The following is a 288358-nucleotide window of genomic DNA, read 5'->3' as shown; positions in this document are numbered from 1 at the left end:
GGTCATATCAAGAAGTACAGATGGTGGAAAGTTGCATTAAAAAGCCTCAAGTCACTGTAAGCAGCGTGAAGCTCCCCTCCCCAGCCACTTCTGGGGTTTTGTTTTAAAGCAATAAAAAAAAACCTGAAGGATGTGCCATTGACAGTAACCATAGAAATTAGAGCTGGGCGGGGAGTCTCAACTAGAAGCTCATTTCCAAAGGTTGTTTAGACAGCTTCAAAGCAAAAAGTGCAAATTCCTGATGGATAATTTGAGAGTCCACAATGACACAGCTCATCCCAGAATACAAGGTGTAGCAGAGAGGAGTGGAGACACCAGAACAAAATGGCAGGAGGGACAGAAAGGGCAAGGTATATAGTATTGTGTATAAACATCAGAATGTATCAGCTGATGTAATAAACCAGAAATGGTAGTTGAGGGAAGTCAACAGGAAGGGGGGAAATTGGAAAATGTATGTTTAGCAATGATACTGGATATTTGTTTTGAGAAAAGAAAATTAATAAAAAATATTTATATTAAAAAGGCATATGTTCAGAAATGGGTGGCAAGTGAGGGTGGGCTCCTCTTTTTTATGGGAGGTGTTTGTCTCCAAGCCCCACCCCCCAGCACTGTGTGGTGAGAGTAAATCTGCACAAGTGTAGCGCTGAATATCCCCATCACATTTTTCATTGCAGGAACAGACAAACCTGCAAGTTCTATTATTCGAGGGAGAGCCAGGAAATTGAGCTAGATGTCTTATCCTTGGTCCAGGGGCCAAGTGTAAAGCAGACTATAGTGGGCCCATTCCCAGTGTATACTTTCTCTTGAAATATTGCCCCAGGAATATGGGAAGGTTTCGTTTTGCATGAGGGGGGAGGGATGCATGGAACAATCTCGGCATTGCATTTAAAAGGAAACATTCCCCAAAGAGCAACATGCTGTACTCTTCAGTCAGATGAATATGAACGATGACAGTGCCTGACCTTGTGAGTTTTAAAACAACATAGAATGTGGAATTTTATTTTATTTTTAACTGAGAATATAAGCTACAAAATCTGCCATATAGCATGGAAGCATTACAGGTGAAAAATAAAGCTATAGTATCTAGGCTGTTGATCAGAAGGGGTGGGGAAAATACCACTTCAATCCCCTGCTAATTCTTACTGATCTAAGCTCCCTGTTGAAGCAGAGATATGAAGGCAGCTAACCTCAGAAATATAAAAAACATCAAAAGTTGGAAAAGGTCACGCCAAGTTCCAAGGAACGCTTGATCTGCTGTTAACAAAAGAGAAACTCAAAAAGCCTAATTCTTCCGCAGAACTGTCTTGGAAGTAAGCTTTCAAAATGAGCCAGAAACCTTGAAAGAAGAGTTTCAAAGGCAGAAAGTCAGTCATTTAAAAATCAGATTGAAACAATGTAATGAATGAAAATGCATCCCTCAATTAAAAATAGGAAAGGGGGGGGGAATAAAACCAAAAAGTGAATTAAAGAAGAGGAAATGCATATCTCCAAAGGGGTGGGGGGTGAAGGGGGAACAGTAGGAAAAAAGGGGGAAACTGCTCTGTAGATGCTGACATCAAACATAAGTACAGGGATTTGGAAAATAATTTCATGTGGGGATGCAGTTTTAACAACAGAAAATATATTAAATGTAGACACAAGGAAAAGAAAAAAAGCTCATTATCACAGAGGAGCTTTGAAGTCTGGGGCTGTGACAAAGGTACTAAAGTGGATGAAAGAACATTACATTCACAGCTTAATAATTCAGCATGTCTTTGCAAAGCACTCTATAAAGACATATTGATCAAAATAAAATTTTATTTAGAAAAGGACTGCAGATGCAGAAGAAGAGTCCCAAAAGCAGCAGGCAGAGACAAGAGCACATAGAGGAGAGCCTTGAGTTCTGTGAGCATGGAAAGAAACTCTCCTCTATGTAGACTACATCCCCTGTAACTGGTCATTCCGTTTATATGACACTCTTAAGTTTAATGACTCTTGTAAAATGAGAGGGGGGCATCATAAGCATTTTCTCATTAACTGAATTGGAGCAAAGTTACCTGGTGCTTTTTATTTGGTTTTGGAATAGAAGCTGGTTGAATTTCCAAGGACATGCCAAGGGCCTCTCCAGATGCAAATATATAAAGCAGATGAGGAACCTCAGGTCTGGGGGCTGAATGCATCCCACCAGGACTCTCTCTTTAGCAGCAGAAATCTCCTCAGGCCACACTCCTCACTGACCCTGCTTCACACCCCAAGCATTTTTGCCTGGGTCAAAGGTGTCATTGAACTCAGATAATGCCCTTTGTTTGCCTGATAGAGAGGAGTGCGTAAGTGTGCAGAAACTAGTCTCCATTTGTTTCTCCATGAACTTTAGCATCTGGCCCTGCCAACCATTGACATATGTAGTCTTCAGAAGGTTGCCCAGAAGGGAATGCAACCCTCAGACTGAAAAAAGTTTGCCCACCCGTAATATAAACTATATTTGGCCATTCTTCCCAAAGACAGAGGAGACTGGGCTCGTAGCAAACCGGCTTCTAACAGACTGTCCCTCTTCCTCTTGCTCACCTGATGGTATTGCCCAACAACTAGGTCTAGGTATCACCACTTTAATTTCATCTAGATGATGCCTGTCCTTTGAAAAGCATTTGGGTTTGGGAAATGCCTGTGGTACTACATTGGGGCAATGTGGGAATTTAATATGGAGGCTCCTAGATCAAGGAACACACAAGGCAGGCATTATTTTGGGACCTTCAGGAGCTCTGAGGCATCAGAAGATGCCCAACGGTATTATGTGCTAATGCCAGACCAGCACTAGGGTGTTTTCTCATAAAATCACAGAGTTGGAAGGGACCTTGAGGATCATCTAGTTCAACCCCCTGCAATGAAGGAATATGCAGCTGTCCCATACAGGAATCAAACCTGCAGCTATCAGCACCACACTTTTACCCGCTGAGCTATCCAGTGTCTTTTGTTCAGACTTTATTCTTAGAGAGCATTAGAATTCATCAAGATTTGCAACAAAATACATTCCTTCCATATGTAAAAGACAAGGTAAATTCTAAGCAACCTTCAAGGATTCATCTTCTAGATGCGCATTAAAGATTTTAAGGCAGGATGGTTAAACTGCAGCTTTCCAGATGCTGCTGGACTCCAACTTCCATCATCCCTGACCGCCTACCCTGCCTCATGCTGATGGGGCAACAACATTTATAGGGTCTTGGAATCCCCATCTCCAGTTTAAAGGAAAGTGATGCAGCCATGTTTTACTGAAATCAGTGAAACTTACAGTGTATACTCAGGGGTAAACCCCTTTGAGTTCCATGGTATTAAACCTAGATAAATGGGCATAGGATCGCTTCCACAACTGCACAAGTCCTCAAGCTGCACTGCTGGAGGCACACAGCTTCCAATCACTTTAATAAGCCAGATTTTCTATACAAGACTCAATAAACATCTCAGCACCTAGCAGAATAATCATGGAGTGGCTTTCATTATTTAACACTGAAATGCTCTATGGATGGCGTACAGATTATTAGGGAACAGAGGGCACAAGGTCTGGGTGGCACATAAATCTTTTAAAGGTTCTATCCAGTCTTAAGAGGAGACAAGATGAATAGGGAATCCATATAGGCAAGAGCCTGTAATAGTCATGGGTGAATCAGACTGGTATAATGGAGACACTAGAGGGATGAATGTTGTCATGAAGGCCTGATGAGTTCCTTTGGGAAGAGAGGAAGGAAAGATTAAAAAGAAAGGAGGTATTTGGGGAAGTGATTCTGTTCATTTCTTCTCTCTTTCCTTTTGTTCCCATACTAAAAGTTTGGGGCATGTGACCATTTATTAAAGTATTCAATAAAATCAGATCTAAAATAAATGTTAAACTCCTGCATTCCTGTAATCCAGCTGCTTTCTCCCTTTACTCAAAATAAAACAAATCTGATTGATTTTAATGGTGCTTACTTCCAGGTAAGTGAGGTGATGAATGCAGTTTTAATGTCAAACAGTGGGGGCAAGGAATGGGGAGATGGCAGGTGATAAGGCAAATCCAATTTGAAACTGCAGTTAGATAAAGGAGTCTTCATTAAAACCAACCTCCCATTGCTCAGTATATATATATATATATATTCCTACAGCACATTCTTTTCCTACTCAAAGTTTCTGATGTTGGTAGTAATGTAGCAGCATATGCTACTGCAGTGGTTTTACTTTCTGCCTGTCACACTAGGAAAGCCACATCACGCTAGAGTCGTATATATGCCTCATCTAATGAGTCGCTGCACAGCTAAGTAAGCACTGAGACTGGACAAATTGGCTGCTATGCCTACATGACACTGTGTCCTCTCGGTGTTCTGGTGACATTACCAAACCTGGGGCATAGCTATTGTTTTGTTCCAACCAGATTTTACTGATCAAAGTGAATTTTGTGACACAGCATGCAGAGTCCAAGACATGCAGGATTTGTGTTGCTCTGATACTTTTCTGTGTCTCTAGTTCTGATTCATGTGAATTAAGGGAAATAATTGTGCTCCGATACATCAAGGGAGGCCAAAGAGCAGAAAATAATGTGTGTTTTGGGATGTGATCAAAGTACCTTAAAATGTATATCTCTCTTTCTGGCCCCCACCCCTTTCAAAAACCCATCTCAGTACTGGTTGTTTTAATCCTCTTCCCATCCTTTGGACCCCCTAGGAAAAGGAACAAATCTGCTGTACCTGGCACTGGGTGTAGAGAGTGCAGCTGAATGGGGCACAGCTGGGTGCACCCTGAGGAAGTACCACCCACCTTGGGACTGCCCATAAAAAGCAAGTCTAGAGTGAGAGACTAAGGTGATGTCCGCTGTTTCTAGAAAAGTATTCTTGTTGGGATACTTTTGTGGGTGAGTTTGTTGAACCATGGATGAGAACCCAGTGGCTGAGAGGGAGGGTGTGTCAGAAGGAAAATGAATTGATATTGAATATATGAATAAATATATGAATTTATATTTATCAGTAACTTTGTATTAATGGGGGGGAAATCTAGGTACCTGTATTTTAGTAATATTTTGTTCAAGTTGTCTGTTGTTGCTTCAGTGTTTTGTGCATTGCTAAGAGATATTTATACTATATTAAGCAGTATAGGGGACGCAGGTGGCGCTGTGGTCTAAACCACAGAGCCTAGGGCTTGCCAGTCAGAAGGTCAATGGTTCAAATCCCTGCGACGGGGTGAGCTCCTGTTGTTCGGTCCCAGCTCCTAGTTCGAAAGCACGTCAAGTGCAAGTAGATAAATAGGTACTGCTCCGGCACGAAGGTAAACGGCTCTGGTTCGCCAGAAGCACCTTAGACAGGCTGGCCACATGACAACAGACAAACGCCAGCTCCCTCGGCCTATAGAGGGAGATGAGCGCACAACCCCAGAGTCGTCCGTGACTGGACCTAACGGTCAGGGGTACCTTTACCTTTACCTTTACCTTTAAGCAGTATAGAGGTGGTTTTGCTAAAAGAAAAACATTGTTCCCTTTGAGGGCAATCCAGCCCCTGCTTCCCTGAAACAAAAATTGAATTAGAATTATTTTGTAGAGGTTTTCAGGTAGCTATATCATCAAAATAACACCTTCCATTCGTAACAGATTATTTTAAAGAAGATTACATGTAGGTGCCCATTTCCCTTGGAGCCTGCTAATGCTATTGCTATACTTGGCTTTCTAGTCTCAGTGACAGGCGAGCTTCCTTTGATTGCTTAGCCCTTTTTAGGAAGGAGACACTGCCATCCCCGGTATGCAAATCCCCTTGCTGATACAGGGGCTGCCTGTCATACCGCCCGCAGTTGTCTTGATGATCACTGATGGAAGACAATGGTAAACGTCTGAGCCACTTTCCTCAGCTCTCATTAAATTCCTCCTGAGCAGCGTGTGGCACTGTAGGTAATGAGTTCCATCTGTGTGTCACCATCTTCACCTGCAGAGAGAAAGGATTCAGATGTCTAAAGGAAGCACTGACTTCTGAAGACTCTGAGTGTTCAGCTAAAAATAAGTTCCCCCTTTTGAGGAGCTCTACACAACCTTGCCATGGCCTCAAATGCAGACCCATTTGGAGGGGCCATGATGCCTATTAGAAGTAGGGAATGCTAATTTAGCAGTCCAAATGAATTGAGAAAATGTTTAGATGAAACTTCCTTTCTGATACCTGTCCTCACCCATTCTCTGCTGCTGCAATAAAAAACTCTGTCAATAGAATATGTTTTGTATATTCTATTCTACTCCTGATGGAAGCAAAAGGGTTGTGCAATGGATGGGACCACCCCAAAGGCTACTCTGGCATTCCTGCTTTAACAAACTGGACTTGCCAAATAAGTAAGTTCAATGGAATTGATGAATTCACTCAAAATTGCTCGAGTCCAAAAATTGTACCACTGAAAGCAATAACCCCTGTCCTTATCTGTAATGACATTTCAGAAGTGCCTCTTTATATTTTTAGGAAATTGTTACTTTCTCCATTTGATTGGCACTTTGAGTCTTTTTTAGAACTTTTACTGTCCTGCTTTCATTAAATGGCTGGCTCTTAGTGACATTTTTGGTAGGCTGATACCTAAGATCCCTTTATGCCCATGACCCAAATCCTACCTCCCTTTTCAGCTTGTCCTTCACCTGAACTCACGAGTTTGCCTTGCACAAAATTTCAGATTCACATATGCAAAAACAAAACCAATGGTAGTACAGTACTTCAATTAGACCAGATATACTAGTCTGAACTGATTGATACAAGAAGCAGGTCATATGAGCAATAGAATTATAGAGCAATCCTATGTATGTATGTATGTATGTATGTATGTATGTATATATGTATGTATGTATGTATGTATGTATGTTGTTGTTTAGTCGTTTAGTCGTGTAGCTTCGAGAACACTGTCCAACCATCTCGTCCTCTGTCATCCCCTTCTTGTGCCCTCCATCTTTCCCAACATCAGGGTCTTTTCCAGGGAGTCTTCTCTTCTCATGAGGTGGCCAAAGTACTGGAGACTCAGCTTCACGATCTGTCCTTCCAGTGAGCATGTATGCTTACTTAGAAACAAATACCATTGTTTTCAATGAGAATTTCTTCAAAATAAGCATGCAAAGGATTTCTGCTTTAGAGTGCAGCCCCTTGCATGTTTACTAGGAAGTAAACTCATTTGTGTTCAGTGGGGCTTTCTCCCAGGTAAGCATGCATAGCTTTAGAGTGAATTCACACCACTCTTTTTTCTCCAGTCACAAGATGAGTTTCAATTGCCCCCTCATGAAATTTGGGTGCAGCTCATTGAGATAAGCAGCATATATCCAGATTACAGCCAACCTCAAAAACAAAACAAAACACAGATTTACTGAATTATCAGCCAGTAATGTGAATTCATCCTGGATCTTTCACATGACTTGTTTTGATCGCTTAATCTTGCCTATTAAATAACATCTGTTTTCTTTGCCTGACTTTAGTATTCTGATCTCCACAATGCAATTGCTCACCTTTCACTGGGACAATACAGACATACCTGATGGGAAGAAGCTACCTCAATTCCAAGCTGTGTTTCTTGTCTGATAAGCAAAAAGATGCAATAACTGTGATGACAGCAAAAATGGAAGAAATGCTGTTTCTAGCTATTGCTTTTTATAACAAAACAAAGCTCACCAGAGGCTTCAGGGCAAGATCTATGAAGATAATATTTCACAGTAATTGAAGAAGTTGGAATTGCTACACTTTTTTCTGAAGTCGTTTTCAATTACAACTTAAAAATTAAAAAAAATCCCATGTTTCTGTAAGTGGTATTTGTAGCAACAAATAATGCATGGTTCTATATTAGTTTAGTTAAAAATCATAGGGCCAAGCTACACTTAATGCCAGCACACAATTGAGCAATCGAGCAAATGGCTTTCTAAACAAATCACAGGTGTGGAGGCTCAGATCCATACTTGGAAGGGGGTAGGGAATCTTTAAACATTTAATGGCTCTGCTGTTCTGATCCAGCACCTCCTCCCCCTTCAAAAGAGAGCCAAACCGGGGTAAGAACTGCACCTCCGGAACTTCTCATCACTCAGAGAAGTGGGGTGAGTATAACATACCCATTTCATATCCAGTTGATCGAGAATTATATTGAGATGTATTGCATTAATGAAGGTGTAAAAACACCATGCCATGTTCACTGCATGATCATGGGGAAATACATTTTACTGATCACAAGTGACCAGCTGCCAAACACCATAGAACATTTATAAACCATTTTCCAGTTTCTTTTTTGTTTTGTAGATATGAATTATTTTTTGCAGTGGGAGATACAACACTGCACCAAATGAAATTCCTTGGACTGGGAATCTAAGCCCTAGAATAATATGTCTAGCAAATAACAGGAGCAAGAAAACAGCAATGTAACTTTTTTTATTCAGATGCAGCTTTTTGCAAAACCACAATATATAAGCAAGACACAAATATACCATACACATTTACATAAACCTACACAAATGTATAAAAATCTATCACAAGTTGTTTTTTTGTAGAATGGAAGGTTTATATGTCACTATAATACCACACACGTTAAAAATATATTGTAATGCCTATTTTTATATCAGTATTTTAAAACAAATAATTGTTTCCATAAGACAGTACCAAGTTTTCAGCAATGTTTGTGGGCCCAGGATCCATGAATTGCTCATAGGATATCTAGCATGAGAAATTCTCATCACTTGGGACAGATCTTCAACATATCAATTTTAAAAGATAGCAGTATAGGCAGTGGGCTGAACATTGTTGGGACCTTTTTATACAATGCCCACACAAAAAAATAATACTGAGAGTAAACATTACCAATATCCTGCAAAAATCCATTGAACCCTGAGGCACAGTGATCTAAATCTGAATATTAGGAGGGTTCACCAGCATGAAAAATTCCCTTATATTTGGATCTGTGCATTTTAAAAAAACCAATCTGTTTTTGAATAATTATGTATGCTCTGTGGTGTGTATTTTGGATTTTGAGTCACTTAAAACTCTGGGTTCTCCTTTCACTATCATGGGAATTCGAAATTGGCTGTAACTTTCCCGCCTTTCATCTGAAGAGGATGACATTTACAGACACAGAAACCTCTCTGAAGTGTATTAGGTCTACCAAATTGGAGGCAAATACCAAATTAGAGCCTAAGCTTCAGGATCTGTCCTTCCAGTGAGCACTCAGGGCTGATTTCCTTAAGAATGGATAGGTTTGATCTTCTTGCAGTCCATGGGACTCTCAAGAGTCTCCTCCAGCACCATAATTCAAAAGCATCAATTCTTTTCTTTGTGGCTGATTAGCTGTTCTCCCTGTGCAAAGGTCAGAGGGGGCAGGGTTTCTGTTGAGGCAGGTGATTAGCTGCAGGAGGAGCTTATCAGAGCTTGTAGTTTGATCCATCTTTTAGATTTAGGGGAGCTAGTCTCAAACATTTGTTGGGGGAGCCCTAGGTTTTTTTGTGGGGGGAGTTATTTGTCCTGTCTTCACGCTTTTTATGATGGAGGACCGCTGTAGCCACCCCCAACGACACGTTCTCAAGATGGAGTGGGAGGGAACAGCTGCAGTCACCTGCGGTTCCTGCGCAATGTTTGCCATCTTGCCAAAGGTTGCAGGCAGCTTTACCTGCAGCAATTGCATGTTGATTGCCTTCTTAAAAGACAAAGTCCAACAACTGGAGGAACGTGTAGCTATGCTCCAAAGAATTAGAGAGCTGGAGCTCTTCTTGGAAGCAACAGAGCACACCGTCTCCACCAAGGAGGAGACAGGGGACTCCCCTGAGAAGGAGGCTAGTTCACCAACACAGGAGCCAGATATATGGAGAAACGTGACTCAAAGAAGTAGGAGGCCCAGGGTTCGCTCTGATTGTTTAGAAACACACAATCGCTTTGAGGTCCTCTCCCCTAGCATGGAAGACAAAGAGCAGACTCCATTTGAGGATCTCTCCCTCATTACAGTCGATCAGGTATATGAAGACGAGCAGCAAAGTCAGTCCTCAGGGAATGTGCAGGCGACCTTGGAACGGACAGCTCACGGAAGAACCCCGACCAAACCTAAGAGGAGGCATGTAGTGGTGATAGGGGATTCCCTACTGAGGGGAACAGAAGCAGTGATCTGTGGGCCTGACAAGATGTCTCGGGAAGTGTGCTGTCTCCCCGGGGCTAAGATCCAAGATGTAACTGAACGACTGCAAGGAATCATAAAACCCACTGACAAATACCCCTTCCTCTTGGTTCATGTGGGAACCAATGACACTGCAAGCAATAGCCTCCAGAAGATCAAAAGAGACTACGAGGCTCTCGGCAGGAAACTGAAGCAACTAAATGCACAAATTGTCATCTCATCTGTCCTCCCAATTGAACGATGTGGCCCAGGGAGAGAGGGAAAAATAGTGGAAGTGAACAGCTGGCTTCGCAAATGGTGTAAACAGGAACAGTTTGGATTCTTAGATCACGGACTGCAGTTTCTTGAAGATGGACTTCTGGCAAGCGATGGGCTGCACCGCACAATGGTTGGGAGAAATTTTTTGCCAAAAATCTCAGAAACCTCATCAGGAGGGCTTTAAACTGACTAATGTGGGGGAGGGAGACAGTGCTCCTGAAGGTAGGAGTCTATCAATTGATGAAGATGATCATCCAAATGTCATAGACCAAATGGAGCAAACAGCACACAGACCTAGTGGTGGGAGGAAAAAATCCTTAAATAAGAGTCACAGGGGAATGATTAATGGACTTCAATGTCTGTACACTAATGTGCAAAGCATGGGAAATAAACAAGATGAGCTTGAGCTCTTGGTACAGCAAACTAAATATGACATAATAGGCATCACTGAAACCTGGTGGGATAAGTCCCACGATTGGAATGTAATAATGGGGGGATACAATCTATTTCAGAGAAACAGACCAGACAAGAAAGGAGGAGGAGTGGCGTTATATGTCAGAGATGTGTATACCTGTGAAGAGATCCAAGATTTAGAACCTCAAAGCCAAAGTGAGAGCATTTGGGTCAAAATTAAGGGAGAGAAGAATAACAGAGACCTCATTGTGGGAGTTTACTATAGATCCCCAAGCCAAACGGAGGACATAGATGATGCCTTCCTGGAACAGATGGCCAAGCATGCAAAAGGAAGGGAGATAGTAGTAATGGGGGACTTCAATTACCCGGATATTTGTTGGATGTCAAACTCAGCCAAGAGCATAAGGTCAAACAGATTCCTCACTGGCCTTGCAGACAACTTCATTGTCCAGAAAGTGGGAGAAGCAACAAGAGGAACAGCCATTTTAGATCTGATCCTAACCAATGTTGATGACCTGGTTAGTGGGGTAGAAGTGGAAGGATCATTAGGCGCCAGTGATCATGCTCTTCTGAAGTTTACTATACAGCGGAAAGGAGCAGCCAAGCATACTAGGACTCAATTTCTTGACTTTAAGAAAGCCGACTTCATAAAACTTAGGGAAGTGCTGGGTGAGATCCCATGGACAGTAATACTAAAAGGAAAGGGAGTTCATGATGGCTGGGAGTTTGTTAAGAGGGAGATAGTAAAAGCACAACGTCAGGCAATACCAATGAGACGGAAACATGGAAGGTGCCTAAAGAAACCAGGGTGGCTATCTAAAGAACTTTTAACTGAGTTAAGATTAAAAAAGGATGTGTACAAAAAATGGAAAAGGGGGGAACCACCAAAGAGGAATTCAAACAAATAGCCAGCATGTGTAGACACAAAGTCAGAAAAGCTAAAGCACAGAATGAACTCAGGCTTGCTAGAGAGGTTAAAAGCAACAAAAAAGGCTTTTATGGGTATGTTCGTAGCAAAAGGAAGAGCAAAGAAACAGTGGGGTCACTCAGAGGAGAAGATGGTGAAATGCAAACAGGGGACACAGAAAGAGCTGAACTCCTCAATGCCTTCTTTGCCTCAGTCTTCTCCGATAAAGAAAACAATGCCCGACCTGAAGAATTTGGAGCAAATGATTCAGCAAAGGAAACACAGCCCAGAATAACTAAGGAGATAGTACAAGAATACTTGGCTAGTTTAGATGTATTCAAGTCTCCAGGGCCAGATGAACTGCATCCAAGAGTATTAAAAGAACTGGCAGATGTGATCTCAGAACCACTGGCAGTCATCTTTGAGAATTCCTGGAGAACAGGCAAAGTCCCGGCAGACTGGAGGAGGGCAAATGTTGTCCCTAATTTCAAAAAGGGGAAAAGAGAGGACCCAAATAATTACCGCCCAGTCAGTGTGACATCAATACCAGGGAAGATTCTGGAGCAGATCATTAAGCAAACAGTCTGTGAGCACCTAGAAAGGAATGCTGTGATCACCAATAGTCAGCATGGATTTCTGAAAAATAAGTCATGTCAGACTAACCTGATCTCGTTTTTTGACAGAATTACAAGCCTGGTAGATGAAGGGAATGCAGTGGATGTAGCCTACCTTGATTTCAGCAAGGCATTTGACAAGGTGCCCCATGATATTCTTGTAAAGAAGCTGGTAAAATGTGGTCTTGACTATGCTACCACTCAGTGGATTTGTAACTGGCTGACTGACTGAACCCAAAGGGTGCTCATTAATGGTTCCTCTTCATCCTGGAGAAGAGTGACTAGTGGGGTGCCACAGGGTTCTGTCTTGGGCCCAGTCTTATTCAACATCTTTATCAACGACTTGGATGATGGACTCAAGAGCATCCTGATCAAATTTGCAGATGACACCAAACTGGGAGGGGTGGCTAACACCCCAGAGGACAGGATCACACTTCAAAACGACCTTGACAGATTAGAGAACTGGGCAAAAACAAGCAAGATGAATTTTAACAGGGAGAAATGTAAAGTATTGCACTTGGGCAAAAAAAATGAGAGGCACAAATACAAAATGGGTGACACCTGGCTTGAGAGCAGTACATGTGAAAAGGATCTAGGAGTCTTGGTTGACCACAAACTTGACATGAGCCAACAGTGTGACACGGCAGCTAAAAAAGCCAATGCAATTCTGGGCTGCATCAATAGGAGTATAGCATCTAGATCAAGGGAAGTAATAGTGCCACTGTATTCTGCTCTGGTCAGACCTCACCTGGAGTACTGTGTCCAGTTCTGGGCACCACAATTCAAGAAGGACACTGACAAACTGGAACATGTCCAGAGGAGGGCAACCAAAATGGTCAAAGGCCTGGAAACGATGCCTTATGAGGAACGGCTAAGGGAGCTGGGCATGTTTAGCCTGGAGAAGAGGAGGTTAAGGGGTGATATGATAGACATGTTCAAATATATAAAAGGATGTCACACAGAGGAGGGAGAAAGGTTGTTTTCTGCTGCTCCAGAGAAGCGGACACGGAGCAATGGATCCAAACTACAAGAAAGAAGATTCCACCTAAACATTAGGAAGAACTTCCTGACAGTAAGAGCTGTTTGACAGTGGAATTTGCTGCCAAGGAGTGTGGTGGAGTCTCCTACTTTGGAGGTCTTTAAGCAGAGGCTTGACAACCATATGTCAGGAGTGCTCTGATGGTGTTTCCTGTTTGGCAGGGGGTTGGACTCGATGGCCCTTGTGGTCTCTTCCAACTCTATGATTCTATGATTCTATGATTCTTCTTGGATCACTGCCTTGCCATGGTGAAGGAGCTTGAATAACTCAGAGAAGCTATGAGCTATGCTGTGCAGGGCCACCCAAGATGGACAGATCATAGTGGAGAGTTTTGACCAAACGTGATCCACCTAGAGCAGGAACCGGCAAGCCACACCAGTATCCCTGCCAAGAAAACTCCATGGACAAAGACAACAAGCAATCAGTTTATTTTAGGCCTATTCGAAAATCCACACGCTTCATATTTCCAAGTGTTGTCTGGGGATTTGTTTCTTGTTCTTTCTTACCTTAAAATGGTTCAGGTTTGGCTGCATGATGGGTACTCTCGTTTTGCTTAATGTGCATTTTATAAAATGTATGTTGTGTTTCCCAGTAACATGTGCCTTGTCTTGCTTGCTTCTGCAATCTGATTTTTTTTAAAAGGCAGACTATTCATTGCATTGGCTATGAGAGGCCTATTGTTTGTCCCTTTTCCTCCCTGTAGCATATGGTATAATAGAAATTGACTCAGTTTGACCACAGATAGTAACCATAATTCAGCAAGTCAGGAATGAACATCAAGCACACATGCCCCTCCCTCCTTGCTTCCGTCCTTGATCAGTGTACCAATGTCTCTTTAGCTTACCAAACGTGGTCTTTTTCAATGCTTGGGGAAGTGGGGAATATTTTGGAACTCATAATGCCATATTTTACAGGCCCTAATAGCCTATATTTCCACACTTTACCCTACCGCATATTTTTTTATTTTGAATATTTGCTCGGGTTCTCTTTCACCCAAGAGTACTTGCCCCAGACTTGCAACTTGGCATGCAAGAATTCTCCTTTCTACATATCTATCTTTTCCTTGCCTCCAACACAATTGTACTGTAATATAACATTTCTACAATATTTTTAAGAAATGGTCTCCAAGTATATAACTGAAAACTCAAAAACAGACTCATTCAGCCATCTGCTAGTTCTGATAACAGCCTCATCTGTCTGTCAAAGAAGTAATGGAGAAGCTGGTTTGAGGTGGGGGAGGGGAAGGGAAGATAATGAAATGCTGGGAATGATGCTGTAGCCTAAAGTTACTTATGGACATGCATCACATAGTGACAAGCGGAGGAGTTGAAATTCCTGTAGTTAACGTTCAGAATGCAGGTTTGTTTTTTTCCAGTTTGAATGGCACATGAGTATGTAAGAAATCTAAAAGGCATCTTTTGGTATAATCTAAACACTGAACTTGCCTGGCGTGCTCTCGTCCATGGGGTCACGAAGAGTCGGACACGACTAAACGACTAAACAACACAACAAACACTGAACTTGTATACAGCTCTGTTAACAGCAGCAAGACTTAACAAGTGTCTACTTATTTAGAGGGGATTATACTTCTTTCTGGCGCATCACTGCAAAATTAGAGCATCCTCTTCACAGGGTGTATGGATATCATCCTGAAATTATTCATAAGGACTCTGATGTGCAAGTACAGCCTGCCCAAAGTGGAAGATAATACATAGTGATGCAATTCTGGAAACAAAGCAAGCAAGTGACAATTTATTCCCTGAGTCTCCCTTCACTTCAAAGGAACATTCTGATCTGCAAGAGAAGCTGCTTGTTTTCTTCTCTGCACCAAAGCCAATTACTCATTGGCCTTCCAGGCAAAGCCCTGAGCCCAGGCCTGTTTGCTCCCACTAAAAACGGATGCCTTCCATCCCTGGTATATTCACTAGAGCAGGTATATCATGCAATGGAAAGCATAAAACACATCATTCTATTCATTTATTTGTGGGCTTCATTCATTATACCACCATCTGAAAAAACACCAGAGTGGTATACAACAATAGAGAACCATCATTAAAATGACTGGCTACTAGAGCTGCACACAGACACTGCCCCATACATTCAGGGCCACCTGTCCCATCCCAGATCCGTTAAAACCCGATTTTAACATACAGTTTGAAAATACAATTGGGAAGGAGTGCACCAGCACCACACAGGATCAGATTCCCTTGTTTAGCAGCTGCTAAGTGGGAAGATCCAATCCTGCATTGTGAGAGCAGCTTCCCTGCATGCAAGCAAAGCTGCATTGTGAATGCTCACAATGAAGGCACTTTCAAAGGAGCAGCAATGTGCAGAATCAGATTCTCCCCCTTAACAGCTGTTAAGCAGGAGGGTGCAAACCTGGGCAGTGCTGCTTTGGGGGCAGGAAGGAGAGGCCTGGTATGGTGGGAAAGGCTCTCCCTACCTTCTCCTACAAAGATGGTCCCTCTGTTTCCTGGTTTCTCCATATTCTTGCTCATAGCTGCCTCTCCTTCCTGCCTGACACACCAACCTCTGACAGCTGTTCTGCTCAACCCAACCTGTAGCAATCCAGGGCTGTCTCAACCTGACTTCTCCTTCCAGAGGGAACCCAACCAGCAAAGAAAGGTGCTACTGGTTTTGCTAGACTTTGCTATGGATTAAGTGGTTGCTGTATTCAGGGTCGGGTAGGAATTTGTCCACCAGACCAACGGACTCTGTTCTTTGGTTTTGCTCACCTCATTGCAAGTGTCACAGTTTGGTGGTTTTTGCATTGGGTAAGCCTTGGGCTTTGGTGGAGGGGAGGTTGTAGCCTCGGCCTGCCCTTCCAGTCTTCAAGGGTATCCCATTAAAGGGATCTGGATGGAGCTGCTTCTGTCCAAAAGTCCAGGCAGGGGCTAGGGCCATAGCACTCCTCAAGGCAGCCACCCCACAAGGAGTTCCTACTTGATGTGTGCCATAGAGCCATTTGCCTTAGGTTGACTCCTAACAGTATACCCCAGCAAGCGGGTTGGAGGACATGAAACTATACCCAATGCCTTGCCAAAGACCATTACATCTGTAATCAATAAAGTTGTGGCCTGAGGTGACCCAATAACCAAGTTGTCCTACGTATTGCTTGGGAGACGGTCATGGGTGAGGGAGATTTTTTGGCCTACAACTTCCATGATCCCTAGCTAGCAGGACCAGTGGTTAGAGATGCTGGGAATTGTAGTCTCAAAACATCTGGAGGGCCGAGGTTGAGGAAGCCTGCTCTGTAACAATTTGGCAGGAATCCAAATTCTTATGCATGATTCTGCCACATCTAGCTGAGCCCTCGGTTTCGGTGTGAGCAGAATCTAGAAACAGGAACATTCAATTAATGTTTATAATGCTTGAGGGGAAAGACATTTAATTCTTTGCAGCAATAACTAAAGTGATCCTTAAAATGCTATAAATGTGCCGTGAAAGGGGGAAAGCTTCTGGCTTCATTCGCAAAAACAAACCATGGCTTCAGTTCATGGTTTGTTTGGGATGAAGGAAGCTGCTAGCCCTGGTTCAGATGCACAGCAGGAGCAAGAGAGGAGCAAATCCACTGCAATCTTTGCTCTGTGCACCAGCATGCTTTCTCGTTCATGCTTAGCATTACAAACAGATCAGGCCTCCATTTGAGAACAGACCCTTATTGCATGACAAGGCCCCAAAGCCATCCCCAGGAGAATAAAGACACAAGGACACAGAATTTTAGGTTAAATGTTAATGGGAAAAATTTAGGCCACAACTTTATTGGTTACAGAATGTGAGCAGTATTGGCTTAGGCATTGGCACCAATAGACTATATCTGACTCCTACTCGCTTTGCACGAAGTCTGGTAAGGGAAAACCTGCAGTAGGGGGAGCCCCACTGATGTGGATCGACCCAAGCATCCCCTGGGTTCCCGTCGGGGTCGTGTCATGGCCCTAGCCCCTCCCCAGGCTTCAGACAAGATCCACACCCCCAGATTCCTTTAATGGAATACCCTTAAGCATGGAGGGGCAGGTGATGACTGCAGCTCCCCTCCCTCACACATTGCTATTCTAATGCCTAACCACCAAACGTTACAAAGTTGTTATGATTGCTATGAGGTTGGCAAAAACCAAGTGGCTGGTGCCAATTTGCCAAGTGGGAAAAGTCCTACCAGGCCCCTTGACAGCGACCAACCAAAATCATAGCAAGGCCAATGATGCAACCTGGAAAAAGGGTGGGAGGGCAGGAGACCCGCAACACGAGGCTGAAAGAGGAAGCCTCAGAGTCGCACCATGGTTTAAATCTTCCCCGGCCATGCCCCCCAAGCGACTTGATGGGTCGCCTGGCAACTTGACGTGGCTGGTCTCTCCCTCAGAGTGCTGTCTCGCCCGGGCACTGAGGGGAGTATTATAGGAAACAAAATATGAGCAAACATATTATCTCTCTCCCTTCATCCCTCCCTCCCTCACTGAACTGAATAACGTTGCCATTCATATCAGCATGTGAAAATTTGAGCCATTTGTACATTCATCTTATGCATACTTACTCGGATGAACACCTACAGGACTTCTGTGGATTGGATCGCAGTTTGTGTTAGCTATTGTATTTTGCCTTAAACATTATGTGAATTCCAAAGATTATACAAGAATCAAATAGAGATAAGAAAAGTTTGTGTTGTTGTTGTTTGCTTCACTCATATTTTTTATTCTCTAGTTTGTCTCTAGAAGGCCACTTTAACCTGACTCTTTAACCCAAGACTCCTGAGCTTGGCCTGTTTGTAATCTAATTGGCATGGTCTGCAATCCATCTTGCCGTTGTTTGGCCTAAAGATGCGCGGACAGTTCTTGGCAGACAGGGCATAAACAACATACAATTTCAACCGTGTTTCTATTATTTTTGAAGAAAAGAAAAACCTATACCTATACTTACTGTACTCATAATGACTTAAAGATTCAATATGATACAATATTTAGTTGTTCTTTGTTTGTCTCATCATTTATAAAATGTTGATTTGACTTCAATTTGAAACAAATTCTGCTTAGATTGAAATGTCCCATTTTCACACCCTCCAACATTTCTGCGATGAAAATAGGGACATCCCATCACATAATGATAATTTTACTATTTATACCCCCTGCATCTTATTGGTTTGTCCCAGCACCCTGGGCAGCTTCCAACATATATAAAAACATAATAAAACGTTAAACATTAACAAAAACTTCCCTATACAGGATTGCCTTCATGTGGCTCAGGGGCTGGATAACTCCATACCCTCCAACATTTCTCCAATGAAAATAGGGACATCCTAAGGAAAACGGGACATTCCAGGATCAAATCATAAACCGGGACAGCCTTTCTAAATCAGGGACGTCCCTGGAAAACAGGGACACTTGGAGGGTCTGCATTTTGAAGCCCTAGCAGAATCTTAGCAATCTCAAAGTGACTGAGGATGGACACCTTTGAGGTGATATCGGAGGGGGAGCTGTAGTCCACCGGAGGTCAGATACATGACCAGTGTTTCCTTTGTTTAATAGAGTCATTCCCCATCTCCCTTGTTGCCTGTCAACTCTTAGCTACAGGATCAGATGAAAAAAATAGAGAGTTGAAGGTATATCTTGTTGAAGATGCCATTACAGGTTAGCCCAGGTTGTAAACCATCAAATGAAACACATCATACCAACAGCAGACACTCAGTAAACTTTCCAGTTTTGCCACCTGTCTTAGAGAGCAAAACCCAGCAGGCTGCTTCACATTTGCTGCCTCAGTGGTGATGCCTTGTGGGCCAAGCATTGAACAGGCATGTTTTAATGTGTGGTAGAGTGGATGTGCAAGGAACACTACTGTAACCATTTGTGGCTGGAGGCAAAGGCAGAACCTAGGGTCACTCTCAAATTCATCTTGTTCCATTTGTACAAACAGTGGCCCTGTTTGGCAAAGTGCAAATACCTCCCTTGACCTAGAGAGCCATTTCAGAATACTGACCTTGATTCCTTGGCATCGCTTAACATATTCCCTGGCCCAACATCAGTCTCCGTGGTAGCATTAACTGACAATTCAATTCATCTAGATTCAATTTGGTAGTTCAATCATGTAATCTGATCGCTTGGCGGTCTCTCTCGCGCTCTCTTAGTAAGAGGCCTGTTCAAAGTATTTTTATAAAGTTCACCAAATCTGCCAGCCGGGCAATATGAAATAGCAAAACTCAACAAGCGTGAACTCTGCTGCAAATATTCAGTGCAGTTCTAATTAGACTCTTTTCTTCTTCCGCTCTTCATATTTAACCTTTTCACAGGTCAGTGCAAAGTATTTGTTTATCTGCTGTTCATTGCATGAGAAGCCTTGCTGGGAAAGAAAAAGAGGCCAGGGATCCTCATAGGTATACAGAATTTCTTATTTTGATTGACAGAGTTTCAATAAAGGATTTATAATTAGTTCCCTGGTTCCTTGTTATGGCTGGTCTCCCTCATATCCACAAACAGGTAATTCTAACCGTGCTCAGCTTTAATGTGAATAAATAATCCAAGAGGAGAGGATTATGTACACCTTCTACATATTTTTCTCAGTAGGATTTACTGGGGAAAAGTATAAAGCATATCATTTCTCATAATAAAGCAATTAAGATTGCAGGCCCAAGCGCAGTGAGCCTTCCATTGCTGGGGGCCAGCAGGGGCAATGAGAGAAACAATAAACACAGGACAATGTCTTGGGATTAAACAGGCCACAACTTTATGGATTGCATATGTCAATAGGCTTTGACATAGGCATTTGGTGTGTATCCTGAATCATCCAGCTCATCTGCTGGTTGCTTGTTTGACAGGCATGATCTTGGGTTAAGGATTGTCTTATTTTGTACAGCAAATCAGGGCAACCCAGCAAGTTCTGGAGAGTGCTATGGCCCATTTACCCCCATCTGGGCACCCAGACAAAAGCATCTACCCTGGACTCCTTGAACGCGGTTCTCTAATTCCTTGGAAGGGGATGGACACACACTCCCCTCACAGTCCAACCCAATTCCTGAGACCTTTGACCTTCTCCCAAGCCACATCTTCTAGTACTCGGTCACTTTAGAAGCCTCTTTGGGAGTGTCCTCGCTCCTTGAGATCCTGCTGCAGTTTGGGGACTTAAGAACTGGAGCACAGTCAAGAATGACCCCAGACATTTTGATGCTTGAAGCACATCATCAAATGACTACTCTCCCACTCACTTTCAGCCAAGGTGGACATTGCCCAAGACCAGCCACATTATTTTCTCACTGAAGCAGAAAACTGAAGAATTTTCTTACTTCCCTTTCCCTTAATACAGCCTTTTCCGACCTTGTGCCCTCCAGATGCTTTTTAACTGCAACTCCCATCATCCTTGGCTTGGCTGATGGCAGTTGTAGTCCAAAAACTGAAGGGCACCAGGTTAGGGGAAGTTGCTGTAAGACCTACATATCTGTAGATAATATAGCATTATCAAGAAAAGCATATAGGGAGCCATAATTCTTTAGATTTCTCTCTCTGTGTAAAACCTTTTTCAAAGTGAATGCAGTAGTATCACCACCCTAGGCAGTGTCACTCTACTGCCTTCCCAAGAGTGGCTTTGCTACTGCTTAATAGGATGGAGCAAGGCAGGATTGGGGGAGAGAGAGATAGATAGATTGGCACTGCACACGCATACTAGCCCTCTGTCGATGCAGGATGTCCACTGCTATGGCCATACAGCCTTTGCTTGTAAATCTCTTTATAATGTGCACCAGATCTCCCCATCCTGCTGCCCAACAGATGTTTTGGTCCACAACACCCAACATTCCTGGGATGGTCATTTGTCCTTCTGGCTTGGGCTGATGGGGACTGTAGTCCAAAGACTGAAGAAGGCTGAAGTATGCATATGTCATGGGGCTGACAGGAGGAGCAGGTCATTTACAGGTGAGAGAGAGAGAGAGAGAGAGAGAGAGAGAGAGAGAGAGAGGTGAGGTTAACTTGCAGTCAGTTTCTTTATCAAGGAAAGGAAAAAATGCAAGGAAGCTCATAAAGGCAAACTCCCCCATTGAAGAAGTTGCTTGAACTGGTGTGAAGCTCCTCCTTCAGCCTCTAGCCTTCTGAGCTGGGGTCCTCCCCTGTAGTCTTCTGTGACCGCAAGCCCCAGGAACCTCTCTGTGTGCCTGTCTGGCTCATTGCTCAGCAACATGAAACATCCTTCACGTTCTAAGAGTAAGTGGGGCCAGAGAGCTATCAGGATGGATCTGCAGAAGAACTGCAGGTCTGGCTTCCCTCTATCATCTCTGTCAGAGCTTGCATCCAAACTGGAAACCTTCAGTGGAGTAGCAGTTCCACTGCCAGGTCAGACTTGACAGAGAGAAGGAGAGTGGGCAGCAGCTTCTCTGCCCCTCTCCTACCCTGAACTGTGGCGCACAGGAGGGCATATGGGTATGCATGGTCATAAGCTCCGCTGCTTCATCGCCCTGCACTGTGCTGAGCCACTTGCCTGCTTCAGTCTCTTTGTGATCCTTCAGGCTTCCTGCTTCCAGTACCTCCCAGCTTGTCCCCTCCTCTGAGGTGTGGCTGGTGTCCCACCACCAGGATCCAGGATCTAAGCCATCTTCTTCTGCCCCTTCCCTGGGGGGCGCTTAGGTGGATAACAGGGACTGGGCAGAGGAGGAATGGTGGAGACCACCTCCCCAGACTGACCCTTCCAGAGAAGAAGACGACAGTTCAGAATTACAACAGGGGTTTGAGGGAGGTCACAGCTCAGAGGAAGATGAGGGGAGAACTTGGGAAATAATGGGAAAGAAGGAGGAAACAGAGCTGGAGCAGCTGGCTGACACGTTATCACTATAAAGCAGTCTAGACCCACCATCTCCCAGAACTCAGCGAGCCTTAAAAGTAAGAAAGCAAAGAGGTCAAAGACAGATGTCCCTAAGTGGCAACTGTAGGGGTGGTGGTGCTGTTGACGAAGGAGAAAGTGAGAAAGAAGGTAGGCGGAGATTTACTCGGGAGAACATCATTATTCCAAGAGGCCGCATTCCTAAGCCTCTCTCTGTAAATATTGAATAAAAAGCAGATGCTGAGGACTTTTCCTTGTCTTATCCATTCCTGGCAACCTGCCATGGGGGTTGGTTCCTCTGCCACCCTGGCATTGGGTGGCTTCCAGCTCTACCTCTCTTTTAAATCAGAACCAGTGAAGGCGGTGAAGGTCCTGCGTGAGTGTCTGGAGGCGGTTGGAGGATGGATGGTGGCTAACAGATTGAGGTTGAATCCTGACAAGACAGAAGTACTGTTTTGGGGGGACAGGAGGCGGGCAGGTGTGGAGGATTCCCTGGTCCTGAATGGGGTAACTCTGCCCCTGAAGGACCAGGTGCGCAGCCTGGGAGTCATTTTGGACTCACAGCTGTCCATGGAGGCACAGGTCAAATCTGTGTCCAGGGCAGCTGTTTACCAGCTCCATCTGATACGTATGCTGAGACCCTATCTGCCTGCGGACTGTCTCGCCAGAGTGGTGCATGCTCTGGTTATCTCCCGCTTGGACTACTGTAATGCGCTCTACGTGGGGCTACCTTTGAAGGTGACTCAGAAACTACAACTAATCCAGAATGCGGCAGCTAGACTGGTGACTGGGGGCGGCCGCCGAGACCATATAACACCGGTCTTGAAAGACCTACATTGGCTCCCAGTACGTTTCCGAGCACAATTCAAAGTGTTGGTGCTGACCTTTAAAGCCCTAAACTGCCTCGGTCCAGTATACCTGAAGGAGCGTCTCCACCCCCATCATTCTGCCCGGACGCTGAGGTCCAGTGCCGAGGGCCTTCTGGCGGTTCCCTCATTGCGAGAAGCAAAGCTACAGGGAACCAGGCAGAGGGCCTTCTCGGTAGTGGCGCCCGCCCTGTGGAACGCCCTTCCAGCAGATGTCAAAGCGATAAACAACTACCTGACATTCAGAAGACATCTTAAGGCAGCCCTGTTCAGGGAAGTTTTTAACGTGTGATATTTTACTGTATTTCTGGTTTCTATGGAAGCCGCCCAGAGTGGCTGGGGAGGCCCAGCCAGATGGGCGGGGTATAAATAATAAATTATTATTATTATTATTATTATTATTCCTCATCCAGCCAGTCTCTGACACAATAGCTATTTGTGTCAGTGGTAGTAAGTGTTGTTTCTCTGCTTCTGCCAGTTTAGGCAATTGCTTCCTATTGTGCTCATGGCAAGGCTGTCTCAGTCCTTCCTTACACAGAACCATCAACCTTGCAAAACCACAAGGCACTCTGATATTGTACCATTCAAAAGCCATGAAAATCCATAGTCACACTCAAATGGACACAAATACTAGAAATACAAACCCAAATCAAATGTGCATGTTAAAGCTCATAGACAGCCCCTTAACATCTAGACTGGGGGAAGAGGGGGTTGTAGTGCAGGTGACCATACAAATAGTCATCGATGTTAACTTATACCTAAAAGAGAGAGGTGGAAAATGAGATATTGCTATTTTGGGCGGCTGATCCAATCTTCAGCTGATTAGCTTTGCAGTTGGCACAGTCAAAAGGTGAGAGCACATGTGGGAAATCATTTTGCTCTAGGATCAAGTCAGAGAAAAGATACAATTAGAAAGACAAGCATGTGGCAGCCAGGATAATTCAGAGAGTGGAAAGTTAAATGCCTGCTAACAGTTCCCTGACAGGCATTAACAATAAGCATGAATTAAATAATTGCAGATTTGTTATTAAAATTATTCTGCACAAAATGTTTTGTGGCATCCCTGAAGCGTTTTGTGCATATCCATGCCTCCGTCTTTCTCTTCAACATTTTGCCATGATCCGCTTTGAAAGAATTGCATTCTGAATCATACGAGGCAATGCTTTTTTATTTGTCACTTCGTGTTCAATAGGATTACTTCCCGATAAGCATGCTCAGGATTGTCCTCTTAGATATATTTGCGCTTGTTTGTGTAATTCATTCACACAGAGATGTTCTTTCCTGACTCATGCTGATAATCAAGTTATCACTCTAAATTAGGCTTGGAATGGAAGCAGTAATTTGATTAAATGGTACAGCTAAACAACTAAATTGCCATAAAATATCCTCAAAGTATCACCTGTACTGAGATTTGGTGATATTTATTTTAATGTGTTTATTAATCACTGACAATCTAATTTTAAACCTATTAGCAGCCCTAAACATTTGTGAATTTTGAACATCAGATCAATTATGACATAATTTTACTCACAAGGTTTGGTAACGATAACTACATCCACAGATAGTGCCAACTGCACAATCAAATTTCAGATTAATTTGGGGAAAGTGTCACTATGATTCTCCTGACGGTTTATGTTCCATACAATCATTTCAGCATCACAGTGCCTCCCATGTGAACTTTCTCGATGCCAACTCCAGGTTTCGGGGCACTCTTAGGCAAAACATCCTTAATATGTCCCCTTTTCTCAGTGATCCTTCCTTCTCACTGGTGCTGTTGGCATCTGTTGTTGCTTCTCTGCCTCTTCATTGCTCTCACCTGGGCTCCTTTGGAAGGAATTTAAGGTGTTCTCAATTAGCTAAGTACTGCAGACCCTCTGTTCTTCAAAAGCCAAGCCATGGACTCCCTACCTTTGACAATTCTGTTATGTGAATGGTGCCTCAGACCCCCTGGGGTCCACGGCCGCCATTTGGGAACCACTGCGCTAGTATGGGCATTTGGCTGGAGATCTACATTGCAAAATTCAGAGACATGCAAATTTTGGTTGTGTATTGTTTGAGAAAGTTCAATTTAAATGAAAACAGAATCAAATTCCCCTTCCCTAGCTCCTTAAGTTCTACACAAATTAATGAATTAATGGAATTAATGAACCTAAATTAGTCATGTCCACGAATTTTAATGGGTCTATTCTGCACAGAACTAACATTGGATGCAAACCCATATCTCTAACAGAAGATGTGAAATTTAAAATTTTAAGCAATCCCCAGGGTATACAATGGCACCATGGAATAGTGGCTTCCACACCACTGAGAGCTATGTGTAGGAGACCAAGGTCAGTTGACTGCAGGTGGCATGGTCAATTTCCCACAACCTGGTCTTCTTAAATCATGATCTACTGTCTAAACCAGTGATTAGCTGCATTTTTTGATGTTTCTCTTGAAGCAAGTTCACGCACTATATGCTTCTGAAACCAAATTCATTATGTCTGCTTCAGGAATCTCTGCTACCTGCCTGGATATATCCATCCCTGATCCTTCCTGATACTTGGCTCAAATCCTTGTTCTATTCAGGCAGATTGTTAAGATTATACCTTAGCCCTATGAGATGTCCATGTCAATAATTAAAGGCAGAATTCAGCTAATGTCAATGAAGGGTTTCCACGAGCACATTTGAGCTCCCCGCCCCTTTTCTCCCTCCGAACCCCCACATTAGCTGGGGGGGAGTTGGGAGGACCCACAGAACAGTGAGTGGGTTATTGTGTTGCCTTCGTTTTTATTTTCATTATGTGTTTTGTGTTTTTTATATTGTGATTTTATGTTGTGAACTGCCCTGGGATCTGTGGGTATAGGGTGGTATACCAATTTAAATGATGATGATGATGATGATGATGATAATGTTCTGTCTGGCAAGCAGAATAACCTGTGTGGACAGAACAATTGCCATAGTGCTATGCTGAATTGCACCCCAAGACAGCACTCCTAAACACATTTGCCGGGGAGTCAGTCCCATTGAATTCAATGGGGGATTACTTCTGCATATTGCACATAACAAAATATTAGTTGCAATTGGCTCTCAGGCACATTCACTATCCCTCAGTTTTGTTCTATCTGTAGCTTGAACTCTGCTCCTGGTAGCTCATAACTATTTGAAACAGAATCTTGGCAACTATATTCGTCTTGCCATCTTCCAGGGGCAGAGGTTCACAGGTTATGTCAAACTGGTTGTTTCATGTCCAGATCAAATCTGTGTCAACTCATGTTAGATGTTCTATTACACCATTCTTCATCTTTCTGATGAGTTCCGTCTACATTTTTCTTTTTGGATCTGTGTTTTTTTCCTTTTCATGAACAAGAAACACACACTGAGCTTTGAAATCTTTTTTTTCAAAAATATGTACTTTGAATCATGACACTTTTCCTGTCAAAAATGTCTCTCAAAGACATTTTTAATCCAGGATATAGGGTATTGTGTCCTCTCGCAATCCGCCATACATTAGCCAAGTGATACATATTCATGGAGAATTTTCAGTTGGAAAATACCTAGATTCCGTTACTCCTAATCCAAAAAGTGGTAGTAATTAACAGATAAAAGAGGAGGTACAGGAAATGAATATGCAGTGTCATGAAGCCAAAGCTATTCATTGATCACTGTTAACTTGCAGGTTCTTCTTCAGCCAGGAAATTCTGACACCACATTTGTCATTTGTTCTAATTTTAGAATTTTAATTAGCAGATCACCAGACCTTACCTCATTAAATCAGCTTCTGCAAAAACATTATTTCTGGAGATAATAGTTAAAATAATCACCACTCCCACTTTCTAAAACTGCCAAGAAACAGGAGAGTTTTATGACATAGACTAAAAAAAAAAAAATTACTCAGGAAAGTGTGTGTTTGATCTTGTGGCAGCTTCTTATACTTTCTGAACTGTTTCATTGGCATTTCACTCCTTTGAATTCATTCCCTTCACTACATGCATGTTTTAGTGACAACCCCTCCACTTTCCTAATTTATCTTAAAAGTGTCTTTCTAACTGGGTTTGCAAAACTGATTATTAAGATAATGGCTCTGTAGAACATTTTTTCCCTCCTTGATGTTGAATGCTGCTGGCTGAATACTTCTATTGAGAGAGATTTTAAATAGTTTGGGGTTGTTGGATATATATATATATATATATATATGCAGGTTTTGGTGTCCTCGGGTGTCTTCCCGTGTAAAAGTTGGGGTGTCTAGGCGACGTTTCGACGAGGTCTCACTCGTCATCTTCAGGCTGGTGCTTTCGGCTTCTTGTTACTGGAACAGAGCGGGATCTCAGTGTTTGAGTTCCTATAAATACTGTAGAGGGGTGTGGTGTATTGCCTCAAAAGTTCTGGGCAGAGGGGAAGTTCCCAGGCTAGTGTTCTTTTCTTCTTTTGTTCCTTAATTACTTGAGGGATATCTTGAGTGATTACTTGAGTGATATTCTGAGTACCACTTAGGTGGGTCATTGGGTGTGGATTAGTTGCTAAAGCCTTCGTGTCTTGACCTCTTGAATTTGTGAAGAGTTTTTCTGGGAAGATGGCTGTAATTAATTTTGCAGATTCCAAATTGCTCTTTAACATGGAACATCACCACAAGAGAATAATCATGGAAGCCATCGAGATAGAGAAACACCCTCACAACATGAACAAGCGTGACGACACGTCCCGCCTGCCAGACATCTGGAAATTAGCCCTCCCCACAAAAACCGACACCAGACCCAGAGGCACACAGAACGCCACCACCAATCAACCACATCAGACCCAAACCCAGACCCTCTCCACAGATAAATTACAGACACCATCCAGTAACCAAACCATAGTGGCACCTCCGGATGCTGCACCCCCCTGCAATCCCTACACAGATCTGGCTGGCACAGGGCACAAAACCACAGCTCGCCCCTATACACGAAGCCAAGCCAAAGCACAACTAAGTGCAGTACAGCCATCTTCCCAGAAAAACTCTTCACAAATTCAAGAGGTCAAGACACGAAGGCTTTAGCAACTAATCCACACCCAATGACCCACCTAAGTGGTACTCAGAATATCACTCAAGTAATCACTCAAGATATCCCTCAAGTAATTAAGGAACAAAAGAAGAAAAGAACACTAGCCTGGGAACTTCCCCTCTGCCCAGAACTTTTGAGGCAATACACCACACCCCTCTACAGTATTTATAGGAACTCAAACACTGAGATCCCGCTCTGTTCCAGTAACAAGAAGCCGAAAGCACCAGCCTGAAGATGACGAGTGAGACCTCGTCGAAACGTCGCCTAGACACCCCAACTTTTACACGGGAAGACACCCGAGGACACCAAAACCTGCATTCCTGTACCCGTGAAAATCTACGAAAACATATATATATATATATATATATATATATATATATATATATATACACACAAAACTTCAGATAGGTAAGGCTTTCAAAATCATCACATTTATGATGCCCAAAATATATTGCATTAAGAAATTAATTGTAAGACCCCCATCGACAAGGCAATGGAGCAAATATAGAGCAGATGTTCTTTGCAGATTTGAAGTACTTGGTTTACTGCTCACATCACTGAAAGGGATATTCTAGCACACATGATGTATGAGAATAGCTACGGCATCATATTGTTCTGAGGCTGGATAATTATCCCCATAATATATCTGCTGAATTTTCCACACATTCTCCTGAAGATTTAGAAGGATTCCTATTTGCGGACTACATGGTTAAATCATTGTAATGTGATTCTGCGGTAACAATGAAAGCGAGGGCTGCCCCAATTATATCTGCACACTGGTAAGAGAATGAGATGGCTGAACAATATTTGCCCCTATGACTGCTGTTGTCTTCAATTATAATTGCCATCAAGCAAGAGGATTGATTGGGCTCTTCAAGCAGAAGGAGTTTGCATCATGAGTCATGCAGAGAATCTAAATAATTTACATTAGAGCCTTTAACACATTTCAAATGCTGTCATCACTGCCTGGTGAAACAGTTCAAGCCTCTGCGAGTCTCGCCTTTATTATCAGCCCTAATTTTGCACTTGATGGTGTGCCAAAAGTTCGAGGCAAAATCTAAGAAGGTCAAAGACCTGACATGGAAACCACTTTCTGAAAAGGTCAGCTAATTATTTTTGGATTTAATGATATGTATTGCTAGGCAATGGTATGTACCTGAATGCATGTGATATAATTAAGCACTAATACTGGCTTTGTAATGAAAACAATCCATTTGCAAATGTGAGGTTTAATTTTAATCTTCAGTGACATCTTCGATTTAGGGGGGAAGGATGCAGAGTGAGAGAGGGTGCAGGACTATCCTGATGAAGGCTCATCAACTCATCATTAGGCAGCACAAGGGTTGACAATATGAATTGGATGGGGGATATCAGTTGTTGTAATTGGATTGAAGTGTTTTAATGAAGATAATCATATAACAATTGGATGGAACTCACAATGCCATTCTTCTGATCCATCAGTATAATGTGAAAATGGCCATTTTGGTGATGGCAATGAGTTTACCCCTTAATAATGGACGTCCTTTTCAACAATTCCCTTGAATTATCAGAATATTGCTATGATTCTTGTCCCACTGCTGCTGCACACCTGTCTATCCAGATTCTCTCAGCAATGTCAGTGTTAGTCCGGAGGGTACAGGAAGAGATCTCCAGTCGCTCCGGTATCCTATGCAATAGCCACTTGGCAGTTCAATAAAATAGATCTTATTTTATTTTTGTAAAACAACAATCAGCAGAGGATCTTAGCACAGAATAGGGATAGATAAACTGTTATTTGCTGAGGGCTGCATTCCCTTGGGGACAATCTGTCAGGGGGTGCATGCTGGTGGGAAGTGGGGCTAGAGCAAGATTTATTAGCTGAGGCAAACACAAAGGCCTTACCTGAGCACCTAAAACTTAACAAGGGAGGTGCTCAGGCTATCATCAGAGCCAGAACAGAGCCCACTCTTCCCTGGAAACTGAGCCAAGTGGCCTCTTTACCTGTTTTTTCCTTACCTGGGTGTTTTGCTGTACAACTACAGCAAATGAACAAGCCATACTTTTAATGTCCCTGTGTAACACTCGAGCAGAAGGGTGGCTTGCATCAGGATATTTGTTGTCCTTTGGAAACCAGTTTGAGACAGTCATGGTCTGCACATATTGAAAAGCAGGTTGTGGTATGTGGCCCACAAGCTTGGTGTTTGGTCACTCACAGAGTTCTGCTAAACATCTGTGACCATAAATTCTCAGGTCAGCATGAAACTTCTGAAACCCTCTCCTTCTACCTCACTCTCTTCAGGGCAAATAATCCTTAGTGTTTCATTTCTGTCCTCCTGCTCTTGTGTCATCTGCACTCAAGCTTTCCTCATGGTGCACCTAGGTATCTAGATCTCTAGCACCACTCCCCAGTAGTAGTAGTAGTAGTAGTAGTAGTAGTAGTAGTAGTAATTTATTATTTCTACCCCACCCATCGGGTTGGGTTTCCCCAGCTACTCTGGGCGGCTTTCAACAGAGCATTAAAAACAGAATAAAACTTTAAACATTATAAACTTCCCTAAATAGGGCTGTCTTCAGATGTCTTCTAAAAGTCAGATAGTTGTTTATTTCCTTGACATCTGATCGAAGGGCATTCCACAGGGCGTGTGCCACTACCGAGAAGGCCCTCTGCCTGGTTCCCTGTAGCCTCACTTCTTGCAGTGAGGGAACTGCCAGAAGGCCCTCGGCGCTGGACCTCAGTGTCCGGGCTAAACGATGGGGGTGGGGATGCTCCTTCAGGTATACTGGGCCAAGGCCATTTAGGGCTTTAAAGGTCAGCACTAGCACTTTGAATTGTGCTTTCTATGGCAACTGTTAATACTCCTCATCTCCATCTATCTCTCCCTCTATTCTAGAAACCAGTTAAGTATAAGTTGTTGATCTAGGTAATGTGGGATGGGTAGCCAGCATATATTTCATTTGCTGCTCCACCTCAGGCACCGTACTGGCTTGGGCCAGCTCTGGTGAGAAGGCTAGACCAGCTTGAAGCTTCTTGAACTGAGACCAATGTTTTGATAAAGGTCAAATGCATCATGGAAGAACTGTTACTGCAGCTCTATCAAGAACAGGGCACAGAGTATCTACTAATGCTGTGCTGAAATTTTATCCCATTTCTCCACCCCACCCCTAAAACCCATTCAAAACCACTACCACCCTTAGCCAGTGGCCACCATGCAATGAAAGCTTGAAAGCCCACTCTCACAAAAATTCTTAAGGAATTCTAAAACGCACTGAGAATAAGGCAGAAAATGAAAGCCTCTTTTTCAAAGAAAGTACAACTTTTGACACATTGGAGGACGAGTTTTGGTACAGCACTACTACTCCCTTCCATCTTTACATGTCTTCAGGAAGAAGAAGAAGAAGAAGAAGAAGAAGAAGAAGAAGAAGAAGAAGAAGAAGAAGAAGAATTTTATTATTTATACCCTGCCCATTTGGCTGGGTTTCCCCAGCCACTCTGGGCAGTTTACAGCACATAAAAATTTCCCAATACAGGATTGTCTTCAGATGTCTTCTAAAAGTCAGATAGTTGTTTATTTCCTTGACGTCTGATGGGAGGGCGTTTCACAGGGCGGGTGCCACTACCGAGAAGGCCCCCTGCCTTCATCTCTTCCTCTTCCTCTCTCTTTTCTCTTTCTCTCTTTGGGGTTTAAATCTGTGCTACTATTTTAGGCCCAAATGCATTAAACCACTGCTTCTATTTTAGACACAAACTCTCACAAGTAAATGTCCCCAGTCCTTGCTTTTGTAGGAACCCGGGGAATCATGGGACTAAAACAGATTACAAGTGCTAACTTTCCCCAAATCCTGCACTTGCTGCCCTCTAATACATTTTGACTGATGTTCATGTTGTCTCATAGGGATGACTGTTTAGTGGCTGGTTATAGAATCTCAGCTACACAGCCTTGACTAATGCATTTACTTCTGGACTCTCAGAGTGCAGCAGGTGGCACATATGTTTACATCCCAAGTTATTAAGGACTGCTTGATTTCCCCTTCAAAAAGAACACCATACTGATTGTCCTAAAGATGTTCAAGGGGAAAAAAACCTAAGGCCCATTTCTCCTTCTCTAGAAATAGGCATTGATGTATATTATTGTTGTTAGCATCTGCCAAGGAACTTCAAAGTTCCTTATATTAGAAATTGATGTATTTCCATTAACTTTAATAGGGTAGTAAGGGAAAGATGAGAAGGCAGTAACAAAAATGAGCAAGGAAATGTTTTCCTTTTGATGAGAAAAATATATTATGTAGAAGCAATCTATTGCTCAGAATATTTTCATGCATTTGTAAATAGTTTCTGAAAAACCTGAATGTACATAAACACACCCTAGTAATGACAACAACAATCCCAGCCTGAAACTAAGAGATTATATATATAGCCATTCCCTTAAAATACCAACCTTTGATGATATTATTATTACTACATCAACTTTTACCTATGTGGTAGTACAATGTACAAACATACCATTAAAACACCATAAAAAGAGTCAGACATCATTCTGAATCTAAATGTTCTGGCTTAATTGGTTTATAGATCTGATGTCTATCTGCCACATTCTGAAGTCATCTTTGTAGTATAATCTCAAAGTTTGTTGAGATAAGACTTGAAGGTACTGGGAAAGTCCGTACACGTAGGAAACTCTCTGCATTTCACTGAATTGACCTAGTTTGATCAGAGTGTGGAAAATTGACCATTTCCCCCCACATACTAACATTTTCCATGTACTTCTGTGCATATGTTTAAGACATATACACAGTATTGGTGTTATACTATACTTTTCCCAGAATACCTGCTCACAGTGCAAAGATCACAGCCCAGGAATATTAGCAAAGACTCACTGGATACCTCATTCTAGGCATTTATTGTTGGAGCAGCAACTGTACAGGAAAGGGAAGTTGCAGAAATTATTTCAGCCTTCCTTATGTAATTAGAGAAGCTTTTATTAATTCTTGTTGAGGAACTTCCTGGATGAATAAAACCCTCAGAGATAAACAAAAAGAGTGAAAAGGGGGAAAGCAAGAGATATTTTAAAATGTAATGGCATCATTCCCTTAAGATAGATTTCTTTAAAATATATAAAATCAAGTTATCTTGGTTATTCCTATAGAAGATGGACTGGATCCAGACTTCTGGTGAGCAGAATTCCAATCACAGGACAACAGAATATGGAATTATGTGAAGATCTTTGGGCTAGCACAGTAATAGAATGTTGTGCTCTCGTATCAGAGATGGAGTTAAATGTTCCTACCATCACTATAAGCAGTTGCTGGGAGTTGACCCCTGTCTTTTGTTCCAATAGCAAGCATTGACCTGAGAGGAAAGCTGCACTTCTTGTGGGACATAGACTTGCAGCCAGGTGTCCTCCAGTCATTTGTGGAGCATCCTATGAGATAACGCTTGCTGTGGGGCAATTAGGGATGCCAGGGAATTCCAACAGAAACAGGAGCAGAAACAGCCAAAGTTCACATACAGTGCTCATCCCATGTCCAGAATGGAAATTAATCCAGCAAATACAATTGTCATTTGCTCTTGTTACTGTTTTCAGCCTGAAAATGGCACATAATGATAGGTCATTGATGGCTCCCCGCCCAAAATTTGCATTATGTATCATTTGCATTGAAATGAATGGTGTGGAATAATGTAATGCTAATGTAAATTATGTTGTTAATTATGTAAAAAATTCACCATAGCAGAGAATGAGGTGAACAATGTAGTCTTTGTCAGAAGCTGAATTGTAGCAGAACGGAAACAGTGCTGCAGGTGGCAAATACAGGGCAGAATGGAAATTATGCCACTTTACATCCAGAATGGAAATTATGCCACCTTACATCCCTAGATGCCATGTTGTCTAACCTCCCAGCAAACAAATCAATAAATAGCTCATCTGGGAGCACACTCAGTGCTGAATCTTCTGCAGGAAGATGTATATGTTTTTATATACATCTGGAAAACACACCTCTCCTTGCAAGGGAAAACGTGGAGCCTCGACTTTTAATATTCTAAGCAAAGAAGGGAGAAAAGGAAATGCAAATCAGTTGCACCCCTCTCCTAGTTGTTTAGAACTCCCAAGGCCTCTCCCCCATTTCAGCTGCAAAAAAATCAAATCACAACTCTCCACTCTTCGGCACCAGTTGATCTAGAGTTTGGGCTTCCTAGCATTTCTGAAGAGATGGCTTATATCCTGAAGCTCTTTTTATAACAGCTTTCTTTCCCAATTCTCCTGGGAAAATAGGCTGAACTTGAGGCATTGTTAAGCCAGGGACTGTGGAACTGGAATCATGCTAATTAATACTGGCCTAGCTCTCTGCATAAATCATTTTTTTTATGTATAGGGACTGGAGGAAAAACAAGAAATAAAAAATGCACTGCTGCAGAGACAATGGGAATCAGGATCTGCTTTTTGCTAAATGGGTGCATCTCATCTTTGAAATTAACATATAGATGAGCAAGGAAAAGAAACATGCAAGGAAAAGAAGCATCAGGTGCTTTATTCCTGATATGTCAATATTGTACTGGTTGACAGCAACATACAGGATTCAGAAAAGCTATTTTTTGCAAAGTTTTGGAGGAGGCTTTAAAAAGAATCACGCCTGATACTTTCCCCATGCACGGTTGAAAGCAACAGTGGATTTGTGTGGCAACAGATCCTTTCATCATAGCATCTACTACACTGAAGTTTCCTTTGAGTACACATTCTTATGGCCTGGGCTCCAGTCGCACAAAGTGAAGGAGCAGCCTCAAAAGAACAATAAGCTAGCAGAAACCAAATAGTAATAACAAAAAAGAAAGAAAGAAAACAATAAAGGACAGGGGTTGGATGTATTGAGCCGATTTCTCTGAGGTGGTTCCAGATCTTCGCTCTTGTTAAGAATGATTTTCTGTTGTGCTCGAACAGCCTGACACCACAAGCTGCTTCAGAGAGCATTAAAGCTTCCCCTTTACCCATGTTTGATTTATCAAGCCTAAGTGCGGAGCCAAAATGTTACATCTGCAGGAAGATGCCATGAGCCAATATAATTAGGAATATTAACACAGCAAGGAGAAGTTAGGGTTCACTTCCAAAAAAGAAAAAAGAAAAGTATCATCTACAGGGATTTTTAACATTGCTATAGAAACCAACAATGGAAGCTCCAATATGTTTTTGTCCCTAGAGTTATCATTCCTTTTGAGCTGGCATTTTTTGAGAGTTTATTTTATTTTTTGGCGTTGGGCACTTTTTCACTCAAGCAAAGGTTTAATTTAACAATATCCTTAAAACACAAAAGAAGAAAATGAGTGAGCTTTTTTAAACCATTTGCTTTCAACCTATTGTCAGCAAAGGCATTAAATAAGCAGGGAAACAAAAAGTTGCTTTATTTTTATTTACTCTTAATAGAAACTCAGGAAGGACTGCTTATCTTTCCCCACTGAGCAGCGATTGTGGACAAGTGCGGGCCATAGCGGAGCCAGGAGCAGTCTGCCAGTTTCCCGCATGGCTGGGGATGACAACATTTCCTCCTCCGCCAACTGCTGGGGCTCACTCGCAATTCTGCCCAATCATGGGCAAGCTGGGAGGGGTGGTGACCTCAGATCAAACTGGAGGAAAGACTTCTTCCCTCTGGTTCGCTCCCTGGCTATAAAAACAGGCTGTGCCCTGGTCGGGGTTCAATCGGTGCCTGGGCATTTGTGTACCAGTGCTTGCTGGTTAACATCTCATTTTCAGCCAGTTGTGTTTTTTTCCCAGGCCTTGATAACAGCACAGCAGACATCACTTCTTAGCAGGATCACTTCTGAGCTCTGGCACCTTGCGCCAGAGCCCTTTCTCAATGTCCTGTGGGCACTTGGAGACACACCATGATGCAGGGAATATTACAGTCCATTGTGCCTTCTGCATTCCGAACATACTCCAGGACATGGTCTTCTTTCGAAGCCTCTAGTTCTCGGGTCGCAACCCCCTTCCACCCAGGATGAAGATGTTCTCAAGCATCCTCTTATTGCTGCTCTCCACACCTCTTTCAGGAGAAAGGCCTGAGATGATGAATGCAAGCTCTGGGTTAGGTAGAGGATGGGTGTCCACCTGTCATCTATGCTTTTGTTGAGATTCCTGCAGTGCAGGGGGCAGGACCAGGTCACCCCCATGGTGTGTACCAACTCTACAATTATATGATAAGTTGGGAGAGGTATTCCACTATGACCCTGGGGTTCAGAGTCAGGCTGTGTGGGTTGCTCTGAGATTCCCATTCTTGTGCTACTTCATTTTTAATACAGCCTATTGTTTAAACAGCTTTTCTGCATATTGAAGAGCAGACTCGATAACAGTTTCTTACCTTTCAACAAACTCCTATCAGATCACTGTTGTCATTTTAATTTGTTCCCCCCGCCCTGACAAAGCCACAGACACTGCAAGCATTAACCAGTGTTGCTAAAAGGGACTCTTATATTTATAAGTTAGTATTTTAATTTTTAAAAGATTACACTTACAACTGCTACTTTGTTTAAAAGTAGCAATTATAAGGTGTCTATTATAAATAACAACAGATGGTCTCAGCATGGATGCAAGAGTGAATTAATTCCTGAGGCGCCGCTGCCATTCATAAACCGCTCATGTTTTATGGCTGCATCTGAGCTTCAGAGTGAAATACTGCCTCACTTTTACTCTAGGGCTATCTATTACACTCCATGTTATTCAAATGAATTCCATGGTTTATCATCTTGCTTTCATTTTGAATATTTCTTCCGCTACCAACACACACACTGTTAATACACAGTGTTTATCAACAAAGACTTCTCATGAAGTGGTCCTCACTACTTGTCTTCCAGCCAATTTAAATTCTGTCCAGGCTTCGAAATTTCATTTGAAAAATTAATTAATTCCAATACCAGTTCACCCCTTCCAAAAACCAACTACATCCATTCCAGTTAAATTCAAAATTCATTCATTTGGTCCTCTGCATTTTTTCACTCCAACCTGCAGAATTTTACAAGCTGGTCTGCTAAAGTATAACATATACTTAAGAAGACAGGAAAACATGAAGGTACATACACACAGTATACCATGAACCATTTTATTTGTTTTTCCCAACCATTATGATATTTCAGCTTAAACAGAAACATCACTTTTTAGATATTTAAAAAATGGTAAGTGCAATGTCAAAAATCAAACACAGAGTTAAGTGTGGTGAAATCCCTGCATGTAAAAATTGAATTGAATTACAATTTAAATTGGAGTGAATTAAGTTTGATCACAAAAGGAACTTGATTCACATTTGGTTCACTTGGAGATTACAGTTACTACTTTCAGGTGTGATTCAGAGATTGTTCTAATTAATTCTGTTAATTAGTTAATATAAATCAATCATTCCAAGGATTGCTTCAAATCTCATTTGCAAACTTTGATGGCTTTCGAGCAACTCTTTGTCTTGTAACACTTAAAACGGTCCAGATTGGTAGCCATCAATACATTTTGTGGTGGCAAATTCCACACACTATGCGCTGTGTGAAGCTGTACTTCCTTTTGCCTGCCTGGAATCTCCCACCATTCAGCTTCATTGAATGATCCTAGATTCCAGTATTATGAGGCAGGGAGAATAATCTTTCTGTCTACGCAGAATTTTATACACTACTATCATCTCTCCCTGTTACTTGTCTCTTTTTCCTCCCTAAACTAAAAATCCCCAGACATTGCAACATTTCCTCTTAGGGGAGTTCTGACCTAGCCACCCAATGGAGCTTGCTTTGCCAATTAGCTGCTCAAAATTTATTACTGGGAATAGTCCCGTTACATAAAACTGTGACCAGGAGCATAAATAGGCCCTACTTGCCTCATCCAGCATCGCAAATGTGACTCCAGTCACTGCCATTCCGCTTGCTGTTGCTGGCACACATTTTTTTAGTATCCGAGTGCTGCATAGTTCAAGATAGTTCATGCTATTTTTAAGCACTCCACGTAGACAGTTCACCCGTTCCCCGCCAGAAATCTTGATTCTGTGGTCATCCACTTTGGGGTAATCACGCTGAGAGTCTCTGTAACTTATTTGGAGAGTTCTTAAACAGATTTGTTTCCCTGCTAACAGACTCTTCCCAAGAGCAAAGGTCAGGAACTTTGTGGAATTGCATCATTCCTCAGCAAACGTACAAGGCAGCAAAATGGCTGTCTCTGCGCAGTGTTAATTCTGCGGCTGGCTGTGAATTGCTGCCCTAAAATAATGTACTAAAAGTTCATTCCTGTTCCATCTTATGAATGTGTTATTGTCACAGCATGTAATTACAATCATTCACAGTGTGAACATGAGGTCTGAATAGTAAATTGTCCTGAAAACAGACTTCTCTTGTGAATTTATGAATTTGCAAGCCTACCTCTCATAATGATTAATATTGTATCACCATTTAACTCTCAGGTCATTCAGCAGTGCAGCCACCATATCTCCAAAGCCAAGGAAGTGAAAAGCACTTAATGTACAACTGAAAATAAGATCTTCTGACAATCTAATTAATAGATATTATCCCTTTGTGGAATGAAGATGCAGACAAATATAAAGCGTGAATTGCCATCAAATTTGCCTTCCAACACTGATAAGAGCTGATCTGGCAAACCTACTCCAACAAGGAGATCATGCCTTTGCATTGCTAATGTACCCTATTTACCCCAGACACATTGGTTTTATATAACTGGAGAACCAAAGAGCATAAATACTGCATGGGTAGAGGCCCATGTTTCTCAGTGACTTGCAGTCCAATCCTATGCACATTTACACAGCAGTATATCTAACACTGTCTTGCAGGACATCTCTCAAAGAAGAAAAGGCTAAGGAGGAAACCCTACACAAATCTGGAGCGGAGTCCTTTAGGTGGTTGAATGGTGTCTTGTACACCATCTTCCAGCAACTTCTGCAACCAATCTAGTGCCAAATGTATTGCTCTACTTACCTTTGGACAACATCAGCAAGGCTGAGAGCAGAGTCTTGTAGTCTGGGCAGCCCAGGACTAAGATTCACACTGCCCAGGCTTGAGCTCCACGGAAGTCATTTTGGTGCTGCTAACACAGCAAAAACAATGGTGGAGGCAGCAGTTACAAGTTACCGGTCTCTGCAGCCACAGCAGGGGCTGTGATTCTCTTTTTTTTTTATAAGATGTTTATTAAAATTTTCAAAATATTACAAAATAAAAATAGAAAAAAGAAAAATACAAAATAAAAATAATTAAAAACAACTCAATCTTTCCATTACTTATTTTTCATTAGCTTGTTTCCCGGACCTCCTCACGCCTCCCTTTTTTGTATTCCAATTCAGTTTGTTGGTTCAGCAAATCCTTCCCCTCTTTGTTTATCCTAATCTTTAATCTTAAAATATTGTAACATTAAATCTTTACCTATTTGTAATCCATTTTTCATATTCCGTTATAGTATTGCAGCTAAAAACCACTTAGTTTCTATCCAACATCATTCTAACATTCATTAATTTTACAATATTTCTGTAAATAGTCTTTAAATTTCTTCCAATCTCCTTCCACCGACTCTTCTCCCTGGTCTCGGATTCTGCCAGTCATTTCCGCCAGTTCCATATAGTCAATCACCGGGGCTGTGATTCTCCAGCGGTTTGACTTCACCTCCTGAGGCACACTTCATTGTCTCTGTCTAAAATCAAAGGGCTATCTCAGAGGTGAGTGTGCATAGGATTGCAACCTTGGAGTTGCACTGGATGACTTCAGCCTTCCCCAGGTAGCAAAGAGGTTCAATCACCTACCAGCAAATTTTGGATGTGTGTGCAATTAGCACTGATGTGGCAGTCTTGCTCAACAAACCTTGCCACTCTTACCACTGAGCTGTTCCCCCATATAGGACAAATAGCTTAGGCAGCCTTTACTCTCTCCAAGTTGGACAATACTGATTGCAAATATTCTGCAATGTCATGTATTCTAGGAACACTTTTCCAGCCCCGCATCCCATGACCTATTTTTCTTGGATGTAAAGACACAGTGAGACCTTAATTAGACAAAAGCATCAATCCACGTGTATTTAATTGTGAGTTGGCTTGAACATTTTGCAGTCATACGTCGATTATTTCATAGTAATAATTTGCAAATTGCACAGCACAATATCTCCAAAAGGAGATATTTTATAATGAAGTATGAAATATTAATTGCTGTTTGTGGAAAACAGGCTTGCAACGCAAGATGTATTCCACAGAAATCTATGACGACCATGGAAAAAGAACAGCCTTGATTATGAATATTTTTTTTAAAGTTCTGAAGTCTTATTTAGATATGAAAAGCAAAATATCAGTTGAATAAGTCCTGTCTGAAAGCTAAACAGCTTGGAAGGCACAAGACATCTGACATTTCCAGTTTCTCTTCTGATTGGCATTTCCTTTATGCTCCCACATAGGTTCAGGCTAAAAATCTGCTGGAAAAATCCCTCTAATCGGTCAGACACTACTTTCCCAGAGATACTATAATTGTTCCTTCTGCCAATTTTTCTGCCAAGACCATGGCTCTATGGGTGAAGAACCACCTTTCCTCATTGAAGACTCATTAAAACATGAACAAGATCAACAGAAGAACTGCTATCACAAATGCATGATGACTGCAGCGCAGTGTGGGCAAAAAACCATAGAAGTAAAAACAGGTGATTGGGTTGAAATAGGCCACAACTTTATTGATTATTAATGTAAGTAGCTTTTGTCTCAAGGCATTGGGTATGTATCCAGTACCAAACAGCCCACCTGCTGGTTGCTAAATAAGGTGGAGTTGACCCAGAGCTGGGGAGTCACCCCTGACATGGACCAGGTGCTATGATCCTGCTCAGGCTGCCATTGAAGGAGGTGCTGTGGCCTATCGGCCACTGTGTGGACTCCCAGACAGAGACACCCCTCCTGGACAACTTCAATGGAGTACCTGACCAGGTAAGAATCCAACCCAATGCCTCATCCACCAAAGTTGTGACTGTTGCTATAAGGTTGGTGGAAACCTGCAGACCAGCCAATTTATTTGCAGGGAAATAAACCTTCCTAACTCTGAATATGGGGACCAAATAGGCTTAAAGCAAGATCTTCACACTGACCCACCCACTTACCTTTGGGCAGGCTGGACAGGGAGATGGTGAATCCTATGGTGATCTCCCAAGAGGGCCAAATACATGAGGTTGCCTTCTTAAGTACTGAAGGGGTGGGCCTGGTTCAGCCTTCCTCGCCCGTGACCTGGTTGGCCTGTATGAACAGGTCTTCCTGGCTGGGCCAGCATGGTAAGAGGGGAAGATGCCAGGTATTGTCCCCTGCCAGCACATGGCCGTGTGGGAAGAAGGTGGCCTGCAGGACCGGGCCGTGGCCACACCGCACAGCAAACATCATTCCCCTGGAACCCCAGGTGAGTGGTGACTGTGGTTCAGTGGCAGAACACATGCCAAACCTACCTTCACAGGTTTCTTGTGTAGATAAAATGAGGGTTGGGTAGCTATGCAGGCCATCCTGAACTCCTTGGAGAAAGGATCGGAGAACCACTTCATAAATAAATAAGCATTAGTCAGTTAAGAGTACATAATGCTAGAATAAATTCCCAGTAAAGTAAGTGGAAGGAAGCTGAATTCAGAAAGCGGAATATCCTATACTGAGAGCTATTTCACAGCCCACACATGACGGTGGTGGGAAACTGCATCATTGTTATAGTGAGTGCATGTGGAAAGAGTCTTATAAATGTTATCATACACCCCAGTAGCCCACCACTGCATGGAAGTGGTTTTCAAACGTCTGAAAAGTCTCCCAGAAATTTATCAAGTGGATTCAAAAACCTTCCCATCTGGTTTTCCCTAATGGAGTCACACATTATCCCTTGGCCTATGATTTCCCACCACTGATTTAAGCATTTTCTAGGCAGTCTGGTTTACTCAGCAATTTAGTTCTTCTCATACACAGGATTCTTTTCGTGAAACAAACAAACAAACAAACAAACAAACAAACGATAAAGAAGTTCTTTCCACCTCCTGGTTTATATATGACAGGGGCAGACAGATTCATAAACACAAGTCGGTGCCCCCTCACATTTAGTTTGTCATGGCAGTCGAGATGAACAATATCTAGAAGAATGAGCAGAGGCTAAGGATAGCTTACTCCATTCGTGAGCTAGCAGTTTGGGGGAAGAAACCAAAGTTACATTTCCCATCGGCAGCTTTGATTTTTCTAAACAATTTTCAGAAAAGGATCAGTTCCCATGTCACTTTATTATGTTTCAGAAGGGCCTTGGAAGAGATCTGCTCTGCAGGTGAAGACAGCTTCATGTTGACAGATGGTAAAGATGTCATATGTGAGCATCTGTGTTTGCAATATGTCCCTTAATACTGGGGCAAAATATTAACTGGAGAATGGCCATAATAAATAAGAAATGAGACACATGGAATGATGAGATCTTTGGCGCCTTCTTCATAAATAAGGAGCCTGATGGTTGATTCAAGTCACATTCAATAATACGACTGGCATGACCTTAACAGTTTGTCATGCTGACATGAGACATACTGACACATGATGGGATGACAAACACATCTACATGACAACAAGTTGTTGCAATGAACTAAAAATATATTGTAGTGCCACAAGAGTAACCTAATAGGCGATTTGTGGAATCTTACAAAGGAGAACTCTTGTAATGAATGGATTTTTCTCTTCAAATGTGAGCTGGAGAAGTGTTAATGACAGAACTGGCTCACCAGTTGGGGTGAAGCCACCAAGCAAGCATCCCAACATGTGGGTCACTATTGTTTTTCAGGAGTGGGGAGCTGACGGGAGGTCAATGTGGTGAAAACACAATGACAGAAGTTCTAGATTGGTTCCGCTGGTGTGTTTGCACCACACTGACTTCCTCACTCCCTCTCTCTCCCTTTAAGAAACAGCAATCCATCTGCTGGGATCCTACCATATCAGCTCCTCTCTATATGATGAACCACTCCCGGCTAGCACAACATGTAATGGCTAAAGTGTCCAACTAGGCTGTTTGGAGACAGGCTGAAATATTCAGTTAATTGAGAAGCTCAATGGGTGACTATGGGCATTTCACACTGTAAAATGCTGTCCAAAGCTTTGGGAGCTGTTAAAAAATGTATAGGTCTTCTTAATAGTATATTTTGGAGCTCACCTCTCACACAGCTTCTAAAAGTTAGAACACCATTTAAAAACTTTGTGGATGACTATCCAAAGTTTTGATCTACTTACTAAATTTTGATGCTTTTTAACCCAAAATTAGGACAGTCGTGGATCTCAGAATGCATTCTGCTCTGTACCATTTACGTATACATCTTTCTTTCCATGGCAGGCCTGGGCATCTTACAGACGTAGTCAGTTTCTATTGATTTCAATGAAGTTTTGGTTATTGACATTCATGAAATCCCTTTCACACCTTCCCTCCACACTTACACTGAATGCATGGAGATAGAAGCTGATTGTACTCACTGGTCCTGCCCACTGACCTCCATACAACCACTGGCCTTCAGCCCACCTGCACCCAAACCTCCACATGTTCAACAGAAGGCATAAAAGTAGCCTCTATGTCTGCACAACTGTATGCACACAGGATCTTCCATGCAATTGGACACCCAGAATTGGTGAATATGATTCCCAGTCACTGTTAAGATCTGATATGCATACAACTGAACACATTCTGCTGAATATGCAAAGGTCAGAGCAAGGCCAGAAGATGCAGTCCTTCTTCTCCCTGAATGCATTAAGCATAGGATTGGAAGGAAGGTGTAGATAGGACTTCTGAGGGCCAAACTATATCTATCACACAGTTTACAATCAAGTGCAAGTTTTCTTCTTCTTCTACAAGTTGTCAATCCGGGTGATCCAGATCAACACCCTGGGGGGATAGAGGGCTTGAATTATTCACACACACACACACACACACACACACTGGTCCCAATCCAGATCGGAGACCCTATGCCTGCTATTTGCATTACCAAAACAACTCCCATTGTCATTCTCCTTTCCAATGCAAATTGATGCAGGGGGATTAGGACTGCAGTGCAAGGTGAAGGATTAAATCCCCCCCCCCCCGTCCCACATCTCTCCTAGCAGGGTCCTGAATCAAATCAGGATTGCCATGCCAGCAATGCGTGAAAGAAAAATACAGTAGTGCATTCAAGGGCAAACCACATTAATAACCACACATATAGTTTGTCCCTACTCTCCTGGTTTGAATATACCAGAAGCCAGAATAAAATCATTTGCCATCAGGACAAATGACATTTTGAGGACTACTTGAGCAAAATAATAATAATTCCTTTCATCACTTATGGTGTAATGTTGCCTTCTCTCCATGGGCTATATATATGCTGTCTACCTATATTTTAACTTTTCTTCTTTCACTTTATTTTATTAGGGAGAGAGGGAGGAACTACAACACGCCTATATCAAAGATACAACATGGGTGTATTTCTCTCTCATTTGCTCAGAGCTTTGCAAGCTTCAAAGAAGCATTGAGCTGGGAGAAAATACAATTCTCTATCCGATAGGAAACAATTTTGAAGCTATTTCCAGACATGACCCAGGCTGGTTGGTTTCTTTTAGATTAATGGGCCTGAAACAGGTTCTACATTATGTGGAGCTTGCCCTTACAACATCATAAAACTATTTGGACACAATCCAAAGGTACTTTAATGTGCTTATGTCCAAACCAGTGAGAATCAAGTGCTCTTTTAAAATGGGGGAAGTGGGGAGAAGAGAAGTTAATAAAATGGGGTACTTACTTTAAGACTGGAAGACCGATACTAAATGTTAACACCCAGTTGGAAGGCTGCCAGTTGTTTACCTTTATTTGAGAACTGAAAATTTGGGGTGGGAAAGAGTAGGAACTTGCCTGAATGATGGGCCAGCCAGTAGGAGTGGGGGAGAAAGTCAATTCAGTTCACATTTATAGGCAAACATTTATAGGCTAATTTATAGGCTAATTCACATTTTCTTAAACAATACACAAACAGAAGCATAGGTGGTCTTTGAAATTTGCACTTTTCCAAATTTTGCAATGCAGTTCTCCAGTCAAGTAACACATACAGAAATACATATTCCTGGGTAAAGTCTGCATAAAAATGCATGTATTAGTTAAAAGCAGTGTTTTTTTCTGGGGGGATGCACACCCCTAAACATTTTGTGAATCTAAGTTTGGCCTCATTGAGGGGCAGTTTTTCAATATGAGTAGGAAAATGAGAGTACCCCTAAACATTTTTTAGGGGGGGGGGAGCACTGGTTAACAGAACATACAAAACAGCATTGTATTAGGGGAAATTGCTTTGCAAAGATGTATATATTGGGCAAACATGTATATTAGGAAAAATCGTACTAAAATTTGATTTTTTATGAGGATTTTTTAAAAAAGAGACTGGTAAAAATACGGAGAACTGAACTTACAACTGGAAAAAAATTAGAAACAAAGCAAATTCAGACAGATTCATACACCCCTCTAAATCAGGGTAGAAAGCTGAGTATATCATGTAATAGGAAAGTTGGGGTAAAAAGGTTTACAGTTCCTACCCTAATATGCATATGGGAGGGGGGAAATAAAAGAGGCTGTTTGAATCCCATACATTTTAGCAGGATGTGTTCTGCATAATATACCAGCATAAGGCAGCACAGTCTTCTGCCATGAATATACCAGGAAGCTGCAATGCTAAAATTACAAATGTAATAAGATACAGGTATGGATAGCCATTAATCTTTTAGATTTAAAGCATAAAAATAAAAAAGAAAAGGGGAACATTGTATCCCCAACTGAGGGAAATGCTGAAGGAGTATAATAGAATAAATATGGGTTGAGGGCTCAGCTGCTGACATAATATAGTATTAGGAGACAATGATCACATTATTGTCTTGGTAGAAGGCACTGTGCATGGGCATTTTGCTCAAGTGTGAATACAAGGAACTAACTCCTGCAATAAATCACTTTTTCTCATTGCAGCAAGTCTAATATGTATGAGGTCAAATGCATCCTAGTAGACTCCACACAAAATGCTTTTCCATCCCTAGAGACATGAGTGCTATATGAGACACTGAGTTTAATCCATCTTTCTCTGAATTTTTAAGATTTAGATGTGATGTCTTGACATACTGCACCATGTAGCCCTGAAAACTGAGATCCACACTTACAACCCAAAGGTTAGATTATCTGCAATGATCCTGGTTTCATCTAGTGAATGGTTGTAATGTGACCCAGATCTTTGACCTCACCTGAGTTCAATGGTTAAGAAAGTTTTGGGGAGCTTTCTTCTTCATAGCCAGTCTAAAAGCAGGAGGAGCGACACCACCCATCCATGACTTCCAAGCCTACCCCGAGCCATCGGGGTAAGGGGGGAGCTGTGGTGCTTTGCTGGTGACATTCCCCCCTTCCCCCTTCATTTTGACAGCTTGGGGGAGGCTTAGGAGTCACGGGTGGCGTGTTGAATGTCCGGCATGGGTGCCTTGCTCCGCCCCCGTGGGCAGCTTTCTCCGCCCCTGGCTGCAGGGCACACGCACCACTCCAGGCATCCGAGCGGCTATCCTGTGCCTGGGAGGGCACCCTCCGTGCCACAGCGCTCTCAGGAGCACACCCACCCTGGGCAGTGCAGGCATATGCTCTGCCTCTGACTGCCACTCCCTCCCCATATTCCTGTTTGCTGGACCATTGGTGGGTCACAGGAAGTAGGTAGTGAAGGTGCTGGGTACTGAAGGTGTTGAACAGAGCTTCTCACTTTTATTATTGTTCCACTGATCAGGATATCCCTAATTCCAAGGATCAGTGGGCAGAGAAGGGTATTCAGGGGAAGATTCATCTGGAACCACTTAGGTGAAGGACTGTGCAAAGGGTTTCTTTCCCCCCTCCCCCGACTTGTCACTAGGATGGACTTGAGATGGGATCCTCAGAGCTTTCAGAGTCCTCCAATAATCCGTTTTATCATTCTCATCTAATTCAAAATTCAGGAGTACTTCTTTGCAGTTCCATTCTAGAGAGAATAATACATTTCTTTATTGCGGATGGGATTTTCAGATCTGCAGTCATCCACTTCTTTTCCTGTTGTGACAGAAAAGCACTGACTGAGTACCAAATCCCAATCCATTCCAATGATTTGTTCTTTACATTCTGCAGCCATTAATAAAACATCTTTAAATTAACAAATTTTCACCACTTCCTGTTGGCCTGTAGCAACTGGAAAATCCATTGCAGAAGAAATGTCTTAAGAGAGAAAGAGACCAGAAGATTATTTTATTGGTGTAATTAAAAGCAACAGTATCTGCATATTTCATTGTCTTCATCCTGAAGTCAGCGGGATACATTTTAATAAATTCTCTCACTATCATCTGGGATCTCCTAATTGCCAAATGATAAGATGTGTGATTCTTTTTAAAAAATTAAATGTAACTAGAAATGAACGGCATAATAACCAGCTATGGAGCAAGGCCCTCGTGCCATTTCTTGCTAGCATTGGCAGACGTTTTGTCACATCCTGTTGACCTCTAGCAATTGGAAAGTTCATTGGTTAAGCAAAAGAAAGCTCTAAGGAGAGAATCCATAAGATTACTTTAGGCGTGTAATTAAAATGAGCAGAATTATGACTCCTTCCCTTAAGAAGCAGCATATTTTTGGCCATGCTGAAGGCAAAGCAAAGGAGGCTGGCTGTTAGGGTTCCAAGGGGTTGCTTGAGAGCAAGTGGGCAAATGCCTCCCTGCTCGGCTGTGAAGCCTTGCTTTTGATGCCAAAATAAACTTTATCTGCCAGAGCGCCACTCTCCTGTGGCTGGCTCATTCACTGACAGAATCCGTGAGTGGGCAGTCCTTAAACCTTCCCCAGCAAAGTAATTTCTTGACGCCCAGTCTGCGCCTCCCCTCTCAGCGCGAAATCTTACTGCGCAAGGAGGGTGTGGGTAACGGAGGACCTCTCTCCTCCCCGCTTTGCCCAGTCAAGGTGTCCTGGCACCGCCTCGCCTCCTCCGAGCCCTGAAGCTCCTCTCCACTGGAGGTGTGGTTACTCTCCTCCGCTGAGGAGGAGCTGCTTCCCATGATCTTTGGGAGCTCTCTGTAATCCATCCTGCTTTTCCCCTCTCCCCCCTGAGCCAATGGCAGTTCCCTGACACTGGCAAAGACAAGATGAGGGCCTACCCTAGTCAGACTGTTTCCCCCACCCCACCCCAGGGCCAGTGGATACCACTTGCCCTGTGTGAAGGAGGCAGGCAAAGATCACATCAGGGCCTTCCACAGCCAGACATCAGACCCTCCGAGTGTCCCTATTTTCCAGAGACGTCCCTGATTTTGAAGATGTCCCAGTTTCTGATTTGATCCCGGAATATCCCAGTTTTCCTTAGGATGGCCCTATTGTTGTTATTATTCTTGTTATTTGAATTTATATACCACCCTATAACCGGAGGTCTCAGGACAGTTCACAGAAAACATTGGAGAAATGTTGGAGGGTATGGGGAGTTATCCAACCCCCAAGCTATCTGAAGGCAATCTTGTACTGTATAGGGAAGCTTTTTTAATGTTTAATGTTTTATTATGTTTTTTATATATGTTGGAAGCTTCCCAGAGTGGCTGCGCCAACCTAGTAAGATGTGTGGGGTATAAATAATAATATTATCATTATGGAATGGGACGTCCCTATTTTTATCAAAGAAATGTTGGAGGGTATGAGACAGTGCCCTTCCCTCTGCCAACTTTACATTTTATATCAGGCTTCCTCTACCTCGGCCCTCCAGATGTTTTTGGCCTACAACTCCCATGATCCCTAGCTAGCAGGACCAGTGGTCAGGGATGATGGGAATTGTAGTCTCAAAACATCTGGAGGGCTGAGGTTGAGGCAGCCTGTTTTATATCAATTGGTTTAGTGCTTTTAAAATTGTAAAACACCTAGGATGCCCTGCAGAAAAGCAGTATATAGGAATGCAATAAAAACAAACAAACCAACAGCACTGTGGAAACCACATCATACCACACATTGTTGATAGAAAGGCTGGCAGGACCACTGGGAGTAGGGAAAATGAGCTTTCTGGTCTCAAACAATTCCCTCCTCTTCCTAGCAATAGTGGCAAAGCAACAATAAAGAAAGGTGGATCCAAGCGAGAACATCCCCTTTCTGGCCCACACACCTTGAGAAACCAATGAAGGGGCTAAAGAATTTTGCATTCCCCATTAGCAGGACCCTATACAAAGTGGCAAGCCTAGAATCCTTTCCCTGGCTCCGTTTTCCCTCTGAAAAACTGGAATCCTCTGAACTAGCTGGCATCGAAGACTGCAGAGTAGCAGACATAGGTAAATGTAAGGGTTTTAAATATATATTTTTATCACTTATTGTTTGCCACCCTCGGCTCTTTGGGGAGGAACAGCAGAATATCAATTTAAGGAATAAATAACATATTTTTTCCTCAGTCATCCAAATTGTCAGGAGGGTGGTAGATTTAAAACAACCAGAACATTTATTTTATAAAAATTCTCAGAGGGAAGCTCCAACTCAAAAGGAGTATGAACTATAGGAGGCTGAGCCACCTCCTATAGTTTATCTTTTTTGCATAATCAATCTGACTGACAAGATCTGGATATAGTTTCTTCTGAACAATCAATTGCTTCATTAATCACTTGCTACTGCTATGAGATGTTGTTTAATAAATTCTTTCCTGAATCTAAAGCATTCTGAAGAACTAAAATCAGAAAATCATTGTGGAGCTGTTACTTAGTTCCTTTATCCCTTTGTTCTCTAGAAAGGGAGAGGACTCGGGATTTGCAACCCCCTAGAGAAGGGTACTCTGAAATTGCAGTTTATTGACAACTTTGAGAGGAGGGAGGAGAAAAGCATACTCCCTCCTTCTCCAGCCCACACTTTCTCCAGCCCCAGATGCATGCAGGTTCGCTGGGGTTTCTTGGAAAATAAGGCCAGGTTCCCTTTGTGGCTTACAGCAGCTGGCTGGGTGTGATTTCCACTAAGGAAACAGTGTGAAGGACTGGACTTAATCGCCATAGCCCAATCCAAATCCGCCCACATTCCCAACCCCAACCACTATGTGTGGCTGCTTTTTTTAACCAGGGAAAAATTGCTTACATAATGCAGAAAGGGGTCCTAATTTTCAGTGCCCATCATAGGCGCCGACTCCATGGGGCTTGAGGGGGCCCGAGCCCCCTCAAAAATTCGTTTGGGGGGGCTCAGCCCCCCCAATAATCTCGGGCGGCGGTGGGCGCATCCGCGGCTTTTATAGGGCGCCCGGCGCGCACCAGCTCAATAACGGCGGGGGGCGCCGGGCCGGGGGAGGGGGGCGGCCGGCCTGTCTCCTTGGCAACCCCATTGAGCAGCGCCGGCTCCCCCGGGAGGGCCATCCCCCCGCGCCGCCGATCGCCAACACCACCGACGCTGTGGCTGCCCGAGCCCGAGCCTGAGCCCGAGCCCTACCCGAAGCCCGAGCCCGAGCCCGTCAGTCAGGAAGGAAGGAAGGAAGGAAGGAAGGAGAAATGGGGAGGGAGACGAGGGAGGAAAATTGCGCGCAGGGTGAAGAAAGGAGAAGGGCGAACGAGACGAGCTTCCAACCCAAAAAAGGGCTGGAAGACTGGGAGGATGCAGGATCGGGAAAGAAAGCGACGCCTTCCCCGCCCGCGACGTCGCCCGCTTGTCATTGGCAGCGCAGCGGGCGCCCAGAGGGGCTGGGCACCGGCACAGCCGCTCCGCAGCCGCGGAGGACAGCTGTGCGGCTAGCAAGGTGCGCCGTGTAGAGCGCGGCCCTTGTGTGGCCCGGTGGCCAGGCAAGCTCGGGCGGGGACCCCCATGCGAATCTAAGACGGGAGAAGAGGGCAGAGCAAAGGGGGTCCCTTCCCCAACCTCCGGCTCTGAGACTTCCCTGCGCCCCAGAAAAGCGAAAGGGTTTTCTCTTCTTCTTTTTTTTATAAATATTTTATTAAGTTTTCAAATACAAAGTTAGAAACATACACTGAAGAAAAAAGTAAAAGAACAAGAAAAAGAAAAAAAGAAAAAGAAGAAAAGAAAACCAACCATTCAACACATTTTTTATATAGCTAACTGGACTTCCTCGCATCTCCCTTACCCTGCATTCTTTATAATAAAGATATCAGCAAATTATTACCTTGTTTCGTACCTTATTTTGTACTTTTCAAATACTATACCTCTAAATTTAACATACTTTTCATCAGTTACTTATATCTTAAATTAAACATAGTATTACCTTAGATTTTGACCTTTTCTTACTTAAAATATAATTTCCTGTTTCCCAAATCTAATTGCTGAAGCTATAGTTTCCGAATCATGTAAATTTTTAACATTCATACAACTTATATTGTTTTTGTAAATAGTCCTTAAATTTTTTCCAGTCCTTTTCCGTTGTTTCCTCTCCCAAATCTCGGATTCTGCCAGTCATTTCAGCCAGTTCCATGTAGTCCATCAATTGCGTCTGCCACTCTTCCAGTGTGGGCAAATCTTGTGTCTTCCAATATTTTGCTATAAGTATTCTTGCTGCTGTAGTTGCATACATAAAGAAAGTTCTATCCTTCTTTAACACTTTCTGGCCAACAATGCCCAAGAGGAAGGCCTCTGGTTTCTTGGGAAAGGTATACTTAAATACCTTTTTTAACTCATTATAGATCATTTCCCAGAAGGCCTTCACTTTTGGACAAGTCCACCAGAGGTGAAAGAATGTCCCTTCAGCCTCCTTACATTTCCAACATTTATTATCAGACAGGTGATATATTTTTGCAAGCTTGACTGGGGTCATGTACCACCTATAAATCATTTTCATAATATTTTCCTTCAAGGCATTACATGCCGTGAATTTCATTCCGGTGGTCCATAACCTTTCCCAGTCCTCAAACATGATGTTATACCCAATATCCTGAGCCCATTTTATCATGGCTGATTTGACTGTCTCATCCTGAGTGATTTTCTCTTCAACCTGCCCTCCATCCACTTGCAGAAAACTCTTTGCCTGCCCTGCCCGTATCTCGTTTTTGCTTTTTAATTCCACACACGCACCCTTCAGACTTCGTGGCAATCGGGCGCACGGGTGCGTTTCCTAAGAGAGTGAGGACCCCCGCCTCCTCCGCACCTGCTCCCTCGCCAGCCAGCCAGCCGCGCGCCCTAGCCGGAGAGCCCCGGCTGTCCCCGTCGCGCAATCGGCTGGATCTCCCTTCAGCAGGCCGTGCTCACAACTCGGCCCAGGGACCCCCAGCAGCGGATCTCCGGCTCAGCTGAAGAATCCGGCAACAAGCCCCCTCCTCCCCAATCGCTCCGCCGAAATACGCTCCAAAACCCCCCAGATAGGCCGCCGGCCGCCAAGTCTAGTGGCGCCCTGAGCGAGGGTCTCTCCCCAACACCGCCACCTCGAACTACGTTCTCCCGGCTACCCGAGCGAACCAGCGGCAGGACCCCGGTATGGGCCCCCCCAATATTTTTTATAAGTCGGCGCCCCTGGTGCCCATCCCTGGTTTTAGCATATCTGATGTATTGTTACACAAAAAAGGTGACAGATAACTGAAATATATTGTCATTAGTTGAACATCAAATACAATGTTTACATTTTAATTCTAGTATGACCAGTTAGATGTGTAATAATGTAGCATGCTATTGCCGAAGAACATTCCATGCTTTATATTTCAGAGGCAGGTAAAAGTGTGCCCTGATTTGGTAATTTGAATATTCCTTCCTTTCACTCTACAAAATGGGCCATTTTCATGCCCCCAGTTTCTAATTATTCCCACTCCATGTTACTGCTGCAGAGAAAGTGGCAATAACAACAGCACCATAACAGTTTGCAACTAACAATACAGATGTGCCTTTCCAAACGTTGTGCCCCTTTGTTGCCTGGAAAGACTCCTGGTTTTCTAGAGAGCTCAGAGATAGGCCCCTTGTGACATCCCACACACTCCCAAAGCCTGCTATTAAAATAACCATCCATATTTGCTGAGATGTCAACCCAGTAATAGGAAAGCAGGATTTGATGCCATTCTAAAAATAATGGAAAATGTGCTGAAATGGAAACAGCATTGAGCTTAAAGAAAGGCGTGGATTATCCAGCATACATAAACAATGATTTTCACATTATGACCTAATGTAAAGGTCAATCTGCTTGCAGTTAAAACTGATGAGACCACCTGGCATTTAATTCCTCCTCTTCCATAAAAGAGTCTGATACATCTGGGTTTTCTAAAGCACGTCATGTTTTTTCTGTGTTTGGGATATATATACCGGTATATATTATGAGCACCAATAGATTGCACATGAGGGATAGATGCTAGAAAAACTAGACTGCAGGGTGATCATTTTTTAAAAAAAAAACAGTGACTATCTCACTGTCTTGTCTCATTTTGTTTATCTTTCTCTTCATTTCCTATTTCCTTCACTTCTTCAGGGGTGGGAATATCTGAGGCTGCATCCCCTGCACATTTCTCCCAATATTTATTAGGCGCATTCACAGACTGTAATGGAGAAGAAAAACAGCAAGAGGTTTCATTTGCCATAAATATAAAATGAAATTACAGAAACCTCACAGAGCATCCTAAAACAATCATTTGATCAAGGAGAATTGGAGGGTTTTGGATTTTGCTCTGGGGATGCTTGTGAACACTGCCATGTTTTACAGTCAAGAAATGTCGTGAATGCTGACCAGCTCCTCTTTTCCTATATGCCTTTTACCCTTTTGCCAGTAGGCTCCTCTCACAGATAGTTTGAATTTGGGCCAGGTATTATAGCTGCCTGGATCTCCCTAGACCAAGGGTGGCTATCCAGAGGCCCTCTAGATGCTGTTGGACTACAGTGGTACCTTGGTTGTCAAACTTAATCCGTTCCGGGAGTCCGTTCAACTCCTGGAACTGTTTGAAAACCAAGGCGCGGCTTCTGATTGGCTGCAGGAGCTTCCTGCACTCAGTCAGAAGCTGTGGAATCTGTGTCGGATGTTCGGCTTTCTAAGAACGTTCAAAAACTGGAACACTTACTTCCAGGTTTTTGGCGTTCGGGAGCCAAAACGTATGAGTACCAAGGCGTTTGACAACCAAGGTACGACTGTACAATTCTTATCATCCCTGACGTTTGGCCATGCTGTCTGGGGCTGATGGGAGATGGAGTCCAACAACATTTGGAAGGCTGCATGTTCCCGATCCCTGCCTTAGACTGATTGTCAGACTCTGTTTTGAAGTGTTCCCATGAGCACCTCTGAAGCATTTCTCAGGGTCTCATCATGAGAAACAGTTACTGAAACCACCACCACTTGGATTTTTGCATGTGCAATTTTTCAGCCAGGTCCTCCAATAGCAAACCATGTTTTATAACACGTAATAATAATGGATTTTATCAAGACTAAGTCATGCCTAGAGTAACTTAAATTCCAGAGATTTCACAGATTTCTAATATAAGCATGGCCAGGTCTCTAGATCACTTTTAGCTGTTATAATTCTAACCAATTATTAGAACTATGGCCTTGCAGTTGATCAAGGTAGCGCCATAAATCATGGCAAATTCAAACTTCAGAGTCTTTGGATGCATGTTATGTGTATACGTCCACTCATTTCTACTCACAAAAACACAACTTCTTGTGCAGTGGTGGTTGGTCCCTGGGACTGGCAGGATGGAAGACAGAAAGAACAGCAGTAGCTGAGCCAGTGGTTGTGGCAGGTTAAGCCAACTAATTCTATTTTTGTTCCCATCCTTCTCCCTGGTGAGTTCTACAAGGGGCAAAAGCAGGATTAAGGATGAGGAAGCAGGTTTTAAGTAAGAAGGCAGGAAGGTTGGCTTGGAGGAATCAAGACTGACATTGGTGGGATGGTGCCCCATCTGCTCTAAAGGGCCAGTCTCCACTGTAAGGTTGTTACTTATGTCCTGGTATTAAGAACGGATGACTCCTCTGTATATAAGCATGCATGGCCAGCTTCTGGAGAACACTGTTCTGTTTTAACTTTCTTGTGGAGTCATGTTATAATTATTGGGGAAATGGCACTGAGTGATTGTTGAAATGTGTGTTTAAATCATTGTCATCAGTCAGTTAATTTCTCCTTTTTTGCATAGTTTTTTTGGGGGGGAGAATGTCTTTCGACTATTATTTTATTAAGCACAAAAGATTTAATAGAAATATTATGTTGTATTCTGACAGGATGTTTCTTGGAGATGAATCATTTAATCTTAAAGAGAATCGTCTTGATTAAACATTCCTCCCTAGATTGATGAAGCAAGACATCCTTTTCATAAATTTAAACTGATTTCCAGAACAGCGTGAAATACTGGTCTACGGCTGCATCCCAAGTCTTGCCAGCTCACACTGCTGAAGGTGGAAGGTAAGCGGTGATTCTTCTTTTTCACTACACCAGATCTTGGATGTTGTGGCTGAGTGGATTCAAAGTGCCTAGCACCATAGCCCTGCCACACACCCATTTCTGGGCTCTATACTTACTGCCACTGGCAATGGACCTATCAGTGGAAGTTTTCTATCTGTCTGGGCATGACTGGGGTCACCACAACAGCAGAAACTCCTCCTCACCACCAGTGGGGAGCAGAAGCTGCCACTGGCAGAAGCTAGCAAGCAAGAATAAGCACCTGCTTACGATCCTTAGCCCCCTTCCAGCCATCAACAAATTGCAAGTCTGCAGGCAGGGTCTCTGCTGTTTTTAATTGTGATGCATGGTGATGATTGATTTTAATTAATTTTTTAGTTAATTAATACCATCCTTCTTCTGAAGATCACAGGGCAGTTTACAGCATAAAAATACAAAATGAAAATACAATATACATATCATAATATGAACAAAAAAACCCCAATAACCCTCTCCTGTCATGATGATGCTCATTGGTTAAAATAGGATTTGGTTAAAATAGAATGTTTATTGTAAAACTACTAAACTATGCTATGATTGAGGAGTGCAGCCAGGCTCACTTCTCATATTGGAGCCAACCAACTGGGTGGGATGAATGGCAGGAAAGTAAAAGTTGAGAAATGATTTTGCAGACCAGAAACCACATGTATGTTGCCCCTGGAGCATACACACACACACAGAGAGAGAGAGAGAGAGAGAGAGAGAGAGAGAGAGAGAGCTAGCTTCCCTTATGATTGTGGAAGATTCAGCTTAAGCACACAGATCTGCTGCCACACATCTGATTGGAGCCACATTATGCACTAAAGCACAGGAACTGGCATGCAGATCTGTGCTCTAACTGTTAAGGCTGCTTTAAGAGATGGCAGGGCTGGTGTTTATGATTTCTGCAGTGGAACAGCTGTGAGACATGATGCCAAGGACTAATTGCCTTTTATAAACCAGAGAAGATTTATTTAGGCAAAACAATAAGAGGGAGGGATAAGAGTGATTTGTTTTACTAATGATTTTAATGGGTCTTGCTGATCATAAAAAATGCTGGATCGGCAGTCTTGCAGTCTGAAACGATAAGTTTGTTCCCAAGACAGGATTTCGCAAATACTAATTTTGCAAAGCTTTCTGCCCAATGCTTCCTGTGTATCAAAGCCTTAATGAAAACATGAAAAAAATATTGCTTTATGAGTAGATCGGAATCCTATTTATTTCTTGATGTCTACTAATGTACTTATATGTGGAACCCATGTACCATCATGGTTTGAGTTTTCATTATTATGATTTCTACTCAAATCCAGTACAGTGGTACCTCAGGTTACATACGCTTCAGGTTACATAATCCACTAACCCAGAAATAGTGCTTCAGGTTAAGAACTTTGCTTCAGGATGAGAACAGAAATCATGCTCCGGCAGCGCGGCAGCAGCAGGAGGCCCCATTAGCTAAAGTGATGCTTCAGGTTAAGAACAGTTTCAGGTTAAGAAAGGACCTCCGGAACGAATTAAGTACTTAACCCGAGGTACCACTGTATCAGGGTTGAAAAGGAAAACAAATAACATCATAGGGCCAGGGAAGCAGTTCACACTTTTAATTGTGCACTTATATAAGTACAGTGGTACCCTGGTTTACAACCATAATCCGTTCCGGAGGTCCTTTTGTAAACCAAAACAGGTTGTAACCCAAGGCGCGCTTTCGCCGATGGGGCTTCCCCAAAAAAATTGTTCATAATCCAAAAAAATGGGTTGTAATCCAAATATGTTTGCAAATTGGGACACGCCCTTCCAAGTTTGACGTGTTTGTAATCCAAAACATATGCATACCAGACTGTTTGTAAACCAAGGTACCACTGTATGTGGAGCAAAGTTGGCATATAAAAAGAAAAAGAACATGGCTTTTTAAAAAAAAAAATTGCCAGAAGCAGACCTCTGAGCTTCTAGAACATATGGGAGCATTTGTTGAAATGGGGGATGGGGAGGAAAATGGAGTTGATGGGGAAAAGAAAATATAGTACACAAACAATATATAGTAATCCCAGAGTGTGAGGTATTAGGTTGCTGGTGAGGGGGGTGGGAAGCATGCTATGAGGTTAAGAAACAACAACCCTCCACTCTATACTGGGATGTTTCAGAAAGAAGGAAAGGGGGAAAGGACGCATTTCCCATTCTTCAGAATCCACACACATATGCACATTGGGCCTTTCCTGCCTAAAGGGATAAAATTTGAGTAAGAATAGGTGAATTTGTCAGTCTCAGTTTCTCATTTGTCCAGTTATCAGTTGTTCACATTTCCACAATAGTTTGTGAACTGTTTTTTAAAAAGTCATCATGAAAATACACCAGCATTTTAGTACAATTTTCTGCAAATGTGTACGTTTTTGCAAACCATTTTTTCCTAATAGAACGCATTCTGGTATGTTGTTTTCACTAATATATACATTTTCATGTACCCTTTGCCCTAGTATATAGTTGATTTGCTTTTTAAACATTACTTGGCTGGAGAACTTCATTGTAAAATTCACAGAAGTGCAAATTTCAAAGAGTGGCTGTGTTTCGAGTTACATATTGTTTCAGAAAGTGCAACACATGTAGGTCTAACTTTAAATGTGAACTAGATCAAACTTATCCTCTCTGTGTTTGAGGCTCACAGCCATCCCAAGCATTCTTCGCACAGCAGTGGAAGGCCTTTATCCCTTCCTGAATCTTCCTCTCTCAAAGAAGCATGAATCAGGGCTATAAGACTCCTAATGTAGGTGTCAGAGCTGCTTGAAGATCCTAGCTCACAGAGGATCACGCTAGCCAGCGATCATTAAGTAAAAGTCTTTATTGAATTACAGTTTCCATTCTCACGCTGCTGCGCGCAACTCTACGTCTAGTAGCTAGATCGGCGAAGCTCCGTCTGAGTCTCCGCCCCGTGTGCACCAACTTAATATCCTAGCCTTGCTCCACCTTTTCCGCCTGACTGTCCTCCTCTGGGTCCCTCTACCCCCCGGGGCTTCTTCCTTCGGGGATTCTTCTGACGCTGACCCGGACCCTCCTGCCTCCTTGCGCCGGGCTTTAGGACCTGGTTCCCTTTCGGGGCTGCTTACTGGGCCGCCTTCCTCTGCATTTGAACTTGGCGCGCGCGCCCAACCTTCCACTTTCCTCTTAACCGTTTCTTCGCTCCCCGATGGAGGTGTGGCCACTCCTGACTCATGCCCTCCCTCCTGTGGTGAGCTGCCAGCGCTTCCCCCCTGGCTCCTTTCCTCTTCCCTGCTTCCTGGCGGTGACGCTGGTCCCGATTTCCAGCTGCTCCCCCCTGAGTCCCCTCTGGCTCTATCTTCCTGGGGTGCCCCCCTAGACTCCCCCCTTGCCCTGGCCACTGGTGCTCCTTTCTGTGAATCCTCTGATTCACTGGAAAGACTAGGAGATCTCGGGTCGTCGTCATCACTCATCTTTTCTTCTGCCTCCTCCCCTTCGCTCTCTGTTTCCTCCCTTGCCCGTGCCTCTGCTCCTAAACCCCTGACATCCATCCCCCCCTCGAAGCCCCCCATTCCCCCCTCCCCTCCTTCCGGTGCTGGAGCTGGGGGCTGCTGTTGCAAAGGGACGAACGTCGGATATCGGTCGCTTCCCGTGGCGGGTCTCCATCTGAAGTCTCGCGGGTCTTCCTCCCTGCTCTCGTCGACAACGGTCACCTCCGCTTCCATCTCTGTGCCGCCGTGCTCGAAACCAGGGTCGTCCCCGAAAACGTCCATGTCCGTCTCTCCCTCACTTCCTCCTGGCGGTGTTGCTCGTCCTGGGCCTTCCAGACACCGTCTGCGGAACTGCTCCTCTGGTCTATCGTCCCACCAATACGAGGGTTCTGATGCAGATCCCGAGGGTGACCCCTCCGGGGAACGGACGTCTTGTGTCGGGTCCTCGTCCGAGTCGAACCCCCGGAAAGTGCTGGCCGAAAGCGTGGGCGTGAAAAGCCAGTCGTCGAAAAAGTCTGCTGGCATAGGTCTATGGGGGAAGAGGGCATGAAACTCGTCTTTGAGGAGAGGTTCGTCAAAGGCGTAGCCCGGCACCCAGCTGTTCGCACTGGCCGGGGTGCCCTCCTTGGCGAGAAAGTATTCTACCCCCTCTTCCCCCCATCTGGAGTCCAAAATCTCCGTGACTTCGTTGATGCGCTCCTTCTGTGCCACTCCTGCGTGCCCTGTTCTGCCTCCGACCGGACTCGGCGCCGTTCCGGGTTCCTGGAACCTGTGCGGTGCCCTGTAGGGAGTGAGCACCGATCTGTGGAATACCGGATGCATTCTGGAACCCTCCGGAAGTGCCAGTCTGAACGCTACCGGGTTGACCTGCTCTTCGACTTGGTAGGGCCCCAGTTGTTTATGCCCTAGTTTCTTCTTGGCCAACGACCTGGCCGGCACTGCGTGGGCTGCTAACCAAACCCAGTCTCCCACGTGGAGCTCTTCGCCAACCCTTCTGTGCTTGTCCGCTTGTACCTTGTATGCGTGCTTGGCCAGCTCCAGGTGGCGCCTCAGCTGATCGTGGACTTCCTGCAGCTCCGACGCGAACGCATCTGCTGTCTGCGGCTCCCCCTCTCCCATTCTTTCCAGTCCCGGGAAGGTTCTGGGGTGCCTCCCGTTGTTGGCGAAGAACGGCGTGACCCCCGTGGACACGTGCTTCATGTTGTTGTAGGCGAACTCGGCAAGCAGCAGGTAATCCACCCACGTCGCAGGCTGTTGATTTGCATAACATCTCAGGTACTGCTGCATAATGGCATTGACCCGCTCCGCTTGCCCGTTGGTCTGCGGGTGTCTCGCCGACGCCAGGTTGATCTTGACGTTCAGGAAGCCCATCAGCTTCTGCCAGAAATTCGAGATGAACTGCCGCCCCCGGTCGGACAGAATAGACCGTGGCAGACCGTGAACCTTGAACACGTGGTCTATGAACAGTTTGGCGGTTTGCTCCGCCGTGGCCACCTTAGCACACGGAATGAAATGCGCCATCTTGGAAAACAGGTCTACCACCACCAGCACTGCCGTCTTGCCCCTCGAGCTGGGCAGATCCGTGACAAAGTCCAGGGCCACCCTTTCCCAAGGTTCGACCAGAGTTTGCAGCGGTTCCAACAGTCCGGCCGGCGGTTTGTGCACTGGTTTGGCCCTCTGGCAGGTGTCACACCTCGCCACGTAGTCTGCGACCTCCCCTCTCATTCCAGGCCACCAGAAATCCCTGGCTACTAATTCCACCGTCTTCTCCTTGCCAAAGTGCCCGGCCGTGGGCGCGTCGTGCAGCTGCTGCAGCACCTTGGCGCGAAGGTCGTCTCCCGGCACGTAGATGGCCCCTTTACGGATGAGCAATCCATCTCGTAGCTGGAAACCGTCGGCCGCAGCCGTGCCCCTTTGCACCTCTGCCATCTTTGCTTGCGCGAAGGAGTCATCCTGCAACGCTCGTCGCACCGCCTCCAGGTCCACGGTGGCCGCGGCGCACGCCCATACTGTTGGTGCGAAGATGTGCATGGCGGCCGCTGGCGTTGCGTCCTCCAGATACTGTGGCTTACGGGAGAGGGCGTCCGCCATGATGTTAGTGTCCCCCGGGACATACTCTATGCGGAAATCGAAGTTCGCAAAAAACTCAGCCCAACGTATCTGCCTCTGGATTAGGAACTGTGCCGTGCGCCAGTGCTCCAGATTCTTGTGGTCCGTGCAAACCTGCACCGCGTGCTTGGCGCCGATCAGGAAGTGCCTCCACGCTTTGAACGCTGCATGAATGGCCAGCAACTCCCTGTCCCAGATGGTGTAGTTCTGCTCGGACTTGCTGAGCTTCCTGGAGTAGAACGCTGCCGGTCGCCACACCCCCTGCTGGTCCTTTTGCAGCAGGACCGCCCCCAAGGCTCTGTCCGAGGCGTCTGTCTCCACCCTCATCGGCCTGCTGGGGTTGACGTGAAGCAGCTGCTCTTCCGACGCGAAGAGACGCTTGAGTGCCTGAAAGGACTGCTCCGCCTCCTCTGTCCAAACGAACTTCTTTTTCTTGGAGCTAAGCGTGTCTGTGATGGCCGCTGTCTGCATAGCGAAGCCCTTGATAAACTTGCGATAGAAGTTCGCAAAGCCGACAAACCTCTGGACCTCCTTCCGGTTGCGTGGACTCTTCCAATCCAATACCGCGCGAACCTTGGCGCTGTCCATGGCGAGCCCCTTGTCAGACAACTTGTAGCCCAGAAAATCCACCTCCGTCACGTCAAATTGGCACTTCTCCAGCTTGGCGTAGAGCCTATGTTGCTTTAGTCTGGTCAGCACTTCCTTGACGTGTCTGTCATGCTCCTGCTGCGATTCCGAAAAGATCAGGATGTCATCTAAGAAACAGACGCACGTCTTGTAGAGAAGTCCCGCCAACACGTGATGCATGAAAGCTTGAAAAACGTGGGAGCCATTTTGCAATCCAAAGGGCATAACTCTGTATTCGTAGGTACCCAGTGGCGTGAACATGGCCGTCTTCCACTCATCTCCCTCCCGCATACGAATGAGGTTGTACGCCCCTCGCAGGTCTAACTTGGTGAACACTTTCCCCTTCCGCACCTTCGCCAGGAGGTCGTCGATTCGGGGCATGGGGAAGTCCGACGGCTTGGTCCCATTGTTTAAAATGCGATAGTCCACGACCAGTCTTTTTTGGGGCGTGTCTCGCTTTTTAACAAAGAATACTGGACTGCCCCCCGCTGCCTTGGACTCTCGGATGAAACCGCGCTCCAAATTATGATCTATAAACTGTTTGAGTTCCTGCAGCTCGTCCTCTGACATGGAATACAGTTTCCCCTTAGGCAGCGCCACCCCCGGCAGCAGGTCAATCTTGCAGTCATATGGTCTGTGAGGGGGTAGCCTGTCTGCCTCCTTCTCGCAGAAAACTTCCAAAAATTCTGCGTACTTGTGGGGAATCGCTTGCAGCGTGCCTAGCAGCAGCTGTGACTCCTCTTCCTCTCCTTCCTGCCGGGGCACGATGCAGTGTTCAGCACAAAAGGAAGAGCCGAAGATCAGCTGCCTCTGGTACCAAGCCAGCGTTGGGCTGTGCTTGTCCAGCCAACTCATTCCCAATACAATGGGCGTATCCGATAGTTGAGTGACATTGAAGCTGATGATTTCTTTGTGATTTCCAAGTCGCATCGCCATGGGCGGCGTCTGCTTCACCACTTGCCCCCCTAGCAACTCCCTGCCATCCGCCGTGACAACCTGCAGGGGCAGTGTGGCCGGCAGCAACTGTATAGCGTGCTTGTCGACAAAGTCCTGCCCTATAAAGTCCGCGTTGCTGCCCGAGTCAACTGTGATGGGCACGTCAGTGGTGATTCCATTGGGCAGCTGGAGAGATGCGGTGAGCCTCACCACTGGTTTGGGCGGGAGGGGGTTCACGGGCTGTAAAACCTCTGGGGACTGCGTCACTAACACGTCTGGCTGGGCCCCAGGGCCTCTTCCTCCAGCCAGACTGCGTCGTTTCCCTGCTGTGGTCCCCCTTGCTGCGTTGCTGCAGTCACCATTGCCGAGGCTGCAGTAAGCTTGTGGAGCCTCTGGGGACACTCTTTTGCCATATGCCCTGGCTCCTCACAGACGTAACACTTCCTGTTCCCTCTAGGAGGCTTCGCTTTCACTGCTGCCGGTGCTAGGGCTCTGGTTGCTGACTGAGCCCTTGCACCTCCAACCTCCATAGGTTCGGCTCCTCCTCCTGGCGGAGGCGTGGATTGCGCCCGCGCTGCTTCTCTGGGAAGGAAGGAGGGGCCCCTGGCTGGTTCGCGCCCTCCACGCCCTTCGTCCCTGCTCCACGGACGTCCTTCCAGCCTCACCCCCACTGCCAGTGCCCTCTGAACGACCTCCTGGGTGGTTCGGGGTCTCTCCCCCCTCGCGATCTCATCTTTAATCGAGTTGTGCAGCCCCTCCCAAAAGAGGTCTCTTACAGGAGCCGAATCTCTGTCCCATTCCAGGGCACTGACCAAGGCGAAAAAGCGGGCATGATACTGCCTGACGCTGGCCCTCCCTTGTCTCAGCCCATGCACCTCCTTCCGTGCAAGATCCACGTCAATACTTGATAAAAAACACCCATCCATCGCTTTAATAAAGGCATCTGCATTCTGGAGCGCCGGATCCTTATCTCTCCATAAATTGCGTAGCCATGCTCTAGCATCCCCATGCAAATGGGACATAATGAATCCCACTCTCTCTTGCTCATCTCTAAAGTCTTTATGCAGCAGTTGCAGTGCGCACAGTACGTCGGCTCTAAAGTTGGGATACTGTTGCAGGTTCCCATCGAAGTGAGAGACCAGCCCGCCTGTCCGTCTCGCCAACCCAATTCCCTCCTGCCGGGGTGTCTGCTTTGTCAGCACGTCTAACCTGACCTGGAGATCCCTGCAGGCGGCAGCTGCCTCCTCCTCTCTCTTCCTGGATGCGAGAGCCTCGGCATTCAGTTGTGCCACTGCTTTTCTGAGTTCCTCTATCTGCTGCTCAGCCGTCATGTCGTCTGCCGTTCGTGAGCTCGCTAGTAGGCACCTGTTTCTCTCCCCTCCTCGAGGCTGTAGATGCCCACAATCGTGAGACGGAGCTTACTGTCAGAGCTGCTTGAAGATCCTAGCTCACAGAGGATCACGCTAGCCAGCGATCATTAAGTAAAAGTCTTTATTGAATTACAGTTTCCATTCTCACGCTGCTGCGCGCAACTCTACGTCTAGTAGCTAGATCGGCGAAGCTCCGTCTGAGTCTCCGCCCCGTGTGCACCAACTTAATATCCTAGCCTTGCTCCACCTTTTCCGCCTGACTGTCCTCCTCTGGGTCCCTCTACCCCCCGGGGCTTCTTCCTTCCGGGATTCTTCTGACGCTGACCCGGACCCTCCTGCCTCCTTGCGCCGGGCTTTAGGACCTGGTTCCCTTTCGGGGCTGCTTACTGGGCCGCCTTCCTCTGCATTTGAACTTGGCGCGCGCGCCCAACCTTCCACTTTCCTCTTAACCGTTTCTTCGCTCCCCGATGGAGGTGTGGCCACTCCTGACTCATGCCCTCCCTCCTGTGGTGAGTTGCCAGCGCTTCCCCCCTGGCTCCTTTCCTCTTCCCTGCTTCCTGGCGGTGACGCTGGTCCCGATTTCCAGCTGCTCCCCCCTGAGTCCCCTCTGGCTCTATCTTCCTGGGGTGCCCCCCTAGACTCCCCCCTTGCCCTGGCCACTGGTGCTCCTTTCTGTGAATCCTCTGATTCACTGGAAAGACTAGGAGATCTCGGGTCGTCATCACTCATCTTTTCTTCTGCCTCCTCCCCTTCGCTCTCTGTTTCCTCCCTTGCCCGTGCCTCTGCTCCTAAACCCCTGACAGTAGGCTAGCAGGAAATCTGAACAGGAGTGAACGTCGTTGGGAGTGGGGTTTCACGGCAAGACTTTTGCAGATCCTACTTATTGTTTTCAATAGTCATGCAGCCATGTTCATATAAATATTTGAGTAGAAGAGCCAGTGTGGTATAGTGGTTAAGAGCGGTAGATTTGTAATCTGGGAAGCCGCTTTGAGAAGAAGAAGAAGAAGAAGAAGAAGAAGAAGAAGAAGAGGAGGAGGAGGAGTTTGGATTTGATATCCCGCCTTTCACTCCCTTTAAGGAGTCTCAAAGCGGCTAACATTCTCCTTTCCCTTCCTCCCCCACAACAAACACTCTGTGAGGTGAGAGGGGCTGAGAGACTTCAAAGAAGTGTGACTGGCCCAAGGTCACCCAGCAGCTGCATGTGGAGGAGTGGAGATGCGAACCCGGTTCCCCAGATTACAAGACTACCGCTCTTAACCACTACACCACACTGGCTCTCTGACTCCTTTGGGTAATGATAAAGTGGGATATCAAATCCAAACTCTTCTTCATCTCCTGCCAAAATATGCAGCCACCTACCATTGATCCATCTAGGAGCCACTGCAATCCCACTGGAAGTCTTAAACCTGAGACCTGAAGGATATCAGGAAGAGACTCAACCTGTGTAACACAATACAACCAGATGAAGCTACAAGGCCAAGGCAGGTTATGTGGTACTCTCTGACCTCAAGCTTGTGTAGTAGTCTGAGCAACAGATCATTTTTGCCTTGATCTTCCTCTGCTTTTGCCTCAGGTTGTCCCAGCCGATCAATCCTAGTTCTGACAAGACCAGAATCTGATGGTACACACTGCAGGTGTCAGAACCACAGCCTTCAAATGAGCTAAGCCATACCTGTAGAGGAAGGTGGAATTCCTTGAGTGCCACTATCTGATATGAAAGATGGCTCCTTTCTCAAATATGGTGACCATTCAGATTCCCAAGCACTGGTAGAGCTCATTCAGCGGGAAGGTAAATGGCATTTCCATGGGCTCTGGCTTCGGTCACAGTGTCCCGTTGCGCCAGAAGCAGTTTAGTCATGCTCACCACATGACCCGAAAAGCTGTCTGTGGACAAACACCAGCTCCCTCAGCCTGAAGGAAGATGAGCCCCACAACCTCATAGTTGCCTTTGACTGGACTTAACCATCCAGGGGTCCTTTGCCTTTACCTTTTTTCCTTAGAGCTCATTCACTCAGAAGAAATTTGATGAGTCATCATGAGCAGCCTCAGATTGCACATCTTAAATCTAATTATCATTGTTTCACTTTTCTCCTATTAATGAGAGAGCATTTAATATCAATTTTCTGAAGCAAAGGACCTGAGAGTCAGAGAGTCACTTCACAATAAATCAGAGCCAGATTCAGTTCAGCTTCAGATGCATATGCATATGCCTGTATTTAACACAAAACAAAAATAAAATTGTTTGGGCCACTTAATATTCCTGGATGGTTCCAGAGAAATGCTTTGGGATTAACTTTGTTATTAAAACAAAAGCTTCAGAGAAAAAGAAGTGCTTCAAGACTGCTACACAGGGGACCTGCAATAATAATTTGGTGACAGAAAAATCTATAAAAGACATTAAGCCAACTCCTCATTTAAAGAAATAAATAAATAAATAAAAAGAAAACCAAGCCCCTATTTCCATTCATGGCTGAAGTCCATTTCAGACAAAAATGCAAGGAGCAAAACTTATCTTAAAGGCTTTACTGATAGCAATTCATAAAAACCAAATGTTGTAGATTTAGCACTCTACAGACTAAATTCTGCTGGTTCTGTAAGCACTATTGATTTCCCTCTGATTCTAGACAAATAGCTAACCCAAACTCTAGCTCCCCCATGGAAATTAAGTATCAGAGGAGATCCATACAATGTTGGAATTCATACACTGAATAAAATGTGGTTGGAACATGCTGTGTTTGGTTTTGCATCATTCAAGTGTTCAGTATCCTATGTATAACTTGATGGCCTAAGTTTAAATCCAATGTTAGGCTACCTTTGTTACAAGATCTGGTGAGCCTTACATGAGCTGCATACACACAATTCATTTGAAGCATATTTTTCGGTCAAATAATCTTGTGAACTGTAGTTTACCACTCATTGGGCTAAAATTCCCAGTTCCCTGCAGTTCTCAGAATTCCAAAGGTGATGCTTTTAATATATTGTGTATAGACAGCCAAGAACATTAACGAAACCTTTTCTCTTATTATATATCTATAAGACATTAAGAAAGAGGCTTTTTCCTAGCTGAAAGACTATGCAAGGATAAATATTTAAATGTGCACTTCTAAAACTGTCTTCAAAATTTATTTCCACATGTTTAATGGAATATTCACTGCTTTTATTCAATTTAGGACAGGACACACATTCACTGTCTTCTAGTTGCACACATTTATAAACTATTAATGTTTTAATTTGCATTTTCATCAGGAAGACAAAATACATCCTCACTAAATAAGACTTCTTTTCTAGACACTGAGTCATTACTTAATTAAGTACCATTTATCATTACATTATAGATTATTTCCTACATCCTTACTGGGGTGCCACAATGGATGATTACCCATTTGTCCATTTGGGGCCTGTGCACGGGATCAAGGATAACAAAGGGGTTTTTTGGAGTTTGTTGGTTTAAGCTAAATAGCTGAAAGTGGTGGGGAGAGACTTGGAGCAGCCAGGTTAGGCTAGTTCATTTCACAGAAATTGCCAGTGGGGGAGGGGGAGGGGCCCTCACATTTTGGATTATACCCTTTTTTTCTAGAGCATTTAGGAACTCTTTTAAAAAAATGAAACATAAGAGTCAGGGGCCCGTGCTGGCTTTGGGCCCTGTAGAAGTCTACCCATCTATTGGAGGCCGTGGTATAAGCTGGCCAGCTACTTGAGCCCAGTAACTGCAGCTGTCTTGTGTCTTTTTCAAATCCCATGAAAAACAGATCTTCTCTTGGGAGTGTTAATTCGCCTGCTTTGTCGGTACCATTTGGAAGCAGAATGGACTTGAAGTCCCTGGGAGATTTCCGTACAGGGAAATTATCCTTCAGAAAGTTAAGTTATGTCTGTAAGACCCCATTACTTCTCTGATCCAGCCACCAGATGGCTGCTCCATTTCATTATGGATTATCTCTTAATTGAAGCATTAGCACAACACACTTCAAAGGAATATGTAGCACTGCCTTAAGAGCCATAAGCCATAGATTTAGAGTCATGGGGCTAATGTTGTCATATTGCGTTCTTAAATAGTACAGTGAATGACAATGTAACTCCTTGCAGGATGTAGCCACATGCTTTAAGGATCATTCATAAAACGTCTTATATTCTAGTGTTTCATTCAGATCCCTAATGACCCCTCACATACATAAAATGTTTACACTTTGTATATGTGATTCCTTCTAAGTTGTGGATCACCCTGAGATCTTCTCGTGAAAGGTGGTATATGAATTTTATAAATAACTACAAATAAAAAGTTAAATAGCAAACTTTTTTGAGAAATTATATCACGTAGTATGTTGGTTTTTTTTCAAACTAACCATAATTTTATGGCATTTAGGGGGCTATGCTGTAGTTTAGTCACAGGGCACATGCTTTGCGTATAAAGACAATTGGTTTCTGACATCTCCAAACAGGACTGAGAAGTCATCCTGTCTAAAACTCTGGAGAACATAACAAGAACCAGCTGGATCAGGCCAATGGTCCATCTAGTACTGTGTTCTCTTCTCACAGTGGCCACCCAGATGCCTGTGGGAACAATCAGGATGTGAACAAAACAGCACTCTCCCTTCTTATGTTTTCCAGCAACTGGAATTCAGCAGCATACTGCCTTCAGCTGTGGAGGGAGAACCTAGCCATCAGGGTTAGTAGCAACTGAGAGCCTTATCCATTGCAAGAGTTATTGCCTGTCTGCTAATGTAGGAATACTAAACAAGATGTTTTGATGTGGTAGCTTCCTATGTCCCTATGACTTACTATGGGGGATGGGCCGGGGGGCACATTTACAATGTGATCTAGAGAGGGGGAAGATTCAAATCCTTCTCATAAATAACCCCTTCAATCATTCCTAGCACATGCAGGTTAGGCAGATGCCCAGAACCCATTAAATTTAGAATGGCTAACAGAGCCCACTGAAGCTGAGGCTCCAATACTTTGGCCACCTCATGAGAAGAGAAGACTCCCTGGAAAAGACCCTGATGTTGGGGAAAATGGAGGGCACAAGGAGAAGGAGACGACAGAGTACAAGATGGTTGGATAGTGTTCTCAAAGCTACCAGCATGAGTTTGACCAAACTGTGGGAGGCAGTGGAAGACAGGAGTGCCTGGCGTGCTCTGGTCAATGGGGTCATGAAGAGCAGGACACGACTAAACGACTAAACAACAACAAACAGAGCCCAGTCTTAGATCCATTACTATTCCTGATGTAAGTGGTTTACTCTTGCTAGAGGAGGGACATAATTCCTAATTTTCCCTTCCCATTACTTCTAAGCATTTGATGTTTCAAAGTCCAGCAAAGTGTTCAATGTCAATGGAAGGGTTAAGCAAATATTTTGATGGGAGGGACCACTATGCCGCTTTCCGAAACACATGTGGACCCATGCTATTTTGTATGTTCTCTTATCCACTGATTGTAGCAATGTAGTGAGTTGGGCAAACTCCTTACATCCAGGTCTTGCCATTTTATTGTGAGGCATAACCATACCACATAACTACAGTACATACTAATTCTGGTAAAGTTACTTCTGCCATGCTGATTTTTAGTCCACTCATTCAAGTTTGCTGTTTATAATTCCATGCTAAAACAATTGCTTTTGGGGCACGTATGCATAGCTCATCACAATTGTTTCATCTTCTCAAATTAGTCATTATAGATTCTCCCTGGCAAAGTCAGGGGGAAAAAGATCACAGACAGGTATGTAGTGGGCTATTAATCATTGACTCAATTTCCACCAAATTAAGCTTCAACTAAGGCCATAAAATACTAATGAATCACTAATCTGGAGTTGTAACCAGTCAAAGTGATGAGAGCAAGAGAGACTGCAGTTATAATGCGGGGGGGGGCATCTCTTGTGAAAGATGCATTGAAATGAACAGGAAATTCCATTTGGTTCAACGGGGCTTGCTCTGGAGATATTCCAAGCGGTTGGTGTCCAAGCATTAAAATATGACCAATATGTGCCAAGTGAATTAAATTCTTCCTTTTCCCTCTCTCACAATAAGTTTTCTCAGCTCATTGTCAAGATGTGAAAAGCCTACATTTCCCACAAAATACCATACCTTGAATAGTTCCAATTTTAGTCTAATCACATTGTCCTAAAGATTTCACTCTGCCTGAATAATGAAAAAAGGTGATATAAAAATTGTATGAAACTAGCATGCCCCAGGACAGGTTCTGTTGGATGTAATTACATATGCTTCAACAGCTGGAGCAATGCGCTGTGAGAAAGGCTTTTAAGGTGACAGAAGTTAATTGCACAGGTTCGAGGGCAAGAGAAAATGGTGGGGGGTGGGGGGACCCGGACCCTGAGAGGCTCTCTTGGATTTTTCAACTGGAGAGAGCAAGAATATTGTTAAATTATAAATGGGAGGAAAGTGGCGAATGGGGGATACATTTTATCATAGAGAAGGAACAGTAAAGGAGACTCTTACCTAGGCAAAAAGCATTGTGTCCCTAGAAAGCCTTTCAGGCATGAAGTTCTTTATGATGTACCTGCATATAAAATAAGGCAGTCATCTATAAAGCAGCCTGTGATATTTCCCTAGTGGCACTGGTCTACAAGGCAGCACACTAAGGGGAGAAAAAATCGTTTTTCCCCCAGCTCTACCAGTAATGACAGCATCATAGATTTGTAATGAGTGGAAAGATAACATTATGTTCTCTTTTCCACGTGGAATACACAGAACTTTGGAAAGGACCCTTTGGCTGGCATTTCTCTAATGAAGGCAATGCTTGCTTCCTGGAGCTGTGTCAGAGTGTCAAAGGGAGAGGATTTGTAAAAATGCTGCTCGGTGTTGTAATAGAAAGTTGGGTTTTTAAGAAAGAATAATAATTTGTCCGTAGCCTATTCCACAGGGTGCCTGCAGTTATCTCTCCTGCTGCTGCTGCTGGGGGAAAATACATTTGGGTGGGCTGAAAAGGCACAAGTAAGTGAGCCTTGACCCACATCAGATTTCTAAAAGAGAAATGACTATGTATTTCACAGTTATGCTCCCATTGTAAACATATTCTCTGCGGAAGTTCTATTGATTTTGATGGAGTCAACTTTCAAGTCAGCATGGCTAGGATTGCAGCCTTGTCTTAATTTCCAGTTCATGTTTCCATTGAAATTGGTTTGTGTAAAGCAGGCATCCCCAAACTCTGCCCTCCAGCTGTTTTGGGACTACAATTCCCATCATCCCTGACCATTGGTCCTGTTAGCTAGGGATGATGGGAGTTGTAATCCCAAAACAGCTGGAGGGCCAAGTTTGGGGGTGCCTGGTGTAAAGCATCATTTCTTCAGGTAATGATATGAATTCATCAGTAAGGGAGATGACGGGGAAAGCTATATCTGGAGAGGCATTCCCACCTTTGGATAGCCCATGATATAATCCTGCCTCCCAACAAGATGGTACACCAATCCCATTATGTGCACTGAAGCTGATTGGAGAGGCAGTTGGATTTTATTTCAATAGTGGTTTTAAGATAGTAGCTTCTATTCTGAGGGCTGTTTGGCACCCGTCACCCATATTCCTGAGGTATGGGAGTGCCAAAAAGGCCATGTGGCACATACAGCTATGCTATCCATAGAAAGGTGGGGTGTTCAGGAGACATTGCCAGAGAGCGGCCACCACTTGCACAACAGCAGCAGCACAGATACTACTGGCCCAGAGATGGAAAGAAGATAAAGTCCCAACCATGGCTGATGAAGACTACGCTGAAATGGCAAAAATGACCAGGAAAATAAAAAACCAGGAAGAGAGGAACTTTAATAAGGAATGGGAGAAATTTACAAATTATCTAAGAGAACACTGTAAACAACTAAAAACTTTGGCAGGGTTTGAATAACGCTTGTAATTTACTATAAGTTAAGGTAAAAATGGATTATTTTAAGAAAAATAGAGAAAATACATGATGCAGTTGAAAAAGATTGAAAATGGAAACCATTGAAGGAAGTCCAAAGATTCAGAGAATCCTAAATGTTAATGATTATGTTTAATGTTTGAATTTAAATATGTAGTGTAAAACTGAATAAAAAAAGATTATGAGAGAGAGAGAGCAGCCACCACTATCTCACATCATTTCCCATCTAAGGCAGTTTCCCCACTGGTGAATATTCATGAGGACTTCTGAAAAATAATAATTCACAAACTGTTGTGAAAATGTAGAGATATGAAGATAAAAGGGTGAAAAGTCTTGTCTTATGTGATGTGAAAGAAAAGTGGAGAACACATTGTACTTACACAGGTCAACACCTCTTCACCAAGAGATCCTAGAGTGTCATGGACTGGTTGAACACAGAAGAATGGTGGAAGGAACCACCTGGGGAACTAGCAAGTGGGAAAGGCTCAGAGCCTAGAGAATGGTGGTGGGACAATGATGAGTGGCCACAAGGAGAAGAAGGAGAAAACTGGGACAAGGAGGTGTCAGAAGCTAAACAGGGTTTAGTAAGCCGGGACAGTCTGTGGTAGGAAGCAGTCCAGAATCAGAGGCAGAAGCTGAAGCAGGAGAGGAGGAAAGACAGGCATGCATGTGCAGTCTTTGATTACGGTACTTTGGGGGTGGGGGGACCCTGGAGAGGAAGGGACCTGGGCAGCTGTGGGGAGGTGAGAGCCTTCAATCTCAGCAACTGCTTCATGAGGGACAAGTCCTACCAGAGATGAGTTGCTGTGCTCCTTAGGCCTGACACTGCCAAGTCTGTGTGGATCATGTTTTTGCTAATAAAGAGTTAACTCCAACTGCACAGTGTGATTTATTGCTGGCTCAGTTCTGACATGGAGTACTTGTTTGATTTGTTCCACAGTAAGTGTTCAATATTGTATCCTGTTTGAGTCTTCAGGATTTTTTTTAAAAAACAAGCAAGAAAGCAACAACTAGAATTCAACTGGTATAAGATGCATTCTAATCTATGTATCTATACATTTTAATGGCTGCCAGAAATTTGGATAATGTTTTTTTTAAAAAAAAAAAAAAGAAGATTTCTGATGCATACTGCATGGCATACAATGCTGCCATTCTGTTCGTGGTAGGGATATTGATAGCATGTGGGCTATACTGATTTCCCCTGTTTCCCCCTGAATCACTTCCCACACTGCTCTGGGGGAGAAGGACTCATCAAAATTTACCTTTCCCCTTCCATACCCACCCCTGCATTAATGGAGGCCTCCACGGCATCAAAAACCCTTCTGAGAATGGAAATACAGCATTGGATGTTCCCCTTCATTCTTTCCCAGAGAAGCACTTATATACTGCAATTATTTTTCCCTAATAGGCTTGGTCTCGTGTTGTAGCCCTTTCTCAAGGATATTGTCATCAGCTTCTTAACAGCTGCTAATAAACTGATGATATAGCACTGAATACCTTAATAAGATACTGGCACTTCTTTTGTGTGGAATTTTATTGTCAACTCCAAATATATCAATATTACAGCTTATTGTTTGGCATTCTATGACCACTTGATTTTGATTAGCTGAATGTGTGTTTTAAAAGCTCATACAATCTTTTTTGAAAGTCAGGAAATCACTTTACATAGGAGAATGTAAATATCGATATGCCAGTTCATTCACAAATTTTGTTTTTAAGAGAGGCTGTTAATAATCTATGACTCTCTAGGGTACAGGGCTACTGCAAGAATTAGCTTCTTCAAGACTAATACGGTCTTTGTTCCTATTCTAGCTTTAATTTAATCCTGATTTCTCATTATAAGATATATTTATAGTAACATGGATAATCTGATTTCCTGATTAGTGTACACAGGAGCTAGTAAACACAGCTGTTCATAAAGGTACAATTCATCTCATTTCCTCTTAATTGCCTTAGAAAGTCCCCTTTCATTTTTATAGCTGAGCAAAGCCTCTAATTTCAAATGTAAATCAGATAATTTCTTTTCACTCAGTGTGTTATGCCACTCACTATAGCTATAAGACTAGTAAGATACCAGAAATGTTAATTAAAGTGAATCATGGAATGTAGTGTACCTGCCTTTTTCTTTTTAAGGGACTTCAGAAAAATGAAGAACATGGTGTCATAGTTGGGATAGATGTACCTGTTGATTTCAATTTCTCTTATTTTTCCATTCTTAAATTCAGTACACTCTATTTCTGCATCGGTTTGCATGAAAATCCGTACACATTTTACACCTGCTTCCTAATATATGTATTTTGGAACACAATTTTTGCCTGATATACACATTTTTACAACCAATTTCCCAAGGATCACTAACATGGAATTTGCCTTTTTCACAGATACAACACAATGGGCTGACATTTTCACTGAGCTAACTAGCACAATTCTAAGGTCCCTCTCTTGATCAGTCATACAGTGATGGAGTCTGAGCCACTGATGACAGACCGAGAGAGGGATCTTAGAAATGTGAAATTAGAACATACAGTATATTTATTTGACCCATTACACATCCCTTACACTTACTGCATTTGCCAGTTTGAAGCCAAACCACCCAGTTTGGAAGCTCTTCCAATCCATTTTTGCTTTTTCCACCAATCTGATGCCATCCACAGACAACTCGCTCCAGATCATTCATAAACAAGTATAAAATCACCTGTCCCAATTCAGAGTCTTGGAGGACTCCACTTCTTACACCCCTTGAGTGAGAGCTGTCCATTAATTACTACTCTTTGCTTCCTGCTCTTTAACTCATCCTCTTAGCCTATGATTGCTTTGTTTGCTCATAATCCTTGGGTGAAGGACTTTCTCAAAAGCATTTTGAAAGTCTGCTACACAGTGTCTACCAATGCCTTCCCCCATCCACTTGCTTGAAGACACTCTCAAAGAACTCTAAAGGGTTAGAGATGAAAGCTACCAAGACAGCTTCTGTCCTTTTGGAGATGGGAGGCAGGTTTCGGACGCTGTGGACAGGGACCAAGATATTTACCTATTCAGCTTAAAGACAGTGCTTCCTGACTATACATTGTCACAAAGACAGACATATGGTGCCATCACATTGTCACACTAATTGTGATATCTGACTGGCTGGAATTATTTGGCTAAGAGGAATTCCCAGGTTTTTGGTGGTGGTAGGATTTTTATAAGTAATGGTGTCCAAGTATCCACTCAGTGGGAAGTTTAGGGAGGCTTTTAATGTTTGATGTATCACAGTATTTTAATATTTACTGGAAGCCGCCCAGAGTGGCTGGGGAAGCCCAGCCAGATGGGCGGGGTATAAATAATGAATGTTGTTGTTGTTGTTGTTGTTGTTGTTGTTATTCTTATTATTATTATTATTATTATTATTATTATTATTATTATTATTACACAGTCTCCAAACTGTATCCAGTAAATAGAAAGAAAAGGGGAAGTGAGATGGGGGAATTTGGGGAGATATTTTACCCCTCCCATGCAAAAATGTCTGTAGGTGAAGGTTCACTGCAGCCCTAGATTTGAAACCTAGCTCTTAGCACATACAGTTGGCTTCCAACTTGACATGCCAGTTTGGATTCTGGCTTTTTAAAAAATGTAGTGACATTGTGATATTTCTACTCGTCACTAACTGAAACACAAAAAAGAGAAACCCCCTGGGCAGCGTTATCCCTAATGAACACAGCGCTGACATTAAAATGTGACAGGATGACAGACAGAATTGTAAGAAAAAAGCTTGAAATATTCTTACCGCATAAGATGATGTGAAAGCAATGTATGAATAATCCAGACTGAGTGCTGATAGGGGAAATAGTTATCTTAATTCATCTTTGTCAGGGCTGATTGTACTGCATGTTTTCAATCACTTGTGCCAGATTGAGGAAGTTTATAGGGCTATCAAGTTTCGTTCTCCCTACCTGTATGAACCAACTCTCATTTCAGACACATATAACATAGGAAGAACATAGCAAGTGGCCTTATACTGAGACAGACCATTGGTTCATCTTGCTCAGTATGGTCTACACTGACTAGAAGCAGCTCTTCAGGGTTTCGGACAGGGAATCTTTCCCAGTTCTACCTGCAGAGGTCAGTGATGGAACCTGGGGTCTTCTACATGAAAGCTGGTGCTCTAGCCAATGAGTCATGACCCTTTCCTTCATACATACCCATAAACACAAAACAATAACACTGGAGCTGATTAAAATGCCCCTTGTCTCCATCACCCTTTCCCAATGCTTAAAGGGAATAGTAGAAATTCCTACCCTTCATTGCCCCACCACAGTGGCCAGAGAGTCTATCTTCGTTGGTCACTAAATTGATACAACTGCTGGTGGACTTGATATGGTGACCATGTGTCCTATTTTACAGAGGACCCCAAACTACATTGCACACAAAAGAAGCTTTGGAGAGCAGGGGTGGATTGTAGGGTAAGAATCCTATATGGTCTTTCAACAACTCCACAACACTGTCACTGTGCGTTGGGACGGGTATGTATGAAACACCTCAAATCTCCCAAATTAAGGGAATGAGATTTTGCTATGTGTTCAAGTATTGTATGTGAAAGCTCAGGTTCTGGAATGACACATCGTACATCAGAGTCAGGGATAAGGTTGTGAAGAGGCTAAAACCAAGTTTACCAATTGCCACATTCATGGTGTTCAGGGCTGCACACCCTGTGAGCATTTTGAATGCCTTTGTGCCAAATCACAAGGATTCCTTAATAGTGTTCATAAAGCATCTGCCACAGAGGTCTAATATGAGATAGCATCAGTCTGATGAGTCATTACATGGGGGGGGGGAATAATACCACTGGCAATGATGAGAAGAAAGGGAAATGTGGCATGAGTGTATTTATGGACATAACAAATCTCACGAGATCAGCATTCTTCCCAGCTCTCTATATGGAAATGCTATAAAGAAAATCAGGCTTTCCTTGTGCAAGGATGCCAGCATGAAGTCCCTAAGTTTACATCATTTGTAAGCCATGGCTAGGGATGGGGGAGAAATTCAGTTCTGCTGCTTGTATTTAAATGGAAACGTACCTGATTTGCATTTTCCAAAGCACACAAACCAAAAGACAGCTACCCTTCAAAGTTTAAACTCCTTTGAATTTTGCTATGCAGTTCTCCATTGAAGTAAAGGATGCATAAAAATACACCAATTAGAGAAAGTAACACAAATGCATTATATTGCAGGAAATTGCTTTGCAAAAAAATATTTGGATGGTTTTTCTATAACTATGACTTACTCCCAAGTAAATGTGAGGATTACAAGAGGGGTGGTGGACTTGTAACTCCCATTAGTCCCAAATCAGTGTGGCCAGTAGTCATGAGTAATGGGAGCTGTGGATCAGGCCACAGGTTTCCCATCCTGAATTACTATCTTAAATACATCCATCAGTTGGATCGAGTCCTGGTATATTCACCATCTCCCTGTTATTCCTCTGCTGGTTCAGAGGTCCTGATGCTGCTAAACAACACATCCAGTCTGCTTGCCTGTATCCCCCATCCCATTCCTGTAAAGAATTGTTTTCTTACGGCCCCTAAGCACTTTGCTGTTTCTCAGGCATTTGTATCCTTCATTTGACAGATGTCGATTTAATGTACTATATAAAGTGTTGAAATAAATGGCAAATGACAGATAAAATGTTGAAAATAACATGTTACTTCAATACTTTATGCTTCATCAGCTTTTTTTATTTCAATGCTTTATTCTCAGAGTGTGAAAATGATAGGGTTTATCAAGGGCATTTATCTCTGAGTAATGTTAGCATACAGGGCTGTGATATAAAACATCAACATGGCTTGCAGCTAAAATATGCCATGTTCCCAAAGTATAGTTTGCAGGAATTTGCCAGATCTTGTCTTGTTTTAGGCACTTTCTTGTTGCTGTTTGTTTGCAAAGCCCTTGTTGTCAACATTCACTGTCTCAGCTGGGAAGGGAGAAAAGGAGGCAAATTGAGGTTAAAAGAGATGCTGAAATTGTTTATAGCTGAGGGATTGCAGAATGATTTTGTTTTGTCTTTTAAAGCAGAGAGGGGCAGGAAAATTTGAAAGAAGTCTCCAAATTAAATTCAGTGGAGATGGCCAGGCTGCCAAGTTATTGGGTCAGTGTCGGTCTTTTTACTTCAGAGTTTGTTTGAACTCCATCCACAAGTCCCCTCAGCTTTCTGCAATCTCTCCTGAAATCAATTCACACAACTCGCTGATATTGCAGCTATCGCATAATACTTTGGTTATATGAAATGTCTACACAAATTAAATGTCAGAAACAGAGCTTCAGCACCTGAACACAGTCAGCCCAGTGGAGAGAGATTATCAGGCTATATCATCCCCTCAACTGGTGGTATGAACTGGCAATCCTAGTAAGGTGCTATCCACGTACTAGTTTGTGCACAGCTAGGTTTTTCTTTCAGGGCCAACTTCCATGTGCTGCTAAATACATATTTGCATTTAACATGCAGGTTTTTAAAATGCAGATTGCATCATCTGTGGTTGACTGACAATCAACAGAGTTAGAGCAGGCACAGAGAAGGGATTAACCGTTTCCAACCCTGTGGTGCTCCTGTGGAAAATACCTCCCCCGAAGGAGGATAATTTGCATTGGGAGGATGTGTCTCACAGGTACTGGTGTGGGATTTCCTCCCTATGCAAACAACAGCTATAGAAAATAAATTTTCTTCAGGACCACAGCAGGGAATGAAAGGGTTAAATCACTATTCTCCCTCCAAAGTCCTGATTTTTAGGGCTGCCTTTATGCGTCTTCAGTTCCTAGTGGCGATATTCCTTAACTCGGTTTTAGGGAGCCTTTAGCCTTCCAGATGTTTCTGAACTACAATTCCCATCGATCCTAGCAAGCATGGCCAATGGCCAAGGATTATAGAAGTTGTAGTTCAGCAATGTCTGGAGGGCCAAAGGTTTCCCACACCTTCCTTAACTGTTAGCATCAGCAAAATTTGTAGGAAATGCTCTCTCTTTTTTGGTACACTTCTGCATTGAAGGCACTTGGGGGCAAAAGCAGCTGTTGCCACACATGGCTGTGGGAAAGGGCAGCAGCAGCAGTTTGGTGTGCGACAGGAGATTAAAGCATAATTGGGGGGGGAGCTATAATTATTATTTTTCCCACTTCTCATTAGTAATATAAGCAGTTTTGTTTATTTTACACTTTCTGGTCTCCTTGTCCATTGCGTACTGTTGATATCATTAATTCTTACGAAACAAAAATATTTGAATCATTTCATTCAAGGGATTGGTAATTAATTTTCCATTATCTCCATCTTTCATATAGGCTGCAAGAATTCATCTGTACAGCTATCTTTTTCCCATAAGGCATTCATTCAAAGACTCTGTTCATTATAAGTAGATAAAAGCTTCTGAATTTAAAAATAACTGTTCTTATAGGTAATGTATGGGCAAACATTTAGAGATGCTAAAATACATTTAGACAATTTGGCTTGACAATAGGGATATAGACATTTCTGCTGGTTGTGGAATTTAATCCTGATAAGGAAGAAATACTGTCAATTAAGATTATTGCTGATCTAGATAAAAGTTTGCAACTAGCTTTGGATAGCTTACACACACACACACACACACACAAACACACACACACACACACACCAAAAAAGAATCACATACACAGTTTAGAGGTAACCGTAGAACCAGCGGCCTCAGTGGCAAAAATGGTTTTGTTCATCTTTGACTGGTTTGCCAGCTGCCACCCTATCTGGAGAAAGAATATCTGGCCTCAACTATACATTCACCTGTTACATCCAGCCTAAACTACTGTGAAACTCTCTGCATAGGTCTGCCTTTAAATACAATCCACAAAATTCAGCTGCCACAAAATTCACCCAGTCACCTGAATGCTTGTAGGATCTAGGTAGGAGACCAAGTTGACTTGGCTACAGCCGGCAAATAATCAAGGCATTTGACTGTGTCAGAGATAGTTAATTATATAACATTCTATATGTTGAATAGTGGGTAGACATGGCAGACGACACAGCGATTTCTCCAAAGCAGCTCTTTATTTTGTAAACTGGAACAGAAACTGAACAGCAAACAGCTCAGCCAGCCTGCTTTTATAGGCAGCCGGCTGTCAACATTGTAGCAACAACAACCCAGGGTTTCCCGCCTAAAATAACTGATGTGGACTTGAGTCTGCGGAGCTGCCTCTCTCCCTGCTGGGCCCTTCTCCAGCATCCTTTGAGAGCCTTCCCTCCGCCTCTAGCTCCGATGTCAGTTCCCTGACATCCACCTCCCCCCCAGGACCCCCTCCCCCCCCACCCCGACCTGTTGACCCAACTTCGTCCCTTTCTTCGGCCGACGATGTGGGGAACCCCCGGAAGGAGCTGTCGCCGTCCTCTGAGGATTCAAAACCCGCTTCCCATCCGCTCTGATCCCTTCCCGCGGGGTGGGCCTCCCAGTCTGATTCTTCTTCCTCCGAAACCTCTTCTCCCTCCCCTTCGGAGACAGAAAACCCCACAAAATCCTCTTCATCGTCTGTGGTTCCAAATTGCTCCTCCCAGAATCTCACTAGTGGTTTGGGTTTGTCCGGGAACAGGCGGTGGAATTCCTCCACCAGATACCCGTCAGTGATTGCCTCCGCAGGAACCCACATGATTTCCAACCCGGGTTCTCCCTCCCAAGCCACCAAGTACTCCACCTGGCGCCCTCGCCACCTTGAATCAAGTATTTCCGTGACCAAGTTGTGGTGCTCCCTCTCTTCTACCTGCGGGTGTGTGGTGACTTCTCCCTCTCACCCCGGGAATCCCATTCCTTCCCTGTACGGTGAGAGTAGGGACCTATGGAACACCGGGTGTATCTTCATGCTGTCTGGCAATTTGAGCTTGAATGCCACGGGGTTCACCTGCTGTGTTACCTCAAACGGTCCCAGCTGCCTGGGTTGCAACTTCTTGCACCCCCCCTTAAAAGGTAACCCTTGGGTTGACAACCACACCCGATCTCCCACCCGTATGGTCTCCCCTTCCCTACGGCGCTTGTCTGCCTGCCTCTTGTAAATTTCCTTGGCCCGCTCCAAGTTCATCTTAAGTTGCTGGTGCAGGGCTTCCATTTCTTCCACAAACTGCTCTGCTGCCGGTACACTCCAACCTTCCTCCCCACTCCCCGGGAAGGCCCTGGGGTGGCACGCATAATTGGCCATGAACGGGCTCATTCCCGTTGACACATGTTCAGCGTTATTGTACGCAAATTCAGCCAGTGCTAGTTTTTCTACCCAATCGTTCTGCCTCTCGCTGACGTAGCAGCGTAGGTATTGCTGGAGAATACTGTTCGCTCTTTCTGCTTGCCCGTTGGTTTCCGGGTGTCTTGCCGTTGAGAAGCCCACTTCGACCTGCAGCAAGCTCATGAGCTTCCTCCAGAAACGGGAAGTAAATTGTTTCCCGTGGTCGGAGATGACCCTCGAAGGAGTCCCATGCAACCGGAAGATGTGATCTACAAACAACCTGGCTGTTTCCTCTGCCGTGACCGCATGTGAGCAAGCTATAAAATGGCACATTTTTGTTAGTAGATCGACCACTACCATGACCGCTGTCTTCCCCCGGGACTTGGGCAAATTGGTCATAAAATCAATGGATACCACCTCCCAAGGTTTCCCCAGCATGGGTAAGGGTTCTAGTAATCCTGCTGGGGCGGTCCGCTCCCCCTTTGCCCTTTGGCAGTGGTCGCAACCCTGTACATATTCCCGTACATCCTCCCTCACCCTGGGCCACCAGAACTGCCTGGTGACGAGCATCATGGTTTTGTGCTGTCCAAAGTGCCCCGCTGTGGGGTTGTCGTGGAGTTGTTTGAGTACCTTCCCCCGTAGGGTCTCCCCCAGTACATACAGCGTCCCCTTATAGTACAGCACCCCTTCCTTCTCCTCAAACCCTGCCTCTCTCCCTGCTGGGCCCTTCTCCAGCATCATTTGAGAGCCTTCCCTCCACCTCTAGCTCAGATGTCAGTTCCCTGACACCCTGTATAGGGAAGCCTTTTAAGGTTTAAGGTTTCATTATGTTTTATATATGTTGAAAGCCACCCAGAGTGGCTGCGGCAACCCAGTCAGATGGGAAGAGTACAAATAATAAATTATTAATTTTATTTATTTATTTACACATATATACAACCTGAGCTAAAGATAGAGGGGTTGACAGCATTAACAACCCAACTACTGCTATTATTATTATTATTATTATTATTATTATTATTATTATTATTGGAGGTTAACAAAGGAAAACAATAATTACAAAAAAATAGAAAAAAGGCATATTTAAAAAACAAACATTGATAGATTTAAAACTATCTAATCTGTGTTATATGTAACACACCAGTCATTACAATAAAAACAGCATGGCACAGGCCATGCTGCAAATCAGAGTGGTGGACTGATATCTTCCCCAACTTCCGAACTTTGCAGAGTTGCCACCTTTTTTTTTTTTTTTTTGGCCTGCATAGCTTGAAATCAAACCACTTGGGCAAAACCAGTCAGCCAACTGCCAACAATCAGCTGATTGTCAGCTCTCACAAAGCTCCTTGCAGCCCCACCTGGCTATCCACTTCTGTTCCATTAACAGGATTGTAATACAGCTGTTACTTTTCTATAAGCAGCGTTCAAACATTAAGTAGTGTTCCCCCCAGAAATGTAAAGGAAATGTCACAAACCACTGCGATATGGAGGTTTTTCCCAGTCAACACAAACATCTCCTTTGAGAAGGAGTGACCAAAGGGCACAATGTAGAATGGTGTATTATAGTGGGGAAAGGCAATCTTAGATAGAAGTAAAAAAAAAAATCCCCTGATTTACAGTGGTTTTATGTTTCCCTAAAGTCATCAAGACCTGTCCTTACATATTAATGGAAGGATACAGCCTTAAGACACCAGGTAGCAGAGACTCATACAGGCAGATTTATTTAATTTTTTACTTCAACTCAGCAGTTGCTATAGGGTAAGTACAGTACATGCGTTGTGGAAATAATGTTGAAGGTTTCCCAGCAATATTTGTAATTTTTAAAGAATATGAGTTTGAAATGGGGAGAAATGGCATTCATTCAAAAGCCTTGTGGGTGTGCGTCTTTCAGATAAGTGAAGCAGTACAAGAATAAAATATTATGATATGCCACTGGCGCGGAATGGTATTGCCCGCGTGCAAGTTGTTCGACAGTGAAAATGTGTTGGGAGTTGTTTGTTTTTTAACCACGCTGATAAATTTGCAATGGTTCAGTGTGTGCTTAGAATTTTTAATCTGGCTTACTTGTTTTGTGTGTAATTTGGCTCATGATTGGACCTTAAGCTGCTAAATCTAATGCTTCAGGTGGCATAATAATAATGTGCTTTCACCGAATGAAGCAATATTTTGTGCAGTTGGAAGGGAGAAAAGGGGAGAAAGAACAGGGCTCCATATGTGGAAATTTGCCCTCTGTGTCAAGCTGCACAGTTTGCAAACTGACACCTGCATCATCCAGGGAGTTTTTGCAAGGAAGCATTCTTGTCAGCTAAGGTTTCCTCAGAGTAAGGAAGGCACTACTGTGATTGGGACACTGTATCTACACTGTCCCTTGACTGTTTTCTGTGTTACAACTCTTGCCTGGGTCAAGTTGACTCTGGCTGCGTTTCAGATTTAATAATGGTCAGGTTAAGCCTTATCGGCTGTTTGCTCTGTCTAAGTTCATCCAATGAGTAGAATAAAGCATATCAAATGAGAGTTTTGCAGGACTTTGAGGTCAGAGAAATAAATGAATAAGGGGAAAAATTGGATGAGCACAGCTGAACAGGCGTTTGTTCTCATTGCTCTTGAGGAACAAAATCCAGGGGCTGGGGGCAGACTAACTCCAATTGTACGATATACATAACTACTGGCTAAGAGATTGAACTGTGAACCAGCGAATCCACAGTTCAGATCATAACTTTCCCATGAACTTACCAGGTGGACTTATGAAAACCACCTTTCAAGCTCACTCACTGCCACACTCCACTTGCAAAATGGAGATGATCGTAATAATGTATTGTCCAACAAGATTATTGCAAGGCATATTGACAGCCCCAGCTCCAGTTTTTATTTTATGGAGGGTAGTGAGAGTCTGGACAAGTTGCCATCAGTTGGTCCCTGCCTGGCACCAGCAACCTCCCCTTGCCATTTTTTATTTAGTGGTGCTAAATGGAGCTCCCAGCCCACCTCCTTGTATTGACCTACACCACACAAATGTTGGGAGTGGGGATGGTGTCACTAACACGGTGCATGTGCACAGGCCAGGATCACTCCCAAGTGCAACCTCTGGCCTACCCCCAGTAGCTGCTGCCCAATGGTGGCAATGAACAGAGCTCCTGGTCCACTTTTGTATACTGGCTGGCACTGCCACAACACACCCTCCCAAAAGGACTTTTTCCATTGGGGAAAAATATTACTAATTAAAAAATGTTGGGAATAAAACCCAATCAATTAAGGGTGGTGTGTTTTTTGCTTTTTTTATTGAATGATTACTCTAAGTGATCCCTTCTTCCGTGTGTCTTCCACCTACTACTTGCCCCTGATAGTTCTCTGGGTCTAAAGGCCCAAGATTGGTATTGCTGAATGTTCTTAGGAGTGAAGATAGTTCTCAGAGAAGGACATTCAATCTATAGTCCTTCCACTCCCTTCTCTGATTTTGGAGAAAAGGAGGAGCTTACTTTCACTGAAAAGGATTGAGTTCATTCTTAAAACTGGGTCCATTTTGAAATGTCTGCCAAAATGCTATGCGTTAAAAGCTGTTCTGTGAATCCACACTCACCCATACTTCTCTCCTTTTATCATCAAATTGAAATATTAAAAGGTTTAGGCTTGAATGGAGCACAACTTATGCAAAATAAGTAATCTTCTATCCTTTTACAGTAGCTAAAGGTAAATTGGCTCAGAATTTTTCTTCCACAATGAGGTGGACAGCTGTCCTTATCAGATGTCCTTGTTGTCATATTTTGCTGCTATAACTCTTGCCTCTGATATCATTGCTATCAGACTACTTAGTGTAATTTTCTTTGAATGTTCTCATTTGAATGTCCCCCTTTCTCCCAATTTGCAATACATTCTGAAAAATTACATTTGTTAGAACCGTTTAGCATGAATTGCCGAACAAAGGCAAGAAATTCTGTACGGTCTTTTGTTCACATCAAATAATTATGCTCTTCCCTTATTCCAGATCATGAAAGGTGTGCACACGTTTGAAGCACACAATGTCCATAAGGTTTAATCTGCAATCTTGTGTTCAGAGAGGTTTGTAAATCAATTCTTCGCTAGATGTTGTGAAGCTTGTGGATTGAAGATAAATTGCTGAATTCCAAGAGAATACCATACAAAGGAAATCATTAGTCTTGACGATTCCTTAGCAAAAGGCTGTTGTGCACTCTCTCTTCTCATAATATAATACGCAGGTTTTCCAGAAGCCAGAAAAGATGCTTCTATAAATCACAGCAATTATTTATTCAAAATGAGTTTGCTTATGAATAAATGTGCCAAAAAAACCCATCACCTCACAATGATTTCTTTCTTTCTTTGAATTGGAGTTGGGTACCACTGGTGGGAGGGAAAACTTTCTCCATGATCTCATCGCAACAACTGTGTTAATAGCTGGGCTTTTGTTTCCAGCTTTTTTTTATTATCCCACTCTTCCTGACCTTTTTTGTTCCAACGGCAGAAAATGGTATTTGAGACACATTGAATGTGTGTAGGTCAAAGGTTTCCAGGGCCTATGTGCCATGGTGACTGTCTCTGGAGAATTCCGACCAATAAGAGCTTTCACGAATCTCTCTCAGAAACTCTAGGGTTACCAGAGGGTACAGCCTTTTCTTTTCTCCTGACGCAGTTCTCTCCAGCCTTTGTAAATTTATGATTCCTCGGATCACTTGGCTTGCCTAGCTCTAGAAATTAAAATATATTTTACTTTACTTTCTGTGACATTAAAAATGCATTGCAATGAATAATATAGCAGGGCTGTGTATAAAACTAAAGCTTCTGCGTCCCGTTTAAATGTTTGTTCTTCAGCACAGATTCTCTGAGGGAAACTTATTGAAAGGATGGGAAGGATGAACGGTAATTTAATTTTTTATCATAAGCATTAGTGGCAAATAAAGGACAAAAGTGCTTTTGCAGGGCTCAAGAAAAGGAAGAGATATTTATCATGGGAAAATATTGCATCCAGATTAAGTCTTTGGCAGTGCATATTCATTTGCTCTTCAAAGAGAGGCAATAAGGAGATTAATATGCAGGCTCTTGAAACATTTCCTATTTATTTCACAAGCAGCAAACGCGGAAGTAACTCACCATGAAAGAGTGCTTAAGCTGAGGTGCTGTAAATAGATGCCTTTGCAGAATAATACCACACCCTCCCAACAGCTGCTGCTTACTGGGATGGGGCGGGGCCGTGCAGGCACACCAGCAGAAGCAATCTGACACTCCTACTGGTGTACCAACACAGCCCCAACCTCACCAATGTCATTTCCTGATACCCACACTATTCCAGCAAGAGGCAACAAGACCCAGGTCAGGAGGGCAACAGTGCAGCTCCTGCCTATGATGGTTGCCAAATAAGGTGAGAGAAACCCTATTTAGTTTTAAAATCCATATTGTTTGTTGTTTACTCATTTAGTCATGTCCGACTCTTTGTGACCCCGTGGACCAGAGCACGCCAGGCACTCCTGTCTTCCACTGCCTCCCGCAGTTTGGTCAGACTCATGCTAGTAGCTTCACGAACACTATCCAACCATCTCATCCTCTGTCGTCCCCTTCTCCTTGTGCCCTCAATCTTTCCCAGAATCAGGGTTTTTCCAGGGAGTCTTCTCTTCTCATGAGGTGGCCAAAGTATTGGAGCCTCAGCTTCAGGATCTGTCCTTCCAGTGAGCACTCAGGGCTGATTTCCTTCAGAATGGATAGGTTTCATCTTCTTGCAGTCCATGGGACTCTCAAGAGTCTCCTCCAGCATCATAATTCAAAAGCATCAGTTCTAAGGCGATTAGCCTTCTTTATGGCCCAGCATGCGTCTCTTAGTTTCATGACTGCTGTCACCATTTGCAGTGATCATGGAACCCAAGAAGGTAAAATCTCTCACTGCCTCCATTTCTTTCCCTTCTATTTGCCAGGAGGTGATGGGACCAGTGGCCATGATCTTAGTTTTTTTGATGTTGAGCTTCAGACCACATTTTGCACTCTCCTCTTTCACCTTCATTGAAATGTTCTTTAATTCCTCCTCACTTTCTGCCATCAAGGTGTGTCATCTCATATCCGAGGTTGTTGATATTTCTTCCGACAATCTTAATTCTGGCTTGGGATTCATCCAGTCCAGTCTTTCGCATGATAAATTTTGCATATAAGTTAAATAAGCAGGAAGACAATATACAACCTTGTCATACTCCTTTCCCTATTTTGAACCAAAAATCCATATTAGGGCAATATATTTAGGTAGGAGGCCAATCAAAAATTCACACAACAATGTGCAAGCTTTCAGAGTGTCCAGAACTCTCCCATCATACTAGGTGGGCTGAAATTCGCTAGTGCTGTACACATTTGTATCTGCAACTGGTAAGTCTTAAGATGGAGTATGGGAAGAGGTAGCAGACATTTCAATGAGGCTCTTTAAGTTGCTATGCAGATTTCAGGTTGAACACACAAACACACATGCACACACACAGGCAGATTTGTCATCTCTGGAAATATAAAAGCCCATTGTTGCCCAGGTGTGTCTCCATCCTTAGGTTCCTAGGTAACTGAAGAGAAAGTAAGTATTCTTTGTATTAACAGGAGTTTTGTATTTAATAATGTGAACCATTTTAAAATGATTTGCATACCTTCATGCTTTGAGGGTATTGGGGGTACTATAGCCATTGATGTCAAGTTACAGCTGGAGCTACCATAGGAACTACTCAGTTTGGGAAAGAAGGTGGACATGAAAGGAAAACATCAAAACCTACAATGAGTGCTATAACAATGTGCTTTTTGGTGGCATGTCTGCAGATAACAGGCATGGGGTGCAGACACTATCATCTGCATCTGGCACAACTCTCACATGTTACCCAAAACAATTCCACACAATAGATGGTGAGAGATCCATGGCTGCCATGGTGAGCTGCAATTGTCAGGCTCCTCACCTCATGGACAAGAACTCAAGGATGCTCTTTGTCAATTGACAGGTTGTGGAGATAAGAGTTTCATATTGCAAGCAACCTGAATATTTCAGGTTTCAAATAACTGAGATATACAGGTGGTCCATGTAAACCCATTTATTTTGTTGCCTGAATGATATAGTGCTTATTATTTCTGTTAGAAACAATCTCATTGATTATACTGTATTCCTTACTCATGACTTCCAAAGTGGTTTAGATAGTTCCTAACCTGCAGGCATATGGCAACACTGAGAAAGGATGATACCAGTGAGTGTGTGTGAGTGTGTGAGTGTGTATTCACAAATCAAGCTGTAACTCTGCAGCACTAACCAGAGCATGTAAAATATTATCAAAGATTCAGCTTTTCAGATCTTTTCCAGAAACTGCTTGCATGTATTATTTCAGAAAGCAGCACCCCAACATTTGTATATGTAAGTTGGACCTGAGAATTTTGTTGGCACAGAAGAAAGAAGTTTTATTTCTGTCATGGAGCTTAGCAGTACCACATCTGAACTATTTTTCTCCCAACAGACTTTGAAATATGGTGACATTTTACAATCTGAACTTTGAAACTGATATATTTAACTTCACATTTAAAGATCAATTTTGATGTGAAGTTATGTGGATTGAATAGTATGGGTGACAGATAAGAGCCATGATCATTTATGTGTTTACGTAACTGTGTTTGCACCAAAGTAATAACATTCAGGTCAATCTGTACACAGTTGGGGGACCATGAAGAATTCTGGGCAGTCATGCTTGGCATGTCTGCGATTTTATATGGATTTTATGTGCAGAATCATAAAGGTAAAGTAAAGGACCACTGAAAGTTAAGTCCAGTTGCAAACAACTCTGGGGTTGCAGTGCTCATCTCACTTTACTGGCCAAACAATCTCATTGATTATACTGTATTCCTTACTCATGACTTCCAAAGTGGTTTAGATAGTTCCTAACCTGCAGGCATATGGCAACACTGAGAAAGGATGATACCAGTGAGTGTGTGTGAGTGTGTGAGTGTGTATTCACAAATCAAGCTGTAACTCTGCAGCACTAACCAGAGCATGTAAAATATTATCAAAGATTCAGCTTTTCAGATCTGCAGACATTTGTCTGCAGACAGTTTTTCCAGGTCATGTGGCCAGCATGACTAAACCACTTCTGGCGAACCAGAGCACCACACAGAAACGCTGTTTACCTTGCCGCCGGAGCGGTACCTATTTATCTACTTGCACTTTGACGTGCTTTCGAACTGTGAGGTTGGCAGGAGCAGGGACCAAGCAACGGGAGCTCACCCCATCGCTAGCATTTGAACCGCCAACCTTCCAATCAGCAAGCCCTAGGCTAGCCTTGGTCAAACATTTCCTAACTGATCTTTTATGTCAATGTAGATTTCTGCATGTCCTGCATACGGGTATCTGAGTGATTTTCAAAAGCCTTGTTCTAAGCCCCAGAAAAGTTGTAATTACTTTTAGAATTGGTGATACACAAGCCTATCTTGCCTCACCCCCCAAAAAATAATAATAACTTGAGCTTTCAGAGCATCTGAAAAACCTCCATGGGATTTCAAGTGATGTGTTGGCCTGTTTAAAAAACCTGAATGGGAGAAGCACATTTCAAGGGGTCTGGAGACAACTTGATAAGGATATAGGATATTATTATTATTATTATTATTATTATTATTATTATTATTAGAGCAAGAGAATATATTTAGCCCCTCCCATCCAAAGTCTCACACCAACATTATTAATGTTTTGTTTGTTGTGTATAAGATGTATGATAAAGTATCCATTGAGGCCAAAGAAGCCTAGATGGGCAAGAAGTGTTGTTAATTTCAGGTTTGAGCTTTGAATTTTATATGGATACATTATTTTATACTCTGCAATGGCATAGTGGAGAAAATGTGTATTTTGGTTCTTATAAGATTTACCTGTCTTTTTATTCTGAGCTTAAGGATGGTATTCAATGCCAGCATTAGCTGAATAGTTAAGATCAAAGCCAACAAAACATTAGGAGTTTTTTGGGGGTGGGGAGGGCGGAAGGATTTAGTCAGTTGGATAAAACCAGTTTTTCTTAGCCAGAGTGGTGCTGTATCAGGAAGCAATTGTCTAACAATTAGCTCCCATGGAAACACGTCACCTGAATATCAAGTAAAATCCTTTGGCCAGATATTGCTTTAAAACAACACACAGCGATAGTCCTGTTCACAGAAATCTCATAGTAAAACCCATTACACTATTTTATCCTGATAACTTGGGCCAATATACCCATGCATTTATCTGTGGGTTTTGGCTGTGTGTGTGTGTGTGTGTGTGTGTGTGTGTGTGTCTCCATATGTGCACAAGCTGACCATGGATTCATGTGCAAAAAAAACTTGAAACGGTTTAAACATGTTATAAACATTTTCTCTGCCTGTCCCTTGCTCCCACCCTCCCTCTCTCACACACAATAATGTTGAAGCCAATTTGAGAAGCAGAGACACGGGTCACAGGGAAAAGTGGAAATGAGTGCTGAGAAGTAGTTGAGTAGAGAAATATAAGGTGATCCTATTTTGTGAAAGCACTTTAAAGCACTTTGAAAAATAACAGCAGTCTCAAAGGATTCCTGATGGAGCAGTCTCACATTTGGTAATTTGCTCTGAAGGCTCTCTGATATGTGCAGTGCCTTAAAATGTCACCATTTTTCATCTTTACTCTCTAGAGGTGTCCAGCAAAGCATCTGGGGGCAGGTGGGGAGATCTCCCTGCCACACAACTCTTTTATAACTGAAAAGCAGAATCTGGCCACTTTTCCCAAAAGGAAAGCTCTCAGTAATTCATTCCTCTATTCTTGTATAAAATGCCAATCTTAAAACACATTACTTGAATGCATCCCAATTCAATGAGAAATATTGCCCCATAATTGGCCACAATCCAGCAGAGAATTAGATGTCTATTGAAATCATTCTACATAATGATTTCCACCGATTTACCTGGGACAGGAGGTGATATAGCTGACACATCTGTAATTTTCTTGGATCCATTTCCATGCCAGATTGTAGCCAATTTGCTTTAGGTTTGTCTTTTTTGCTTCGTTGTGCATTTTATTAGATTAAATTAAAATTTATATATTTGTTCCTTTTTGTTTATCTTGTAACACACAGCCCATGGAAAGGATTGTTAGATCAAAGGGGTATGTAAAAACAACACTGAAGTTAAGAGAAATGTCTCTAAAGAAGAGTCATAGCTATCCATACAAAATGTCCAGGTACAATCCCTGATGTCTTCAGTCAAAGCTCAAAAGTATTCCACTTCCAATCAGTGTAGACCAGGGTTAGCCAACAAGATATCTGGGTGTTATTGGGCTAATTCACATCACCCCTGATTATTGGCCATGCTGGTTAAAGCTGATGGGACCTGGAATCCACCAAATTCTGGTGGGATTCACATTGGCTACCACTGGTGAAGACAATGCTTAGTTGGATGGACCAAATTTCTGACTTAGAAATTTGCCACCATACCATTTGGGAGGTGAGAGCTGGCTGTGGGGCGGCAAATCATGTGCTCTTCCACTGAGCTATGCCCCCTCCTCAGTCAGTCCCATAGCTGTTAACTTTTCCCTTTTCTTGCAAGGAATCTTATTCGGAATAAGGGAATTTCCCTTTAAAAAAGGGAAATGTGGACAGCTATGGTCAGTCCTCTTGCCACCTAATGAAAAAAATACATAACTGAAACATAGCAAAAGTAGTCATAAACAAATAAAACATCAAAAAATACACAACCAAGTTGCACCATTTCCACATAAATTAGAATAAGATATAAAATAAAAATAAAAGGGTGCAAAAAAATATTATCAATAACAGAAACAACCCAACAGAAAACCCTAAACAATATCCCAGCCCAAGCGTCTGGGGCATACATCCATACTGACCTCAATGGCCACTCTATCTATGCAAAGCCAGCTTTATCATGTAGTATAATAAAAAGCAATGTGCCTGGCTTGGCAGATTATACAAGTGGTGCCTTTAGCTTCCCTCCAACCCTGTATCTCTGCATTGTTAAAAAATGAGCTCTGATCCAAGTTGACTTTTCACTAATCTAAGGTTGACAGCATCTTAAAAAGCAGAGACATCACCTTGCCAACAAAGGTCTGTATAGTTAAAGCTATGGTTTTCCCAGTAGTGATGTATGGAAGTGAGAGCTGGAGCATAAAGAAGGCTGATCGCTGAAGAATTGATGCTTTTGAATTATGGTGCTGGAGGAAGCTCTTGAGAGTCCCATGGACTGCAAGAAGATCAAACCTCTCCATTCTGAAGGAAATCAGCCCTGAGTGTCACTGGAAGGACAGATCATGAAGCTGAGGCTCCAGTACTTGGCCACCTCATGAGAAGAGAAGACTCCCTGGAAAAGACCCTGATGTTGGGAAAGATGGAGGGCACAAGGAGAAGGGGACGACAGAGGACGAGATGGTTGGATAGTGTTCTCGAAGCTACCTGCATGAGTTTGACCAAACTGCAAGAGGCAGTGGAAGACAGGAGTGCCTGGTGTGCTCTGGTCCATGGGGTCACAAAGAGTCAGACACGACTAAACGACTAAACAACAACAACAAGGTTGACTCTAAGGCTCTCTTTAAATGTAGACCAGCAGGCTGCTTTTACCATTGCCACCAACTATCTTCTGCCATTGCTATGGTGGCAGTGACTTCCCATGATTCCTAGGGTACCTCGGGCAGTTGCTAGCATCTGGCTGTTCCCTCACTGAGTTTATGCCCCAATGTTCCCCTTAAGGACTGGTTGACATGTTACTATGGACTGCTTTTTCCCATTAATGGAAGTTATCTGCTCAAGGGCATCCTATCATGGGAATTATAAGATCACAGCCAACCACCATATTGGCGCATCAGAGATAACTGATGTTTCTGTGGTAAAAATCTGTAAGCAGCCATATATGTTCAACTGTGGACATTTATATAAGGATGGGGAGCTTGTGTTCTTTAATCACAACTCCAATGAACCCCAGACAGTACGCAATTGCTATATGGCAAGGATGAGGAGCCCGCAACTCCCTTCATCTAACTGGGGCTGATGGGGGTTGAAATGGTCATGGGTTTTTCCTCTAATGTATATAAATGATTTTCAGAAGTGGAAATTTATCACATATAAATTGGCCAAATAGCTCAGTGTCATCATGATGTGCTAAACATTCTTTCACCCCTCTTATCTGGTACACTTAGGGGTTTTTATCATCTCTGTGTGTCAATATTTCTTTGAAATTTCTTCCAAAGCAGAAGGTAGGAAAGCTTAAGGAACTTGTCCTAGCCATTCTTCCCAAATTCTGATATGAACTGACTAATGTGCAGATCAGAATCTCAGTGCATTGGTTTTGGTTAATATCCTGGAATCTGCTCTGGATTTTGTGATGCTGAAAGGTGGGCTAGAAGTTTACTAAATACATACATAGCTAAGCATCTAATTTTACACTTCACCAAATGTTGTGACACATTCCTTGGCTCAAAAATAAAAGGTATCAAAATACATTTTAAAATTCATATTTTGACATAAAATACATCTGGAAGTGTGTATTTTGAGAGAAACTATGTTCTTTGAAAAATCAAAAATGAATATTTCAACACATCTCTAAAAGTGAATTTTGTGCTGGCTGATTTTTTTTTATTACAGAAAGGGCAGAACAGACTTATAAGTGAATGCATGTGAAAGTGATGAAGGCTGGAAGCAAACTGATCCAACTAACCCTTACTGAAGGACACACCCCTTGTATGTATCACAGCATCACCAAGTTCACCCTTCTTCTTAGCAAAATGATTTTGGAGACACACACGCACACACATACAGTGGTACCTCTGGTTACGAACTTAATTCATTCCAGAAGTCTGTTCTTAACCTGAAAACGTTCTTAACCTGAGGTACCATTTTAACTAATGGGGGCCTCCCACTGCTGCTGGTGCACAATTTCTGTTCTCATCATGGGGCAAAGTTCTTAACCCGAAGTACTACATCCAGGTTAGCGGAGTCTATAACCTGAAGTGTTTGTAATGCAAGGTACCACTGTACACACATATCATAGCAGATTGTGAATTTAGTATCACTTAATACTTGAAACATAACATTATGCACTGCTTTACCACTGCTTATTTTTGCTGGCTGTTTTCTCTGATTTACATTAAAAAAGGAAGGATAACATGGTTAAAGCTCTCTGTAGGTCACTGTTAAGCGGTAAAGTAACTGAAGTCAAATACTGGAATAAGTTCCAGATGGCTGCTTCTTTTAAGTTCAATAAAGAATGACTGCAGTGATAGCGAATTGATCATCTCTTCTCTGGACAAAAAGAAAGGGGGAGAGAGAGATTGTATTGTCGGCTGCTGCTAATCAACAGCACCACCTTCTGACTGCAAGGTGCCAGTAAAAACCAATCTTGTTATACAATACAATATGTTTATTCCCATGTACTCCATATTTCCATCAAAATCCCAATTACTGGGCATGAAATGGGAGTATAATCTGTTGCTTTGCATATTCTAGCAATGGTATTTTCTTGATACATAACTAAAATAATATATTACTGTGTGTGTGATATGATCTTTAACAATAAAAACACAGCAACAAAGGAAGCTGCCTCACACAGTCAGACCATTGACTCATCTAGCTCAGTACTGAATGGCAGATGCAAGTACTTTGATATCTAAATCAAAACCAAGGAGCAGGATGAAGTAGTTGACTTTGCATTAGAATGCAGACAATAGTTCATATTGGGGTCAATGTACTTTATTCCACTACCAAGCTTTTAAGAATAGTTATTTATCCCTTTTTGACAGAGCATGGAAGGAAGGGAAGACATAAAATGAAGTTTAATCAGTTTTGAAATCTCAGAGTCTGATTAACACAAAAAGAGACCCTCCAGGTGCTATTGATTGCTTTTTGCTTCAAAATGCTGTCAAGTGGAAGCCTGGACCATTGCTATTGTTGCTTGTAAGGAATAATCTAGAAACAATCTTCACAACAAGGTTTGTGTTTCAAAGCTGGTATGTGTTATGTACTGAAGTTCTCACCCTGGGCTAGCAGGGGGATACTGTAGATAGTTCAGGTCCACATATGCAAATAAGGGATCGAAAGTGACATTCATTGATTGGATACTTACAGAAAGTTGTTACAGTTACGTTGTACTGGAGCTCTATATAAGTAGGGTGGCTGAACCCTTCAGTTCAGTTCTGTTCTGACCTGTGGATAAACAAGAGCTGTTTGGAGAATCGCTGTGTCGTCTGATATGTTCACCCACAACTTAACAGTATGCAATGTCTCATAAGTGGCATGGTTCCATGTTCTCTTTAGAAAAGGCCTAATGGATCCCTTTTTCTTCTAGTGGAGTAATCTTGGTGGACTGGGGAAACTAATGAAAGCTGCAAGAATTATAAAAAGGAGGAGAGGTGTAATTTAAAGGGAAACAGAGTCAGGACTTGAACTGGGCGGCAGCATAGGCCTATTCACTCACACACCTCAAGACTACCACTGCTGCAGCTGAATATCCAAGCCAGACTGCTAATGAAAGGCTGCAGCCTTTGACACACACACACCCCCAATGCTCCCTACAGGCTAGGCAGGAAAGTGCTGAACCACTGCAGGTATAACAAGTTAACACAGCAATATCTGAAATCCACTCTCCAAATTAGCATGTATGGAGGACAGAACTACAAGATCTGCAGTGGCAATGTCAGTGTCAACAGGATGCACATAACAGAACACGGTGCAGGCAAATCTGCAGGAAAAAAGAGGCATATTGATTTAATCTCTCTTTAAATGGCTGCCACGATAGAAGCCATCATATTTGTAGCTGCAATGGAAGCAGCGAGTAGCTAGGTTATAAAGCTATTTTTACAATAGTCTCTAGGGTAGAGGAATTAGTGAGCTCTGCATGATTTATATATTCCTAAATCTGTCACTCTCTGCATTCAACTCCCATTATAAAGTTCCGTAGAATAACATTTGTAACACTGCCATTTCCCTACTTACATTAACCCTTGTTCAAATGGCTTTTGCTGTCATTAGTGCCTGCTTAAGTCTGTCTTGCACGAATAGAGTTATTAATAGGAATGTAATACATAATTTCACCAAAGGTTTCCAAATGACCTCAATTCCTTCATACTACTTAGTTTAAAGTGGGGGGGGGGGGTCTTACGGACCCTAAAGAGACGATTTCTGAAAAGAAACAGTACAATTTCCTCCAGTAGCCAGCCATTAACGTAAAGCTTTAATAAGCCTATGGTGACCTATGTGGTGCAACATGTCCAAGCTGATTTACTGAAGTGGTTCTTGCTCTAAGTTAGTGCTTGATGAGCTTCAAGGTCTTGGGTCTCTGAGTATAGTCTTTCCCTAGTCAATTGTTGGAGCACAGGCCACATTCTAAAGACCTAGAAAGTACACTAGGCCAACAAGATGAGACTTGATGTGGTCTTTATTACATCAAATTAGCCTCTACAAGACAGCTGTCTCCCACATGTGGAAAAGATTCTATAGACAGCAAGTCTACATTAATATCCATAATGGCACGATGTTATTAAGTGCAATCTGAAGCCATCGTGGACATGTGTTTAGGAATGGAACCTAAAATGGTTTGGTGGAAGAAAAATGGCAGGTCCCCATATAAAGTTGGGCAAAGGACAAAGGCAAGTAAGTGCAAAAATGTTTTACCCATGATACGTTTTCATAGAGGATCAGACAAAACTTGAATAACAAATATATGACTTAACAACCACATTGCTGAATGTGGCAACTCAGAAGGAAGTCCCACTGAGTTTAGCAGAACTTCCTTGCAAACATTCTTAGGACTTCAGCCTAATTGGAACAGTAGCACCAACCTTCCTAAGTAGCTATCTGTTGAATGTAATATGTGGAACATAACATGGATTAATGGCATACTGCTCTCTGTTCAAGCAAACATAGCTAAATGACCTTTTATTACAAGGGTAGTCATTGAGCACTGCCAGCTTTCACTTTAATTCTCAAGTGTGCTTTTAACAGTGTGAAGTGCATGATTGTGCAAATAATACAGTGTTTTATTATGTAGGTATTATAATATCAGCAGTTTGCATATGTATAAAAGCTTGAAGAAAAATCTCTGCAAATGTAAAAGAGGGTCAGAGAAGAGTGTGTCTGTGGAAAGAGGCCCACTAAGATATATCAAGAATATGTGGTGTTGAATTTCAGTTGGTTGGTTGGTTGGTTGGTTGGTTGGTTGGTTGGTTGGTTGGAGTCAATCAATTTCCTTTATTCGACCGATAGTCAGAATTAAACATTACACAATAATTATAAACTATAACATCATAGGGGGTACATAAATAAGGTAGGGCCACAGTACCAGACCTCTCACAGATAACCCACGTCAAAGCATTCAGTTATATGTTTCTGACACTTGAGTGCCAGGAAAAGAAATTTAGCCATTGACAAGGTTGTTTTCCCAGAAGACTTATTTAGCAGATATGCTGTCTGCTTTCCTCTTTGTCGGGAACTGAGCTGGGGTAAGTATGGAGTTATAAGATACTGTCTTAAATCGTTGTAGAAGGGACAGCTCAATAAAATGTGCTCTGTGGATTCTACCTCACCCAATGCACAGTGGCATAATCTCTGGTCATATGGGACTCCTCCATATCTTCCCTTCAGGACCGCCGAGTCAAGAACATTCAGCCTAGCCGCAGTAAATAGTCTGCGGTATTCCACGTAGTGGATATCCGCCAGGTAGCGAGCTGGAGCAGCCCGATACAACTGCTCCCCCAGAAACAACCCAGGTTTCACACAGGCTATGTCCTCCTGTCTGGCAATATCCCTTAATCTTTGCGCGATCACCGCCTTTGCATGGCTATACGTCATGGACTCTATATAAAGGGAGGACAACCCGCACTTCTGCACTTCCTCCACTATCTCCCCTTCCCATGGAGATTTAAAGTTATCCCTCAGAATCAAGGGGGCCAAACCCACCGGTCTGAAACAGAGCTTAAGCCATAGCCATAACTTCGCTTTCAGGGCCACATACCTAAAGGCTTGACAACCGGTTTCCAATCTCATGATCGCGCCTGCCACGGAGGGGGGGGGATCCTGAGCATGGCCCTGAGGAATTGGGTTTGGATAGATTCCAATTTTTCAAAATCCCTACGTGAGCCCAAGGCAGTGCCCACCAGCAGAAGAGGGAGGACTTTCATTTTAAAGAGTCGTAAGGCAACATTGACAGTTTGTGCCTGTTTCTTGGAGTACAGGGTTCTAATCACCAGGGCTGCTTTGGATGCGTTTGAGGCTATGTATTCTCTGTGCGCCAGGAAGGACCTATTTGATCTTACAACCTGACCCAGGTATTTGAAGCAACTGACCTGCTCTAAAGGAATACCATTAATTGACCATAAATTAGGTTTCAGTCGAGCAGCAAAGACCATTATTTTGGTCTTGGCATAATTTAATTGGAGCTCGTGTTGGGTCTCATATTCATGAAGAGCTCGAAGCATCCTCCTTAATCCGATGGGGGAGGTAGCTAATAGGGCGGCATCGTCCGCATACAGTAGGACATTTAAGGCTCGTCCTGCCAGTTTTGGTGGATGGAAATCAGCATTTGCCATAGATTGATTGATTGATTGATTGATTGATTGATTGATTGATTGATGAGTCAGTGATTAATTACCAAACATAGTCAAGTTAATGAATCTGAACCTATAACGGATTGGCAGTCATAGTTTAAGTATGGGGTAAAATGGGGTAAAAATATGAGAATGAAGATAACAAATACCCTAGAAAAAGTCTGTGAACTCAGATGATCATTTGGAACTTTGGTGCATAATGGAAGCAAACAGTTCAGTATTCCCCTTTTGCTGTAGTATTCAGAAACATCAATATTCATTACCTCCCTAATACAATGTGTGCTGTATAGTTAATTCGGGGGACAAAAGCAACCATGAGATTGGCCAACCATCAAAGCATCCTGTATTCTCATTGGTTGGGGAAATGCTTGTGTGTTACTGCTGAAAAGCAACCGTCTTTGGAACATAGGAATAAAGGAAGTTGCTTTGCACCAAGTCAGACAGACCATTGTTCCATCTAGCTCAGCACTGTGGATACTGACTAGAAGCAGCTCTCCAGGGTTTTACACAGTGTGAATTGCTCTATGGAAGTGAGTCTTGGGCAACTTGCAACCTTCAGGAGCAACACCTCAACACCTTCCATATGCACTGCATCAGGAGACTTTTGTGTATTAGGTGGCAGGACAGAATTCCAAATCAAGGTGTGCTTTCCCAAGCTCGCATCTCACATTCCCAGCATGTTCACACTCCTTTCTCGGCGACATCTGTGCTGGCTTGGTCATGTCCACAGAATGGAAGAGGGCAGGCTCTCCAAGGTGTGCTCACCAGGGACCAGAAGAGAAACGACCACTGGGAGGAGTGTAGAGAGAAGAAGCACCAGGCCGCATCTGTGGCAGCACAACTGGACCCTTTTATATGCCCCACCTGCACATTTCTCCCTCATCAGTCTCTGCAGCCACAGCAGGTGCTGCAACCCATCCAACAGCTTGATCTCACCCCCCCAAAGGCGCACTCCTCCATTGCCTCCCAAGGCAGACGGATGCCAACAACGTTCCCAGCCTTATATGAAGATACGGGGGATTGAAACTGGGGACATCTGCATGCAAAGCCAATGCTCTCCCATTGAGCCTTTCCTTCTGCTCTTCCAAAACTGAGACTTCTTTTTGAGGCCAGTTATTCTTTTATCTCTTTCCAGATATCCTAGAACAGTGGGATATTAATAAAAACCCTGCTTATAGTATTTCCTTAGCCATCCTTGAGAAGGTTCCAGGGGTGTGCTAAATAGTATGTGGTGCTTTTAAGGTAGACTTCTTATTTTTATGCCAGCTGTCTATTCATGCTAAACCGAGTTGCACAGCCTTCTGGCATTGTAGACCCTGCTGCCATCCTTTGGCTGGTACAAATACAAGGTTATCTACTGTGAAGCAGGTAGAAACAACTTGCCTGAGACTTATCTTCAAAGTGTTTCCCTTTTATAACCAACCACAGCTGTGCAACATGCTTCTGTTCAAAAATAATTCCAATCCTTTCTAGCCTGTTTTGTCCTTCTCAGATGGGTCTGCATCTACTTATCCAACCACTTTTTACTGTTCCTTCTCCATTTAACCTGCAGAAGGCATAGGACTTGACTCCTTCTTTATCCCCTCAAATATAGATGGAACCAAGACATAAATCCTCCTAATCATTTAAATCCATTCCTCAGAATGGATTTGGCAACTAATGTGTTACCATAGGGCAGCAGGAAAGCAGACCTTTGCACTTCCATAAATCACTGCAGGACTGAGGGGGCTGTTTGTTTAAGATTAGCTGATAATAAGGAGTCAAGTAGCATGGAATCAGGGGATAATTTGTTCCTTGAAGGGCAGAAGCAGCAGGAATCCGCAAAATTACTAAAATGTATTTTTCCCCCATTGGAGAATTGTGAGGCTAAGTCATTAACTTTGTGCATTAGCCATGGTTTCCCCAGAAGCCTATTCAAACCTAGTTTTTGTATCAAAGTGAAGCCCAATCTGTTTATTGGTCTAATAGCAGAAATGATCACTCATGCATCGGAGAGTGACGGGATAGTTAAAGTGCCCATGATATATCAGGGTCACTTTGAAGCAAGGTAACCTATAAACTCTACAGCAATACCAGCATTGTGAAGCTTGTGCTCTCTGATGGGCTGTGCCTAGCATTTGAGTTTATGTGTAAGCAGAGACCTACTCAAAAACAATGTCTTATGGCAGAGAAACAGGTCTTCAACCATTAATTTCAAGGGCAACCACATTAAAAAATATGCAGCTAAAGAGACCATGCCAACAAAGATTGGCGGGAATGCGTAAGGCCATTTTAAAGTATTTAAGAGTCGGTAACAAGGTTGATTTATTTGTTTTTCATCAGTAAGTTCACACAAAACAGTCGTGCAAGCAGCGATCAAAGCTCACTGAGGATGTTGCCCCTGAAGGCAGGTATAATCAGACATTCTATGAAAGAGAGATATTACTTTCAGAGGTCCCTGTCAGCTAATCTTCAAAGAAGCATTATTAGCGTCCACAAAAGGCGACATACGTATAATTAGGCTTGGGTAACCAGTTCAAGGGCAGCAGGCTATTCCAGAATTAGGAGGTGACTAGCTCTTCCACACTGTAGGGCATCCAATTAATGATCCGACACTTATATAATGTAATAACTCTTTTGTTCTTTCAATGTGCTGCTGTTCCCTTTTAGCCTGCAGTTCTTCTTTCCCAAACCACATCAGATAACTTTTCTGGCTAATTTTAAGCCATGATGGAGTTTTTCTTTCTTTATGCAAACAGATATGGGTACATTTTTAGAATTTCATTTTTTTATTTATTTGATCTTCTGAAAGGCCAGTCATGGACTCATTTGCTTGGAAGGCTAAATTCAAACATGATGCTAGTAGTATGTCTACGCCCTAAAACACAGTGTGCGGGTTTTTTTCCTACTTAGAACACCATTGTTTGAGAACTTGGAAGAGCTATGCATTTTCTTTAACATGAGCTGTGATAACCATACGGGGTTCCAACAGAATGGATACATTTCAGAATGCTTTTTGTTTTAACTGGAGATCTCAGCTGTCACTCTTTTGAGTTCTGGAAGAAGGATTTTATTGTCTCTGGTAGGGTTGCCATATTTCTAAAAACAATTAAAAAAAGATTGACTTGCCACCTTTCAGAAGTATATCCGGTATATGACTAGCTAGATATTCTAATACGATTGGAAGCTTTCATTTCATTCATTTGGTAAGTTGAAAGCTACTTTTCAGAATTAAACCTTTTGGATTGCTCATTGGCTAATAATCTTCCAGTAAAAGCCATACAGGTTTAGGAGGGGAGATTATTGGTTTGTTTTTGTTCTTTTTATGTATTTTGTGCTTTTGTAATTTTATGTTGTGAACCACCCTGAGATCTATGGATAAAGAGTGATATACAAATTAATATTTAATATAATATAATATAATATAATATAATATAATATAATATAATATAATATAATATAATATAATATAATATAATATAATATAATATAATAAATGTGGTGATAGAATTTGTTCATAATATATTCCAATTCTGAGTTCTTTTCAATCCCCATAATCATCTGCAGGTACCCAATATGATGTGCACTGGGGAAATCATTTATGTACTATACATCAGGCTCATCAATCTACTATCTTCTCTTAGCAATAGCTAACAGGTTTGGTGGGAAGGTGTGGTGATGGTCAGAAAAGAAACATTTGGAACAGGTTATTTAGTCTTTCTCTAATATGGTTATTTTGTGGAACAAAGGATGCTACCTGATACCAAGTCAGACCTTGGGTGCATCTGGCTCAGTATTGTCCACACTGACCAGTAGTGGGCCTCCAGGGTTTTAGACAGATGACATTCCTGATCCCACCTGGAGATGCTGGGGTATGAACCTGGGACCTTTTGTGTGTAAAGTCTTGTATGCACTACCACTGAGCAACAGCCCTTTCCTTACTGCTTATGATCATATGTGGTCATAATATCTGGCACTAATATTTCGTGCACTTTGCTTATTCCTCATAAATGAAAGCAAGTCCTTCAAGTCTCTAGGTGCAACGTAAACTAGTATTTGATTGAAAGCTGTCACTACACTCTATTTCATTATATGGGGAATGTTTTCTATTCTAACCACGCCACGTAAGAAGTTGTAATTATGTCAAAGGTAAAATGCCAGCAAATTAATATTGCATTTGCATGAAGAAGCAGCAGTTGAAGCCCCATGGTCTGTAGCACATGTGACTGCTGCATTTCATTTATACACCAGCGTTCCTTGAAAGCAGAGCACTTGGAAAAAATGAAAATAACTTTCCCACGAGCCTCAGTCCCTCTTGAAAATGGGGGCTGTGAGATGTGCAAGGAACAGCTATCAAGAGTTTCATTTTTTAGCACCCAAGTAATAATGTTCTTCATGTACATGCATTTAGATTATACCTTTGTGAAAAGTAGCTTTAGCTGAGATTGCAAAAAAGAAAAGTGCTAACCTTTTTTTCTTTTTGCCAAGGACAGAATCCATAAGTATAAAATGCTACAGTGTGGAGTGCTCCTATTTATGGCTGGTTAGGTGAAACACTGCCCTTTCCTGAGATCCCATTTCTTCTCCTTGCCCCTCTCCTAACAGTCAATCAGCATTCCATGATCACTAAGCATGCTCATGGACTAGTGCTTTGTTTTGGTTCTTTTGGAAGGGGGAGTTTACCTGAGGGTCTGTTTTCTCTAAGGCTTTTGCATGTTCAGACCCAGAAACCTCCCTCCTAAATAAATTCACACTTGACTCAAATTTTGGTTTTGGTTTTTGGCAGAATTTAGGCCACAACTTTATTGATTACAGACAGTGACTGGTTGCATAGGCTCTGGTTCGACTAGCTCCCTGCCATGCAGGTAGCGCTGACCCAGGGCTCCAGCATAGGTCAGCCAAGGGTGAACACCTGGATAAGCGAAAAGTCGGGAACAGATTATGTCTGCCACCCAGATGTCCCCCTGGAATCTGGCACAGGCACAACCCCCTCTCAGGGGTTGACTAAACCAAGTTGGGTCCCTGGATTCCTTTAACGGAATACCCTTCACATAGGGATGGCGAGAGCATTCTCCCATCCCTATCACCTGAACAAGAGCCTATCTGCAACCTTACAAGTTGTGATGATTTGCTACGTGGCAGGCGAAACCCAAATGGCAACAGCCAATCAGCCAAGTGGGGGAAATTCCTGCCGTGCCCCTGTCCCAACAACAGACGATACATGACGGCATAGCAAGGTCAAGCATGCAAGCCCTAAATATAGGGAGAGGTGGGCGGGTGTTCAGAATCCATGTGCCGAAAGAGGAAGCTCTGGGTCACATGCATGGGCATAAATAGGTCCCTTGAACCATTTGGACTGCGTCCCATTGACCAGATTGCACCCAGCTACGAGGGACCTATCAATTGGGTGTTGTGGCTGACCAAACGTACCCACCCACAACACAGGGTGTCAGTTTCCAGGTCTCACTGCAATATGTGCCCTCTTTAAGGGAGGACCCTGCAGGAGGTTCCTGCAGCCGATCAGAAGCTGCAGAAGCCCCGTCGGACATTCAGCTTCCAAAAATAGTTCGCAAACCGGAACAGTCACTTCAAGGTTTGCGAAGTTCGGGAGCCAAAATGTTCAGGAACTAAGCTGTTCAACTTCCAAGGTATGCATAAATAAACCATAAATCATAAAGACACCACAGTTGCTGCTGTACCCCATTCCAAAGGAAACACGAACCCTGGGTAGGCACCTGGACTCTCTGGAATCTTGTGCCACTCAAGATTGGGGTACCGTGCAACAATGTGTATGTGTAAACTTCCCTGTGATCTCTGGATGAAGGGTAGTATAGACATTTAATACATAATAATAATGCATTTTGAATGTGTTTTAAATGGATGGTATGGATCTGCTTATGCATTTAAAGTGGGTTAAAGCGTTCTGTCGCCCTAGTGCAACAAATCAACTTAAAAACAAGCAGGTCTTTTGCAGTTTGCAAAGTAAGAGACTGGAGGAGCCCAGAATATAAAAATTCTTGCACCCTGGTAGTATATTGGCAACTACACAGGACTGTGAAAACCTGTTTTACTGCATGACAGTGGTCAAGGGCCAGACATTTAATTCAGCAGCTGATATTTCTTAAAGTGTTGCCAGTCATTGTTAAATCAACCGATCCAGCTAGGTGGACATGTGTGCATAATCAGTCAACTGGCACAAGAACCACATGTGCAAACAGATGTTGCCCATGTGGTTCCAAGGCCAAGGCTATACGTGCATGCAGTTCTGTTGCTGGATTGGGACCCTTCATTAGGCAAGAACTTAGACACCAGTGGAGGGAGAGTGGGCCCATTGTCCCTAAACAGATGACTGCTCAGTAGATGTGGGGTCCCTGTGTCATAAGAGGACGCTGTTTAGGAGATGTGCTCCACATTAAGAAATCTGGACATGAAATACCTAGGAAATGAGTGTGCTGAAACTCCATAATTAAATTATAGTATACAGCCATTGTGCATCAGATATCTATTGATCGGTGAAAGACTATTCTCTTGAGATTTCCTAACCACACAAAGCATAAATTAATTTGCCATGTAATTAACTCAGAATGACTGCCGAGGGAAATTAATATTATGGAATTTTTTCCTGCATACTGTGTAAATGGTAATTTTAATAACGATATTAATTTATGTGTCAGGCAGATCTCGTAACAGTGGTGCCATTTAGGTAGGCTTGGGGAGGGAAATGGTGGCCCTTTGTGTTTTGTATACACATTGATCACCCAACAGGACTTCCTGTAACTCTGCCCTTCCTGGTGACTCTCTTTCAGCAAAACTGAAAGTTTCATGAGCAATCAGAGCCAGTACTAAGTAGTGGTGGTTCTGCATTTTTCATGGGAAATGCATTACAGATATATACCCTGAAAATTAAATGTATTTTGCATTTTCCAGTTCTTTCCCTTCCTTCTAACTTCTGCCTCCTCTCCTTCCTCCTCCCTGCTTGAAGCTACGCAGCAGAGCAGAGATGTGGGGAGGGAAGGAGGTTGAGCCCATCAGGCCAGGTTGATGGACAGCTGCTAAGGAGACGTAGTCTTCCATAACCATGCCCATGCTCAGACACCTCCCTTGGGTACGCTGGGCCTTCCATTCGAGTGGCTTAATGCTAGTCCAACATTGCACCTCTGTAAAGAGGGAAGAGGTGTTCACTGGAACCTTGGAAGCTGCCTTAGACAGAGCATTGGTCCATCTAGCTCAGAATTGTCTGCACTGACTCACCCGGGAGATGCCAGGGATTGAACCTGAGACCTTCTGCATGCAAAGCAGATGCTCTACCACTGAGCTAAGACTAACTCTTCCCCCAGTTTTTGTTGCATCCCTCCTTCCCTTTCTCAAGCAATTTCACTCCACTGGATTTCACAGAGGAAGTAAGCAGGCAATACTCCACTGGAGATTGGTAGGGCAAAGTAGAGGGGGACAATGTAGCTTCCTTTGCCTGGTGATAGGCTGCAAAGAAGTTTCCACAACCTAGAACTGTCTTTTGCAGGGACTCACTGGGGCTGCAGAAAGTTGCACATGGGGAGAGAGGGGGGGGAGGGAGAGAGGGAGAGTTTCCCTTTCAATCCTTGGCTACTTTCAAATACTCCATACTGCCTGGAGAACTGCTAACAGTCAGAGATTGGGAAATGATGCAGGTTCAATCCCTGGCTTTAGGTAGAGCTGGGAAATGCTCCTGCCTGAAATTCTGGAGAGCTGCTTTATCTTCATCTCCACATATACGGAGACTTGAACCCTCCTACCTGGGAGAGCTTCTCCTTCCTCAGTGTCCCACCCTGAGAAAAACCACTCTGACCTGCATCTCATAATCTCTGTCGGCATCTACTAGAGTATTACATACATCTAGTTAATCCTACTAGAGAATCACCAAATCAAAGATCACACAAGAAACCAAATCCCCTGCCTTTTTAGACTCAAACTAAACACCATACTCCGGCAGACAGCTACCATGTGGCGAGTTGGGCCATCCATGTCTTCAGATGTCCCTCTGCTGTTTCTGTTAATTCACTGCAAAATGTCTGTAATTGGTATTGGCTTTGCTTGAATCTGCTCATTATTTCTGCTAAGCGTTATCAAGCACAGATGAGATTTCCTGATGCAACGTGACACAGGATCCCTGTGTTGTTAACAGCTCAGTGGAAGACAGAACTTGGAGTTGTTACTGCTTTCCTGTTGCAGCAACAGGAGGGAGAAACTTGCGCCTGCCACACTCTTCCTTCTGTGTCATTATTTATGTGTAAGATATCCTGTATCACATCCAAAAACTGCTCTCTATCCAAAGATGCTCTGAATGAAGGTCCTTTTTTTAGCCACTGTGTTTTCGTACAAGTATTTTCTGGCACAATCTAGAAAGGCATTGAGCTTGTGCCAGAGTGTTGGGTACCATAAGCAAATGACCAACAAGTTTCACTGTCTGGAAAAGAAAGGCTCTTTGATAACCCTGAGTTAGAATATGAACAAATTGGTCTTAATAAAGGGAGGAAATTATTATTATTATTATTATTATTATTATTATTATTATTATTATTATTATTATTATTTTGTTTACATATTTTTAAGTAAGATTTTATTAATACTGTTTATAATACATTACAATAAAAAACAAACTATCCTAAACAATAATAAAAGCAAAAGAGAAAGAGAGAGAGAGAGAAGAATGCTACTCTCACAGGTAGATCTTAACACGTGTCTCACAAAGGAAGAAGCTGACCCTCCCAGCTCTCACCCGGAAGTTTCCCTTTCTTCTTCAGTTCTCCGCCCTGGGGGAGAAATAATTGTTATTTATGTGGCCTTAAATAATAATTTTAAAAAAGGCTGAGAGGCCTGGAGGCTGAATGTTCATTTGAGCTGCTGCTTCCTTCATGGCACCCTGTGTTGATGGGAGCTGCTGTGTTGGTGTGGTCCCTATAAAGTGTGTAGTTTATACCAGTAAGTTGATACAGTAGCTGGTTTTATTTGGTCACTAGATGGCAACCACATAAACATATCTTAAACTCCTCCTCCCTTAGTTTATACTGCCAAGATATAATCTATATAGCGGCAATAAGTACAGAGAGAGAAACGGAAAAAACAAGTAGTAATCTCTCTCTGTATATATAGATATATCAGATACATTGGTCTCAACACCCAAAATCTCTTGCAATTATAAATTCAGCCTCTCCCTGGGCTTGGAGGTTCTTTTTAAATGGCATCCTGCAAATATTCCTGGATCATCCACAGGTGGCAATGGATGTTCTTTCTGAATATGGCTCAGCAGGAGCCATACAGTAGTATGATCTGGTTCAGGGACTGTGGACCCTTCAGTCTCTCTGGTTGTGTGAAACGAACAGGGTAATAGCTCCACATTGATTCACTCATCCACCTCTGCAGGAAGCTCTTCTTCATGCTATGAATACACTTGATCATGACGTCCCTGAATTTCATCTGGCAATTCCACCGCCCATGAGAAGAGGCTTTGTCTGTGCTGTGAGGAAACCTGCCACACAATGAAATCCATTCCCAAAACTGAGGGCATCAACTAGCTGCTCCACTGCTCGTCTCCTTGATGTTCCGTTTAATCCATAGCAGGGTTTTTTGTTCTCCCTGTTTCTTACACATCTTAACAGCCTCATCAGGGTGTAAGAGTGTCTCAGTGTGTATGCAATTTCCTACCCATTGGCAGTTCTGCTGGCAATTTCCCTGTAGTAGAATGTGGTGTGACACAATAGTGAAAAAAGAATCTGTCTAACTTATTATTTAAGGTGCCACGTGCCTTTTTTAAAAGTCCCTCTTAAACAGTTCATGCTGGTTTTTTTTCTTCTAGGTCATTGGAAGCTGAGTGATGTGGTGCAATTCTTATATTGTATTCTTGATGTGCTTTTCCTCCATACATTCTTGTAAAATTACACCTGTAAATTGTGGCCCATTATCACTGACCATTACCTCCAGTAATTCAAAAACAGAAAAAGAAAAGTGGAATTGATCAACAGTCACTTAAGTGTGGTAATGGATAGCATTATATGAACTTCAAACCATTTGGAAGAATCAGTTGTTGTTATTATGAACCTTTTCCCACAAATGGACTAGCATAATAAATGTATGTGAAGCAGAGGCGCAAGTTTCTCTGGATGATTTTGGGGGCCCAACATGACATCCTGACATCGCACATGAGACCCTCTGAATATTGAGGAAGCCCAGCCACCTCAAAAAAGAAAAGAAAAAAAGTTTGGGGACCATAGTGCCTCAGTCCCCAGGAGCCAGCGCCCTTGATGTGAAGCCTTGGCCAAGATCATGGTGGGCATTCTCATAGATGTAAGAGTGCTTTGGGAGCAGCATGTTGTGTAGACAAGCCCCACATTATCACACAACAGACTCAATCCACTGGTCTCTTTCTGGCTGCCACACATAGCTACATACTCTACATACTAATTCCTTCAACCATACAATGCTAGGATGTGCTTCATGCAACAACTTCACTACAGCAGACCAACTCCCTGGTGGCACTGCTACTTGAGACCCCATCTTTCTTGGATATTCAAGGATGCCCTGCACTAATAGCAAGGTTGTCATTCTGTGTTTCCCCACGCAGTCCATCCTTTTGTTGCCATTCTTTGCACTTGCTCATTCTCCCATTTATTCTTTGCTGCATCTGTCAGGGATGTGGATATCAGTTCAACATGAACAGTTTCAGGCCACTGAGGTACCAACTTTGGTTTATCTGGTAGTGGAAGTCTGCTAAGGGCATCAGTGTTACCCATTGGCTTGACCTGATTCATATTCAAATCTGTAGTCATATGCAGACATCAAGGCTCATTTCTTGATTCTAGCAGATGCCATTGGGGCACTGGCTTTGTCTCTCCCAGCAGACCCTGGAGGGGTTTCTGATCTGATTGTATGACCAAATGTCTGCCATAAAGATATGAATGGAACCTTTCAAGTTCTAATTGTGAATAGGGGTTTTTCCCCCCACTGGGGCCAGGGATCTTGAACCATAACTTATAGAATGCTCTGTTCCATCAGGCAAACACCGGGCAAACACTGTTCCCACTCCAATAAGTTATTTAAGACGATCCTATGGATAGCCCTAAATGGAATCAGATTAAAGAAAGAGCAAAAATCAAGGATAAAACACTAGCTGGGCAGAGAAGCAATGCCCTACGCAGGCATAGGCAAACTCCGGCCCTCCAGATTTTTGGGACTACAATTCCCATCATCCCTAGCTAACAGGACCAGTGGTCAGGGATTATGGGAATTGTAGTCCCAAACATTTGGAGGGCCAGAGTTTGCCTATGCCTGTCCTAACGTCTTCATTTCTTTCATGATTATAAAATTTGGTCCCACTGAGGACATCATATGTCACTTGGCAGGGGGAACTTGACTGGGAATAAATGAACAAGTATACCAACAAGCATACTGTAACTCAGGTTTGTGCTGGTAGGAAATTTCTTTTCCTGTTTTTGTGTGCAGTTAATTAACTGCACAATATGCCTTAAACATCCTAATATGTCCACAGAGTCTCCAAATTACTTTGCCTGCACATACTAAATTACTGTAGTGTGAAGTGTGTTTGTGAAGATTTTTTCTGGCGATAGTGAAAACCTAACTAGGTTTTCTAACCAGGCAACCTGACTAGGACATTTTCCATGTTTGTACAGCACCAAGTACTCACCAGCCCCCAGCCAACATGGCCAATGGTCAGGGATGGCATTGTTAGAATTCCTGTTCCATGATTACAGTCATGGGATTTTTGTCTATCACATGATGACATGTGTTTTGACTCCACAAAGTGGACAGGGGCAGGATGTTTGTGCTACTGTGTTCCATGAAGTGGGGCTTTGTCCTTTGTTTTTTTCTCTTTGCTGTCTGATGCTAGAGAGAGAGGGAGTGATATTGCAGTGCTCCATGTGTGTTTAGATGTAAATAAAGTAGATAAGCCAAAATGCTGAGTTGCTGAGGTCTGTTACGCAACTGCACAAACTCTGCGGATCCCTAAGCGTGCCAGTGTCAGTTGGCATCGGTCGCTATGATGTTCGGACAGAAGAAAGCTTTTGAAGCTCCCGAACGAATGACCAGGAGGGAGGGAACATGCCAGTCGGGCATGTGTCTCTGCCAGGGTCCTACTCGAGTGTAGGCTGAACTCCTGACAGGCATGACACTGAAGAGCCAGTGTGGTGTAGTGGTTAGAGTGATGGACATAGGCAAACCTGGCCCTCCAGATGTTTTGGGACTACAACTCCCATCATCCCTAGCTAACAGGACCAGTGGTCAGGGATGATGGAAGTTGTAGTCCCAAAACATCTGGAGGACCAGGTTTGCCTATGCCTGGACTAGGGGCTGAGAGACCAGAGTTAAAATCCCAACTTGGCCATGAAGCTCACTGGGTAACCTTGGGTCAGTCTCTCTCTACCTAAACCTACCTCAGAGGGTTGTTGTGGGGATTAAATGATGAGGGGGAGAACCCATGAGGTCCTGGGATAAAAAGCTGGAGCATAAATGCAATAAAAAAATTGTAGTCCAGAAACAGGGCAGCAACAGGATGGGATGCTTCTACTTCTTCTTCTTCTTCCTCTTCTTTTTCAGTGCTGCCTCTCAGGTGCTGCCAGGGTGAGAGTCCTCGTCCTCTGCTCTAACCACACTTCCCCTTTGATGTGGATCTCCTCATTTGCACAGGTGTTCTGGGCAAGAGGAACTTCCCATCTGTTATTTTAGACACAGCAGATAACGAACAAGAAACCATTTTAGAATGAGACTCGTAGTAATAACTTGGTCAGATGAATGTTGGCTTAGTCACCGGCAATGCCCGTTCCCAAGTAGGGTTGCCAGGGTTAAGGTAAAGGGAACCCCAGATGCCTTGTCTCCTGCCACATCAAGAGATTTGGAAGTCTTATTTGCATATTTTTGGACTGGAAGGTGGTAACCTTAATCCCAAACCAGATCTGAAGGTTCCAATGTTTGCTATTTTGCCTGACCAGGGCTTTTAATTTTGCACTGAGATGCTAGAGCCCTTGGCTAATGCTATAAAACTGATGGTGGTGAATCAGAGTATGCTGTTATGGCCACTCTGTTTCCTACAGACTGCAAACCTTATATGCCTAGATGAAAGTATACTGTATGGATTGGTTCCAATGTTTTTCTCAAAAGAGATGACCTATAAAAACAATGGATGTTCCCTCCTTGTGTCCCACTTGCACATTTTATTGTTCCAAATTCTACTACAAACATTTCTGTAATTATTAATGACCGAGAAATTTTTTCTTTTAGGCTTTAAGTAGAGCAGGGGTGGTTGGGAGGGGAGGAGATTTTTCATCCCTCTGTGAACATCTTTTCATTTGTTCCTTATTCTGTTTAAACAACAAGATGATTTATAGCTTGTAAACCACACAGCGTAATCTATCCAGTGCTAGATCTGAAAGAGCAGAGCCATAACAATATTAAAAAGGCCATGTGTTTGTGGCATTAGGATGGGATTAATGCCTTTTGGAGTTGTGTGCAAGTCTTACTCCTTTCTTTGCAACCCATGAATAGGTATTAAAATTCTGCCATTCTTGATGAAAGCTGAATGTAAAGAAGTAGCAGGCTCAGTGTGGGGCTGTGGAATTCTTTCTTTTTAAAAACAGCTTTGGCAATACAGTAATTAAAAGCACATTAAGGCATCAAATGGCAGATGACACGGCAGGCGTGATATTTTGCTCTACTAATCCATGCTCATGAATATTCTTTATAGAAGTATACTAAGGGTATGCCTCCACCTCTCCACCCCTAATACATCATTAAATATGAGAGATTAACAGAGTCTCCAGGTTCAGAGGAACTAAGCCTCTGAATGCGTGTTGCCAAGGGTTAACTCTGAGGCCATGTTGACCATGCCATGTTGATGGCTTTCAAGAAGCAACTGATTTGATGGACTTTTGATTTGATTCAGCTGAGCTTTTTGAGAGGGGGGGGGACATATCCCCAAACTTTCAACAGGAGAGCTAAAGCTACCTGTGTAGATGTGCCTTTGATGGATGTGTCCCCAGTTCACTATACATTCAATTAAATATGTTGTTGTAAAACAAAAACATTGTGTTGTTTAGTTCAAAAATCAGGTCTAGCTATTTTAAATATTCATTGCACTTTCCTGCAGTGGTAGCTGGTAGATTTAACCAGAATTCCAGGTAATACGCTTGATTCAGTAATGCTCTAAACGCCACAAGTTCATTGCAACTCATTTATCATTCCGCTCATAGCCCGCAGCACCATTTAGCAAGGTAGCAAAGACTGTGTGTGGACTAAAGTCTATGTCATTTCCTTGCCCCAAAGTAATCTTTCAGTATTTTCAATGGAATTTGGACAATATAATCTAGTAATAGGATTCCAGGCCAGCAAAACAATATTGCTGGGTGTTTTGACTCCTCCAGCAGATTGAATTGGTTGGTACTGATCAGCGCCTTTTATTTTAACACATGAGGGAGTAGGTTTAAAAGGAACGGTAGGATGAAAGATTGCCCAAAATACACTTTTTAATATAGCTTCCTTGAGGAAAAATAGTGCAATTTATTCTTTTTTGATTATGTGTGCTTAATCACACCCTTGGCAAACTTCAAGGTAATTGACTTTTTGTTCCTTCTTAAATACCTGGAGGGGGGGGACATAACCTGAATTATGAAACAAATGTTACATTTTATTTTCGCATCAGGATATTTTAATGGGAGAAAGAAAAGGTTTATTTAGAACGGCAATAAATATGCAAAGGATTCAGCAGCAAAGACAAACATTTCAATAAATAACTTAATTGAACTGTGCATATTCAGTGATTGAAATCCGATTACTTTGTAGCTTAATTTGTGTGCTGCTTGACTGCTCTGCAGTTGCAAGCAATTTAACAATGCCGGCAGTACATGGAGATGGAATGTTAAACAGTGACTCTGGTGGTGCACAGGAACAATGTCTTAGAAGCAAATTGTATTTTTAATTTTTAAGCATGCAGAACTGCATGGGATCCTGCCTTTAATGGGAAGCCTTAGAAGTGAGATGGTGTTTTAAAAGGTATTGCCTAAACTTTAGGCCCTCAAAAGATCTAGTTGTCTGCAGATTGTCACATTGTGCTTGCAAAGATTTATAGCAAGTAGTATTATAAATGATATAATGTTATAAAAATAATAGTGTGCTGAAGCACGTTCACTCCTGCAGCTTCAACTCCTGTAAGGTATAAATATTAATTTCCTGGATTTTAACTGTAAATTGTAGCCTGGAGCAGTTCTTCTATTACAAGGTTCTTCACATTGTCTCAAGCCCTTTGGGTTAAAACATGAAATTGGCGCATGTCAGATGGAGCTTGCCTTCTTAGAATTAAAGCTCCCTCTTTTTAGCAGCAGTCCATGGGGTGAGGAGCAATAGCAGCACCCACCCAGCAACCCCCCTATAGTCAGGGCCCCTGCTTAATTAGTGCATTAACAATGGTTGGCATCTCAAAAAGATGTATCTTGGGACATTTCCTGTGGTTCAGGATATTGAATTATTGCGCCAGAATTAACAGCCACTGACACCTGAACTGCATTCTCATAGGTATGGGATCGAGATTGAGAACATAATAAGAACCCTGCTGGATCAGGCCCAGGGCCCACCTAGTTCAGCATCAAATTCTTACAATGGCCTATGGGACTTGAGCACAACAGCACTTGGGATTTCCAGTTGCGATTCCCAGCAACCGTCATTCAGAGTACTCCATTGCTTCCAACAGTGGAAGTTGAACATAGACATGAATTTGTTTACTCCTCTTTCAAAGCTGTCCATGTTTGTGGCCATTACTACCTCTTAAGGGAGTGTGAGATACATAACACAGGTCCCAAGACTCAGGGTCCTGGGACCCTAAAAATAAGATCTGAGCAAAATTGGTGAAGCAGCAAGGAGTTTATTGATCTATGGACGTTACTTGCAAGAAGCGGGTGTCCCAAAAGCAGGCACACTCCAGTTCAGTGAAACACAAACATATATCCCTTCAACCGAGTGCAAAGTTCCCTCCCATGCCTCCCCATTGGTTGGGGCATGCACAGTTCACAGCCTATCACGACCGCCTAATTAAAATACTAAATTTCCCACCTCTTTTGACATCTCCCATCCTCTGAATTTAGGGACCATCACCCTTAATTACTTTTGCCCAAATAAAGAAGCATGTTCCTATGCTCTTGCACATCTACCCAAGCGATAAAGTCACATCCCAACCACCCCTTAGGTGTACACAATTCCTATCCTGCTGAAGGGTCTAGATAAACCACATTCTAGCAGCAAGCCACCCTGTTTTTGGGCATTCTAACCCCAAGCCAGTAAAGATAAGTCCCCAAGCGAGTCTGTGGGGGTTTTTTTAGCTGTTGCAACTTCTGCTCAGATAGTGCAACTATCTGAGGCCTTTTGACCCTTTTACGAAAAAGCAACAATCTTCATTCCTTCCAGAAGCAAATACCATAGTTTGACAATGAGCTGTGTAAAGATGTGAACATGAATTATAGGTCATTGTATGGATGCATTTGTGAACACTCTGCATTCTCCTTGGCAGCTTCTGGTGTTACAGTCCCAAGTTTAAACTGCTGCCTGGCACCAGTGGAGTTCAATTTCCAGTTGGGACACTGTAAACATCAGACAAATGAAAACATGTTCATTTACTGCTCCTGTGTGAATGGCCAGAAGAAGCAGTGGGAGCAATGAAACCTTTTATTTTATTTTATTTTATTTTATTTTATTTTATTTTATTTTATTTTATTTTATTTTATTTTATTTTATTTTATTTTATTTTATTTTAAGGTATGCTTTATTTCCATAAACAGCTGAGTGGCGCTTCAGGGAAAGCCTTCTTAAATAAAAACTTATTCCGTAAACATCAAGATTATGGGATATGGGATTGTGGCACTCATCTTGCTTCAGGCCGAGGGGGCCGGTGTTTGTCCACAGATAGTTTTCTGGGTCATGTGTCTGGCAGGACTAAACCGCTACTGGCACACGGAAGACTGTGACAACTACCAGAGCACATGGAAATACCATTTACCTTCCAGGGGTGTGGCTAGCTGCTCCGGCACCCAGAGCGGTGGGGGCAGGGCAAGCAACCCACGGGGGCGCCACAGCAATCCACGCACGGGGACACCACATGGGGATGCCACGGTGATCTGCCCAGGGAGTGGCGAGTTGCAAATGGAGTCTGCCTGGGGGACGCAAGCCCCACACTGCCATTTGGGGCAGCACAGAGCCCTGAGCCACCACATCACTCCCGGGAGAGACATGTGGCTCAGGCACGCTGCAGGCCAGGCCCCGTGGTAAGTGCTGACCCCTGCGGTGTGCCATTTTGTCACACACACATCCCTCAAGGATGACACCTGGGGCGGCCCACACACACACCCCACCCCTTCCTACACCCCTGTTACTTTCGCACTGCCGTGGTACCTATTTATCTACTTGCACTGTCACGCTTTCAAACTGCTAGGTTTGCAGAAGCTGGGACAGAGCAACGGGAGCTCACCCCGTCACATGGATTCGAACCGCTGACCTGCTGATCAGCAATCCCAAGGGGCTCAGTGGTTTAGACATGTTGTCTAAAAATGGCTAACTTTGGTTCACTGAGTTCAATGAGTCTCTTCTGAGTACAGCATAGATAAATACATGGGTTTCATGGGTGCAACTGCTTATTGTATCAAAACTTTTTGAGCTAGGGGGGATTAATATTCAGCTAGAAAGAGAGTTGCATGAACTGTTCGAGAGCATGCCTAACACTGCCTTTGTTGTACAGTTTCCCCCAACAGCAAAGTGAAAAGATTAAGTAATCTCCTCTAAGGCATTCCATCACCAAAGCAGCCCTCTCTGGGGCACCTGCTAGCCCTAAGGAAATTTTTAAGAATTTTATTTGTACAACTTCTGGGGTAGCTCAATGGATAATCCCTGGAGAATATTGGCCTTCAATTTGCAGGGTGTTCTTAAATAAAGCTGCCATCCCAGCTGATTTTCTTGATACGGTTTGCAACCTGCGGGGGAGGGGGGATGCTTTGAAACATTGCAGTTTTGCATCCCGAGGGACACTCTGAGGCAAGGCTAAATGATTGGTGGTTTTCATGACTGTCAAGCTTTATAAAATGTCCAACTCTATGACTGAGGGGAGAATTGTACAACTGTGTTTTTCAGCATGAATGAACTTTCCAGCCAGCTTGCAATAGACAAGCTGAGGCTTCAGTGTTCATAATGACATAATGCAGTGGCCAGGGGCAAAAGAAGTCACTGGTGGGCACCCAAGAGAATGTGCATATGTGCCCATGCGAAGCTTCCCCCCTCCCATTCCATGTGTCTCACCAAGCTGCAAGCAGGATTTGAGAAAAGGGATTTGACAGTTCAGTGGAGAGGGCTGGGCTTCTCGAAAGGAAAGCACACACACAATAGGTGTGCACACATAGATGGTCTTGAGGCACAGATGGTCTTGAGGACTAGAACCATGTTAGACTACATTTAAGAAACACTTTCTGTGCCATGGTGAACTGGAGCTGTTTTTTGTTTTGTTTTTAAAGGAAAGAACCCTGAAAGACTAATGCAAAATATTGTGCCATAAATTCTGCATCTTTTTGCTTCTAATCTACCAAGCATGCAGAAGCCTGTTCCTCCATACATAGGTACTTCCTGTTTCAGAGTAAATGTTGAGCTGTATATTTATTTATTTATCTAACAAGATTTATATGCCACTTGATCAGAAAAGAGTGGGTTCATGAATATAAAATGTTCATAAGGAAATAATGATAAAAACAAGTAAACATAATGGCATTTAGCACATATAGATAAAATCAACAGCTTTTTTATTTTAAAGAAATGCACGCAAATATACAAAATCAAAATAAATTACCTGCCTTAACCAAAATGTTTTCAACAGGCATCAAAAACTGTACAGCAAAGGTGCCTAAAACATATTAATAGGCAGAAAGTTGGTGCTGCTATCCTGAAGCCTTGATTCCTTACAAGTGCAGAATGAAAAATACGCCATGCTTGTAAAAGTGCCAGTTGATTATTGAATTGACACATATGGAGTGAGGATTTCCTTCAAGTGCACTGGTCCCAAACTGCTGAGTTTTACATACTACTAGTAAATTCTTGAATTTGGCCTCTTTTTGGTACTTTAGTTGCACATTCATATATGTCATAAGTGGAATCATCATCTTACCACTAACCTTACCACTAACCATGATGTTAATTGGGTGTCCTTGATTTGCTCATTATTTTATCATTGCATACTTGGGGTGGGGAAAGATGCCCCAATGCTCAGATGGACTCTGGTGATTTCACTTAAGTTTTCTTTAAATATTTCACATGCTATTTCTTGGTTCATGATTCCAAGGATTGTTTAAAATTGGGGGGGGGGTCCAAATAAAATAGAATAAAACATCCTCTGGCAAGTACATTCTAATGGGTGTTTACTTTTAGTGCCCCTTCCCCCCCCCCAGCAGTTTTGTGTAGGCACATAGCAAGATAGGAAGTTCTAGTATAATTATGATTTTCCTAAATGTGCCATTACAAGCAAATTAATATTTTATCACAGTAATGTCTAGCATTTATAATCAAATTAGTGCCACAGTAAACACAATGGTAACTGCATAATTACTGTGAGTAATGTGAGCTAATAGTTAAAGCTAATAGTGTACATCCTCTGTATAGTCTGCAATTGCAGTTCAGGGGGAACTTAAAGAGGATTTAAGCCCTTTTTGAGACCTTTAAATTAAATAAATTGTTTTCTAGGTGACTGAATGTTGCTAATATGTCGTGTTAGCTGCATGTTTGGTGACTCTGAATACCAGTAAAGGCTATTTGTGGATTACAAGATGAAGCGATGGCATCTGCTGTCTAGGAAAAATGGTGGAACATCTCACATCATGCCAGCAACAAACATGTCTGACCCACTGTTAGTCTCATCTGGGGTAGCTGAATCACTTGGCAAAGGGAGAACCTGACTTCAGTGTAGAGGGAAGAAGAAATGAGTGGAAGTTTGAATGTTAGGCTCTTATGTGTGCTAGTGGAGCCACAGGAAGATACCAGGACAAGACAGCAAAAACAGACCTGTGTTACAACAGTTCAGCAGGAATTGAAACAGAGGTGAAACTTAGTGAGGCTTGACTGGGGTGTTATATATTTTTCTTGGCATTTTCAATATTGTTTTTAGTAATTTGAGCAGTATATTTTCTGTGTTATATTGATAGTGCTGCAGTTACAATGTAGGAATCGTTGAACAGCAATACAAAGTATTCAGTTTCTTCTTTTTGGATACTGTACAATGAGACCATTGTATCCTACTTAAAGTGGGTTTCAAAATGTCACTCACATGCTCTGTATTTCCAAACCATGTGTATCCAAAATTGCCCCAATACTGCTCGTGGATGCATGTTTATTTTCCAAATTGTTGTTAGCATTGTCTTTATGAGAATGGGTCACACTTGAATGTTTGTAGAATGGTGACTGTAATGAAATTCTACAATCACATGAAACGAAGGGAAACTAATGAGAAAATAAAGTGTCTGTTATTCATTATTCATCTTTTTTAAAATGCTTCATCTACTCAATGAGGTAACAAACAATTTTCCATGACTTACTTAGACGGGTTGGGAGTACTAAAGAGGTTTTGTAAATAGATCATAGATCACAAATAAACAACAGGCAAGGTGAGTTCATTTCACCATAATTTTACAAAGCATTTCAGGGCTCAAGCAACACAGGGAGGCAGGTCACCAGTATTTCCATTATGCAGTTGGATAACAGGTGCTAAATATTCCTTCAGATGTAACAACATGTCATAGGATATTATAAGTTTTATCTTCTGTTTAGCAGCAAACCATAGTTTGCCACTGTGTCTAAAATAGCAAACTATGATTTGCAACTAGCCTGCATTCCACACAGGGAAAGAGAAGGAGGAACTAGCAAGTAGTAGCAAACCATAATTTGCCATTACATCTGAAGTTACTTCAGTGACTTGAGACAGCAAAATACCTGAGCCCAGGAATATGCAACTAATTGAAGTCTTGGAGGCTACTGCATTAGATTTTCTGTTCTGATTGGTTCAGCCATTTAGGTCCCCATCGGAGTTTTTCTAAAGTCACTGAACTCCCAATGGCATTAGACTCAGAGGGTTTTTATTTGCAATGTTCACCTGCCCATTTCCAAAGGCCCTGAGGATCTCACAGGTGGAATGGATGAACTCCTTGCAGTTCAGTTCAGAACCATGGTAGTGTACAAATTAAAACAAACAGAGTAGGGTGATTGGTTTCAGACATTTCATTCCGGAGCCATCATTTTTTTTAAACTCTAGTTTAGATCATTGAGAGTTGTTCCAAGAAAATGTTGCTTCTATGAAAGTCAAATGCATGTTTTTAAGTGGATCCATGCATGCACTTCCACAAATATAAGGGCTTCTTCAGTTCAGGGAAGAGACTCTGACCAATGGAAGAAGGGAGGATGTGTCATTTGCCAAAGGCCCCTAAAGCCATGTCATGCCCCACTCTGTTCTGAAAGATCCCCAAACTTTTGGAGAAGGTTTTTAGGAGGCAGAGAGAACGTCAGGGGGAAGGGAGAATAGCCAAAAATTGCTTCCCTCTCTGCCCCCCGCCCCCCATTCCAATGGTTAGTCTGGATCCAACTAATTTTTATCTTCTGAGTCTTGATTCCTACTCTTCTGCAAAGAAGTAATTCTTATCAAAGGGCTACATTACCTTTTTATTATTCATTTTTAAAATTAATTTTTTTAAAAGTTCATAATACAGTAAAATTATAACTGCAACAAATACATAGAACACAGAGTCCTCTCTTAAAAGTAATTATTTGCCCTTACCACCCACAGAGGACAGTAGCCCCTCCCAGACTCTGACCCTGGGGCACCAGCATTTCCCTGTCTCTCGCCCAGGGTCCTCAATCAACCATCTAAGCGGATACAGGTGAAACTCAGAAAATTAGAATATCGTGGAAAAGTTCATTTATTTCAGTAATTCAACTTAAAAGGTGAAACTAATATATGAGATAGACTCATGACATGCAAAGCGAGATTTCATTTAATATTCTAAATTTCTGAGTTTGTTAATTTGGAGTTTTCATCAGCTGCACGCCATAAACATCGCAATTATAACAAATAAAGGCTTGACATATCTCGCTTTGCATGTCATGAGTCTATCTCATATATTAGTTTCACCTTTTAAGTTGAATTACTGAAATAAATGAACTTTTCCACAATATTCTAATTTTCCGAGTTTCACCTGTACATTTCCAAAAGGGCATTCACAAATAAACTAATTTCACAGATTCAAATCTGATTACATACAGGAAACTCGTTGTGTTCAAGTGAGGCTCATGTACATCCATGGGCTAGACTAAAATTCCAGAGGTTCCTTTTTTGGTCCATTGATGAACCTTAATGATTATGAGAAAACATTAACAGGGAGAAAAAATGGCTTGTATTTGGAAAAATTAATTAATTTCATTTAGGGAAGCCAACTCGGTATAGAGATAATTGAATCATGGGTGGGGAATTGCTTTATGATATTTATTTTTCATGCTGCCATTTAGTGCTTTCATTTCCCATTGATTTGGCAGGGTGTATCGTATTATTCCTCCTGCAGTAAAAAAAAATAGCCGTAATGGATGAGATGCCTGCATTTTTGTACACACAACCCAAACCCAGTGGGCTGCAAAAGGGTTTACATTACCGAAGTTTAAGCATTGCCTTAAGCAGAGAAGATGGGACAGAGCCAATCAGCAACCGACTGTTTGCTTGCCATTACAAATCTTTGCATGCATCCCAGTTCTCTGAGTGGTGAGAACTCCAGAAGCAAAACATTCTGCTTCCTTGGAAAGAGGTTACTGGAGGCCTGTGCCATTTTTGTGATAAATTTCATTTGCACTTACAGACCATATCCACACCATATGTTTAAAGCACTATCATAGCACTTTAAACAGCCATGGCTTCCCCCACAGAATCCTGGGAACTCTATTGCATTGCTGAGAGTTGTTAGGAGACCCCTGCAGTGCTGCAATATCAGAGTGGTTTAACAGTCAACCCATCTTCCTAGGGAACTCTGGGAATTGAGGATTGAATGTATTTATAGACAGACAGGGCAGTCAATTGGGAAGGTGGTGGGATAAAGCTGTTTGGGGCACTGGAAGGACAATACAGCCCTTTCTCTCTCCACTCTGCAGAGAGGCTCACTGAAAGGATTGCCAGCATGCTGAATAGGGTTCTTTTCTGTAAGGCTCCTTGATTTGGGGGTGATTTCCATTCTAATTGTATGAGAATGAGAAGATGAGCTTCCGCTCCCTGCATCACCCCCTTTCCCATGCCTGTAACTGTTGCTGGCATCTGTCTTCCATGAGAGACAATGGAGTGCACCTCTGGGGCTGCATTGAGCCATGAGGATGAAGGTCCTGGGCTGCCCAGACGACAAGACCCCTCTCTCAGCTTTGCTCATCTTGTCCAAAGGAAAGCAGAGCAATGCAGTTGGCACCAGCTTAGCTGCAGGAGTTGCCAGAAGGAGGCTTGCAAGGCACCATCCAACTGTCTTAGGGACTGTACAGTGGTGCCTCACAAGACGAAAAGAATCTGTTCTGTGATTCTCTTCGTCTAGCGGTTTTTTCGTCTTGCGAAGCAAGCCCATTGACGGATTAGCGGATTAGCGCTATTAGCGCTATTAGCGGCTTTTAGCGGCTTTTAGCGGCTTATGAGCTTATTGGATCAGCTGATAAGCGGCTTAGCAGCTTAGAAAAAGGGGGAAGGGGGGGAAACCTGCAGGAACTCGCAAGACATTTTCGTCTTGCGAAGCAAGCCCATAGGAGATTCATTTTGCGAAGCACCTCCAAAATGGAAAACTCTTTCGTCTAGAGAGTTTTCCGTCTTGCGAGGCATTCGTCTTGCGGGGCACCACTGTATTCCAGATTTGTGGAGGGTTTACTCCTCAGCCTTTTCTTCTCCCAAAAACATCCTGCAAGTCAGTAGAGGTTTAGGACCAGAGTTTTTCTGCATAGCTGCATACTATTAGGCTTGCCATACATCATACACGTCCTGGTTTTCCGGTGTAAAAATGGCATCTGGGGTGAATTTTGGCAAATTTGCAAAATGTCAGGGAAAACCTGGATGTATGGCAACGTGATGGAAAAAGCAACAACTTTGCGGTTGTCAGGAATTTTACTTTTTGAAATATGGCATCCCTACATACTATGTAATAAGCAAACATCTTGTCTGCCCCCTTAGCAGTCCTGAGAACAATAAACCACCTTCCTTATGCTTTGGCATGCAGTTGTCTCTGATGAGGGCTGTGGTAATACACTTTATTGATAATTGTTAGAATTATTTTTATTTTCTTACATTGAAGAGTGAGATCTGAACCAGTTACTTAGTCTGAGTTTTTCTTCTCAAGGAAGTGATGAATAAACAGGGGCCGATATAAGCAGTAAATTTGAGTTCTTGTATCTTATATATAAAAAGATACATATCTGTGATGGAAAGGAACAGCAGAGAAGAAAAATACAGCTCAATGAGACTATTTACACAAAACAACTTGATGATTATTTTATTTAGCAAAAGAGAGATACTGATAAGCAACCATCATTTATATAACACATAATTGAAAGGGGTGGTGTAGTTCTGCCTAATTAAGAGAATTTGTTTAATATCTGAGACATGACTTTGGCCTAATTATTCTGAAATACTGTGATGGCCTGGGACTTGGGCTTGGACTTGGAACCAGAGGAGACTCCTTCTGCACCAGATCCTTTGCCTCAGGCATCATCTGAACCAAGTCTGGGGCCTGATCCTGAAGAGTCCCAGTCTGCAAAGGTTCCCCTGCAACAAACACCAGCTGGGCCGAGTCAGGGGCCTGAGCCTGCCCTGGCTCCAGGTGCGGGGATTACCTTGTTCTCCTCAGCTGGACCATCACTTAGAGCTGCTCCACTACTGGTTTGGTCATGGGAGGCTGAGGCAGCCCCTGGGTCTAGTAACCCACCAACATCTGCCGAGCTGCAGAGACTAAGGTCTGAGAGAAGGAGAGACCTGAGTACTCGCAGGAGGAGTGCTCGCCTTCAGGCGAAACAGGGAGGTGAGTCACTGGGAGATCAGGACCAGCCACTACCCTGACAAAGATAAAAGGCTGTCGGACCCTGCCCCAGGTTATGGGAGCAACATTGTTGTATGCTAGATCCTGCAGCTGTCCTTGCCTGGTTTCCTGCCTCGTGTCCTGCCTTGGCCCTGTTGGACTGACTCCCAACGGAACCTTCAGATTCTGGACCAGTCCTGGACTGTGTTTCATGGGTTACCCCTCGGCCCAGCACAAATACATTAGGAACACCTTCCTTCCTTCCTTCCTTCCTTCTTTCTTTTTACCAAGCCTGCAGATGTCTCTTATCATACACTACACAAACATGTATTACCACAGAGCTGCAATATTTTCAGGTATTTTTTTTATGTAGGTACAAAGCCTAAATGGCACTCCAAGAGGGAATTCCAGCTGTTACAGAAAAATAAGGTAGTTAATGCAGTTTAAGTACAAATTAGCACAGTCAACCAAAAACCACCTTACCTGGACTGACAGTTTCTTTCTGTGACAAAGACACAGAAAGATGGAGATGAGGTATCAGCTCCATTATTCAAATACACACCAGCAACCCACATACATGCATACAGACAATGCTTTTTTGGGGGGGAGGGGCAGGGGTAAGCATACCCCTAAACATTTTGTGAATCTTTGTACTTTTGTCCATTTACTGTATTTATTTTCCCTGATTTGAACTATAAAATGGTGGTTTTCTTGAGTCAAAATGAGAGTACCCTCCAAACATTTTTTTAGAAAAAAGTACTACATACATATTGTGGATCTACTAAAATAATACTGGACAAAATACGTAGGTTTTTACGTGTTATTGTTCTGCAGATTCATGAAATTACCACACGATGGCAGTACATCCTATATATTGGCTTGCTGTGGTAGAATAACAATTGAAGCCATTGAAAATGGTGAAATAAGTGAGTAACAGTAGTAGTAGTGATAATAATAGTGCTTCTTTTGGTTGACATATTATGCAACTTAAAGGTTTTTTGATGCAATACACCATGTTCCCAATAAAATGTTAAGAGAGACACGGAGAAACTATAAAATGTATAATTGCCGCCCATTGTCTTCAGCGCTCTTGTAGTCTTACAATCAGACGTCTACCATGAGGGATTAAAATTTTGTCTGTAAAATTCCTCCTGCATTCCAGTTCAATATTGTTATCAATTGGCAACTGGGGAAGGGAGGCGGTTAAACCACTCTCTCCCCCTTCACCCCTTTTGTTTAATACCCAGATGAAGAGTTAAGAAGAAGCTTGCTTAACAGGTTCCTATTTCATTGTTTCAGATTTGTGTACCCACCCAGGCTTTATCTTTCCCTACAGTTGGGTTATTGTGCGTCTGGATTTTCTTGAGAAAGTAACTTTTTCTTCCTTTATGTAAGGGAGAGTTATCTAGACCTTCCATTTTTGTGATGGCGTTTTCTTTTTATTTTGTCCTGAAAGCAGCATGATTCTCTGTATATAACTCCAGTTCATTTGGATGTTCTGTCTTTACTGATCTTAAAGGTGAGACCTGAAAAAAGCTCTTCGGGGGCTTCTGCTTTAATGTCCCATTGATTCCTGTGATGTGATCTCCTCCAGCAACTGACTCCACAGTAGTTCATGTCTGTTTCTGTGCTGCCATGCAAGCATGGAGGCAGCAGTGCTCACATAGACTCTGTAACAAAATAGATGAAATTAACCAGCTAGTCAGTCCCATACATCCCCCAGCGTCCAGTCAGAGCTTGAAAATGGCCTATGGTATTTTTGAGAGCCCTCCTTATATATGTGGCTGCTTGCCTCTCCATTTATTTTTGTGCTCTTATCTCTCTAGTGATAGGTACCCATTTCTCCTTCTTTCAGTTGACCAAACAACAAAAATGATACTGTAAAACTGAAAATGTTGTCATCAAATCAGGAATCTGTATTCTATTTCACTTATGAATCTGGGCCCTCTGGCCCCTATTGGCTAAGCTGCGCACATTTTGTGACATCACAGCAATTCAGAGATGGACTTGCAACAGAAGAGTTTTAGTCTGCTTCTACGAGCGGAGGTTTCAAGTTTTTATGGGATAGGAGAGTTTGTGATAAGGGCTGGAGCTGAGGAAATTGACTGAGGAGAGGTCACCAAAGGCAGGGAAGTTAAGGAACAGCAGGATTCCCAGTGTGAGGGTAGCCGAAGGAACATGTCAAATTAGAAGGTGAGGTAAAGAACCTAGTAGAAGTTGAGGTGGATGAAAAAGGAAGCAATTGGAAAGGTCTGGAATTTGAGTTTCGGAATTTGACATATTGATTTGAACTATTCTCCCAGTCCTTCACTTTGGGCTTTTTAGTATCAGGTAATGAATTTACAATTCTGCTCATAAGTTATTCAGACTCATGGTTCACAATTTTTTGTTTGTGGTCATGTATATACCTACTCTTCTTTTTTATTCATGGTCGGTTATAATGTTTTGGAAAGCAAGAAGGGGGAGGAAGCCTTCAACTTTGCATTATGTGCTGACATCCTGTGGCCAACCCTTGTTATAACAGTGTGTGCAGACTGGCAAACTGTGGTACACCCAGGCCACTCAATCATCTTAGGATATTCCTAACTATACTTAACAAAATCATCATTCAGTTCTACTAAATTATTTGAAATTCTGTTTCAGGGCTAAGCTAATTTGTTCATTTAAAAATAAAAATAAAAGGATTCACCGCATTTAGTTCCACACACAAAAACTCTAGTTCTTTTTAGAGTGGAGTGATCCCTAAATCTATGATCAGGGGTGTGTGGTACCCTAAACAGTGCTTCTCAGGAGCTTAGCAAGATGCAGTCAAACAAAAAAAAGGTTATATAAATAACTGACAAAACTGATAAAGCAAGAGCAATCTTAAGCACGTTTACAAAGTGTAGTCCTACTGTGTGCTATAGGACCTACTCCCTAGTATTCATGTTCAGGATTTCAACCTTAGCTAAATCTCTCAGCTTCCTTCTTTATCACTAACTTCATTGGATTTCCAACCAAGCGTGCTGTCCAGTGTGATAGACCTAAGTAGGATGAAAATGGAAAGAACTCTCCCAAAGATAACATTTGCTAACCAAGTGGGGGAAAGTTTTTGATTGTTTTCATTTGTTTTTACTTTTGCTTGCTTGTTTTAAGAATCAAAAGTTTAAATATTATCCTCCACATTAAGAGCATGTGATGTTAGGTTGTTGTCTGTAAATATCCAGCCATTTTTTCTCTTCACATTCCAATAAACCAGTAGCGGATTTCTTTGCAGTAGTCACATCTGACAGACTACGGCCACCAACATTAAAACTGGAAAACTGCCACTTTCCAACACAGATTGACAGGCATGATAGACTATCACTTGCAAGCCCAGGAATGCAGTGTATGTTATAGAATGCAAAAACTCTGGATGCCAGATGCAATATGTCGGAAAAACAACTGCAAAATTTCATACATATTTCCAAATTCATTTGTCAGTAAACATGACCAAAAAGGGCTGGAGCAACCTGGTGCAACACACATTATGATGATCATAAACTTGTATATATTCTCAAGAGATAAAACATGCAAGCCTGGGGATCTCAATGCCTTGGTTTGAAATCCACAGGACAGATGCCACAGTTGGTATTATGTACTAACCTAGGATCCTAGAACAATAGGCAAGTAGGATCCTAGAATGCAACAACTGATTGGCTTGCAGGAGAAGACCAATCAGGCTCCAGGAAGAAGTTAATCAGCATATTAGGCTGGTAGGATCCTAGAATGCAACAACTGATTGGCCTGCAGGAAAAGACCAATCAGGCTCCAGGAGGGAAGCAGAATCAGCCAATCAGACAGGACTCATTGTGTAAATAATGTATATAAAAGCCTGAGGTTTGGGGGACAATTCAATCACTATTTACTAGCTGCAATAAAGAGCATGAAATCACTACAGGACTCTGAGTATATTTCAGTTAGCATGAAAAGGTAGCCGCAGGATGCATAGACCAACATAGGACCTCCAGAAGTTTCTCCTCTTGTTTAGTTTAGATGTTGTTTATATGATCTACAACTCCTATCAACCCCAGCAACCATTGCCAATGACCAGGGATGATAAGAGTAGTAGTTCAATGGCATCTCAGGAGCCAAAGGCCCCCCCCCCCACATCTGGTGCAGATAGTATGTGTGACCAGTAGTCTGTACAATGCTGCCTTTATCTTAATGCACAAATCACTCAAATTAAAGAAGATGAGGCAATTGTTTTTGACTGAAAGAAATCCCTTTAAAGGACGTTTACTAGGGTCTGATTTCTGGAAGCCTCCTGCCTTTGCAGCTGTACTATTTTGCCTGCTATGAATTATGAAGTCTAAGCCTTGTCCTAAGCTAAATAGGCTCAGCAGATTATATTTCTATTGTGGAAAATTTCTGTTTGAGAAGAATAGCTCTGCAGGGTCTCATCAAGTAGACTATCTATCGGAGCTTCTGTACCGCTTACAGGGCATATGTTTCATATGTAATTCAGAGAAACTGTTAAAACATCTTCACCCAGCGGATTTTTTTAAAAAAATAGCTAAATTTAATTTTCATAATATAAATATAATATGTAAAGTATAAAATACGAAGAATATGGCATTGCATATACATGTGGAAGCTTGGGGTATCAGTTTGGGGCAGGTGAGTAACAATGTGAAGTTGGGTTATTTGGGAGTCTTTCCCCACTCCCAGGTCAACAATCCACCTCAATTGGAACAGGGCCTCAATGAAGCCTCATTTCAATCCGTTCTTTCTGTACTCTTCTGTACCCTACAGCTCTATATCGATCCATGGGCTTTACAACAAGTGGGACAATCCCACCTGATGCCTGCAGAGCAATGGATATTTTTCTTCCGTATTAATAGTTTTCATCTTTTTTAAAACACAGCAGTAAAGGCTTGAGTTGTACTTTTTTAAAAGTTAAAAGCTTCATTTCATATGTTTTAAAATCTTATGTTTCTCTGCTTTAACAACAACAGCAAAACCAGAGCTCTTCATAACTCCATAGGAAAAAATTTGGACAGTTTCGTGTTTTAAATCCTTTCAGAGGTCTGTAACACCTATTAAAGAACAGAAAAGGGTACCAGAAAAGGAGTGCCACTGTGAAGCTACAAAGGTTTTTTTTTAATGTATGAGCTGATATACATACCATTTGACTACCTTTAAATTATTTTAAGGTATCTTCAGAAATGGTTGTCACTTAAGAAGAAATATGTGTCTTTAAAAAAAGAAAAACTATCCCTCCCATCCAAATAATTTGCTAATGCATGTTGTCAGTCAATAGCTTTTTCTCAGGCTTATAGAGCTGCTGAACAAGAAAAAAAATAGCATGTATGGGCAGAGCTGTGGTTGCATAACTCTCTTTAAGGCTTTTCCCAGCGTTGCATTAAGCCCCATTTCATACCCAATGAATTTTAACTTCTGCAGAGAAAATTGCATGAATACTGCATGTGTATAATACACATTTATCTGCTTTTGGCACATTGGGAGTCTATAATAGAAAGAATGAGGTACTCTCATCATATGTGATGGCCTAAAAGAAGTTATATAATATTTTCTGCATGGAAATGGCTTCCTTGTGGAATATTCAGCTTGTAGAATACGAAGCAGGCCTTTCACAGCAGTAATGAGGAGCGTCTCAAAGGTGCTAATGTATCTCTTCCTCTGAGTCTACATGAGCTATCATTTTACTGAATTTATATGAACCTGGGAAACGGTCTGAAAGCAAAATACTTCTGAAATAAATGGTATAAGATTGAATCTGGGAAAGATTCATCACATGCTACCTGCATAAATGTGGATCCATCCAGCACTGCCCTGAAGGGAACACTTTCAGTGTGTGAGACTAATTTAATATCCATGCACGTCCTGCTCTTACCTTCCCAATGTAGCCTTCCAGCAATGAATTGGCTTCCTTACAAGTATGTATTCTTTGTCTGCTACTGGTTCAGCTGCAAGATGGCAGGTTTGAATGAGCAAGTAAACCCAGACCTTGAGAATAGGCTTGACCAAGATGCCTCAACACCACTTACATTGTTGTTGGCCTCCTGTTTGCTATGTATAAGTGACAGTGGGTGGGATCTCATGAATGCCCTTGCACTCTATTGGAAGGTCCTCTAACTGCATGGGGAAAATTTAGGGGGCACCAGGTGAAAGAAAATTGGCCAGAAATAAATAAATCTCTTCCCCTTTTCCATTAGCAGAGGCACCCACTGGATCACCCTTCCAATAGTCCAACAGCATCAATCGGATCCCACCCTGTATGTGCATTTGCAGTTACTTTAGATTGAACCCCCAAACACCAGGTGGAGACACATTTTTGCAGAGCAATTTCACCTAAAATGACATTTTGTATGTTTTTCCTACTCATATGTGCATTTTTATGGACACTTCACGCCACTATATGCAATTTTGTTACTTGGCTGGAGAAGTGCATTGCTAAATTCAGAGAAGTGTGAATTTCAAAGCATGGCTGTGTTTCCATCCCTGTATTGTTTTGATAAGTGCATATCCAAACAGTGTGGTTGTTATGTACTGAGTTGAATAGGATCCAAATTGCAGCAGTCTGATTGGTCCTAGAACAATAGGATTCAGAATTCAGCAGTCTGATTGGTCCTAGAACAATGCAGCAGTATGATTGGTTGGCAGGAACCACCCAATCATGCTCCAGATATTAGTGAATCCACAGATATTAGTGAATTCCAGAATTAGCCAATCATGTGCAGCCCATTGTGTAAATAATGTATATAAAGCAGATACTTGAGGGGACATTCATTCCTCCTCACCACTATGAGCTGAATAAAGAGCATGAAATCACTTTGCGACTCTGAGTATATTTCAGTGGTGTAGTGGTTAAGAGCAGTAGACTCGTAATCTGGTGAACCAGGTTTGCGTCTCCGCTCCTCCACATGCAGCTGCTGGGTGACCTTGGGCTAGTCACACTTCTTTGAAGTCTCTCAGCCCCACTCACCTCACAGAGTGTTTGTTGTGGGGGAGGAAGGGAAAGGAGAATGTTAGCAGCTTTGAGACTCCTCTGGGTAGTGATAAAGCAGGGTATCAAATCCAAACTCTTCTTCTTCTTCTTCTTCTTCTTCTTCTTCTTCTTCTTCTTCTTCTTCTTCTTCTATCCCTAATGCTCCCCCATCTCTAATCTGCCTGCTTTAAAGGAGACAACTGAGCAGGGCACTATGCTGCCACCAGAACCTGCTCAGGCAGCATCCGCCCCGGAGTATCCAGAGGCAGATTCTGAAGATCCTGAACATGTGAACATAGTGCTCTGGGATTAGGGTTGGGAGAATGTGACCCAGTCCAGACCAGTCTACACAAGCTTCCATACTGTGAGATCCCTAAAAGTGGAGCTTTCATATCAAGGTATTGTGAGTGGGAACTTATGTATATGCACCCGAAACCACTACTGGAGCCAGCAAAACACTGATAGAGTAAGATATACTGGCACTGATGAAGTGAAAGTGAGAGGGCTGTTAATTATACCCATTTGCATTTGAGCAAGCTAAGGCGAAGATGTCTATGCTAATTTCAGTCTATAAATTTAGCGTGTGTGCACGTGTACATATATATCAGAAGGTCTCCTCCCTTTGCTCAGTTGGCAAAATTGCATCAGTTTCTCTCTTTGTCTTTCTGAACTCTTCCACACCCAGATTCTGCTGAAAGCCAGAAATATGTTTGGTCTTCTGTCCTGTTTCCCAGACCTAGCGTTGACATGAGAATCTTAGAAACTGGCAAAATTTAAGGTTTAAAAAAATGCCTTTGATAAAAAAAATCTCACGTGGCAGTGGGTAGAATTAGTTGCTCAATGCTCACGCCCGTTGCTCATTCCTTTGAGTCTGTTTTAACTTGTCAGCAAGTGAGTCATGTTAAAATGTGTTTTGCAACCCTTGCTCAGAAATTTTGCAGTGCAACCATTTGGGTTGATAAAACATGTTTGAACATTCCCATGTGCCTTTCCTCTGGTGACAGGATTGAATCATGCTGAGCATGAAAAATCATGTACCGATACCTGCATCTTAGAACATGTTCTGCAAGAATGCATCACTCTGAAACAGAGTCTGGTAGATTTATATATGACTTATTTCTTGGTGGAATTCTGTATTTGTCTGATGACCTCTTTTCTCAGTCATTCCACTGTGTTGAACATACTGCTTCATGTAGTGCTTCACACAAACAAGAGTTTGAAAAGAACTCTTCGGTTCTTTGTTCTGTCTTGCATCCTTGACTGTACTAAAATGCCTGTGTAAGATCGCAGCTGCAACATAGAAACACTATGTTGTGGTACTGTAGCCAAGGTTTTTTGTAAGATGCTTGCCCTTTTTCAGGCATTCGGTTTGACCTTATGAGCAAAAATGCACCAGCAAGGCCTGCCATGGGAGACACAGGGCAGACTCCCAGGTTAATGTATGATTGGCACTAGTCTAAAGCAGAGCTCTCCAAACTTTTCATATTGGTGACACACGTTTTAGACATGCATAATTTCACAACACAGTAATGCAGTTTTACAGTGGTACCTCGGGTTACAGACGCTTCAGGTTACAGACTCCGCTAACCCAGAAATAGTACATGGGGTTAAGGACTTTGCTTCAGGATAAGAACAGAAATCATGCAGTGGCGGCAGCGGGAGGCCTCATTAGCTAAAGTGGTACCTCAGGTTAAGAACAGACCTCCGGAACGAATTAAGTTCTTAACCTGAGGTACCACTGTACTAGCAAACCAGAGGTTAAACTCCTTTCCAGCCGCGGGAAGAACATGGGAAGCATTCACGCGACACACCTACACACTGCAGCTGACACACTTATGTGTCGCGACACACCGTTTGGAAAGCTCTGGCCTAAAGCAAGCTGGCTTACATGTAGGATTTCCAACATAGCGATGGGAATCCTTGTGAATGTCTCGCCATATTTGTACAGTAAAGGAATTCTGAAACAGCCTGCAAGTGAGGCAGAGAACAAAATCAGAAGCCTCTTTAAGCAGAAGAAAACCCTGAAGAACTAGGAGGACAAGTTTTGGCAGATCCCTAGATCTTATGCCAGCATCATTATGCTTTTCCTATGAAGTGCTGCCTCAGCAGAACAGCTCATTTCAACTCAGGGAGTGGGGAGTTGGTGTGGAAGTGAAGGGAAACACCTGGGAACTTCAGTCTGTATCCTGAGCTTCTGTTTCTTCCTCCCACCCCTCAGGTATTTAAGTGGGAGGTACCCACCCAGATGCATGAGCCAAAGGGGTCTTGGCCCCTGGCTCTTCTTGAGGGCTTGATTTAATCCTTTTAAAAAGTCCCTTTGATTATGCCTTACCAGGCTTGTATTGCTGGATTCTGTAAACAGCACTAGATATTGTCCAGAACAGCATTAGAGAGATCCTACTAATCAAGAATTACAGCTTTCAAAGCAGAGACATTTTTTCCTATCCACTTGCTGATTTTTTTTCCATATAGTAGGTGGTGTCAAATGTTTGAGGTTTTTGGGATACATGCAGTTTTATGTTATGAATGATTTAAGGTTGCAGCAATTGTATTTCTGGTATAGAACTATACAAAGTTGGGAAATATCCTTTTGAGGCTCCCATATGTTGTCTTTTCACACATCCATCAGTTTGCTGCAATGACTACTGTATACCTTCTCCATCCTCTCTGTTCCATTTACTTCCAAATAGACAGTATATTAGGCAGCTTACCATTTTAAAAGCTTCTTTCATTGTTGTGATGAAAAGTGTGCTCTAGAAAACCTGCAGGACTTACAAACTGCCCAACCATGTTGCCAGTGGCTAGAAACTGGGCCTAGTAAATCATTATATCTGGAAAACAAGGATATTATATTGCCCAACATCTATGAAATGGGTACTGGTTGCCATCTGGACAACTTAGAAGAAAGAAGTAGCACTACAGACTAGGCAATGAATGAGCCCCTGGTGAAACTCTGCCCATATTTGCAGCAGTACCTGCCAGTGAGCATCAGACAGAACACATAAGAAATAAGCAAATTCTATAGTAGGTCCCTTTGATTTTGAAATAAAAGCAACTTTATTACTCTTGTACAAAATGTATTTAAGATACGAAATTAAACAAGATGTTTACACGAGACAGTTCTTGAGAAGAACGTCATTGGGGAGAGCAAATCATTTTTCATTTTGAGTCAAAGCATTTTGCTGGTGAGGTAAAGAACATAAAAGATGATATACACCTATAGCCTGTAAAGTTATAAATACTTAATACAAATCTCTCAACTTTACATGACAATCATATGTTATTTTACATTTTTATCTCTCCAGCCCAGCAAATTTTATAATTCTGTGGATTTCCTGGTACAGGGGTTCTCACAATTTCTGCTGTCAGGCAGCCTTTCCATATCAAGCAGACTGCCACAGAACCTTGATGCAGTTTAAAGAAGTATTTGGCCACATTCTAGGGTACACGTGATTCATGTAGGATGCAAACAAGGTCTGTTATGCTCCATTTGAGCTGCACACTGCAATGGAAGATGGATAGTGGTTGACACCCTGACTTTTAGAGAGGCTTATCCACCATTATGGGTCCTCCAAGACTCTTTGATAAACAGATGCAGCTAGGAAAGGCACCGTATTTGCACACTGTAGTAACAAAGAAACATTACAAATAACATAGTTAAATTAATGCTTTGTTAAATTTAAACAGATACTTGTCATCTTTGGGACTCTAATAGTTTGTACCCAAAAGCAGAGCAAGCAAATAGGGAGTAACTGGTTGAAGAGGCAGAGGAAATAACCCAGTGCAAAATGCTAAAAACCATTACCTATTAATATGTTGCATTACTTTACAGCACTTTGCCTCAGCGCTCAAAGGACTTTACACAGAGTGCGTCAGCATTAATATGGAGGGCACTATTAGCCCACCAGTTGTAATCTAGGGATCTGAGAGATATTGGGTTGCCTCAGGTCATCTAGTAAATTTACAGGTAAGTTAAGCTTTTAACTGGGCACATCTCACTTCCAACTGCTCAAAGCAATCCTAACCCCAGATCCACTGCCTTGAGGAAGTCAGGACATGTGTGTGCAGATAGATAATCTACACCCGACCCCTGCCCAACAGCACAAACCAGCAAAGGTTTGCTAGTGGCATATCATCCACTACTTCATTCCCCACTTAAGATTGCACTCTTCATCAGAGAGAGATAGCTTAGTTGGTAGAGCACCAGACTCTTAACCTCAGAGTCATGGGTTTGAGCCCCACACTGGGCAAAAAGATTCCTGCATTTCAGGAAGTTGTACAAGATGACCATTGTGGTCCCTTCCAACACTACGATTCTAGGGTTCCTTTTATAAACATGAACTAAATTAAGGAAACAGAAAATATAGTGTATGATTTGGAGTTCATATTTTATTTCATGGCGTTTCGTATTTAGAAGAAAACCAATAGAAATAGCAACATTTTTCTTAGTTTATACTGTAATTGGCTTTTTGCAATTTATATTGTTTTAAAAAACAAAATAGATTTGTAAGACTACCTTGGTTTCAATGAATACAGTCATTGACACAACTCAGGATTAGCGGGGGGTGGGTAGTGACAAATTAGGGACCCAAAGCTGGTCTCCATTTTAAAACCACAGAAAACTTCTCAAAGTAAAGTATTCTTCTGGAGACTTCCATCTTCTCCAATAACTTTGAACAGGTTCTTCTTAGATGTTTAAATGTTACACAAATGAGGGGAAGGAGCTGAAGTGAAACCTTCTGTGATAGCTCATCAGTTAGTACATTTATGCCATACTGTGTTTTCTTTTCAGCAAAAGCCCCTGCATCAGATTTATAGCTGTTGTGACTCAGTGCAACACCCAATAACATTGCAACATTACTTAGGCAGATTTAAACTGATGGGTAAGCTAGCCTGACATACAAAAACTCTTACTCAATAAGGCGTAGCTACTACTTTTGCAAGCTTGCAATTTAGCAGAATTAGTTCAGAATACTATATACTTAATTTGCTCTTAGATTTTGCTTTATACATTGGTATATGAATTATTTGGAGTGTAAGATACAAACAGAGAAGCCTGTATTTCTGTTTTTACTTTTTCTCAAAGCTTAAAAGTAAACCACAAAACCCATGATTTCTCCATTTTCTTTTTATATTATTGCCAGAAAAAATACCAAGAATGTAGTATTTGATACAGCCCATTCATTCATCTTCTTTCTGTTCCATCAGTTTTTACAACTTTTGCTTTGTCTTTTGTATAGGGGCTACAATCTACCTAAGGTTAATCAGTCATCCATGTCCCACTGAAGCAAATGCAAGAAAGTACTCATGTGTAAATTAAATCCCAATTATTTCAATGAGACTTCATCATGATTGTAACCTGGTTAAGGGCTCTGATGTTCAAAGTAGGGCCTGTTTTTTAATAACACACCCATGTAAGCCAGTGAGTGTTAAGTGTGAAGAAGTGACTTCAGAAGTCTGTGCATTAGAAACCCAACCCCTGAAAATACCCTGAACCTAAAAGTTATATTATTGGTAAGTTAAGGCCTTGTAATGTTTTGCAACATTTTAAATATCTTCTCTGGATTCTGCAGATCTAGAGATATATGTCTATAGCATAAAGGCGAGAAGACTAATATGAGATGTACTAGGAAAAAAACCTATTTAAAATAGACTATATACCAATTTCACCAAAGTAACAGGATCTTCAGTGTTTAAGATCCTTAGTGCACCAGAAGAATCAAACTCATTATTCTCTGCTCAATGGCACTGACATGAGCATAATAAAGCACAAAAGAAAAGCCTAAAATACCAACTTGATGAGAATAAAAACCTTTCATTTTAGGTCAATTAATTTCTAGCAAAGAAACAACATCTGCTTTATTAAAATCAGTTTTTTAAATGCATATCTTTAAATCCACTTGATTAAAGAGAAGACTATGATGTGTAACATCAAAACAGCAGCTACAGCACACCTCCTTCCCTTTATTTACAATTAAAAATTTCCAATACATTTCTCTTGAATTCCCAAACAAACTGTATGTATACAGATGTATAAAAAATATCAGTCAACGTTTATTCCATCAGAACCGTATACAATAGGCACATTCATGCATGTTAAGTGCAAAGCACCTGTCACTACGTGATAACAGAATCAGCACAGATCATACCTTTGTTGCTCCAAGTTCAGCTCCCCACTTTTCCTGAGATGGGAGGAGTCAACAATAAGTTGTGCCTGAATACTAGCAATTTTCTCCAGTTCCTATCGTAGTATTTTAACACTCAGCTGTATTAGAGTGGCAAATACAATTATTATACTTTGAATTAATCTAAAGTCTTTTGGGGGGAAACTGTGGCCTTGGCAAATGTTTTCAATGTCACATTTTAATTTCTATACTTATTCCTCCAGTGGATTTGAACATACAAACTAATGCTGTCAGATTTGGTGAACACAAAAATTCAGTACAAAGAAAAATGTGTACATATATACATTAAAACATTTCACTCTCTTCCTTCTCTATTTACTAATTTAAGAGCTTTGGCCTAATTAAACTCATCTAGGCAGTCCATACAGTGTAGCCCTCGCAACACCAGTATCACTGCAGCTGGTGAGGTTGGAGCTGTGCCAGGTGAGCTTTGCCAGTGCACCTGCACAGACTGACCTCACTACCACTGTGCTCCATTCATGTATGCTAAAGCAACATTAGCGTTCGCAGGGCCAGCTCCCCTCTGCCATTACATATATGCTAATAATCAGTGCTATTTTTCTAGAAAAAGAGATGCCGGAACACTCCACGAACACCACCTCATTCTCATAGAATGGCAATGGTGCCCACCTGAGAGGTGGCAGAACTGAATTCTGGTGAGTTCAGGGTGGAAAAAAGCCCTGCTAATAATGAACGTATTCTATGAGTATCAATCATTACATAATCAAAGCAACATACTCAAGGAGGAGGTGCTCATCAGGTGAATATGCTTAAAAAGAAAAATGTAGAGGGAGAATCAAATCGGCCCAATGCATGCATGCTCAGTAGCCACAATAAGCTGTGTTTTGGGGAAACTGGGACTGTAGGGGGGTATGGAGTATTCTAGAAAAGGTCATGGCTGGCTGCAAATTTTGTTACAGATCCCATTTTAAAAAATACTTAGAAACCCTGTTTTTCTTAAGAATGTAAGAAATGAATAACTATTTTAACATTCAGCAGTAGTATTTAGCGTTTATTTCTATAAAACTAAAGGAAAGATTCATATGAATCAAACCATGCTTGCTATAACCCAGACCCAAACAGCCAGAAATTTTTGAAGCTCAGTTCTTAAAATGATAAAGAATGCATTTTGCCTCCCTGTAACGGTAGATGCAGAGAACACTAGAAACTCTGTTGCTATTTTGAAAAGTTATGCGACTACAATATTGACTGTACATTTGGTTTAAAAAAATACTTTTTGGTGTAAATCTAAGGCAGTACACATGTAGGTAGGTCAAATAGCACAGAGTATCCAGAGGTTTAAGAACAGAAAGTTTGATACTGACAAACCTAATGTCAGAATGTCTTCTGATTAACTATTCCCACGAGAAAAGTGGGGGGGGGGGAGAGACATAAAAATATTTTGTATTCAAGTTGTTATCCTGTGGAAAGGGCGATAATTCTCTGCATTGTTGTCAGCACATTTATCTCTTTATACAGGTTTCTGCTAATGTCCTAAACTTTGGTTCCAGCTGATCTAAAAAGTCAAGCGCCTCTTCATCTTGCTGATCAGTGCAGCAGCCTATAGAGCCAGCCAGCGATCCTCTTCCTTCATAATTATATGAAAGGACATAGTCTTCGGAATGCTTATGCTCTTCATCCTGTCCACAGAGATATACCTTCTGCATAGGGGGAAAAACTGGGTGTTACTTGTTTTCTTAAACTAACCTGAACATGACATAAAAATGATTTCGTGGATTTACCTTTCAATGTTTAATTTTTAATCAGAGTGTGTCCTCTAATGGGTTCCTATATACAAAAAATGCACATGATTGGTCTATATCATTCATTCTATGACGAATTTAACAAAATCAGACCTACTGATCACATACGTAATAATCAAATGCAATGAACTTCCTTATCAGTTTTTAAAAAAGCAATGTTCAGATAAATTGGGAGTGGGGACACCCTAGTTATATATTGCTTATTACAGGGCAGGCTCAGATTTAGGAGCCCAGTTCATAACATATACAGTTTCTTGGGCGACATTACAGCCATTACTATCAACCGTGGTCAATACTGGAGGAGTAATGAGAGATGAGGTCAAAGCAGGAGAGAATCACTACAGGAAAAAAAAAATTAAAACAACACAGATATACGAAACAAATACCTGGTCAGGTTACCTTTTCTAAATCCAAACACTAAAACTAAATGATTGCTTTTCACATTCCAAGCTGCAGGGCGATTTCAAAGTAAATCCTAAACATTTGCTCAGAAAATATCACCTATAGTTGCAGGCCATTAATATTATATCCAGCTAAGAAGATGTGAGCTCTGAATAAAAGTATGTTTAACAGTGCTTACCTCAGTTAGGCGAGGGTGTGTAAAATTTTGCCATTCTGAATAATTGTATCTATATGCATCCATCGCAGATTGTCCATATCCTCCTCTTTCTAATGTCTGATGCCCCATTTTAACAGAGTCTAAGGTGTGGTGTCCTCCGCCCTTGACTGATTCCAGTGTCTGGTGTCCCTTGACCATCTCAAAGCTTTCCTGTCCTCCAGTTTTCACTCCAAGAGTTCCTTGATCATAAGTAACCATGTTTCCTGTTTTCACAGGAAGTATATTGGGGTCCTAAAAAGAAAAAAAACAGCAAAAGAAATACATTAGGGTGCTTGGGAAGAAGGAATTGGACATTATGAGAAACCATGAGAACAAGGAATGCCATTTGGATTTCTGTATTCCCTGCTGGGTATTCAAGTCTTTCCAGTAGGTATACAATGGAAGCCAATCCAATTAACTATCCCTGATTTTGCTTAACATCAAGTAATAGCTCCTGTTTATCCTCCTCCACTTACATTTGTGTAAGACATAGGCAACTTCTGTGGCCCTGGGATAAATGGAATTCAAAATACCCCAACTCTGAAGTCCTCCCTACACACACAGATGTTCAGGATTGGAGTAATTGTTGTCTGTTACCCACTGCCAAATATCATAACTATTTCCCCAGTGGAGGATGAACACTCAGAAAAGGAAATGACTCAATTAACCTTAGCCTAGAAAGTGCAGCTCAACCTGACTTGTTAAATTCTGGCTAAAATGGGTGTATGTGCATAAAGAAAACTTGAACTGTTCAGTGTCTCATTTTCTTTGCTTGAGCCATTAAAATACTTTTAACTGAAATAATAAGCAGCTTTCCTTAAAGCAAAGATGGTAGCTAATACTAAGTACACTTAATATTCTATACTTGTGTGCATGATGTAACATTTAGCTAAGTTCAGTTCTCTCATCCAAGCTAGTTAAGAATAAAGTGTCAAATGCTTATTACCATCCACTATAAGAATAAGAATCCACTATATACTGTGGTGTATATATGAACTTAAACTCTGATTTAAAAATTAACACAGTAATCAGCAATACATTACCCCTATTTTTTATTCTTGAGATTAATTGGCTGAGATACCATGGGATTTATATTAGTTCCAGCATTCAAACTACAACTAATATTTTTCCCCAACACCTTATATATAGTCTCTTCTTTTGTCCCATTCTCCTTCTTTATCTCCCTTAAAAGCCAAACTAATAGCTTTTGAAAAGCATGTATATTGGCGGCATTTAATTTCGAACGTGAGGCAGTCCTGGTGCAGTGCTGCTTTCCCAGTACAGATTGGGAATCCAATGCCAAAAACTGTCTTCCCCATTACTATTTGTTCCCTAGGATTGTGACATCATCTTTAGGGGTAAATAGCAGCCAGGAGGCTGATAGAATACCAGTGCAAGGCCAGTTTTTGTTTTTTTAAAAAAGTTGTTTAACGCAACATATATTTTGTTATGTCTTGTCATTCCACATAATTAGAATGCCTTCACTCTCAGATCTGTTCCCATCTAGCCCTCTCTGCTTCAGCATTTAAACAATATTAAAATCTTTTCACTTTCTCAAATCAAGTTCCCTCCCCCTCCTTCCACTTGCTCTGAAGCCGTGGGGGGGGCACCTATTGCCCAAGAAATAATGAGCAGATAAAGCAACTTACCATTACTTCTTCACCAGGTGCTTCAGTGTTTGAAATGATCAAGTTCTGATTAGCTAAATCATCACACACATGCTTACTGCTACTCACAGGTGCAGCACCACAACAGCCGCAAAGTGTTATCAGGATTACTGGAAAAGCGGATGGGGAGAGGAAAAAGAATCAGATACAATAAGGCATCAGGGCATCTACATATTATTATTAGCCTTTTATTTCTTAACAATATTTTTACCACCCTCTTCCTCCAAGATGGCATCATCAGCAGTCTATGCCCTCCCCCCACATTCATCCACACAATAGGCTCATGAGATAGTTTAAAAGAGAATAGAAAATCAGTGGCCCAAAGTGACCTAGCAATCCCCCAGTGGATGATTGGGGATTTGAACTTGGGTCTCACCAATCTAAGTTCAGCACTCTTAACTACAATCCACACAGGTTTTCTTTATGAATGCTCAGACCCAGTGTTTTGGGGTAAAAAGTGAGGTGCTGGTATTCATAACTTGATAAAGGTGTTGCAGGTTCATGTCTGCCACGGACAGCAAAAAAGAGGTGTGGCAGTACTCCATACCAGTGAGTACCATCGCAAAAACCCGCTACTTAGACATAATATATATATATTTGTTTCCAAGAAAGCTCCAGACCAGCTTCAGTTGAACTTGCTCCTAAGCAGTATGTGCAAGAAAGACACAGTGCCAATCACTCTGTTAGAGTAAATGAGCAAGTCAAATAATGTGTTGGTTAAATACTAACAGAACTGGCATCAAAGGTTGACAGGACTGGATACTTGCCAAGAGCCCACCCTCCGGCAGGGGTGGACCTACCAACATGAAGCAGCCTCACTGAGCAGGGGAATGAAGGGAGGGTGTCTTGCCCAAGGGCCTGGATGTGACAGTGAGTAGTTCCCTGAAAATCTACCTCACCCAGTCCATATTCAGTAGTGTACTGGTTTAATTGCAATTGACACTGATATAAGTCACCTTGCCATAAAATCCAGTTTAAATACTTAGAAAATTTTATATATATATATATATATTACTATTCAAAAGCAACCACCACAAACTACTGCAGTATTTTAAGAATCAGAACAAGTTTCAGCACTTCTCTCTAGTTAAAATCAAGGCACAGTTCTGTACATATCAGAAGCAAAAGCCAAGAGTAGTCAGATAATCCACTGGATGTCTAAAAATCATTTAAATGCACAATTTTATCCAGTGGAAACCATATGAGCTCTTTCTCCAATATGTTCACTAGCTGGAAGGAAATAATTAGGCAAAGGGACCCCAGCCCCCTGCTCCACCTTCCCAAATGTCAATTGCTTGAATTCTAGATTTAAATAATGACTCCATACACTCAGTCCTGGCAACTGACTTGGAGGGGATAGCCAGGCACATAGCATTTACTTGTATAGGTGCATCCCTATCCATCTAGGGATACACCTATAGAAACCTACTCCAATATGCAGAGATATGCTAGCTGTATTGGGGTGCCTATGCATTTAAGGAAAGGAACCTTTATAGGACTTAAAGAGCCTGAAGTACATTTGACATTTAAAAAAATTATTAGTTCTTTTATTGCCTATAGTATCAATTCAATGCAGTATTTAATGGACAATTGTTTACATAAATGAATTAAATAAGCCATCTTCACAGCTTTGCAAACTTCAGGTGTCCAAAGCAGTCTTAACAATCTTATAACATAGCCCTTCAACTTGACATTCATGGCAGATGCTACATTTCATATATAACATACTTACATAATAGCAACAAGGATCCCCCAATCAATGCAAGGATGGCCCAAAGACCAAGAGTCACATTAGGAGTCTGACGTGCAACCGGTGGCCCCACCCGTGGCCAGTAACGGCAATCACTAGGGGTGGTGCAATCACACATAATTACACGAACGTCAGTGATTCCACCTTTGCCTGCACGATCAGTTACCATCACAGGGATCTCGTAAGCGCCAAATGGCAAATTCTCTGCTGGTACCAGGTATGCAGAGTTCTCTGCCAAAAACGAAACAAAAACACAACTCAGTGACGAGCATTATTTCAAAATCATTAATTACTGCAGATGCAAGAAATTTAGGAATGCAGCACACACCATCATGTTGTGTCAATTTCCACTGTGGGACCATGCGGTCAGGAAGAGTAAAACTGAAAGGGGCTCCATGTTCAGGTAAATCAGCATCCACAGCAGTAAGGCAAACTGGTTGTCTGTCTCTGCAAATTATGTACTCTCTCTTGGGAATCACTGGGAAATTGTCGTTCTCATCTATTAGATTAACCACTATTACTCCAGTGCCTGTTTTACCACCTAGGAAATAACAAAGAATGAGTTATAGCCTTACAATTTAATGCTGTTTCCATGATTTAACATATCTTTGTCCTACTCATAAGTTACACTTCTGAAATTATTAATTTTACTATTTCCAACAGCAGTTCACAACAAATACTTGCAAGGAAACTCACCCAAACAATGGAATCTGAGATGGGCTCAATAAGATAGCCTGTGCCCAAGATGGATCCCACCCCTACATACTTGATGTTAATTACAAGGCATTTCCAGGCTGCTGTTCCATTTTTCGACTAGCATTCATTAGGGAAGGCAATGCTTTTTTCTGGGGGTACGCTGGGGTATGCATACCCCTAAACATTTTGTGAATCTAAGTTTGGCCTCATTGAGGGGCAGTATTTCAATATAAGTAGGAAAATATGAGTACCCCTAAACAATTTTTTAGGGGGGAAAAGCACTGAGGAAAGGCATTGCTTTTTAAATAACAGAAGAGTGAACCGGGTCCTTCCTTTCTTTGACACAGAGGCCTGGGAAAGTTGTGTGCACCCCTAAGAGCAAGGCATGTGTCTACATCATGTAAATGGACTGAAAGCAAATCCAGAGGCTTGGGATATTCATAAAAGACTTTGAGCACCCATGCCAGCCCCTCTGGAAACAAAATAATTAATTCCTGAATGGCAATATTTTCTTGTAAAGGATGGCAGTTATATTTTTATACCAATTTATGAGGCGAGCAGTGCTGCCTGAATCTTCCCTTGCTTTGTAAACCTCTATGTGGATTTCATTTTAATGTGTTTCATAGTTTGTTGATGTTGTGTAATATTCTATGTGGCCTTATGATATACATAACCCATGTACAAATTTGTTTTAAAATGTCAATTTAATTAAAGTATATATAAACATTAAAAAAAAACTATTAAGAAACCTGGTTAAGAAAATATCATGGCTAGCTTCAAACATAGTTAACACTAGTCCCAATGTTAAGCTTAACCATGGTTAATGCTGGCAGGGGGGAATCCACAATCAACAAAGGAAGGCCAAGGAATGAATGCATGGGTCTGTAGGTTAATCCTAATTTCTTAATTGTGGTTAAGCATTCAAAGGCATAGGATGGCATGAGTACTGGCTCTAATTGTTCATTATTTAACTTAGTTCAAAAAGGGTTTGATAGTATAGACAAAAGTATTATAAAGTGATCATACTGTACACCCAATAAAAAAACAAAACAAATAAGTCCCACCCCTGGCAAAAGAAAAACAAGACCCAAAATGATGAGCCCTGGGACTAGCAGTGTGATTTCCCTCTCTCTCACTGGAGTCAAGGAACGGTTGAGAAAGAATAAATGGAAGAAAAAGCTTCCCCCACATATACACACTTCCCGCCCCAGCTGAAGCTAGCAAACACAGCTTTGGATGTGGTATTTGCTCTGCCACATACGTATTCAGTAGTTTTGTAGACTACTTAATTGAACTTTGTAATATATTTATAGTATGTAATACTCACTCCTGTCCGTTGCAGAGACTGTTACATTACAATGGTAGAGCTGCATTTGTGGTTGTTCCCTGTCTAGAAGTCTAGTGGTTCTGATCTGACCTGCGTTGTCAATGGTGATCCAGTTACAGGGATCATTTATTATTCTATAACTGTTAGGAACAAATACAGCTGTTAGAAACAAACACCAAAATATATGCTTCATTGTATCTTAATGGTTTTTAGGCCTGGTGCAGTTAAATAAGCTGGTACAAATCTCCGTGTTGCACCATCACACAGCAATGGATTCTCAAGCAGCCTCATACTAGGTAGTAGTCTTTAGTATATACGTAAGACATTTCTATAGTTCAGAGCATTTCCCTGCTGTGCTGGTGTCCAATAAATTTAGAGTATACTTAGTTCTTCCAACCTGATCTGCTCCCCACTGGCATTTCTGGCTATACTCCACGAGGATGGCAGTACCATCAGGCCAGCATAAAACTCACAGAATGAACCCAGTACCCCCATGTATTCCTGTGTAACAGAACAAGGTTTGCTTGTGTAATGTGCAGATAGCCCCCAATGTAGTGGTGCAACAACAGAGGTACAACAATGTTTATCCATCACCAGTAACAGCTGGCAGACTGGGATAGAGCAGCACTGCTTGCCTGGCTTCCCAACATGGAGGTCATTGCTTTTAACAAAGAGGGGAGGGTGAGGTAGGAGGGAAGTTTGGGCAGTGCAGGTACAGTGGCAGAGCCAAGCCAATGCTGCTGCCATTGAGCTTACACCTACTGACCTCATTGCCACATCACCCCTCTCCCCTGGTTATAAGTGCCAAACTCTCCCTTGGAAAGCAATGCACTGCCTGCTCCCACCCTGCTCTGCCAGCTGCTACATCTGTGAATCAGACGGTTGTATTAATACTAACACTAACAGTATAACATGAATTAGGCAACAAAATACTATACATTATGCCTTCAGAATTTCCAGTTTCTGGGTCCCTTGCTGTGTACTGGCCAACCATCGTTTCAGCAGGCAAACACTCCTTGATGTTCAAAAAAAATACACAAGGATCAAATACAGGGCCTTCGTCCATATCCCGCACTTTGACAACAACGACGCAAGTACTTGTAGAAACTGCTCTTGAATTTGGTGGGAGGAAATAAGGTGCTTCATTATTTACAACAATTTCCAACTTTCTCTCCTTGTTTCTTTCGTAGTCTAGCCCCTGGAAAATAAATAAATGTGTGTGTCAATGGCAAGATTTTTCTAATATTCACAGCAAAAACAGACAATTATGGAGGGATGATTCCCTATTCAGAAGCAGGTTGTGGATGGAATGTCTCTGCCTCACAGATAGTTTTGTCAATGAAGTAAGGGTTTTTATTGGCTCTTTGTCTGCTGGACCAGAGCCCACTTTTGGCCCTGAACCTTTTCACTTGCCTTAAAACAAGCATAAGGGGCCCATAGCCTGCAGGCCAAATTAGGTCCATTAAGCCATTTTCCCACAGATGACATCATGGACTCAGCTATAATAAATAAAACGATTTAAGTGTGTTTTAATTGCAATATACAATGTGACCCTAGGTGGCGATGGTGAGCCTTATGGAAAATACAATGTATTTTTGTGGTCCACTCCCTTAGCATTTTATGTAAAGATTTTGTGCTTATGAAAAGCCTGTTAATACCTCCCTCTTGTACAGAGGTGGTGGTATTTTGACAACATAAGCAACGGCACTCAAAACCTGAACACTGGGAATGATGGTACAGTTTTACGTAACGCAAATGCATTGTGAGTTTCTTACTTTCCCACACATCTACTTTAAAATGAAAAGAATAAAACATCTACAATGGCTTGGTTCACATAACATGCTAAACCAAATAATAAATAATAATAATAATTTTATTATTTAATATGCCACCTATGTGACTAGGTTGTCCCAGCCACTCTGGGCGTCTCCTAACAAAATATTAAAAAGCTCAAAAACAAAAAGATTTCCCTGCACAGCGCTGCCTTCAGATGTCTTCTAAAAGTCATATAATTGGTAATCTGTTTGACATCTGATGGGAGGGTGTTCCACAGGGTGGGCGCCACTTCCAAGAAGACCCTCTGCCTAGTTCCCTGTAACTTCACTTCTTGCAGTGAAGGAACTGCCAGAAGGCCCTTCGAGCTGGACCACAATGTCTGAGCTGCACAATGGGGGTGGAGACGCTCCACTCTGGCTTACCACAAACAAGTAAGCATCTAGGCTCTCAGAGAGAAGCTCACAGCTGCTTTGTTTCTACCCAGCACTTCTTGCTGCTGTGCGATACTAAGCTAAGTCAAGCTTTAACATAGTGTGTCTTCTGAACCGTGGCTTGTGATTATGCTCTTAACTGTAACCAAGATTTGGCTTAGCATGTCATGCAACCACAGCCACTATGTGACCAATATACAGACTGGAAAATCATTGCTGAGAAATAATTATAAATTTAAATTCAGGGACCTCGGTGCTGCCACAGAAGGTCAGAGGTGTTAAACTCTGCTGAAAATTATTACCCACTTCTGTATTGCTCAGTATGATTGGAATTATCATAATACTTATTAAACTATATTCAATTGGATATAGAAAAGCTGTGAAATGCAATTACCTTTTCAACACATAGTGTACCAATATTTGAATCAGGATTTTTTACAATTTTGAAAGCACCATCTTCATTTCCCTTTATAATGTTGAAGGTAGCATGCCAGGCAGGTGTTCCAGGTGAATCTTTGTCTACGACACCGATGTCCATTACTTTTTCGCCAACTGTGTTTTCACTAACATATGCTTCATACTGAAATGAACAAGATTTTCAGAAAATTGTTTCAAAACCATATGGTCACCGCAACATAGTTTTCTATGCACATGCTGTCATATATGTTTTTGCAAATTGCTATGGGTTGATAAATTATAGCCTTAAAATATTAATGCTTAAGATATAATGCAATGATGAGATTAAACCTCTGCCAGCAACTGAAACAAAGTGTGTATCTTTATACTTCTTATTGATAAGGAAACAGAGTCCAGCTTCTTAACCAGGGCTGATGCAATCAGAATAGAGTTAAAAGCTGCAGGCTTGGACACATAATTATGAAACTCATGCAAATGACAAAAAGAAAATAAAAAAGAGAGAATGCAGAAGATCTTAAAATGAAGAGTAATGTTCTAAGAAGTGTGAAGGCAGCAAACATACCATGCTGTGCTCACACATGGGTGCATGGTCATTTGCATCATCAACTTCAATTACAACTGTTGCAGTACTGCACAAACCAAAGGGCTGACCTCCCATATCTCTTGCTTCTACCAGTATTGTGTATGTCGTTATTTTCTGAAAAAGAACACAGCAAACAGTATATGAATATAGTACAATATAAACACAGTAATGGGAGGGGAAGGCCAATGGAACACAATATCCTCTTAATACTGACTCTCTTTAGTCATATTGTAATAATAATAATAATAATAATAATAATAATAATAATAATAATAATTATACCCCATCCATCTAACTGGGTTTCCCCAGCCACTCTGGGCAGCTTACAACACATATAAAAACATAGTAAAACGCCAAACATTAAAAACTTCCTGATACATGGCTGCCTTCAAATGTCTTCCAAAAGTTGTGTAGTACTTTATCTCACCGACATCTGATGGGAGGGTGTTCCACAGGGTGGGCACCACTGCCAAGAAGGCCCTGCATGGTTCCCTGTAACTTCACTTCTCGCAGTGAGGAAACCACCAGAACTTCACCAGAGGGAACCACCAGAGTTCCTAGCTAAACAAATGCTTTTAAGGCTTCTTATGCAGAAGTCCATCAAGTACCCTTTCTCTCATTCTCACTGCTGCCTCCTGCAAAAAAGTGATGGAAAGAGAGAGAACCTCTCCCTTTTTCCCCGTTGATGAAAGACAAGATAGGTCACCTCCCTTTCTGTTGTATTTTTGCAGGACTAAGCAGCAGCTTGTATCTCCTGTAACAACCTGCCACTAACACAAACTCTCTTTTCTGCATAGGATTTAGAGAAGGGAGGTATCAACGGCAACAACAAAATAATGAGTTTGTCAAGCAAGCAAACTATAAATTTCCCAGAGATTCATGCGTCCTCGCCCCGCCTCCCCGTCAAATTATGCCTTACTCATAGGCATAATGCTAAATAACAACATTAGACTTTCAATAAAATTACCTCTCTGTCCAGAACTGGATATGCCACAGTAATAGAACCTGTATCTGGATGTATAGTGAATGTATAGGAACCTTGAAGCGGTACAGGATTCTGGCCCACAATTCTGTATTTCAGTTTAGTGTGCAGTGTACCAGGTTCATCTCTGTCCGTTGCAGTTATTTGTCCAACCACGGTACCTGCATACACAGATTATCATTGTAACCTTCTTAAGATTATACTAAAAAATACTGATCAAATTATCGTTGGAGATCTAGCCTAATAATACGGCACACACGCAACCCCTGCCTAAAGTACTCAAAAAGAAAATACAATACATGGTTGTTAACTTCAGCCTTAATAACGCTTATGGACTGCTGCTTTGCTTTGAAACCTCTCCTTACTTCATTTGGGTTAGTGCAGGCCTAGGCAAACTCAGCCCTCGAGATGTTTTGGGACTCCTGTTAGCTAGGGGTGATGGGAGTTGTAGTCCCAAAACATCTGGAGGGGCGAGTTTTCCTATGCCTGGGTTAATGCAAGGGATTCCAGCCCAAGCCCTGGTGAAATGAACAGAAGATATGCAGCAGTAGATGAAGCCCTGCACTGTTTATGTGATTTTTAAAAAGAAGTAATTCTGAGCTTTCAATTAATTACATATATTTGTAATGATCTGCAGTTTTTGAATCACAGAGATTCCTAATGGAGGAAATTGCCTAAGAAAATAATCTAGGTTTCATATTATCATATTTTGATAAATCTTTGCAGGCCGATGTCTAAAACGTGGTCTTACAATCACTTGCTCCCCATGTATACCTATGGAAATTTGTTAAGTTAGCAATTACATGAAATTGCACCGAATAAGCATGTGCGCAATTGCTGCTGTCAAACGATATTCTAGGCGTACAGTAGGCGCAGATCTTCTCACTGATGCTGTTCGTGTTACATTCATTTTGTTAATGGCCATCTAACATTTATCTCTGTCTTCATAAGCAGCAGTTAAATGCTGAATGATGAAAACATGTTTTGATGAGATACAACTTTTATTCTACATAGTAAATAATATCTTCACTATTTTGGAGCAAAGGTTTACCCAGTTACAAACATACACAGATAAATGCAAACACTCTTCAAACTGGACAGACCAGTTATAAATCTGACTAGCATTTATATCAAGAGTCATTGAAATGAATATGGATGCAAATACATGGTCTAATCTGAAAGCTTTTGAAAAATGTGATGGGAAGGATTATAGCTCAGTGCTAATGCATATTTTGAAAGCAGAAGGTCCTGACTCCCAGGTTCAATCACAGGCACCGCCAGTTAAATGATCAGGGAGCAGGTGATGGGAAAGATTTCTGCTTCAGTACCTAAAATGCTGGTGCTAATAAGAGTAGACAATTCTGGACTAGATGGGCTAGTCATTTGACTTGGTGTATGTTCATATATATCAATGCTCAATATAATAATAATATGGCACATTCATGCATAATTAGTGAAATTGTATGTATTTGTGTGTTTGCCCATGCATTTATTTATTAGATTACTAACCTGCCCCATTCCAAGGGGATGGTGCAGTCAATACTTTTAAAATCCAACACAGTATAGTAAAACAAATTAATATTAACCTACACTGGCTTAACATCTGCCATTATATAACATCCAAGTAAGAAGATTAAATATCTTAACACTGGGCCACATTCAATGACAGGCAAATAGATGTCTGATTATACATCCAGGTTTTCCTTTTTTTTTTTTCCTTCCTCTTTACTGCTCCCCCATTTGCTCCAGATGGTTTGCCAATCCTTCAGCAAAGATTTTGGGAGCACACAGAGGTCTGCAGGGAGGAGGGGAAAGAGAGCAAGTCATGTTGCACACGTGAAGGTTCATTCCACTGGTGGAAGGGCACTATTAGATTTCACTCATTGGATAAAAGTAATTGAAATGATATTATAAAATTTCTAGCTGCTTACCAGCTCTGCAGTTTTCTACAACATTAAAAGCCCAAGTAACTGGGTCAAACATTGGTGGGTTGTCATTATCATCCTCAATTCGGATTACATGTCTAAGTGGTACCTCTGGAGTATAGCCATCTAATGTCCTTGCATTGCAAATTATCTGTAAAAAAAAAGAGGGAACACTTTTAGTAGCTACCTATGTAAGGATAATTGGTTTTATTGTAATGCATTGCTATTTGCTTCTGAACAAACACAAGAACTTCCAATGTTTTACGTTTCTTATACTTTAACATTGAAAGACTGACAGGTTTACAGTTTCCATTTTACCAATAGCCATATTTCTGTAGAATTCTTAAACTCAAGTACATTTCTGTGTTTCATCAGAGAGACATCCAAACTTTTTACTTTATACATTCTTTTCCCCTGTCAAACTTCTCCATCATTAACATCTATCAGATAAAGTTCTATTCAGTATCTCAGAAAAAGCTTTGCTTAGTAAAAGCAGAACAAGGTTGCAGATCCTACCATTCCAATTCAAATACTCAAAATGAACAAAGTGTCACACTACTGATCCATTGTTTAAAACACATCATTTTATACTTACAACACATTTGGCTTCATATTATAATTGTTACAACTGACAAAGTTTGCATTCTTACCTCAAATTCTGGATACTCTTCCCGATCTATTGGGACAGTAACAAAGAGATTTCCTGTTTCCCTCTCAATATAAAAATAATTTAGTGGTGGTTGGTCGACTCCACGACCACTTATAGAATATGTGATGTTGTATTTTTGGGCTGTATCAGAAGACAGCTGTATAAAGAGAATGATGTATAAAACAGAAAAACGTAAGTCATCATACTATAGCTAGTATCTCAGAATTAAAGTATCAATTTGTCTCTTAATTTTCTGGTACCAAAGTTAGTTCAGACTCCTGAAGAACATGACAAATATTTGTTCTTTTAAAATCCTTCACCATTTATACAGGAGTGTAATTTAGTACACACTGTTTAGGCAATGAGATCATAATCACACTGAGGCAGTAAGTCCTGTTTTAATAGAACTGATTTTCAAGTGTGCTTAGGACCACTCTATCTGGTACAAATTACTCTCCAGCAACTACTTAGTCATTAACAGTATTGATATCATTGATGTTTCCTTTTTCATGTTCAAGGCTTCTCAAAAAGTCATTAGAATTATCCTAAGATCATAACTTACATAGGTTTCTTCTACTCATCTTATTCATAAAACACATTTGCTAGAGCATAGAGTGTAATCAGGCTGGTTTATTAAACGTTACCTGCTGAATTTGCATTGGGAAAGGTCCTAGTGAGTTTTCCATTATTAGGGTTGGAAGAGGACTCCATCTTCGTTTAGTTCGTCTAAGAACAGTCTCTCCTGTTTTATGAGCCTGTGTTCAGGAAATAGAAACAAACATTACTAATATATTCTAGTAATTCCTTACTTTTTCCATTCTCCTATACTGTGTTGTTCCTATTAACGTTCTCCAGCATTTCACCATGGTATCCATCTTTTTCTCCATGAATTGCTATAACATTCTGGTATGGTGATTTTTTTAGTACTTCAACCCTGCATAACTGTTTTCAGTTTTTCATGCCTCTATTTTCATTATGTTTGTGTGTGTTTTTGGAATTCTAATGTCCTTGATGAAGATAATTCCTTTTTTGCTACATCAGTTTTAACTGGGCAATAAAGAGACAAATTCAGCCCTCCTCTTTACCTGAAGCGAGAGCTTAAGTTATATGCTAAATCAAATGTTCTGTTGACAGTCAATTAAGGCCAAAAATGGACATTACAGGATTAAGGCCAAAAATGGACATTACAGGAACTGCAAAGCTGCTGTCAAAAGAAGCAGAATGATGTATCCTCCTTCTCTCTCATCCATACTGGAATGTATATATGACATAATCATAATGTTCTCACTCCTTTTCAATGGCTGAAGTTTGCTTGCAGGGGCAAGGAAACTTCCAGTGCAGTTCTGTCATGTCAAGCATTACTTCTCCCCGCCCTAAAACCCCACCTCTTTTTCAGTACCTATAACATCTATATTTGCCTAACGAGGAAGATAACTGAAATGTACTTTGATCAAAAAAAAAAATTGCATGTCACTTACCTTTTTTGGATGTGATAGCAAATTGACATGTATTTTCTTTTGCAGATGACCTTGCAAGTCATTAAGCGATACGGTAAAAGCTTTCTTCTCAGAAGACAAAGAAACAGCATTTGTTGTATATACAGAACCATCTTCTAGTACTATGAAATCAGGATCACTTGAACTGATCAGGTCAGATGTCCTAAGATACTGTCTCAGATTTACTGTAAAACAAAACAAAAACAGTAAAAACTGTAAACCAAGAAACAAAGCAGCAAAGAACAACTCCCAATTTCGTGTCCTAAATTTATATTTGCATGCTTACAATTTTAAAATTTGTACATAGTTGCAGTGTCAGGGTAAAGTTTCTAGAGCATGATCATGACACTCTAGTATGAATCTAATAAGTCGATCTTATCCACCCAGAGCCTTCACAACTGGGGGAAAAGGCTATGACTCAAACTAAGAACAATTAAATGAACAAATAGTGAATGGATAAATAAACTGGTTACAGATGAGAATGAGATGCAAAATCCAAAAACTTATTTAATAGTTTTGTTGGTTATAGATTCAAAAGAAAGCTTTATTTACAATCAATAATGAAATACATATCCCATGCTGCCTAATGCGTGGCAGAGTGCAGCACAACTAGAGGCAGTTCATCTGCTTCAACTGTAAGGGCAGAGGAGCCCTCTTGCACTCTTCTATCATTTTCTGGGGATGGGTTTAGGGCAGGGGTGTTTAGTATGCTTAGGGGGCATGTCAAGAGAGCAGAAATGCATGTGATCCTTCAGGTTCAATACTTCTACTTGTCTACCCCTTACACCACCACCCTTTCTGGCTCCACTGATGTCTGAGCCCTGACACTGACTCAATGAAGTTTTCACAGTGGTGTGGGTGGGGGAATCTAGCATCTGATCTCCTTCTCCAAGGTCAGAGCGCTCTCTCTGCCTTCAGAAAGTGAGATCCAATGTTTCCTATGACCCCATGGGCACCCTCCTAAGGACCATAAGATTTCAGCATAGCAGCACAATCCAATGCATATTTATTTGAAAGGAACCCCATTCAGTTGGGGTTTGCTGCCCATTAAGTGTGTCCAGGATTGAAGGAACCCCATTCAGTTGGGGCTTGCTGCCCATTAAGTGTATCCAGGATTAAAGTTGTAAGCTTATGCTATACTGTAAATAAGCATAAGCCCCACTGAACACAGATAGGCTTCCAAAATAATGTGCATTGGAGTGCGCTATAAATATGAGATGGGTTGCAGGGAGAAGAAAACAGAACATCATTGTGAAAGCAACAGAAAGAGGCTCTAGTAATTGTTACTCACATCTGCCAATTAATGTTCCTGCTTCTAGTTTGGAAGGCACGTTAAAAGTCACTTTCTTGCTAGCTTCACAAAATAAACTTAGTACCTGAGGAGTAAAAGAATCACATTATTATTTTTTGTTATTTTTGTATATACAGAACTATAAACAATAGGCCAAAATATAGCATAGTGATCTAACCTTATCCATGAATTAGATTGTAATATTCCTTAATATGACTGAAATTTGCACATATACATTTCCAGGTTCCCCCATTAAGAATGGTTGACAAGCCTTCATACTATTTGATGTCAATATGAGGAAGGATTTGAGATTATTTTGATGCAACAACATCTAGGCCATATTGCACTGTTATGTGCACAAGATGCATTTCAGTAAGCCATCTATAAGGTTATGTTCTGTTGATAAAGCATCTTCTGGTCAGCAAACCAGAGGAAATTGGCAGCAAACCAGAAAATTGACACATTAATTAATGTATTCACCCAGAAAATGAAGTTAGGCTCATGTGGTGCCAATCAGATGGCTGGATTTAGAGACAAGTTTTGACAAGCAGATAAAAAGATATTTGACAGAGGGAAGTGCTGCAAAGCAGCAACACTATTAGGCCCTCTCTCTTCAGAAGGAACTGCTGGAATGTTAATGACATGCAATTCTTGAGAAGTGCTCTTTTAGGGAAGTATTTATGATGGGAATACTGATTTTGAATTCAAAGTCTGTTGTTCCAACTGTCTCACAGCTCTTGGCACTGTACCATTGATTTAGCTTGGGGAGGGAGAATCACTAAATGGGAATCTTAGTTGCAAGGTGAGTTGCCATCTTGGCAGCTTGGGCAACCAAATTTAATTCCAGCATGCCCAGGAACCCAGCAAAAACAACATGACATTTCTCTAGGCAGTCTTCAAATGGGAAAAAAGACAAAAAAATAACAGATGTTAGCTATAGCTGAATGAGCCTGTGGCTGGAATTAACCATGGGAATTAGTTCAGAGATATGTGGGAATCAATGAGATTTCAAAACGTTCCACAAATTGTTGCATATAGTCTGTACCAAGGCTATAAGGAGTTGAGGTGTAATATGCTCCAATGCTCAATTTAATTCCCCAATAAGCAGGATATAGTTTCTTCAGTGCAAACAGCTTTGCAGAACTGTACATTATGGAGCCCCAAATCTAGTCTGGAGTAGATCAACACCCTGTAGATTTGCAGTATATGTGTAGTCTGTTCCTGAAGTGGTTGAAGAATGCAAAACAGGACATTCAGTGCCTTCATGTATAACACCTTTAGGAAGTTAATGTGCAGTAAGAATGTGAGCTTCTTGTTCAACCCTAGATACATACACTCTGAAACTACTAGGAATGAAACTACTAGGAATTTCAATGTAACTTCAGGATGTAAGCTACACCTTCAGCAAAAGTACAAACAAATTATTTTTGTTTGATAAAGGTATAGTCACAAAGTACAGCTGATTGGTATACACCAATATAGAGAGTGAGTGAGAGCGGGAAGCTTGTTGTTGTTATCTTTCATTAAGCCATGTAACAAAGGACCTAAAGAACATCTGGAAATTACCTGCATAAAGGCAACTGCATGCTATATGATATATCACACTGCAACAAATCTTTACAGAGAAGACAAACACACTGAACACTACCTTGAGGGTCACTTTTCTCCCACTTGAAAGTCAAAACTAACGTGAACCTGGAATGCACATTTCCTCAAAAGGATCTGTATGAAGATGAGGAGATTGCTTCTTAATCCAAAATTATAAGACTTTCTGATGATTTCATATTTCATAAGCCTTTCCTTCTTTTTTTTAAGTGAACTATCAGTTGATCTGGTTTCCAGCTTAATCAGGTGATAAGTGTCTGCAGAAACTATATTGCGTATTTGCCAGTATGTTGTTGGGTTCATGAATGCTGATCATGCATTTCAGAAGCTTGCAAACACGGCATGTCAAAGCAACAGGTGGATATACTAGGCTCTTAGGATTTAAACCACGCTTCAAAGGAGGTACTTTGGTGATAGTCTATATATAACAAATCTAGATACACATGATCTGGTTATAGAGGGTCAGCAGCAGATCAAACCCATCTTGAGGCAGTTGTCATCCAGCCCTACCGCCATGTTATCAGATGAGTGTGGTGCCACTTACAGTAAGAAGGGCTCATTGGCTCATATATATATATGTAAATACAAATTGAAGAAGCTTCTGTCCTATGTTCAACAGGCAAGAATTCAGCTTGGTAGTTAAGAAAACACACCTTCTAAGATTCTTTCCATTATGATACCGATGGGGAACCTATGAATACAGCGCCCAGAAGTTTTCAGAAATTTATTCCTAATAGCTTTGAGGCTAACGGCACTGGCAATTCCTAATATTGGAACCCTCACCATATGCCCCCTTTCACTGGAATCAGCTGATCCCCTAAATCAAGGAGTCTCCAAAAAAACACACACACAAATAAATGTTTTCAATTATTCCTCTCCTCTTCTTATTATTTTGACATCAGTAGACATTGCTTTACTGGAGCAACTAATGAAAGGTTTGGCGTTACTAGACGCATCTCTGAGCATATCATTCTTTTCAAGTGGAGATTTCATTTGATGAGGAACAGATTCCACTGCAACCTCTTCAGTGCCTGAGGATTGTGCCATTGCTACATGGCTAGGAGAAGCTTTGGAGGGAGCCAGCACATGGGGCTCGAGGAAATAAATCTTCACCTGTTGGGATATTTTTCAGTCTACCGTTTAACACAGAAGCATTACTCTCATGGTTCCTCTCCATAGTGACTTTGCCCTCTGTAGGAAAGCTGTTAAGCATCATGTTGTATTAAGTCCATAAGACCAAACTGAGAAACACTGTGATTGCAATTTGTTTTAAAAGTATTTTTAATGTTGTGTTTTAAATTGTTGTGACCTTCCCTGGGAACATATAATAGAGACATAAAAAGATAATAAATTAATAATAATAAAATGGCAGATATAACAGAATCTGATAACAGGGGCATAAAAGGAGACTACTTGATAAATTGAACACCTACAGAGTCACAATCACAGAGTATCAAATGTATCTGCTGCAGTAGATTTATCTATATGTACAATTATTATTATTATTATTTAGATTTTTACCCCATCCTTCCATGGTGCTCAGGGCAAATTATAAATAATGGTAATTCACATGGAACTACAGTGGTACCTCGGGTTACATACACTTCGGGTTACTTACGCTTCAGGTTACAGACTCCGCTAACCCAGAAATAGTACCTCGTGTTAAGAACTTTGCTTCAGGATGAGAACAGAAATTGTGCTCCGGCGGCGCGGCGGCAGGGGGAGGCCCCATTAGCTAAAGTGCCGCTTCAGGTTAAGAACAGTTTCAGGTTAAGAATGAACCTCCGGAACGAATTATGTACTTAACCCGAGGTACCACTGTACTAGTATTTGGGCGTGGGAAGGAGGGATGCAAGAGAATACAGATTAGGAGCACTCCCTTTATCAAGCAGCAAGAAAGTGAAAGTGAGGTAATTAAAAGGTATGACTGGGTTTCTAACAAAAGTGCCCAGGAAAATAGTGTGTAGATTTAAGACCAATTACCAATTTAAATGTAAAATGGATTAAAGTTTTTAAGAACAAAAGAGTTGACATTTTTCCCGCATTCCAGTTTTCCATTACTGTCTTATACTTTTACAAAAGTCTAATGACGTCACGTTGCTTCATTATTTCTACTCTGGAATAAGTGGGTTTATGATTGTTGCAAAAGATTGTTAAAGGCACTACAAATGGTCTTGGAATTACAGGAGTGTTAATAAATTCAGTATGAGTAAGTCAAAGAGAATACGTCACACCAAACAATAACCAGTTAAAGTTAGTGTAGAGTTGTCTTATTGAAAGCAATTCATGTCAATTTGAGAATCAAGTGTTTCATATATGCAGCACAGTTCCATTCTTCCTAGCTATGTTTAAAGAACATTAAGAATAAGAGAGAAAATAGCCATGTGCTTCTATGCATGGCCTTTTAGAAGGAAGTCCTACTGAATTCCATGGGTTTTACTCAGAGTGTGTATAGTAGGATTGCAGTCTAAAAATCACTTTGCAGATTTTATTTGTATATTACAATTCAGGTAACACATTCAGCACACTTTCAAACTGGTTTAAACACATGCAAACATTCTAAACATTCACAGAATTACCAGTGCCAGGGATGGGATTTACAGAGCTCTGTTTTGTAAATCAAATACTTTAACTTATTGTTTTATTTGTGAAGTTCCTATTTTCATCCAAAAAAAGATAGCAAACTTTTTCTGAAGTGTTTGCATTTTAGAACAATGGAATTCTGTTCAATAAGATAGGATTTATTTATTTTAAAGTATTGTGTCACAATGAAAGCATTATAAAAATGGGACTTGGGTGGTATGTAGAAATCTTATGATTTCAATGGGATTCAAACATATTGAACACCCTGTTCCTAAACACCTTGTTTGAAAACAAGGTACAATTATATCAGCAGGCCTTATAAGTAATACTGTATCTATAATTGTGAAGTACTTCGATGGAAGAGTGCAAGTTTCTCTATACTGCAATATTAATTGAAACAAGTGGGTTCCATGGAAGTCAATTTGATACACTGTCAACTAATTCACATAGGAGTGAGTGTAAGCAGTTACTATACATTAGATATTCCAAAAATAAATAATGAAATTAATGCTGTAAAGGCTAGAGTGCAGATTGAATACCATCAGTAGCAGAGGACATTTTAAAAAAAAGCAAGCAGGAAAAGTCCATTGAAGGGGAAGTAAAACCAATCAATTAGGAAATTAAATTACTTGCTATTTCTGGCCACAAATGGCAAGCTAGAAGAGCCACCAATTAATAGTTATATTATTATTATTAATGTATTGAAGCCAAGGGGCAAGTGAACTATTTGCGTCTTGAAACGAAAATCTGGTAAACGTGCAGGCTCTCAAAATGAATCTGAGCAGCACTCTGGTTGTGCTTTTGTATGGATTACAGAATTAGGTTGACGGCTTTGAAATAAATTAGAATGTTGATTTAATTAGTTTTTAAAGATATCAAAAATAATCCAGAGTGGGACTTAGTCTGAAGCAAATGTGCACATGACTACAGTCATTACTCCAAATTTTTTGATGTTAAGGAATGATACAAACAATTGTGAGAGAAAATTCCGAACAGTAACTCAATACAGTAAGGTACTGGGAGCCACAGAAAGGCTATGGGGTCTATAAAGATCTCAGTAACAAAGGAAGCCCAGTGTTTTCCATAAGTCTAGCATGATACTGGACAAAGGAAGATTATTTTAAAGTAAGGTACATTTCTTAAAATAAAACTGATATAGAGACTCTGGGCTGTGTAAATGAGCCTATTCATATTAACGGGACTATTGCTTACAAAGGATTAGAAGCTCAAATTTCAACCAACATGTCTATGTCTGCACAATCGCTAGTTTTTATAGATTTTAAAAAGGATGTTCACACTGTTAATCATGTTCCCCATTTGTGGGTTGGATCCAGACAAGCATACAGGCAAAGCAGGCCTATTGAAACCAAGGGGACAAGTTAGCCGTGGCTTTTATTTCAATGGGTCTACTCCCAGCATGACTAAATCTGGACCCAACCCATTGTCTGTATTTGACAAAGGGTTGGTAATTTAAATAAGCTTCTTTTTTTCTACTAGGCAGCCAGCACTTTGGACAGCTTTAAAGGGGAATTGGACAAATTCAAGAAGGCTATACCCATCAATGTCTTCTAGTCATGATTTCCGTGTGCTCCTCCAGCATTGTATGATATGTGACACCACCGTCTGGGGAGCAGGGTACTGCCTCATGTCCTGCTTGTGGGTTTCCCATAGGTGCATCTGGTTGGCCACTGTGAGAACTAGAAGGGGACATTGGCCTGATCCAACAGAGCTCTTATGTTCTTAGATGCAACCTTAGAATTATTATTTGAAACATGCAAATCAAATTCACTGCAATAAGAGTGTACTGCAGCTGTTATTTCCTACAAGACTGACAAGGGGGGGGGGGATATTTCCAATCTCCTATTTGCTTACAGCTTTTCTGGTAAACATAAACCCATTGGCTACAGAAGCCAAACTCAGAGAACAACAATAGTTTACTGATAGCAAATGGCTAGAAAATTGTTATTTTTTATTAAATCTGTATACAGTCCTATACCTGCAGGTCTCAGGGCAGTTACAACATAAAATCACAATATGAAAACACAAAATACAGTGGTACCTCGGGTTAAGTACTTAATTCGTTCCAGAGGTCCGTACTTAACCTGAAACTATTCTTAACCTGAAGCACCACTTTAGCTAATGGGGCCTCCTGCTGCTGCTGCGCTGCCAGAGCACGATTTCTGTTCTCATCCTGAAGCAAAGTTCTTAACCTGAAGCAATATTTCTGCGTTAGCGGAGTCTGTAACCTGAAGGGTATGTAACCTGAAGTGTATATAACCCGAGGTACCACTGTACATAATAAAAAAGAAAAGCAACCTAAAAGTCCCCTCCTCCCAGTCTCAAATAATCCGTTTCAAATACAGCAGAGAAATTAGGGAAAAGAGGTACTGAATTTCCTGTGCCTCTAGAGAGTTTTGCCCCCACTTCAGGACTTCTTCCAGGCAAATATATTCCCAAGTCTAATACTGATATGTAAGCACGCAGATTAAACATCTCACAGGTATAATAAGCATGCCGTCAATTCTAAACCAGCACATTTCCTTTTCAAAGTGGGAACCATCCCGGGGAAGACTAAGGCAGATCAAAGGCGCGAGATAATAAGGGCAGGGCGAAACCCGCAGAGCACACAAACGCCACTTAGCCAAGGCGCGTCGCCGATTTTAAGAAGCCTGTCCCACGGTATATTCCATCGGATCCTAACTCTCCCCACCCCCCCAAAAAAACCCCCACAGCAAATTGCAGGACGAAACTGCCACCCTGAACGCCCCTGAAGTCACCGTGTGAAAAAAAAAAGCTACTTGAAAAAAAACTGAGCTCACTTCCGAGTACACGCGTCTCTCCTTTTTTAAAGGAGTCCATGCATTTTCTCTCCTCGCCACAGCACAATGAAGTCTCCCCATTCCCACTTTTAAAAACTTCAGAGTTTCGCAACTCCTACGAGGAACCCCCCCCCCATTTTCTCTCTCTCTCTGCGAATATGCAAGTCGGAATCTGGGGAGGGGAAGCTTCTCCCAGCTTCGAGCCGGTTTCGAAAGCCTAAGAACGAAAAATTACTTTTCGGTGTGCGCAAATAGCATAAAGAGTCCGGCTTTTTGTTTCTTCCGAAGAGGCGTCCCTGGAAAATCCAGGTGGGCGCTGCCCCCCCCCCCGCTCCCCGCCACAGCAGCGCCTCCCGCCCAAGAGCACGTCCGCCAGGCCGAACCCAACGAACTTCGCCCCGCAAGTTCCCACTTCGGCGCCGTTACCTGTCGCCGCCGCCCAGACTTCCCGCGCCTCTCTCCCTTCAGCCCACCCTCTGCCTCCCTTCTCCCGCTCCACAAGGCGCGACTCCTACTACTACTACTACTCACCAGGAGGCCGACGAAGACCCGGAGGCCGGCGTCCGTCCACCAGCCCCCCCTGCGCCGCGCTCTCGCTAGCGGGGCCATGCTGCAGCCGGATTGGGGTCGCGCGCGCGAGCGAGTGAAGGTGGGCTCGGCGGGAAAAAGAGACCAGCGGAAACGGCGGCGCGCGCGCGCTGGACGAGAGACCAGGTGAGTCTGAGGCGAAACCGCCTGTCTCCACAGCAGGAGCTGCAAGGGTGGTGGCGGCAGCGATAGTGGATCAGCAGAGAGGCGGAGACGGTTGTTTTCTCCTACTCGGGTGATTTTTTTTGATTTTTTTTTGTCCTTCTTCTGTTAACTCAAGTCTCCTCCCGTCCGCTGGAGGATTTGCCTCCGAGCGAGGGTGTGGGGCGAGGCGAAGGGAGGCGAGTTTACCTCAGCGGCTCTTCTGAGCGAGCACCTTTAATTAAGTTTCCTTTTCTCTCTCTCTCCCTCCTCCCTCTTTCCCCTCGCCCCGCCCCGCTTTCTTTCTTTCTACTCGGCCAGGGAGTGGAGCGGGAGACACCCTGGTTGGCCCCGACCCCGCCCCGCTGCTGGGCAGATAGGAGATGCGCGGAGGATTAACACGCTCCTTTCCCTGCTGCTTCGCCACTGACTGTGTCCGGAGAGCGAGACTCGCGCGCAGGCAGGGCAAAGGTGCGAGGCGGGCCGCGACGTCACGGCCTCTGTCTTCAGGTTGCCCTGGACGTCCAGGGCCGCCTCTCCAGGCAAGCCCGGGCTGCTTCCATGGGCGTCTGGGAAACCAGCAGAGCCTCCCACCAGGGGAGACCCTGCAGACGCCGGCGCCCTCGCCCACACTCAGATCAGGAGTTCACATAGCTGTCTTTAAAAACAAACACCTCGTTCTGAACAGGGAAAAAGTCCCTACGAAGTCTAGTTTCGCTTTTCTAGACCCGCTTTCAATGCGTCCATTCCTCTCTCTCTCTCTCTGCTTTCGCAGGCCAAAGCGACGTCCTGCAGCCGCGCCCTCTTTTCTCTCATGGTGCACAGGTTGCTGAGCAGAGAGCATGCACATCTGCGCCTGGCTTATTTTCTGTTCTTAATAACAGAATTATTTGTAAACGTGGATTGAGTAGTACTAAACAGGATTACTCTCATAACAGACGAGCATAGGCGCCTTTAAAACATTTTGTCCAGTACAGACGGGATCTTTTTTAGTGAGGCGAAAGAAACACAATAAAGAAAAATGTGGGTACCCACAGAGAAGCACCTTTCGGGGTGGCAGAACACTACCTGATTTATTAGGAAATGTTTTAGCATTTGGGAATGTTGCACAAGCATGCATTCTGAATGGTATGGAGAAGTGTATGTTATACTGTAATCTGGAAACATTTTTAAGGGATTCTGCCTATATTCTATACCACAGCTCACTTTTTTAGATTACTAATTAACCGACCACCACTGTTTACTTCTGTTAATACAAGTATACTTATTGTTTTTTTCCTGATTGCATGGAAAGGCAAACCAGTTGCTGCAGAAGAAAATAGCTATTACTGAGCAATCATAAATTGTCAGATTCCTGGGTTGTGAAATACCAGCTACTATGACGGGAAAAAAGTTTTCAGGGCGATCCTCTGACACTGCAGTCTTTAGCATACAATAGGTGTCATATTTTGCACAACAGGACAGTTCAAATTGTATTTCACAATGAGACTATCCAGTGTTGGTGTGAATGTGTGTGTGAAAGAGAGAGAGAGAGAGAGAGAGAGAGAGAGAGAGAAAATAAAGGAGCAATGTGATTATGTGTACGAGAAAGAATAAATGGATAGATAAAATACGGTAATGAATAGAAGAGAGGAAGGAACTAAGCAGAGGCTGGAGGACCCAAAGGGAGGCAGGTGTTTGTGTGTGTGTGACAGAGAGAGAGAGCGCGCACACAGTGAATTAATGAGAAAAAGATGAAGGGTGAGTGGAAGAGAACCCCAAAGGGAGGTAGGAAGGCTGGCCAGTAGGGTTTGGGAAAGCCTATGTATGAGAGCTCCTGCCAACCTAGCAGTTCGAAAGCACGTCAAAGCGCAAGTAGATGAATAGTTACCGCTCCTGCGGGAAGGTAAACAGTGTTTACCTTTACCTATGTGTGAGAGAGGGAGGAGACAGATGGATGGAGAGAAAGGGGGTGCATAGTCTCTGATCTATATAGCCCCTGACCTCTTTCCTCTGAAGGAATGTGATTTTCAACTACAATAAGGTTGCCCACCACCCAGAATTTTGAATTGACAATAATGCTAATACAATGAGAGGTGCCATATTCCCCCAGTTGGGGCAGGTCCATATTTAAAATAGATGTTGCCTATTCCATATCATCACAGCCCTGTCAGAACAGGATGGCCAATAATGCAAACCTGTAAGGCCATCTAAAGATGGCTATTTCACCCAAATAAGATTATCCAGATCTGAGTTAAATTGGAGTTACGGTACCATAAGAGGTTCATGTTAACACATACAGTGGGAATTAACCATAGAAATGAGACAAATACTATTGATTATCAAAGGATTATAGGGATTATAGAGGAAGGTATTTGACCCCTCTTATAGTTCTGTTGGGAACTCTCTGTGTGTATGTGTGTATTTGCACTTGCCCACCATTATGCAGTAGTTTGCATAGCTGGTAAGAGATGGCGATGCAAACTACAGTGTGTGTGACAAGAAGCAGTGGGTGGCCAGCCATGGGGAGCTGCAGAGGGGCAGCAAGAATATGCAGCTGCTGACTCCTCCACTTTCCAGGGTCAGCAGCCCTGCCCCTAGGATCCAGATCCTCAAGCAGGCTGGTACCACTACTGACTGCCCTCATCCTCTGCAGCTGGCCACCAGTTAGCACCAGTTAGTAGTATGAGGAGTGGCATGGGAAGTAAAAAGATGCCCATAAGCATTGGCCAGCCTCATGATCCATAGTGGCACGAGGTGGAAAAGGACAAAGTGGCAGCCAGCCAGACTCAGGATCCATAGTGTCAGGAACAGCACGAGGTGCTAAGGAGAAGGTCTCAGCTCCCCTGCACTGATCCTTCCAATTGATGCCTGGTGTTGAAATGTTCAGTGTGGGGTGGGCTTGCAAAATGCAAGCTTTCTCACTTTCCACTTGGGCAGCAGCAGGGGGAAGGAACACAGTTGCTGTGGGAAGCAGGAGAAGGAAGCAGGGGGTGATTCAGAACCTGGGAGGGGGTTGATGAGTTTAGCGACCAAGGGCACAGCCATGTGTGTGCATGTGCATAGAGTATTATGTTTGTAGCATTTTAATGGCATTTCGTATATGGCTGATAAAACTGCCATAGGCTTCAACTTCCATATATTAAGGCATGAAAATGAAAAGGATGAAGTAAAATGTTAATGAATAAATTAACATGCTTTGGAAGACACGGCGGGAGGTGATGCAGGTGTGTTTGTGTGTGTTTTTAACTAAATCATCTTTTTTTATTCAATACTAGACTCAGACTAGACCAAGAGAAGCAGGTTTTCAAGTTATATTGGATGCATGTGAAATAGGTAAGGCATGATACTTCCAATATTGTAATTCTACATTACTTCTTACTTTTTATTTTAAAAATATCTATGATTGTTAATTTATCTGAATATATATTGCTCACTGAAGATACAAGGACTAAAGTTTTCAGTCTCCATGTACGTGCAGATGTTTATATGTTTTTAGTGTTACTATTGATTCTGCGGTCTGTTTGCTGTTTGATATATATATATATAGATATATATAAAACACTATAATTTCTTCAGAGTTCAGTACATATTTCGTTTGTGTTCTTTTACTGCCATTTAAACAAGAATTTAGAATGCTTACCATACTCAAAACTGGTACTTATATGCCTGTTTTTTTTATTTCTGAATTTAACTTTCTCCTTTGTGGGGATATTGTTGAAAGATTCCCTTTTATTTAGAAGGTAGACCCATATCCAAAATGAAAACCGAATAACCAATGTACAAATAAATAAAGTCCTGCCTAAGAGATTTGCACCACTTCTTATTTCTCTTTTTATTTATGGTTATCCCATCCATGTAGATGACACACAACTTGTATTTTGTTTTGAGAATAATTACCCATAATAACCTATGTGCTATTCAGTTATTATTCACACTTTAGACCCTATGACCGAATAGACACAGTGATTTTATAGCACATTCCTTTTTGTCCTGTCCTGATGAACCATATAGGAATCACATTCCATATAGGAATAGTTGCACTAGAAAGGAGTTGCACTAATGTATCTGCAGAACAATCTATGATCTGTTGTGCTATTATTTTCAATCCCATTATTAAGTACCAGTCAACCACCTGTTATTAATGCAAATGTGGTATGGGTGGGAAGCTTCGGAGTATGCATAGTGTTGCCTGAGCACTATTATATTGGGCATGGATGCAATGTCATAACTGTGGGGTAGCCAGCAAAGGGCAGAGGCAGTTATTGCAAGGGAAGACCTGCACTTGGGTCCTGCTTGCCTGCTTCCTATAGGCATCTGGTTGGCCACCATAGGAACAGGATGCTGGACTAGATAGGCCTTTAGCCTCACCCAACAACATTCTTCTTATGATCTTATGAGGCGCTTCAGCCACTGCAGCAATAATTGTTCCTTATTTTAAACAATTATTTGCTGGTTCAGGGTTGTGGTTTTGTGAGCCCAAGGGTTTTTCCCTCAGAGAGAAGCCACCCATTCCACATGGCAAACTGCTTTTGAAATTGGGGTTTTCAAAGCTAATTTATGATATCACATAGGAGTCACTGCTAAGAACATAGAAGAATTACTACCTGAATAAAATTTGTGTACATGTTGTATCCAATTCTGCCTGCGTACATGGTGCTGTTGTCACTGAGATATATAACAAAGTGTCTTTAACAATATTTCATTGCAATGTTTTTCCAGTAGCTTGTAAGTCTTTCGATTGTATACATTTTTTTCAAAGTATTGTTGCAATTTCTCTGTAACCACAGTCAGTGCTTAAAAAGTAAACCCCTTTCATAATTGTTCTCCTAAAACAATACAGTGGTACCTCGGGTTAAGAACTTAATTCGTTCCGGAGGTCCGTTCTTAACCTGAAACTGTTCTTAACCTGAAGTACCACTTTAGCTAATGGGGCCTCCTGCTGCCGCTGCGCCGCTGCCGCACGATTACTGTTCTCATCCTGAAGCAAAGTTCTTAACCTGAGGTACTATTTCTGGGTTAGCGGAGTCTGTAACCTGAAGCATATGTAACCGCTGCAAATTGAGAACATAAATTATAGGCATCTCAGAAATCACTGGAAATTATCTGTCTTATATTCTCACATTTACAATGATGGAAGAGACTAACAGTGAAAATCCTGTATGTTTCAACTCGGACATTGAGTCAACAGAGCTTATTGACAGGAAAGAGGATACTGTATTGACTTGCAGCCTAAAAGTCTGTACAATGCAACCTGTAAGACATGACCAATCATAAATGGCAACTATCACATATCAGTTTCTGCAGCCATGATGCCTGGGGGAGAGAGGGTGTTACAGGAAAAGAGTCACAAAAGCTTGTGTGCTGTAGTGGCTGACTTGTTGGGTTTGAATGTGGAAAACTCCATAATAAATCCTGACTTGGCTAGGAAGTGCACTTGATGGCCTTTGGTAAACCATTACCTTCCAAATTTATCTCTCTTTAAGGGTTCTTATTAGGTTATAAACACTTTGGATGATGAGTAATATACAAGCATGAGAAGAAAGAGGTGACTACATACTATAATGACTGTCCAACACTGTGGTGGTTTTGCACTATGGTTGCTGTGTTAATTGTTTGGGTGACAACAGGGACATTTAGATAGCTGCTCACCTGGAAAGCTTAGGTGTATGTGTAAAACGGTGCTGAATAAGCTCTGACGTGTTTTGTGTAATCTCATTTATATGCTTTACCTTTCTCTTCTCTGACCAGTCTTGTATTCTAAACAAAACTTGGCATTAATAAAAGGCAGTAATGGGCCTAGTTGTCACAGAGAGCAGGTGGGCTGGTGAACCTATATATGAAGGCTGCATCTCTTCAGATTGACGGTAGGGGCCCACACGACTGAATGTTCTTTCCTACACAAAAATTCCCCAAATAGCTGTACCATCATAAGAAAAACAGTAGCAGGGCTGTCAGCTTGGTTCCACCACAATCTGCCCCTCTCCCCTCCCCTCTCCCTCTCTGCAAGGGGCAGCTAGAACCTTTACTCCAGGCATCCCCAAACTCGGCCCTCCAGATGTTTTGGGACTACAATTCCCATCATCCCTGACCACTGGTCCTGTTAGCTAGGGATGATGGGAGTTGTAGTCCCAAAACATCTGGAGGGCCAAGTTTGGGGGTGCCTGCTTCACTCCTTTGTTTTCTACATACCAGACCCTTTTGTGAATAGAAGAGGATTAATTCACATAACACATCTGCCCCAAATGTGTCCTTATCCACACAGTTTTAGAGAACTAGGCCTCATTTTAAAACATGAAAACTTTAATATATAAAACAATATATTCTTATAGCAGAAGATCAGCGAAGCTAAGTGTGCACAGGCACCCTTTTTATCACAGCAAAAGGATCCCAGCTGCTTTTACCATCAACTATTTTGCCACAGATTGGGGCTATATTACTACATTTTCCTGCCTTTTATAGGCTGTCATAACAAATAAGCACAATTTTGTAAAGATGCAAAACAGGCAGAGATTTTAATGGTCTACTTAGCTATATTAGTCCGAATAGCTGTTTTCTTTGGTAGATAAAGCAAGGAAACAGTTGAACAAAATCATGTTTTCTGCACACAAATCACCCATCTGGATTAGGGGCATGGAAATCTACACCATATTTTTAGGGTTTTATCTGCCGTAACTGTAGCTGGGTAGGAGTTTTGCCCACAGCACTGAACAGCTCTTATTCTAGTCATCAGCTTTTTCTACTCTCCGAAACCATCAGCACTGTCAAAACAGATAATTGGTCCAGCAGGAAAAGCCTCAATTTCAGCAACATGAAAGCAGCCTAATGTAGTACAGTAGAAGAAGACTGCTGCGTTTGCATGCATGTCTGTTAGAGTTGACATTTGGGCAATTAATAAATTACATGTAAAAGTGTGCAAACAATGCCTTAAACATCTCTCAAGGCATCTGGGAGCTACACTTTACCCTGTCAGGGTAGTATTTCCGGTATGGGAGGCACAGTTCTGAGCTATGTTCCTAGAGGCTGCAGGGCAGTGTTCTAATTCCTTCTCACTGCAGAAGTGTCATGAGAAGAAACTTTGTCATATTCTTCTTTCAGCATTTTCCATTATCGCAAGCAGCTTACAATCATAACAGCTCACTTCAGTCATACTGTACAACATTAATTTATGATGTGACTGTTATACAGAAGTATATTAATATTTTTAACATACAAAAAAATGAGCTCCTGTTTAAATGCCAGTTTATTTTTGAAAGAACAACACTTTATCAGATATTTAAAATAATCAGCAAGGAAGTAATATTTATATTCAACTAGACCATTTGTCTTCATCCAGTGGGTCAGGACTCACTGCTGGGTCACAACAGCAGCACTACCATCAGCACATAAATACACTGTATAAAATTAAGAAATGGGCCTCTAAATGCATGTTTAGGTTAAAGGTCTGAAAAGGCTAGCGACCGGGCAATTCTCAAAAGTAACCTTTTTGATGAAATATCAATAACTCTCTTTAATTTCAATCGAGAACAGCACTCATCTCTGGAATAAGTGTATGGAAACAGCCTTAATGCATTTTGGTAAAGATTAGATAAAATTGAGAATATTGGAATATTAAGAAAGATTATTTCTGAAAGGTTGCTATGCCGGTCTTGCATACTTATATTTGCCAACTTGGTGCCCTCCAGATGTTTTGACTATGATTCCCATCAGCCCAGCTAGCATGGTTGTGTTGCTTGGGAATGATGGGAACTAGTAGTAGCCCAAAACATCTGGAAAGCACAAGGTTGGCAAAGGCTGATGTATTCACTGACCTGAGCTTTGCATACAAAACTTTTTGAATTTGATTTCATGGCCTCTTGACCTCACTGTTTACAATGTTGTGTTGTGTGTTAGAAAATACATAATGCATCTGAAATTTAGTTTTTTGCTTGGTTAGCTGATCTTCATTTTATGCTCAAGTTCAATTATGTTGTGGGCAGGAACCAAATATAACACCAGGCAAATGTTAGACATATCAGTAGTCTTTGTAATTGCTATGATTCTTCAAGCACTTGTCCCAAGCCATATAATCTAATCAATATGCAGTTTCAACATATTGATCAGCTCTGCTGGGTGGACAGAAGCCAGAGGCAAGAGAGAAAAAGGATCTGAAAGGCAAATAGCATGTGACGTGTGGGCCTGGCAGCAGTTTGCACATGCTTGCTCTCATACACACATGGCAGGAGGGCTGTATTTTTTATTTCATTGCAGGAGGAGCTACAGAAAAATAAATGGAGAACCTATATGCTTACAACTGCTGTGTGGACAGAGATAAAGTATGGAGGGCTTTTAATGGCATTTATTTGCTAGTGGACTAGTGCTGCTCTCCAATTTAATCTTATTTCCACAGTTCAGGCTATAAAAACTAAAGGTTGCATCCAGTACATTGTTATGCACATGAGTTGTGTTGATTTCAGCTGGACTTCCTAGGCAACTATGTGCTGGCTTAGTTCAGAACCCAGTACACAGATGATATGTAAGAAATTAAAAGAATATAAATAAGCAATTAATATAAGTAAGAAACTAAGAAAATACTTTAACATGCACACCAGTAGCATTTCATAGTTATTACTAGAAGTCTTTGAAAAGAGACACTGAACCAAGTAATACTTTCTGTTTACCAGACATGTGACAGATAATATTGAAATTGAAATAATAGAGTGTTACTGTTTCCAAAGGGTGTTTTTAAAGATAAGGACGAAACTACATTTTGTTAAAAATATGAAATTAGGCACCTGAGCTTAAAACTGTTTTGTGCAGTTAGGTCAAATTTCAGAATCTCAATTATTATTTTTTAAAAACCCACTAAATCAACTCTTTTAGAGCCTACTTAAATAAAAAATGGGGGGGGGGGGAGAGAGACATGTGAATGGGGACAACCTACAGTAGGCCATGCTTTCCTGCTCAAATCCTATTGGGATGAACTAGGGAGGTACAAGAACATTAATTCATTTCAATGGAGTTAAGAAGATAAGACGAGCCTGCTGTGTCAGACCAGTGGCCCATCTGGTCCAGCATCCTGTTCTCACAGTGGCCAACAAGTTGCCTTTGGGAAACCAGCAAGCACGTTCTGGGCACGAGAGCACTCTTCTGTCCTGTGGTTTCCAGCAGCTGGTATTCAGAAGCATTGCTGCCTCCAACTGTGGAAGTTAGCACATAGCTTCCTGTAGAATTGTGCAGGTGGGTTTCAGAACCAACGGAAGCATGCTTCTTCATTACAAAGGCTTCAACCAATGTCTTAAAAGCAGGCTCCGGATCATTTAAAAACTCAAGTTCTTCTGATGATGACTCGCCAGTACAGGAGCTTAGGGAACCAACCAGCGATCCTTTTCCTTCATATTTATATGAATGTACATATTCGCCGACACGTTTACATTCTTCCTCCTGTTCGCATAAAAACACCTTCTGCACACAAAGAAAGTACACGTTAACCATTTTCTTAAATGCACCTAAACATAAATCAGAGCTTCTAACTGGTTCCTGCATACAGAGAAGAATATAATTCATGCATATGATTCATACTATTTAAGTCCCTTTCTATAAAGCATAACAATGCAGTTTGCATACTGTTTATTAAAGGCAATGATCAGCTTCTTGTGTCAATCTATACCATACTACACAGGATAGAATCACTGGGTTGAAAGGGATTTTCTAGCCGCCTATTTATTAATATTTATTGTGCTTTTATGTCACCCTTCATTCAACAGAATGCCTGGGCAGTGAACAAAATACCCCCTTCCTGGTCAGTACAGAATCTGTGGGCTTGCTTTCTTTTATCAATTTCCTTTTAAAATTTTGATGGCAAGAACTAGACAGAGGACTTCACATTTGGCCTGACTAGTGCAGACCAGAATGGAACTCTTTCATCTTGTTTTCCGAGCACTGTGCTGCTATAAATGCAACCTAAGATTGCATTGGCTCCCCTTGCTCTGTCCCAGCTCCTGCCAACCTAGCAGTTCAAAAGCACGCCAGTACACGTAGATAAATAGGTACTGCTGTGGCAGGAAGGTAAACGGTGTTTCCGTGCACTCTGGTTTATGTCACGGTGTTCCATTGTGCCAGAAGCGGTTTAGTCATGCTGGCCACGTGACCCAGTAAGCTGTCTGTGGACAAACACCGGCTCCCTCAGCCTGAAAGCAAGATGAGTTCTTTACCCCTTAGTCACCTTTTACTGGACTTAACCATCCAGGGGTCCTTTACCCTTACATTTTTTACCTTTTATTAGCCTCCACATCTCACTGTGGGATACCTTGAGCATCAGCATTAGGCTCTGCATTCAAATAATGGAAGCATTTGAATAGGTAGGACTTTCTCAGTAGTTGCACCAAAGCTCGGAAACACCATCCCAGAGGAAGGTGGTCTGGTTTTCCCCACTCTTTGGGCTATGTTGTATTGCTTGATAAGTGACTGATACTATTTTATACTGCTTGTATGAGGCATTCATTGATGGTATTGACTTGTTTTCTGCTGTGATCTTTTTGGATTATGTTTTATCTCACTGCTTTATGCTATTTAGTATTATAACTGAATTTTTAGCTTTTATTGTATTAACGGTATGCTATGCTGTGAGTGACCTTCGATTCTTTTTTGGAAATAAATTAATAATTGTGGGCCACACAAACACCTCACAAGCACGAACAACATGGATCTTTCCAGTAAAACAGCCTAAGTGTATCAAATAACTAGAGAGCTACAGCCAATATTAAAATCCAGAATATGAACTAACTGTAGCTACTTAACTGAAATATATCACACTACGGTGGATAGTCTTAACATTAATCCAAACATAAACCATGGGAAATCTGTATCAGTATGCTTACTTTAGCTAAATGAGGATTGGTAAATTCCTGCCATTGTGAGCACAAATCTCTGGAGGAACTCCGTATGGGTTGTTTGATATTGTGTAACGATGCTGTCAAGTGATTTCCTCCACCTTTGAATAATTCTGGTTTGCGATACCCTCTGATATCATGTAAAGATGCTGCCACGATATTTCCTCTGCCTTTGACTAGTTCTGGTTTGTGATGCCCTGTAATATCATGTAAAGATGATGCCAAGAGTTTTCCTCCTCCTTTGACTAATTCTGGTTTGCTTTGCCCTCTGATGTCATGCAAAGATGCTGCCAGTTTATTTCCTCCACCTTTGACCAATTCTGATGGGTGATGGCCTTCTCCTTTTATCACTTCCAAGCTTTCCTGCTTTCCAGTTTTCTCTGCAACTGTGCCCATGCTTACAGCTGTATTCAGTGTGCTCACTGGAAGTATATTTAGAACCTGAAAAGAAAGATAACAGCAGAATTTTTTAAAAGAAGCAGCAGTTTCTTTTTACCATCTATAGTTTGGGAGATAAGATTCCTGAATTCTCGGAAAAACAGGGCCTGAACCCAAACCAACTATTTCCCCCATTATGTATACATATCCCATACCAACTCAAAGCAGTAACTTGTGGGCCTTACCATCTCCACAACTCAGCAACTCTCTTGCCTGCATGCCATTCCAGGATCCAGAAATACATTTTGCAGCACCAGGCCAGGTCTTCTTATAACCATGATAAAGTGCTGCAGCTAACTTACTGTCCACCATTTTATTTGGCAAGTAGAGTTGGCTTAACTTGACCTCCAAACCCAAGAAAATGAATCCCAATCTTTTCTGAACCCAGAAACATAGCCATGTTCATTAATTTCCATGTGTATATTCCGAATAAAACTTAGTTGAATACCACCTTATGTTTTGGAATTTTTTGGGTGCTCAGCAGTCTTCTTACTGATCCCCCACCTTTCTCTGTCTGTCTCTCACTCACACGCTCTCTCACACCCACAGTGCAGGAGTTAGCTCAAAAGTACACACACTAAAAAGATAAAACATTGCAAGCATGTTTTTCCCCTTTTATAGTAACACAGCAACTCTAATATTTAGTGTGCACCCACCCACCCACACCCCACTTTTTAGAAAGCAAATGCAGTACGGAACTTCATAACTTTTAGCCAAAAAATGCTACTTACTGTCATTTCTTCACCTGGTGCCTCTGTGTTTGACATCATTAAGTTCTCAAAAGCTGCATTATTAGACGCTTCTCCAGGTGCTTCTCCAGGCGCTTCTTCAGTATTGGAATTTCTTTTATGGAGCCAGTAACCACAGGGTACCATCATCCCCGCTGTAGAAAGAAATACACATAATCTGAGCTTTAGTTTTTAATTATGTGATTCAAAGTCATGCATGAAGGGAACTGAATTTAATAAGTAAATTGTTACATATTTTCTATAAAGCAAATAGCATCGGAGGCCGGCATGTACCTCAGGAAGTGGGGGGCTGGAGAAGTAAATACAATAATCAAAGTAAAGGGTGGCACCCCAGTTGTGAAATGATCTCTCCAGGGATGTTCAGCTGGTACCTTCATCATACAGCATTAGGCACCAGGTGAAAATGTTCCTCTTCAACTAAGCCTTTGGCTGATTAACATCCTATAGCCTTTTAAATGTTTTTGGGGGAGCAGGAGGAGGTTATTGGTTTGGTTTGTTCTTGTTCTTATTATGTTTATTTGTGTCTTTAGCTTGTATTTTTATGCTGTGAACTACCCTGAGATCTACGGATGAAGGGTGGTGTACAAATCTAATGAATACGACTAATAATAAAATGCTATGGATGATTTTTCATTTCATGGCATTCCCCCCTCCCTTTTCTTCCTCTGGAAGATTTGATAGCTCTGGAAAAGAGGCCTAGTTCTCCCAAACAGCAAACAGTCAGCATGTATGTACAGAATGCAGTTGAGATATGCACGTTTTGCAAGGCCTGTTGGAGATAATGCATATTGGCCAGAGAACATACCTAATGTAGTTGATACATGCACAATGCCTAAAGCTTGTTGTGGATTGTACAAATTGACCAGGAAATGTGCAGAATTCCATCTTCGTGGACATGTGCACATTTTCCATGACACCTGGTGAATGTGCACAGTAGCTAATTGCTATGTGCATTTTCCATTTAACATACCTATATACACAAACATGGGACTAAGACACCTTAAGTGAACATTTAGAACTCCAAGGAAGAGTCAAGGGAGAAGCAGTTTTGCAACAGACTGGAGTTAATGGCTCATTTTGTATATCATCTATAAGAGAGAGATATACTTACACAGTGATAATACTGATCCAAGGACTGTTGCAGCAATGCCCCAGGGACCAAAAGCAGATTCTGCTTGATATGGAACGCGATCTACAGGGATTGCCCCATTCTCCAGAGCGGCGACTGTGCTGCGTTCAGAACAATTACTTGGAATTTCACAGTCACAGTAGTGAACTGTTATTTCACTTATTCCACTGTTACCTTCATTATCATATATCCTAACAGGTATTATATAATAGCCATAGTCAATATCTTCCACGGGTGAAAGCAATGCTGATTCATCTGTAAAACAAATTGTGCAATGATGAACATTTTTACATTATTTCTTCTCTTAGCTACAGTTATTATTACAGAAGTGGGACAGGGAAAACCATGTACATACCATCATTTGGTGTTAACCTCCATGTTAAGCCCATTCGATTCTCTATTTCAAAATGGAAAGGTCCAGTGTAAGGAGGTAGATCGGCATCGAAGGCCGTAATACAAATTGGTGTTTTGTCCTTACACATGGTGTAATTCTTTGTTGTAATCACTGGGAAATTGTCATTCTCATCTATGATATTTATCACAATTTTCCCTTGGCCTGTTTTACCACCTGGAAAATGGAAGTTTTTCATGATTTAATGCTGTAAATAGTCACACACTCACAGTAGCAGGCTTCAGCTAATCTGTGCAAATATGTAGTAGTGGAAAAAAGTTCTGCCCCAAATATAGAAAATTATAAGAATTTTTATCTCTCTCTCATGGATTAAAGCTAGCTTTTAGACTTATTTCTGTGGCAACAGGGCAACAAACTAGGAATTCAGTTCAGCAACAGAAGATGGAGTTTGGCATACAACTCTGAGGAAAATGCAACCTTTCTGGTATCAATTTACCAAGTGAATAAGCTTAGAAAAAACATTGAATTAAGTTTTTCCTATCCGGGTCTACACTTAAACAAACAGCAAAAACCAGGGCTAGGAGGGGAATAGTGCTTTTTTTAGGGGGATACAGTGGCAATGAGGTCTAAACCACTGAGCTTCTTGAGTTTACAGATCATAAGGTCGACAGTTCTAATCTGTGTGATGGAATGAGCTCCTATTGCTCTGTCCCAGCTTCTGCAAACCTAGCAGTTCAAAAGCATACAAGGGTGAGTAGATAAATAAGTACCGCTGTGGCGGGAAGGTAAACAGCATTTCCATGCGATCTGGCTTCTGTCACAGTGTCCCATTGCACCAGAAGCCATTTAGTTATGCTGGCCACATGACCCGGAAAGCTGTCTTCAGACAAACATTGGCTCACTCGGCCTGAAAGTGGAGATGAACGCCGTACCCCATAGTCGAATTCGACTGGACTTAGCTATCCAGGGGTCCTTTACCATTTACCATTTAGTGCTCTTTTTAAACACTTACTGAATTATCAACAAGATTTCAAAATATTTATTCGCAAAAATGTCTGTACTGCCATTCAGAAAAAATAAGCAGCATGAAATTGATAAAATTGCATTCATAAAACAAGTACTATATATGTGGATTTGGTATTATTTAATTTAACCTTTTTATGATTCAGTTTACTGGGTTTTTCTGTTATTTCATTTTCTTCATGGTAGCAAGCTTATTATATATAAAATACAGATGGAACCATGATTTATATCCATATTGTGAGCTCACTGATGTCATAGGATTAGAGTTCTTTTAACACTGTGGTTTAAAAGAAAGATACAAAATACTACTGCAAATATGTAGGTGGCATAATCAGCAGTTTACAAGCATTTGTTACTCACTTTGGTCAGTTGCAGAGACTGTTACAATGCATTGACTGTATTCCTCATTTAATATATCTCTGTCTAAAATTGTAGTGGTTATCAGCTGTCCTGTTTCATCAATGGTGATCCAGTTGCATGGGTCATTTATTATTCCGTAACTATTGAGAACATTTTAGGAGGGTTGTATACCATTAGTACAATGTGATAATATAAACCAATTATAATTGTTCCCTGTTTTTAACCACAATCTATAAACCAGATTACTGTGTTATAATTAAAAGTGTACCTTATGCCTGTGCTATCTCCAGTTTCTGGGTCATATGCTTGATAGATTCCAACCACTGTTCCTTTTGGGAAAGATTCCCTTAAAGTTATAATATATTCAGTGGCAAATGTTGGCCCCTCATCCACATCCATAACTTCAATCACAATTGTGGTGGGGTTTCTTGATGGGGCTCTTGAATTTGGTGCTAGGATATAAGGTGCTTCATTATTTACAACAATTTCTAATCTTCTCTCCTTGGAAGTTTCATAGTCCAGTCCCTGGAAACAAACACATTTCTGTTAAAACTAACACAATATTTATTACTGGGTTGCTGTTATAAATTTTGTTTTTTTTTATAATATTTTTATTGGTTTTACAAAGTTTTTTTAACAGACAAACAAACACTTAAAAAGACAAACATACACGTACAGTTTCAAACATATTTTCATAGACCTCTTTTCTTGGACTTCCCCATACCCCCCCTTTCTGCATCCCATGCTGTTATAAACTTTGAACAAATATGGTAATCCAATGGGTGTCACTCTGCTGACAGAAGACATGCATAAGCAGAACAGGGAGGGAAAATTTTTTTGGTGATTTCTCTGGCCAGGGACCCTGCAGAGTAGATTAAGGGGATGTGGGCTGCATAGTGAGTCTTCAAAAATTGCCTCCCTATTGGTATAGTGAATTCCTTCCATTAGTGGAATGACACCTTTTGGATTCCACACAACGGTTATCAATTGGTATTTTGCAATTTCATTAAGTTTCTTGCCACCCTTCCTTTTCCTCATACTTGCTTATTTCCCCCAAATTGCATAAACCATGGATAAATTTCCTTTAGGGGAACATTTCAAGTTTGGGAACCCTTGGAAAATAAAAAAATTCCTTCCAGTAGCACCTTAAAGACCAACTAAGTTAGTTCTTGGTATGAGCTTTTGTGTGCATGCACACTTCTTCTGAAGAAGTGTGCATGCACACGAAAGCTCATACCAAGAACTAACTTAGTTGGTCTTTAAGGTGCTACTGGAAGGAATTTTTTTATTTTGACTATGGCAGACCAACACGGCTACCTATCTGCCTTGGAAAATAGTTACAAATATAACATTTCAAGAACAGCCTTTCAGGGCTTAAAATTATGTTGCATACCATCAAATAATTTCAAAAAAACCTCTAGATGATTCCCATTAGTAATATACCTTTGTACCACAGGTAATTTTTCCCCATCTGCATTTACCTTTAAAACAAGTAAACACCCGACATTCCTCTCTTGATCAATATTCATAGAAAAAGCATTATCTTCATTTCCTTTTATAATTGTGAATTCAGCCAACCATGAAGGAGTCCCAGGTTCATCATTATCTCTTACAGGAATGCACAATATTTCTATATTTTCTTCGTTTTCATATATTTTCACTTCATACTGAAATGAAGTTTTCAAATAAGCAATTAATAAACACTTCTAGAACAGTGAAATGATTTTCCAAAAGCAACAATAAAATACTTTAACTCCAGTGGTGAAGCTGCAGAGTTTCAAGCCTTGTGCAGATCTGACACTACCAGACTTGAACTGAGCCACAATTGGAAATGGCTAGCTCACTACAGGATGTGATTGTCCCTTGGTGTTCACGTATACAGTGGTACCTCGGGTTAAGAACGTAATTTGTTCTAGAGGTCTGTTCTTAACCTGAAAATGTTCTTAACCTGAAGCACCACTTTAGCTAATGGGGCCTCCTGCTGCCGCCGTGCCACCAGAGCACAATTTCTGTTCTCATCCTGAAGCAAAGTTCTTAACCTGAGGTACTATCTCTGGGTTAGCGGAGTCTGTAACCTGAAGCGTCTGTAACCCAAGGTACCATTTTATTATTAATTTTGCTTTTCCTGTTCATTATCTTTGGAGATTAGACCACATCCACTCTTGAGTTGATACTTTACCCCTAGGATGGGAATTTGTTTGCATCTATGCCTTGTTTGCATTTGTATCTTAGTTACCATAGTAATAGGACATACTTATCTCTTGTTTTGGTGGCCTCCTGGCCACACATGGTAATAGCATTCCACTCCCACCTCTTCTTTTTTACCCACATGTCTATATAGCTGCAAACTGAGGTTAACTCTTCATGCATCTAACAGAGTAGAATCTGTTAGACACATACTTTTCTATTTTGGGACTTGGGCTGCAATCCTATATTCATGTACCAGTGAGTAAGCCCAACTGAATTTAATAGGCCATGCTTCTGGGCAGATATCTATAGGATTGCACTGTAACAAAGCTATACTTTTGAAAGATTAAGAGGAATAGAAAAGTCTGGGCAATTATTCTGTAAATACATGTTTCATCCTGATAGCCAGGGAAGGAATTCTCTATAGTTAAAATGCAAATAATTGTATTTTTCCTCAATTTAACATTTATTATGATTACATTTACACCATAGGAAATACTAGCTGCTCAGGAGGTACCCACATCTTTTAAAGCTCTGTTGAATTTTAACAATAACAAACTTACCACATTTTGTTCTAATTGCGGAGCATTGTCATTTACATCTCCAACTGTAATTATAACTTTTGCTGTAGTGCACAGACCGAATTCCTGGCCTCCCATATCTCTTGCTTCAATTTGTAGCGTATACTCTGGTGTTGTCTGCATTAAAAGGAATATATAAACATAATTTCCCTGTTCTGATTAAAATCACCAGGATTTTATGAAAAGGAAAACCAGAGACCATGGGACTGCCCAGTTCTTCAGATAGTTACACGTTTGTATAATATTGACCAAGATGGCGGATGCTGCATTGAAAAAAACAGCTTGGCATTGTTTGAGCCTACAAAATAGCATTATGAGAAATAAATGCTTTAAATGATCTGTTTGCAACATCAAACAGATCTCCTTGTTTTTTTAAAAAGGGAGCAAGAATGACTTCACATTCTGATTCTAAACAACAATTGCATGGCGATGTACCCATTTATTTCCCTTATAATCTACCTTTCCTCTAAAAAGCTCCAAGTTGCCCTTCTTGGCAGAGTTTTGGCATGTGAATAAAGGCTAGGTGCACAGGAAATTTACCTCTCTGTCCAGATGTGATGTTACCACCGTAATAGAACCTGAATCTGGATTTATAGCAAATACCCTTAAATTCTGATAACTTTGAAGATCCTGGGACACAATTCTGTATTTCACTTCCGTATGTAAGGTGTATGGCTCATCATTGTCTGTTGCAGTCACTTGTCCAACTAGCGTCCCTGTATGTACAAAACATCATCTTTACATTTCCAGCTTTCCTTCATAAGATAGTTTTAAAATAATTATTTAGATGTGGTGATTTTTCACTTAATCTAAACGTGTAAATCCAGGCATATATGTCAGAATGTTTTTTTAAAAAATCACTTTTGCATACCTAAGTATACCTATTTTAAAACATCTGTAGAGAAATATAACCGTTCTTAACATTTGATCAATGAAACAGATATATCTGTCTATGCATCTTTCTATATTCTTATTTGAAACAGATTGGTTTCCCCCGCTGTTGGGGACTTCCTGCTGCATAAATAGTGAAGTTCGTTATTTTAGGACTGCATTGCTGAACAGTGGTTCACCACCCTTTATTTGATGAGAAACCGAAGTTCTCCTGCTGGTTATAGCAACAACTCATTTGGGGAGCAGGTACACTCTGGAGATGAATTGACCAGTATCATGCTTACTCATCATCATTCTCATCGGTTAGAGAGCAATTGTGGGAAGCAGGGAACCTACTGTATTTGTACGGCTTGTAGACACCTGCAAAATCAGTATTTTAAAATGCATGGGGAGACTCCACAAGTATAGAAGGCTCCCCATTTCACACAGTTGCCCTCTAACTCATGGAGAGCAACAGGGGATGCCAACTTGAATGAAATATGGGGGGCATGTAAGCCCTGCCCTGCATAATCATTTCACATGATATGTTGCATGGAAGCCATTTGGATGACAATACCCATAAACTTTAGGGGCCCCTGACCCCCTCAAATATTTTACTAGGGGAGCAAAGACACACACCCCAGCCCCTAGGAGTTGGCTCCTATCGAGAGTAACAAGAATGATGGCTATGAAGATGGAGGTAGGCCTCTCAGCCCCGTGTGACTGAGGATGGGGGCTGTCATATGATTACTCCAACCAGAATCAGAATCCTTGAATAGGGCTATATGTAGATTATTATTTTTCGGCACTCAGATATTAGCTCAGAATTATAGCAAATAAAAATAATATGGAGCTTACATACAATTCACAGCACCTCAGTTTTTAATTAGTACTTTAAAATATTGCTGTCTAAACTAAGCATGATTTATTTAAAAAAGAAAAGATTTTTAAAATTACCAATTCCACAGTTTTCAAAGACAAGAAAAGTATAAACGTCCTGCTCAAACACTGGGGCATTATCATTATCATCTTCTATTCTAATTATATGCACAAGTGGTATCTCTGGTGTATATCCATCTGCTGTCATTGCATAGCAAATCAACTGTATAAAAAAGAGCAAACAAACAAACAAACATTTATTTGCTAGTTGATCTGAAGCAGAAAAAATATATATTTTTAACAAATCAGGATACAATTACTTCAGTCCAAGTTTCTAAACAAGAATCTGCCAAGGTGAACAGACTGTTATATGCTGTGTGTGGCCTTTGTGGTGAGCAGTCCACCTGTACATCCAGAAAAGCATGGGACATTGTGTCTCCGTGATCTCCCAGAGTATATGCATTTAAAAACAGACATAAGGATAGGCTACAGTTGAGTTGGACTAAGAAGAAGAGAGAAAGGAGGCAGGGACATGAGGTAAAGTGGCGTAAGAGGAAATGGACAGAGTCCAAGAGCCATGTGAAGGAGGTACAAAGGAGTTGTGCGTCATACAAAGTGAAGTACAGAGGAAGCGATGGTCAAATAAAGTAGTCCATTGAATGGCCTGGGAAAGAAGGACTTGTGCAAGGCAATTGTGTGTTCAAACAGGGGCCTGAGGCAAGGAAACAAATAAGGGACTAGGCACAGCCATTTGGGCCATGGAAAGGAGAGATGAAGGAAGAAGGAGATACTGTATGGGAAAGATAGGAAAGACCACATGGGAACAGTGAAGGGAAGGTGGGGCAAGTACCTTTTTGCTGGTTCAACTATAATCCATCTTTGTGGACAGGTTTTCATATATATCCCCATCAATTGGCGCTGCACCTTGAGTGTTAGTATTTATATATTTATTATTGTAGTCTCCTCTTTACTGAATGGTTATAGGAAGTACAATTTTCATTGAAATCATAAAATAAAACCACAATACAGCCAATGACAAAATATCAACACAGCAGCCCAGAACAACAGTTTAGGACAGGGGTCAGCAACCCGCGGCTCCGGAGCCGCATGTGGCTCTTTTACACCTTTGCCGCGGCTCTAGCGAGGGGAGGAGGCGCATTGTGTGCCCTGACACTCCCCACTGTTTTAAATGTTGTAATGGTTTTGCGGCTCCCAGTTTTTTTTTTCCTTCGGTCCAAGTGGCTCTTTTTGTCTTAAAAGTTGCAGACCCCTGGTTTAGGAGGAAAGACATCTAGTCAGTCAAATGTCTGGTTCAAGCATCATGTTCTTTGTGTCTGCTTGCCTGTTCACCTTTTCCTGAACTGTTTCACTAGTATGAGTGGGCAAGTGTTATCAGAAAGCTGTGAAGTAAAGGAAGATAATAGGCTGGGGTGAGCGCAGGCTGGTTGCTATCTTTCATCTGTAAGAAAACCCACAAATGCCTTCTCAGGTTTCCTTGAGTGCCTTGGTCCTGCTAGCAGCCAGTAAATCAGTCTTCTCCTCCCACCTATTTACATGTACAGGAACATCTGGCTCTGATTGGCAAGTTGATGCTGTGCATGGCCTGCTGATGATTCTACATGTTGCTCACCAACCAAATCCCTCTCACCTTCTATTGAAGAATTGAGGACTAATGTAAACATTGTGAGGCTACCAAAAACAGCTTCTCTGTAGTGGATACAGTGTTTGAAAACTCATTTCCCTGCGTGTTTCCCTCAATCATGCAGTTACCTGTCAAAAAAGTAACATACAGACAACTGCAACAGATAATTGTTGCATCTGTTCATTCATTTTTAATTCTTTACCTTGAGGAGACTATACTGCAGAGGGCCTTCTTAGCAGTGGGGGCCCTCCCTGTGGAATGCCCTCCCATCAGATGTCAGGGAGATAAAGAATTACACAACTTTTAGAAAACATCTGAAGGCAGCCCTGTTCAGAGAAACTTTTAGTAAAAGAAATACAATGGATCTGTCCAATTCTTACTTATCAGTAAATACGTAAACAGAAGTCTGAAACCCATACCTGAAATTCTGGGTACTCTTCCCGATCGATTGGACACGTAACAAATAGATTTCCAGTGTCCTCCTCTATGTAGAAATAATTATATGGTGGCTTGTCAACACCATGACCACTTATGGAGTATCTGATATCGTATGTTAGGGATGTGTCGGAAAGCAGCTGTGTAAATGCAAACCAATTTGAAACAGAAATAATAATTAACAAAATCTTGTTTTCTTGTCTATTTATTCAGAATCCATTAGCAATCCCAAGATGCAAAAACAAAATATTTACACATCAATTCAAATATTATGGACACAGGAAATAAATGTTTCATGTGATAGTAGCTCCATGCAAAGTCTAAAATGCTTGTGACTTGCTTACCATGTTCCTGGTGAGAGTAGGGAGAATTCATATGATTAGGCTGTTCCACATAGCTAGTTGCTTACAAATGTAAAAGCCTTATATTGAACTCCCATCAGACTCAAGCTGTTGTTTCCTTGGTACTTCCAGGCAAAAGCTGAAGCATTTAAATGGATTTCATTCTCTGGTGTTAAATAGCTGACTTTAGATATTTACATTGCAATTACAAGCTTCTTCAAAAGATGTAGGCAGAGACAAACTGGTTTCCCTAATCCCAGATTTCTGCAGCAATGTATATATCAGCAACAGTGATGCAACAAACAATTCCCCCAGACAGATGAGTTTACCAGATGCGGCAATCATTTATAGACACAAACGATGGGTTTAACAGTAAAGTTCTTGGCTGCCTAGCAAGAATTGGAGGGCAGAGAGTATGCTGTGTATCTGAAGGCTTCAATCATAGTTTCTATTGATTGAAGTTCTGTTACTGATCACTTATAACATATGCCAAGCTGCTCAAAAATCCTTGACTGATAATTTGAAAAGTAAAAATGAAGAGGTGAATTTAAAACATACCTGTTGAATTTGCATTGGATAAGGTCCAAGTGAGTTTTCCATTAAAATAGTTGGGACAGGACCCCATCTCCGTTTAGTTCGTCTAAGAAAAGTATCTCGTAAATGTCTTGCCTTTGCTATTGGGACCTAGAAGAATGGGAGAGATAACTAAGCAAACAACAATAGCAATCATGAGCAGTATTCAGCCAAGTCATATTCAAGGCACCTAAATCCATTGATTTCAATGGGTCTCCTCTGATTAAGTTGGATGCCACCCTATGTGTTGCATCACTTTATTTTTCAGTCCCTCTGTGTCTATCTCTCTGCTAGAATTACAAATATTTTAACAGTTAATAAGACTTCCTGACTTCTAGGATAATTGTAGCATATGGGAATAGTAGCATTCTTATGTCACGCGAAACAAATCTAATATTTTTGTCCTTGCGCTATGTCCATTAAATTCTTTTTTTTTCTTCCATGTTGAATTTGTATTATGTCATTGATCAAGGTTATAACTTTCTATTTTTATCTGTGCTTTATCAGTTCTGTTTTTAGTGGAATATTTAGCAGTAATTTGGGAGAAGATTCCAACAATACACATTCAGATTCTGATCACAGAGTCATGAAAATTGTCCTTCAAAGTAAAACAGCAGCACTAAAAGATGAGGAAGAAGTGAAAAGAGCAGAAAAAAGCAGGATAAGATATACTGATGCAAATCAGATATGCTTACCTTTTTTGAATGTGTGAGCAAACTAATATGTATCTTCTTTTGTTCCTGTTCATGATTGCTTTTAAGAAATATGGTGATGATGATTTCATGGGAAGTCAGGGAAACATCCCTTGTTGTATACAATGAGCCATCTTCTTGAATTGTGAAATTGGGATTGTTTGAGTAAATAATTTCAGAATGATTAAGACACTGTTTCATGTTTACTGTAGGAAAATATAAATTTAAAGGACTAGTTGAAATGAGGAGGAAAAATAGTTTACAAAGACGTAATTCCAAACAAAGGTGTCTGAAACTATATTTAGTGCCAAATCAAATTTATGATAGACAGGCAGAGGAGTCCCCGCTGCCCTGGCCACAAATTGCTTAGCTGTTGATGGCACAGGTGGTCTCGGCACTCCCCATAGCCTATTGTCCTCCAGATCTGTACAATTCGCATAATATGTAGGATAATTTAGGTAACCTTAGAATTTGAACTCCAGAATCTGGAAACAACTTGGGTTAAATTTTAATTTGCCTATATATTATTGGTTTTCAAATAGTACATATTTGACAACAACAGCAATAACACATTCTTTGATTCTCACCTTGGCCGACAAATGCCCCTGCCTTTAGTTTCTGAGGGACATTAAAAGTTACTTTCTTGCAAGCTTCAGAAGATAAACTCAATACCTTAAAGAGAGAGAGAGAGAGAGAGAGAGAGAGAGAGACCAAAACCTTAAATCATTCTTTTTTTCATGAAGCAACAAAATTATTTCAATACAAACTTTGTATTGATTGGCTTGTTATTTAAATTCTAAAAGTATTCAGCAGTTAGTTTGCTTTGATAACAACAAACGTCTACATCAGTGGAACTGTAGAGTTCTCGTATCCCAATCCTGTATTCCTCATTCCAGCAAATTTATTTGCTGACCCCAAATTCAAAAGACCTGTGAATTGTAAAGGGTTCAGCTGAGAAGCAAAATGTCCATTAATGGATCTCCTATATCTTCAAAATATATGTTGCTTCAGGTTCCTTTACACCAAATAAGAGACTCTACTAAAAGTTAACACACAAAGAGAGAGAATTAAACATATCAGTAATGAAGAATATTGTCCTTGGAATTTTGCAAACTGCTTAGAGATTTTATTGCAGTCAAGTGATATACTGTATAAATGTAGTGAAATAAATAAATAAACTGTTTCCCTCAAAACTGGAAAAAACCTCAAGCTTGATCAACAGACTCCATCACTCATATTCCTAATTATATTTTCAGGAATGCAACAGTTTCCCCCAGCCCAGTGAACCCCTTAATTCCCTTCCTTCTTCCCATGAATTTACCATCTGTTTGCAAGCCATCTCCCATTTGCCCACTAACTAGGTTTGGTGTTCCTACAATGGTGAAAGAAGAGGGGTCTTGAAGCAAGAGTGACAGGAGTGTATCTCCCTCTTCACTCTTTCTGTTACGCTTGACTTGCTGCTATGGCCGTTAGTCAGGAACCAGGGAAGAATGGAGAGGGACCTGCTTCCTGTTTCCATTCCACTATTTCTGAAGCTGCAAGTAGGTAAGGGAGTCGGCAGGAAGCTGGGTGTATATTCTACGATATACAATATATTTATTGTCATTGTCCCATGCAGAACAATGAAATTGAAAAACTACATAAAACTATATAAAAACTACATAAAACTACATAAAAACTACATAAAACATTCAAAAACCCCTCAAAACTCTGAAACCCCATTTTAAAATACACTATACTATAGAGACCCCTTATGCTGCATTTAGAACCAGAATTGCATTTGCGTAGAAACTGTTTCTCAGGTGGCTAGTCCTGGCCTTTATAACCCTATACCTTCTTCCAGAAGGCAGAAGCTGAAAGAGATCATTTCCGGGGTGCGTACTATCCTGCACTATCTCTGCTGCTTTCTTATGGCACCTGGCAGCATAGATTTGATCTCAGGTGGGAAGAGTGCACCCAATTATTCTCTCTGCAGTCTTTACAACCCTGGATAGCATTGTTTTTTCCCTGGCTGTGCAGCTCCCAAACCACACACAGAGACCATAAGTTAATACGCTCTCCACAGTGCAATGGTAAAATGCCATCAACAGGTCCTTTGAGAGATTGTTTTTCCGGAGGATTCTCAGAAAATATAACCTCTGCTGTGCTCTCTTTTGTAATACTTAGAGAAGAACTTTGGAAGCCAGACTTCTTGTATCTTATTTCAGATTAGTATTACAAGCCACCAATATTTGTATTGCACTTGCAAGAGACATCATTAAAGCAAGCAAATGCAGGAAGAGAATATTAGTTCTGGTATAAAGTAAATAATGTATCATTCAGCATCTAATCACATTCAAGATGTGTGAATGGACTGGGGGAAAATATATTGCAAACCATGTGTTACAAAGTTTCCCTTTGTTTTATTTATTTATTTCATAATATTTATATACTGCTTGCTTGTAGAAAAAACCTCAGTGGTTTACAAAAAGGATAAAACAATGAAATTATAACTAAAAATTATACAACTGTAATTTAAAACATAAAAAGGTTAAAACCACAATAAAAGACTAAAAATATTAAAACTCTTACAAACTTTATAAACATCTGCACTAGCTTCAGCTTCAGGATCAAGTGTTAGGGAAGCCCCCACATAGAGCACATTGCAATAGTCCAGTCTTGAAGTTACCAGCGCATGAACTACTGTGGCAAAGCTTTCCTGGTCCAGAAATGGCCGTCGCTGTTGAACCAGCTGCACTTGGTAAAAGGCACTTCTAGCCACTGCGGCTGTCTGAGCCTCCAGTGACAGAGCTGGATCTAGAAGCATTCCCAAACTGTGAACCTGCTGCTTCAAGGCCAGCCCAAGTCATTTTGGCACCTGAGGCAAATCACAAAATGGTGGCCCCCTCCCATCACCAGGGAAGAAGAGGGAGTGAAGATCTACATCAGGAACAAGGGTGAGATAAATAGCAACATTGGGAGCAGGGTGGAAGGAGACCAGCAGTGCCTCCTAGAGGGGCCACTGTGGAGGAAGATCCAGCTTCCAGTGAGTATGCTGCAACTGCCAGTGGCACTATAGCAGCAGCAATAGGTGATTCATTCCTCGGAGACCAGATCTGTAGATCCTGCCACCCCCTTACCTCTTGTTAAGAGGGAGTGCAAGCCCATCCAAGGTAGGCCATTGGCCAATTTCTCAGACCCGGGAACTACTCACCCACAGTGCCTCCACATTGCCAAGATTCAAGTTCAGCTTGTTCTCCCTCATCCATCTCACCACAGTATCCATGCAGTAGCCCAGGAACTGCATGGTCTCTCTTGATTCAGATGTTATTAAGAAGTAGAGCTGAGAAGTAGAGCTGAGTGATGGCATCTCACTCTAAAACTCCTAATGACCACTCACAGTGTAGATGTTAAATAGCAGTGGAGATAAGTGCTATCTCCCAATGCTACTCTCTGAACTCGGTCCCAAAGGTAGGATCAGAACCACTGTACAGTGGTACCTTGGTTCTCAAACACCTTGGTACTCAAACGACTTGGAACCCAAACACTGCAAACCCGGAAGTAAGTGTTCCAGATTGTGAACATTTTTTGGAAGCCAAACGTGCTCCATTTTGAGTGTTACACTTCTGATTTGAGTGCCACACTTCCATTTTGGGTGTTACGCTGAGGTCTGTCTGTTTTTGTCATTTATTTTGCATTTTTATTTTTGCGGCTTTTTTGTTTTGTTTTTGTGACTCTGTGGAACCCAGTTCAGCTACTGATTGATTGATTGTGTGACTGCAGTACATTGTTTATTGCTTTCATTTTATGGATTAATGGTCTCATGAGATAGTAAAATTCATGTTAAATTGCTGTTTTAGGGGTTGTTTTTAAAAGTCTGGAATGGATTAATCCATTTTGCATTACTTTCTATGGGAAAGCACGCCTTGGTTTTGGAACGCTTTGGTTTTGGAACAGACTTCTGAAATGGATTAAGTTTGAGAACCAAGGTACAACTGTAATATGGTGCCTCCAATTCCCATTCCCTGGAGTTGTTCCAGGAGGATACCTTGGTTGATGGTATCAAATGCTGTTGAGAGATCAAGAAGCAGCAGCTAGGTGACACTCTCTGCAGAGGTCATCCATCGAGACGACCAAGAGCAACTTGGTTCTGTGGCCTAGATAATCTGTGTCCTCCAAAAATGTGCAGCTACTCCACCACAGCCTCTATCACCTTCTCCCAAAAGGGGGTATTTGCAACTGGTCAATAGTTTTTCAATCCAAAGGCCCAAACAAGGTGTAAGAGTCAGACACAAACCTGTAGATCTCAGCCGAAACTAAAAACAAGCAACTCCTGCCCCACATTAATTCAGAAGTTGTACAGTCATATATGACCTATACCATATGCCTTCCTAATGGTTTGAACTGACTGAAGTGAAAGGATACGAGTCTTTTCCTGGAAGTTCCTAAATGTGATGATGTGTGTTACATATTGCACTCCTGTTGTGACTCTGACATGGCCAGGTTTTCCATAAATTCCTTATCTCCATCTTTTTGTTTTATTTTATTTAGTACAAGTTCTAACACCGAACCAAATTTCTCCTGATATGTGGTCTGGCCCCAGTCTCATTTCCTTTGCCTCAGGGGTAGGAAATCTGTGGCCTTTATTGGCTACAACTCCCATCATTTCTGACAATTGGCCATGTTTATTGGGGCTGATGGGAACTGAAGCCACCCTCTCTGCTTTATCTTCTCATTTTTTATTTTATGTAAATAGAGTAACAAAACAGATTCCTTGTTCGGAATGACCATAAATATCTCTAGAGCAGTGTATCTGCAATCTTATTATTAAATATTACAAACCACTTCCAATACATAGCCAGGATAGGATCTCAGCAATAATTTACTGACCATAAATTCCCACAAGAAATAAATACAAGAGAATTTAACAAAAACAGAAATTGTCCGCCCCGCCCCCCACACATTTAACTAGGACTTGGCCCAAAGAATCAAATAAAAACTCATTTATTTTAGCATAATCCTTATTATAATATTTCAGTACAAATGCAGAAACAATCCTGCTGATATTATCTGTCACTGAGTATTTCCCCTTCTAAAAAATTCTAAAGAGAGCCAATACCTGATGCAAAGAAATTAATATAGAACACTTAGAGCACAAGTCTATTCATATCTACTCAGAAGTGAATTCATTTAAGTTCAGTGGGGCTTACTCCCAGATAAATGGGCACAGGATTTCAGGCTTAGACATTTTCTGTGATGGTAAGTTTCCAGACCTCTCAAAAGTTTGTTGATATCAGCGTATTAAAGTTCCTTAAATCAAAATTTATTTTCCTGATGCTGGAGCACAGTGATTCCATTAAACTGTACCAAACAGTTCCATGCATCAACTACTTTAAATGTAATCAGCTTATTAGCATACCTTTTTAAAAACAATAAATAGGACCCCACAATGATCTTTAGACTTTCAGTGTTATTTTGACAATTAGAAAGGCATACTAGAATTGTTGCAAGAAGTTTAAATAATAATAGCAACTGTTTCGTATTCAGCATTGCCAAGAGTCAGTGTAGGGGATGTCTCCTGTACTAAGACATGCAACATATTTAAAAATACATCAGCTACATAAAATAAAGCAGATGTTCTTTATTTTAGCACATACTATTCTCACCATACTCCAGAGTGTAATGTAATGGCCGTAGTCTTTGGCAGAGAATAGTTAAATACAAATATCTACATAGATTTTATTTGGTCCCTTTATTTCACGATGAATTCTGGCTACTTACTATTGATATACAACCAATTCAACATTCTGTTCTACTCACCAGTAGACTGAAGAGAAGCTGTAGCCAGATAGCTCTACATAAGATGCTGCCTTTACACCATCTTGCAGCTAGTAGCACCATTTCCAGTATAGAAATTCAATGGGCTGCAGGGCTTTTCTGGCTACTGACTTGCTGGGTCTGGCGATAGTCCCCAGAAGGAGTCAGGGTGAAAGGAAACACTGCAAGGCAGCAGCAGCGAGTATATGGTGCAAAAAGTGAATGCAACTTTCTTCCTTTTCTTCCCTTTCACTTAAAGCTTTTGCTGTCTAAGAAGGGCCGGGTTATTAATTCAGCTCTCTTGCTAAATGTCATGGGGCTTGTCCTGAAAGAGACTTGTGGAACGTGCTCTATTTCATTTCAGACTTTCCTTGCCCTGGTGAAATGCTGGGGGAGAGGGAGAAGTTGGATGGATTGGGCTCCTGGGCTTGCCCTTCCCTTCCCAATTGCCTAGGACTAAATTGTTTTTGGTTTCACAGAGATAATTCTTGGTTTCATAGAATCTTAAGCTGGAGGCTGAAGCAATGAGTTTTCAGCCAAGACCAGTGCAAAGATTCTGGGTTCCCCATTCAAGGACCATGCTCCCCAGTCAGCCATGCCTCTTTGTCTCATCTACCGTATCTTTCTTGATTGCCGGGATCCCAATTAAATTAATATAAGACAATTATTTTCTATTTATAGAAGAAGCTCTAGCCTTCCTTTTCATCACCAAGGGTTTTCAGTTGTCCTTTGTTCAAAGAACATTGATTAATTTAAATATCATCCTTATAAACCTATTGATTTGTAAATGATGGTGGGTGTTCCTTGTTCCAGAAAAGAGGAGCTTCAGAGCACTAACTAAATCAACCTTGGTGATCTTTCCAGATACTTTGGGTAACAACTCCTATCATACCTGGCCATTGTAAAGGGACTTTGCATTTGGCAGTTATATTATCAAAGCACGAAATATTCACAATTCCATTTGTTATAAATGTGAGAGGAGAATGAAATTTTATTCATTCATATAAATGCACATATATCCCACTTTTCAATTGAATGAGCTTGAATTTGTGGTCGCCATGCAAATAGTCATGAATCCTTTTATAGAGAGTGTGAAGGTTTTATAATACACTAGGGGAAACTATTTTCCAGGAAGAATAACTATGGTTAAAATGGTATTCATACCAATATTGGTTTTTTTAAAAATCAAGAATTGGACTCTTTCAGTTAGGATAACAAACCAGCAAATCAAAAAGGGGCAATATCTTATATAAAAGTATATCTAAAATAAGGGGGGGAAACAAGCAAAGGATTTTTATGCTGAAGAAATAGGGGTGGGTTGTTGGTTCTAAATGTGAACATCTTCTATGAGCCATGAATGCTACTTTAGTACACTGGACATGGACTTCAGATTCCTCAGTATTGCAATTTTAGGAGAACACCTAAAATCTCCATTGCATAAAACACTGTGAGGGGATAGAACCAATTTACCAAAATTAACAAAAACTGTTTAATTTCACATTGATTAAAGGTATGGCACTGTAATAAGTGGTTATTAAGCATGCACATATCTCCTTTATAACCTGTTTTGGATTATCTAGATTCAGATAATTGCTTTAAGAACTGGAGAAGGAACAAACACTTAATAAAAAAATGACTGACTGCTCTGAAATTAAAAGGTACTGTACATACACACACTTGCCAAAACAATCATGGTTGAAATAGTTTTAGACAAGAGCATTAACATTAGAATACTAGAGAATAAACCACCTGTAAACCACGAGACCCATTAAATTCTGGTCCTTCTCAGATCTCAGAGGGGATAGAATATAGTCTGCCTCAACCTGTTTCCAGGCAGATTTTTGATGTCACATCCTTAAAAATCTGCCTGGAAAAAAACATTTAAAAGTACTTATTTGGTGGCCGAAATCTTATATGCATCTTTCATCCCTCCCCCACATGCCTTGCGTGAACATAGAACAAGTCCCACTAGGGGTGATGGCACTAGTTGTTTCTTCACTCCCATGGGATTTGCACAGAAAAATCTTACTTAATTACTTGCACAGATAATTTGCTTATATTAAAAAACACATGGAAAACTTCTTTTTTCTCCAGAAGTTAAATGGCCCAGTAAAATACTCTCTTTGTGGCTTACATATCTTGCCTAATTATTTTTTTTAAAAAAATAGATCAAAATTGTACAAGGAAGCTAAAGAGGGACAAAAGTTAGTTTAACATCAATATAAAGTATAAGTTATGCAAATTTTTACATTTTGAGGAAAGAATTATAACTGCAGTGGTACCTTGGGATAAGTACTTAATTCGTTCCAGAAGTCCGTTCTTAACCTGAAACTGTTCTTAACCTGAAGCACCACTTTAGTTAATGGGGCCTCCCGCTGCCGCTGCGCCGCTGGAGCACAATTTCTGTTCTCATCCTGAAGCAAAGTTATTAACCCGAGGTACTATTTCTGGGTTAGCGGAGTCTGTAACCTGAAGCATATGTAACCTGAAGCGTATGTAACCCAAGGTACCACTGTAAAAGAAACTTTCAAATTACAAGGTTTATCATATGTTCAGTAGGACTATGACCTTTAACTTAATTGCAAATTTTGGTGATGGAAAAATATGTGATATCGTATGAGACAGTAAAGAATAGAATGAATGTATATCATCCAGATGTTCCAATATTTTCAGCTAAGGCATATTATAAATCAACCTATACTTAAATATAGGCATTTACAAACAAAATCTGAATTTCAGCTGTTAATTACATGCCCTAACTTAATGAATCTTATAAGCAAATGGTGCACAAGCCAACTAAGCTTTACTTAACTAGCACTGATAAATTGAAGAGATGTGATTCATCTAAGGCAGATTCCATGCAAATTTTCCAAGCCATTTGGAAAAATATGTAGAATACACTTGATAGGCCAAGAAGCTCAGTTACCACCACATATTTTTCATTTAAAACACACCCATTTGCTTATTTTGCAAGAGTTACCGTATGTGCAAAAGAAAGGCATATATCTCTGAAAAATACTTGGTTAACTTGCCACTCACAAGGAGATCTGGTCCAACCCCCTGCAATGCAGGAATATTTTGCGCAACATGGAGTTCGAACCCACAACCCTAAGATTAAGAGTCTCATGCTCTACTGATGGTGCAAGCGTCCTGAGCGGTACTGTATGTGGTTTTCAAAGATCAAAAGCAGAACTGTCTATAATCTTGGGAAAGTATTGGAGGACAAGTGAGGTCCCTGCAGGCTGGAGATGGGCAAATGATGTCCTCATCTTCAATAGGGAATGAAAGAAGACCCAGGTAACTACCGACTGGTAAGCTTAACATTGATACCAGGAAAGATCCTAGAACTAATGGTTCCTCAACATCCTGGAAAAAAGGGACAGGTGAGGTGCTGCAGGGTTCTGTCCGGGGCTCGTGGTGGTTCAACATATTTATAAATGGCTTGAATGAAGGTATTGAGGGGGTGCTCATCAAATTTGCAGATGACACCAAACAGGGAAGGGTAGTGAATGCCACAGAAGACAGAATTGGGATTCAATATGACCTTAACAGACTGGAGAACTGGGCTAAAACTAACTAAATGAAATTTAATAGGGACAAATGTAAGGTTCTACACTTAGGTAGGAATAACCATCTGCACAGCTATAAGATGAGAGACACCTGGTTTGCCAGTACTACATGTGAAAAGGATCTGAGGGTCTTAATAGACCACAAGTATAACATGGGTCAACAGTGTGATACAGCAGCAGAAAATGCTAATGCTATCCTAGGCTGCATCAGCAGAAGAATAGTGTCCAGATCAAGGAAAGTAAAAGAACTCTCTATTCTGCCTCAGACCACACCTGGAGCACTGCTTCCAGTTCTAGGCACAACAATTGAGGAAGGATATTGACAAGCTGGAATGTGTGCAGAGAAGGGCAATCAAGATGATCAAGGAAACCAAGCCTTAAGAAGAACCCTTGAGAGAGTTGGGTATGTTTAGCCTTGAAAAAGGGAGAGTGAGAAGAGAGATGATGGCCATCTTCAAATATCTTAACAGCTGTCAGGTGGAAGATAGAGCAAGCTTGTTTTCTCCTGCTCCAGAGGGTAGGACCTGAATCAATGGCTTCAAGTTACAAGGAGATTCTGACTAAGCATCAGAAATAACTTTTTGGCAGTAAAAGGTGTCACACAGTGGAATGAACTCCCTTGGGAGGTTGTGGACTTTCCTTTATTGGAAGTTTTAAAGCAGAAGTTGGATGACCACCTGTCATGGCTGCTTTAGTTGGGATTCCTGCATTGCAGGGGGTTGGACTAGATAACCCTTGTGTCTCTTTCAACTATGATTCTAAGTTCCTGTACAGTCTTCAAAGCAGCCCTACATACAGCACACTGCAGTAATCCAGCCTGGAGGAGAATCTTGCTCATCCAAGGCATCTTGAACAGACATTCTTTATTTGTATTACAACCAGCTAGATAAGCTGGTTCGTTTGATTTATTGTTTGAAGAAGAGGAGAAAGAGGTTGAGCTTCTCTCCCAATATTAATTTATTCACTGGAAATACTGTGCTTATGACTTATATAGAACTAAGAGCCATGTATGTCATCTGTATCTGAAGACTTGAAAAAAGGTGTGGTTCTGTGTATATTATTTTACTAACTTCTTTGACATGTTCTTTGCAATTGATCCATATCCTACCTAAGCTCAAACTTGCCTGTGCATGTTGGTTTCAGCACAGTTTTCATATTTATTCATTTAGATACTTTCTGAAATCATTATGATACATAGTTTGTGCCATGAATTCCTAATTGTTTGATGATTCTTGCTTCCTATCATTTATATGAGACTAGCAACAACAGCAACATTCCTACCATTATGACAAGAAATATGGAAGGTATTTGCCTGAAGTTCCTTGCCCCAGATTCTCTCTAGTGAGAACTCATCACCTACTGTCAGATGTGTTTTTCAACCTCTACTTCAGTGCTCCTGGGCACAGTACTTAATTTCCCATTCCCAGTGCTTAAGACTGGAGAGAATAGCACTTCCCTCTTGCAACAGGAAGAATGTATGGGGTACACTAGTGAAAGAGATCAAATTTGCTCCTTGCTTCCTAGGGATCCCAGATATTATCCTGTCTGCATAGACCTATTCTTGGTTCTGCATAGCCATATTATGGGCTATGATTCTTCATCATAGGATACTAGAATTGTGATACTTCTAGAGAATGGTGGAATACTGGGGATTGGCGTTATACAATATAGATAATACATCTCTTGTGGACAGTCTTTATCATCATTAAAAGAATAGTTGATGGCTCTTATTGTCATATTTCATTTCTTTTTGTTCAGTAAATCTTCATAGTCCATACACAGTACATTGACATTCCACACATAAGCATATCCATTTCTAAGCAAGTACCATTGGTGTGTGTGTGTGTGTGTGTGTGTGTGTTTTGGACTGAATATGAAACCACAATATTGATTTTAGGATTCTGAGCAAACTAACATTTTGCGGGGACATGTTCCAGAAGATTTCACATCAGGAAATGATTGATTTGGAGCCTTCTTCCAGGAGAGCCTTAGATAACTGAGACTGGGTGTCACTAGAAATCTGTTTTCTGTGACCTTCTGTTTTGTGTCTACAAAATAAATGCAAGAAGACATGCATAATTTTACCCATGATAAGCAGTCATTTCATAGTAATGAATACGTAGGGGCTTGGAGCCTAACAACTGCAGGCACAAGTCTACTTATGCAATGGGTCTTTTCCACATCTCTGGTGCAGCTCTGTCTGAAAAGACAGAATGGCATGCAGTGCAGTACAGGGGGTGCAGCTTATGAAAAGGGGGGGGCGGGATCAGCAACAATAGAAGACCTTTGCATAGCATCTACAGGGCTACAGGTTCCCCCAACCCTGGTCTGTAAAGTGGTGGGGTGCATACAACTCAATCAATAATTTATTAAGAATAAAGCAAATTTAGTACCACTAACTCTAGTAGGTCTAAATGTCTGACCAAGTTCAACACTAAATTCAACACTGGAACTTTTTTATTGCTTTCTCTATGAGTTAGAAGATGCAGTCTCTAGAGCATGTGTGGCTAACCTTTGCCCTCCATGTTTTGCTGGTCTTCAGCTCCCATAATCCTTAACCACTTGGCATTTCTGGCTGGAGCAGTTGACATTGGAGTCCAACAACATCTGGAAGGCCACAGGTTAATCACCTCTGCTCAAGAGCCTTTGGAGCAAATGCTGGGTGAAATTAAAGCACTGAGCATCACTATTAAGGGCATTCACTTTTCTGTGTGATTGAGCCTGCGATCCTATAAACATTTACCTGAGGGACTTTTTTCTAAGTGAATATGCATAGGTTTACTCTGTGCTTGAGATAAAAAAAGAGCACATGAGCCTACTCAGGGAAGAAAGAAAGTTAGCTATAAAACTGGTACCCATCATTAGGTCATTCATGTAAAAAAAACCTACTTCTATAATAGGAGTAATCCAGTACTTTTAAAAGTAATACAATACCTTTCGAATTTTCCCCCTCTGATAACAGCAGTAGCAACAGCAATACATTACCTTGCATTTTGCATCAGTGCATTGCCTTAATATTGTGTTTTACAATTCTTTTAAGGCATAGTTCTAGGATGATGAAACAGGCACAGCATTACTGCAGTTTCATGATCTGGGTTCATGTCTTATGTGATCCAGAACCATTCTACTACAACATAATACAGTACCTTTTGGAAAGGGAGCTCATTTACATGAACTCCATGTAAATTAACATTAACCCAGAAGGATTATAGAACCGCCCTTTTTCTTAAACACCAGTCTCACCCTGGCCTGTCTCCATGGATTTTGAAACTGAGGAAAGTTTCAAAATGTACCTAAAAGGAGCAAAGAAAACTAAAGCCAAACAATAACAACAGCAACCAATAATTGTCAGCTAACCTACCAAACATAACATTACATGAACGTTGAGATTTACCGTATTTTTCGCCTTATAGGACGCACTTTTTCCCCTCCAAAAATGAAGGGGAAATGTGTGTGCATCCTATGGGGCGAATGCATCCTATAGGGCGAGAGGGGTCGGTGCGCACCGACCCCTCTCGCTCTCCAGGCTTCAGAAAGCTCTGCGCAACCCTCGGGAGACCGGCGCCACTTCGCACTCACCTCCCGAGGGTTGCGCAGAACTGCCTGCAGTCCCGGGGCGAGCGCAGCTCTGCGCAGCCATCCAAAGCGGGGCACGAAGTCGCCCCCGCTTCCCAATGGCTATGCAGAGCTGCCTGCAGTCCCGGGGCGAGCGCCGCTCTGCGCAGCCATCGGGAGCGGGGCGCGAAGTCACCCCCGCCTCCCGATGGCTGCGCAGAGCTGCCTGCAGTCCCGGGGCGAGCACCACTCTGTGCAGCCATCGGGAGCGGGGCGCGAAGTCGTGCCTGCCTCCCGATGGCTGCGCAGAGCTGCCTGCTGTCCCAGGGCGAGCACAGCTCTGCGCATCCATCGGGAGCGGGGCGCGCCAATACAGAAACATGACAGTTAATAATAATAATTTTTAAAAATAAAATAGGCTTTAGGTTAAGCAAAGAGCAGAAGAGCAGGTTAGGCCTGCCCAGAGAGTTGCTGCTTCTTTTCCTAATCTGGATTTGTTTCATCTACTGGGTGTGTTTGGATAACTCAGCCCTTAAGGAGATGGGTGTGCCTCATTCCATCCAGTAGAAACATTTCTAAAGGAGCAGTATAAGCAAGAAGGGGTGCTTTTTAGACTGCCTTGCTTTGAAGGACCATGACTTTCAGGTTGGTAGTGTCAAAGCTTGAGAAGGCCAACCTCATGACTCAGAAAATGATGTCTAAGAAAAGAAGGTAGTAATATTTTGGCGTGGCTGCAAAGGAAAAGAAAGACTTGCATGGTATCCAACACACCCTGTGTTCATTGGAATCAAAGGGCAGCTGGCTCAATTCTGCATGAAGATTGCATTTAGGTTGTTAGAACTTCATATGCTGCTTGCATTTGATTGTGGAACCTGTAAAATTTGATTCAGGGCATTAGAACTTCATCATTGGTAGCCATTTTAGATCATTGAATCATAACCATCCAAGACTTCAAATAGGGAAATAGTGACACACCTGGAGCACCATTATATGATAAATTGCTGCTGAACAGCCAGCTCTCCTTGTAACATGCCTGAAGGCTCTACTCTGCCTGTTTTCATACTGTATTCTTTTTGTGTGTGCAGCATCCTGTCCTTCCATGATTTACAGAGGGTGAGTGTCCTTTGAGTTAAAGAAATACCAGAAGAACACGTGCCCCACAATTCAACACTTTCTATAGCAACTACAGCTCTGAATGAACATAAGAAGCTGTGTTATGCTCAATCAGGCCATTGGTCTATGTAGGTCAGTATTGTGTTAGAAGAGTGGCCTTCAGTCTAGACCCAAGACCCGCTTCTGACTCCCAAACTGCAACATGAGACCCACTTTCACATTTTCTTTATACATAATAGTGCTAATAATACATATTATTAATACTAAAATGGCAAATCACAAAGCAATATACCTTAGCAATACTACTAAATGAAAAACAGTTCTGCAATGTGGCAACGGAAAGGAGCAAGCATGTAGTTGGCAAGAAATATGTATCTTATTTTAAAATGGCTCAGGCTTTTCTCCTGCCACATTGCAGCACTTGTGGACATTGATAAAATGAGTGCATCTTAGTCCAGTCCCATATGCAATGCTCCTCTGGTCTGGTCAGCTGGAATCCAATGTGGCTGTGGAAGCTTTGCTGTGACCCAAATAGTGTTGCCTTGCAACCCACATGGTAGGGCCTCGTGGCCACTGCTTGAAGCCTATAGTCTGCACTGAATGGCAATGGCATTCCAGGATTTCAGGCAGGGGCCATTCCCAGACTTTACTTTGAGATGGCACAGATTGAGAATTGAGAAATTTTATTGCGGCCATAGGCCCATATAGATAAAAACAAGACATAAATAACCGTTTTTGCACGTGGGGAAAAACAGCCGCTAAAACACCACTATAACAATAAAATACTGTAGTATGGAAAAATGTGTGTGTGTGTGTGTGTGTGTGTGTGTGTGTGTGAAAATAAACTGTTTCAATCAGTACAAAACAAATCACAAAACATAAAGTAGGGTGAAGGATTGTTACAAATGAACTATGCTATTACCTCATCAATTGGAAAATGAGCAAGCAAACAAATAAAATATAGCTTGTTGACAATTTCAAATTAATAAGCATCTTACTTACAGCTTCCAGATTACCCTTTACTTCCTCCCAAACCAACAGTTATTACCATAACCACAAACAAGCATATGTTGCAGAGGGGAGGGACAACCAACTCCTGTATGTTCAATAAAGCAAAGCAATGCAGCAGTGAACTTATCCTGTGTTCACTGTGTGCTTTTTACCCTGGCAATTATCACCTTTTGTGTGAGTTTCTCTACCAAGGCAATGTGCCACAACTTTTTATATCAATATTCAAGGTCATTAATTTGTAAATCTTCCCAATGCTTGGCAATTGTGATTCTCACTGGCAATGAAAAGCGAATTATCAGTTCCCTGTGGTCCTGCTCCAATCTTATACCTTATTACCTGGGAACAACCCTCACTTAACTCAATCAGGCTTGCTTCTGAGTGGACACAAATGATAGCACAGTGTGTCTAGTGAATAGGAACTCTGGAGATGTAAACTGAAAGTTCTAAGGCAGCTGTTACACTCAAAACTTCCATCAGCTCCAGCAATGGTAAGGCATGATGGGTATTGTAGTCCAGGAACATCTGGAGGGTCATAGGCTCCCAATCCCCATCCTAAGGATTTATGTATCAGAAGTTAATCTCAGCAAGAACTCCCAGATCTCAGCTGTGGAACTTACCGTATTTTTCGCTCTATAAGACACACCAGACTACAAGACGCACTTAGTTTTTGGAGGAGGAAAACAAGAAAAAAAATATTCTGAATCCCAGAAGCCAGAACAGCAAGAGGGATCGCTGCGCAGCGAAAGCAGTGATCCCTCTTGCTGTTCTGGCTTCTGGGATAGCTGCGCAGCCTGCATTCGCTCCATAAGACACACACACATTTCCCCTTACTTTTTAGGAGGGAAAAAGTGAGTCTTATAGAGCAAAAAATACGGTACTTTTAATTACAGGGTTCAGAGAAATGAAGTTAAGGATACAGAATATAGTTGTTCCAAATTCTGAAACACTTTCTCCCCTTTCTGAGTAGCATCCATTTCCCAGTCATCTGTGGTTAGTTCTTCCTGGTCAAAGGATATAGCTTCTCAGCAGACTTGAGTTCTTCCACACCTCTGTGTAACTTATTGCTATGTAGCATTCACTTTTGGAGTCACTTCCAATGCTTAAGCAACAGAAAAGTGCTTAGGGCTGGCTTGCAATTCCTGAATAATGTGTAATGTGTGGAGTGTCAATTCATGCCTCATGAGATGAGCAGGTTCTACATGCACCCCAAACACATTTCAACACAGGGGAGATGTTTGATTCACCATGGCACATGCTGTGCAGGAAGTATGAAAATAAGATAGGCATGTCACTAGGAATGGATGAATATGTCAATTTCGGTTTCTCTAAGTTTCTCATTTTTTAAAACTTGCATTCAGATTTCCACATGAGCTTGCAGTTTTGGTTTTTTAAGGGTTCTCATGAAAAAATCATCATCAGTGCAAACTTTTCCTAATATACAAATTTATGTGCAATTTTGCCTAGTATACATATTTTTGCAAAAGCTTTTTTTCCTGATAGAGTGCATTTTTGTATGTTTTCACATTTACATGTACACTTTGCACTATTATATGCATTTTTGTACACATTGCTTGGCTGGAGAACTGCACTATAAAAATGAAGAATAGCAAATTTCAAAGGATTCCTGTTTCCATTCACATCTCATTTCAGAAAATGCAAGTTAGATAAGGTCACCTTTAAATGCAAATTTAATGAAATTTCTCCCCCATTCCTGCAAACACTGCTTGTTTGAATGTGTGAAGTTGGAATGGTTTGTGTGGGTTTTTTAGATGTGATTCCTCTGCTGTATGATGCATATTGCTAGAAAGAAAGAACAAAACAACAAGGTACAAAGGGTTGTATCCAGTCTTAATCCTAATCACCCATTGAAATAAATGGACATGAATAATTTAGGACTCTTTATTTCAATAGGTCTGCTCTGAATGTAACTTAGTTGGGCACAATCCAAAGTATAACCAAGGGTTTTCTTAACTTCTCAGAAATAAGAATCTGTATATCTCTATTCTCATCCATACACAAAAAACAGCCATGCTATGCCCACCATATGCTCTCTTTCCTTTACATCGGTGGCAGTGGGACAGTAGTGGAGGTACATGGAGTGATGCAAGGGGTGGAAAATGTCTCTTGTCATAGTAATCACGTGAATGATGTAGCCTTAGTAGGAAGCATTCCCAGCTTCTATCACAGTGATTCATTTAGTACCTGAAGGCTGTGTGGCAAAATAGTTCAATCCCCTTCTTTAATCATGCCCAAAAAAAGCTTCACAAGCATTCAAAACACTCCTACTAGCTAATAAAATTGTCCTATAATAACCAATTGTATAGTGCTCAATTTTAATTGCTGGGCACTCTGTATTTGATCGCATACCACTGTATTAATTTTTATATCATCCTTATGAATAATGTGTTAAATGATACTCTTTATGATGAGTTCCACACAGCAAGTCAGGTCATGCCAATTTGAAAGCTTGGACCTCACCAGTGATGTGGTTTCTGAGGAATTTCAGAAGCATAAAGAGCAAATGCATACAGTTACCTCTAAACCAGAAAACTATTTGCTGTATCTACATAATTGGTAAATAATGAATAAATGATGGGCATTAAGAAGAAAACATGGAGGTCCATATTACCATCACACACACCCCAAACTAAAACCAGTACAGTGGCAACTACCATTCCTTCTATAGGTGTGGTCCAACTATCATAGGCTGCCAAGAGTTCCTAGTTCCATATGAATCAGATTTATATAATTAAAAACCCAATTGTCATTTCTACTAACCAATATTATATTTATTACTAGCTAGTTTGTAATAAATGTATGAAAGGTTTATGTCATCAAAAACCAAAAATGAATGGCCATAGCCAATGATACATTTACCAACTTATCAAGGTTTGCATAGTTCAAGTAATCCTTCATTAAAATTAGTAATATGCTGTAAAATTCAGGTGGAAGAAGGGAAAGCAGAGGAGGAACCTGGGTACCTGAGGTAAGCAACTGATCGTCATTGTTACTTTATGAAGAAACCACAGTACAAAAGAGCTAAACTCTTTCTATCTGTGCATTTATAAGCAAGCGAACAAAACAATACCTTACCTTCAAACGTGAGGACCAAACCCCACCTGTGTTAAAACGATTGTTTCAGACTCTGAGAACAAGAATGAATTGTGGCTTGACCACAACTTAGCGGTTTAAAAAGGAAAAAAACAACAAGTAACATATTGGATGGAAGCTTAGAGTAATCCCAGTGAAGTAAATGAGACTACTCTAAGCATGAGAAGGTTCGGATCTCAGGCAGAGCAGTCCTAATGGGATGGGAAGTAGTGGAGTGCTAGACCCCACGTCCTGCTGGTTCTCATAATATAGAAGGTGGGGGCAGTGTTTTGTTTTCTTATTGCCACACCACCTCCAAGCTGGCATAGTCCCAAGTGCCCAAGAATAGGCCCCCTCAGAGGATCTACAGGATCCAGTTATCTAAAGTCACCACCACACCACCCCATCCTGAAAAACCCTGTTCCAAGCCTTTCTGCCAGTTACTGCCAGCAGCACTACCACCAGCAGAGGATTTCTACCCAAGTGGGCAAAGCTGGGGTTTGAAGCTGTCATGGCATCCCTCTTTGCCAACAGAAGCTGGAAGAGGGGCACTACATGCCATAGCAACACACTTAGTAACACATAGTAACATCTGCATTTCCAAGTGTATCTAATGTCACAATTGCCTTCATAATAAGGGGTTAGTATTTCAATGTTAAAAGGAAATGAAAAGAGTAAGAGATATTGCCGTGTACCAATAAAGAATATTTTAACATTCCTTTTCAGTGGTTAGTAGGGAAGTGTTTTATGGTTCATCCCTATTTGCTAACATGTAGAATATCATGTTATCTGCTGGAGTACAAGCTTCCATTTCTATCACGGTAGATAAATGGCTGTTTCCAGATCTGGTTGTCTGACTTCTAATCAGAATATCTCCAATTGTTTCCTTATTTGAAAACACAGGAAATTGGTCTTGGCAGCTCCTTAATGCTCTAGCTATGTCAATATCTGTGACTGATACAAATATGTAGGGGTATTTTTAGTGTGTGTTGTGCTTGGAAAGTCTAGGTGAAAATATTTATCTCATCACACAATGTGGGTGTTGGCATGGACAGCTGAAGGAAAGTTAAATGTTTATCCAGTAAAAACACAGAAGGTTGTTCAGTAACTGCTGCTGTTTGATTTTTGTTGAACATGAAAAATAACTGATTTCCATAAACAGCATTCTGTTCCTTGTCGATGTTAGACTTGGCGGCAGAACTGAAGATTCTGAAAATTAGATTCCACTGAAAATTTGACACTATGACAATACGGTGATCAGGCATTGCTTGATCACAGCTTTCAGCAACCTGGAGCTCTCCAGATGTTTTGGACTACAAAACAGGGCTGTCTGGGAGCTGATGGACATTGTAGGTAGGGATGAAGAAGAAATTGGATATTCAGTTTGCATTTAAAGGTGAGCATGCTTACCTTGCAAAACAATAAGAGATGGTTCTGCAAAACTTGCACTTCTCCAAATTTTGCAATGCAGTTCTCCAACCAAGTAATGTTTAAGGTAAAGGTAAAGGTACCTCTGACTGTTAGGTCCAGTCACAGACGACTCTGGGGTTGCGAGCTCATCTCGCTCTATAGGCCGAGGGAGCCAGCGTTTGTCCATAGACAGCTTCTGGGTCATGTGGCCAGCATGACTAAACCGCTTCTGGCGAACCAGAACAGCACACGGAAATGCCATTTAGCTTCCCTCTGGAGTGGTACCTATTTATCTACTTGCACTTTTACGTGCTTTTGAACTACGTGGGCAGGAGCTGGGACCAAACAACAGGAGCTCACCCCCATCACAGGGATTCGAACCGCCGACCTTCTGATCGGCAAGCCCTAGGCTCTGTGGTTTAGACCACAGCGCCACCCACATCCCAAGTAATGTGTACAAAAATGCATATACCTGGGTAAAGTGTGCATATAGTAGCATACAAAAATGCATTATATTAGGTAAAACCGCTTTGCAGAAATGTGCATATTAGGCAAAATTGCATACAGTTGTACCTTGGTTTTTGAACAGAATGCGTTCTGGAAGTTCGTTTGACTTCCAAAATGTTCAGAAACCAAGGTGTGGCTTCCGATTGTCTGCAGGAACATCTAAATGTAATATAAGTAAATAAATAAATAAGTAAGTAAAAAAGCCTGAAGATAGCTATACTCTCGTTCATGTCTTTTGTGCTAAATGGAAAATGTGAGGAGAAAACTAAGCAAGCATCTTGCAGAAAAATATCCTTTGGGCAAGGGTCACCAAAGGTCAAACCAGATTTGATGCCGTTCACACAATTAGCAGATTGCATGAGTGGCTTTCTAAAAGTATATTACAGTTGCAAGGAGCTTTCCCCCAAAGCTAATAGCAGACAGTGGGGGGGGGCAGTCAACCAGTGGCCAAGGGTTAAAGCTCTCCTACCCTCATGCTGTGGTCCTAATCTGAGCACTCTCGTTCTTCAAACCTAGCATGAGGATCCACCCTAATTAGCCAGATATTAAAGCACATGTGCTTCTTAAGGAAGACATGTGTGCTAAGCACCTGTAAATTACATAGTTCACACTTTAAGATAGCTATGAGTTGAAATACACAGTTAAATGCTTTATTAACCATGTTTCACTGAAAACTAAACACAGGCTTTAACAATGCAAACCCCTAAGCCAACCTCTCTGCTATGTGTTGCCAGCATTGTTTATGTGCCAAGCTGCCTGAACTAGCTAAGACTCGTCAACCTCTTCATGAGGGAACATGTGTAATCCATCAAGCACCCCATCCACCCTTGCAGAAAACAGGACTATCTTCAAGCACTCACCTGGTCCCTGCCTTTTCCAAGAAAAACTCCCAATGGAACAAGCTTCTCAGACATTTTAATGTGGCAAACAATACAATCTGATATATAAAAAAATACCTATCTCAAAGTAAACCTTTATTTCCCAAAGAGAGAAGATAGACAACATGGTAGTTCTATAATCCAGAAGACAGTCTACTGTTTTTAATGTTTGTAAACTGCATGAGAGTAGACTCACAGGTGTCCAAAGTTACTAGTTTACATATCTGGCAATCTATCTATCTATAGATTTTACTTTTGCGTTTTTCAGAAGCACTACCAAGGATATTCATACCACACACCGTTCCACTGAAGCTCCTCCCTTGAGCAATGCAACTTAACTCCTCCTAATTGCTGTGTTATGTTTACTGCACAGGTTTTCATCCTGACTATCTAGTCTTGCAAGCTACCGAGTGCCAGCAGTTACCTTTTTTTTTTAATGGAGGCAAAGAGTCTAGACAATGCTCCCTTCAAGAAATTAACTTGGATCTTATGTAGAAATGGCAAAGGATTATGAGTCCTTTTGAAAGAATTGACAGATGTTAAGGTAGTGAAACTAATGGGCATTTCCACTGAAGCAATAGATTCCCTCCACATACACATTTTCATTGGAAGCAGATTTAAGTCTTATGCATCTTTTGACACATGTAACGTTATAGATCCTACACCCAGTAAGTGCAAATGTCAGCTATATATGTGTCCTTACAGAAACTAGTGGCACAATATACACTGTCCAAGCTTATGCCCCGGAGAGGTCACTATAGGGTTTGACTTCATCCCTGGAGGTACACTCCATTGCCTCTCAAGACAGGCAGATGCCAACAACATTTGCCATGAAATATCTTCTCATTTAAAGCTGTAATTATGGAACAGTCAAATGTCATGGACTGTCATTAGATGCAGAACACATTGTCCAAACCAGCTGATACTAAGTATTTGGGGGAAATTCATTTCGAAGTTCAAAAGAACAAGAGTTGACCTATGGCTATGCAGTGGCCTGGTATGCAGTTTAGTCTGTATTTTTAAGGGCATATACCTTAGCTTGGTTGGCACAACCAAACCATCTCAATAAATGCAAATCTCAAAAATTCACTTCCATGTGACTTTAAAAGGCAAAAAATAAGGTTATGTGAATTAGACCCTTTTTATAATCTATTCCAAAACCATGTAGCTTACAAAACAAGTGTTTAAAGTGGTAATGAGCAGAATGGCACTAGATGCACATGAACACAATCCCACATTGGCAGGAATGCACATACACTGACATCAATGGAATGTATTATTTGGCTTAGAGAAGGAGAAAAAGGAAGAAACCGAGGTTAATCCTTCACATAGTAAACTTTTGTGTTTCCTTTGTATAGATTTATCTCATAAAAGCCACTTGAGAAGTTGGTTACCCTTGGATCTATCACTAGAACATGCCTCTTCCTGCTTTCTCATGAAACTGGTGTAGATTTAATGATGACTGCACTGAGATTGGCATTTATAACCAAGCCAAATAATCATTTGTATCCTCCTCCTATCCGTGACACGCACTTGACAAAATTCATCATGTCAAATGCTTTCATGGGAAAGTACTTAGGATAAAACAACTCCTTCAAAACAGTCTGCGAAAGATAAACCTTAGTTTAGGCCTTGGTTGATTAAAATACATACTCACTAAATTCCAACAATATCCCATAAATTGATGCTACTGAGATGAAACTATTCCATCAGTTTACAATATGTCTAATTCCCCCTACCAGTCTTCCTTGGTTGCAGTTCTGTTTGTAGTTTCCTGTCCCGCTTACCCATCACTGGTAGAGCTGCCATACACCCGGATTTTCCCAGACATTACTGGGCTTTCAAAGGCAGAAATGACATCCAGGGGGGATTTCTGAATTTTTGTTCTGGATTTTAGGCAAGTCAATCAAAAAATCACATTTTTGGGATGTCTTTGTTTTTACTTTTTGAAATATGACAACCCTAATCACTGGAACACTGCCAAGTTCCTGCTGTATCTAATGTTTTAGTGAGACTGTTCCCTTAGAAATTGTGCTGTTCTTCTTTGCAGTGCTAGAAAGCATCATGCTAATTCTCAAACAATTGACAAAATTATGCTTTCTGTGTGTATAGAAATACAATGCACTTCACTTAGCCTTTCAAACTATTTTACTGGACACATAGTCTGCTCCATCCTGAGGGTTCAAAGTATGTACAATGGTAATTAGCCTACTCTTTCTTTCCCTGCCCTGAATTAGAACTTAATACCTCTCCCTGCCCCCAACCTCATAATTTTCAGCTCTGGTAGACTCAGTTCACCCTGTAGTCAGACACATTTATGTTATTATTCATTCAGTTTATATCCTGCCCTTCCTCCAGAAGGAACTTTTCAAAAATTCAACGTGTTTCACATATATTAGGCTACTGTAATGTACAATATGGAAGTCTCTCTGAAGATGGTTCAGAAGTTTTGGCTAGGCACAGCTTCCTGGCTGTTTGTGGGGACCAAGTAGTCAGAGTATAAGTCATAGTTCTGCATCAGCTGTGTTGGTTGCTGATGCACTTTCAGGCCAATTTAAAGTGCAGGTGGATATCTTTAAAGCCACAAATCGCTTGTGACCTGGGTATTTGACGGTTCGCTTGCACTACAATGAACCTGCCCAGGCCCTAAGATCAGCTACAGAGACCTTTGTTGCCAGCTAGTCATCAGGGTCAATTAGATTAGTAGGCACATGAGAGACAGGCCTTATTGGTGGTGGTCCCATCTCCATAGACCTCCGCCTCTCAGGAGGTGTGTTTTGTACCCCTTTTAGTTGCTTCTACACAAACCTTTAAAACTTCGTATTCCAATCTGTTCTTATTTTGCTATTGCTGGTGGAGTTGTAAAACTGTTGTTGCTCTGTGTTTTACCTTTGCTCGTCTAGGTCAGGATACTTCACTGTCTTAAATTTACTGTATTTTATATGTGATTGGTGTGCATGTGTGTGCACCTCTCTCCCTCCATATATACATATATGAACATACATAGATATATCTCTGAACGAGCTGGTGTTTCTTGGCTGATTCACACATTCTTTGCTCCTGGGTCTCATTAAAGGTAATTGGCTCCCCTGTGGCTGCAGACTCCCATTCTTTGTTGCTTCTGCTCTAGACTAACAGGCTACTCCTCTGGAATCCTCTGCACAATGAGGTTGCAAGCGGCAGTCATGCAATGCTGTGTCATCTGAGTCCACCCTTCATATCAGAGGAGGAGATTCATTCAGTTGCATTCACAGAGTTTGTTCCAGGTTCCATGGTTCTCATTACTATATTCCGTGGGCAGATATCAAAGGGCCACATAAATTTCAAAGCACAGTTTTTCAGCCAATCCTAAACCTGTAGGGAAACCATATTCATGGGAGGTTCCCCCTCCTCACCTTCCCTCACGTGCCCCACCCACAAGTATGCCATTCTAAAATGCTAGCACTTATGAATAGCATTCAGTCAGCATTTTCACACACTCAGCTTGCCAATTAAAAGAGGGCTTGGTACTGAGTTTACAAGTTAATTTAGATACCCCTCCTTTGGGTAAAGAAACGCTTCAAGGAAGGGTGGTGTGCGTACTTATATTGTATCAGATGTCACACCTGCTTGGCTAAGACGCCATGACTCATTAGTTAGCTGGCACTGGGAAAACACAGATTGGTTTCCTTCTGTTTCTGTCACAGCCTGTCATTAAACAATAAAGAAACCAGGCTTCAGTTAAGAGCAAAGGACATGCCTGTGCCTTAGAAAGAAACATGTCACCTGTCATTTTATTTCATTTTTTTCAAGAGGCAGTCTGATATAATGTCCCAACTGCCCCAGGTACCTCTGAACTAGTCTGGCATAGGGAAAAGGGAAGGGGGAGGGAGAGAAGAGGGAGGCAGCTACAACAATGGGCTGTTGTTAACTCCTTAGTCCCTACCAAACAGCTTAACCCAAGGCAAGTCCATTCATGAGCTTCCCACATTGCTGGTTTGGTGAGTTACTGCTAAACTGGAAACCGGGAAAAGCTGCCCTTTCTACTTTTCCACAGCTGTGTGGACTGCAGCCCTATTCATACTGACTACACACAGCTTCAACTCTGCTGCTTAGCAAGAAGAAACCATTTAGAAACAATACATTTAAACAGTGGTGTAGCATGGGTTGTCAGCACCCAAGACAAGGCAAGTAATTTACACCCCCTAACCCATGGATTTTAGCACTCAAGTGCGAGCGAGTGCCACCCAGATGTTCCGCCCGGTGCGGCTGCCCCCCCCCCCCGCACCCCCCACGCTATGCCACTGCATTTAAATTTCCAACCACACCTCAAAACAGTAAACAACATAAAGTTTCATAAAGCTCCAACATGAAAGGCCCAAGAGTTGGAATTAACCTACATCTGTAATATCCTGCAGATTTGAGGATAGTGAAGACTGCATGGGTACATTGAGGACACTACTGTAGCAGCATGCAAAATGTGCTATCGCAGACCAATCTTGCAGGCATACTTCAGCTGAAATTAAAACAAGCTTGTGACTTGTCAGTCTGAGCATAGCCCACAAACCCTATATGGTAATTCACCAAGAACTCTCCTGTAGCTTGTTAGCATCCATATGTCTTGAGAGACAATGGAGTGTGCCTCCAGGGGTGAATCCAAACCACTGCATTAGCAGCACCAAAATGACATCCTCAGGGAGCAAGCCTGGGCAGTGTGTCTGGAGGTCCTGGGATGCCCAGACAACAAGACTCCACTTTCAGCCTCACTGATCTGGACCAAATGAAAGCAGAGCAATACATTTTGGACCAGCTGGGCTGATGGAGTTGTCGAAAGGAGGTGTACAAGGTACTATCCAACCATTTTAGCGATTCCAGTCCAGATTTGTGTGGTATTTATTCCTTAGTCTTTTCTTCTCCTGAATATATTGTGCAGGGCAACAGAGGTTTAGACCAGAATTCTCCTAAATGGGCTACTTTCCCAGGTTGATGAGTCCCATCAGCCCCTCATTTCCCTCTAATGCAGCCTTTCTCAACCTTGGGTCCCAGATGTTATTGGACTAAAACTCCCATCATCCCTGACTACTGGTCCTGCTAGGCTGGGGTGATGGGAGCTGTAGTCTAACAACATCTGGGGACCCAAGGTTGAGAAAGGCTTCTCTAGCGTATGTGCAGAAAGCGCCTTCTTGACCATTGAACCCAGTATTGGTCTTGTCTGCTCAATCTGCCAGAGCTTGTCTTTGCATGCAAAGGAAATCCTTAACTCACCAAGAGTTTGAGACCCATTAGTTACCCTCACCTGGTTTAGTTGGCCAGTAAGAGCCATTCCTGGGATGTGGCCGCTATCACATGCTGATAGCTTCTAGGAGCCACAGTTGAGAACTGCATGCAGAGACCAAAGGTGGACAAACTACCCCAGAAGGAGCATGATGTGCCCACACCAGAGGTACTACCCTTCCCCTAACACCCCATACACCCTGACTGCCTATCTAGAACTGCAAAAGCTGGGGGCGGAGGTTGCCAAGCACCTGGCTGGCAAGCTGAATAGGGTCTGATGAACAGGGGAGGGCGGGGCACTCACTGCCCCACAGGATTCTGCTGCCCAAGTCCTGGCCAGAGGAAGTGGACTTTGTAGCATCCACATTCTTTGTAGCACTCCCTGTTCTTATGCATTAGTCTTAACAAAAATAGCACTTTTTCCTCCATGGACCTCAGGGTGTCATATGTAAGGTTATGCCAATTTATCCACAGAACAATCCTATGAGGTATCATATCCACACCATGCACTCTTATGCCAATCATGCCTTCCACATCCCCAAAGAAACCTGGGAACTATAGTTTGTTAAGGGTGCTGGCCTCACAGACCTACAGCACTCTTAACAAACTAAAGGTACCAGAATTCTGCATGACTCTTAAAAAGAGACCCAATTGTTGCAGGTTCACCCACTGAGCTTCGTGCCTGAGCATGGATTTGAGCTCATGTCTCTGCAGTCCAAGTCTAGCATATTATTCACACCATACTGGCTGTAAATGTGACAGATTTTCAACTCACACATTTAGCTCTGCAAAAGGCATGGCTGGTTTTTGTATGTGGGAAGTCACACATTTTTTATTTTTTAATGTGGGAGGTAACCTGGAAACTGTGTATGCAAACTTATCTGTCCCTGTGATAATGCACCATCCTTATCTAATTTGTCAATGCTGTTGCCATAAGTGTGAGCACAAATTGGGTCTTTGCACTACTACCTTTAACCAGTCTGACAATCGGGGTTATGTATGTACAATAGACAATTAGCATATGACGCCTTTTGACATTTCCTGTCTTCTCCCCGCCCTCTTTGATCATGGCGACAAAACCTTTCGGACAAGCAGAAAACAGCAGCTTTATTATTTCAGATAATGACACCAATTACTTTGTCTTGTTGTGAATAATCTGATTTGGGAAATACCACGTTCCACCCATCACTCAAATGACACAAGGTTACCGCTTGCCTTCAGCTAACGACATAGACACTGACAATGTACGTCAACACTTCCCACCTTCTTGTAAAACTTCTCAGGAAGCTTATACAAGAAGAAACCTGCCTTCTTTGCACTGCCTCCCCTTTGCAATGCCATGTAGTAAAATTCCAAACACATGTAAGTTCATGCAATGGAGTTCTCTCTTCGTCTCCTCCCCCCCTGCAGTCCCCTGCAACCAGTAAAAAGCCTCTGCAACCCAATGTCCCTGTTGCAAATCACAGAGCACATAAACTGTGTAAATCGCTCCCACAAGAGGCAGTGCTGGCCACGGGCTTGGATGCCTCTAAAAGAGGCTTAGACAAATTAACAGAGGCTATGTTCTGCTTCCAGGGTTGGAGACAGTACGCTTCTCAATACCAGTAGCTGAAAACATCAGGAAGGCAGCTTGCTGTTACAATCAGATCCTGCTTGTGGGCATCTAGTTGGTCACTGTGAGAACAGGAAGCTGGACAAGGTGGTCCACTGGCTTGATCAAGCAGGGATGTTCTGGTGTTTGATGTTCCTGCATTTTGAATGCAATCATTCTCAGGCCCAATGACATTTGTTATGCACACGGCTGTGCCATTTATGTATAAAACTAGTGGTTTTATACATTATACCTTAGCTAGTAGTGCTGGTATACTTTTTACAATAAAGCATGCATGTGTAAGAGGGGAACTAGAGTCTGCTTTCCCCCTGCCTTACTGCTTACATGCTATCAGTGCCAACCAGCCCTGCCTTTGACATCATGTGCTGAAACTAGTACCATTTTCTGGGAGTCCATATGTTACAGCACATGCCTCTGCAAGAAGGGGAGCTTCACATGTACAACTGTGGAAGTGAAGGTTTCCACATGATCTCATACCCCAATTGCTCATGGAGATGTGCTAAAGCTCTCTCCCTGAAGATGTCCACAACGTATTTGAGCATACAAATTTTCTGTAACTGCACTCTATTCCAGGCCTAGGAATTGAGAAAATGTATAATGACATGCATCTTATCCTCAGATAACTGTGTAAATAAATTTAGCTTTGGAATGCCCTCCTCGAGTAATTCAGGAGGCATAGACAACAAAGAGCTTTAAACACTTCTTAAAATTGTGTATGCTTACCTAGGCTGTCCCACACTCTAATTCTTAATTCCTTATTTATTTATTTTTCCATTGTTCAGCTTCATTTAATTCCATATAGTCTCATTGGATTTATTTATTTTTACTCAGTCTATATAATTTTTACCGAATCTTGTTGTATTAAGTACAGTATTGTATTCATATTTAAGTGGGTGGGATGTTTTAATGTATTTCTCTTTCCTCTTGGCTTTAATGTATCTAAATGGGGTTTATTGTCTATTTGTTTTGTTGTATGCAAGTCTTTTTGGGTTTCGCTGGACAAGATAAAGTGACTGACAAATATAATAAATAAATGATATTGGTATTTTCCCTAATATTTACCTATGGCTTATATTTTGCATATTTTATGTAAATTGCTTAGAGAACCTGCTATATTAAGTGGATACAAATTGGATGTATGAATCAGTAATTGTGTATAAACAAAGTAATAGCTTTTTCAGGCTTTCACTCCTTGTGTCAATTGAATGCATGCAAGGAGGCCCTACTCACCAGCCAAAGCATGTGCATTCTGTAGCAGGAATTTAAAAGGTAATGGTCAGAGGTTTATCACGTCCATTTTCCCATTTTCATTTATGTGTTTCTGTCTTGCACAATTTCCCAGAAAAAAGTCAGGCCTAAGAAATTTGATTTCTACAGTTTGTCTTCAAATTCATGACTCACTGCTGACTTGAGCTGAAATAGCTACAGACCCAACTACAAGATGTAACAACCTCCCAGACTATGATTCAAGGGGGGAAATCTGTCATTTCTGAATAGTTCAAAGCCAGCTGTTTTCTTTTCTCCTGTGCCAATAGGTTGTCTGTGGTTCTGTCCATTTTATTTCAACACATTCAGGCCAGCAGTGGCAAACCTGTGGCCCCACAGATGTTGCTAAAGTTCAGCTCTCATCATTCCTAGCCATTGGCCACAGTGGCGTAGCGTGGGTTGTCAGCACATGGGGCAAGGCAAGTAATTTGCGCCCCCTAACCCGTGGATTTGCGCCCCCTAACCCTAACCCCCAGATGTTGCGCCCAGTGCAGCCGCCCCCCCTGCACCCACCACGCTACGCCACTGATTGGCCATGCTGGTTGGAAATGATGGGAGTCCACATCTGGAGGCCAAAGATTCCCTTTTCCCCAGTTTTATCTACTTCTTTGCAAAATAGAAATCCTTAAAGATCAGTTTCAGAATAATAGAAACCATAGTGGTGAAGACAAATCTATTCTGCCTCACCCACTTACCCTCCACCCATTATAGTCTAAGTTAACTTCTCTTGATACAAGACTTTGGGACGGTGTTGTCTTCTGAAGACATAGCCTGTCTGTTCCACTTGGATTTTCATAGATGTCTGCATTCCTTTTCTTTGACTTTTCATCACATAACCATTTTTCAAGACCAAATCAAGCTGCTTTGTGTGGTCACATGATCTTGGCAGAATGTCATATTGGGTGCTAAAAGTACCACACTGGTGGAGAAGCGGCACTAGCATTGGTGCCAGCTTCCAGAAAGATCTCACTAAAATATTGCAAGATCTCGCCAGAGGTTGGCATCAGTGTTGGTGCTTCATGCCACTGCTGTGCAACCTAGGTATGGGATGCTTCAACAGGGGTAGGTCAGCACTTCTCATTTTGCCTCAGTGTTACTTTTGTGCTTCTAGGATTTGCTGAACAGCTCGGATTTTGTTAACTTATTATTTGAGCATGTATTGTGAGGTAATGATCATTTTTTAAAAATAAATAAATCTGTTTTTATTACTGTTTGTTAGCTACTTTAGTGCCTTTGGAGAAAGAGGCAGCACAGACATCTTAAACATTTCCATTTATTTACTTACTATCAGGTGTGCTTGAGGCTGCACGGAATATAAAAAACAAATCTACACAAATCCTGTCTAAAACACTTATACAGTGGTACTTCATGTCGCGTAACCTCCAGGTTACGGAATCTTCAGGTTACGGCCGCAGCAAACCCGGAAGTGGGTTTGCTGCTCGTGCGTACGCAGAAGTGGTCCTCCGGTTACGAAATTTTCGGGATACAGCCGGGCCTCTGGAATGGATCCCTTTCGTAACCAGAGGTACCACTGTGTGTCTTTTTACAGGTTCAGTAACCACTTTGAGATTGTTGTTTTTTACAATTAAGTGGTATAAAAATTTTATGAAATAAAATAAATTCTGATGAATTAATGGCGATCTACAAATCAATGGAGAATGGGTACTTGCTTTTTCTATGTAGTTCACACATAATCTAGATCTAGTGCATTATTTTTTTACCCTGAAAGGCATTTTTTGAGAAACAAGCTTCATTTTAATAATAAAAGCTCATTGCAGAGTGATTCTGCATTACTCTGCAGTGTAGTGCAGCTGAAAGCAGATACCAGCGGTCCTGACAATGGAGCTACATCAATACCTGCCCAATGGTGTTGTAAGTGAGTATATATCAAAATTATGATGATTTCTTGCTTCATTTGCCTTGGGCATGGGCAGGGAGGAAAAGGCATGGATATGGGTATGGGTAACCATACCCACTCTGGTGGATAGCAGGATCTAGAATCAACCTAGATCAAAAGAAGCATGTTAAAGATCAGCATGAACTACGTTTTTGTGCTATAGAAGGGCTGGTGTGTACACAGTCTGAGTCTGCTGATGGTACGTTAAGCAAGAGAGAAAACCAGGACGAGGCAGACAATGACATATGAATAACAGGGATAGGCAAGGTGAGGTAGGCAATAAAAGAGCAGGTGTAGCTTTTTGGAGTAGCTCTAGTTCCAGAAAGGCTTTGATAAAATCTCAAGCATTGACTTAAAGGAGGAGAGGGAAGCAAAACTGAAGGTATATTGAAGTGGAATAAAATTTGGAATACAGATCCATTGTTTTACAGAGCCACTGATCTTGACGTGAACCTTCAGAGGCAGTTGGTAACAACTTCTGTTCTCCAAGCTGTCTTGAAGAGTTTGTCACAATTAGTCATGAAATTGCACTGATCAGACTTGCTGGCCTGTTGTCAGCTATGGAATGAGGATGCCTTTTACTTCCAGAAACCCAGGGTCCACCCTCTCCTGACCTCCTCCCTCCATGTACAATAAAAGTAATATGGTTGCACTCTGAGATCCCCAGTGAGTCAAGGTGATCTTGCTTGTTGGCTCAAGAGGGAGATGCTCCTCAGAACGCATCCTCACATCCCATTCATTTTCTGGCAGAGGAACAATGAATCATCCTGTGATGAGGTCAGACACTACTTCATAGTAACTGTCCAAGTATATTTTTTCTCTTGTAGTAATACTGTGGTGTTTTACCACAAGGATGGTGTGTGTTGTTTTTTAATGTGACATTAAAAATTGGATGCTGATTTAAAGTAGCACAGCAGGTAAACTGTACAGAGACCCAATCTCTTTCTGCCAAGAAGCTCAACTAAATAGCCATTTCTGGCATTCCCCTCTACCTAACTGCAATTGCATGTGAGGGGAGAGCAGGGATGATTCTGCTGACACCACCCCAGTTATTGCAACCCCACTGCACTTCATCACTCTGAGCCAATCCTACCTTACAGGATTGAGATGAGGATAAAACAAAATACGGCATAAGCATCTTGAAGGACACCGTGCAAAAAATAAAATAAAAAAATTATAATTTACTTCATAGAATTTATAAACTATCTTTTTCCAAAGGTCCCAAAGTGTACGCTGACTGTGAAATAATGTCATCTACAAAGCACAATCAATTAAAATAAAATCCATACAGTACCATACAAATATTAATTACAGCATCAAGGCAATACAGACAGCCAAAGGCAGAATTAGTCAGTTGCTCCAAAGGCTTTTGAGAAAAGATATTGCCTGGAGAGCGGAAGACCCTTAGTAACATTACCATCCATGACTCTTAAGGGGAGAGAATTGTACAGACATGGCACAGTCATCAAGAAGACCTGTATAAATCTGTTGAATAACAGGCCTGGTGCAAGTGTGGAGGACTGCCTCTTCCTCCTCCTCTACACCACTGCCACCTCATCCACCACTGTGCCTCCTTTCTCCTCCTGGGTGTTGTGGGTGGCACTGCTGCCATTCTACAACTGTCACCTTTGCTGTTGTATGTGTAAGTGTTCTTCCCCAATAGTTGTACTGTAGCAACTGCGACAACCTCTGGAGCATTTGCTCTGAAGAAGGGCTGCTTTCAAGCAATATCATACCACTTTAAACTATACCAGGCATAGGCAAACTCGGCCCTCCAGATGTTTTGGGACTACAACTCCCTTCATCCCTGACCACTGTTCCTGTTAGCTAGGGATGATGGAGGTTGTAGTCTCAAAACATCTGGAGGGCCGAGTTTGCCTATGCCTGAACTATACCATTTTGTTTCCCCCAGGCCATCCTGGGAACTGTGATTTGTTAAGGGTGTTGAACACTGAATTGTTGGGATGCCTAAATGACTGGGAATGTGACATAATTTCTCCATCGATCTGTGGCATCACAGATACTCAAGATTTTCCAGGTAACATAGTGTAAAGATGCCAAGGATGCAACTTGTTCTGAAGCATTTGTTCAGCTGACTTAATGGATAGACTTGACTACATATTTCTTGTACTTAGGTTCCAAATTAGCCATACTAGAGCTGTGTACTCTTATAGAATACAGTTCATGTATACTTATTTGTGAGTATGTATATTTATAATGTAAAGGTCTTTAATGCTTAAAGCGTCACTGTTCTTTATGGGCAGGAAACTGTAATGTTCAAAATCCACATCAAACACTCTCAGTTTGAATAATTATTATGCTCCTGGTGTACACTTGATATAAGTAGCAGCCATGAGATATATTTAGAAATTGTCCATGCAAAGTACTTAAATAATTATTACTAATCTGCTGTGTCTCAGGTTAGACGCTGTAAAAGTAGATGACCTACTGTCAGAAGAAATCTAAAAGAGACCTCAGTTATATATAAGCAAGGGTGTGATCTATCAAGCATAACCATCATGTGTCTCCATGTGAGGTCCAAATTAGACAGAATGTGAAATGCATTACTGTATTGCACATATATCTGTCAATAAATAGCAGCCATGGAAAGTGGTTGTGATCTGAATTGTGGCATGTAGGGAGAGGGTTAACTCTTTCCCCATGCATTGCAGTTCCAATACAAATCCTCCCCACCAACTGCTACATACCTTGGAAGGAATACTACCATTTGCAGGCTTTCCTCCTGAGGTTAATTACAACTTTGATGCACTGTAACTTCAGAGCTGCTATTTTGACAATCAACAGCAAGACAGATATGTATAATGCAATCAAACGTTTTATATATAGGCCCTGTTCACACAATATGGTAAGCCAAATTATGGCTTACCAAGACTACATAAACTCACAGGCTCCCAGAGAGGAGGTCACAGCTGTTTTGCTTCTCCCCAGTCCTTCAGCTTAGCTAAGGTGTGGCATAACTGCATCATCCAAACAGGGGCTTGTGTCTTCTCACTTGGCTGCAGCTTGTGGCTAGTGAAGAAAGAGCTCACCCACTCCTGTTCTGTCTGCATTCTATTGTCTCCAGAGTCAGACTCTGGCTCTCTTTGTACTGGCAATCCTTCATCTCCCAAGTCAGACTCTTCCCAGGCATTCGATTCAGCCACATCCCTGACATCCTCTCTTTTTCATAAATCTTTAATCCACCAACACAAATAACTCCCTAGTGGCAATATATACGTATGGCAGGAGTCCATCTACCACAAATATTCCTGCACATTATTAACAGTTGGCTTTTGGAAATGAAGAAGGCAATAATGCATTCATAAGCAAATCTGAATGATTCAGGTGCTAAAAGTTCTTGAAATGTAAACAAGGAGATTTGTAAAGAACAAAAGTCATATGGGAAAGAAAAAAGTCATTTTCACCTAGGTAGTCCTAGCGCATTGATTTCTATCTGGGTGTAGTTCTTGCCCAAGATTAAATGTCATACTTTAACGGAAGGAGGAACAGCTTATTCTAATAGTAGCTCATTATCCTTATTTAGCTATAAGATGAGCATAACTGATAGCTTTTGAGTTTCATTTATTAAAATTTCCTTGATGTACCTAATGACCCCCCAGGGGTTGCTGTGCCCACTTTCCACACCCAGTTTCTGAAACTTCACGCAGAAGATAAGACTCATAAATGATTGAGAAGGTGGTGACTTATTGCCCTCACATCCTTAACCTAATATTATGACTGGACTTAAGAGATTAGACAGGTGCAACTACACCTATTTTAGCCTCTAGTCGGCACATAAATATTCTATGACTAGTTCAACATGCCCCAAAGGGATTTTGGACTTTTATTTTCCCAAAGAGCAGACCTCCCATGTGGTATGCTAAATTGTTTTTTTGAAACTGTGGGGTGTTTCAGGAAGAATTGTGATATAGCACAGATATTGCCTATGCAAAGGAAAGCATCAAAAATCCCATTAGACATAGTGAAGCCCTTGGATACATATGTCTGTGTCTGTCAGAGAGACAGATAACACTTGTTATGGTGTCTTTATAATATGGGTGTAATTTTCAAAGTAGAGCATACTACAATCAAGATAGACTCCAAAAGCATTCAGCACAGCCACTGCTCCCGCTTCAGATTCCCTAAACAACAGCATGGGCCCTCACAGCCTGGCTCCTTCCAGTTCAGCTATCTGTAGCTGAAAACTCTCCGTGCTCTCTTGATTTGTTTCCAAATTCCAGCTTGGCCTACTATCTTCTCGACAGCAAAGAGACAAGGGGAAGAAATCATAGGTTTTGTGCACTCCAACAATCAAAGTGTGACAGGCAGGGGCAGAGGTTTGATCGAGTGCCACACCTTCATTGTGTACAGTTGGAAGACAACATGGAAGAGGTTGCTGCTTCTGTCACATCAGAATCCACCTTTGATCTCACACACATAAGGAAGCAATATTTAACACCACATCTGCTGAAAACAGTGGGTGGTTAAATCCATGGAACAACAAATACCATCAAGCCACTATAAATGCAAGATAAACCTCTCAGTTTTCTGTTCTAGCTAAAAGGGAGGGGAAGTTTAGTTTATGATACCTCTCTCCATTCAAGGAACAAAGAGAGCTTGTGTGTCAGCTAGAACACTTATGCTTTTCTCTTTACTTTTAAGACTCTCACTGCACAAGCTTATACATACAGTATTTGCTTGGAATAAAGGCTCACTGAGTTCAGTGGGATTTCCTTTAGGTAAGAAGGAATGGGATTGCAATCTAAGAAGCTGCAACAGTTGCATTAATGACAGGGCTGGCCTGCCAAGGTGAGGAGACCACCTCAGGTAGCGGAATCCACAGGGCCAGCAGATCCCAGTGTCAAGCTTTCTCTCCCCCCCCCCAACCCCCAGTTCCTGATGTGGATCTTCCCTCACACCTTCTTCCCTGGTGAGGAAGGGGGTGCCACTTGTGGTCCACCTCAGCTGCCAAAATGTCTTGGTACAGCCCTGATTAATAATTACCATCCATCACAAAGCAACGTAAAACAAATGGAACCTCAATGTCTCTTTGGTCCTGGTGTATTTTCATGTCCAAATGGATATATTTTTCCAACATATTTTACGCATAGTTTTCTGTGTTTGTATGAGATTGAGGGAGATGAAGCTGTGAGCTCTCAGTACTGCATTTTTGTACTAAGAACAAGCCCCAATTTTTCATATCCAAAGTAGATCTGAGAACTATCACTCTGAAGCTAGATATTAAGTACAAAGCATTAGTCTTGACATGTTCAGTGCCTTAGGGATTCAACAGTGTGCACACTGGAAAGAAGAATGCCTTTGTCCTTTAGCCAAGGAAGCAATTATTTCTGCAGCTGATTATTTGTATAATGATTGGTTAAAATAGGGTGTACCTGCTGCAGAAGCTCATGAAAACAAGTGCTTGGCTTTAATTTTGCAGCTTCTGCTTTATTTGATGGGTTAAATTCTTCCAGTACGGTTGCTAAAAATACCTGTTTTTGGAATTTTTACAACAGGCAGTGTTTTTATTTACAGTGTAGTCTTCATTCCACTCCACCCACAAAACACACACTACTAGCATTTGATTCACCCCTTAAGAAAAGAGGGGGCGTTCTGAGGCATTAAGAACAATCAGTTGTAAAACAGATGTTACATAAAATTCTTCCCTATCCCATTTCTGACTTCCATCTACTCCATATTTTTTGGAAAGCTGTTAGCTTGTGATGCATTTGGACACCTCGTATGATATCAAAATCAATTTTTGCATGATTTCTGAGATGAAAGAGCAATTTTGGATATAAGTTGATGCCATTTTGAATCAAGTTAGTGGACTGAACTTCTCCAAACTGAACTAATTTTTATTTTTTTCACCTCTCAAATTTCCTGAGTGACACCAAGTATGAGGCTGCTATTACTTTATATATACAGTGCTACATATTACGTATAGACACCACTAACCAGTACATCTGTGCATACTACATTCCTCTGTCCCTTAGGAACGAAATATACTATAGGTGTTTGCAGTGTTCAAAACTCCCATTGTTCTAGGTGCATTTTGTGACAGGGAATTTCATTAGCGCAAGCAGTTTCTGAGCTCTGGGCACAGTACTGTGCCTAAAATTTCAGATTAAAACTGCAGAGTGGATGGAAAGGAGGACCTTTTTCTGCCTCTCTACTTCCTGCTACTCTCTGGAGAAGAGAGCCTCTTAAGAATAGGGGGTGGGGCAGGGGAAGGACTAGACCATGTGAAAAATTAACATAATATTTTAGCTGCAGTTCATTCATTTTTAGATTTGTATTTTTGTTATTAAAAAAACACGCCTAGACATTCCATTGTTGTTCCCATAACTGAGGTTTAAGGTGCCATTTAGCCATTTGTTTTCCTCAAGCACTGTAAACCAAATAATGCTTTAATGAAAAGTATAAGAAGCACCTGAAAGACATTCCCAGTAAGGAAGAAATTTTCTGGGAACCTATATTAGCACCCTCTGCTGTAGTTCATAGGCGCTGGCTGGGTTCTGCATAGCTCCCTTCAGAAGACATAAAACTTCAAGTAGCTCTTGCTTACCTCTAAGCATCGAGACCAATGTATGGGGATTTTGTGTAGGACTATGTGGGAGATTTCCTTGTTGGCATCCCACCCAGTGGCACAGTAGTACATCTTTAAGTTCAGGAGCTCATAATAACAACCCCCATTGCCGTGTTCACAAGGAGAATCCAAAAATACAGGCAGTTATACATCAAACAGCAACAGTACATAATACAGTGGTGCCCCACAAGACGAATGCCTCGCAAGACGAAAAACTCGCTAGACGAAAGGGTTTTCCGTTTTTGAGCTGCTTCGCTAGACGAATTTCCCTATGGGCTTGCTTCGCAAGACGAAAACGTCTTGCGCTTTTTTGAAAAAAGCCGCTTGAAGAGGCGCAGTTGCGACGGACCGTGCTTCGCAAGACGAAAAACATCGCAAGATGAAAAGACTCGCGGAACGAATTCTTTTTGTCTTGCGAGGCACCACTGTACCAAATTTATTAGCATCAGCATGCCTAAGGAACCTGAGTAAAGAAAAGGAAAGGAATATCCAACCTCTGCTCAGTTATCTTTGTCATTCTCTGATTTCTAGGTTCTCACAAACAAACTTGAAAGCCTTGTGGTCACCATCATTCACTTGGCAGACCATGAAGGGTCCACCCAGTATCCCAGTGTGGATAATATCACCCATACTCTGAAAAATAGAGCTGTGCTTCTCTATGCTCCACTATTCTCCATATGCCACCAAATAAATATTCTGAACTGGATAAATAAATGGTAAAATATTCCGTAATGGGATGCCCAGAAATGCCCACAGCTGCACATTTTCCTTGAGCAAAATTACCGTATTTTTTGCTCTATAAGACTCCCTTTTTCCCTCCTAAAAAGTAAGGGGAAATGTGTGTGCGTCTTATGGAGCGAATGCAGGCTGTGCGGCTATCCCAGAAGCCAGAACAGCAAGAGGGATTGCTGCTTTCACTGCGCAGCGATCCCTCTTGCTGTTCTGGCTTCTGAGATTCAGAATATTTTTTTTCTTGTTTTCCTCCTCCAAAAACTAGGTGCGTCTTGTGGTCTGGTGCGTCTTATAGAGCGAAAAATACGGTATATTTTTTAAAAAGATTAGCCTTGTGGGGTTTCAAGACACATATGGTTAAATGTTGAAAAATACATCTTCTTATACAATACGACATATAATGGCTGAGAACTGAATGTGTGCCAGAAGGTATGGGGTTATTTTGCTGAGTGCAGTGCAATCTTGGGCTGCATACACACTGTATCCTGAAAGCATGTTCAAAGCACATTTCCCCTCTCTGGGCACTTGAGTTTACCCCTCGCAGAGCTTCAGTAGACAGCCACCCTGAATAGACTACAGTGGCCAGAATTCTTTGAGGAAGGAAATGTGCTTAAAATGTGTTTTAAAGGTACAGTGTCGGCAACCTCATCAAAAACAGTTTGGCTTGGCTGGTATCCTTTGACAGCTGTCTGCAACACCAAACCTGCCAAGCAGCTTTTCTCGGGTGGGGACTTAGGTGAATAATTAGCCTTGAGCAATGAAACTCCAGAGCCACACCTTGCTTGACTCTCTGATTTCTCCTCTCACTGCTGGAACCACATTATGACAGGGATGCTACAATCTTGATCATTCTCATGATCAAAGCATTGACACTGTTTATTATATATGTGTGTATATATCTTTTGTGCCAGTACAGCTGTTGAAGCCGTCAGCTTAATTGTGCTGGAAGCCCAATACTTCGTTTTGGTGTGGCAGGTTCTTTGGAATGCTTTGGTATTTACCTCCACTATGAGAACTTTCTTATTCTTTTCAGCCCCACCTCAAGAATCCAAAACTGTATGACACATATTTCTGTGATAACGCCATCAAGAATACCTGCAACACACCATCTGAATTTGTCTTATTTAAAGGACAGCCTTATTTTAAAGTGTTAAAGAGAAAGGCAAATCTTTTAATGAGCTATTATGATAGCCTAATCATGATAATGTTGCTAATGTCTTCTACTTCGTTAATCTAAGACAGGAATTTAAAAGGGATATAAAGTCTCATATCCTATAATCATTTTTTTCTGAAACTTAAAAGGGTGGCTAGGAGAAAAAAGAAGAGTGTCTCATCACTAGCTCTGGCCCCAATTAATTTTGGCTTTGGCACCACCCACTGATGACTTCAGTCCCACCCATATTTGGTATGTGGCTTCTAAGAGATTTACCACAAGATAATGCAACCCTTTGATTCAAAAATGTTCCCAAGTCCTGTCTTAAAGGGCTGCAGTAAATGTTCATTGGGAAAAACAAAGCACAAAAACTAAGTCAGGGCCGTCTTACCCATAGTGGTGCGGGGCACCAAGTTCTGGAGGGTGCCAGGCGAGAGTCCAGGGAATACCGAACGAGCGCGCTGAGTGAGCAAGGGTGCGTGAGCCGCTACCGCCAAGCGTCGCCTCGGTTTTTTCCTTTTAGCCTGCAGGCACCGAATTCTGTGGGGCGCCAGAAGGTTAAAGGGGGGAAACTGATGCTTGGCAGGAGCGGCGCACGCGCCCTCGCTTGCTTAGAGCAGGCCCGCTCGCTCAGTATGCTTGCTCGCCCAACAGGTTGAGGCACAGGCATGCACAGTGCCCCTCCTGCTAGCCATCTTTGCCTTTGAGCCGGGTATCAGGCACCGTGGAAATCCACGGGGCCGGCTCCCCGGGCCCGCTCACTGCCCTCACCTGCTTCCGCCATGCCGCGCCAAAGGAGCGTCACGCCCGGAGCCTCCGCCTGCCATGACCATTGCAGCATGAAGTGGCCAGCTGAGCCGGGAGGTGCCACGTCCAGCCTCTGTCTTTTCCCCACCAGAGGAGCCACCCTCCAGCTGCTGCCTGCCTCCTCCAGCCCCGCAAAGCTGGGCATGTTGCTGGCAGCACTGTCCCATCCCAAGAGGCTTCCTCCGCCGCTGTTGGTGTCTCCCTTAAAAAAGGTTGACAACTCTGGGAAACGGATGGGGGAGGTGTGCCGGAGGGATCTTTGCACCACAGGACTGGATATGCTTAAGATGGCCCTGAGTAGAATGGTCTCTATAGTGTTTTGGTTTCATGGCCCAATTACATGTGTGTAACTTTCCTTTTTAAGTCATATCTAGAGACATAGAGAGAGTTGTATTTAAGATACCTGTCAAAAAAAATATAGTTGCAAAAGAGGGGGGCAAAGACAATGGACCAAATAATAAAAGAAAGTGTGTATTTGCTTATTCTGTTGCCTGCCCTGAGATCACCTGTTGATGAAGGGCAGGGTATATTTTTTTAATAAATATATAATTATAAATAACCCAGAATATAGGTAAGTAGCTATAAAAGAAGAGTTAGATGTCAGAGGGCAAACCTCTCCAATTAACTTTTGTTAAAAGCAACAACAAAAGCCCAAAATATCATAAGCCAGCCAAAGTTACCCCGGTTCCAAACCCTGCTCAGAAGGGAGGCTGCTGAATCGGTCGAAGCCAGGCAGAAGAAAAACAAAACTTTAAAACAGAGTTTGACACACACCATCATTTTTGCCAGTGTAACTTCAGTTGGGTGGGTCATATGACTGAGATATAAGGAGTTTGTAATAGGAATAAGTCTCCCCCTGCCCTGTCCCACCACCAGTGGCGTAGCATAGGTTGTCAGCACCCGGGGCAAGGCAAGTAATTTGCGCCCCCTAACCCTAACCCCCAGATGTTGCACCCGGTGCGGCCGGGCCCCCCTGCACCCCCCACGCTACGCCACTGCCCACCACTGCCACACACACACATCTAAAACGGCCCTTTTCAGGACTTTTGCCAGACTTCACAAGGAGAGATGAGAGCCAGCTGATGGAAGATGGAAGTGTATCTCCAGCTGAGCCAGGCAGGGGAATTTGGCTGGCATAGCCCTGGCTGAACCCAGGCTCAGCTGGAGATGCACTTATTCCAAACTGCCCTTAGAGGTTTGTGAGCAACAGAATGGAGAGGCCATGTGTGGACTGGGATGAACCCTTTCCATTCCAGACATTTTCCCAGTGGCAGACCTTTGGGTCTCAAATTTCAGCGGTGCCCTGTGTGGTGCCAAAATCCTCCCACCTGCCTCTCACCTTCCATTCTACATCATAGTTGTGGTGCCCCCTGTGGTGCCAGCTCCATGCCCAGTGTGACCAAATCACCTCCATTGCTCCACCCACGTTTTTCTATGGCCCACCCACCACAAATGTGGCCTGGCAGGTTGTCTGTGAGGGAGTGTGGTACTCAGGCTAGAAATGTTCCCCATCCCTGGCCTGCGGCCTCTTTGGTGCCAGCTCCAGCAGCTTATCTCAATAATCCTGAGCTAAAGAACACACCTTCCCCCATTAAAATTCAAGTACACTTGCCCATGGCTGTGGCATGTCCCTGACAATAAACACCCTTAACCTTATCTACTCCCACACACAACAACAACAACAACAGTGGGACAGGCTGCTATCATTCCTGCATCTGTAAGCCAGGAGATGCATCTTCTGTTGCACTTCCATATGCCATGCAGTTACTAAAATAATATGCAAATAGTGGCGACTCCAAGGTAGGAACTGAATCTGTCTCAAGTTCTCCAGCCTCCTTGGCTCTTGAGGAGAGATTTTATCAGGATGCAACAGCCTGAAGGGTGTAATTGGGGATTGGTCTGAGCTGTAGGGTATCCCCCTGGGGGAGAGAGAAAGAGAGAGAGAAAGGTCTGCTGGAACTTAGGTGCTGACATAATAACCTTTGTAGCAGTGAGAGGGGCAATTTAATATATAGCATGTAGTGGCACTTATGCATTTGGGGACATCTTTCTAAGGCTGCTTAGTCCTGGGGGCAAGGCAGGGCAGGTGATTTTCATTCCAACCTGAATGAGGGAGTGAAGACAGAAGGTTCCCCTGCCCATGCACTGCCTTCACCTTAAGAATTGGGCTCCCCCACCCCCGTAATTAGTTAAGGAAAAAAACAAGTTATGTAGCTGTCTGAAATGTATATAAGTGCATGCCTAGTTTGGTCCTCAGAAGCATCCAAACAGTTGGTTTGGTTGCTGTCTCTTTTAGGAACTTCAGTATTCACGTTTGGGAGCATTTCTGCTTTGAGAGTCTGCAAAATTGCTTTTCTCTCCTGTTCTGTTAATAGCTACAGACGGCATTTGGTGGGCTATGTGGCAGTGGATTAATGATGAATCCTCATAGCATCTTTAGTTTTGTTCCAAGTTCATGGTCCTATTGTTATCATAAAGAATACGAAGCTATATTTGAAACGGTCTGAAAAGTAACAGTGGACAACTTGCTCCCAGTAGTTGCTTGATCCAATTGCTTCAGACAAATATCATGGCATTCCCGTCTAGTTCTGTACCCTTGAAGCCTGAAGTGATGCTCTTTGGGTGCTGATTATCTTTTTGATCACTTCTGAAGCCTAAACCTCCCTGTTTCCATAGCTATTAACATAAGAGGGGAGGATAACACCTTTGGAGATATTCTGACAAAAATGCTTCATAACTCAAAGAGTTCACAGAACACAGCAGGACTTCCAAACATGAAGTCAAAGCTCTTTTTGCTTCATTCTGGTTCCTAATATAAATTTAAAATCTTTGCTGGCTGGAGAACTGACTTTCCAAATGCATCTCTTCTGTATTCTTTTCTGCATTGGCAAATGACATATTAACATAAATAGTGTGCAAGAGGCTCAGAGGTGATCCAAGTCTGACATCTGGAAATGCTGTGCAAATATTTGATTACGTCAGTCCAAATCAGAACTGTCACCAAGTTAAATATATCTTAGAGCTGTCTCCAATGTTAGTCCTATTCAGAGTGGATCCACTGAAAATAGTTCATTAAGCATGTTTATTAATTTCAGTGAATTTACCATATGTAAGAGTAACATTGGATCCTCCCATAAGAGTTGTAGTCAACTAAGCCCTACTCAGAGTAGACTCATTGAAATTAGTAGACCTAAGCTAGTCATGTCTATTAATTTCACTAGTCCTAGCATTGAATACCACACTTAGTATTTGAGTGGTATGAATTTTAAGCTGTTATCCTGTGCATTCTTACCTGAGAGTAAGCCCCATGGAACACAATGGCCCTTATTTCTGATTAAATGAGCATAAAATTGCACTGTGAATCAAGTATCATGCAATCCTATGCATGTTTACTCAGAAGTAAACTATAGTGAATTCAATGAGACTTAATCTCAGATAAGTGTATCGTATTGCAGCCTTAAATTAATTAAGTCTGCATGTGAGTAAATCTTTCTGAAGGGACAGGGAAAGACTTCCTCCACATAAACACTTTGTTGTTGTTGTTAATTGATTAGTCTAACAAATTATTAATTAGCAGCAATTACAAATCATCACAAAGGCACCAATGATTCTGGCACTTGCCAGAATCATTTCAAAGGCACCAAAATGGCTTTGCCCAGGCCACAAATGAGCTATTTGGTGGGGCCTGAGTGCAAACCCTGTTTTCAGCCCATCTGACAACATAGTGCAAGTCGGCATGGCTTGGCTAAAATGGCCTGGCAGACCTTATTAGATCCACAGGCCAGAAGTTCCCCATACTAATCTGATTCTGTCCTAATTCCAGTATATGTATGTGTATATATATATATATATATGCTTTCGTAGATTTTCACGGGTACAGGAATGCAGGTTTTGGTGTCTTCAGGTGTCTTCCCGTGTAAGAGTTGGGGTGTCTAGGCGACGTTTCGACGAGGTCTCACTCGTCATCTTCAGGCTGGTGCTTTCGGCTTCTTGTTACTGGAACAGAGCAGGATCTCAGTGTTTGAGTTCCTATAAATACTGTTGAGGAGGTGTGGTGTATAGCCTCCAACGTTCTGGGCAGAGAGGAAGTTCCTAGGTTAGTGTGCCTTTTCTTATATCTTATCCCTCAAGTAATTAAGGAACAAAAGAAGAAAAGGCACACTAACCTAGGAACTTCCTCTCTGCCCAGAACGTTGGAGGCTATACACCACACCTCCTCAACAGTATTTATAGGAACTCAAACACTGAGATCCTGCTCTGTTCCAGTAACAAGAAGCCGAAAGCACCAGCCTGAAGATGACGAGTGAGACCTCGTCGAAACGTCGCCTAGACACCCCAACTCTTACACGGGAAGACACCCGAAGACACCAAAACCTGCATATATATATATATGTACACACACACACAAAATTTCAAGAAAGAAGTTATAACTATATTTGACTTAAAACATTAATATTTCAGAATGCTGTAATGAAATTAAATCCTGCTGATGAGATTTAGATATTCATTACATTCTCTGTATTACATCACACATGGGATGTGTGTGGTGTGTGTGCGTGTGCGTGATTCTCCAGAAAATCAAGGTTCTGTTTCCAAATTGTCCTGCAAGTGAAACCTCCAATTAACAACAACAACAAAACTAAGGCATTTTGGATGTATTTCTTATGACCTGGCATTCTGCAAGACGAATTTCCCTATGGGCTTGCGAGTTCTTGCGAGTTTGTTTCCTTTTTCTTAAAGCCGCTAAGCCGCTAATAGCCGCTAAGCTGCTAATAGCCGTGCTTCGCAAGACGAAAAAACCGCAAGACGAAGAGACTCGCGGAACGGATTAATTTTGTCTTGTGAGGCACCACTGTATTGTTAGAATGTTGGATTAGGGACCAGGAGACCAAGGATCAAACCCCCACATGGCCATGAAACTCAGTGGGTGACCTTGGGCCAATCATTCCTTCTCAGCCTAACCTCCTGCAGAGGGGTTGTTGAGGAGAACCATATATACCACTCTGAGCTGCTTGTGGGGTGGGGTGGAAGGTGTGATATAAATGCAATGAATAAATGAATAAATAAATAAATAAATAAATGCTGCTAAGTAGGTGAGTACAACCTATATTTTAGTAATGTTACAGTTAGAAGATATATGGTTAGCTCAAGAAGTTACATGTGAACATCCTAATTAGTCAATGTGAATGTGCTTGTGCAATTTAAAATATAGAATAAGAACTATAGTTACCAGTGCCTTTTTATTAGTTTGGCTGCCAAAAAAAATTCACACTCCCATTTTTTGAAATCTCAATAACACCTCCAGTTTGTGCTTTGGGGTGATCATTCTTAACAAATTCTGAGAGATAAATAATCTTTCTTTAAATTGGCTGGTAATTAAACTCTTGGTGTAGACATGACGCTGTAACCCAAGTGTGTCTATTTCCTTTGCACTTCCTCTTTCATACTAGAATGCAATAAGTTTTAGTAAGTTATTATCCTCTTATCAATAATAGGGCTGGATGCACACCCATCATTTGGGGTGTGGTTCTATATTTCAAAAGGAATCAAGCCACCTTTGTCTCCAAACTCCAATTAGTCATCTTTTCCGTCTCTTCTTTGACAATCCATGCAATTCTTGCAGCATAGTCATTGGAAACTGTGTGATTTGATATTTGAATATGTTTAAATCTGGTTTTGGTTAGGAATTCTTTAAATATGGTACTAGTGAAGTTTGTCCCATTATTGTCACAATTATGTATAATCACAAATAAGGATAGTCCTTGGGTAGCAAAGCTTTGTGTAATCCAGAAAATGCTGTCATTCTCAATATTTAGTTCTGTACTCCTGACTTTTGAGGTGGCAACAGACTTCTCAATAGGAAATATATCTGACAGCCATAGACACAGAGAAAAATTACTTTCTGTTTGTCCTCATTTGTGATTTCACGTTATTCATTGCTGGGAAGAAACTGAAAGGAACTAGCAATAATAGTTGAAGGGCCAAGTTGTGGCCCTGCCCTGTCAGAATGACAGTGTAAGTTTATGTTACATTTTTAAAAAATTATTATGTTGACAAAAAAAAATACAAACAAATAAAAAAATGGTTATCATTTATTGCCAACCTAGAGCGCAGGATTTGTTTTGCTTCCCATTAATTTCAACAAAATCCAGACCAGAGCTGCATTCCTACGCTATCAGTAACCTAGTTCAAAGTACAGGACCGAATGTTTAACTAAAGTTAATCCATGTACATTTGGAGCTTCACATGCCTGATGTGTCTTTTCTATATTTGCTGTGGAAATCCATTACATGCTTCACATATAAATTGTGGTGGTTTACAAACTATAAAAGATAGAAAAAAATGAATGAAATTATATCTTTTAAGGGAAAAATCACACATTGCATGCTATTACATGAAGCAAAAGCCCCAACGTTTTTGTTGCTGCTGCTGTTATTTTTCATGAGAAGCTGCCTCTGGAGACAGTGATGTTGTTGTTTTGTTTTTAATGAAAAGCTGCCTCGGGAGGCTGTGCTTTGGAGCAAAAGAGTAATACAGAGACCAGGTGCCTAACCCTTTCCCTGCAGGTCACAATTGTCCTTGCATTGTATAATTGTCATTGTAAATATGCACTTGGAACCCTGTGAAGGGGAGGGGAGCAGCAGACTGGGGAGCAATTTTGCATGGGGAAACAACCGGCGGCTAAAAGGGTTGTTTATTTATGAAAAGGTTTTGTCCCATGCTTCCTGCAAAGCACTAAGAGTGGCATACATATTTCTCCTTTTATCCACACAACAAACCTGTCGGATAGGTTAAGCTGAGCGATGGTTACTGTCCCAAAGTCACCCAGTAAGCTTTGTTGCTGTGGGAGGATTTGAGCCTAAATCTCCTTGGTCTAAGTCCAAACCCCCCCCCCAACTGCTGCGTTACACAGGCTGTGCAACTCCATTTCTGGCCATTCAAAATTAGTATACCCTCAAGCCTATTATTTTTCCATTTTGACATATCAGGGCTTCATTGCACACGTTTGTATTTAACATGTAGGTTGCGTGCATGCCAACTTGTTTCTAATGCAAAATCGTTTGTGCTCATCCTCAGCGTGCTTCTTTCAATCTAGATTGATTCTAGAACCTGCCATCCACAAAGGGTATCATGGTGACTTGATATGCGCTTGGAAACCCTCCCCTTGATTAGGTTAGCCAAACCTTTTTCTCCCTGCACATGCTCCAGATGAACGAAGAAGGAAGCGGTAATGTGCGCGTCCCACAGCATCATTGCACAGCTGTGGCAAATCCATTGCCAGGACCACCTACATCTGTTTTCAAATGGACACACTGAGATGTAGTGCAATAGATCTAAATTCTGTGAGGACTACATGGGTAAAAACAAGTGCTCAGTCTCCATTGATTCTAGAATAAAACGTCATGTGTATGCCGATATGGTTCCCCCCCCCCCTTATTTTAAACAGTTTTTTGTAGCACAGAAGTCTGCATGATTTAATGCTACAATTGTTGCTAGGCCACTGTATGGCTACTAGTAGGGCTGTGCTGACACCTGTTCTCCATTTTCTCAGTAGTTTTCTTCCTCTGTGAAAGAGGTGTCCTTTCTTCTCATTCTCGCTTTGGAATTTATGTGAATGTGAGATTTTGACCTTAACGGTTGCACGGTGGCCAGGGGTGGTATGGGTGTGTTTCCTTTCCATCAAACATTTCTCCAGGACTCTGCAACCTCCCTGGCTGCCTACACTTCCTGATTTGAAAAAGTCTAATGGGAGGAATTTCTTCCTGGTGTATTCCACTGGAAGGCAACCAGGAAGGCTGTAGAGTGCAGATCCTACCCAGAAGAATTACACAAAAACCGTTTTGCTTTGATAATTTTCCAATACATTTATTTGTATTAATTGTATTGATGGAGAGTGAAGAATGGCTCAGAGCATTAACATTCTAAAAGTCCTTGTCTCCTCATTAGATTTATGGGGGGGGGGGTGCTAGAAGCCATAGCTTTGGATCCAGCACATATCAAGACATGTCTGTCTTTCCAGCTTCCCTCTCCAGCTTCAGACTAAACACCAAGACTAGTTCCCTGGCTCATTGTTTTCCTAACTCTAGGATTACATGACATCCAGGCAGGTAAGAGGGGAGATGGCTTACCCCCTCCTCATAACTCACTTGTATCTGTGGCAACATAGCAAACACTTCAGTCATGCAGTTGTTTGTGCCAGCTAGGCCATCAGCTAAACACAGAAACTGGTATGACAGGTTTAGCAGTTCCTGCTACTACAGGCCCCCATCTTGTAGATACAAAAAACACAGGTTTGTTGGCGATTCACAAGCATTATCAAAACCAATCCGCCCAAATCTATGACAGTACTGATGATGTACTCTTTATATAGCCAAAACTGTACCATCCACACACAAGAGGGAGTTAGTGGCACATTTAGGGTAGCCACAAGTTTTGCAAAAGTAAAAATAATCTGAGGAAAATACCCTAAGAGGGGAACCCCCTCCCCCATTGCCAAGAGCTCATTGAGGACTGGCCAGACTCAGTGGCCACAGTGTCTATTGATAGCAGTGGTGGGATTAAAAAAAAAGGTAGGAGGATGCAATTGAATATCATTGAAAGGGCCAGAACCTGCACAGAACCTGCAGGTTCCACATGTAAGCAGAAGAATCAGTTCTCTATGTCCTGCTGTTGGGCATCCAAGCCTCTTTGAAATAAATAGAGGATGCACGGCCAGGCTTGTGTAGCTAGAATAAATGTTGCTGTACTATTGCTCTGTTCCAGCTCCTGGTTTTACAGTGTTTGAATACTGGGCTTTGCCAAATGAAATATATATGTAATGAGTATGTTATAAAATAATAATAATAATAATAATAATAATAATAATAATAATAATAATAATAATAATAAACAGTGTCCTGTGTTTTAAAAACTGTAGTGATTATGGCTGATTTATGTTTTCTGCATATTTGTAACCTCTATGGCTGTAAACTATCCTTCAGAGATCATATTATTCCTGGTTGTCTTGATTTAAGAGTTTAGCAAAGCTAAGATCTGCACATATGAACAAACGTACATGCGCAAATATATTAGTAGGAGTTAAGTAAATTGTCAATTTTTTCTGCCATTATTATCTCACTTAGTGGAGGCTGCTACCATCACAATTACTAAAATAGTTTCTTAACATAATTCCTGAACTTAGACCTACTTAACTACACATTGTTTTATACAGGTAATTGTAGAGTTTGGATATATTAGCCCTTATGGCATTCTGTTTTTAGAAGTTTTGCTTTGTACGTCAGTGAAATATTGAAAAATAATCCTTTACCTGGGTAAAATAAACATAAGCAAATAAATATTTGCTAAATATTCATTTGTTGGTTAAGAGTTTAGAGAAATGGAAAAATGCAAACAAGCAATAAAAGGACAAGTGTCAAAAATGGTGCCGTGTCAAAAATGACCACAAGTCATATTTCACCTTTTCACCTTTTCTCCACCCTCCTTCCCAAGTAAGCCCTTTAAATCCCGTGTCTAATTTCACCATTGCCCAAGTGGCACCATCTGAACTGACAAATATGGATTGTTTGACCTGCCTATATGGTGCAGGAGCATGATATGTGCATATACTCTGGGGCACTGAGTACAGTTTTTGTTTTATTCTCCCATAGCTTTTTGCACATTTGGGTTATATCCACCCAGAAGGCCGATCCATATATGGAACCCTGTATGACCTTCACTGAATTGCAGTGGAGAGAGCTGCAACCCACAACCAATGAAGTCAAGGCAGCAGAGCTGGGGACAGGGAAGGAACACCCTTTGGTTTGATTGGTTATAAACTTCACCCAGAAGTATTCATTTTACTAATAGCAATCAACTGCATTTTGATTTTTTTTAATTAAACTGTAGTTATCTCTTGAGTTTCAAAGCACTTTGTGAATAGCAACTCATTCATGGGAAATAAAAGCTTTGGGTCAAAAGAGTTTTTTAAAATTCCTTTGACTTGAAACGTGGGTGTTCACTTTGGCTGCTTCCCAAGCAAAGAGAACCAAGGGAGCAAATTATAGTCCACACCCAGTTGGGAACTTTCTTCAGGTATTTCACAGACATGCCTTGCATCTGAATTGTTCATATTTTTTCTGCAGAGAAAAAAGCTTCTCCAAACAACATTGGGCAGAATATTTCTCTTTCAACTGTTTTGTTTTGCTTTTAAGCATATTAATTTTGTGTGGGGTTTGGCAATGTGTGAGGCAGGGAACCTATTCATGTTTCCCTATGAAGTATTTTTTCTACAGTTTTGCCTTATTTAATTATTGGATTATTAATAACAACAACAACAACAAATTTTTACATGCCCTTCAACTTCAAGTCCCAGGGTGAGTTACAACAATTTACAATTCAGAAGTAAAAATAGTTAAAACAAATTACAGTTATAGGAATAGGGTAGGTCCTGAAAACACATCTCAGGTGTCAAAAGTGGGGATAAAGATCTGCATCTACAGCATTCACCAAAAGCTGTACCATGAATATGCCAGATGCACCTCTGTGGGGATGCCTTTTCCTGTGCCTTCTGTGGAACTAATGAGAGCCCCTATTGCAGCTGTGAACATCCAAAAGTATCTGTAGGAAAGGAGGTGATCTTTCAGATATTTGTGGCCTAAGTCATTTAGGGCTTTAAACACTAGTGTGAGCAAATTAAATTGGGCCCAGATATGAACTTGCAGTCAATGACAGTTTTAGAACAGGGTTTATACGAGTTCTAAATGGAACCTCAGTCAATAATCTGACAGCTACATTTTGAACCGTGAAATTTCTGAGGGCTTCAAGGACAGCTGCACATCAAACACATTGTAATAATCCAGTCTAGAAGTTACCAAAGCATGGAGTAGCAGTTATCTCTGTCCAAAACGGGCCATACCTGGTGAACTAGCCAGAGCTAGAAATAATCAAACCTAGCCACCGAGGCCACCTGAGTTGAATACCCTCAAGCTATAGTCCTGCCCCTTCTAGGGCAGTGCAAGCTTGTTCATAACAGGCCATCTTCCTGCCCACATCCTCGACTCAAGAACTTGGAATACATAACACCTGTTTTTTCAGGGTACAGTTTCGGTTTCAATTTCTTGGCTCATACCCAGCACATTGTTGCCTCCAAACACCTATCCAGCATCTCAGCCACCTCTCCTGATGTAGATGGAACAGAAACAGAGCAGGCAGTCACCAGCATATTGGTGACACTTGGTTCCAAAAGTCCTCTCAGTGGCTTCATGTAAATATTAAATAGCATGGAGAACAAGAACCCTCTGGGCCTCTCATAACTGCTTTTTGGAAACAGCGCTGGAAATAGGAACAGAACCACTGAAGTACAGTGCCTCCAGGCTCCAATTCCATGAGCCTCTCTAGAAGGATACCATGGTCAATGATGTTGAAAGCCATCAGGAGGTCAAGAAGAACAAGCAGGTTCACACTCCCCATATCTCTTTCCTTACAAATGTCATCAACCAGGGTGGTCAAGGCAGCTTCAGTGCCATGATCAGGTCTGAAGACAGGCTGAAATGGATCCAGATATTCAGTCTCCTTCAAGCATGCCTGAAGCTGAACCACAACTGCCACCACGCTCTCAAGCACCTTGCCCCAAATGGAGATATATGCCACTGGGCATTAGTTTAAAACTTCCTCATCCAGGGAAGTCCTCTGTGTGAGAAAGAAAGGCGGGGGAGAAAGATTCTGCATTTTTCTGCATGAAATAAGTAGCTCATTCACCTTTAAGAAAAAGATGTCTATTGTATGACTGGTTGTTATTTTTTTTGAAACCAACTATCATGCCAGTATAACCAGTCAGGGATGAGAACTTCTCAGACTTGTGAAGTGAGAGAGGGAACTAGTCGTTGTTGTAGCTTGTCCTGTGGAACGACTTGTGCATTAAGTAGAGGTGTGGCCAGGAATGCCTGAGAGCAAGACAGATTGAATGATTGCAAATCAGATATTTCAGTTCATGATGAGAGAGCAGAGTAGTCTATGGATTACAACACAGAGAACATACTCTCTGAATCAACCATTCATGGCACCAGAAAATACATGTTTAAAATGGTCGTAAACAGCTAGTGTACCTGCCTACAAACATAAACGCAATGTGGAGTCCCTTCTGCAATGTTCAGTTTTCGTGAGGAAGATCTTGACTAGTGGCACCCATCAGTATATGCACAAGTAGCTTCTTTCCATCAGTTGCTTATGAGGAGAGGCAAAATGCTTTCCCCTCATCCCTGACTCACTGCATGATGCTACTTGCAAACTGAGTGTGATGATTAGGTGGAGACGTGGAACCACTCTGCATGTCCTCAGTCAGCAAAATTGGTCTGGTAGGATAGTCTACCTTCTGAGGATCCCATGACTGACAGAAAGAGGGTGGCTCAAAATCCCAGGTTCCGCCTTGCTCTGGCCCAACTGTGTGCTCAGCCTGCCTCTGGCTCCCCTTTCCCACAAATGCTGTTGCAGACTTAGGGTAGTATTAAACTAAGTATTACTCAGAGCAGTCATGTTCATTGATTTCATTGGGTCTACTCTGAGTAAAGTTTAATTCGAATACCACCCTTATAACCTATTCTTACCTTTTCAAGAGGCCCCAAGGGCCATATACATTATGATATGTAAAGACGCTGTCAGGAAAAAGTGAAGCATTCACATGTAAAGGGGCCTGAGATGTTGATGCATTGCTCTGATTAAATCAGCTAAATCCTTCCCAGTTTTCTTGATATCAGATGGAAATTCATATGAGGAACAGGGAATTTTGCATCTTCTCGGTTCTTGAGGCTCTATCAGGAGTGAGGCAGATGCTGTTGGACTCCAATTCCCATCAGTCCCAGCCAGCATTACCAGTGGTTGGCAATAATGGGAGTTGTAGTCCAACAACATTCGGAGGGTCATATGTTCCACACTACATGAAGGGTTATATGTAGAGTCCATATTTATATGTAATGGTTTTCATTGTTTCTTTCAACAAGACTTTCTTTTAGTACTGCTGCCTCTCGTTATTTTAGCTGTTGATGCTTTTGTTTGAAAGGAATGTGTGGTTTTAATTTTGTTAGTTCTTTGTTAGTTAGTTATTATGAAGTACATTTACATAATGGCTTTTCCCCACATTAGAACTGAAGGTTCCCATTAGAACTGAAGGTGTTTCAGCAAAGGAAACACAGCCCAGAATAACTAAGGAGATAGTACAAGAATACTTGGCTAGTTTAGATGTATTCAAGTCTCCAGGGCCAGATGAACTGCATCCAAGAGTATTAAAAGAACTGGCAGATGTGATCTCAGAACCACTGGCAGCCATCTTTGAGAATTCCTGGAGAACAGGCGAAGTCCCGGCAGACTGGAGGAGGGCAAATGTTGTCCCTATTTTCAAAAAGGGGAAAAGAGAGGACCCAAATAATTACCGCCCAGTCAGTCTGACATCAATACCAGGGAAGATTCTGGAGCAGATCATTAAGCAAACAGTCTGTGAGCACCTAGAAAGGAATGCTGTGATCACCAATAGTCAGCATGGATTTCTCAAAAATAAGTCATGTCAGACTAACCTGATCTCATTTTTTGACAGAATTACAAGCCTGGTAGATGAAGGGAACGCAGTGGATGTAGCCTACCTTGATTTCAGCAAGGCATTTGACAAGGTGCCCCATGATATTCTTGTAAAGAAGCTGGTAAAATGCGGTCTTGACTATGCTACCACTCAGTGGATTTGTAACTGGCTGACTGACCGAACCCAAAGGGTGCTCATCAATGGTTCCTCTTCATCCTGGAGAAGAGTGACTAGTGGGGTGCCACAGGGTTCTGTCTTGGGCCCGGTCTTATTCAACATCTTTATCAACGACTTGGATGATGGACTCAAGGGCATCCTGATCAAATTTGCAGATGACACCAAACTGGGAGGGGTGGCTAACACCCCAGAGGACAGGATCACACTTCAAAACGACCTTGACAGATTAGAGAACTGGGCAAAAACAAACAAGATGAATTTTAACAGGGAGAAATGTAAAGTATTGCACTTGGGCAAAAAAAATGAGAGGCACAAATACAAGATGGGTGACACCTGGCTTGAGAGTAGTACATGTGAAAAGGATCTAGGAGTCTTGGTTGACCACAAACTTGACATGAGCCAACAGTGCGACGCGGCAGCTAAAAAAGCCAATGCAATTCTGGGCTGCATCAATAGGAGTATAGCATCTAGATCAAGGGAAGTAATAGTGCCACTGTATTCTGCTCTGGTCAGACCTCACCTGGAGTACTGTGTCCAGTTCTGGGCACCACAATTCAAGAAGGACACTGACAAACTGGAACGTGTCCAGAGGAGGGCAACCAAAATGGTCAAAGGCCTGGAAACGCTGCCTTATGAGGAACGGCTAAGGGAGCTGGGCATGTTTAGCCTGGAGAAGAGGAGGTTAAGGGGTGATATGATAGCCATGTTCAAATATATAAAAGGATGTCACATAGAGGAGGGAGAAAGGTTGTTTTCTGCTGCTCCAGAGAAGCGGACACGGAGCAATGGATGCAAACTACAAGAAAGAAGATTCCACCTAAACATTAGGAAGAACTTCCTGACAGTAAGAGCTGTTCGACAGTGGAATTTGCTGCCAAGGAGTGTGGTGGAGTCTCCTACTTTGGAGGTCTTTAAGCAGAGGCTTGACAACCATATGTCAGGAGTGCTCTGATGGTGTTTCCTGCTTGGCAGGGGGTTGGACTCGATGGCCCTTGTGGTCTCTTCCAACTCTATGATTCTATGATTCTATGATTCTATGATTCTATGATTCTATGATTCTATGATTCTATGATTCTATGATTCTATGATTCTATGATTCTATGATCTTCCATCCAAGCACTGACCAGATCAAGAGCTGCTTAGCTTAATCAAGGTTTTATTGCATTTTATTGTAAGCCACTTTTTTATTGCTTTAATAGAAAAGCAGAGTATTAATCTTAAAACAAACCAACAGAGCAATCAAAATAATCTGTGAGAGGTTTGGATTGAGCAGATACATCCCTTCACTTGAATCTACCAGCTCAGATGGCCTCCTGTCAGCTGCAAAACTTGTGGGAAGTCTACTCACAGCATCCCTGCTAGGTGGAGCCCAGTGGAAAGCCCCAAGCAGGGCGTTTGGAAGGTGGGGCTGAGCCAGCCTGTGATCTGCTTGATCCCAAGATCTTCTCACACCTTTCGTCAGCCAGCAGTAGGACCAGACCAGATCTGATTGCTGCACTAGCCTGATTGTCCTGTTCTCTTCCCTTCCATCATAGCTACTGAGAAGTGCAGAGCTGCAGATCCGGTGGTGGCTCAGCCACTCTGCAAAGCTCTGATGACAGCAACATAAAGTTTGGATTGTCTCCTTAGTACATTAAGAGAGGATTGCAACAATGGACTACAGCAGTTGCTTGCTACAGCTTTCCTTCTGCAACAGTTTCCTGAGAAACTGTCCAAATGGTGACTTTGCTGAGTGTTTGATTACAGTATATGTCTCAAGAAATGTCTGCATTTAAAACACTCTTAAGAAAATACCATTGCTGGAGGCCAGCAAAATGGCTGTGCATACTTAACATAAGTGAGCAGGTGATTCTGGCAGTATCATTGGGGACCTTTCCAAATAAAGTTTTGAGACAAGAGGCCACATCTGGATGTACACCTCAAGAAACCCCATTGCATGGTGACTCACAGGACAGCTTACATCTGCTTCCCACAAGATCTGTTTTACAACATGGGAGTGTGCATGCCTCAAAATGACTCCCATGTCTAAAAACTCACATGGGATGAATTAATACAGTGGTACCTCCGGTTACATATGCTTCAGGTTACATACGCTTCAGGTTACAGACTCCGCTAACCCAGAAATATTACCTCGGGTTAAGAACTTTGCTTCAGGATGAGAACAGAAATTGTGCAGCAGCGGCGCAACAGCAGCAGGAGGCCCCATTAGCTAAAGTGGTCTTCAGGATAAGAAGAGTTTCAGGTTAAGAACAGACCTCCAGAACGAATTAAATATTTAACCCAAGGTACCACTGTATTGTGTGTAAAGCATTTTTCAAAGAAGGAAAATGTAGTACCTGGGACTGGTTCCTCAATATTGCAAACGACAACAGCATTACTGTATCCTAAAAACTAAGCATAAGACAAGTGAAGAGATGAACCTGAAGCTGGAAAAGGATAAAGGAATCATAAACTTTCAGGGAGCTAGACTCTGATTCAATTTGAAACTTTATTTTCAGACTTTCCACCTTGAAACTAGAGCAAATCTTTAGAAGAGGATCCATCTGCTGATTGAGATCAATGTAACTCACATTAATATTTGTTTAAAATGTTTTTTTTAAAAAAATGGCTTTAAAAATAGCTTAATTGCATGCTTCAGCAGATCAGCACCAATAATGTGGTAACTTTCAAACAGTCTCTTTCTGCCAGATGTTGGGCATGATCCACCTGAAGCACTTTTAAGTTGTATTGATGGATTTAATTTTTTGTGAGGATGGTGAACTTTAAGCCCAGGGGCCAAAGGTAGCCTTTCATCCCTCTCTTTCTGGTTCATGAGATCTCCCTACAACACACACATGCTACATGGAAACATCACTGAACTAAATGTTACTTCCTTGTGCTATAATTAGGAAGAACGTGAAAATAGCACAAAACAAATCATAGACTGAGATATTAAAGCATCTTAAGATAAAGGCATTGACGAATAAAGTAATAATAGATGGTTATTAGCAATTTCATTGCAAAGAAAATGCCTATTTACTAACATTTGGTTTTACACAGGATCCAGCCAAACTACAGGGCTTTAAAGTGTCCCTATGGTTTCTGAAAGGTCATTTTGAAGATAGCTGGAACTACTAGGGTTTATTGTTACCACCTTGTGGAGGAACTGTGCCTTGGTTTCCTGGGTGATAGGATGCTAACTGTGGATGTATCTCTTGTCTCAGTGTACTATAATGGCCAACCTCTCATGTCTTCTTACTTCTCATTCCATTCCTTGTCTTTGTTGACTGCACAATTATACAAAACCCATGATAACCTTAAGAAGCTGACAAGTGATAGCTTGCAATTGAAACATCACATTTTCCCCTGATGAATCATCAGTTTATTTATAAGCGTCAATAAGTCAGTTAAGCCTTCTAAAATGATTTTGTTTTATGTAGCTGCGTTACACACACCGATGCATCCTTGAATCACTGGGTGTCTACTTCACTCCTGGGGTGGAGGAGGGTTGTGTCAGCATAATAGGCACTCATGGACCTGCCATTCCCATGTGCAGGGCACACTGCAATGTGCTTAGCATTGTGTGTGCATTGCTGAATGTCACCAAGGGTACTACTGCATTGTTTGGATGTTGTCTCTCCTCAGTTTATTTACATGCCACTTTTCTGTGGTAAACCCTGTTCAAAGCCCCTTACAACAAGGGCAAAATGGGACATGCAATAAAATATAGCATTTCAAGAGAATTCAGTAGCAATTACACAACATAGCAGGAAAAAGTAAATCAAGAGTCATTTTAAATACTTCAACAGGCCAATCAATAGGTCCTACGTGATTAGTTACATCATAATTGGACTACATGCTCTATATGGGACTGTAGGACAAAGTCTGACCATACCTGGAATGGGTGAACTGGGCAAAAACACCCCTTCACCATTTCCTTTCATTTCAAAAGATAAAGGATGTACCACTACAAGAGACCCACTAGAAAAACTTGTGTTCTGTTTCCTGGGATGAATCAGCAATTAGTTAAGGACAGGAACACTCATTTCCTTTGGCCTGAGGAGAGAAAGGTCACAGGCAGAGAGACCTTGGAAACCATCATTAAATAAAAAGAAATAACTTGATTAATAAAGCAATTTTTTAATGCTATACAGTGGTGCCCCGCAAGATGAATGCCTCGCAAGACGAAAAACCCGCTAGACGAAAGGGTTTTCCGTTTTTCGATGCGCTTCGCAAGACGAATTTCCCTATGGGCTTGCTTCGCTAGACGAAAAAGTCTTGCGAGTCTTATGATTTTTTTCACTTCCCCCCCCCTTTTTCTAAGCCGCTAAGCCGCTAATAGCCTTTTAGCCGCTAAGCCTTTAATAGCCGCTAAACCGCTAATAGCGCTAATCCGCTAAGACGCTAATAGGGTTGCTTTGCAAGACGAAAAAACCGCTAGACGAAGAGACTCGCGGAACGGATTATTTTCGTCTTGTGAGGCACCACTGTAATTAGGGATGCTCAATGAATTCATTGGGTCCATATGTCAAAGTGAACTCACCTAATCCACACCTCCTGGACTAATCTACAGGTTGAAGCATAATTCAGTTTTATTGGACCACCTCAGACAACAAATTGTCTAAGGTGGTCCAATAAAAACCCTTCCTGACTGGCAAAAGCTGCTCTGAGTGGCCAGAAAACACAGCTGCTGTCACATTCATTGAAAATAGGCCACTCTAGAAGAAAAGGAACATCATTTTATGCCAACCTTCCCAAAGACATTGTATGGGGTGGGGGACATGGCTGCCCCTAAATGCAGAGAGTGCCACTAATGAAAAAGTCATTGTGCTTATACTGTGCTTACAGTGTGGGGATACCATACCATGGAATGGTGCTTCCAGGGGAAATGTTGCTTCTTTGCAACCTGCTGGTGGTCACATTCGTTCCTGAGGTGACTGTATGGCAGCCACCATGGAGATGGCTGCCTTTAGACAACACACTCAATTGCACTTCATGAAAAGGATCAGTAGGCAAAATTACATCCCACTTAAGCCAAAATAAAGTTAGTAAGACTCAGTGGCCTTAAGTGAGCTGTATTGGTAGTTTTTTAACATCTCACCATTCAAATACTGATGTTGGCTGTTTTAGTGTTTTCCTTGGAAGACTTTATGAATGGTAAATGTAATGATAAAGTAAAATGATTGGCTGACTCGCGTGATTTTCAGGATGAGAAATTACTGTTATTTTACACCTTGTAGGAAATAACCTGTTAAAGCCTCTGTGACTCTCATAACAACAACAACAACACCAGTCCTCTTTATGTAGAAATCTTATGTCTAGGCACGATTAACTGTGACCTGGGTGCATATAATGAAGCAGATGTTTCAAGTCCCTGGGTAAATAACTCTGACAACTGCAAATGTTATAGTCACATGGAAATATGTCAGATAACAGAATTGAAGGATTAAGTTCAATACAACACTGATTCAACCTAGGTTGTTGCATTTAATATTATATTAATATAATTTAGTAGTATAATAATATGTGCATTTAAAGCATAATTCATATTACATGAAAACCTTGGGATTTTCTCCTCTTTTTCCAGCATTATATCCTGCATTTTCATACTTGTTTCTGGTTTCTTTCTGGTTTCCCTTCCTTCCTGAAGCTATTGAAACTTTGGGGGTTTGAAAGATTTTTTAGATTCATTACATTAGCATTGATATATTAGCACAGTTATCATAGGCTGAAATCCCATACCCACTTACCTAGGAATAAGCCCCATTGAGACATTCTTTTTGTAAAGGATTGCACTGTAATAGGCTTTTAATTGAACATATTTGCTGTGGTGGTTTCCTCCGGTCAGCTCTATGGTACTTTTTTTCAATTAACATGCTTGAAAGCGGGTTCAAAGGAATATATTAGTGTGTATATTCTTGCTCCCAAACTGCAATCTTGATATTACCCTCCAAGTCTGGTATTTAATTTTTTAAAACACATGACATGATTGCTGATGATTGCTTTGTTAAAGCCATGTGTATGTAAGCTATGAGTTCGCTGTTAGTGTATACGATGTGTTCACACAATGAAAGTGTACGCCAGAATTTTGTGTTTACTGAAGGGAGCAAATGTTTCGTTGGTGCCAAATTCACTAGATGCTTCTTGACATTTTCAGTTTTCACATTTAATCCCTGTCTGATTATTGGACTTGCACTAGGAACCCAGCCCAGTCCGAGTATTCATCAAGGGCTTGTCCTTGATCATTTGCAGGCCATATCATTATGAATCTCCACCCATCTAAGTAAAAAGTTCAGAAACAGCTGAAGTCATGTAGCCATACTCAGAGACAACTCACCAGGGTGCAACAAGTGCAACAGAACATTTAACGTGAGTGGAGGAGGAAATGAGAGTTTAACCCAGTTGTCATTGTCATCTGACCACAGATGCATCGCCTTCAGTAATTCCTCTATGGCACATCAGGTTGACTTAAATTTCTGCTGATACAAAAATTTCTGTTTCAGCTTTCAACAAATACAACAGAAGGTGATCTGAGTTCATATAACAATACGTAAACTGTAAAGTAATTTCACCCAATAGCTGTATATGTAATGAAACTGTGGTGGTGGCACTTTTCCCAGAGGCTCAACGTGGTACAAAATATGCATTAATATAATGAAGTACAGCAAAACATTCATTTAACACAGGGATGGGGAACTTGTGGCCTTTCAGCTGTTGCTGGACTCCAACTCCCATCAACCCCAGCCAGAATGGCCAAAGGTCAGGGATGATGTGAATTGGAGTCCAACAGCATCCGTAGGGCCCCAGGTTCTTCATCCTTTCTTTAATATTGTAACAGTGAAGAATCTGGTCAAATAGCAAGAGTGATAGCTATAATAAATGAAATAACTAATATCTGTTTCTAATTGAATGCATTCATAACAGTGGGAGAAATTCAATGTTGCACTAAGGTGAACGTTCTATGACACATTGCCCAATGGAATGTTCTTCCCTCTGTTCCCTCACATGCTGTTTTGTGGGTTCTGCTGACCGCTCCTCCCCTGGTCAATTTTGGGGTGTACATGGTCTTCTGCTAGAGGGACTTACTTGTCAAATTTTGCCCGGTATAAATAAAATAGTGAGAATCAGACTTTTGTGACTTTTCAAGATTATTGAGAATGTCTGTACAATTTCCAGTTTAAGATACTTCATTTTTTTCTTTAAAGCTTCTACTAAGAACACGCTCCCCTTCAGAATGTGCAAGAGAATTCAGATTATGAAAGACTCTCATTAATATAAAATGATAAAATTATGTCTGTGTTAGTATTATTTTTTTCATTAAGTCTGCACCAGATGCTGATAAAAACAGAAAAGAAAAGAAAAGAAAAGAGCTGAAGGGTTTTCATGCTGTTTCCAGAATATATATATATATTTAATCCAATTTGTTGGGATTGTTGCTAGATTCAGACCAATGCATAAAAACATGCCTTAATCTTTGCATATCAGTTAATTTTGTGCTGCCAGGAGAGTAGCGGGAGCTTTGGCTGACTTTGTTCTTGGTTTCAAACTACTGGTTTCTATGGAGGCACTGGAACATAGATGCCACTCCCTAGTTCTAAATCAAGTCAGACAAGTTTCCCAAGAAAGATTTATCAAACCTTTCACACTGTAATTGCTCAGTCTCTCAAACCAGCTAATGTGGAGAGGATTATATACCTTTTATAACTCCATAGTCTTGATAAGCATGGCCTCACCTGCAAACAGACTTCTTTTACACTTTGTTCACTAGCCCACGCATACTGTTTTCTGAATTTTCTGAAAGTCTGGCTTTCATGAGCAATGAGATGAAACTTGAATTGTTTAAAATACAGCAATTGTAGACATCTATGCCGTGGCAGAAGGAGGGAGGAAGTTCCCCCCAATGTGTGTGTGCTATTTCTAAAAGATACAGGGATTGTGCTCACTCATCATATTTTCCTGGGGATTCCTGGGGAGGTTTCTGAAAGTGATGTTGTGGGTCTATAGGAATGGGGAGCCTGCAGCTCTCCAGCTTCAATCATTCCTGACTATTGGCCATTCTGGCTTGGGCTGATGAGAGGTGAAGTCCTAGAAGGCCACAGGCTAGCCACCCCTGGCCTATGTAGATGGCCAAATTGCCCTGAGGGGAGTTGTGTCAACCCAGCATAGCCTGACTGCATTATTACCTCGCCATGTGCGTCAGTTGCAATTGTATAGAGTTCTGCAAAGATAATAAAGTAGAATTGTATATATAGTGAAATTGTCGTTGGCAGGAGCTCTGTGAAATAAAGAGGGAGTTGCAAAAAAAAATAATCTGCAAAACTTTGAAGTCTGGAAAGGAAATGACCATTTTAAAGACATTGCTGTGGTTAGGGAATAGTAGAGAACGACCAAAGTCTGGGAGCAAATGAAAGAAAGATAGCAAGGACATACCCATGAACAAATGTACAAGTCTGTGCTGGAGGTAAAGGGGAGAGATGGAGAGACTGAAGGTGTGGTCAGCCTAGCAATTATCCTCCTTGTAATGAGTGAGGCAAAGTTAGGGAGGTCAAAATAAGAACAAGAAAGCCCATTGAGGAGGCCTTACTGGCCCCATGGATTTCAGCAGAGCTGAGTTATGATTGATCAGAGACATTCATCTATAAGGAATGAGCCCAGATCTTGGGATAGGAGAGACTGCAGGCAAAGGGAAGGAGATCATTTAAAAGAATTAATACTGAAATATATAGCAAGAGTATGAAGAAAGAAGAAATGTTCCAGTTTGTCAAGGGAGACTAGAACTAAAGAATAATGCATGAGTAGATTTTACCATGCTGTACGGCAAAATTATTTAAGAAGAGTGAGACCTGGGGAACTAGAGGCATAGCAACTAGAGGTGGCTAAACTATGGCATTCCAGATGTTGTTGGACTGTAGTTCCTATCATCCCTGATCATTGGCCCATCAAATACAGTTTAACTACACCTGCACTAGAGGGATTCAGCCGATGAACACTCAAGAAATATTTGGATGGTTTGGGAATGAGTGTTACCTGGCCTAACACATAGAGTTGCATTAAAAAGGCCTACATGTGTAAAGAGGGGGAAATAACTGAAGAAGGATATTTTAAATACTGATAAGATACTAAGGAACTGAGCACTGGAAACTGGATGGAACAAGTGACAGGACATTAAAGAGAATGGAAGATTCATTGGATAAATCAGAAATGATTAGGAAATAATATAGGAAGCTGCCTAACACCAAGCCAGACTTTTGGTCCTGCTAACTCAGCACTGTCTACACCAAACTCGGCCCTCCAGATGTTTTTGGCCTACTACTCCCATGATCCCTAGCTAGCAGAACCAGTGGTCAGGGATGATGGGAATTGTAGTCTCAAAACATCTGGAGGGCCGAGTTTGAGGAAGCCTGGTCTACACCATGAATGGCTAACCTGTGGCCCTCCAGGGGTTTCTGGACTCTTAACTGCCATTATTCCGAACCACTGGGCATGCTGGCTAGGGCTGATAGAAGGTGAAGCCCAACAACATCTGGTCTTGCAGTGGCTCCATAGGATTTCTCTTGCTTTCCTTCCAGTTTAGATTGGCAAAATAGAGTCAGGAGGATACTAGGTGATCTCAAAAGCTGCAATAAGATATAAGGACTGTGATAGGAACCAAGCTACTTTGAGATGTGTAGGTTACTTTCATCAACACAAATTTTAACTAGGGGTATACGCTGAAGACATGACTCAGTTTGGATTCTGCTTTGATGCTTCAGAAAGTGGCTTGATTTGGCTAGGACCACTGCAGAAGACACTTGCTTTGTCTAAATCAGAATTTCACATCTGAACAGTCAAGGCTTCTTACATATTTGCATTGGTTTATATGGGGAAAGGTTCAAATGGCTACACACACACACACACACACACACACACAAAGACACACACGTTGACAGAAGTGGATGAAATTTGCAATTTGCAGGTGTAGTTCCATATTCTGAGGAAATGAAGCCTACCAAATTCAGCTCAACCAACTCTCTATGCAATTATATAGAACTTTCCAAACATCAAATATACATATGACATTTTTATTCCACCAAGTGTCTGTTTTTTTAAATATAGCTTTAACCTAATGTGTGCAATACCAAAATCATATCCAAGTGCAATACAGGATTTCTCAAATCCAAAGTTCCATCCAAATATTCCTTCATTCAATAAAGAGAAAAGTATCTCTACAAGTACAGTGGTACCTCTGGATGCAAACGGGATCCGTTCCAGAGCCCTGTTCGCATCCTGAAGCGAACGCAACCTGTGTCTGCGCATGCACGGGTCATGATTCGCCACTTCCACACATGCGCGTGACATCGTTTTGAGTGTCTGCGCATGCACGAGTGGCAAAACCTGGAAGTAACGCACTCTGTTACTTCCGGGTCGCCACGGGGCGCAACCCAAAAACGCTCAACCCGAAGCTACTTCAGCCTGAGGTATGACTGTATACTTGTTGTTAAAGGATAATCAACAGACCAGGAAAAAGCTGTCCTGGGAGTGTTGCAGCTTTGCTCTCAGTCACTCAAATCGTAGTGGCCGTGCCCCAGTTGCATGAAATCCTAAGGAGGACTCTGATGACGAAATCACTGGATGCAAATCTCCATTTTAATATCTTCTTCCAGTTGGCCTGCAATGGAATGCTGAATTATATATAACATGCTGATAAAAGCCTTCATACAATATAATAAATTTTCATTTGAAAATTATTCAAGGAATTACACTTACATATGACAGCAAAACATATGCTCAAATAGAAAAGTCAGCTCCATAAAATTGAAAAGGCACTCTGCTCATTCTGTAAGGGCTGATGCAGACACAGCTGTGTGTTCCGCTTAAAGGGGCCATGACTCCAAATACAATCTTCTCCATCAATAGGAATGATTAATTTAAAAAAACTCAATTCTAAATTAAAATTTAAGCCCTTTGGAATGACAGTTTCCAAGTGGAAAATTCACTTGGACTCCAATTGCAATAAAGTCTTTTTGAGATCCAATCTGTTATATGGGTGAGGTTTGAAAACTTGTAGGATCTTGGTGTCATTCTGGGTCAGGATGTCACCAGCACTCCACGCTTCAGCATTGGTGACCACACACTTGAGGTGGTAGATGATTTTGTCTACCTGGGCTCCACCATACCCAGCAATCTCTCTCTCCACACTGAGCTGGACAAACATATTGACAAGGCAACTACGGCAATGGCTTACCTCTCCCAAAGGATATGGGAGAATGTGATGCTACTGTCCAATACAAAGTTGAAGGTCTACCAGACTTCGACATGCGCTGAGTGAGGAAGATTTTGGGCATCACATGGCAGGACAAAGTCTCAAACAAAGATGTGCTCTCCAAAGCCCACATCCCCAGCATGTTTGCACTCCTTTCTCAGTGAAATCTACACTGACTTGGTCATGTCTAAAGAATGGAAGATGGCAGGATCCCCAAGGACGTTCTCTACTGGGAGCTGGCTTCAGGCACCAGGCCTGCTGGCAGACCAACTCTGTGTTTCAAAGTTTTTCTGCAAACATAACATGAAGGCTGGCAACATCAACCCTGCTATGTGGGAATCCCTTGCAGATTACCACAGTGCCTGGAGACAGGTAGTCAGGTCATGCATCCATAGCAGTGACCAATGGAGGAATAACTGCTGGGAGGAGCACAGAAAGAAGAAACACCGTGGTGCATCTGCAGAAGCACAACTGAATGCCTTCATCTGTCCTAGCTCTCTCTCTCTCCCATATCAGTCTCTACAGCCACAGCAGGCGCTGTAACCTTCCAGAAGATTGACTTCACCCCCAAAGACACACTCCTCCATTGTCTCCCAAGACAGACAGATGCCAACCAACAACTGAATTATAAACCCTTGCTTTTGAGACATATAATACCTTCCCTGAATATAATACCCTGTGTTCATACCATTTTCTTCCAAATATAAAAATATGTTTATAGGATGTGTTAACAATCAACCCAGTGTCAGATGTTTGTCCTCAGTAAAATTAAAAGAAGAAATGATTTTTTTGTCAGGTTTTTAGTATCTCTTGCATTTGGTAAGACTTGGCTGCCTATTTGTCGCTCCTGGGGATTTTCTGCACTTGTGCGCTTCTGCCTTTGAGTGGGAGATTATTGTTTGTTCAACTTAGTTTCATAGAATCATATTGTGGCAAAGGCCCCCGAAAGTCCCTCTGACAGTGTTGGATATTCTTGATAGGTGGGCGCCCAGGCTTGTGGCTCCCAGAAGGAAGAATTCTCAGAAGGTAAGATTCTTCACCCACTTTATGCCAAGGACTTTATCCATGGCTGCCACATGCCCAGATTCTCATTCAAGTATGTCCTGCATTCTTTGCTATTCACCACAATGGGGCCACCATCACACCATGCATTTTATCTCACTACGACACCACTTTAAATAGTCATGACTATCCCCAAATAATTATAGGTGCTGTAGTTTGTTAAATGTGCTGAGGGCTGCTAGGAAACCCTTATTCCTCTCACAGAGCTATGATTTCCAGAATTCCTTAGGTATTCTTTGTGGGAAACCATGACTCTTTGAAGTGGCACCATAGCCAAATAAAGCAAATGGGAATTCTACACAATGCAGCAAGAGGCTGGCTTGATCCATTACAGGTCAGTGCTCCTGGACACAAAGCAACACCCACAACTTCAGTTTCACAGCAGTTTGGGCCAAAAATTGCTTCTGCTCCAATTTAGGGCCTGCATGGAGGATGAAGAGAGTAGTTAGCATAGAAATATCCAGCTTGTCCATAACCTACTGTGGTGCTATGATGCAAGAGTCACATCCATTGCTCTTTTGCCTCTGGCCCTGCCTGTAACTGGCATGTGGGCCCCAAAAGCTTGCCCAAGAGGTAGCACAGTCCTCAGGATGAATGCAGCTGCAAGATTGCTGATACAGAGAAGTGACAGGGCATGACATCAGATCTTCTCACACACTACTGATTCTACTGTGACTTTTGGAGCCATACCCTTCTTTTTTAAAAAATGGAAGAGTCCAGAGTAAAAATCTGCCCCAAGAAGAATACTAGGAAGAGTGAAAGCCTTCAGTCAGTCTCCATCACTTTTGTGGTCGTCCACAAGCTGTCCAAACTGAGTTATGCCACATGCCTCCAAAATCATCAATAAGACAGTAAAGTTGTTGCATTGCTCCCTGTTTAACTGGTCAAGGATAGACTTCTGCTTGTCACACCTGTTTGTTGTGTGAGAGATTACTCAACCAAATAAGCTTTTCAGTACATTTTAAAAACACTGTTCTTTTCAAAGAATATCAAGCTGATCTAGGGAACTAGATAAGAAATACAATAAGAAACAAAATAGACGCATTTATTCCCAATGAGCTATATACTGTGAGCACCGGGCCTACGATGCTTACATAACTCCAAGGACTTCAATGGAGGATCAGCTTTGTATAATGAGTCCTCAGGCATTAAAATGAATGGGGAAATCTGAAGGCAGGGGAGCTACTATGAGAACACTGGGGGTTATTATTTTTAAACTTTGCTTTATTTATATGGCAACTTTAATTCACATTGCTTCTCAAAACTGGAAGTAAGCAGAAGACTGCTATTGGCATTCTCTTCAGTTAAGCTGGCACCAGAAAGATCTATATGATCTCAAGGAAAGGGGACAAATCCAAACTTTGTGTTTGTTCTTCCCTTCTGCTTCTCCAATTCCATCATTTACCAATGGCTGGAGGAACCCATATAAGAATATTATTGGAGGGAGGTGGAAACATGACCTCCAAATGCCCACAGGAAGTGGGCTCCTAGGACATAGAGCAGCAATGTAAAATTGGTTTGTGAAACTATGGATTTAACTTAGGATCCTGCCGTTGTGTGGACCTGCCCAAAATTTACAAGTGCAGCTTTTTGTGTAGTGGTAGTGGGTAATTCTGACTTTCATTCAGTAGTTCCCCAGTACAGCCTGTCTTGTCTCTCTCTATAATGCTCTGTTTGGTGCCCAGCAAAGTGTTTCATCGCAAAAAGTATCAAGGTGTGTCTTTGGCTTTCCCCCTGGAGCAATAATGATGTTGTCAAGCATTTCAAGACCTGCCCAAAGGTTTTGGGTGGAGGAACACACTTGGTTAAGCAGCATCTTCAGTGCTCTGATCTGAGGAAGTCAGAGACTCCTCCAAAGCCTGGGTGAAAGAACATCTACGCAGTGTCTTTTTACAGGCACTGTCACAAGGGGTGGGGGGGAAGGGCACAGCCACCTGGAGTGTTATCATCCCTTTCTTGGACCTAAGAGACAACAGATGCAATGGATTGGCTTACTTACAGAGCAGCTGCTGTGGTCTTCATTTTAACGGTAAGAATAGATTTTAAGAGAATTGTTTTCAAACCCAGTGTTACTTTTCAAGTTCTTGCGCTGGCGATGCTGGTAATTCTCTGTGCTTTGGTTATTCCTGCATTGTAAATCGGAAGTGAAGACTGGTGAAGGGGAGAGGAAGACTTTTGTTACAATTCTGTATTAACTTGCTCGGGAGTAAATCCCATAGAAATTGACCGAGCTTACTTCTGAGCAAACGATCATGGGATTGCCCAGGAACAAAACCACCCATCTACTCTAAATATAATTAAATCCATTTATTTAGATGTTTAATATCCAAAACAGAGAGCCAGATGCTACTGGGAGAGGGCTCATTGCACATTGTAATCAATGGATGTGTTAGTCAAGGGTCTAGTTCAAGTATGACTTAGTTGAAAGCCACTCTATATAACGAGCAATCCCTTGTTATCTGTTTTTGCTTTCTAGCAAAAAAGTGGAAACATTTGAACAAACTCTTTCAATCTTTATCGAGGCATATATTGTTTTTCCTGTACTGCATGAAGATTGTACAGTTTGCTGTTTATTATTAGGATTTGATGCTCAAATCCCTCGGAATTAGATTTCTCCAGTCTGTCACTGAAAACCTGCTTCTAGATACATGTGCAAACAGGAAAATTCGTCAGCATGGTACTTCTTTATGTAAGAGCTTTGGGCTGCGTTTGTTTTTCTTATACACGGGAAAGTGCTATCTGTGGAAGAAACGACATTTAGGCATGTTGAAACAATCAAATGTTGAGAGATTGTAGAGACAGAACTTGGTGGCCTTGGAGGCCTTGCTACAAGGTCCATATTGTCATGTAACTCCATTTATCATAATTTGTATTGCTTTTTCTTGCACTTAGAATGGTTGCAAGCGGGGGGGGGGGGTCAGCTGGAACTTGCTGGAACTCAGTTCCGTCACCTCTCAGATGGGCACCATTGCCATTCCAAGTGAATGATGGAGGTGTTCATGAAGAGTTGTGGCACAAAAATGACACTAGTTTCAAGTGGCCGTATAATCTTAAGAATGCTACAGTATTCTTTGCAATCTGTTCTTAAATAGGATTTCTTCAGACCAAATGTAAATTTGCACATTCCCCCCACCACCACCTTTCCTACTGGTAATGTATCAAATTTTTCTAAGATGATGTGGCAGAGCGAAACTCTGCAGTTCATTGCTCAAAGGAAAGAAGCAATGCCCAATTAACAATTTCACACTTGATAAATTAGAACTAATCAATGAAGTCAGCTGCCAAGTGAATAACTTAAGGGTTGGCAAAAAGCAAAGCAATGAATCGGTTCCTACATGTTTGGTTCAACATTCAGGTCTCTTCAAAGCCTGGAATGTTGCTTGCTCTTAAAAATTAGACTGGGCCATTGATACATCTTTTTCATTATTATCTGTAGACCAAGACCCAATAATTAAATTGTATGTATTTCTTAAGGCTGGGGTTTAAGTACAGAGATTTATATGTTAGGTGTGCCCTCTGACATTTATTTGGGAAGAGTGTCTCTTTTAGCATATGAAACAGGTCTGTTTTTAGCCGTCTTTTGACAAAGCTGAGAAAATGTCTATAAACACAGGTGTCGTCTGTAGAGGCCTTCATCCAAATAACTGTGCAACTACTCCAATGAACCCAATGGGGTGTGGGTCTTTTAAAGTGAATGGGGTTTTCCTTTGAAGTTTGTAACTTTGCATTGCCTGGGTGTGGAGGGGAGAAAGGCCAGTAATCTTACTGGCATTTCCCAAGCTCTTCGGCATATCCAAATCTTTGTTTGAGAGCATGATCACTGAGGGGACTTCACAGGCAGAAGTAAGAGAAATCTCTTCATAATGTGGAGTTTCCCAAACCACAGAATCTCTCTCTCTCTCTCTCTCTCTCTCTCTCTCTCTCTCTCTCTCTTACACACACACACACAATGTCTATTATGATATGCATGTGAACCAGTGCTAATATTCTAGATAACAGAAGAACAGAAAAAAATCAAAAGTTTAAACTAGCAATTTTATTTTGAAGCAAATGTTCTGGTCTGGGAGGGAGTCAGTATATATTTCCCTATCTGATCTGAATTTTCAACACCTGCTTGATCCAAAGAGTACTCACTGCAAAATACTGATTTTTCTGTTTGGGCTGTGTTCATAGTACTTGTACAGGCTTGTTTCATGGAGGCAGTGCATTTTTCCTTTACCACCTGCCTGATGAAAACTAGTTTATGCCATCTCCACTTGGCCAATTCTCTTGTTCATTGTTTCACCCAGACACCTTCCTTTTCCCTTCCAATTATTAAAATTAAAAGGTAGATTACTTGTATGTATTTTTAATGAAGTGTCACAGCAAACTGAGAGGAATAAGTAATCTTATCCAGGATGAGGCATTGCACACATTTTTGTGATGACAATCCAGTACAGTGGTACCTCAGGTTACATACGCTTCAGGTTACATATGCTTCAGGTTACAGACTCCACTAACCCAGAAATAGTGCTTCAGGTTAAGAACTTTGCTTCAGGATGAGAAATGAAATCGTGCTCCGGCAGCATGGCAGCAGCAGGAGGCCCCATTAGCGAAAGTGGTGCTTCAGGTTACGAACAGTTTCAGGTTAAGTATGGACCTCCCAAACGAATTAAGTACTTAACCTGAGGTACCGCTATATTAAGACTTCAGCATGTTTAAGCCTTTTGAAAGATAGTCTGGATGTTGACCTGAATGGCTACAGTCTAGTGCATGCTCAGAGCTCAGTTAAAAGATCACTTGGCACATGGGTGGTGTGTCATGCACCAAAAAAATGGGTTATTTAATGATGCCACCACAAACCTTCCTATTGTGAGCTGAACTTCTGGAATGTGATCAGAGGCCAATTTGTTTAAGGAATCAATTATCCTTAGGGGCCCTGCATATTCCCTATACTGCAGCCCAAGAAAAGTACAATTTATCTATTAAGCAATAATATGGATTCTTCCCATTCACTCTGAATAAAAGTCATCCTAGGTTTCCAAAGCTGACTATTTGCTACATCCATTAGCTCAAAGGGATGGTGCTGGCTTTCTACATAATTAGAAACAAGTGTCACATATATGGACTTGTTACCTAAACTTGGAAGAAAAACAAATTTGAAAATTGTTGGCAAATATATTTCTGGAATTCAGGATTTGGCCCATAATTCTGCAGGTATCCTTGAAATACAATTACCTTTCTTAATTAAAAAACAAAACAAAGAAGCTATTAACATTCATGAATGCAATGACTTAACTTGGATTTAAGCATCAACTTTTTAAAAAAGAAACATTACCTGAAGTCAGATACCAGGTACCTAGATATTTAGGCCTGAATCATGAATGCAATTACATGGATACACATCCTGTTTGAGTTGTTGATTTCTGTGGGATTTCTAACCATATAATGGTGTTTAGGCTTGGAGACACCATCTGCCAGGATTTCGACTGCAAAGTTACAGAACTTTGGAAATAAATGTAATAAAAGGAAAGATTTAATCTTCTTCAGTGGGGGTTTTGGCACAGGAATAAAATGCATAGTCCAAAATGCTGACACAACTGCACACTACAATGGCACAAAGATGACTAATAGTATAATGCGCTTGAATACTCAGCCCTGTTCACAGCAATACCCTGCCTGACTTCAAAGAGACAGGCTCAACTCCTAAAAAGAACAGCACTGGGAAAGAGAACAGATCAGGAATTAAGGGCATGTTCAGTCACTTGGATTCAAGTAGGTGGAGCAGGGAGTATGCCATAATTGCATATAATATTGCCTTGGCACTGATAGTAGTTAATTAATTCATGTTTGTAAATGGCTTTGAAGTAGAAGTTGTGGAGCAGCATATTAAAGTAATGGAACTCTGAAGCTGATCTCTTCTGCAGTCTCGCAAATCTGAAATAATTACTCAGACTTTGGGAATCTGGGTTCAAACATTTAAAACATTCTATTTTTTTCAATTCATCCCTTAAACAACACATGGACTAATACATGTTTACTTGGAAGTAAGTCATTCTGAGTCCAACTGGGGTTACTCCCAATTAAGTGTGTTTAGGATTTCTGCTTCAAGCATCGGAAGATCAATAACTTCAGAAATCCTGTCTGAACAGTGGAATAAATCACTATACTAGAGAGAGTTGAACAACACCCACAAAGGAATGCACATGCTGATTTAACTTCCATCCACTGAAATGCATGGGAAACCTTTAGAGGCAGGCAGGAATATGCATGCTTCTTGGAAACTCTTGACTGTATTAATGAGTGCTGGTTTCTGGAGTGTCTACTTTCCTTTCTCAAAATCCACATGAGCATCTTGAATTTACCACTGTCCTTGTTGGCATGAAAAATTTAGCAAATTTCGCATCAAAGCAAATGCAGCAAAAGACTTATTTCTTGGCCTGGTGCACATAATTTAATATGCCACAATAAATCACCCCCACATTGAGCAAAAATATCAAATATTAAGTTCAGATCAAGGCACATTTCTCCCACACCATGCTGCTGTATATTGCAACCAACTATGCCCTTGATTGATGGCTCACTAATGACCTTTGGTGCATTGGTGAATGTTGTGCTAGGATTGGGGAGACCTGGACTCAAATTCTCAAAGAGCCATGAAGCTTACTGGGTGATTTGGGGCCACCCAGTATATATTTTACCTTAACCTACCTTGCAGGGTTGTTGTAAGTATAAAATGGAGGGAGAACCATGTTGGCTGTCTTCAGATCCTTGGGGGAAGGTGGGATATACACATAAAAATTAAATATTAGTAATTACATACATATAAACAATCATTCATCCCTCAATGATGAGAGACCTACAGTGGTCATAAGTAAAAAGAGAAGATAGTTCCACTACATGGACAATGTTCATGAGAAGTGTTTTTTGTTTTTTGTTTTTTTAATATATACATTCTTCTCCTTTTCAGAAGCAGAACTGGCAGGAAACAATCTTCTTCCCTTTTTGCAAAAGAAGAAATAAACACATATATGTTTCCCCAAATTAGCTCTTGGCTAAGATAGCAAAAATAATGCATACTCATGAGTTGCAGTTAGTGTGTCTCTGTTGAAAATGGGCAAAAATACCATTAGCAAGATCTCCTATGCAAACCCCACCAAAATCCATGAAAACATTATGATGCTTTTATATGTAGCTCCCATGCCTCTCAAAGGAATTTGTGCAGGAAAAGTTCTCGGTGGATTGTTCTCTTCATTATATGAGTTATCCCAGTCCAGTGTCTTTTTATTATAACATTCATAGATTTAAGAATGGCAACATATGCTATATTATAGACAGTCTTAACACTATGTGCTAGTTCCACTGAGCTTTCTACCAGAATACAGTGGTACCTCGGGTTAAGTACTTAATTCATTCCGGAGGTCCGTACTTAACTTGAAACTGTTCTTAACCTGAAGCACCACTTTAGCCAATGGGGCCTCCTGCTGCCGCCGTGCCGCCGGAGCACAATTTCTGTTCTCATCCTAAAGCAAAGTTCTTAACCTGAAGCACTATTTCTGGGTTAGCGGAGTCTGTAATCTGAAGCGTATGTAACCTGAAGCGTATGTAACCCGAGGTACCACTGTATTTCCATTAGACAGTAACACTCAACAGGTCTAGTAATAATGTTTCATTTCAAGAGACACATACTGTATGGATGGGGTAAATCATGTGTCTCTAACAGCATTGTAGCAATTCTAACAATGACTTCAGACAACTCCTACACTTGTACAAGAAAACCAATGAATGTCAACAGGGGGAATATCTGTGGAATGGATGATTTGGAATGCACTTTGATGTGCATCAGATCCGTGAAGTCCGTGATTATTTGGCATTCATTTGCACTGCACTTAATGCCTTTTCACTATTTCAGTCCAGAGTAGCCAAAGGGAAAAGTCAACCCTACTTGACATCCTTTTGTCTGCTTGCCACCACCACACTCTGAATTTAACTCTGAACATATTGCAGAAAATTACTACATATGTAGTCTTTTAAGAACCAGGTGTAGCCTTAGGGAAGTGGGAAGTAGTATTGGTACAAGATCTTCCAGCATTGTGTTGCTCCCAATACCATTTCTTACTTCCCTAAGGCTGTACATGGTTCTCAAAACACCTACATATGTGGCATTTTTCCCTCTAATATTTAATTTTATTGACGATTTTAAGTGGTATAAAAATGTTGTTAAATAAACAGATAATAAAGTGTATCATAAGTTTGTCATGACAACAGAGCTAAGAAAGATCACCATCCATTTTGGAAATAAGAAGTGCTAAATAAGTTAGCAGTCATAGCAAGGATTTGTGTTGCCTGGACCACAGAAGAAGAAAAGTAGAGGTGCAAATTAGAATTTTCTCATGGGATGGTGAGGCAAAACCACATGCTGAATTTTAATAGGTTAATGCTTACTAAATGCAGACCAGGCCCATCTTTATAGGTGGAGTAGATCTGCCTTTGTTCTTTGAGGTAATAAACTGTGTCTGAGTGTCAGTTGTCATCTTTTGTGCTCTGTTCATTCAAATATTTGGAGAAAGTAGTTAGTGCAGACTCAAAAGGGGCTGCCCCTTAGCCTGCCTATGAAGTAGTCGTTGATACATCTGTTGGAATACAGCCCTCCTGGACTGTCTACTTCTTTGGCGGTCACTTGCAGCCGAGTAAAATTGTCTTCCATAAACACGGTTTTAACAGTGAGTCTGTAAGTGACTGTGGAGGCCAATTCTGGATCCACACGTCCTTCCACAGTGGGGACATTGGTTTCTGGGCGGGAGTTGATAATGGTGTGGATTTGCCAAGCGTGCCTTCCTCATAGCACGTTTCCCCCTTGCGTCCTGAGTTCGAGGACTCTGCAGCCTTCATCCGCCTTCACAGCCATCATAACATACTGCTTGTTATCGTCCGCCTGTTCTGCCATTGAGGACTTCTTCAGTCATTCTTTGTCTAGCTCCTTCCCTTTGACCTTACCGCCTTCGGTGACCCTGCTGGGAGTGCGAGATTCCCAACAGCTTCACTCACAAGGGTCATAGGAACATTCAAGCCCACTCACCATGACAAGGTGATGATCCAGCGAGTGGGTCCTGGACTGTACCACTTCAGAGCTATTTGGATAATTATTCTCCTTGGGTTGCTTGTGGGTTTCCTGCCCCTTAGAGTTCCCCTCCCCAAAAGTTTTCTGTAGTTCTGCAAAGCTAGGGTTTCTCGTAAGCCTGTTGCTAATTACCTCTTGTGGGGTGGTGAGTCTGTTTTGGCGACATAAGCAATGGCACCTGAACATCAGAAATAGAATGAACCTGCAACAGCAACATTTTGCAGTGCTGTATATTTTGGTGTTCATGATTACATCCAGTCACCCATGCTCTTCTCTGTGATACTGCATTCCATTTCCACCCCACCCACCCCAACAGTCAGTCAGGATTCTGTGGCCAGGCCATAATTGAATATGCTCAGTCTTATTCATTAGTTTGTTTTGGGGAATTCCCTTGGACTTTCCCTTCTGAAGATTGCTCTTTATAATTCTGCATACAAAATTCGCCTCTTGCAAGTAGATATTGACACTTTGGCTACAGAAGGACTGAAACTTATATCTCTAATTTGGAAAGAAAGCCTTAATTCCTCCCCTCAATCTCTTTCAACTCAGACTTGCTAACATATCAGAAATAATAATAATAATAATAATAATAATAATAATAATAATAATAATAAATTTATACCCCACCCATCTGGCTGGGTTTCCCCAGCCACTCTGTGAAGCTTCCAACAAAATTTTAAAAATACAATGCAATATCAGACATTAAAAACTTCCCTAAACAGGGCTGCCTTCAGATGTCTTCTAAAAGTCAGATAGTTGTTTATTATTAGCTAAATTGTATGCCCCACACACACACCTCAGCCCACATATTATAAATGAGCCTTCTCCAAGTGATGCTCTCCAGCTGTTTTGGACTACCACTCCCATCAACCCCAGCCAGGCTCATAGGAGCCAACTCCAAGGGGGTGAGGTCCCTTCGCCCCCCCAATAAAATATTTGAGCCCCCTCCCCAGTTGATGGCCATTGCCATTCAAATGGTGTGTGTGCTGAGCCTTGTGATTGATTATGTGGGGCAGGGTTTAACTGGACCCCCCAATATTTTATTCAAGTTGGCACCTCTGGCCAGAGTGATGGAAGCTGAATGCACCATGTTGAGGATGATTGTTGGAAAATTACCATCCATACAGATGCTCAGATGACTGTGCTTCTCATAAAGCTAACCTGTCTTTTATGTAACCTGTAAAACAGAGTTTTATTTGACTTTCATTCATATATATTTTAAAAGACGTCTACTGTTGCTAGTTTGCTGTGAAATTTACATTGGGTTCTCCCCATCATCATCTACATTTGTCCTTTTGCTTTTGCTCCTCAAGTTCCCAATCTTTTTAACCTGCCAAAAGCAGTCTAAGTAGATTGATGATGCTGGGAACTTTGGGGCAAATCTGCCTGCCCATGTGCACTCAAATAGAGGAATTCAACATAGTGCTATGTTGATCATTCTGTCAGGGCAAACATATCGCTTTGCCAAACAGAACAATCCTCTCCTAAGCATGCTGTTCTGGAGTTTTGCCTGACACCACCCAATTTTGGAGGTGCAGGAAACAAACAGGGAGATGAGGGGAGAAGCCCCTTATGCAAGTGGAATGACCGCTCCCCGCTTAAAACGGGGGGCGCCCTTTGCATGGACGCGTGCAGCCCCTAGATCTGGAGCGGCTCCAACAGCATAGGCTTGGTTTGCCTTCCCTCAGGTGGGATACCTGGATGTCTCCGCCTACCTCAGTCAGTTGTCCAATCCCACCTGGGGGAAGCGTTGCCAAGGAGACCAGGCCAGGTAGGGGAGGGATTACCTGCCCACACAATAGAGGGAGGATCTTACCTGGGAATCCTCACTTGGCTCCAGAGCTCAGTGAGACTCAGTGAATCTTGCCCAAAAGAATTTGATCTAAATTTAGTTGAAGTTAATAGAAAAGGCAGGAATCCAAAGTACTCTATATACACAACCAGATGCTTCTCCCTGAACATCTGTTCATGCTTTGTTGGAGAGTGCTCCCAAAGGTCTACCACATTTGAGATGTGACTTGTCAGTCAGGAAGAAGGTAGAACCTCTAAAGCATCCCAAAAGCCACATCCCCTTGTGGAAAACCTTGTGGTGGACACATGCAAGATCCAAAGTGTTGGGGGTAGGGGGGAACAGTGATGGAGATTCTTACCTTTGCATCATAGGCTACATTCCAGCCACACCTAAGTCAGGGGTTTCTGTAAGCAAATAACTCCATCCTGCATTCATGCAAGGAAGTGGCATTTTCACAGTGCAAGGGCCTGTTCCAGCCAGGTTAAAACATTCAAGGAGGGTGTGGAACAACACTAGTGAGGGGTGTGGCCTGCGGAGGGGTTGTGGTCTAGGGAGAGTCCCCAGGGTCAGAAAGAAGGACCTCCTGAGCTTGAAGTTCTCCACCATTTCTCTAAAGTTTTGTTGTGTGCGATGCCAGCATGTTGTCCTTTGGCTTTGGGGCAAAGTTATAACTGAAGGTCAGTAAGAGAATGAGCTGAATAGTTGTCTGAAGACGGGTGATAAAAAGGCTGTGTGTTTCTACTAGTTCACTCAGCAAGCATTCCCTCCAATACAATCTGATACTCCAAGAACAACGGCTTGTGTTTAAAGAGGAGGAAGCAGCTGTCTGAACACGTGTGAACACAGGGGTTGCTAACCTTTTTGGCCCCGTGGCCACATTTGAAAGCTGGGGAAACTGTTGTTGGCCACTGAAACCTCACTGCAACAAAGCACTCCCCACAACCTATTCTATTCATTACAGAGTGTCATCAATATGCAGATGACACTCCAACTCTGTTCCAACTGAGTCAAGAGAGGCAGGTGAGGTGTTAAACCAGTGCTTGGAGGCAGTGATGGGTTACCTGTGGACCAATAACCTGCAGCTGAATCCTGAAAAGAGAGAAGTGTTATGTGTCCCAAGTCCTCTGGAAGGAGCAGATCCATAGTCTGGGAGCGCTCCTTGATTCAACACTGTCACTGGAATCTCAGGCGGCCTCTGTGGGAGAAGGGTGACTTATCATTTGGAATTGTTGTTGTTGAGTAGGGGACCCTGTGGGTGCCCAGGATGGTGTGTGCAAAAAAAATCACTAATGAAATTCTTGGAGTTGACTTACTTTTATTTTTGTTAGTAGATTAAGACATGGCTGACTGAAATTTCTATGGTCACATGAGCATGATCTCATTTTCGTCTAATGTTTGCATTCTGTAAAAATCTCTGGTGTGAATATAAAGATATCTGTTTGCACAGTGTACTGCTTTTAAATATGCAGCCAACATGAGGACAGGCCCTTAAAAAAATCTGCTTGTAACCTGATGCATATATTACAATATAGGTTTAGGGAGTTTTTCACTGACTTGCATTTCACATTCATGAATAAAATGAGAAATTGTTCTTGTTTTGGCTATTCATTATACAGATGCTTGCAAATTCATATTTACATATTGCATTCCCTAGTAGTGAGAGGTGCATGAAATGCATTGGTTTAACTGAAGAGGTGGCAGTAATGTGAAGGAAAATATACAAGAGAGGGAATGGACCTGTGCAAGGACACTGTGGAATCAGATTCTTACTTTTAATCTGTATACATTTTAGCAATATGAAGGCTGAGGATCCAAACTTTGAAAGATATCGATGAGATGGGTTTCTATGAGCTCTATAAGTGGGGGGAAATTAAGGTGAGCATTACGCTGACTGTTCTTTCTTGTTCCACTTCTAGGTATCCTTGGAGTTCAGCACTGCTGCTTTTCATGTTCAGGTAATTTAATCACCACAGTGTTATTAGCAGCACATCATATGCTTATCTAGTTAGACAGTGAGACTTAGGCTCAATGAGACTTACTCCCAGGTATGTGTAAATATCAGGGAGTAGGGTCTATTTAGTACAGTGGGACTTCTGAGGGTTTTGTTTGTTTTTGTTTGTTTTTCAAAGCATAGGATCACTATGTAAAGCATCTATTTGCTGGTGTGTCCCACAAATCTATTACATATGAATCAAAGACTTGCAGACGAAACACCCTATTTTGAACCGTTACATGAAATTCAGCCCTCCTCCAGCTCTTCTTACCCACCATACACATCCTTTCCTGGACATGGGCCTTATTTTCACATGTTCCTCCTGTCTCCTTCAGAACCCTGACCTTGAGTCACCCACTTTTCCATCAAACCACTTTCAATATTCAGAACAACTGGTCCTCATGGTGTTCAGTTAATCCTTTTAATGCTCATGTTCTGTTTATTCAAGGTGAAAGAATGGGATGAAAAAGGCATGGAGAGATGGAAAAGCCACCACAGGCAGAAACGAGAATGGATTAAATTTGCTGCAGCCTGTAGAGAAGGGGAAGATAATTCAAAGAGGAATCCAATTGCAAGGGTAAGTTCCAAGCGAATCAGAAGAGTTCAAGACTTGTAAATTACTAAGCAACACTTGTAGATTACCAAGCAAACAAGGCAGAGATCCTCCCATGTACTGACTAAGTAGCAAAGTCCACTGGGCTTAAATAAATGACTCTGCAGTTTCAGTGTGCGAAACTTACAGCAAAGATCTGATAAAGGTTGATAATGAGGAAAAACGTAAAGTACCAACAACTTTTTTTTACAGTCTAGGAGCTTTTTTTGGAAAGTGTGGTGTCTAATTCACACACACTCTCTTTAAAATCAAGGTTAGTTGTGTGACTAGGACTAAGGGTGCATGGGCATAGCCAGGATTTTTGTTAGGGGGCAGGCTTTTGTTGGGGGGGCAGAACTTCAGATTTGTATTGTTTTTTATTGATTGGGGGGACAGCTGCCCCCCATCCCCCTTTGCTAGGGTGGGAGTCAATTAAGTGTTACTCAGTATAGGCCTACTTTAATCCATTCATTTCAGTCTATCTATTCTGAGTAAAATTTAGTTGACTTGCTACCATAATGGTTTGTAACAAGACACAGTGCTGGAATCAGTTTTCTTCTTCAAGTTTGAGTCTGGGGGGGCGGTGTAATAATAACTAAAAGTGTCTCTCAACAACTCTGCCCTCCCCCCAAAAATAATATCAGCATCTCTGACCTCCCCCCCTCAAAGAAAGCTCAAGAACTCCAGCCTCTCCTTAAAAAAGCTCAGCAACTCTCCCTCTCCCCCCCCCCCAATGACAATGGGTTGATCACTGCCAGTTGTTTTATACTGGGGGTAGATTGCGGTCTCTAGGGAGTTGGACGGGCCTGCAATAAATGATACACTGGCTAACAACCTGAAGTTGCAGCTGCTGGCAGGAGACGCCCCTCCACAGAGTTCCACTCCTGCAGTGCAAGGAGCAGAGGAAACTCTTGTCTGTTCCCCCATCCTCCTACAACTCATTGTGCCCCTTCAATTTGCCCTGGAGGCTTGGGGGATATAATCAAAGTTAGTGCTACCTCCCCATCCTCTCCTCTCATGCACTTACATCCTGGTTTCACATTTTGATGAAGAAACCAGGATGAAACCACAGTTTGCTTTTGGGAGATAGCGGGAAACCATGGTTTAAAGAAACAACAATCAAAATGTCATAGCTGGTGTGTGAGGAGAAAGGGGGATTGGAAGGATGGGGATGACACTGCAGGAATGACACTTGCTCCTAGGTTAATATACCATGGTTTATTAAGCCAAGGTCTACATCAAAACCAGCACCAAAGTATGCCAGCTTCATGAAACAAGTAGCAAAATCTTCCCTTTTATTTCTCACTACACTGCTGATATGAGTAGGCCATCTCACGAGAATATTCCTTCAATATAGAGCCATTCGTACACATTTAAATAAAAAATAAATACATAAGTAAATCTAGGGTTGAGAAAAACATAGCTAATTTTTGTTTTTTGTTTTCTGTTGCAGATCCGATCAGATTGTGAAGAAACTCAGTCACTTATATACAGAATCTCTGGAGTAGGAATTGATCAGCATCCTGTTGGAGTGTTTATCATTAATCAAAAGACTGGGGAAATTAATATAACAAAAATAGTAGACCGAGAGGAGACACCAATGTTTGTTGTAAGTACTATGTGTTTGCAAAACTATAGCGTCTTTTCCCTCTATTACTTAGAACTAGAATATCTGAAGGGCATTATCTTCCCATATTAGTCTATTTACTTACTAAGGTTACCTCAGGCTGCTAACCACGATGGCTATGTTCTACTTCCACTGTGTTCTGATGGCTATGTTCTACTTCCACTGTATGCTTCTGAATGCTAGTTCCTGGGAACCACAAGATGGGGGGGGGGACTGCTCTTGAACTTGGTCCTGCATGCAGGCTTCCCACGAGCATCTGGCTGCCCACTGTGAGAACCGGCTTCTGGACTAGATGAGCCACTTGGCTAATCTAGCTGGGTTGTTCTTACATCCCTTAACATTGCAGATGCATCTGGTGGGAACTACAGGGCCTTTTAAGGAGCAACACATACCGTATTTTTCCGTGTATAAGACATCCCCATGTATAAGACGACCCCTATTTTTTTTTAACCCAAAATTAAGAAAATGCACTATGTACTATCCGTATATAAGATGACCCCTTATTTTAAACTTCAAAAATTTGGGAAAAAATATAGTCTTATACAAGGAAAAATATGGTAATTTCTGGGACTCCTTTGTTGTAGACTAACGGTGATGATTTTATAACATAAGTGACTATTAGACAATTATTATGGAGGTTTTTTATTATTCATTCTGCTGTTGTCACTCATTTTATTTTTAGTGCTGATTTTGTTGGTTACGCTTGCTTTGTTGTTTCTCACTGGTATTCACCTTGAAAGGCAGACTGTATTTTATAATACATTGTTGTTAACATTATTATTATTATTATTATTATTATTATTATTCCTGCAGTATTTTTAAATTAGATTAATTTTTTTATCTAACAAATGAATAGTTTTAAGTATTTTGAATACTACATACTCCTTCTGAGTTAATCTTTGATTTATTTTTTTATTTCTTAATGCAGATTAAGTGCTTTGCTATAAATGTTGTGACCGGACAATCAGTGGAAACACCACTTGACCTTCGAGTCCGGATTCTGGATGTAAATGACAATTCACCCATATTTACACAAAGTGTGTTTTCAGGGTCAATTTCAGAGGGCGGCATGGACAGTAAGTACATTACACATTGTAGCCATTTCTGCCGCTGGATAAAATAAGTATGCATCTGTCTTTCTCATCATGTTCCATTTCAATCTGGGATTCCTCACCCACCCTCATTCGGTTGCCCTTTCCCCATTTCTATGCACTTCTACTCAAAAGTAAGCCTCATTGTGTTCAATGGGGGCTGCTCTTGGGTGGGTTTAGGATTGCAGGCCAAAACCCTGTGTCTGTAGAGTAGGGATCTGGGAAACTGTAGTCCCTCCAGGTGATTGCTAGACTACAACTCCCATCATTCCTCAGAATTGGCCATGCTAGCTGATGGGAGCTGGAGACATGGGGGGGGGGCAGAAGTTCCCTGTCCCTGCTTTAGAGAAATAACCAAAATGATGCATTTTAAAGGCACATCAAAGTTTGCTACATTTGTAGGGCAGCAGATTAGCAGAGACTGGGGAACTTCATTGAAACATACCTAACATTTTGGAAAATGCCTCTTAGTAAGATATTGGAGAATTCACAAATTATGGGATCCTTACAGTTTTAATAAACTGAAGTGCAGCTCTTAAGGTTTTGTTTGAGTGGTCCTCTCCTTCTTTCCAGACACATTGGTGATGAAAATAACTGCTACAGATGCAGATGAGCCAAATAACCTGAATTCCAAAATTGCCTTCAAGATTGTGAGTCAAAATCCTGGAGGTCCATCAAAGTTTATTTTGAACAAACAGACTGGAGAACTTCACATTGCAAATATCCTTGACAGAGAGGTAAAAATACATTGCTTTTCCTGAGAAATACCACATTGCTTTTCCTGAGAAATACCACACTTTGTATGCTAGGGGAAAGAGCTATTCAGGACTTAAGAAAGCTTTCTGAAAAGTCAGCACATAATCATTGGCTATTGTGCATCTATTCAAGAAGAGAAAATCAGCCGGGGGGGGGGGTCATAAAGATAAGATGGGTTGAAGTGACAGATATGCAGAAAGCTGTAACCTTGTGCATGTTTACCTGGGAGTAAATGCCATTGAACTCTGCATCAAAATTGAATGAGGTTGCGAAAAATGATGTCAATGAAATAGAGACGAACAAGACACTTAAAATGCTTCATAACTTTTCCCATTACATCACATCATAGGATCCCTCCAGACAACCAGTTTATTGAGAATTCGTCCTGATTTTCTTGCACAAACCTTACACTGAGGTTCACTTATATCCTCTGTTCTTTATTCAGGCATTATTCTTATTTGTTTGCAGGGCTGTTAAATGAAAATTCATCCTTACACTTTTCAATTCACTTCCCCCTTCACTTTCAAGCACAATAAGTTAGATTCTTTTTAAAAGGGGGGGGAGAGATTTGTTTACTAGCGCTTCAGTCCACTTTAATTGTGGGTAAAACCTCAGTGCCTAGGGCTTGCCGATCACATGGTCGGCAGTTCGAATCCCCGCGGCGGGGTGAGCTCCCGTCTTTCGGTCCCAGCTCCTGCCCACCTAGCAGTTTGAAAGCACCCCTAAGTGCAAGTAGATAAATAGGTACCGCTTTATAGCGGGAAGGTAAACGGCGTTCCGTGTGCTGCGCCAGTGCTGGCTTGCCAGAGCAGCTTCATCACGCTGGCCACGTGACCCGGAAGTGTCTCCGGACAGTGCTGGCCCCCGGCCTCTTAAGTGAGATGGGCGCACAACCCTAGAGTCGGACACGACTGGCCCGTACGGGCAGGGGTACCTTTACCTAAAGTTCAAGTGCACACCCAAATCCCTCCCACAAAATATGGTCCATGTAAAACACTTTCCACGATGAGATTAAAGAGCACTACAGTGTAGAAGTGTGCTTTCTCACTAATGTGAATGTTTAAACATTTGTCTTCCTTCCTTCCCCTCACTTTTATATAGGAACATGCAAGCTACAGTCTGGTTGTGAGAGCCACAGACAGGGATGGAGGTCCAGATGGAATATCATCTGAATGTTCCTGCGAGGTTTCTGTAACTGATGTAAATGATCAGTTTCCAACGTGTGCACAGAGCTCGGTAAGCTATTGACTAAAGCAGTATCACCAGCAACAATCAAGTCCACATTCTGCAATACCTTCTAGGAGCAGGAACTAGAAGAGGGGTGTTCAGGGGTGGGTTTATATGCCTTTGGAAGTAGAAATGGAAGCAGTCCAGACTATCAGCCTAGTTTCTACTTTCCCTTCAAAAAAATAAAATGAATGGAAAATGAATCTGTATTTCACTGAAAGGAATACCCTACTAATGTCATATAACCTGCGATAATGTTAAGCTGACAACTATTGAGGCCAGACTTCTCCAAGCTGGGGATGTTGCTGGACTACAACTCCCATCAGCCCCAATCAACATGGCTGATGGTCAGGGATGATGGGAAATGCAAGTCCAACAACATCTGGAGGGCACCAGGTTGGGGAAGGTTGTTTTAGACCAACTCTCAGGAGTTGACCTTTCATAGCGTGTTCACACAAAATAAAGGATTTTGCACATAAAAACATTTAGCGTTTCAACTGCATACCTAAAGGAATAGGTATACAGTATATTTCTAAATAAAACAAAGGAAAATAAAGTTTAATAGTGATTGCATGCTTGAAACCATATGATTTACGAACTGATTTGTAAATACAGGAAATGAAATACAGAGTTACATGGAAGAGAGCTGAGATTGTCTACACATACTAACTGTTGGTGGGCAACTTCAAGGTTCCTGCTGCCCGTCTTATGGATTAAAATCATATGGCAGAGAACCAAAGAAAATAAATAACTAGGAGGGAGTTGAGGGGAGTTACTCTATATTGAGCTGCTGAGAACAACAAAATATGCAAAACAAAAAATGGATTGGTGGGATTACCATAGCAAGCTGAGTTGTGTTTTGATTCATGGTATTTATATATTATAGTTTATTTTTCCCAATTTAAAAAAAATAAAGTCCTCAGTGTGCTTCAAAAGGTAAAAAAGGTAAGATAAAGGACTGGATTGTTAAGTCCAGTCAAAGGTGACCATGGGGTGTGGCACTCATCTCGCTTTTCAGGCTGAGGGAGCCGGCGTTTGTCCACAAACAGCTTAGTGGGTCATGTGGCCAGAATGACTAAACCTCTTCTGGTGCAATGGGACATTGTGACAGAAGCCAGAGTGCACAAACATGCCATTTACCTTCCCGCCACAGCAGTACCTATTGATCTACTTGCACTGGTACACCTTCAAACTGCAAGGTTGGCAGAAGCTAGAATAGAGCAATGGAAGCTTACCCCATTGCATGGATTCGAACTGCCGACCTTCTGATCAGCAAGCCCAAGAGGCTCAGTGGTTTAGACCACAGCACCACCTGTGTGTGTCCCACAGCTATCAGAGAGAACTTTGACCTTCTAAAAACACTTTTCTTCAGCTTGCTGTGGTTATCCCAGTCACCCATAGATTGTTGTGCACTATGCCATAAGTAAGCATGATACTCTTTCATTCCGTACAGCTAATTGTATCCATATGAGTGACAAATGATACATATCAGACCATTAGTGTTCGTAGCAAGTTTGAAATGAGTAGCAGCCATGTGCAAACTGCCTTTCGAGTTAGTGGGAAACCCATGCATGCATGTCAACAATTGTTTTCTTTCTTTTCTAGTACGCAATTACCATTGTAGAAAATACACTCAATCAAGAGGCTCTGAGAATACAAGTTTTTGATTTAGATCAAGAGTATACAGATAATTGGTTTGCAGAATTTTATTTTATCTCAGGAAATGAAAATGGCAACTTTGACATAGTCCTAGACAGAGCAACTAACGAGGGTATCCTGAGGGTTATAAAGGTATGAATTTTCCTATTTTCATTGAAAGTCAAATTCTGATCCTATAACTGTTTATTGAAAGTAGAAAATATCCACTCTTTTTCATATTGTCCAAGAAACACAGAGTGAGAGATAACTGTAGTCTCTCAATAAAATAAGCTCTAGAGCAGGGGGTGAGGAAACTGGGGCCTTCCTGATGTTGCTGGACTACAATTCCCATCATACCTGCCCATCAAACTGATGGGACATGTCCAACAACACATGCAGAGCCACAGGTTCCCCATCTCCAAACTTCAGCTTTGCTTCCCAATTGACTTGCTTTATATAGTGCCTTAATTCATCTCCGTGTTGTGTACACATCAAGTGTGCATGTTTGCAAAGGGGTATCTACACAATCAGCAGTCCTGCATGGGACATGGCTACATTACTTATCTGCAGACTTTCACACTCAGTGTATGGATGTAGAAGGTGTGGGGTCAGTGATATGCATGATTCTGGGGGTGATATCAGCGGTGCTCCCCAGATTTTCATGCTGCTCTTTTGCAGGTATGACAAAGAGCCAGGGCTAGAAATGCAGTTTTGCCACATGTGTCAGGTTCTTAATCAACCACACAGGACTGTGGACTGACAATGGCTTTTCATGTTTCCTGCATTTTTTGTGTCATCTGTCAACATCTGTGCTCTGTCTGAAGCACATCTGGGGAAACTTCCTGATTCATATGTAATCTATGGAATTTATTAAACAGATTTTAAAAAACAGAATGATCATAAGATCGTTTGACTGCTTTATTTGGATTTGACTTGTATGTGCTGGCTCTCCTTTCCGCTGCATTCAGCTTTTCTGGAAGAGTCTTGCTATGCAAGCAGCAAATGATTTTAATACAAGATACTTTCCAGCGAATGGCTTTCTAACAATAAAAATGCTATGTGTATGATCCATAAATGGATGTGCATAATACCTTGTGTAAAGGACCAGAGAACAGCATGCATTACACCCTGTTTCTTTCTTTGTTTTAGGAAATTAACTATGAAGAATTTTCAAGCATACCACTGAGTATTGGTGTGCGAAACATAGCTCCTTTCCATTCTTCAGTGGCTTCACAATATCAATATTCAGCGGCTTCTCAGGGTACCCCAATTACAGTACAAATAACCAATGTAATGGAAGGACCAGCATTTTATCCAACTTCAATAAAAGTGTCTGCACCTGAAAGCTTAACAACTAAAACTATACTTACCTATGACGTTGGAACATTCCAAGCTATCGACCAGGATACTGGGAAAATTGCCACTAACGTCCGGTAAGATAGCCTTTGTTTTCAGGATTCTTCTTTGTAGCTCACCCCAAGAATTCAGACTTATCAGAGAGTGTGTGTGTGTGTGTGTGTGTGTGTGTGTGTGTTTGTATTCAGTATAAGCAGGACTCCATCTTTGCACCCACACATAGACATGCATACACACAGAGAGAGAAAGCAAAAGCTCTTGTTTCCAAAAAGGATGGAGGGTGGGGGTCTGCTCTCGCCACCACTTTTAATTGTTTTCCGAGATATGGAGAGAAGGAAAAGGGAAAACTGGGATATTATGGGATCAAATCAGAAATCAGGATGGCTTCTGTGATTCTGGGACTGTCCCTGCAAAATTGGGACATTGGAGGGTCTGCGTTTAGTATACAATAGGTGACCTTCAAAGTTGATCTTTCTCTGCTCTTTAAACTGCATTTGTCAAAAATGAATTGTGGCTATTATATGGTTGATTTTTAAAGGAATGTATTTACAGTTCTGAATTTCAAATGTCAACGTTTTGAGGATACAGAGACTTCCAAGTGACTGTGGTATAAATAAATCCACTAATGGTACGCATCTATATTCTTGGTGGGGGAAACCTTGAGGCCTCTGGTGCTAATAATGCACATTATTAATCCTAAAATAGCAAATCACAGCGCAATAAAAATAGTGTTATCTTAGTATGAATATCAATGCAAGGCAGATGTTCTATTATGGCCCTTCCCAGACATGAGGAGTTCCTGTTGACATGGAAATTGGAGACTCATTATTCTTACCTACAGTGATTGTGCCTGCCTGCTATATAGCAGAAGTAGGAACTGCACAATTAGAGGTCTTCTAGGTTGAGTCCAACCCCTGCTCTGGACCCTGCAGGACACAGTTACAGCACCCATTACAGATGGCTGCTGAAGTACCTTCAGCAAAGTCTTGTCACCTCTGCTCATTCTGCATAATATGTGGAACCAAAACTCTAAGATACAACAAAAAGGTTTGCTCTCACATAACAGTATTTTCTCCTATTAAACTGAGCAAATAAAATCAGTCAGTTTGTACAAATGTAAGCACTGTTACATCTTAAAATGAAGCCCAATTCATTTCTGCTAATCAAAAACAGCTACGTCATGGGACGTGATCCAGCCGCCTGGTTTCGAGTCAACCCAACAACTGGCGTCATCTCTTTCAACAAAGTGATTGATCGGGAATCAATCTATGTAGTCAATGGGGTATACTCTGCAGAGCTGCTAGCTATTACTAGAGGTAAGAAAAGAGCTGGTTTTTTAAATATAATTTTCCTTGCTATTTACAGGAAGTCTGCAACAGCTTGAAGAAATGCAATTCTGCAAACTGAGATAGTTTTTCCAACTATCTCGTCGTCCATTTTGAGCTAGTGAAGAAAGTAGCCTTTGTGGGTTTCAAATAGCTAAATATACAAATATTCCCCCTTCAACAACTGCACCCAAATGTTGGTGTGGGTAGTTTCAAATCCACACATGAAACTGATTCCCCATAAATCACCTCTGAAGACTCCACACTTCTTGAGCTCCTCTTTGTGTAAACTCTCTTCTGCCTCAGCTTCTTCAGCTTCCAACAGTAGAAATTGAAAGCGCAAAATAAATGCATGCTGCTCAGTCATGCAACAGAATGTTTACAAAGATACCCATATTTTCAAATGAGTGGAGACACAAACTGCCGCTGAGGGACTTTTGAGACTTTAGAGCAGGCATAGGGAAACTTGGCCCTCCAGATGTTTTGAGACTACAATTCCCATCAACCCTGACCACTGGTCCTGTTAGCTAGAGATGGTGGGAGTTGTAGTCCCAAAACATCTGGAGGGCCAAGTTTGCCTATGCCTGCTTTAAAGAGATACAGGGCTCTACAAGATTTCTCCTACTGGCAGTTCAGTGTTGCTGTTCAGTGGTGTTGATCGTGATATCCAAGGATATCACGTTTAAACTATCCAAATTATAAGAGGCATGTAAACTACCATATGTGAACTAGTACTGATCATATAAGAAGCAGGGGCTGGATCAGACCAAAGACCCATCTATTCCAGCATGTTGTTCTCACAGTGGCTAACTAGATGCCTACTGGAATCCTGGAAGCACTCTCCTCATTTGTGGTTCTCAGCAAATGTTATTCAGAAGTATATTGCCCCTGACCCTGTTTAAAGAATTGAGGCTGGTGACTATTGATATATTTTGTGGAATCAAATTCTGTAATTCTGCTGTGTGAAGGATTACTTCCTTTTGTTACTGAATCTTCCATCATTCAGCTTCATTGGATGAGCTCAGGTCCTAGAATCCTAAGAGGCTCTAGAATGCTAAGAAAGAAAATGTCTCTCTATCCATTGCCTTCAAACCATGCATAATTTTATATACCTCCACCATGTCCTCTGCCCTTAACTTGCCATTTTTTAAAACTAAAAAGACCCAAATGTTGCAACCCTTCCACATCAAAGAGTAGTTCCAGCTCCAGTAATTGCAACCCTTCCACATCAGAGAGTAGTTCCAGATCATTTTGGGTGCCCTTTTCTTCACCTCTTCCAGCTTCAAAATATGATTTTCAAGAGAAAGTGACCAGTGTACAACACTTCAAGTGCAGTCCCACTGTGCAGCTGTATAGCAGTTTTATTTTCAGTTCCTTTGCTTATAATCCCACACATTGAATTCACCCTTTTCACAATTGCCACACACTACGTTGGCATTTTCATTGAATTATCCACTATTATCCCAAGGTCTCATTCCCGATCAGTCCCTGCCAGTTCAAACCCTTTTAGCACAAATGTCAATTAAGGAATTCTTGCCCTCAGTGTGCAGAACTTTGCCCTTACTTACATTGAATTGCATTTATCATTTTAATGCACATTTGCTCAGCTTAGAGAGCTCCTTTTGAGGCTCCTTGCAATCCATCTTTTTAATTTTATCATCCTAAACAATTTGGTGCCATCAATAAACCTGGCTACCTCATTGCTCAATCCTAACCCTAACTCCAAGTTCAAGTTTTTTAAAATCACTGTTCCCAATCCCTTGGGAGATACAGTTTATTATATCCCTCCATTGTGGGAGCTGCCTGTTTATTCCCACTCTCTTGCTAACCCATTTGTGACACAAAAATGTAGTTTTTTCTGAATCTGGAAATGTTCCTGCTTTCACAGATACACCATTACTGGGACTGCCTACATTTATTTTCACCAGTTTTCAAATGGACAAACTGCAGGGTAATGCAGAATCAATCTGCAATGAGATTTTAGTTTCAAAATGAAACCAGTTTCTCAAGAAGCACTTTTGAGGACCAAAAAGTATCCCATAAAACTAGATTGTGTGTGGACAATGTACTAAGTCTCCACTGATTCTAGAATAAAATGCTGTCTGCAGACAGCCTTCCTCCCCCCCCCCCCCCCGCCCCCACCACTTTTTATCCCATTATCAGCCATTGAGTATTTAACAGCTGTTTAACTTCAAACAATAAAATCAACCACTTGTTTACTTTTCTGATTTGTACAAATGTAGTTTTGCCATGCTGTTTGCTTACCAGGAGTATTTTTCTTCTGCAACATAGACTAGTAAGATGCACCTGATTCCACCCACCCACCATCTTCATATAGATGTCTTTTATTACAGACAGTCCTTTCACAACAGCTACTGGTACCATTGTGCTTACTATTGATGATGTCAATGACAACTGCCCTACTGTAACAGATGAAATCAGAAGAGTATGTGTGGACAATCCAACAGCGGTAATCACAGCTCACGATCTAGATGGCCATCCATATGGTCCACCTTTTAAATTTACAATAGTGGCACAGTCTCCAGGAAGTTCGTGGAACATCAGAATAGTGAATGGTGAGTACATTTATATGTAGAGATCACCTTGCCAGTCAATGCTTGCCTGACTTTCTAAGCTGGTTTACCTTCCAACACCTCCCTCCTATCCCTGCACCAACCATTTCTTTGTATGGTAAGTTTGTAAGAATCGGTGTGCTTTCTGGTCACTCTCAACTTGGGCATGTGGGAATCCTACACAACAGTTTGAGCAGGCATCTCCAGATGTTTTGGACTACAATTCCCATCATCCCTGACCACTGGTCCTGTTACCTAGGGATCATGGGAGTTGTAGGCCAAAACACCTGGAGGGTTGCAGGTTGGGGATGCCTGAGTTTGAGCATCTGGGCCACAGGAAGGGAGAAACATCTATTGAGTTTGTAGCAAACAAAGACATTCAGACAAAGGCATGGTGCAACTGTGTAATGTTATGTAATTCAGCTTCAATATAATGCAAATGTCTTGCAGTATCTGTAATCAATTAAAGCATCCCTGAGAGTGAGCCTTCTTCAACCTCATGTCCTCAAGGTTTTGGAACTGCATTTCCCATCATCCCTTACTGTTGGCCACGCTGGCTGAGACTCATGGAAGTTGTAGTCCAAAACATCTAGAGGGCAGGTGTGTGAAGGCTGGGGAAGGCTGCTGAAAGCATTTGCTAGAGGAATGTTCTCCAAGCATGACCATCAAATAACCCTCTCCTGCTCTCTGGCTTCTCTGTGATCAACATGAATGTAGCTGTTGGGTACCTGCCCCCATTCACTTTTATCAGTTGGTGGCCAATTCTTACAAGACATTGCTAATTAACTTCATCAGCCCAGGGAATGGGAGGGTAAGCAAAGAGAGAAGTCAGTGGCATAGCTGCACTGTGCTGCAGGAAAGAAACTCAAATGTGCTTTCTGAATGCACCCAGATGGGTTCTGAGGTTTGTATCCTACATCGCACAAGCTTAGGCTCCCATCAGCACATGGATTTCTGCTTGCTCATCAGGACTTCCCCCTTCTTCTTACCCCCACATGCTCCCTGTGCCCTCCCCAGCTTTGCTCCTGAGGGTTGACAGAACTCCTAGAACAGATTTAGTGAACATCCATGGGAAGGAGAGGGTGAGGAAATCCCATTGTGCAAGAGGAAATCCTAACGCTGACAGCACACTCACTCAGCACTATGTTGGAGGTGACCCTGAGAGATTAATGTAGTCTAGGCTGCCCTCATAAGGACTGCTAACTTTATTTAGGAACATGAACTTGACCCTGAGCAGAGATTCCAAAGCAGAATTCTTAATCTAAATTATTATTTTTGTTTCTTCCCTCTCCCTGCCCCAAACAGATACCTCAGCAGCACTGTTCTCCCAGGATATAGAATTTGTCATTCATGAGGTCCAAGTCAGAGTGTTCGACAACAGTGGCAGAAGCTGTGATAGGCCACTGGTTATTCCTTTGCAAGCCTGTCATTGTGACCGCAATGGGAACTGTGTCAAGTCTGCCACTCGAAGAATCACTGTTACTATTATTGGTGGTGGTGCTGGTGGAGGTGGTGGTGCTGGTGGTGCTGGTGCTGGTGGAGGAGGAGGAGGAGGAGGAGGAGCAGGAGGAGGAGGAATGGCAGGAGGTGGAACAGGCGTTATTGGTGGAGGTGGCCAGGGAGGAGTCATTGGGGGAGGAACTAGTGGAGGAGGAACCAGCGGAGGAGGAACTGGCTGGGGAGGAAGCACAGGGGGAGGAGCTGGCGGAGGAGGAGCTGGCGGAGGAGGAACTGGTGGAGGAGGAACTGGGGGAGAAGGAACTGGAGGAGGAACCGGTGAGGGAGGAGGCACCTGGGGAGGAACAGGAGGAGGAAGAGATGACGGAACAGGAGGAACTGGTGGTGGCGCTGGTGGTGTTATTGATTATGGTGACGGTGGCACAGGTGGCTATGGTGGTTATGGTGGCTATGGTGGTTATGATGGTTATGGTTGGGGCAGACAAGGAGGCGCAGAAACTACACTTAGTGCTACAGCCATTGGCCTGATGTTCCTCGGAGGACTAATATTTGTGTGTAAGTATTCTACTGAAACTAAATTAACTATTTCTGTTTTGTTTGTTTGTTCTTTGGAATTCTGTGTGTTTTTTAAAAGGGAACTAGACTGCTGATCTTTCTTATTTAATATTTTGCTATAACATTATTGCATTAATGAAAGCTGCTCTGTGCACCTTCCCATGAAATGAGGATTTTTGACAAGAGGAGAGTTGAAGATTTTAGAGTCCCATTAACTAATTGTTTATGTTCACACACTTTAAAATCACAACCTAGCCTTGAAGGAAGTATCAAGTGCTGCATTTAACACAGAAATTTGTGCTACCATAGCTTAATGCACAAGGCTAAGCAGAGGGACGCGGGTGGCACTGTGGGTTAAACCACAGAGCCTAGGGCTTGCCTATCAGAAGGTTGGCGGTTCGAATCCCTGCATCGGGGTGAGCTCCCGTTGCTTGGACCCTGCTCCTGCCAAGCTAGCAGTTTGAAAGCATGAAGTGAAAGTAGATAAATAGGTACCACTCCAGTGGGAAGGTAAACAGCGTTTCCGTGTGCTGCTCTGGTTTGCCAGAAGCGGCTTAGTCATGTTGGCCACATAACCCGGAAGCTGTACGCTGGCTCCCTCGGCCAATAAAGCGAGATGAGTGCCACAACCCCAGAGTCGTCCGTGACTGGACCTAATGGTCAGGGGTCCCTTTACCTTTAAGCAGAATCAATGGCCAAATAGCTGTCTTACTTGTTTCCAAAAAGCCTTAAGATGCCTCATCAACAGATAGTTCTGGGTGCAGCAATGAAAATATAGGAAGTAGCCTTGTGCTGATTCAGACCAGTGCTCCATCTAGCTTGGTATTGTCTCTACACTGACTGATAGTAGCATTTCTGGGGTTTTAGGCAGCAGTTTTCCCCAGCCCTGCCTGGAGATTGATTGGGGATTGGGAATCTTGGGGATTGAACCTGGGACCTTCTGCATGCAAAGTAGATGCTTTACCACTCAGCTATGGCTCTTCCCAACTGCACCTGCAAAGCAGATCCAGAGATGCATCAGTTGCCATAGGAGTGCTGCTCATGTAGCTGCCAGGGCAGCTGCTGTATCAGCAATGGGAATGGTGTTAAACTGGATCCCAGCACCAGTGGGCTGACTGGTCTGCTTGAATCAGAGTTATATCCTGGCACCTAATGCTGTCTCAGCCATGCCTGTTCGTGTAAAGGATAAATAGAAATAATGTGTTGTTCGTAATGCTCACCACTGAAACATAAAAGTGGTTAAACAAATAGATTAAGAAATATAGATGATAAGAGAAAATAATTTAGAACAGTAAGAAAACACAATTAAAAGGACAGTAAATAGGAAACCATGGAAAGAGTGGAAGGGAAGTAAAAGTAAAGATATATAGTAATTTGGATGAATATAGATAAGTTATTATTATTGTAATTCGTGTTTTATAGATATGCTGTTATTTTTCTTATTATTTTGTGCATGACTGTAACATAGTATGTGTTGTCGACAAGAAATAATAGAAAAGTAAATAAGAAAAAAGAAAGAAAGAAAGAAACATAAAAGTGGTTAGAAATCAAAGGATTCTTGGTTCTGTCTAATTTAAAATTCCTCTTGGGTCTCAGAACTTATCATTCCTTGCAAATTAAGTTGCGTATTTATATTTGGAGACAAATATATGCCATAATGCTTAAAAACGGCATCAATTTCTTTTACCTCTTCTATTAGTGGTTCCAATTCTGATGTCACAGAGTGACTGTTGTGGCTATTGTGGATCTGGTCCTACTGGTGGCGTTGGGGCTGGATTTGAGCCTGTGCCTGAATGTTCAGAAGGAGCTATTCATTCATGGGGAATTGAAGGAGCACAGCCTGAAGACCGGGTTGGTTCATAACTTTGCAGAAAGCTTTACAGGATCTATCCCATTATCAATATGAAGCCTCTAACACAATGATGGACCTGTCAGACTTCCTAGCACAGCCATTATTGTCTGTCCCATCTATTCCATTTCAACATTTGTATTCCACTCTTCAGTGTTTTCACTCAGAGCCGACTCCCAAGTAATATAAAAGCAACCAAAATAAGCATAGCAAAACAACATATTACTTGGTTGACTATTTTCCTCCATATTGATCTGCCCAACTGCTAGGATCAGCTGAGGCAAGTCTCCCAGGCAGAAGCAGCTCACCAGGTGGGGTGGAACTGCTGTGCTAGCTTCCTGACAGGTGGGCCACTGTTGTTTACTGGGAGGGAGGAGCAAGGCAGCAGGGAGGTTGGTGCAGCATCACCATCATCATCACCATCATTAAAATTTCTATACCGTCCTTCATCTGAAGATCACAGGGTGGTTTACAATATAAAAACACAAAAATACATACCATAATAACAAGCAAAAATAATTCTCCCCCCATCCACCCCCAGTTTAAAAGGCCATAGATTTTTTAATTAGCCAAATGTCTCAGAGGAGTGTTTTTATCTAGCACCTAGAGATATGTAACCAAAGCCCAGGTGAACTTCCCTGGGGAAAGCATTCCACTAAGAGGGAGTGACCACAGAAAAAGCCCGTTCTCACGTTGCAGCCCTCCAGACCTCTCACAGAGGAGGCACACTAAGAAGGGCCTCAGATGGTGATCACAGGGTCCAGCTCACTTCATATGGGGAGAGGCAGTTTTTGAGGTAGCGTGGTCCTGAGCTTTTTAAGGCTTTATAAGTCAAAAGCAGCACTTTGAATTGGGCCCAGAAACTCATTGCCAGCTGGTGCAGTTGAGCCAGGATTGGCATTATATGCTCAAGCCGTCTTGCCCCAGTGAGCAACCTGGCCTCCGAATTCTGCACCAGCTGATGTTTCCAAACTGTCTTCAGAGGCATCCCTATGTATAACATGCTGCAGTATTCTAAGCTGGAGGTTAAGAGAGCATAGACAACTAATGTTAGGCTATCCTTGTCTAGGCAGGGGTGCAGCTGAAGCAGATGGAAGGTACTCTGTGCCACCAAGGCCACCTGAGCCACAAGTGACAGCGGCAGATCCAGAAGTACTCCAAAGTTGCATACCCACTCCTTCAGAAGTGTAATCCCATCACTTACCTGACCTCCTGGTAGGTGGGTTGCTGCTGCGGAGGGGGAGGGGCCAGGCAGCAGTGTCAGCCTTATGCAAATTGGCTCCCCCTCCACTGCCTTGTCCCACCTTCACTCCCTGTGAACAGCAGCAGCTCTGCTGCCGGGAGGTTAGGTAAATGCTCCCACTCCAACCCAACATCTGCTTCTAATGCCTGTGTAGTTTCCCATTATGCTTGTGGTCCTCTGAATCAAGCCAAAAACCTTGTATTTACATCTCTTTTAAAAAATCAATATTTAAACTAGCTTTTTAAAATTTATTTTTACTCACTTCTTTTAGGATGTTTCAAATATTTGTGGGCAAGTGGCAAATACAGGCATGGGCGACTATGGTGACTCCTCAGGTAAGGCTAAACAGACATTGTAAGTTCGGTAAATAATACTTTTCATATATATTCCTTCCAGTGGATATATGGAAGGATAATACAAAAGGCTTGGAGACACAGGGCAGCTTCAGAAGCATAACCCAGCTCCACAGCCTGTGTTCACCTACTATAGTTTAGATCTGGGTTTCCCAGACTTGGGTCTCCAGCTGTTTTTGTAGCCCGAAAACAGCTGGAGACCCAAGTTTGGGAAACCTTGGTTTAGATCTTGTTAGCACCTCCAACGTTAACTGAAGTCCATACCATTGAAATCCAGAGCCGTGTGGCTTTCACAGAAGAAGTAGAAGAAGAAGAGAGGAGGGGGAGGGGGGAGGAAACACCTATACAGTGGTACCTTGGTTTACGAACTTAATCCGTTCTGGAAGTCCATTCTTAAACCAAAACCATTCTTAAACTGAGGTGCGCTTTCCCTAATGAGGCCTCCCACCGCCAGTGCCCTTCTACCGCTTCCATTCGTAGACCAGGGTAAAGTTCGCTAACCAAAACACCTACTTCCGGTTTGCGGAGTTCATATACCAAAGAGTTCATTAACTGGGCTGTTCGTAAACCGAGGTACCACTGTATATGAGCACTAGTAGCAGTTGGCCTATTAGGATGCACTGCTCCAACAACTTCAATGTGCCCTCAACCAGCCCCACTCTGCCGGCTTTCTTGATGGTGGCACTGGCTGTCAGCTTCCTCCTCTTCAGTCTCAAGATTGCCCTTGTAGAACTCAGAAACAAAGAGGATGGGTGCAAGATTAGAATTAGCTGGCTCAGTCTGTCATTACCTCTAGCACTACCTACTGTATTTTTCCATGTATAAGACTAGGTTTTTTTCCTTAAAAATAATGTCAAAAATTAGGGGGCATCTTATACACGGATACATCTTCCCCCATTTTCTTAAATCTGAGTCCCCCAAAATAGGGGGCATCTTATACATGGGGGTGTCTTATAGATGGAAAAATACAGTACCTTTTGCCTAACCAGACCCAAGGGACACCAGACACTACTGCTTGCCCATATTAATGGGGTTTAAAGTGGTTTGAATTCATCTCCGCATTGGCTACTAGGCCAGGATGTTTGGGGGCTACATAAATTACCACTGTTCCTCCGAAAGCATCATGCAAAACTAATATGGGGTTGTTGTTTCTAATTTTCAGATATCTATGCAACTAAGTATAAAGGTGGAGTGAGTACAGGAGTTGAAGAAACAATCGGACTCGGAGCAGTTAAAGGCTATGGAACGAATGTTGATTATGGAACTACTACAGGCTATGGAACAACAGGAAGAAAAGAAGCATATGGAGGGACCATAAAAGAATACAGAGAGAGTGGTGTGAATATGGCTTTCTTGGACAGCTATTTTTCGGAGGTAACCCATGTTCATCTCTTTCAACGCAGGCAGTTTACTAAATGTGCCAGTTTGGGACAAGTCCTTACCATGGTTGTATGCAACTGTCCTTGCCAGTATATGTAGGGCAAATTTCAGTCCCAGGTAAACAGGACTATATTCAGGGTCAGAGAAGTCCAAACTGCTTTTATCCAAGTTGCTGAATGCAGTTGCTTTAGCAAATTGGAGGGGTGGTAGGGAAAGGTGGTGACTTTAGGATGCTTTGCACCAAGTGTATTTCTGGGTGCAGAGAAGTTATACTTGCTGGTTGTATCTGACCACATCTGCCCCTGCCACATCATTTCCTAGGCACATCAATTTCTCCTTCTGCCCTCAACATAAACTCTGCATGCCTGACCTTTGGCTAACAGCAGAAGGAATTTATCTGAACAAATCTAATCACTCCAATTGCACATTTTTAAACCACTGATATTCTGTCTGGTGCTCAATAGCAGTGCATTGCATCTCTTACTAATACATTTATTTTCTTCTCCATGTTGATCACAAGAAAGCAAGGACTTCAATTCTGTCTTCCCCTTTCTTCATTTTTAGAAAGCGTTTGCCTATGCTGACGAAGACGAAGGCAGACCTGCAAATGACTGTCTCCTGATATATGATCATGAGGGGATAGGCTCTCCTGTTGGTTCCATTGGCTGTTGCAGTTTTATTGGTGATGATCTGGATGACACCTATCTAGATACACTGGGACCTAAGTTTAAGACCTTGGCAGAAATCTGCCTGGGTGTGCAAATTGAGCCATTCCCAGATACTGACTCAAATTGGCCATCTTTGCCCAATCCTGATCTCGATATAAGCCTGCCACCGCCTGGAACTACCATCGTTGTTAATACATCTTCAACTATGACTCCACCTCCTCCTGTTGGCAGCACGACGGTTGTTACTGAAAATACCTACACAACTACTTCTGCTGTACAGCCTCCAAGGCCTGATCCTATGCTCCAAGGCAATGTAGTGGTGACTGAGACGTATACAACGGGGCCAACAATGAAACCTCCTACAATGAATGTCGATCCTCTGTGTGGATCAAATGTTGTGGTAACAGAAAGGGTGCTTGCTCCTGGCGCGGTCACTGATTTGCATGGCATGATAGATATTCCAGAGCTACCAGATGGGTCCAATGTGGTGGTCACAGAAAGGGTGATTGCTCCAAATGCAAGGATGCCCCCTTCCATGAGTATTCCTGACCTGTCTGAGGGGTCAAATGTAGTGGTGACGGAAAGAGTGATTCGACCTGTTGGAGGCATGCAGGGCAATTTGAGCATTCCTTCTGAGTTATCAGGTGGACGCAATGTGGTTGTTACTGAAAGAGTAGTGTCAGGGGCAGGAATGAGTGGAGGCATTGGTGGCATGAGTAGCATCCCTTCTGAGTTATCAGGTGGACGCAATGTGGTTGTTACTGAAAGAGTAGTGTCAGGGGCAGGAATGAGTGGCGGCGTTGGCAGCATGAGTGGCATCACAGGTCAAATGCTGAGTCCCGATAATCTCTTTAGCCAAACAATAGGATCCGCTTCTCCTGGTACGAGTCGAAAGCGAGTGACAAAATACAGCACTATTCAGTATTCGAATCAATAAAGCCTCTTGCAATTACATATTGCTGCAAAACTCCCTTTTTTTTAAGAGAGAGATTTGCCACTGAACAATGTTACTATTTATACATAGCAAATCACATGGGGGGGGAAGAGACTTGCCTGAAAACTTCTTAAAGCTATGCAGACCAAAAAGGAAATGCAGAATCACTGCCAATATAGGACCACTCTAGCACCCTGCCCGCCCCCCATCCACAAATGGCAGTGAATATAATGCAGGAGCCAATGGCACAGACTTTTAATACATCATTGGTGTTGGAGAGCATTGTGGGTCCATCATGGTGCCTTCTTAATGTCATTTGCTAAAAACACCCTGTGTTTGCTCGCCACATTATTCAATTGTTTTTACCAGCCTGGAAAGGAAATGGAATTGTGCTCAAGGTGACTTTTAGGAACAGCTCCCTTAGGAACACTGGCCGGACTGTTTCACTCAGTTTTGGAACTGCTTGGTGTATTTCATAGTGCTTGCATAGAATCTCTTCCAAGTAGTAACTTCAGATGTAATGCACAGTTCAATTCTCTAGCTGGCAAACATGAAGGCGCTAGGTAACAAAGTGAGGGAAAGAGGAAAGAAACAAAATACATCAACTTTTGTATGACAGACTGAAATCCTGTGTGATATCACAGTCAGAATGGCAGGCTCTTATGAGCTCTTTTAAGGACAACACACAGCCCTGGCAGCAGAGGATTCCAGGTTGTATCTGGTTTAAGCAAAATTATTACAGGTCATTGGAATATTGATGAATGATGCATGTTTAAGACCCCATTGAATGCCATCAGTTCTCAGAACATATCAGGCACTCTTTATGACTTTGTATATGATGAATACAAACTCTTCCTGGCCAGCTACAGGAACCGCTCTGGTCATGAAACAATTACCTTTCTGACAGTATACATTACCATCCCTCTACTTAGTTTCCTATAGAGCTTAAACTGCATGGCATACTGGCAGGAGGAACAACATACTTGGGGAAAAATGATAACAAGCCAAGAGCACAGGTACGACTAAGCGAGCCTGTTGTACCATATCTCGAAAGCAAATTTGATTATTGAATGGTTTCTCTCTGAAGAAACTTGCTCTGATAAATCTGTATTTCGACAAAAGCTTAACATCTCCGGCTAAATATTTGCTATTACCTTTTTCCAAGCTGCTGCAAAACCCTAAAACTGAAATCCTATGCCTGCCATGGAGTAAGTCCCCACACTGAACCATGGATTACTTGTGGAACAAGCATAAGATTGCACTGCTACCCAAATCTTTTCTATGTTGTTTATTGCTTTCATGGAAGCTTAAATGCACACAAAGCTGAGTCAATAAAATACTGAAAATATAGACTATATTGGCCAGGATCCAAAGAGCTTCTTCAGGAATACCAAAGGGAACCTGCTTGCATGCACCCAGAAGAATATTGGGCTTTTCTTTCTTTCGTCATCATATCCCTATGCTTTATCACAAACTAACACTTTATATATGATCATGAAGGTAAAGGCACATCTGTTGGTTCGACTGACAGTTACATGTTTATTGGAGATATGGCATAGGGTGCTTCACTGGGCATGCAAAGGCCCTAGAAAAGTTCTTTGGGTTCTGGCTCACATGCTTAGTTATTTACCATATGTAAGTCGAAAGTAACTGCAGCATCGACAACATGCTCTGTAATGTAAATATATTTGTTCTTTTCAATGATTGTTCCCCCCCCCCTTCAGATTATAATACTCTGTTCTCTTTACCTTGGAAGTGCCTTGATTATATTTGGTAGACATCTAAAGAAATTTAAGGACCTTGGTTTTTATGGCTGCTTAAAGGTGCTCCCAGTGTTTCGTTTCCTTCTGTTTTATAAATGTGTGTAGTGGAACAGCCAGAAAATGAAAAGTTTCCAATTAGCAATAATGATGCCTTGGATTAACCTCATTAACTACCATACGACCACTGTCATGTCAATACAGGATCCATTTCTAATGAAGCTCCTGCAACATTATTTGGTCCTTATATTTGACTTTCCTTGTGTTACAAAGCCATTCCACTTCAACCATTTACTGGCTACTTCTCAACACAGGTTTTTAAAACATCAGAAACAGAACTTAGTTTCTCTTTGTATTTCTTTGGATCTATTCAGTTTCAGTAGCTTTCAGCACTTACAAGGGCAAATGTTCACTATAAATTTTAGACCAGTTTAACTATTATGGTTTCACCCAAAGAATCCTGGGAATTATAGCTGAGTAGGTGGCCTGAGAATTCACTATTAGAGCTCTAGGGCACAAAACTACTGATTCAATAATTCCTTGTAGGAGCAAATATATGGTCATTCTGAGTGCAGTTATGCCCACAGTCAGAGACAGTCACCATTTTGGCATATTTCAATTGTACAAGATAGTTCCATTCTGTCCGAATAATTATGTTGTATTTGAAATATTTAGTTGGCTATTAATTTTGATTTGGTTATGGTTACTTATAAATGTAAATAACCATTGCTGCTGAGCAGTCTTCATTCAACCCACAATTGTACACATGAGGAAGCCCCGAAGAAGCTAAACTTCAAGGCAAATCTTTCTCTTTTGTGTGTTAACAACAAGGACTGCCAGTAACAAATAAGCTTCTCTAAAGTAAGAAACATGCACTCATTTGATAATAGACATCAGCACATAGGTGTTTTTATTTTTAAAAACGTACTTCCTTACACAATATATTTTAAGCTGGTCTAAAATATTAGTACCCTAGAATTGCATGGCTGTAATTAGCACAGTCACTTTTCACTCTTCTCTTCATGTTTATTGAAACTACTGTCTGGGAATAAAAATAATCCTAATACAAAACCTTTTTTTAATGAAAGAAGGGTTTGTTGGTTTGTTTTTGTATGTCTATAGTACGATGCACTGATACGCCTTAGAAATGAACTGTTTAATACTTAGCAAACATAGGCTTTAACACTTGCTTTTTCACTTATCAACTAGCAATAACATTGCCCTTCAAGTACCTAAAGCACTTGTTAGTAATAACCCCTATTGCTGTTTTCTGCTGTGATCGGGTTTTGTTTTGTGTTTTTTTTAAATAATTGCTTTGTTTGTGAATAAACTACTGAAGCTCTGTGGTTACAATAAACTGGCAAACAAGCTTATATTTGAAGATGTAAAATAATATTCGGTTTAATAAAAACTTCTGGCCAAACTTGTTTGATTTCTTTACTGATGGAAGTGATTTGTAGTCTGCAACCCTGTAGGGCTGCAACCCTAATGTTTTTTAAACATTGTTTTAAGCAATTTTTTTTAAACATTGGACCTTGGGCCACTTGCAGGTGGGCCACAGTACCATATTCTCACTTGCCTGCCCTGCCCCATATATGTATGTCATACATCTTTGGTCAGGCCAATGCCAGCACCAATAGCTCCTTAAAGGTAAAGGGACCCCTGACCATTAGGTCCAGTTGTGATCGACTCTGGGGTTGCAGCGCTCATCTCGCTTTACTGGCTGAGGAAGCCAGCATACAGCTTCCGGGTCATGTGGCCAGCATGACTAAGCTGCTTCTGGCAAACCAGAGTAGCGCACGGAAATGCCGTTTACCTTCCCACCGGAGCGGTACCTATTTATCTACTTGCACTTTGACGTGCTTTCGAACTGCTAGGTGTGCAGGAGCTGGGACCAAGCAATGGGAGCTCACCCCGTTGCGGGGATTCAAGCCACCAACCTTCTGATCAGCAAGTCCTAGGCTCTGTGGTGTAACCCACAGCGCCACCCACGCTCCTTGGGTGAAGAGTAAAAATGGCTGGAAGACGAAAGAATGGGGTGGGAAAGGTATTCATACTCTAAGGGGAAAGGCTGTTGAAGGAAATTACA

General features: G+C 41.8%; 3 protein-coding genes and 1 long non-coding RNA gene across 5 annotated transcripts; 2 read left to right on the top strand and 2 right to left on the bottom strand.

Annotated features, from left to right (window-relative positions):
* Nucleotides 1-133415: 133415 nt before the first annotated feature.
* On the bottom strand, nucleotides 133416-161589 carry LOC310713492 (desmocollin-1-like). 2 transcript variants are annotated; one of them, XM_083517702.1, is made up of 17 exons: nucleotides 161457-161589; nucleotides 153919-154003; nucleotides 152610-152812; nucleotides 151776-151886; nucleotides 151133-151288; nucleotides 150489-150633; nucleotides 148543-148718; nucleotides 147555-147689; nucleotides 146970-147155; nucleotides 145307-145566; nucleotides 144369-144508; nucleotides 142674-142886; nucleotides 142328-142576; nucleotides 140578-140705; nucleotides 138911-139180; nucleotides 138310-138355; nucleotides 133416-138228 (listed from the first exon to the last, which is right to left on the bottom strand). In XM_083517702.1, the coding sequence occupies exons 1-16, from the start codon at nucleotides 161532-161534 to the stop codon at nucleotides 138320-138322; spliced, it is 2571 nt and encodes an 856-aa protein (XP_083373828.1). In that variant the 5' UTR covers nucleotides 161535-161589; the 3' UTR covers nucleotides 133416-138228; nucleotides 138310-138319. The 2 variants fall into 2 exon arrangements, with proteins under 2 accessions (XP_083373828.1, XP_083373827.1); XM_083517701.1 differs by lacking the exon at nucleotides 138310-138355.
* A 415-nt stretch (nucleotides 161590-162004) lies between these two features.
* LOC310713522 lies at nucleotides 162005-235099 on the top strand. The gene is made up of 3 exons (XR_014529302.1): nucleotides 162005-162125; nucleotides 164912-164969; nucleotides 234641-235099. It is a non-coding gene; the product is annotated as an uncharacterized lncRNA (long non-coding RNA).
* Nucleotides 168130-224970, bottom strand: LOC310713815 (desmocollin-1-like; the record flags this gene model as incomplete). The annotated part of the gene is made up of 16 exons (XM_083518383.1): nucleotides 168130-171077; nucleotides 172493-172945; nucleotides 173674-173825; nucleotides 174803-175075; nucleotides 175176-175388; nucleotides 176556-176695; nucleotides 176824-177080; nucleotides 178037-178222; nucleotides 179306-179440; nucleotides 179864-180039; nucleotides 181151-181295; nucleotides 183134-183289; nucleotides 184049-184174; nucleotides 184759-184961; nucleotides 186077-186127; nucleotides 224958-224970. 16 exons carry the CDS (start codon nucleotides 224968-224970, stop codon nucleotides 170616-170618), a joined length of 3141 nt encoding a protein of 1046 aa, XP_083374509.1. The 3' UTR covers nucleotides 168130-170615.
* A 17738-nt stretch (nucleotides 235100-252837) lies between the features above and the next one.
* LOC310713485 (desmoglein-1-like) lies at nucleotides 252838-287692 on the top strand. The gene is made up of 16 exons (XM_083517679.1): nucleotides 252838-253028; nucleotides 263808-263846; nucleotides 264333-264461; nucleotides 265930-266085; nucleotides 267032-267179; nucleotides 267768-267931; nucleotides 269052-269186; nucleotides 270783-270968; nucleotides 271965-272248; nucleotides 273345-273487; nucleotides 275851-276072; nucleotides 277375-278082; nucleotides 279782-279933; nucleotides 281446-281509; nucleotides 282690-282901; nucleotides 283472-287692. The coding sequence occupies exons 1-16, from the start codon at nucleotides 252981-252983 to the stop codon at nucleotides 284510-284512; spliced, it is 3831 nt and encodes a 1276-aa protein (XP_083373805.1). The 5' UTR covers nucleotides 252838-252980; the 3' UTR covers nucleotides 284513-287692.
* The last annotated feature ends 666 nt before the right edge of the window (nucleotides 287693-288358 follow it).

This window comes from Podarcis liolepis, assembly GCF_965112155.1.
Source record: "Podarcis liolepis genome assembly, chromosome: 8".
NCBI lineage: Eukaryota > Metazoa > Chordata > Lepidosauria > Squamata > Lacertidae > Podarcis > Podarcis liolepis.
The sequence above is the reverse complement of the archived record's forward strand: the minus strand, read 5'-3'. Positions and strand labels throughout refer to the sequence as shown.

What these genes read in the sequence shown, in the direction of transcription:
- LOC310713492 (XM_083517701.1), bottom strand. Translation starts at nt 161,534, where the DNA reads ATGGCCCCGCTAGCGAGAGCGCGGCGCAGGGGGGGCTGGTGGACGGAC. An exon ending in TGTAGAAAACTGCAGAGCTG is followed by an intron (nt 148,719 to 150,488) that starts GTAAGCAGCTAG and finishes CTGTGTATGCAG; the next exon opens with GTACCGTGGTTGGACAAATA. An exon ending in GTACACTATGTGTTGAAAAG is followed by an intron (nt 145,567 to 146,969) that starts GTAATTGCATTT and finishes TTTATTTTCCAG; the next exon opens with GGGCTAGACTACGAAAGAAA.
- LOC310713485 (XM_083517679.1), top strand. Translation starts at nt 252,981, where the DNA reads ATGGATTGGCTTACTTACAGAGCAGCTGCTGTGGTCTTCATTTTAACG. An exon ending in GAACATCAGAATAGTGAATG is followed by an intron (nt 276,073 to 277,374) that starts GTGAGTACATTT and finishes TGCCCCAAACAG; the next exon opens with ATACCTCAGCAGCACTGTTC. An exon ending in TGGACAGCTATTTTTCGGAG is followed by an intron (nt 282,902 to 283,471) that starts GTAACCCATGTT and finishes CTTCATTTTTAG; the next exon opens with AAAGCGTTTGCCTATGCTGA.